The sequence below is a fragment of the Takifugu rubripes genome, chromosome 15 (assembly GCF_901000725.2).
Source record: "Takifugu rubripes chromosome 15, fTakRub1.2, whole genome shotgun sequence".
NCBI lineage: Eukaryota > Metazoa > Chordata > Actinopteri > Tetraodontiformes > Tetraodontidae > Takifugu > Takifugu rubripes.
In genome coordinates, this window is record NC_042299.1 from 9970101 (window position 1) to 10251078 (window position 280978).

Sequence of the window (280978 nt, forward strand, 5' to 3'; positions counted from 1 at the left end):
TCTTTCTCTATATTCCCCCCACTAGGGGGCGCACTCACACATTTCTCAAACAAATAATTGGTAGTGACAACCCGCGAGTTATTATTGGCTTCACACGTCCAAAAATTTGGGGGATGTTACTGAATGATTAGCAGCACAACTGTTGCACCTTCAGCTCATATTTGCGTTAATAAGAGTCCAATCAGCAGAAACAAAGTGACATCCCCAGGTGGCACGAGTCAGGGGACCACAGCTCATGTTCATTTTTTTCCAAAATGTCCAAATTATTTCTGATTTCTCAACTATCGAATGTCAAAAGTTGACGGCGCTGCTCAGAACCTCTGTGGGGGTTTATCTCGCTGTGCCTGGACCTTCTGTGCGTCGAGTCATCTCCTCATCCTCATTGATTAACTCATCAGCCGGGCCAGCTGTGTTTCGCCAGAGATAATGTTTTAATTAACGAACTTCAATATCTAATTAAGATTAGATGCAGATGGTTTATAGAGGTCATTTAAATGAAAGTAGACGGGCGCGAGAGGGGTCCAGTCTGATGATGGGATCGATATTGCGCCTTTGGGGATTACCTGTATGTTGTTGCTGATGTAAAGGAACACTTCATTGCTGTGTTTTGGCCCTTTAAGTCAGGTTTAGTGAACTCCAGAGGCAACCGTTTGTACGATAAGTTGAAGCATTTCTATTCTGTCCGGCAAATGGAAAGACTGAGTTGAATTCCTGATGGGGCAGAAATCGTTAGAGCCTGAGCAGACGTTCCGGAAAAAGGAGATTTAGGCTTTGTGAAAGTATCGGACCCATCAGTGACGGGATTGCTCAATTAAAAATAACCGGTGAAATTTCCTAAACAAGTGGGTCGTCCTCTCTGTGGGAATGACTCCGCAAATTAGCCAACGGACAATCAGACCCGGGGGAACGAATGTTACGGCGCAAAAGAAAGAGACTATAAAACTGAGCCGGTTCAACATTTTAGATTCCTCAACAACACCTTCAATGCTTTTAAAATCTTGTTTCCGACTCCGGGCGTCGTCGTGGCGTCTCTCGTGCAGCGTCCGCCATCGCAGCGTTCCGTCCTTAACCTTGGAGGTTAAGCTGCGTTTTCAGGCGGAGAGACATCAAACATCAGCTCTTCAAGCAAGCTATCGGAGATCCAGGAACCAAGAGATCAACATTACGATTAGCAGCGAGGACCAGACCTTCAGCGCCCACTGATAGCACGCCGCGGCCATATCAGGCGGTGCAGGGTATTATGGGTATGCAGTGTGAGGCCGGGTGAGTATAATATACTGTTAGGTCATTAATAATGAACAGCAAATGAGCCTGCAGGCCGGGTGTGATTATATGGAGGTCAGACGTTTGACATGTGTCTCGTGGACACGTGTGCAACCTCACTGGAGCCGCGGAGACGACGCGAGCATCAGTCGGGGGTTCAGTCGCAGATCTGACACGCATTGTTCAAGGTTATTAGCATTCCTCCTTCACTCTGTAATTAAAAAAAACAGCCAATGTTGCTGCACCAGCAGGAATTCTGGGACATTTCTTGTTGCATTATGGAGGCAGATTAAACAGAACTACAAAGATAAATGAAATTCCTCATAAATTATAAAAAACAGCAAAATATTCCGAGCGAGCAGCTCCAGTGTGGCCTCTCCAGCTGTTAATGCCAGTTATCTTAAGGCCACGTTTAAAAAGAGGAAAGCTGCAAGTTCAGGTGCAAAAATCCGGATTTTAGCGTTCAGGATCGCAAAACGTTCTCTTTTATACGAAACGTAACGTTAACAAGTCCATTATTTTCTGTGATAAAAAAAAGGGATGCGGTTTATTCATCGAGCAAAGGGTGGCGTGTTCTTTGCTGTACGCGTACTGAGAGCTTCACATCCAAAGAGTGACCTTGACTTGTCGGCACAGAAGCACCTTCTCTCTCTCTACCTCTCTCCACCCCTCTCTCTCTCCCTCTCTCTCCCTCTCTCTCTCTCTCTCTCTCTCTCTCTCTCTGTCTCTCGCTCTCTCTCTGTCTCTCTCTCTCTCTCTCGCTCTCTCTCCCTCTCTCTCTCCCTCTCTCTCTCCCTCTCTATCTCCCTCTCTCTATCTCCCTCTCTCTATCTCCCTCTCTCTCCCTCTCTCTCCCTCTCTCTCTCTCTCCCTCTGCACACGTTTCACAACAGTTGAACCTTAAGAAAGGTGCAGCTCTAATTAAAGCCAGCGTTTAAATACCTTCACTAATCCATGGACCATTGAGCGTTAGTACGTTCGGTCTGCCGTCATTGATTAGAATGACGATTCAAACGGGTGAGAGAGGCAAACTCATTAGAGGAGATTTCAGAGATGACCCCGTTGAAAGCAGCTCTGTCCCGTTTGTTTACTTCTCAAAAACCCAATTCAAGGTTTTAACTGAGGCACTTAAGATCAGCCCGACGATTCACCTTGGGGAAGAGGCTTTTTTTGTTGTTCTTTGCTTTTTAGAACTGTTCTCCAGAAGTTGTGTTCCCAACCTCTTTCAGGTCAAAGTTCAGGGGCGGTCGATAGCAGCACTCTCGGTTCTCAACGAAGAACGGTGAAATGTTCCCAGAGTTGTGGAGGAAAATTGCAAGACTGAATTCTGCGGATCCGCAGGTCGTTTTCTTTGCTGGAACTCAGCGTGGGATCCGTCAGAGGCTGTTTTTGGATGCAGCGAGTCACCCAGAGGAAGGCAGGAGAGTCTCCCAGTCCCATGTGTGGCCATTGATCTGCAGGCTCTGATTCAGGCTTAGCATTAAATCACCCCGGGGTCCAAAGGCAATCCCCCCCCTTTGTTCAGGTGGACACCGAAGATAATAGAAAGTGTTTGGAGCCAGCACCGCCGAGGGGCTCCAATCTCACCTTCAGCTTTCTCTTTCAAACCTCCCTCCTTCCCCCTCTCCCATTTTACGCATCCCAATTCCTGACTTTATTTCTGCCTCTCCTCTTCGGCGACATTTTTCCCTCCCCGTTTCCTCTTAAATCTCCGTCTTCCTGTTGTACCGGTTAATAAAAGGAGCCCTTTGTGCGGCCCTGATGGAAAGACGACTTTCAGACAAAGAGTGCTCACAGAGTGGAACGGCAACAACAAAAAGCAGCTTTAGTGGGGAGTCCAGAGAGGCTCTTTCATCAGCAACAGAGACGGAAGGACACGAGAGAAAGAATTGTCCTTATAACACCAGTTTACAGAGGACGCTGGACATCCAGGGTGGCTTCCATTACAACACAACCTGGTGTGTGTACAGTACAACACACACGTCCATATAGAAGCTTATTCTAGCTTTGCTGGATGCTGTGACATTAATATTGATAGACTCAACATCAAATTTCTGCTGCCCATATTTTATTAATCCAACTTTGATTACTCTGTCGGACAATAAAGCCTCTTCGCTGCTCATTGTTTCACCTGGCAGTCGGCAGCGCTGAATCGATGTTTGATGGGTGTTTACACAGTTTATCGAAGGAAATTAATTTTAAGACACATCTCAGGGCTGTAGAGATTAAAAAATGCATCATCAATTAGACCCGACCGGCTTCTTTATGGGGTTTGTAGGCCCACACATTTAAAGTCAGTGTATGTTCTGATACCCGCTCATGGGGAGGATTAGCCTAAGCCTGGTTGGCCTGTCCTTGCTTGTATAATAAGTTGAATTTTAAGGTTTGGAACTTTATGAGGAGTTCTAAAAACATACAGACAGAGTCTGCTTGAGCAGCGACTCCACATGTTTGCTCACACATCTAAAGTATTGAACCCGGCTCTGAAGCGTTGCACCATAAATCACGTCGACACTTTTGTTCTTGATGCTTTCACCTTCTTCTGGTGCTTTGTGAGTGAACCTGCGACCCAGCGGCAGCACCCACTCTGGCCTGGACCTGTTCCACATGGGAAATTTCCTGCCGGGTTCAGAGGTATGATTGATGTTCGGATCCTGCCGCAGAACCTCTGAACTTGGCAAAAGACGTGACGCTAATAAAAGTTCTGTGTGGTGGAACGGGTTATCGCAGTTGCTGCTTGACTCCTATACCTGCCCCCCCCCGGCCCAAGACATCCGAACCACCAACCAACTGAGAGAAAATCAGGATTTCTGCATGACACGCCAAATAATTTCATTCAATTAAGCCAACAGAACTTTCTCTGTTACGATCAAACTTGTCCCCAGGTGCTTCTTTTAACAGGAAGAAACCCTGAGCAGGACCAGGCTCATAAAAGGGTCCCTCCTCCTGATGGTAAAGGAGGAGGAGAGGGAGAGGAAGAGAAGGGGAGCTTTGCTAACCCTGGATTCAAAAGCCTGAGCCTCATGTTGTTTGTTATCATGACGGTGTAGATTTAAGAGAGGAGACTGTTATTCGGAAAGTACAGAGCGTGCTTGATAGCACCGCTGCCTGTCTGTGTGTGTGTGTGGGGGGGGGGGGCGGAGATGGTGAAGGTCACTGTGTGCTGTGACCTGTAGAAAGATAATCCCGGCAACAGTGGTCATAAATTTCCTTCCATCACCAGGAAGCGGGAGCGGCTTGTTGCCTCATGCTCCTGCGCTTTGGAGGATGATGGCACTAAGAAAGCACAGACGAGAGCGCCGCTATTGTCCACCTTCACCTTCACAGACCATCTTTCTCTGCTCCGTGTACTTTCCTTCCCGTCTCTCCCCATCCGTCACCGCTCGCCGCACCGTGTCGGGGCAGCTGGTGACGACAGCTCCTGCTCTGAACACAGACGACGTTATTACGTACGGATGTTAGAAATGTGCGCTGGTCTACCTCCATTACGAGTCTTTATGGACAAGAGTGTGTTTTCATCACATCAAACATGGGTGATAGCATCACCAGGAGACAGCTTAATGAGAATCATGTAGGCTAGATCCCTCAGCTGGTAGTTCAGTCACCTCACTGCTGGGATTCATATTTTTTACTGGAACCTATGGTACCTGCTGACTGGTGAGCTATGCTGGGAGCTGCCTGTGTTAGGGTAAGGGGCACCTCCAGTTCTAAAGGCTGCTAAATTAGTCTTTTATTGTACTTGTCCTGAATTAAATGTGCAGATGGTTTACAGGGACTCGGGTATATGAAGACTCCAGGCCAGTAGGGGGCACCAGAGGGGCCAATAATCTTTAAAAGCAGCTGCAATAAGGTGCTGTGTATCATGAAAATAACAAAAATAGGGTTAGGTTAGATGACTAGTCAGTTCTGGCTTTGCTCTCATAATTATTATATCATTTTTCCTGATGGCCTTCCTCACGGTAAAGCCGAGTCACGGCCTGAGGAGCCACATTGGTCCTTTGGAGAGGTAGGCAGAGAGTGAGAAGCATTAGACAGACGGTTCATTTTGGTAGTTAGACAGCACTTCAGACTGAAAGAGAAAACCAGCGGAGACAATTGCCCGGCACAACGCTCCCTCAGAATGTAAGAGGGCAAAAAAGAGCTGAGAGTCGGAGGACAAGCGGCGAAATGTGTGAGAGGAGGTGAAAATAGGGAACCTGCAGCTTTATGAAAGTGGAGAATTAATGAGGGAGAGGTAAGACGTGCCGACAGGGAGATGGAAATGTGAGAAAAGAAAAGGTCAGCTGCTAGATTATTTCCTTCGTCCATTTGTAGAAGCACGAAAGGCTCTCAACTCAGGAACTTGCTTATAGTTCTGCCTTTTATGTAAATGATCTGCTCCATTTTCAGTTTCGAGCATCACACATGCACCAAATACAAGAGGGAGCACATGAAGCTGCTGCCCTGACATAAAACAGACAAAACCACCAACCGTAAAGCCAAATTTTGCTTTAAATATATATAAGGCTAGCGTTAAAGCAGTGGCTAAATTATGCTGCATTGTTGATATTCTTCTATTTTAGGTCTGCAGATAAGTTGATGATTCAGCTAAAAGTTGAGTTTTGCCAAATGCGAACTGAAATTTTGTGACGTTTCATGTTTCATCTAGATTTTAAAGGTCGTTGAGGTAATTCAAAATAACAACTCCTGCAATACCATCTGAAGCTAGCGCCGCTCCCCCACCCCCACCCCATTCAAAACGATTCCTCTTTGTTACAAATGGAGAAGGAAATGAAGGCTGAGTGACGCACGCGTCCGTTAGAAGCAGGCCGCTCTGACCCAACCAGCAGCACAGAGACATAAATGAAGATGTTCCCCAAAGACATTAGAGGAGAGATTGCCGGGCCTGTCCCGTTCAGGCCAGCCGAAGGGAAAAAAGAAGAAGAAAAGACGGCGGCTGCTGCAAACGCATCGCCTCACGATGGAAACAGAACCGAGGAGCGGCTGCGGTGTTTGCCCTCAAACATGCGACAGAAGCTTCCATGTTTGCCTCCAAAGAGCAGCTGCAGACGACCGAGTTAGTTTTTCCCCTCATTATTATTAGCGTTAGCAACAGTGGCTAACTCCATCACCAGTCCAGACGACTCCTGCTAAGACATCCGCTAGGATAACTTTTGGTTATTAAGATCTTACAGATGTGAAAGCGAGAGAACAACAAAAGCAGAAAACAGTGGCGGCAGCGTGTGGTCGGAAACACTCGGAGTTTTCTGCAACGGCAGGAGGCTGAGTGCCCCCTCCCCCCCCCCCCTCCTCCCCCTCCCTTCCCGAAGGCAATCAGGTCGGCTGGGATTCGGAAAAACAGAGGGAGGAGAGCACGGCCCAACGGATCCGGTGCATCTGCTGGGAGATCCAGACGGTGGAGGATCCCGGTGAATGCCGGACATCATGAGGAGGGAGCAGGATGTACTCGGAGTAATGGAACAATCCAAATAAATAAACCCTTAAAGTGTTTTTGGCAGAACATGTGCATAAATCATGTCATTGTGTGCACATTTTCTGTCAACTACTGGCCTCTTTATTTAACTTTAAGGCAGGAGTTTTAATCACAACTCCCGTGCTGGGGGCGGGGGGGGGGGGGGTAATTCTGCATCCTTATATTCTCGTTCTGGAGTCAGAGCCTTCAAACACACCCTGAGAGGAGATGATCCAGATTAGAGTTTAATGGTCTTATCTTCGTTCAACAATGGGAACAATACATGTCAATCATAGGAAATGATCCCATCTCATATAAAATCGCTCCGGTGGAGTTTTCATTTGCCATCAGACCCACATTCTCTCCTCTGACACTGATATTCGGGGGCCCGTCAAGGCCTTTTATCAGCAGCTGACAGGTGCGATACCGCTAACACCCGTTCTCGGCCTCATCGGTGCAGAGACGGAGAGACGCACTTGAAGCCAACTCTGTCATCTGCTTTCTCCACCTTCCTTCTCTGCCAACAAACAGTACCCACCTGTGCCAGCCGCCGCCGCCGCCACCGCTCATGTCTGTCCCGCCATCACAGCAGCGAGATAAAGAGAACAATGAAATAAGGAGAGAGAGACAGAAAGAGAGAGACAGGGAGTGAGACAGAAAGAGTGAAGGCTTCAGCATTCCATCAGGGAAAAATTTTCACCCCAATTTTCACTTCTCCCACGTCGGAAGTGCTGCACCTGCCTCCACCTGTTATGTCTCACTAATTAGGCAGAACAAATTGCTCGCGAACACTGGGGGGGGATCACAGAATGATCGCTATGTGAGCTATGCTAACTAGCGCCGCTTTTGTAATGTATGACGCACAGGCAACAGGGAAGGTTGTCGTAGAAGCCAGGGCTGATTGAGCTATATTAAACTCTATAGTTTACTTTAACACGCTGGTATATTTAGTTGCTAAAATAACAAGGCAGCTAAAGGGATTTGCTAAGTAAACATTTGAATTTACCCAATAGATCAGAATCTCAGAGCTGTCTTCTCCGTGATGTTATAATCAGTCAATTTCTTTGCCTTGTTATCAAAAATAGCAATAAGAAATAGCATTTTGAAGCAGAAACACTCATACTAAGACTTTTCCCAACATAAATGAGGAGAGATGTTCGAGTCATCATGACCCATAAATTACGGCAAGTAAATTTATGAGCCCACGTGTTGAATGTGAGTTAAATTAGGCTCGACATTAAAGCAGAATTAAATTAAGTGTGCAGCTAACCAGATGATTATGGCATATTTAGCTGGGATTAAAATGCATCACTTCAGTGAAACCTTCTTCTTGGCAGAAACAATTATCTCAGGCAGGGAAAATTGCTTGCTTATGTTTCGTCTTGTTTGTGCTTCACGGTTTATTTCACCGATCATCTGATCTCGAAAAAGGTCTTTCAGTTATCGTACAGTTTTTCCCACTTTTAGATCTGCAAATTAGGCGTGAATTGCTTTGAAAACGGCTCCGTATTTAGGCAGAATAACGGTTTCATAACTCGGGTTTAACTTCCTCCATGGCTCCGGGGGGCATGGAGCCACCATGTGTCCCCCAGCTGGAGGCACAGGTGAGTCAAGGAGAGGAGAAGAGAGGTTAATTGGTTCTGTTGGCCATCTGTACCTGGGGGCGGAGGTGGGCGGAGACTTCCTGACTCTGATTGGCTGTGAGCGACGTGAGCGCCGCTCCTATTAATAACGTTTTGACTTGTAAAGGAAGGACAGAAGATTTAAAGTGGAAATGAATAATTCCCTTTTGTGCAACCTTCTTCTACCATCCGCTGCTCATTGTCTGCTCTTCGCCTTTTTCTCCGTCTCCGCCCTGCACCCTCAGTGAGGTGACGGGCCGCTCTTTGATATCCAGCTGAGAGAAGAAGAAGCGGCCGGAGGTTGAGTTCAGTCAGCATAAAGGCCCGTTCCCACGGGGAGCCGCTGCGTTTAACAAAAAAATCGGACCACTGAGCTTTTTTCCCCCCCATTTTTAAGTTCATTGTTGGTGACAAAAGCAAACTTGACATCCAGGAAGAAAAGTGAGGGTCGAAGTTTCAGCCAGATTGTTTTAGCTTCAAAGGTCCACAGAAGGAAAAAATGAATCTCAAAGCCTGTGGGAAACTTCACGAGGGGGACCTGAAACAGCACCAGAACCTTTTGGAAATGCTTAAATAAAACAGTTATGGAATTTGTGCTGAGCTTCTCCTTCAGAACCAACAACTCAGCTAACAGAAAATGGCCAATTAGAACGTGATTCTGGGAGCAGTATCGCGAATGTAGTGAAAAATTGTGGAATTGGGCTAATTTTCAGGTAAAATATGAGTACCTTGTTGAGCACATTCTGAAAAAAAGGTTTGATTAGTTCCGTTTTTTAGAGGGATGTTTTGTGAATTTGCTTCATATCTTCTACGTCTCTCCAAAGTGGATTAGCAGGTACATTCGTATTAGCACGTTGCTAATAAATGGTTAGAATTGAAACTTCTTAATTTGTGTGGAAGTTATTTTTTCCTTCTGCAGTTTCTTTAATAGAGTCTGCTGAGAGTCTGGACTGTGATGCCAGACGTGTTGAAATGTTAATTCAAGGCAGAATAATTGAACACGTTCATCACATCTAATTACTCCAGTAAACTAAAGTAGGTTAGGAGGTTAATGAGACTCATAAAACACGAGACAGAACTGAAATTTTGCAATTTCTGCATTACTTTATTTAGAGGGCTGAAGTTTTACAGCCTTGGAGTCGTAAAAATTACGTTTTTAAAAGCAGGAAAGACTTTTTGAGGCTTTTTGATCTAGAAAAAAGTTTCTTCAGCAGACTTTCATCACAGAATAAGTTCATGATTGTAATCATTCTTTAAAAACGCACTTTAACTAAGCACAATAACCAGGTCCTGGAATAACCATGTTTACCGGGTAATAACCTACTTTAAAGACACCTAAGTGGCGCTGAAGTTACTTATACACCCATCAGCTCTAAAAAGACTTAAAAACAAGAACTTATACATAACAAGTGAGCAGTAAAACTGGTCGGATTAGCGTCTGGACGGTGACAGCAGCCTTGGAATGAGTGAAGAAAAGACAGATTAGACCTGATTAATCATCAGAACAATATTATTTTCAAAGCCAGCGAATGTTACGCTCGTTCTTAGAGATGTTGTTGAGTCTTGAAAGCTTCCAAAGCTGATAACAATATGAAACGTTGCAAAAACAGCCATGAAAAAGGTCATCTGCATCAAAGATGGAGAATCTGGGAAGATCAGAGGTCAGGCTGAGCAGCAGCTGGACTGAAGGGTTGATCTGTATCTGTGCAGGTGTTGTCATGAGTAAAGGACTCATTAGCAATGCTCATCATTAGCGTGTCAGTTCTAAAATTAGCTGCTAGCCAGCGGTCGATGAAAAATTAGGTTTATCTCTTATGGTGCAATAATCGATACGCCGGTTTAAGCGATAAGGGACGATATTAGATTAAAACCCTGATCAATGGTGGAGGATGCGGGTGGAATATGCTTGCAATAAATCAGACAGCCAGAAGGTTGGAGGGATTAGCATTTAACCTTTGAACCCTGCAAGATGAACACTGTTCAAGAATGTCCATATTTTAAACTGTGGCCACCTCAGAAAATGCTGCTTAAATAAGCAGCGGGGCAGGAAAACGTATGTTTCCCTTCCAAAATAAGCATATAAAATCCAACTTTCACCTTACATTAAAAAACAGCACTACGTTTTGGCCCGAAGACATTTATCATCTCACAGCAACTGCTCTGACGCTTTATTTAAGAATAAATAGAAGTTAACTTAAATGTTTGACCTTGTCAGGACCTTCTAGGGCCTCAGCAGCAGCTCAAAGCATCAAAAAGGTGATTGAGAAGTGTGAAATGAGGACATTAAACCATCAGACGTCAGCTCTGCTGCCACATTAACACTTATATCACTGTGGAGAGGCTGCAGCTATAGAGGGCGGCCATAGGGGGTCAATTACAGAGAGAGACATCAGGTATTAAAGCATTCCCTTTCATCAGCAGGAATGTGCTGCTCCGCTTCCATGTTGGTTGAAAATCCAGCTCTCCTCCTTCCCTCAGCCTCTTGTTTCTGTCAGAGCGGTTTAACCACCCTGATCCTAACAAGTGAGGCGCTCAGCTCCTCTTTCATCTGGCAAAAGCCCGACGTGGCGAAGATGGACGCTGAACGCTGGCGAGGAGGCCGACATCTTCAGAGGGATGGGGTTTTTTGTCCCAAAGTTCTCGCCGTAGCTACGGGAAACTCGGCAACCAGGTGGCCGTCAGGAGCTCTGAACTGTCCGGGGTTCTTCACCATCTCTGGGCCAACTTGCACGTACGGGCGCACGCTCACCAGGACCCTTTAGATTTTAAATCTGACTGCAATGTTTCTCATTGATGACATGAACGCTGACGCCCAGAAGTCTTCGCAAAAATACGAAGCATTTGTGGCATTTTTGACTGGGGGAAACCAGCTATTACGTCAAAAGGAAAATGCACAAGTGCAAGAAATAAACAAGCAAATCAAACTAGTTCATTTTGATGTTAGCAAGCGGCGCTTAACCTCCGTAGCCCCTGTTGTGGTTTCACACACGCTCATCTCCCCGTCAATTAGCATTAAACGTGAAGGATTTGCTCACCTTTGGCGACCAGCGTCAAAACTTGACAAATCGATGAAATCTTAATTACTGGTGCAGATTCTTCACTCCGATAGAGTTCGCCGTGGAAACGCGATGCTGCACCTAGCATGACGGCTCTGAAGGATTTATGAGGCCATCGGTGCAAATGTCATCGTGATTCGTCCTCGTTAGTGTTCCGGCGATTTGAAAATGAGCCGAGCGGTCTCGCTGAAAACCAGAGGAGGGAGTGATGGAAGACATGAGGGAAAGTGTTCGGAGCTGGAATTCACAGTCGGTCTTATTTAAATTGTTAAAGCGCTAAACTTTGTTGTGATCTAAGATTAAACCTCATGAATATTAGATGGAGTACAGCTGGTTTGATAAACACATGAGTAAAATGTCAAGGGTCCTCCTCTCAAGGCCTTTTCCTGCCCCGTCCCCACTCCCAACCCTTCCCCATGTGACATCATTATCATCGGATCGGTTTTAAATCAAAGAGGAGCCCGGAGCTTCGGTGAAATCAATGACAAAACGGCAGGATAATGTCTCCTAAATCCTATCGCTCAGTCTGGGGGGGGGGCAGCTGACCCCAGGACAGTCAAGGGGCTCCTCTCTGCCACATGACCTAATTGGTTTACATTTGATTTACTGGACGAGACGTTTATTGCGCTCCCGCGCGATATTGTTCTTTTATATAACGGAAAAAGACCGAAACTGTTCTGTCATCATAAACAGGAGGGATGTTGGAGGGCGAAGCGGTAATAAAATCAGCGAGGACGGGTCAGAGTTCACGCGGCATATTTACCACCGGTGACGGGGACGGAGCAGGACAACAAGGTCCCAGAGAGGACGCTGGAGCTGAGCTGCACTCCAGGACGAAAGCACTCTGGAGAAAAGACGAAGGAAGGTGGACGCCTTTTCTGAATATTTGAGGGTGGTTTGATTTATTCACAGTGACCTTGAAAAACAAAACAAAACCCCATCACCGTGGTCACATGTTTTATGTCCATTTTGTCCCTCAAACTGGGTCAAACTCGCATTTAGGTTCCAGATCAAAAACCGTTTCTCGGAAGCATCCAGGTGTATCGTTTCATCTGTCCTTGTTCTGTCAGCAGTCCCACCTGAGGGTCAGTGTGTCCTGTCCTCATTACCTAGCGAGCAGCGAAGACCACAGGACCAGATGCACCGGGACCCTCCCAGTCCTGGAGGACAAAATAGCCTGGAATTCATGGATTTCAGACTCAACCGGCACACAAACAATAGTTGTTGGTTCCCGAAACACGTCACACACCCACTCAGGCAGCGCGGCCCATATGTGGAGGGACCGCCAATTCTTCCAGGTCATTAACCCCTGACTGTCAGGGTGACCCGGGGGGGGGGGGGGGGGACATCAGTCCTGGTTCTGCAGAGAGAGACGAGTCCAGTGTTTGTCAGTAAAGATCTTCCTCATCTATAGACAGGAAACGTAATTATCCTGTGAACGACTTCAACAGAGGTCTGCAGGCACCTTCCCGGGCGCTCAGAACGGAGACGTTCCGGGAGAGATGTTGCTCGTTATTGCTCCGTCTCCGTGTTTTCCCTGTGGTAGTTTAGCTCTGAAAGTCATCACCGCCTCGGTGCTCGTGTTTATAGCCTCCCAATAATTTCAGTTAGCAGGTTTGGGCCATTATCGCTTTCATGAAGTCTAAACATGCCAAATCTAATTACCTGATTGATAATTGTGTTTTTCGCACACAAAACCAAGTTTGTATAAGAGTCAGCTTGATGAATGCTGCAACATTCGATGCTCCAGCAAGTTCCCTAAACATGTCACCTGGTGGAGGAAAATGGAATTACACATACACCAGGAGAACAATGGTGGAACAAAATAAAGTGTGTGAGTGAGTGTGTGTGTGTGTGGGGGGGGGGGGGGGGGGCAGTGTGTTTTTCTGATCTGTAAAAATTAAAATTAAATTCAAGCTCAGCAGATGGGACATTTCATCACGCAGCCTGTTTCAGCCTGTGATGTCGCCTTTTATGGAGTTTAAATGAGCCCATATGCAAAAGTCTTTTAGAAATATTCCCCAAACAGAGTGAAAAGTGAAGCTTTCTCAGTACAACTATGAACCCGGGGCGTCGCACTTCAACACCTTTGGCTTTCCACAGTTGGGAGCTTAACTGTCCTCAGAGGGAAGCAACACATTCAACAATTTGCATGGTAAATTTAAACCGTTAAGAGAAGTGCGGACACACTTCGCTTGACTCGCTGTATGTGCTAACTCAAGAGGACAAGGTTTGAAATGAGGCTGCAGGAAATTAAGGTGAAATAAAACCCTCAAGAGAGCCGCAACGATGACAAAGCCAAGTGGCAACACAGCAGAGCACAACAGCGGAACGCTGAACAGACCACGTGAGAGTGTCATTCTCCACCTCTATTTATGCCTTCAGTGAGGGGTTGATCTGGATGACAAGGAGGAACAGGCTGCTCTCGATCAGTAATCAACACCCAAGCACACACACAGCTGGTATAAATCCCCCTGTCAGCGAGTTACAGACTCATCATGGAGGATTAGCTACTTTTGAGTGTTTGCAGTTGTGCAGACGTGTTCAAAGTGGAACCTGTAAAGCAGAAACATAGGTTATAACGTTAGAAACCAACATCAACTACACACAAATAGGAGACACGCGTCACCCAGACAACAAAAAGTGATGTTTTAACATTTGACTTTCATCATCAGGAGTCAGTTTCATCTGGCTGAAAATTGTTGTGTCGAGACTTATTTTCAATTCAAACAGAGATGTTTTTGACTGATGATATATTTGACATTCTGTTTCGAAAGGATGAGAAGAGGTCTCGGTAATTTCACTGCTTTTTTTTTTGCCCCCTCGTTGAAGAAGATGAAAAAAAAAGTCCAATCCAAGGATTTGCAGAGTCCTTAGAAATAATATGAAATTTGACTCAGGTCATGCAGAGCTGAAAATGTGCAAGTAGCAGTTCTCCGTGCTGCTCGTCAGGTGTAATTAAAGCTCAGCTGCTGGAGCTGATGACAAATGAGGGTATTTAATTAATAGCCTATTCAAAAAGAAGTAACACAAAATGTCGGGGTCATCGAGCAAGACGGACTTTTATTTGACGTCTCTTAACGTTAAAAAAAGAGAAAGTTGGACGAGTGATTTTTAAAATACTTCAGACTATACTCAACAGGCTTGGCTAGAGTGAAAACAGACATTTAAAATGTAATTAATCACAGAATAAATGTATAAATCAATCAAATCTTCGCATCGCTTGTTCAGAAAAACACCTTTAAATAACAAGTGCAGTGGAAGTGCACTTTTATTCTTGATAATCAGTGGAACCGAAAACACCCACAGCTTCAAAGTTTCCTTTGGAGCCGCCGTCTCGCTCACATGCACACACACGCACACGTGCACACCCCCCGAGCAGCCCTGCCTGGAGGCTTCGAGCCGCTCCATCCCGCTGTATGGCTTTATTTGTTTTGTCACGAAAGCAAATTTTTGAAAACTGACACTTGCCGTAACGAGCATCTGTTTTGGCCATCTGCAGGCTATGCAAATGCACCCGATGAATATTCAAATGGCGGGTTTGGAGGCGCAAGTCCGCAGGCTGGCTTACAGTCGCTGCAGAGACGGGATGGAGGGAAAGTAGGAGAGAAAGGTAAATCTCCATACTCCTGCGCGCCGCCTTCCCATCCTGTTCTCTTTCGGCGTAAGCGGACATATGCTAAATGAAAGCTCTGCTAATTTGGAACAATTTATGAGCAGACAGATGCGCGTGCTTTCATCCTGGGCTCATCTGATCTACCTGTCCTATGTGCAGAGGCCTGTTTCCACCCACTGTGCTCCGCTGTTCCTCCTCTTTCCTTCCTCGGCCTTGAATTGGCTACACTTGCTGTCTGTTTTCCTCCTCCTGATGTTTCGCTGTTTTATCAATTAATTGTTTCGCTGTTTTCTATCACCTCCCCTCCTACCTGTTCTTTCCGTCACACTTCGTTTCCATATTTCCACCTCTCCTCCCTCCACTTTCTCCAGCGGTGAGGCTGTCCGATGAATAATTCAGAAGCCTTGCGGGACGATAATGGGAAATTAGAGGTGAGGCAGTGCGTGGCTGGTGTCTGTGGAAGATTAGCTGATTCATTCCAGCCAGGAGGCAACAGAATGAGGCTCTTTATCCACATAATTTATGTCAATAAAATGACACTTCTGTTTAAAGTTTCTGAGCGAGGACGAGTGACAACCAATTTGGTTGCCGCGGGAAGACAGAGTGATGATTACGGCTCAGCTGTTACATCAACAGTTTCCCCGAATGCCATCACGTCCATCGCTCAAAGCTATCCAGGGGAAAAAAAGAGGGGGCCTACCATGGGGAGGCTGAGGATAAAACCAGGTATATGAAACGTGTGGTCCGTGGGCCAGATGTGGCTCTTTGTAAGTGTATGTGTGGCCACCACAAGTTTATATTTGTCAAATTATGTGGGTAACTATTGTAGATGATGCCGTTTTTCCAGAAGGTTGCTCCGGCTTTTATTGCCAAATTTTAGCGCCCACATCTCTCTCCTTCAGGGTTTTTTGAAAAGACGATGAACAAATTTTAACTTTCCCGTTCGCTTCCTCTGGCGTCTCCAAATGTGTGAAAAGACAATCATCATTGGGTATTTTCACTTCTGCGTTTCAGCATATTCAAATGCGTGAAAAGATGTTAAACGCTAGCAAATTTTAACTCCGGCATTTTTTCCCATGGCATTTTCAAAGGCGTGAAAAGACATTGGCCAGTTTTACCTTTTTCTTCTTCAAATGGGATCTGCACATTATTGTACAAAAAGAACTTCACAAATGCTCACTTTGATCTGTAGAGACATAATCGGACTTATCAAAGTCTGTTAAAAGTGGACAATTATTCCCCTTAACCAGTATAGAGCAGTGAAACTAGTCTAAACTACTTCTGAGGTTGACCTCCTGGAAGTACATCCATCCATAGTTATATTACAGTTATATTAAAGCACATTTTCATCCTACGTTGACACTAAAGAACAGTTTTGGTATTCTACATTACTTCATTCTTGTATTTTATGAAGGCATTATTACTTATACTCTTGGCCAACAAATCACTAAACGCTCAGCTAAAATTTGCATTAAAGATACAAGAACAGAAATATATTCAAAGCAGTTTCCCCGGGGCATTATTCAGCTATTACGACTAAAACTTGTCCTGCCTGTTTCCTGTAGCCTAGTGCACATACGCACACACTTGTAGTGTTGATCTAGCCTTGATCAGCTGTCAGTCATCATCAGAAATGCTACTTCTTGGGTCCGGCAAGGAAATGGGGTGCAAATGAGGGGGAAACGTCTGTGACAAGGAAGCGGGTTAATTCTGACTGCACTGTTTACTCTGCAGCTCCTGTGTGGGATCGATAAAGAGGAAATTAGCAGACAAACTACCAGAGGTCTGTTCCTCTGCTTCTTCATGAATACTCAGGTTTAGAGCCAGAGGTGGTCCGACCCAGTGGTTCTGTGGGTCGGTTTGACTTTATTCGGAATATTGGTAGGGGGGTTATGCTGTGAAAAGATGGATTAGTGGGTTTTTTCATGTGAGGACCATGAATAATTTGTGAAATGTTTGTACTTCCTCCACTGGTCCTTCACAGGGGGGTTTCTGGATCTAATTCACCACTGCATCTAAATGCTGCTCATTTTTTAGTCTTTTAACTTTGGTTATATCATGTTTAAGACTAATCTTCTCTGTGGGTGTTGAGTCTGCATCCAGCCTTGTTAGCATTTCGGATGTGGCAGTCGGAAGTCTCTTTATCAGTTTTTTACAGCAAATGTAGAACAACTTTCCTCTGCTGGCTGCTTGTGAGTGTTGCTGCTCCAGGAAAGCTGCTCCGTGCTCCTTTGGGGCTTCACGCTACAGCCTGAGCCCTCTAAATCCACCCAGCCGGAGGTGAGGAGTCCAGCAAACAACCGTCAGCTGCCGACTGGTTTCCACACTGCCCAGTTTCAGCAGCAGCAGCAGCAGCAGCCAAGAGGCCATATTCTCCTCTTCTCTGGCTGTAAATAGCTATTTCAGTGTACAATGTTCTGGATTTCCTTTATTCATACCACACTCTGAGATTTGATGGTTCAGAAAGGCCAGGTCTGTCTCCGAATGATGAGCAGCGACGTCAGTCGAGCTTCAGCCCTGCGGTGAGGAGAGAACAGTATCAACTCTGGGTCACCTCGACGCCGTTCCTGCTTAAACAAGATTTTCTTTCCTGTTTATTTTGTTCCACCATCATTCTCCTGGTGTCAGCTGGGTGAAACCATTTCTGTGAGACCTCTGTGTGAACCTCCCGGGCATCCATACCCATCTCTGGACAGTGGTCACAGCCGTCCCGTTGGCTGCGGTCGTAAAGAACCCAGCCAGCTGTGGTTTTTAATTCTTTAATTACTCCGCCTGAAGATTTAAAACGACATATTTCATCTCAGTGGCAGACGTGAAAAGTGACGATAAATATTAGAGCCAAATGATTCATCCCTAATTTGTTTTTTAAAGCTTCAATGTCTCTATTTTTCTTTTGGCAGTAACTCAGATTATCCTCCATTCTTTCGCTGTTTTATCAATTATCAATGAAAATCAACTGTCCCCATTTCTTGTCAGCAGGGAGGGGGGATGGGCACCCCATCTTTGCATCCAATAGACCACAGGGGGCGATAAACAGGGGAATGAAACGATCAACTCCTGTCGCCTCACTCAGGTGTTTAACTCTCACGCTTTAATATAATATTCAACAAATAAAATGTGTATTCGGGAAATCGAAAGAAAGAAAAAGAACATGTATTTTCCTCAGGATTCGTGATTTAAATATAATAACGTTTGAGCTAAATATTCATTCACTCCTGATATGCGGGAGTTCATCAGAAAGTGTTGAGCATTAATGTAATAAGCCCAGCCATGATTTTACTGGACAGGACATTAAGCCTTTCTTCCTCTTTTTTTAAAGCAGGTGGAGCGACAGCGAGGGGGTTCTATTATTATTCATCATTTTAAATCTTTAAAGCTTTACATGAATATAAATGAGAACACTGTGCTGCCAGTCCTGATATTGTACACTGCAAAAAAGGTGACTTTGTGTACAGATTAATGGTATTTATTGCATATTAAAACGTTATCTTTAATCTGTTGTGCATTAGTTAGATGATGTATTCAGACACTAATCAGATTATTGTGTTATAGGCACATTTTTATCACAAATGTTACCATTATTTTTCAAAACTTCAGCACAAAGCAAAACTATCTGGCCTGTGTTTGTTGCTTAACAGAATGAATCAACCAGTGGTGATTTTATGTCATTATAGTTCTTCAGCCATGACAAATGAATGAATGAATGTCATTTTTTCGGTACCACAGTTTACATTAAAGCAACCAGGGGTAGCATTTTGAGTGAGTGCACGTTTAATCTTGTGTGAGTTTCTATTTTCTCACAGTTAAGTGTTCATTCAAGCTACAGGAAAAGGTTGTGCGTGTCAGGAATCCTGCTTTTGTTTGTAATGATGCAAACATCACCAGCACACGATGAGCTTCAATGAAAGCTTTGCCCTGATGTCCAAAAAAATTACACAAACACCCAGCAGTGTTGTTCATTCTTATGGTAATTAGCCATTTTCCCCTCATTATTTGCTTGTTTCAATCTGAATAATTTAAAGTTAAATCTAAAAAAAAGTGTGTCAAACATGTCTGTTTGCTTCCGATCTCTTGTATTCACAGTTGTCCCATTTGGATGATGTTTACGACAGAGTACTCACCAACCATTAACTAAACAGTCGTATATTCAGCTGGAATGCAGCTGAAAGGTTTGTACGATTTGTAAGTTAATGAGCTTGTTTGTCTGTGAGCAGAGAGGATAATGGGAAAAATTAAATGGTACGAGAGCAGCTGTGGGAAAGGCAGGATTTACACTACTTCCTGCAAAAGTACTAATTACTGTCCACAGATCATCTTCCATCCTTCTCATTTCCTTCTCTATCTTTCCTTTACTGTGTTTCTGCTATTCTTTATTCCGCTCATTCATTCAAACTTCTGAGGATTCTATACAAGCTCATCAATTGTCCATTTTCCCTCTATTTATCCTCTGTGTTCCACATTTATTTAGCTGTTCTGGTATCTTCAGCATCCTATTGAGCCCTTAGCTTTGTTTTTCTACAGACTACATTTCTCTTAGATCTCTCTTTGTGACATGATCAATGCATCAAAGCTGGTGGTCTTGTCAATGCTCGCTTCAGAATGAGAGCCGTGAGGGTGAAAACGTCTCATCTGACAGTGAATCTCCTCTCTCATTCTTTTCCAGCATTGATTTCACGATTTAACAGGGCTGCTAAACAGGAAACTGAATCTTATTTGTGCATCAACAAATACTGAGAGTTTTTTTTCAGTGCTGTTTGCATCTCTCCACCTCCTCCTTGCCCTCCCTCCATTTACAGTGTATTTGCAGTGGGACCGTTGCTGCAGTTCAGGGTACGAAGGAGAGATTAACTTTGTAATCAGAAGTGAAATTCCCTGTCTGTATATTATCCTGCTGCCTGCCTTGTTGTGGGGCTCAGCCCATGAAAAATGGATGTCCAATCAATATTTAACAAAGGGGCATCAAAGTGGGCCACAGCCCCAGTGCCAGGAAAAAAGGCAACTTCATCCAGTCACAGAGGCATTATTTACTCATGAGGAACTTCTAAAATCTCCATGTTTCTCCCTTGTAGATGCGGGTTTCCATCTTTGCATCTTTTGATTATGGGCGGGGCTCCTGGGGCAGCTAAGACGCTCTTCCACGGAACCCCCACCCCCCCACCACTCACTCTGAGAGTAGCAGCAAAAACCCTTTTCCCTCTCAGTTCAACATTATTTTTAGCATAAAATAGAGGTTTTGGTGATTGTAAAAGTCAAAATATGACAGCCTAAATTTCTTCTAGTAGTTTTCTAACCTTTATTTTCATAGTCTAGCCAATGCGGCTATACTGATTGATGCTTACAGCTTTTAAGGGGGTAAAAATATATAATAATATATGTCAAAATATGCAATTCTGCTAGAGTGTATCACATCTGACACCCTGATTACATGTTAACAAACCTGTTAAAAGTTGTTTCCCATTCTTGTTGTTGTGAGTTGTGAGTTTAGATGGAAACATTTTAAAAACAGGCACCATTTACACTGAAAAAAGCTGTTGTTTGCATGCCAGGCCACTAGTCAGCGACGTGTTCTAATGGATGAAATCAGAAGTTTTTCCAGGAAAAACAAACTGATTTGTTTTTCCTGGAACTGTAAAATAATATTCTGTCATGAATATTCTGTTTTACGCTATTTTGCACTTGGCAGAAACTTTAATGGTTGAGCTCCTGATTAAACTGAACTTGTATCATTTTTCCGGGGGCTTCATACATGTTCCACCATGATCTCTATTCCACACATTTGTGGTTGGTGCAACATCCTGAAATAGCTAAAAAAAAAAAAAAAAAGGTTTTCTTTCAGTGTGTAATTAGAGGCGCTCGCATTTGTGTATTGCTTACAATTACACTGCAGGGCTTACAGGGTGGATTAACTTTTGTTGTTCTCTCTCTTTCTGCACTCCTCCACCACAGATGTTCTGTGGTCCGCATCAGGTAGTTTACTGACTGCATCATGAGCGCCGTGATGACAGTTTGGGAAAGAAAAGACCTGACAGATGATGTTTACAGAAGCAAATCCTGTCTTCTGAGGGTTACATCTGCTGGCTCTTTACTGTTTTCTACAAACCGGTCACGTCTTCTGTCTGGGAGGCATATTAACATGTTCCTTCAGCTTGTGTGTGTGTGTGTGTGTGTGTGTGTTCTTGCCCAACCTATGTCGTGAGGATCAGGTTCAATTCATGGGCAGTGAGGGCATTTTTGGAAGTGAGGACATGGTCCTGACAACTACAAATGGCATTTTAGGATTGAGAGTTAATATTGGAGATTATGTTGGGTTGGGTTGGGTCAAGATTAGGATTAGGTTTGTAATTGTGATAAGGAATAGGTTCAGGGCCTAGAAATGCATTATGTCTGTTACAAACGTGTATGTGTGCGCGAGCGTGCGTGTGTGTGTGTGTCAGATTCAGCAATGATATATAACAAACACAGCCCGAGTCCAATTACCTCTATATTCTGTTATTTTTTTCTGCTCTGCCTCAGTCTTTCTGTATGATGGGGCAGGTGGATGAAAACAGCCTGTGGTCAGCCACAATAATGTGGAATAATCTCATCCATCACCATGCTGAAGTCTACAGAGTATAGATCTGGTGTGGGAACACAGAGCTACGTACACATCAGGGCTCTTCAAAAAGATGAACACTGCTCTGGCAAAGCAGACATTAACCATCTGAGGGGTTATATTTCAAGATGTAAACACACCTGCCATAGGTAGTTTAATCCCCAGATTATGTGATTGTTTTGTGGCTATTCACCCAGTCTGAGCTTCTAATTCCTTCCTCCTTTAATGCAGAAATGAAACTAGTCCTCAGAAACCCACCACACAGAGGACGCAAATCTGTGATCCATATATTTTGGAAATGATAACTCCTTTATCATCAACTTTCTTCCATTCACCTTCGGGAATAATATATCCGTCTCCTGCTCGCCTAATCCCTTCAGGGCTGCGATCATCTTATTTACAGAAGCAGATCAGTTCTCGCCAACGACATGTGGGCTCTGCAAGAGGGAAACGCGCACGTAGCTGCTAAGCTAGAGGATGGAATTACCCCGACAGCCATGGAGCGCTCCCAATGGGGGAAGAGGTGAATCATAACAGCGTTCGAGTCGACATCACGCCACATGCCAGAGATTATCTTAATCTCGTGTCACAACTGTGGCGGAAAACTTGGATTCGGGGAATTATTCCGACAGAGGATTTCTCAAAAAGGCGGGAACGGGAGGGGGCGGGAGCCCCTGCCCTTTTTGAAGTTGTAGCTTTTCAAATAGAACACATGTGGACAGTCTGTTTAGATTTACTGGAGCATGCTGGGTAAATGCATGATGAGTTTTCTCCCTGTGCCTACATGTCAATACCGATACCTACTCCTGGTTTCCGGATAGGGGTTCAAAGCCCTTCATCCCAGGAGCTCGGATCACCGACTGCTGCCTTCTCAAGGGCTTTGATGGGGTATTAGTTAACTGATCCGTCATGTGACAAACTCGGCAAATTTGACAAATTTACTTGCCGTATCAAAGCCCAACTTCCTAATTTGCTGCTGTGCTTTCTTTTCTTCTCTCTCCTAATTTCTTCTCACATATTATCTGTACTCCGCCTCTGATTCTGTTCACCTTCACGTCGCTGTATGAAAAAATAAAGTTTTAGCAGACTCGGGGATGCTAAAGAGCCATTTATCACATCTCGCCGCGCTAAACGGCGCGGCATGCAAGTATTGCAGTGGTCATAAATCTGGAACACTGGGGGGCATGTTTCAGTCCGTGCAGGACAGGGTCGGGAAACATTTACCGTTATGTTCGACGTGGCAGGTGTGCATATGGCACGCAGAGATTGGCTCATACCCAGAGCTAATTAGCAAGAGGTGATTTTCAGCAAAGGATAATTAGAAATTATGCTGCCATTCAGCATTTATTGTAAACAGAAACAATGTGTTGCCGCGGACACCGTATGGTCGCAAATCAGAAATTACAGTTTTGGTGCCACGTAAAAGGATTCTGGTGGCATACATATGCTAATTGGTTTATCCAGTCACATGCTAATGTCAAACGATTTCTTTCTCTGAATTCAATTTACTATCAAGTTTATAACTATGCCAGAAAATACCAGTTAGATGTAACATTAGCATAGCAATATTGAAGGAATTTCAATTTTCAATCTTCTAGTTGTATTTTTCTTTTCTGAAATGAAATATTTTTTTTACAAAAAGGTTTTACATAACTCTTCCTGTCACAGTAATGAATGCAGGATAAATTAGCATAAACTAAGTCCGGGTGAAAAGAGAATTGCATCCACTCACGGAGTAATCTCTGCATATTTATGCTGCGACTCTGGGGCCTCCTACAAGATCAGAATTCACAAAAGGTTCCTGTGAAATAAAAATGATACTAAAGTTAAGTATGAAGGGCTCTAAAGCTCTAACGTGTTCATGAGGGTCGCGTTTCTGACCATAATCTATTCACTCCCAGTTTAAGTGACAGGAACGCTGGTAGTGCTGGTGTAAATTTCCTCCTCTTATAAGCTCTCCTTCTGCTTTGCTTCCTCTTCATTACGTGTCTCGGTTAACTACTCCGTGCAGAGTACTTAAGCCAAGGCGAGAACTCTTAATGTTACGGCGCGAGAACAGAAGGAGGAAAGCGGAGAGTCGCAGCATGAATACCAACAGCAGGATTAAACATGGTAATGGTGTTAGAGCCGGGAGCAGCATCTGAAGTAAGTGCTGATGGTCTTCAGGCGGTGGGCTTACGTCATGTAGCGGCGCCACCCTCTGCCTCCTCAGCCCCCACACTCCAGCTCACAGAACCTTCTCATCCAGCAGATGGGAAGAGTAATGATGAACGAATGTTTCACCTCTTACCAAAATAACCTTTTTGTCGGGATGCTTAAAATTCACCTATCTGATGGATTCAAAGTTGTTAAAAGAAGTGCAGGAACCCTCTGAATGCTGTTCTTTGCATCAGTCGCAGGTGTGTGTGGTGCGATGCAACAGTGTTGTGTAGAATCTGCCTTTGTTTGTTGTTGTTGATCTGCTCGCACACGTGCGGAACAAGTTTTGTCCATCACCGTACGCCCATGAGCAGAACCTCCCGTCTCTTTCTCAAAAGTTCGCAGGTGCGAAAAACGTTCCGCACAAACTTGGAACGCCTGTACTTTTGAAATCTGTACTTTCCACCGTGCTGCTGCTGTCCGAGGTGAAATGCATTGTGGGATACCTAGCTGTCCCACAGCCACACAAGTCAAGTATTCACAAGCGTTTCACAAGTACGCGAGTACGGACAAGTGCGCACCTTCAGAACGGGAATGAATTTACATGGAAACGGAGGATGCAGTGTTTCAAAATATGCATTTTCAGGGCGTGGAAACAGATGGTTGAAATGTGAAAGAATAGGAAAACCTCCCGGTGTAAATGGGCTCTGAGTGTCCTTCAGCTCAAACGCTCTGGAAGGTACATCTGGGAGGCCTCGCGGCGTGCCTTCGTGCACGCGAAGATTGACGTCAGGCTGCTGTCAAAACAGTCAAGAGCTGAATAATGGATGGAAGCGAGCAGAGACAATTACTTAACGGCCTGTCAGTTCAATTAGCCCACCACTTTAATGGCTTTATCACAGCCGCCCCTCCCTCGCTGTCAGCATCTCCCTCCTGTTTTAATATTTACTGATGCTGACGGGAGTGAGGGGGGCCGAGACGGGGAGGGGTATAATGAAGAGAGAGGACGGAGGAGGAGGAGAGGTTTGAGGCTAGAGACAGGTGAAAAAAGTACCCAGAAAAAGAGGATTGGACAGGAGGCAGGATGAAAGAAAGGATGGAGGGGAGACGCGGTTGCGTGGAACAACTGGTAGTGAGCAGCGAGGAAGAGGAGGCCTGGAGGACAACTGTCAGCACTCCGCTCAGCTCCGCCTCAAGGAGCCACCAACAAAATGTCATCATCTCATTTGTTCCATCCAACAGGCCGAATTCTCCAACGCCTGCAGAGGTTCAGAGAATAATCCGACATGTTTTCACTGTGTTGGAGCTGTTACGAACCTGGAGCAGCCGCAGCCTGACGGAGGATGAGCAGTATTTGTCTGAGTCCTTTGATTTTTCCTGCTCTTGCATGTGCAGTCCTGCCAGGTGGTATCCCGTCATTTTAATGATATAATGATGTCAATGGCGTGTGCTGCAGGCGGCTACAGGACGAAGAAGAAGAAGACATTTTTGCCAGAAGCCACAGAAGAAGTCAGCAGGAGGACAACGGTGGACATTCATCCAATTTCAACTCTATTGACAACTCTGAGGAGGTCAAAGAAACCAAAAAGTGATTTTCGGCCGCAAGTAGAGCAGACAGGAAGTGTAGTTGATGTGCATTTAATGACCACGATGCTAATGCTAACATGTTTCCTGAGTTTTTGGGGTTACAGCTATCAGTATTTAAGTGAAGGAAGTCACTCAAATGCATCTTCACAGCTTTGGTTTTGGAGTTTTAAAGAAACTAGCATGTTGCTAAGAATAGAGCAACATACACACATAAACACACATAAAAGGGTGGTGAGAGTTAACTGGTTGCAATCTTTGGACATTTTTTCCTCTTGTTTCATGCTTACATTTCACATTATTAAACAAAACGTACCTTTATATACATCATCATCATGAATTAAGAATTGCTGTGTTATCAATGCTAACAATATGTGCAATCATACAAAACTGTGCAAAAGGGATTCTGAATGTTGGTTCTCGGAGACACAAAAACAGGCTGTAATGGTGATAAATTCCCACGCTGCCACACGCAGCCCGAGCATGCAGTCTGCAGCAGCTGCTGCTGCTGCTGCTGCTGCTGCTGCTGCTGCTGCTGCTGCTGCTGCTGCTGCTGCTGCTGCTGCTGCTTCTGCTGCTTCCCTCTCCCGGCGGCCCAGCGGGGTTTGACAACAGCAGAATGAAACACAGAAACATGCATCTGCCTGGAGTTTCTGATGATGAAGAGAGGACACACACACACACACACACACACACACACACACACACTAGAGCTGGGGACTCAAGTCGCACTTCAGTCCTACATACAGAGACTTCAGACACAACTTGACTCGAGAACAATCGTTATGTTTTCTATTTTTACCATTGAGGAACCTTTGAAACATCTGACGAGCTTCCTTCCTTTTAGTCTTGGTAACCATGGTAACCATATTGCGCGGGTGCGCGCCTCACGCTCTAGTACCTCAGATAACGGTTGCACTATGGCGGCCGGCACACCTGCAGCGGCTGCGCTACCCTTTGTAATCAGGTTCAGTTCTGAGAGCTTCAAACCAGACGGCGCCAGCAGAAGAAGAGCAAACTGCAACGTCAGCAGGATCGAAATTAAGGGTGCTGGATCAAAGACTTCAAATTTATCAGGCGCCTGAATACTCACCCCCAGGGGTCAGTCCCATTAGTGCAGGTAGCCAACATGTCTAGCTCAGCCTCGGCTATGTCGTGTTAGCTTGCTACTAGCATTGTAGACGAATATTTGATTGAATGTCCGTGTGCTTGTCACACTTGGTTACAATAGTTGAGGCTGACATGAGGGAAAAAAGGGAAAAAATGTAGAAAAAACCCTCGTTATATTGCCGGTTTACGGACAGGTTACAGGTTTCAGTTTTGCTTTGTTTTGGAGCAAATTTTGAGTTGCAAATGGCACAAAATTAACATCCAAATGTTTAAAGTGTTTTGCTAACTTAGTTTGCATTTAGCTGAATTGGGATTTTGCACAAATGGGAAGGATGTTAATTACAAAGTATTTGACTGGGTGAGGTGGAACGCTGATAGTCCCCCTCACACTGCATTGCTACTAACCGGTAACTACCGATAATAGTGTGGAATTTCATAGACCTAATGCTAATGCTTACCCTCCTCCTTACCCTAACCCTCACAACTAAATGCCTAAATTCCCACTTAGACTCACAAACAAGCAAACACAAAGCTGCGAAACCATTTAAAAGTTGCCTAATGATGCTAATTGTGTCTCTAATGCTCTCTCATTAGTTTTATTTATCGGGGTCTGCATCTTGGCCCTATTAGCCACAGCCAACATTAGCCTCCGTTTGAAACAGCGATCCTCAACACCCCTTTATCACAGTCTGCTGAGACAAAGACAGATTCTCTCACAGATGAGACGTTTGCTCCGCTACTCAACGCGAAATATAGATTTCTTGGAATTTTTGGAATTTCTGGAACAGGATGAAGTGCCGATACTCTGAATGTTTTCGCTCTGATGTGCAATAACGGAGCGGCGCTTTGATTTTCAGCCAGCGTCTGAACACATTTGGCAGCCGCCACTGATCCGGCGTCCGCTCTCGTACCTGTCTATACGATGCTAACGCCTGGCTCCGTGCCTGCCGGCGGTGACAGCCTAGATCGTCCATCTCTCCCTCTCGCTTATCTCTCTTATTAGCATCTGTCGAGTGATCGTCCAGAGCGACGCCGCCGCAACAGCTGTTTGAGTGTGAACTGGAAGCAGTGACGGGTGCGGGCCCGACCTCCATCCGGAGCGCTTGAAGAGGACAGAAGTGGTGTTCATGACCGATAAAATACATAAAGATGTCTGGAAAACATCCCAGAGGAGGATCAATGATGAGGGCTTTATTCATCACCCAAACAGACGTCCCTCCGGTGGACAGCAGGGACGTCTGCTAGGACCCTTCTTGTTTCCAACACACGGTGGAAAGGTGGACACACATTTTTGTCAGGGATAAACAACATAAATGTGGCTGAAGGTTATAAAAGACACCATTTCAGGTGCCCCTCCCCTCTACTTCCTGCTCACCGTTTGGGTCCTCATGCAGCATGGTTCCCTCTTCACTCGCGCTTTAAGCTCATTTCTGTGCAAAATAGCCGAAATTAACTGGGAGATTACACGGAGACAGTAGCCCCGGGGTTTGACTGAAGAGTATATTTCCTATTATCTCCTCGTGTCACACTTTTGTGCCTCACACAGGCATTTTTCCCTCTTTTGAACGAAGGCACCTCGCTGATTGAGCTCATTTAGCAGCATATTAATTCTGAACAGGACCACCTACAAGAACCCGTCTCGCTCCTTGTTTCCTTTGTTTTCCCGGAATAATTATCCCACACGGCACATCTCTCCTCGACATCTCGCCTTCTTTCCTCTTCACGTCTTGATTCATTCCTTGACCGACCCCTCAGTTAACCGCATTAGCATGTATAGCTCACGCTGGAGAAAATCAATGTAGTTGTTTGGAGAACGTGAAGCTGAGCCGGGGTTCACTCCTTTACTTTCACGCGCACGGGCTTCAGCTGATAACGAGGAGACGCAACCGCTCCCGTTGGTTCTTCAGCTATTTTGGGGTTTGGACACCAACCCAAGTGCTCCAGGGGTCCATCAGGTCTGACCTGATGAGGAAGAGTGGTTTGATGTAGCGAAGAGGAGCAGCCTGGCTTAACTGCTGCTGCTTTGGGCCATTATGGATTCATCGCTGATTGTTTCCTCTTCACCTCCATGCTCGTCGCCCCCTCTCGCACCGGCCTGACAGCTCAGGCTCATGCGCTCGCACGCTTTTACAGCTCATCTGTGACCAAGAATTATCGGAGACGCCATTACCGTGGCGTCAGTGTTGCATTTTTACCGCACTTTGTTCCGTCTTTTCCTCCGACAGCGTTGTTCTAAAGGGCTGCAGAGGGGATTTCCCACGTCTGCGTCCTCTCTGTGTGTTTGGTACATCCAAATCCAGCAGCAGCAAAGGTGGAACGCGCTGCCTTTAAACGATTGCGTCAGTGCGGCTCAATAAAAATGACCAAACCAAAGAGGAAGAACTCGAACACCTTCTTTAAAACCAACGCTAATCAAACGTAATCGCCTCCACTTTAACTCCACACCTCCCCATTAGTCCGGGCTGGTTACGTTTCTTTTACACTATAAAAAAAACCTCACGAGAACCTGAATTATTCTGTTTTCTGGAACACTCGAGCACCCTCCTCCCCTGCTGCCGGATTTCCCATAATTCCTTCTGATGAAATGATTTCCTTGACCCGAGCGGCCGTTGTTTTATATCTGGTGGTTGGGCCATAAAGCAGAGCTCTGACAGGGAGTTAGATCTGGACGGTCCGTCACCGTCGAACCGCTACGGGCGTTTTAATTAACGTGCTCTTCGGGAGGATGTTACCGCTAACAGGCTAACAATAGATGCTGCCAGACCGGCACACTGCATCACGATGCATGTGGCGTAAATGGGATAAATTTATCATGATTTCATACCCATAATGTCTTAATGGCCGTAAACCAGCCATCAGTATAGCATGCTAACTAGTTTAGCTGCTGCTCATTCTCACACCTGCATTCCACCAGCATTAGGCGTTATTATTAAAGGTCAAAAGGTCAACTTGTCAGTCAATATCCTTCCTCTGGTTCTACAGCTCCGAGCCACCTGTTGCCTTCTTTCTCTCTGTGCTCTTGTTTCAGAAAGACTTTATCCTCTGGCGCAGCGGCGTTGCCTCATCTGTAATAAACTTTAGATAAAAACCTTCACTTGTGCGCGCGCCTGTATCACCGGCGGCGGTTGTTTCACCAGGTGTCAGCACGCGCATCAGGTCGAACAGGTTTAAGGCGATGTGAGTTTTGCCTGACATCATTTCCTCAGATGTAAACAAAACAGGAAAACAAAACAAAACAAGCTTGTCATAACTGTCATGAACGCACATTGAAATCGAAAGTGGACCTGTGCTAAGCTAAGGTCGCTAAGACGTTTGAAACTGTTTGATGGGTAAATTTCTATTTATACCTGCAGCGCTCTAACCCCTCCCCCTCCCCTAGCCCCTCCCCTAACCCCTCCCCCTCCTCCAACCATCTTGTCAGTGAATGGCTGGACCGTGGTTCGTTGTGTTCTGCGCCCCCTGGTGTTTTTTGACGGTTACGACCCCCCTGTTGTCTCTAAAGACCCGGCCTTGTTCATGGTGCATTCGGGGAGCGGGACATTGGTGACGCCAACATTTCCAGGCAAAAATTAAATCACGTCAGACCACATCGTGAGTTTAAACCTGACTCAGCTAATGCTCTAGTTTTGCTCACGCTCATTTTAAACATCTTACAAATTCTTTCTGATATTGAGCAGAAATCTTTTAATCATTCTGAAAGTTTTGGGGCAAGTGAGCGGCCAGGAACTTGCTGGGTTCTCAGCAGTAATTCCCATATCTATGAATTAGTCATTAATCAGTGAATTGGTCAGAAATGATCAGTAATCAGGCTTTTTATTGAAGCGATGCTAACAGGGAAACGCAGGGAAACGATGCGGAGGAATCATCCCCATTCTGCGCTTTCAACATGGAAAAAAATGGTTCATGTTTTATCAGATTTAATGAAGACTCCTCTTCTGGCTCCTCCGTCTTTGCTCCAAGGGCCCCGAGGCTGAAACGTCTCCCAAAACGCAGGAATCCTGTCTGCTAAATTAATGCAAAGGAGCTATAGTTAAAAATACACTGACACCCGCTAAACAGGCTGCTTATCAGAGGCCTGCTGCCGCTGATCAAAGAGGCACAACTGCTCCGAGATTTACGATGTCTGATAGGCAGACGGGGGAGACGAGGGGATGCAAAAGAACGTCAGCAGGATTGATGGCAGGAAGAGGAGGCGCAGAGGCGAAATGAGACAGCGATGAAACACTCAGATCCAAGAAGGCAGACAGAGTCAAACTCCTGCTTTCTTTTTTTGTGGGCGGGGGGATCAGTTTGATGGATAGAATAACTCCCTAATGTAGGGGAAGGATTCAGATGAGGAAGAACAGAAGACAGAGGCTGATAGAGTGGAAAAAACAACAGAATAAAAGAGCGGCGCATGGGGACAAGGGTCGTAAAGAAGACTTAAATGGCAGGCAGGAGCGAATATGTAGGACAAATTAAAACACCAGAGCTGTAATCTGCTGCCGTGTGTGTGTGTGTGTGTGTGTGTGTGTGTGTGTGTGTGTGACGGGGAGGGGCAGGAGTATCTCTGATGTCTTGTTCTTGAAGACCTCAAACGATTGCTTTTTCTCCTCCAAATAAAGAATCCTGCAGTACCCTCATTCTGATGCTTGCGTATTAGGTGTTTTGTATGTGTTTGTTATTACTTTTTTAATGGATCGGGTTTGGGTTTCTATAACTTGGTCCAAACACCCTGGAAATGAGACGCAGAAATCAACGTTTTAATGCAAAAAGATCCTAAAGAGTGAATAGCTAAAAGTTCTTTTTGCCTACCTGCCCTCTCTCAGAGCACCGGGGTTGCCAGCGAAGCCTCTTTTCTGTCTTCTGCAGCCAGAAAAGAGGCAGTGAAGCAGAAGATGAAGACGAGGACAAGTTTAGTTCTTTGTCAACCCCGGGACACAAACACAGTCGAATCAGGATGAAAGAGAAAGAAAATCATAATAAAACCTGAACAAAGGACACGCGGGACGGCTTCTGGGACGCTTTGGCCTACAAGGGATAAAAAGAGCCACGCTGTATTCCTGCAGACAACATGGTAGCCAGCGGGTTGTGGGTTTGATTCCAGGTCCTTACCAGGCTCCACATGCGCACCCACATGTGTTATTGTTCTTCAGCATCCAGCTCTCCATTTATATTTTCCATTTTCCTTCTCCCACACACACTGCGATCAATCAGGACTGATTAAAAAGCCACACACACACACACACACACACACACACACACACACACACACACCGGCTACATGAGACCGGCCTGGTCAAGGGCACCTTAATGTACATTGATTGAATCGAAGGCAGAGGGATACTAATTTACTCCCCTTCAGGTGTTTTCCCAACATGGAAGTTGGTGCTGTTGGATCGCATCACTTTTCTCTTCATAACTGAGCTGCCACCTCTCTCCTGGGACGCTGCTGGACATCACCTTTGACCTCTGGCATTAAAGAGGAAGCAGGTGGAGACAGGAGCGTGACCTTTGGCCTTGACCTGAGCACAGACCAGCAAACTGTGAGGACTCGACGGAGCGTCCTCTGGCTTCCATCCCCTGACTTCCTGTTTCTGTTGCTCTGAAAAGCTCCTCCAGGATGGAATTATGAGCTGAGACCTCCTCATTGTGCGCGTCACGCTGTCACCCGGGAACGCCTTTGTGTGTTTTGGATCAAGATCCTCTTAGAATTTTTAGCTTTTAGCGTTAATTTAGGAGCTTTTCTGATCCGTGCCGCCTCACACACCTTCAAAAACACCTTGTTGCTGCTATCTTCCCCCTCATCAGATGAAGCTTTTTATTTAGATCTCATTTCCTGATGTCTCTTACATGGACCAACTCGGAATAACTTTCCCCAAACAACATCCAAGTCGGCTTTTCTTATCTGCTTTGATTCATGCAGCACTTCGCGCTGGATAGAGGCTCTTTAAGAAAAGGGGCTTCCTTTGTCAAACCTTCCAGATTTCCCAGTCTCCTCTCCGCTGCTGATACGCCACCAGAAAAAAAAGGTTCACCTCGGTTCACTTTCTGCAGTTTTCCACATCCAGTTTGTTCAAAGCGCAAAAGAAAAAGGGCTATTTTAGCAAGGAGGCGCTGCGGGGAATTAAGGGCTCCGCAATGCTGCAGAATTGTGCTCAGCAGAAATTATATCTCCTCTGAAAAATCTTGATTGCTTCAGCCACTTTTAAAGCGTTTCACTTCGAAACGTGTGGTGATTTAGGCGATTTGCCAGAATGAGCGCTAACCAGCAGGTAAGGCACTTCCCTGTAATGTTATGAGCTTCTTTGTTGGGGAATAGTGAGACTAATCCTCTTTCTAGCAGCTCCGTGCGCGGGGCTTCGAGTGCGTGTTTCTGAACAGGTAACGTTTCATTAAAAGTCCTGTCGTCTGTCAGGAAACTACTGCTAACCTTTCCGAGTGAATGTGTCACATGTCCCCCCACATTAACCATCATTCCATTTATTTCAATGAAATTAAGGTGATATTATAAAATCAACTCTTTGCTCCATGTAACGTTGGAAATAAGCAGCCATTGCGCGTCGCACCTGGGAGTCACGTGGTATCAGGCGTCCATTGGAGGCGTCATTACTGGGCGCGCACCGCCCCCTTGTGGCCAACCTGTGAACATCCCGTCAGTGAGGCCACTTTTCTGTCTCCTGATCGGTGACTAAAAAAGCCAGGAACTACTTTTGTACACAACTTGTGCTTTATTGGCAAAAACAGGATTGTACAGCTTCTACTGCTGATGGCAAAAACAACATTGATCCGCGGGCAGCTCGCCGCCTTCGCTGCTACGACACCAGAAACAGTGCAAGTGGCGTCTTCTGTTCAGAGTGCACTTGAAATACGCACAAGTATCACCAACAGGCGGAGGAGAGCGCGGCGATTGTGGCAGTGGAACAGAAGGCATGAGACAGAAACGGGTCAGGATTCCTGACTGGGAGGGGAAACGGACCAGGCGTCCATGTGTGGATGTCATCAAAAGAAAGGTTAGAAACTGGTCTAAAGACTTCATCGAAGTCACTTTTTTTTTCCAAACAAAAAAGAGAATTTATAATTCGTGCCACAAATTCTGCACAGCAAAATCAGAGGACAGCGAGAAAAAGGGATAAATATGGATGAAATTGGACCGGAACCATCCGATTTTGTTTCTATCGCGGCGCATTCAGCCCTGACCTACGAACAGCGTTTCTCATTGAAATGGCTTGAGTGAAACTCCCAGACGTGACACGCATCCGACATGAAGTGCAGAATAACCAGCCCGTGTTTAAGATTTACGTACGTTCAGTGAAGGCATCGGGCGTGTTTAGCGTCTCCTTTAACATCTTTAAGAATAAAATCGATATGCTCATTGTACATTGCTGTATTATCACTTATAAAGCAATAAAGTGCCAGTAATCAGGCATCAAATCACAGTCTGGGTTACATGGACCTGTAACTTCTATCACTATCAAGAGCAAATTTATGATTTCAGTCTGAGCCTCCAACAGGATGCAGACAGAAGACCCCGAACAGTGAGGAACAAATATACCGAAGCCCTAGTTATTAAGACAGAACATCTAAATAATACAGTAAATCAGAATAACATAAGCCCAGAGTAAAGATTAATTCTACACCCCAAAAACTCCTGATTTCCAGTTAGTCTGTAAAGCAACAACGTCTGTGAGCGACTGTCGGGGCAGGAAGGTCGACAGCTTCTCTGAGGGTCTCCACACCCGTTCTCCAGCAGGAATCAGAAGATATAGTCTCTGGTCATCTTCAGGGACGGCATGGCCTCGTTGACGTTCTGGTCCAGGCGGTGGTACTCCACCGTGTTCCGGGAACACAGACCATCTTTCCAGCGCCGGCTCTGGGCCAGGAGGAAGATCTAAAGGGAAGCAGAAGAATGAGTGAAATCGAAGAGATGAACGCAACCGTGGCGACAGAGACAAATGGCCCCGAGTGCACCCTCTCAGCTGCGTCAGGACACACCTTCCTCTTGTTGTGGTAGGTGATGTAAACGATGGCCACCAGGAAAGCCAGGATGACCAGATGAAAGAAGAAGTGGGAGTCCTCGTCCTCCGAGCTGTAGCTGTTCTTGTAGCGATTGAAGTCCAGCCCGTCGGGCTCCGGCAGCCTGTTCTTGCTCTGGTCTTTGCTCTCTGCGTTGGACATGTATGTGGCGTCTGTATCAAACGCGTCGTCGTAGTCGTTGTCGTCCTCTCCGTAGTCCAGGTTAATGGGGGACTCCTGGCCGTTGTCGGAGGTGGTCAGCAGGTCCGGGTCGGTGTACTGTACGGTGGATGGGATCAGCGCGTTGGCTGGTTCGGAGGCCAAATCTGACGTTTCCTTCTCCTCCGGTGGGGGGTTATCTGGTTCTTCTGGGTCTGGGGGAGGTTCGGAGGGGGTCTTCGGAGAGGAGGCTGCACTGGTTCCAGACACAGCGGGTTGGTTTATTGTCACGCCCGGTTCCTCACCTGGTTTGCCGTCATCATCGGAGCCTTTTGGCTCTTTCGCTTCCACCGTTGTTGCTGTCTTATCCGCATCAATGATTTCATTCTGAAGCGTTTCATTTTCTGCTACTTTTATTGTGGGGGACACCACTGCCTCGACTTCCTTGGCAGTTGCCGCGGCAGCCTCGTCAGGCTTCTTGACCTCCGGCGCAGTTGTGACCCGCTCAGGTGTGGAATCTGCTGGAGGTGTGGCTTCCCCGCTCTTGGGGGTATCATTCTGAGACGAGACGCTCTGCACAGTTTGGCCTGTCAAAGTGAAAAAGAAAGCACCAAGGTTATAAGATAAGGTTCAATAAAACGTTGATAAGCAAGAAAACCATTAACCCACCTCCTTCTGTGCACCTGTTTATACCTGAGAGCTCAAATTCAGTATTTTCTTGGATTCAACAGCACTAAATGCTTTCAAAATGGCCTCGTATTCGCGTTCAAGTTTAGATTCCCTAAGAAAAATACCATCTGTCCAGGCTAAACAGAAAACCACGGATTCTCTGCCATCTTTTTAGGACTCTTTTCCCGACGCTGTTGTTGCTCCTGTACGGGCAGCCTGCTGGACCAACAGGGCCCGACATTATTCCACCTGAGGGCCGATGGCAAGAGCTGCTGGGGCTGGACGGGAGCAGAAGAAAGGGCCCATTCATGGGTGCAGGCCGGGGCAAGCATCAAGAACAGGCTCACAAGAGACCTTTGTGACACCAGCCGTTAATAAACGACGGTTGAACACACCCTGAACGTGACTCAGGTTACAAAGACACAGTAAAAGGGCACAATTTCGACAGGCAAGGCTTGGAAAACCCCTCCTGTATATCTGGAGACTACCATAAACCACCCCTGGCCCGCAGGCCAGCACCAGGACACCCAGTTTTAACCCAGTTGGGCCATAAGAGACGGTTCATTGCCACTAAACACATTTTTAAGTGACTGTTTATATTCCTTAGTTTGTGTTGCTGGTTGTTCTAAGTCCGGAAACTTCATCTGAGCAGGGAATCGCGCGGATTTACAACTTATGACGAGTTTGTTCAAACCAAAGAGGCGGATCAAGCGAAACTCTACTGTCCCCGCATCAGTCGGTGAACACACTAGGTTATTTTGGTCTGTCTGGGACACAGAACGACCCGCGTCGTCAGGCGTTCTTCCCTTGACGCCGATTGCTAGGCTAACGTTAGCAACAGAGCTAGGACTCGCTAGCCAGCGGGCCGGCTAACACACCGCGTCCGACGCGTTAAGAATGTTAAGAGTGACATACCTCCGCTTTGGGTGTTCACGGGAGCCGACAGGCAGCGGCCCACTAACAGCTGGAGGAAAAGAACCGCAGAAAGAGCGCAAATACTTCGGCTGCTTCGTCCCATTTTCCCACACGTCGCCATGTTGTTGCGTACCTGGGAGGGGCGTGGCTTCGCGTGCGGCGTCATGCGTCACGAGCGTCACGAGCGTCCCTCGGTCACGAGAGGTCACGCTCCAGATAGTTATGAAAACCGTTTAAGTAGCAAAACGTCGCATAGAATATTAGGTGTTGCTTTATGACGTCGTGAGCCGGAAGAAGCCAGAGGAGACGCTGGTTCAAGGTGTTGTTTATTTAAATTTTCACAATAACAATACTCTCAAGGACACTAAGCATCACTCCTGTAACCATTGGTGGAAGACTACCCTTTCCTGTCCTCTGCACATCTTCAATCCCTTTTTCTCAGTTCTGCCACTGGCTCTCCTCCCGCGCACCAAAGAGGTCTCCAACGCCATCGTTTGCTCCCAAGAACCGACACGCCGCTGCTTTTCGTAAGACTTCACGGGTGGATTTAAGAACGCACAACATTAGCTTTGCTAAATGTAACAAAAGACACAATTCGCACAGACACAGACAAGTGAGACGTGAAACACGGAATGTACACGCTGGGTCGGGGTGTCTTTGGGCTACCGTCAGCCGGCACCTTCCCGCTGTATATTATCCCGACAGATTCTAAAGATCTCTGTTGCAGGAGTATGAAAATAAAACCGCTACTTCTTTACAGTTTGATTTGAGTGGAGTGCTGAAGCTGGTGCGACCCGACGGCACCCTGTAGTGGTGAGACTACTCATCCGGCCCCTCGGGGGGTTCATATCCGCCATCTTTAAAATAGAGACAAATTAAAGCATCGTGTACGATTGTTCCCAACATGAATGCACCAAAAGCAACCGTTCCCTTGCAGGCTCCATAATTTAAGATAAATCCATAGACTCCAAAATATGTTCCCATAGTTAAAAGTGGTTGCTCATTATACCTTCCAAAGGGAACAGAGGTGCGAGAGCTAGACTAAGTATTAAATATTTGGCTGGGGAATGTGAGTGTGTGTGTGTGTGGGGGGACTGGGAGGGTGTGTTCCTATTCTCTATGCCTGGAACTCCAGGCCGAGGCCGATCTTGTGGCCGCCGGCGTTGATGTTCTTGCCGTCGAGGAGAGCGGACAGAGTCAGCTTGATTCCTGCAGGAAGGCACATGTCAGGATCGGGACAGCCGTCACGTCTTCAACGAGGACTCGTTATTGTCGATCTTTAACGTGCACACGAAGGACTCACCTGGCTTGAGAGTCTGAGTGTAGCCCAGGCCCACCAGGCTGGAGTTGTTCACCTTGGCCTGAACGAAGATGATCCACAGATTCATTAATCGTCCATTTTCAGTGAGGACGGCTCAAATTACCGCCGTTTTAATTGCTTCCGCACACGTTAAACTTACGGAGAAGGACGCATCGGGATCAATCTGGTACTTGGCGGCGATGCCAAAGCGGGTGTTGCTGTTTCCAGCGGTCCACGCCAGGTTGACAGCCGTCTCCAGCTGCTCGTTGACCTTCTGGTAGATGGAACCGCCGAACTCGGTACCGTCGTTTCTGAGGGAAAAACAGGACATTTCCACTGTGAAGGTGGCAGAAACATGAACCGGAGCTTGTGGCTGAGCTGGGTTCACCAAGGGTAGGTCCTGACTGACCGTCCCCCCCCGACCCCTGCCTCCCCTCTCCAGCTGTAGGCTCCCCGCTAACCCTGACCACAGCTCCCCTCTGCTAGCGTCTGACTCCATCTGGATCTCACAGCTGCTTGGCCGTGTCTGCCAACCACTCCAACCTCGCCTACGTTAGGCTAAATCCAATCACCTGCATGTAAAAATAACAGCCAGGCACCTGTGCGCCTGGCTGCCTGTCAAAGGCCAGCGAGTTATTCAGCCGGCCAAGGTCGCGCTAACGATTTAAAGGCTTCCGTCTGTGCCTGGCCGGGAAGACACTCTACTTTCACTCCGTCCTAGACTTTTCCATCACGTTTTAGGTGGCAGCGTCTCCAGAACGAGCTCAGCCTCCGTCTGTGTACGTACACGTTCGTGTGCAGCTGGAACTCGTCCGTCTTGTACCCCACGGCGAAGTTGCTCTGAGTGACCCTGTTCCTGCCGGCCTCGAAGGTCATCTGGTACCCGGCCAGCCAGCCCTCGTAGCCCACCACGGCGGCTCCGTGGATGGCCGTGCCGTTGATGTCGTAGTTGACGTCGCAGCCCAGGTTGAGGTGGTCGCACTTGTAGGCCGTCTTGATCTTGCCGCTCTTCTTGCTGGGGGGCGGTTGATAGTCAGTAAAGGTCTGATGGTGGACCAGCGAATCCATCTAAATCTGTTCTTACCCAGTGTTTGGAGAGAAGGAGGAATCGAAGGTCAGCTTCAGCCCCTTGGTCAACTGAACACGAGGGGGAAAAAAGGAGAAACGATTACAACCACTTTGTCAAACTAAACTTCCAGGCTGCAGAAGAATCCCGGAGAAATCCAAAGAAATGAAATCCGCCCCCCTACCTGGTCTTCCAGGGTGATCTCGGTCCCCAGGGTGTTGTCGGTGTTCCACTTTTCCGTGAAGGTGAGTCCATGCTCCGCCCACTTGTACTTAGTCTCCAGGGATCCGGACACCTTACTGGTCTCGGTGTTGGCAGAGCCCGTGCTGGTGAACTCCTGCGGGTGACAGATGCGGGTGAGAGACGGCCCATTCAGGTAACCACGGTAACACGTTAAAGAGCAGCTAAAGCAGGAATGCGTCCCCGGGCAGCAGCAGATGTCCTGGCAGGGCTTTAGGGGATCAGAACCCACCTCCTAATGATCAGCCGGGCGTCTCTTAAGACATGACGGCTGTAGTCCCACATGACAGTGACGCCTGTCAACAACTCACCAGGCCGTTCTCAGACTTTGTCTTCAAGTCCAGCTTGATCAGCCCAAAACCTAAAAAAACAGAATCATTATTACAACGAAAACGTGACAGATAAATGTGCTATTTAGGCCCTTTCTGATCCAAAGCAAACTTCCCGTTCATGTGCAGTGAGGGGCAGAATTAACTAGAATTAGTTAGTTACTAGAATCAGAATGAACTCAGACAGTTGAGGCTAAATCGTAGCATCTCTGCGGCACATCAGGACTTCAGCTGACGTCTGAATGAACCAGGCATCAGCTGGCAGCGCTTGTATGTCCACAAACATGACATTCAGTCTAACGACAAGCTCAGCAGTGTCCAGCTCTGGAGCGCAGACTTTTATTGGGTTTTAGAGGGAACACTGTGTCCTTTGTAGGTTTGCACGGGCTTTGGGAGCACGCGATGCATTAAATCCTGCAAAATATGATCAGGATCGCTCCGTTTCCCAACACAACAAAGGCAACAATAGAGGGAGCCCCCTAACGCAATAAAATCTATAGAAACACCCGATTTGAAGGCTTTAAGGTGGAGTTCACGCTGCTGTTTCTCTGTTATGCAGCGCCAGTCACAGTCCTGATATATCCCGCTGTTTATTGCTTACCGTATCCTTTGTTAAAGACATCCTTGGCTGACTTTCCAAGGTCAATATAGGTGGGAGGTACAGCCATGATCTGCATATAGAAACAGGGATGATCATGGTACAAAATACAAGAAATCTAAATCCGTCTTACATTATAGGGTTTGGTTTTTTCCCCCACAGATAAAACACTCAGTAAAAGAGGCAGAATAGTGATCTAATAATATGCAACAGATGGACGCCGCGGAGTTAGAACTCTAACAGGATACGTGCATTTCTTTATCTTTTATTTGCCTGTTGGGAAAGTCAGATTTCATCATCCGAATAAAGAAAATGTGCCACTTTTCAACATCCCGGCAGTTGTCAAACAGTTTGCAGGAGATAGAGAAGGAATTTAAACAGTTTGCTGGGGGAATAATGGCATCGGGGCTTTACATTCCCAAACGCCTGCGGCGCCGTTGCAAAACACTAACACTGTAAGTTAAAGGAATAAAGGAAGTTTTATCACATTAAACATAAAGTGAGTTAAAGGGGAGCCTCATTTAACATGACCAACATCTCTGCTGCAGTGGAATCCTGTGCACAAGGTCCGGGAGGGTCCCCGCGTCCACGCTTGGGTCCTGTCAACCATGAGCAATGCACCCCGGGGCTGTCCTCTAACCCCAGCACTGGTGGGAGCATTGTGGCCGCAGCGCAGCACATGGGCAGGAAGTGGACTAATGTCCCCCATCTGCAGGACCTGTCCACCCACTCACAAATAGCACATCTGGGCGTTCATGTGCACATCAACACCTTCACTGAATGGACAGATCATGGCTGTTACCAAGAATGAAAGGTCAAATGACAAAGGGCATAGGAGTGGAACAGCCTAGGAGCTCTGGTCAATGAGATGTCCAGTGTTGGGGCGATTTTGTTGTTAATTTTGCTGAAAATGTGCAGCGATTCCAAAGCATGAATCGAATATTACACTTGATACCGCATCTGGAGTTCAACTCAATCGTTCTGCACCCACCTGGTTACGTCCCAGGTTCATTTGACAGCTTAAGGCAAGACATTTAATAAGACTTTGAAAATAAATTCCCTGCTGCAGGCCGCTAAAAGCAAACGGTTTGGTTTAGGAGGGCAGTGAAGGCAGCATCTCCCTGTCCTCACCGGCTAGCACATTAGCATTAGCACCTTATCAAGGTGGTCCCGGACAAGTGCCTCCTGCGAGGAACTTCGCTATCAGGGCATACTGACAGCTGACAAAAGCTCAAATTACCAACAAGGAAAGGCTGCATCATAGCCAAATTAATGTATCCGCGGCTTCGAGTAGAATGACCGAAGACCGGTCCCCGCAGTGTCGACCGCACCATCAGTTTAGCTGTTAAGCTAACAGCAGCTGTCTTAGATCAGAAGGCCTAACATCTCTGACTCCGGATAAAAATGCATTCTTTACACGGACACCACGAGCATCCTGGGGCCGGAGTCCACCGAGTTATAGCAGCAGCAGAATCGCGGGACAAGAACTTTATCGGGGTTGTAATACAGCCATAAATCCGTAACGTACCTCTGTGCTCCGGTCCTGACCGAGAAGGGGCTCGTCTACTGCACAAAGGGAGGAGAGATGACGGAGGTGGTGCGACGTCACGTAGGCACGAGCGGCCGTGCGGAAGCCGCGGGAAGCACGTGTCAGCTCCAAAGAGGCACAACTCAGCCGAGACAAGATAGTTCAACCAAATGTCAGATTTACGTCGTAAAACGAACGAAACGTTGGACCGGGCGCGAAAAACACGACCGACATAGATGCTGTGAAGTGGAATAAGCTTGTTTGTAGTTGTTATAAGTATTTATGTATTTGTAATGTTGTTATTGTGAGGAATATTTTGATGGATACTAAAATAATAATTACTGCGTATTTGTGAAAGATGAAAATCACAGAACAATGTTTTATTATTTAGACTAAAGTAATAATTGTACATAGTAATTATGTGTATATTGGGTTTTGTATAATGACACGTTTAATACGGTTAATATGCCTTATTCTTTGAACGAATTGGTTTTATTAAAATGCCATGTCAGAAGTGACATATTTTCTATGTTATAAATGCCGTCCGAAATTAATGAGCTAGTATTAATTACATATTAATGTACATGTGAACCCTTCCTGTCATTATGAGAAGATTCTCCATCATATTTCAATTGAACTAAATTAATCTTGAAGGTGAAATAAAATATTCTATATTCATTTCATTCCATGGATCTTTGAGTTCTAATTCTGTCAGCATTATTTCAAAAACATAACCATAATAATGTGATTTAAAAAAATAAAAAAAAGTCCTTCACTTATTGAACTTTTGTTTTTTCGTGTGTAATTTCACTAAAGAAAAATAAGTTATACAAGCTTTATTCGCGGGTTTAATGTGATAGTGAGATTTGTGTTTGCAGAGCAGTTTTTTTACGATTATTATCATGTTTTGTGTGCAGGATTTCACAGAAACAGCAGTGTGGTCGAGTTAAGGGCTCAGTGCCAAAACCTAAAGACTCTTCCTTCCTTCAGTGTCGTTTTTATTGTCTTTTCTTTGTATTTGGAGCAGGTTCAGCTATTTCCTGTCACTACACTAGCATATGCGGTTAATGTAAGGCAAAAAAAAAAAAAAAGTAAAGATAAAGATAAAGATAAAGTTTAAAACAAAATTAAAAAGTTTATTTTTTAATGTCTCTCATTCAGCCAGCAGGTGTCGCTGTTGATATCAGTCTTTGGAAAACGGGCGAAACTTCCAGAGAAAATCATTCATTTCACATTATGAGTTTCACTAAAATTGATTAGAAAATACTTTGAAAAAATCGAAAAGCGCTTGCGCAAGTTTAAATCTTGTTCATGCATTCTTTTTTAAATTTTATTAAATGGTATTTTTATTTGTGAGCCAAATTTATTGTTTTATGTAGTACGTTTTTTAACTAAAGGCATAAAATAAAGGATTTTGATAGTAGAATAAAGTTGCTTGTTCATCTTTTAAAATTGTTAAATTTAATACAGTAAAATGATTCATTACAGGTAAAACCATTTCTATGTTTTTTTTTCACATATCCAGATGTGTGTAGTTTCCTTTCTTACTCATTTTTTTGCAGCATTTCAGAGCTTCGGGCAAAACAAATAAAGATATGAAATAGCATTTGCTCACATCTTTGTGGAATGGGATTAACATTTCAGTTTATTAGATTAATTAAGAGAGAAAACCAGAGCCAGGAATAATCATTTCACCTGCTGGGAGGACTTGATAATGGAAGTTTACTTTCTAAAACTGAATATTAAATATGGATGAGTAACTGTTGGGGTGAGACCAGTTTAATGCTTAAAAGCTGTAGCAGGGTGGGATGTCTGCTCTTCAAATGATCAAAATCTTTCTTGCCTTGTGTATAAGGCAAAATCATTAAAACATGTTTAATGAATACAATTAAAATTAAAGATGGCAGAGTTGGGGAACATTAACAATTCAATTAAATCATTTAACAGCTTGATTCCCAACAAAATCATATTAAACTTAATTGTTTAGGAGGTTTGAATCTTTATTGTTCTTGGATCACAAGTGACATTTAATCCCACCCGTGTTTGTCCCTCGCTCGTCCTCTTCCCATGACGGACACTGTACGTGATCCCTACTGTAGCTCCGCCCCATCAAAGCATCAAAGGTTTAGAGCTTCAAAGACAGGTAAATGCTGGCATTCAAGCAACAGCGCAAGTCGCATCACCGAGACAACAGAAAAACGTGTTCCGAGCCGGCCGAGCATCGCCGAAGCCCTTAAAATAAAACACAAACAGATGTAATAATCTCGAACATACGAGGGAAATAAAGCAGTTTATCATGTTTCTGTTCTTAGCTGGTTCAAACAGGGTCCAGACTGCTCCATTTCCAATCAGGCTGGAACCACCCACCAGAGGGGAAACCTTCGCAGATGATTCCACCTCGCCGTCCTTTCATTGTTTTTAACAAACAAACTCATTTCACAGGAAAAACTGCAACACAATCTCCATCGTCCGGCCTGCTGATTGCAAGGATCCGTCAGTCTGTCTGTCTATTACAGAAGAGCAACTTGTTCCTGCACGGTGCTCTCCAACAGCACCGCAGGAGGAGAAATGTCTCATTTAGAATTTAAAAAAAGAACATTCGCTTGTCTGAAAATGTATAAACAAGCCTTTAGCTGTGACTTTGGCCTATTTGAGCTTAGTTTATCCCTGTTGTAGTTGCTCTGTGATCTCCTAAATCACAGTGGGACCGTCATCATCTTCATCATCTACATCACCACCCCCCCCCCCCAACGTCCCTTTAATAGCGCCACGCTGACGCTGACGCTCTCGCTCTCGCGTGCTCGCTCCCCTTCATGTGGGTCAGGTGACTGGAACAACGACAGCTCTGTCCTTCCTGTCTGAACTTTGACTGCGAGGTCGTGAGTGTGAGAAAACGTCGCCTGGCAGCTGTGGTCAGGGCGCCTGTGTTCCACGCCGTACCTGCAGCAGATGCAGCGATGGTTATCTCTGGCTCTTGGGGTCCAAGGAAGCTCGACTCGTAGCTCGAGTCGGTTAACAGCCGCGTTCTTGGCATCTGCCTGGCAGAGATGAGCTGATAGTCACTGTTGCTCAGGCAGCCACCTGCAGCTTCTTCTTCCTCTTCTGTGGAAACAATGGTGAAACCTCCGCCTCTGTAGCTGCTCTGTGATTAGCCTTTGTGTTGCATCACGGAAATCAACACAAAGGCTAATCCGTTAATGCTAAATCAGAATCAATCAGAATCAGAGTACTTTATTGATCCCTTTAGGGGGTGTCCATTAGGGAAATTAGCATCTCCCCAAAGAAACGTACAGCACTGTACAAAATTACCCACCACCATTACACAACATAAAAACCAATTAAAGATAATAAAAATAGAATAAAATAAGAAATAAAATAGAATAAATTAAATTAAACATTAAACATCTCCGTTAAAAAAAGAAACTTGCGCCGTTTTTCTATTTCTTCGTGTAACAGATGTCGGCAATTGTGCGCGGCGTTCGCCTTTCCACCGACCCCAGAACCTTTGACCCTGGTACGAGTTGAACCGGGAACCTTCCGGAGTCAGACGCGCTAACGTTTGGGGCCTTGATCCTGAACTCAGTATTGACATTTTTTTTTAAAAAATTAAATCCATAAAATGAAACAAACACCGGCTTAAACGTGTTACTGCGTTAGTGAACCCGCCCCTCTGACCCCTCTGACCCACAGCGCCACTTTGGTTAAACCCAAACAGAACCAGGCATTCAAACAACTGAAAACCAGTCCAAGTAAACTCAGTCATGGGGGGGGGGGGGGGTATTCTGCACCACATCTGCTGCTGATGATCACAATGTGAAACCGCATAAGTTTGGCACACAGAGGAGCGCCGCGGCCCTCCCAGCGCTTCACAACTACCAAACTGCCACGTGGAGCCTCCTCCGACTCACGGCGCCGGTGCGTGTGCGCTGAATACTAGGGCCCCGTAATCAACCCGTTCTCCACATTCTCTCCCCTCAGGTGCCTCGCCGACTTCAAAGGAGGCAAAGGATGGTGTGGTATCTTAGCACGGCATTCTATACTGTAAGAAAAAAAGTGCCCCGGGATACGCGTGGGGAGCCGCCGCACTAATCGATTTTGATGACTAGCATGTTCGCTAGCTGGCAGGTAGGGCTCTGGTTCTTTATGAGGTTCTGCCTGCGCCTGATTTACAACAGACACAGGATCAGATGTGATCGGGTGCCTGTGGAAACTTTCCTCCACTTTGTATTAAAAAAAAGTGTCACGTATTTGGGGTTTAATGAAGAAATCCTCATATCATCAAGCAAAATTTAACACAGTAGATGCGGCACAGACCGAATCAAAGGAAAACGTTCTGAATTTATCCCCAGAATATCAAACTAAAGTGACGTTCGTGAGCAAAGCACAAGAAAGTTTAGGGGTTCTTAATCAGCCGTGTGACTGGCGGGTCAATCACGCTTAAATGGTTCTTTACATTCTTTTTTATTTGTTTTTCTGATTTTTTGGGGGGGTGAGTGGGCTTCACTTTGTGGTCCCCAGCTGGTAAGAAGACATCTTCCACTGGGGCGGTTGATGGGTTCACAGGTTGTTCCGTGGTTGTGCAACTCCCTCTCGATGGATGTGCCCAGCGAGTCACAGAGCAGCTTCTGTAGATGTGAGGAACCCCAAGAGACGCCTGAAGACATCAGACGCTCTTCTTCTGCTGTCGGTTGAAGCTAAATGCCAGGCCCACCTCAGCGCTAACGTACACCCAGCCACACACAAGCACAAACGAGGTACATGAGGTCAGGCTCTTTGATCTGAGCGCTGCTAGAACATTGAGCTAGGTCTTAAAACGCATTATTGCCAGTGTAACTGATGCCGGGCTATAGGGCATTTTAGCATGTTTTTCTGTGTTTATCTTCTGTATTTTGGTGTCAGGTTTTAGTTGTGTGCACTGCTGTCCTGTTAGCACAGTCAGAGGTTTCTGGGCTTGTTTCCCTGTGTTTGTCCCAGTGCCTGTCGGGTTCTCCAGGTTCCTCCTAGTTCAAAAACACGAACATTAGCTTGAGTGGTGACTCTAAACCGCCCTTTGGTGTGAGTGAAGATGGATGGATGGATGGATGGATGGATGATATCCATATCTCAAACACCATCTCTGAACCAATGAAATCAACGACAGCTAACAGTTAGCATTATTCCAGCTCACACATTTTCTCCCTTAGCATAGAAGGTGGGGCTAAATGCTAAAGGCTAAAATGCTCACTGTGTGTTACAACAGGGTTTTTACATTTCTGTAGAGTAAACAATCTGTTGGTGGGCATCCGTCTGAAAACTGAGTCTCTCAAAATTACTACGTGCGCTTTGGAGTCTAAACAATGGATGGAGGCGCACACCATCGTTGTTTAGGAAAGTTGTGTTTTTCTCAGCCATGTTAAAATAAAATTGTGCCTTGATGTGATTTACAAAAGTGCAATCAGGGACATCAGGAAATATGGGAAATGTGAAAAATTCCCTCCATGGAAACTACCACATTTGTTGAAACGAGACATCTCTGGTCTCATTTGTATTGGCTAAGTTATTATATACTTACCTGATTTATACAAATACTGTGTGTCATATCCAACACATTAGCATGAGCATGATGCTAATTCTTATTGACTGTAATGAGCAAAAATAACAAGAACTTCTTTTTGTATCGTCTCTTTAAATAAAAAAAATCATATTTCCTCATCAAAAGTGAAAAACCCGTCCTTACAGAGCCTTGTGGAACATATGCATTTTATTATGACTTGTATTTACAGACAGCAACTCTAACAAAAACAGGTAAATCCCTCTTGTCAGTTGCTCTTCTCACACAACTGTCTGTCCGTAAAATTTTGTTTTAAAAAAAAAAATTCGTCAAACCTTCAACAGCTCCACATCACGTTCGGATTAGCGCCGCTCCAATCCAGAGCATCCATAATGCCGCTGTGTGTGTTTATAACAAGCATATGGTGCGAATGCGGCGTCTGTTGCATTTGCCCCTGTAATTTCCCCCAGTCGGGAAACCAGAACAAACTGGAATGTGTGGCACATTCGATCACTGTAAGTCATCATGGCCGCGACCTCGAGCGTGCTCTTTGACAGGGAGGAGGGTGTTTGTTCCATGAGTGATGGATGATATACGGTGTGAACTGTTCCGTTAGCATTTATTTCTCACACTGGCGTAAATCTGTTTCACAGCCGCGGCCTACGGGATCCCTCAGGGTCAGTCCTGGCCCGCGTCCTTTGTCGTTAACGCAGCGACACAAAGTAGAGTGCTTGCTCGCTCAGGTTGAGCATGAGCTCTGGCTGCTTCAGCGAATTGCAGTATATGGGGTGGGGGGGGGTCACCATGCACTGTTAGCATGTTTGCGTTGCAAGTGTCTGTACCAAAAATATACCACGTTAGCATTTTAAAGACGTCAAGAACAAAGGTTTCACATGCTGCTATGATAAAGAAAAAAGGCGAATGAAAAGGGGACAAACAACTTTGGCTCATCAAAACACAACTCATCTTAAAAATTAATAAAATCTGTTCGTGGACAATCCGCCAGCCAGACACGAGATTTACCGTCTCCAGTCGGATCGTGGCAGGAAGCGCGACGAGAAACTCCAGAATCGGATCGATCAAATCATTACCCAATGATCGGCAAATCATCCAATTATATCTCCAATCAAGTAAGAAGTGGAAGACGCAGGAAGCGTGAACCAGCAAAGCCCCAGTGGACTCCCAGTCTGTGTTCCCAGTTAAAAAACCATCAAAGCTTGTGGTTTGGAGACTAAAAAGTCAGTTCAAATGCAGCCACTTCCCGCAGCCTTTCAAGTGCTGCCAAGCATTTATTTGTTTTGGATTAATGTAATTAGCCCGCCCCTGTCCCAGCACCCCGCCGAACGGAGCCTTTTTGCAAACCTACAGTTCGTTAGCTAGCGCCACGAGCTAACGCCACGAGCTCGCTCTCTTCTGCGTCCTGCGGCTCAGGCGGGAGATCTTGGAAACCTTCCATCTTCGCTCGCTGCTTCTCCACCTTGATCCTCATGTCACACCTTCACCGGCAGCTCCAGCCTCCGACATTGACCCCCCCACCCCCACGCTAAGCTTTAGCGCTACGGTGCTTTTTTACTGGGCCTCCAGCGCTGACTCATTAAGGGTATTCAACCAATAACAGCGTCCCGGAGCCACGACTTCCGTGACCTCCTGCATTTATTCTTTTCTTCTTTTTTTGGAGTAAAACTTCGGTGTGAGTGTGTAATACAGCCACGCTCCAGTTGCACAGTCAGATGTTCCCTTCATTCAAGAGCAATGGAGGAAAGATCTGAGGAGCCCGGCCGATCAAACCCAGATGGGAGCGAAGGATGAATAATGTGCTGGCTGATGAAAATCTGACGGCAGCGTGCGGCTTTGCTCTGGAGCGGCCGGAGTATCATCAGATAGAACATTTATGTTTGATCGGCAGAACTCGTGCGAGCGTCCATGAAGAGTCAAACAAGGGTTTTATTCACGCCTGATGGCTGCTGGGCTCCTTCGCTGACTCCTGTGAGGGCCCCACCCCAGATTTACTTCCATTAGGCTCCTCAAGAGGTCAGTCTAAGTCTCCGAGCAGGCAGCAGAGGAGAGGAGGTCAAAGTTGGATCAGACCCGGGTCCAGAGCCAACATTCGCTTTTATGTGGGACTGGTGACGTTTCAGGACAGAGATGATCGAATGTTATTGTATTTAAAACTGGGGAAATGATTTTATTCAAACAAGGATGAAAGAAAACAGCTTTGAAAATGACGTGACGCTAAGATGATTAGCAAAATCTGAATTTAATCTATAAATAAATAGATATTTTGACATTTAAATGGGACTTTTTCCTCCCGGAATTGATAGAAAATTTAAAAAGAAATTATGGCATTGTAAAACTATAAAACTTAATTAAAACATTAATTAAAAAAAACAGAAAGCTTTTCCTCCTGGCTTTCTGCTGCTAACAGTTCCAGCTGCTACACTGATTTTTTGTTCTTATTTTTATTTAGTGAAATTTTAGTGTTGCTTTGTGACTGATGACGGCCTTGGAAAGAGAAACAAAGTTGACCTACAAGAATAAATAAAGTAACCTGAACCTTAACGGTTGGAAATGAGGATTTTAATTTCCTCCGGTGCTTTCAGATAAAGCTGCTTTGTGAAGTCTGGCGAGCGAAATACTCTCCATCTACAGTGACCTTGAGGATCGCAGCTTCGCTCCCCTTTATTCTTCAAAAGATTCTTTTTTATCCTGATTTGAGAACCGTTTCACTGTGCAAAAGTGGATGACTCAGTCTCCTGCACACATCCTCTGCTTTTGCAAGAATAGGCCTGTTTTGAAAGCTCAGAAGAAACAACCAGAACAGAGCTGGATCTCCTGGTTCTGTTTGATATCACAGCATCATATTTTCTTCAAACCAGCCTGCGGTCGGCTGCAAGGAAAAATGTGTCTGGTTGCGTCTGTGCAGTAACAAAGAGCCCAACATTAACTCAAAGCATGTAAATATGCACACTTTCACTGTTGTGACGTGGGTGTGTGTGCATGTGTGTTCATTTACATGCTATTGTGTACCAATAGCATTCTTCTATCAAAGTTAGGACATTTTTGTAAGGGACGCATTTTAGCTGGTCCTCATGTCTTCAAAGGGCTGTTCGAGGGTTGAGACTTAGTTTAAAAGGTTAGAGTTGGGTTAAGGTTAAGGTTTAAGTTAGGGTGACAGGCTGCAGAATATGTCATGGCTCTGCAAGTCCTCAGAAACATAGAAGTACATGTGTGTCACATACATGTTCATATATCTAGTGTACATATGTTTGCAGCTTTGGTGCGCACATGTCTACACACATGGATGCTAAGAGGGACGGACTCCCCGATCCCTGACTGCGCGAAATGGCACAGAAACACGTGCACACACGCGGGCTCACACACCCACTCCCCACCGAACCAAAACAATGATCCATCATGTGAATCCACATCCTTCTCCGGGCCACATCAGTCCCCTTTGCTGTGGAAAAAAGAACTGATCCCAAAATCGGCTGCTAACTGTCAACTGCAGGGCCCCTGAGCCGCCCACTCGCCACTAGAAAGAGACCACTGCGGACGCCTGCATTTAATGGGCCTGCCATCACGGTAAATAGGGGCTTAGTTTCAGAGTGCTCTGATCTCTTTCGACACTCCTTAAAAAAAAAAAAACACCCCAAGGAGAGTTAGCAGAATGTTTGATTAATCTTTTTCTTAAACGTTATTCGTGTTTGTTGCGCACACAGCTGTCATGGACGCTCCTTCTGGCACCCGCTGGCTCGTGAATTATTGTAACTATCATTGTTAATATTTTAGTCTTTTGAACTATCGTAGGTACAACGATGGTCTCTTCTGGCTTTGGTAACCTCTGAATATGATGTCGGTTCAGCAACAAAACGGCCACATTAACCAGCTGCAGCTTTCTGGATTACAACATGCTAGAATCCAGAATAGGTGCTCATTTAACATGATGAATACTTAATAATCTAAATTATATTACAATTGAGCTGAAAATACAACAGTGCATCGGTGTAGCTCTAACTCTTGCTAACTAACACGCACACAGGCTCGTCTTTGAGGATATTAAATCATAAATCCTCGCGAATAACAATTATGAAACAAACCACTTAAGAAGGAACTGAATAATGTGAGCATTTTTAATGATCCGCACTGTTTCCGAGTGGATGTTTTATTAGTGTGCTTTGAACTATTGTGCCAACCTGAATATAACAGTCTGTGGGTAATTTAGCGCCTTATGGCTTCTCTTTATTACGGTATGTGTACAGTAAAGTATGGCAGCCATTAAAGTGGACTTTATTTTCAAATGCTGCTGTAACTGTACTGAAATATTGTACATAGATGTGGTGACGTTTGCGTTTGTATTTATATATTTCCCCCCAGCACAACTGCTGCTACGCTAGTGTAGGATTAGCTTGAATCTAGTTATTTAATTAATTGACTGATCATGTCTGAATGACCCTTCTCACCTGACAGCAGACACAGGACGTCATGAATAGTTTATAAGATTCTTTTTTGCCTGTGTCCCTTAGAAACAGGATGTTGCGGGCGGTGGGTTAAAGGGCACCTGGTGTGGCTCTATGCTCTCATGCTTTTAGATCTTACAACCACAGGTCAAGTTAAGTTGTGGAATTTGATGTCAGAGGAATCATCGCATGTGTTTGGCTTCCTCCGAACCAAACTGCTCCAGTTTTGAGGTTCGCGCTGCGATCTGAATCTACAGAAATGCACAAAGCCTTAAATAGTTCAGGGAGATGACACTCTTTAGCTCTTTTTTTCCCTCATTCGCAAATGTGTTTTGTGTGTGTGTGTGTGTGTGTGTGTGTATCTGTGTGTCTGTGTGTGTCTCTGTGTTTGTGTGTGCGTGTGTACGTGTGTGAGGAGTGAATGACTTGGCTCCACTTCAAAGGCCCCGCCAGTCTCTGCATTAACGAGGCCCTTTGTTCCCTGCCTCCCAGATTACAGCACGTCTCTCCCCATGCTGCCAACAAGCAGTGTGTGTGTGTGTGCATGTGTGTGTGAGAGACACTGTGAGAAAGTGTGTGTGGAGGGCACAGTAACCCGAGGACCAAAGGCCAAGGTCTGTTGCTCCTCCTCATTGTCATTCTTTTGAATTTATTAGAAGAAAACTGATACGAGGGAAAGATGTTGGCATCTCACATTCACTTTAAGATTTCTGAGGTTGCGTTTAGTTTTTTTCCTTTTCATTTTTAATGATCTATGAGCATTTTGTCTCACTCAGATATACTGTCAACTTTTTGTTAAAACATGACAAACTGAAACTAATAACCACAGATTCTGCCAAAATAGAGCTTCCACGACAGTTTATTCTGCATGTTTAAACGTGGGATCTGTCAAAAATTACATCTCAATTAAGAAAAATCTATACTGAGTTAAAATCTTTGCACAGTTAACAAATTATGCACACCACTAACCACCAGTACTAGCAAAAACCTTGGTGCAAATAGAAAATGTCATGAAAAAGTCATTTAGAATTACACATTAGCATGTAAGAAGAATCTTCAGAACAGAGACACACGGACCTCTAGCGTCACAGGAAATAATTCAATTTAATTCCTTTATTGACGTACGGTGTCTCACTGCAACCCAATTGTTGAGAAGTTTTTTTTCTTCCTTTGTGCTATACACATATTTGCACGTTATCAGCCGCCCGTCTACGTTTTAAAAATAATCTCCCAACCACCAGACCTGCCTTCAAACCCCATTCGTGTAGCTACGCCGCTGTTTCCTCGCCTCACCCCATCGGCTCTGTGACGCACTCAGACAAACCGTGTATGTGTGAACCTGTGGTGACACGGTGGTGCACTCTTCTGCTGTTATTTCCACTCACTCTTCGATAAGTTGTTTTTTATTTTTTCACAACACCTTCGTGTAAGAAGTTTGTGAACCGAGGATTAGCTAAGACAAGAAGCAAATATCCTCAAAAAACTTTTCCATGGACTCTTTTGGAATTTCTCTGCACTGATAAATCCAAAAAGTTGTTTGTGACTGAAGACCAGTGGAGTGTTTTCAAAGCTTGTGGATGTTTGTTGATTCCAGACCCCCCTCCAAAAAAAACCCACCCAAGGCCCCGGAGCAGATCTGTGATATCAGCTCATAAATGTTTGATAAGGAGCTAACGAAGAGGTAAAGGAACTGCCTGCTACCAAATCAAAAGAGACAAACATCCCAGTCAGAAAAACACTCAGCAAAGAAAGTTGAACAAACCTAATTATTTTGCACGAGAATTCCACTTTTTTTTGTAGAAGATGGGAGGAGAATGTTTTTTAGGTTCCAGTCAGGCGGATGGGGAAGGGTCGTCAGAAGTTCAGACTGACCCGCTGTCATGAGTTTGGAAGTCCATATCAGTCGGATAGAACCCAACCAGCGTATACGTGCACGTGTTCCCAACACAGCGAACAATCAACGGTGGGATGAAAAACTCCCTTTTTAACAGGAGGAAACCTTGAGCAGGACCTGGTTTAACATCGTACGTGCAAATAATCAGCTGTGGTTCGTTATCACAAAGATGTAGATTGATAGTGAGGGGTCAGCAGGGTCAGAGGTCAGGAATTTGATGGAGTGTTGTCACGTGGACTTCCCCCCCCCACGACGCTGTCCCTGTTGGTAAAGCTCTGGTTAGTGAGCGTCTAGTGGGCGGAGCTTTACCTATGATACCTCACCAGGACAAATGAGCCAGTTTAGACAACAATAATCCAGCTACAGGATCATTAAATGATGATTAAATGAGATTAGATTAAATGAATGATTGGAGCTGCATAGATCAGCCTCAGAGTGGTGTTTGTAAGCGAAGCCCAGGAATGTTCCCAGCGTCTCTTTAAAGGCGGTTTGCTAACTGAAGGAAACTTCATTAATACTCGTCCTCAGACGTTCTGTGGCTTTATTGTTGCCGTTCAACTTTGCTTCACCCTCTTCCACTTGTGCTCTGAAGCGATTCCAACATCATCCAGTCAGAAATATTTTCCTCCCCGGGCCGATTTAAACTCAAATTTGTCGCCATCCGCTTTGATTATTGAGTTTCTTTCGCTGCCCTTGTTTGCTTTGGTAGCAGAAACACAGATACCAACTCCGACTGTTAAAATGATCCACAGAGGTTCCACATTACTGCCGCCTGGAAGAACACGGCCCTGATTGCAGGAAAACGACCAATAAAAAAAGCGCACAAGTGGTTCGTGTTAGGAGATGTGTGCTTGGATGTGGTTTAACCTCAATGAAAGGACATGATTTAATTACTCTGCAGCTTTAATGTGCCTGATGTTGTTGCATATAATCTTTTTTTAACCCACCATGATTCATCCGCAAAGAATAAAAACAACTGTTAAAGAAACGTTTCCTCCACCGGTGACTCATTATAACCATTGTGTTGTTGTGCAGAAGTGCTTGACATTAACAAAATAGCTGATAAGTGTTTGTTTTTGCACAGAATTCATTCAGTCTTTTGGGCTTGCAGAGCAGGATTGCTCCATATCCTCAGCACCAGGAGCGTCACACTTTAATATTTGTAGATCTAAACTTCTTCAAAAGCCGCATTTCCACCAAAATTTCCAGGGATTTTTATTACTAGAAATTCCTTTACCTTTTAATCTTGTTTCAGTTCTAGACTTCAGTGTAGCCCTTTAGCACAGATACCATCCTGAACGTTCATTAGAACATCAGAATGACGCTGATGGTCCACCCAGCATGGACGTCCTTCACCTGCACTAACTCTCCAGGCCAGTAGGTGGAGATATTGAGTCCTCAGTTTGAAGCGTACTCACACCACTGCTGACTAATTTGATATTTGAGATTCACAAAAAATCCCCCACAGAGCCCTAAACGGGCCCACATCATCAGTAAAGTATTTAGGTTTATCTTATTTTTATTCTCTTTTGTCAGGAATGTAAAATTTCTTCAAAATGACTGGAAGGTCAGTCGGTCCATATTAGTTTCAAGAGCTTTAAATTTATCACAGTGGGAGTGCAGGTGAAAAATGTAGCATAGCTACATCAGCGTTACTGTATATGACATTTCCTGCTCAGGGACGACGTCAACTCTCAGGATAAGACAATCGCAGAGAGTAAAACAAAAGATGCTCATTATCAAGTCAGGAGAATGGGCAGTGGGAACATTCAAAATAAACAAATAAATAAATAAGAACAGGGTTCTCGTATTTACCAGAGACTGCGTGAGAGCGCGACGAGCCGGCGAGGCCCAGCAGAGGTAGCCGCGGCGCCGACTCTCCGGAAAAACAGCTGTCTATATTTAATCAAGACGAATAAACAAGGAGTTTAAACAACTCATTTATAATTTAGATTTGCATGCATTAATACTGTTCATTTTAATCTTTTTATTAATATGCATCCACGATATTGTATAAATATGCAGCTTTATGCAAATGCCAGGCCCATTTTTGTTTGAATTTAATTCCGTTTCCCAGCTGTGGATCGTCATTTTCATTCAAGGCGACCAGCTCAGATTAAGTCACGAATTAAGTCACAGCATGGGAGTGTATAAATATTTCTCAATTAGAAACTCTGAAGAGCAGCAGCGCTACTGTAGCGGCATTAAAAATGCATCGGCATCGGGATTTAGGCGAGATAAATAATCAGAATTTAGAGTCTACATTTCTGAACTAGATTTTTTCTTCTTCTTCTCCTCCTACACTCGAATAGCTGCAAAATCTAACACTTTTTTTTTTGGCTTTCTTTTGGGGAGGCTGATACAAAATCTGGGGTGTAAAGACCCGCCAAAACCATGCTGCGTCTGTTATTGATGTTCTGATGTTGCCTTCAGACTGTTCTACATTCAGAAGCAGTTTTGTACCAAAATCACCGCCCGACACAGCGCAACAGCAGCATCTTGGGTACTTTAAACACCACAAAATGCTTATGTATTGTTAATCCAGGAGCACGTAGTCATCATCAGCTATGCTAACGTCAATGTTCATTTGTCAGGGTTAGAAAAGTTACAGTTTTGCACAGTTTGACCATAAACGGACGCATGCAACACACACTAATCTTTTATCAGTCCTGGTGTTTATGTAGATTTCAAATGTTAGAGCTGTTTATAAGAACACAATATTAATGTTACGTAAGCATGAACAGAGAACAAATGTCCTCGTGGAGGTGAGTTCACGTGAGGAAGAGTCAGGTATCGGCTCTTGATGAACGAGGGAAACCGCCTGGATGGGCTGTGATAGTCCTGCCTTCTCGTTTGGGGTTGATTCGATTTTCTTTAAAGGCCGACTGGCAACGTTAGCGAATGAACCAAACTGCCGGATCACAGTTGTCTCCAGGGGTAATTTGGTAATTACATTTTAACTGAGCCGGCACTGAAATCGGCTGCAAAAAAAAAGGATTTCCAAATTAGAAATAAATATAAAAGCTGAACACATTTTTTTTGCAATCTTTTATTAATCCTGTTTTTATTTTCCTCATTATTGTTTGTCTTGTAAATAGTTATTTACATACACAGCTTGAATCTTGACCCAATGATTTTTCTTATTATATTAACTGTCTAATTATCTCTGGTGTCATCACCTGTTTATCACCATTTATCTTCAGTGTAAACACTGTTGCACAATCAGATATTTGGATTTCCTGAGACCAGGAGCAGCAGCAGCAGCCTGCAGCGCCGCTTCTCCGCTCTTGCAGCCCGGGGGCCGCGGACGGTGTGAACCCGCCCCTGGAAGTCATGAATAACGCCCGTAGAGCCGAGCTGAGGGAGGTGATGTCTCTTTAAGAGGCTCTCCGCAGAAACAATCGCGGTACACCCCCCCAACAAGTCATTGGAACTGACAATCATCCGCGCCCTTTGATGTCGCGACTCCTCGCCTCGTCTTTGGCTCAAATGAGCTGTTTGCAGTTGTAGGGAAACATTAGTTCTCTACCAACCAAACAGCCACATCTCAACTTCCCCCCCCCTTTTTCTTCTTCATGTACCGGGAGTTTCTGCGCCGCGCCGAGGAGATCTGACAAAAGCCGCACACTGGCTCTTTCCTCCGTTTTTGGTTACACGTAAAGTTTTTCCCCCCCCCTCCTCTTCTTCTTCTTGTTAGTCTATTTGTTTTTTCCTGAAAAAGTGTCACGCATCGCAAAGTGGGGGCGAGCAGACATGCCTCAGCTGAGCAGCGGCGGCGGGGACGACCTGGGAGCGAATGATGAGATGATCGCCTTCAAAGACGAAGGGGAGCAGGAGGAGAAGATCCAGGAGAACGCGCTGACCGAGAGGGACCTGGCCGACCTCAAGTCCTCCCTGGTGAACGAGTCGGAAACAAATCAGAGCCCCAACGCGGCGGTAGGTGGCACAGAGCGCGCGTCCAGGCTGCTTTTGGTAGTTTCCACGCGGCTCGATGGGCGCAAAAGGCGCAGTGGAATGTAGAAGTACGCACTGATGGCGAGTCGTGAAAACAGGCTCCTGAGATTGCTTTAAACGCACGCGCTCCTCTCACACGATTGATTCCTTCTCTCTGGAACTTTTCCGGAGTGACTCACCGGTGTTTTGCTGTCGACCCCCCCGCAGGCGATCAGACGCGCACAGCAGGGCGAGCAGAGGGGCTTCGCGGAGAAACACCGGGAGCATCTCGACGGTGGTAAGAAACACACACACACCCCGACACACACACACATACATACACGCGCACACATTTTTTGCTTTGTGATCTGTAAAACAATTTTAATGACAAAAACACGTGTGTATTATACACTTAGAAACAATGACGTTCAGGCATGATGCAAAAAAGTTGCTGATCTTTTAGTGTTTTCATCTCAGCAACTTTTCAATTTATTTATTTATTTATAACTGGGATACTTCACAGGTTAATTAAACTCTTAAGATGCACAGTTTTTTTTGGGGGGGGGGGGGTGGCCACGTGTAAAAAGACAAGAGCGATTTCACTTTCCTTTACTAAAAAGTTAAAGTTAGAGGGCAGAGGTGTGTTTTTAAATCCAGATGTGAGGCCTAAAAAAGTGCGATCAGTAAGATTCAAATGACCAGATTGTGTTTCCTTCCTTGCCAACACTGTTTGAGCTTTAATTCCACCTCTGTTCCAGAAACAAAAGAAATCTTTTCGGGATTATTTTATTGATTCTGTCTCGGTCCTCTTCGGTTGGCTTTAATCTCAAACTTCTGGCCGACCTGCGGGGCCCCCACATGGACCAATTAGCACATAGGCTACAGGAGTTCACGCCTCTCCGGCTGCCTGATGGTCGTCACGCTCGGGTCTGAAGTGTTGTGGTCAGCGCTCGTTCGAGGATATAACCTGCAGTCACTCCGACACCTGAGCGGCTTCATCCGCACAGTTCATTCACAGGCTTTTGTTCTCACCCCCCATTAAAATATTTCATCAGCACCGGGGGAGTACAAATAAAATCAAATCCGAATGAACGTCGTCTTGAGGCTTTATTAAAACACCGAAGCAGCTGTTTGAAATTCACCACCTGCTGTTTTTTCTTATGTTGACCTCAGTGTCGAAGCACCAAGATGGAGGCATCTACAAGACGCCGACGTATCCGGGTTACCCCTTCCTCATGCTGCCCGACCCCTACCTCCCCAACGGCTCGGTCTCTCCCTCTGTAAGTACCCCGATCCCCCAACGCTCACGCTGCCGGCGTGTGCCAGTCACCGTTTGTCTCCTTGTGGCTGCTCGTGCTTAAGTGTCTCACGTCAGCTCCAAACGTGGAGTGAGCGGTTCCGTCCCTCAGGAGGAGGCGGACGTAAACGCGGGAGGAGACTTTTCTGACCAAATTTTGCAACAGCCCTTTCATATTTGCACGTGTACGGCGGCGGGCCTGATTTTATTGTGTAAAATGCTCCATTTCTGTCAAACTCAGGCCCTCAGATTCAGATTTCATGGTTTCTGATTTGTGGGAAACCAAATCTTTTTGCAGTTAATTCGTCCTTCGCTACAGACTCTTATGGCTGTTAGGGGAGTTTTCACTGTAGTTGTGGACTCTGGGTGTAATTTAATAAAGTGTAAATTTATTTTCAAAAGGGCCACTGTGAGAGTGACATGGCGGCGAATCGGTCTCAAACTGTACACGAGTTCCAGTTTGGGGCTTTGATCACTTGTGAACGGTATTGCTAATGTTGTTAGTTCTGTGTCGCCTCATGAGGGAAACTTTTTAAAATCTGTCTGCTGCAGTTGGCGTATTGTTTGTTGTCTTTGAGATGTTTTCCATTTTTTTGCTAAGTGTTAATCTTTAGACAACCCAAACATTCCTCCCAGTCACCTATAAAACCCACCGACAGGCCGGCTAATTACACCGGACTCAAGCATTTATGCCGAATTCATTTTTCACGTGTTGCTTAATCCCGTTGCCTGAATTAACGCCCCCAAGTTCCCTCTCACAAGGCTGAACTAATGCGGGTTATGGTCGACTCTTTCTGCATCGCAACATCTTCGTGGCTGGGATTTGGGATTTGCTAATAGAATCGTGAAGTGTTGTTAGCGCTGCGTTCTTTTTAATGTCCCGTTCAAGACGCAAACGGTCGGCATTGGAAATCCTTGACAGTTAAAGGCTCAGCGAACATGAATCCAAGCATCTGATTCTTTTTAAATCATTTTTTTCTTCTTAAACTTCACATTTTTTTTCATTTCGAGCACATCTGTTGGTGCTAAAAAGGTGAAGTGGGCAGCATATCAGGCTATGTCAGTCAAAAAGACGCTAACGCCTGCTGGCAGGAAGTCACGTTCTCCTTCATACAAAGCCGTTGAGGACACGCTCGTCTTGCTTGACACGTGTTGTGCAAATGAGGAGAGCGAGCACAGCGGCCTGTGCGGCTCGGCGACAAGCCGCCTCGCCAGCCGCGGAGGCCACCGTTTTCGCTGAGGGTGGAGTTGGGGCAGCTGGGGGGTGCATCAGCCTCGGTGGGATAGAGAACGCCCTCTGTCTCTCCCGATGTGTCTGGGGGACTCCAAACAATGCTCACTTGTTGACAACTTCCCTTCTAATTAGCCCGACGGTTCTACCCGAAACTTTAAAGCCGATAGATGACTAGAAGAAAGGGGAGGAATGGCCACTGTCTGATGTTTTCCCAGTGTTGGTGTGCTGCAAGTGTCTCTGGGTTACCAGGAAATCAACCGGCTGGTTGAATTCTAGGCGATATTAGCAGCTACCATGTCCACCAGGGACAAGGCTGATACCTGCGCACGTTTAAAGCGCTGGATTGTGTCACATGACTCAGCTGAGTGTCGGAAGCGTCACAGATGTGACCAATTGCATCAGAGGCCAAAACATCCAGAAGCGTTATTTCTTTTTGTTTTTTCATGATTGCTGGTGAATAAGGAAAATGTTGGGCCCGTTCTATGATTTTCTGGAAACATGTCGTGCACAATAGTGAATTACTTCTCATTGTCATCTTAATCTTCCTAATCCGGGAGCGTCGCCGCCTCGGTGAGTTCCTGTAAATCACATGAAGCCGTCAAACTCGCTGTGAGAACATGGTCGGAGAATGATTGTGAAACATGTCCGTGTCCTCAGCTCCGCTGGGAACATGTTGCGTGGGTTTATCTCTCCAAACACAAGGCCAAATCGAAGAGTTCAGCACTGCTTTCAGATTTTAAAAGGTTTCATTGTTGGTATTCGGCAGAAAGCAAAGCTGATTATCTGAACGTGGGGGATGAACTTCAATTTTTACTGTTCTGGTGTAAATGTCAACATTTTCCCTCCTTTGAGGACTAAAGTTCAGCGCTAATTCTGCTATTACAATATTTCTCTGTTGTTGCGTGGATCCAGATATCGGCTATTTCGGAGGAAGCAGCCAAACGGGGGAGATTTGGGAATGAGACGAAACCAAACTCCCCCAGCCTGCCGGGCTTTGAGGATTGCGAGTCTTTAAGCGGGTCGGGGAGTTGACCTCCAGCCGACGGGGAGGTCCTTCCCCTTCCTTTCGCCATCTCATCTGGCTCCCTTTAATCCGCGTCTCTTTGATCCGCGCGATGATGTCGACCGCAGCGGCAACACGGAGGCGGCCGGGGCTGGTTTGTCAGCGATCCAGGGTGGCATTTCGGGTGACTTGCTGAATCGCGGCCATGCCGGGATCGCCGCTGTGTGGCCCCGTAAATACACATTTAGCTTTGTTGATCGGTAGTTGAGCCGTCGCCGTGTTTGCAGCAGCTGCAGCCCGGTGATTACAGCCTTCCAGGGCCTTTTTGTGGAAAGTGGAGAGAAAATGAGGAAACTGGGGAACTAAGGGAGAAAAAGCAGAGGAGAGATGGCGAACAGAGCCTGAAAGGTTTCTGGGTTTGAACCTGGAGATCGGTGTGATTGTGCTGGCGTGATGCTTTTTGGTGGAAGCTACACAACTGGCCGATTGTCACCGTCGCCGTGGCTACCGCGGCCCAAAAGCAAAGTCTGGTTTTTATCTGCTCTGTGCGATGTTAGAGCGTGCAGAACTCCCATGAAAACAGCAGGAGATTAACAGGGAAAATGGTTCAGACCACCTGGAAGTCTCCCGGTGATGGACGTCGGCTCGGGTGTGGGAATCGTCTCAGGTCCGACAGAGGCGACAGAAACCCCTCAGACCTTCTGCCAGACTTTGCCTGAGTTCTGCGAGGCAGTTCAGGATGATATTTGGTGGTGTGAAGCGTTATTCACCATCAGAGAGGCTGTGAAACTCCCTCTGATGTGGAAGCTGTGGTCACACAAAGACGTCAACAGGCTCCAGAAGACGACGCGGCGCCCCGGAAACCTTCCCGCTCGCTGTGCCGGGATGGGGAGCCTGCCGGGGTTTACTGTACGAGCCTTGAATTTGTCGGGGGGGGGGAGATGTTTGCAGTAAGTACGGTGTGTTAACTTAGTCACAGGGATTTTCAGCAGATCATCTTTGACAGCTCGCTCTGTGCTGGGGGAATTTCCTTACCTTCATTTCATAGACTAGAATTAAGAAGCTTCCTATAAACATTTCTTAGCTACTTTGACTTTGTTCAATTCCTCCCCCCCCCCCCCCTCCTTTCCTTACTTGTAACTTTTAAATTCTACAAAGTAGATTGCATAAGATAAAGGCTAATAGCGTGTGTGCGAGCGAGCTTCGAGGATCTTGCCACTTCCTTGTTTCCCATTGTATTGCGGTGTTGACAGGGGGGTTGTTCAGCCGGCCCCCAGTCCCTCAGTAAACAAAAGGCAGCAACACAGGCCGAGGCCTCTCTAATCTCTCCCTGCAACCCCCTTTTATGTCGACCCGGGGGCCGGGACGCGAAGCGCTGGGGCCTCAACAGCTCTGACTGGCTCCGATAAGGCCGTCCAAACTCCCATTGAGAGAGGCCTGAAAGAAAAGCTGCTTGATTAAAAGGCAAAAGTAAGGGGTTTATGTTGTAAAGGATGCATATATCACTTACAGTTTTGCATAAATGTGGTCTACATAGAGTTTTTTAGAACCTCGGCGATGCTGTGATGAATTTTAGAGCAAATTCTTGGTTGTGGGTGACCTGAGTTTGGTTTTAAAATGTTTTTCTCTGCTGCTCGAAGCAAACGTGCAAAAATCCTCTTCATTTTCTTTCAAAAAAACCTCTAAAAAAACATTTTCTGCAAGGACAAACGTGCGTTGTTTTCTTTATTTGAGTAAAAGTGCTAGTTTTGCTGGCTGTACAACAGCTGGTGAGGAGGAGATTCACCCCATTAATATTATTTCAGTGCAAATAAATCGACGTCTTTATTTATTCAGCGATTTATGGAGGGCAAAAACGTTTATTACATTGAAGTCGGGCCAAGAAAAAGGTTAGAAAATGGCATTGTGAAGAACACATGAGACAACTCAAAGAGGAAGAGGAAATGCGTGAAAGATATCAAAAATAGATGAAGACAAAGACAAATTGAGCATAAGGAGTTTTAAGGGGAAGTGCTTCAGAGGTAAAGAGAGCATTGAAGAAGGAGGGCACGAAGAGGGGGGCATTAAAATACAAATGACCGTAAGAGTCTCCTCAACGCCTCCTCGTCTTTGAAGTCGCGGCCTCTGGGGCACCTAAAGAGAGCCCGCTCAGAAAAACTGTTTCAAGAGGCCGAAACGTTTCAAAGAATATCAGGAGAAAAAGAAATCTAGCGGTGCCCCCGAGGTGTTTATATCTCTAATTATTCATTCACTTTTTTCTTTCCGACACAGAGGAGTGATGGGGGTGTTGAAGAAAGGGCCGGTTCTTCCTGATAGAAGGGGAAAATCACCCTGTTGCTAGTTGTGACCTCTCTGGTTCAGGACTGCATTTCCCATAATCCCCCTCCCCACACTGACCACCTCTAAGAGGAAGCCAGAGGTCAGAGATGTCAAAGGTTTCTTTTTTTTTAATTTTTTTATCGATTTTTTTAGATTCAATTCATCTGTTAAAGAAATCTCTTTCCTGTTATAAAGAATCTCAGTCCAAAAAGAAAAAAAAAGTTAAAGGAGCGTCTCGTCAGCGAGACACAGAAATGCTGATGTGTTGAGAAGGATGTCATTGTTTAGGCTCGTGTTTGTCTGTGTGGTCTCCACCAGCATCCTGCGTGAGCGTGTGTGTGTGTGTGTGGGTGGGTGTGTGTGTATGGGTGCTGCACCCAGGTGAGTCACAGCCCTGTCGGGTGAAACCGCACAGTTTCTCCCATGTTGTTTGTTTACTGACTGCAGGCCTCCCAGATTGGTGTTTCGGCTTGCAGTTAATGAGTGACAGTATTGTCTCTTCCACACACAGTTCTCAACTATTTAAAGACAAAACTGAGCTCTGCACTTCCTGTTGTGCAGCATTTCAAAGACAAACGGGAGAATTTCTGTGCCTATGTAGAGAGGTAATTCCACAAACAATCTGGATGTCAGGGCTCCCGTAAGCGTCGAAGCTACAATCTCCCACGTCACCGAACGTGTCTGAATGAGGTTAGCTGTGCTGTGGAAACGTTAATTGCAGGCAGTTGTTTAAAGAGCGATCTTCCTGTCAGGCGTAGGTGAGACGGACACATTCCTGCCCCGGTTTGTAGTGGTTTTGATGTGAAAAAAGCCATAGTGAGGCGACTGCATGCTGCGGGTTTCTGTCAGGTTTTTTTTTGAGCAATCACATGACCTATGGGAATTGAAGTCTTCTTTCATTTCCTCCTCATTACTGTCAATAATCCGCGATGGTGAACAGTGTCACGCAGCAGCCACTCTCTAGATTAGTGGAGGTTCACAGACACCGCATGTGGTGATAAACACACAGGCGCAGGGTCGGACTTTCCATCAGCAGGCCACCAAATCATATGTGCTGTCAGATATTTTGCTGGGAATTCTCATAAATTAGCATTTACTGTAAATCTACAGATCGGCTGAACAATTCCATTCAAACACAATGAGCATTAAAGAGTCGGTGACAAATCCTTTCGCACAGGACTGTGTGAAAGGTACTGAGCACTGATGAGGTCACACTTTGCCTCACATGAGGTGAAAAGTTGAACTCTATTGGTAAACAAGTGTGAAGAAGAGGTTCCAGGAGCTGTCACATCTGCGGCAGCATTTTACTTCAAAACGGTCGTATTTACCAGATCTGAGGCGATAAAGAGCATTCCCAATAAAGACGTCACCTCACGCCACAAACCTCAGTCGGCCCTTATCGCCCCTTTAATGTGGACGACCTTGAACTGTGGCATGTTAGAATATTATTCTGAATACTGAGAAGAATGAAACCTCCCCGCCCAGCCCAGCCGGTGCCTTCACAACACACAGAGTAACTCCGTTTGATACTCATCAGCCGAGGGAAGGAAGTAATACACAAGCAACAGGACGGATCAGATGATCAGATAAAGAGCGACGCTGCACTGACGTGAGTGCCGTTGCCTCAGAGTCCTCTTGGTTTTGCTTCAAAACAACTTGAAATGTGATGAGACGGCTCGTGCCGTCGACGTGTGCGTGCCCTCGTGACCCCAGGTGCCTTATTGTCTGTCTCCTCTTCGTCTCCTTCCTGACCTGGCCGGCCATCGGCAGGAGGGTTAGCGCTCTTCCCGTTATCGCTTCTTCCCGTTAAGGGTCCCACAACGTCCGATTCAAGAAGAGGGAAGTTACGTCTGCTGGTGCCCTGCTTAGGCTCCTGGGGAAGGGGACCGCAGTGAGCGGGCCGACCCGTCCTCCGGCCCAGACGAGGCCTTGTTGCTCCCTCACAAGTGGGTCGAGAGGCGGTTTGAGGGGCTCACGCCGGCGGCGTTGAGATGACCTTGCATGGCGTCATTTGCTGGCATCATGTGCGTGAGTGTCGTTTCTCAGCGAGGAGAGGAATTCCCACTTCAACAGGTTTCCTCAAAATGAGCTTGGCCTCCTTGGTTCCCAGCTTTGTTTCTGTCGGGGAAAAAAGACGCGGAGCGCTCTTTTCCCACCGGGATGGTGAAGGTCGGTGCGACCTTGAGGAAAAGAGAAGTGCCCTCAGAGTGGAAAGAGGAGGAAAAGCGGAAATGTGCCTTCACAGCTCGGCGTTTGGTTTCAGGAAGTTCGAGGAGGTGTGTGTGTGTGTGTGACGTGTAGTTGCGATGTGTGAGATACTGCGATCTAAACAGAACAAACCCTAAAGTGGAGCAGCGGTGATGTGCGCTGCACTGTAGTCGGTGGGTGTGCGCGACCGTGTGGGTGTTGCACATACTACAGAGCGTGTATGTGGGAAACACTGTATGCACGGTGAGGACAGATGAAAGGAAGGAGGTGGGCGGGCAGGAAGCTGAGAACAAAAGAAACACATCGTCTGATTTATCAGATTGTCTCGATTACACGTAGGGAAAGAAAAGATGGAGAAGGAGGAGAGGAGCCGTGCAGGAGAGTCTGAGACGTCCGGAGAGGCCGGAGAAAAGAGAGGAGGGTTAGAGAAAAAACCAAAAAACAAGCGCAGTAGCGGAAGGGAGGAAGCTGTAAACATTGAGAAGCGGTTACAGCGCTGTGCACCTGGTAAAGCAAGAAAACAAAAAAAAGATCAAACCACAGCTTCAGCTCAAACTGACTCTGGCACCTTATGAACATCATTAACCGTTTCACCGCCGCACTCAAGAAATACAAATCCTCTTTCTCTGCTTTCGCTGGCCGGTGGTGGGGGTTGTGGGGGGGGGTTGCAGGGTAAAGAGGGGCAGCAGGGACCATCGCCGGCCTCCGGCTGCATCGAGCTGAGGATGAATGTGAAGCCTTTGCTTTGTTGTCGCCAAACTTGCAGAGTTTGTTGCTGAATTTTTCTTCCTTTCGCTGGAATCGGACGGGAAAAGAGGCAGCGCGACGCCCCGGGCGATGCTTTTACGGCGTCCTTGGCCGCGCCCCCTCCGGACTGAGGCAGATTTAGACAGCGGGTCCATTGTCGGGACGCTCCCGCTGCTGCCTGACTGTCCGTCTGCTGGAACCTTTATTCAGTTTTGCCCTTTTTCAGCATGATTTCTGGTCCATTTCTCTGCTCTTCTGGGTCTCTGCCACGGGCAGCACCGCCCAAACTAACAGAATCCTGTCATTTCCATTCAAAATAATGAATAAATGGCACCGGTGGTGGGTTTCTAAAAGGTGCAATAAGCATCTTGTATTGTCCTGACGAGCACATTTTCTGCTCGTCTACTTATGACGCGGCTAAAGGCTGGGCCGAAAAGTTATTTGAGGCTCAGTGAGAAGAGCAATGTTGCAACGTGTGCACGCGCATGCCCGCGCGTGCATGTGTAAATACATAAAGTTGTTGCGCATGTATCTTTGCTTGTTTATACAGTGAGGCAAGGTTGTGGTTTACCATGGAAAATAAAGACCTTGAGTCTCTTTGTCACTTGAATGCACGCTCACACACACACGCACGCATACACACACTAACAGGCACGCTCCCTATCTTTGTGCTGCGTTGGTGCAGATGGAAATGTTTAAAGCTTTACCTGCTCAGACACATCTCTTTTTTACCGCCGGTGTCTGCGAACGGGTCTCACCTGCAGTGCTGAACCAGATTTGTTCCGTCACTTTGTAAATTACGACACCAGTTGGCGCTGACGGGCGTCGAAATCGTGAGCTCGGTCTTTGCGGGAGTCAATAATTCATACAAGTCGGGTAAAGCAGCAACATTTGAGCTCACGTTAGCTTCAGGCTAACGTTGTTGCGGACGACTTAGCTTGTGTGAAACCCAAGACGTCTCAGGTTAGCACATTCAGTTTCTGCTGCCGTCATGGAAAAGTCCTCCTGTTTTCTCTCGGGCTCAAATGTGCCGCTTTAAAGAGCAGAGGAGCACAAGTCCTGAACGCTCAAGACCCTGGTCGCGCGGCACCGTCGGGGAGCGTGTCGGCGTATGCGACTGTTTCATCTGCAGCCATCTGAGCCTGACTGGGGAAGCGGCTTGGCAGGATCGCCTGTTGATGCTTCTGGTAGTGGCATGAGCGGCCACATGGTTTGGCCGGGGCGAAGCTGCTCGTCTCGTTGGCTCCCTTCAGAGCTGGAAATTACACAGCAGGCACATGAGACACGGGAGGAACGTTTCGACTTCAGGGATGTTTTAGATCTGATTCTAACTGGAACTGAACACACAAGCAAATTCTTTACTGTAAAGTTATTGTTCAGGCGCTGGAATCGGCTTCTGTTTCACCCGTCAGAAGTCGAGACCTGTGATTCTGGTCGAGACCCGGGAGCAGACATGATTTGCTGAGAATTTATTGAGTTACAGCCCATGTGATACCATGTAAAGTATTAGGCTAAGCTACGATAGACGGCTCTTTACCTGGGCGCAGACAAAAGGAGCCAGCAGATGACCTTTGATGTAAACACGGGTTCCCCGAGTGCGACCAGCAACTTTATTTGTGGAGTGATAATTACAAGCTGCGGCCCAGTTAGCATGTTATTAGCATGATCGATGGAATATCAACCCCTGTTGCTGGGCATATAGTGTCCAACCACAGGCTCTCAGGAGGACCCTGAACGCAACCTGGCTTTTTAAATAACGTGAAGTGAAATATAGATATATTACAACCACACGCATATATTTCAAACTTATATACCGTATAGACAGAGAGCATTTTTGGCCTAAGTTTGGTTTGTGGCGAGTGATATTCTCTGATGCTGCCGCTCAGTAAGGCCCCCTGGGCCCGAGCGTGTAGCTCTGTGGTGGAACACAGCAGCTCTGCAGGGTTTTGGACACTCTCCACATGTGTGGTCAGCTGGATGGAAGCGCCCTCGCTTCTCTCTCCCAACGTACACAAGACTTAGATGGAGTTGTGCCTTTTTTAAAAGACCTCAACCCCCTTTTCAGCTTTTCCAGCCCTGTTTTGCATTTAAAACTTTTGATTTAAATAGAGAAACTGGTTTTTTTCCCCCTTCTTTTTTAGCCCTGCAGTCCCGCTGAGGACCTTACTATTTGGAGATGTTGCATTTGTGATTCTTCTATTTTTGGTTTTCTTTATGTAAATATATATATATATTTTTGAATGCAACTAGATCCAAAAAAAACACCAAAAGAAGGAGCGTTCACGGACGGTGACAGTATATCTTCAGAGTTGTTTGCCATGTCTGGACAGATTGCACAGCAGGGCAGCAGTTCGCACAAATGAGCACATGGAGCGTGTCTCTTCGCCCCAACGCCTCTTTGAGTTCCTGGAGATAAAAGCAGCAACATCAAATCAATAGTCCATCAATGGAAAACATCCCCCAAAGATTAAAGAGCACCTTGTTCAGAGGGAGAAAGGGAAGGTGTTAATATGGTGCCAGCCCCGGCCAAAGAGAAGAGATTTAATTGATGTGCTGAAGGAAGCTGGATGAAACAGCGAGGGGCTGGCGACGGTGTGAGCAGATGCCAGGGTTTTCCTTGTTCTCATGCATGGATTAAATGCGAATCTGTTTTTCTGGTAATAATTGGGAACGCTCCCAACATAAAGGGATCTGTAGTAGCAACAGTTTGTGCTAAGCTACATAAAATCACTCTGATGGTTGACCAGCAGAGAATTAACTCCTGGTCAGAAATTCAGCACATGTCAGGCTTTTAGCATTAAAACCATTAGCATGGGGCTGTGTGCTATGTTGCTATGGTGTTATAATACCCCCTTGGTGATGATCCATCATATATATAGTTAAGTAATGATCCAAACCACACTTTTCCATAGGGTGAGCTGTACTTTTTATCTGAAACCTTATTTTGGTGTTAGGCTAATGCTAAGTGAAATGGACTGAATCATGCTAATGTGTAATACACAGAACTTGGGTGCCACAAACTGTATTTTTCTTTAACTTTTCATGATTGTTTAAAGGGGAAAAACTTCATTAATAACCTCTTCCAGATATCGATTACTTATTTGCCGACCTTCCTGGCAGAACTCACTGGAATTTTCCGTGCAGAGGTGAAACCCGATGAAACAGCGCACAGCCAATGACACACTTTCCACACCATCTTCCATATTAAAACCTCATGGAAGTAAGAACAACATGTGGGAGGTGTATAGGAAGGGAATGTATAAGGCATTGAAAAATATTCTTTCATAACGTGGAGACCGCAGGATGAGGCCTGCGCCGAGCGGGGCCGCGTGGTTGTGGGCCGAGGTTTGTACGCTCTCTATCTGAAGCCACATCAGAGCCCCGGGCCCTGTGTAATGTGATCTGGATGGGCAAAGCAGGGTTCCCCCTTGGATTAAGAAGAACCACCAGGGCAGGGACGGGCGGTCAATGATGTCAGGCGGTGCACGGCAACAAACAATTATGGCTGCGGGTATGGTGACGTCCTAACGGGGATGTTTTCTGCCGCCGTGATGGTGCCGATGTGTGTCATCGCGATGATCCCAGATTTAGTTCCTAATTCAGATCTTCTTTTTATCTGCTGGAAGTGCTTCAATTTTCCTGTTTGTCATGTGTGGATGTTGTTGAAGTCATGTTGAATGAAAGATCCCTGTGTGGGCTTCCACCAGGTGCAGTCATTCTACCTTCTCGTCTTCATCCTTCAGTTCTTTTTCTGTCCTTTTTTAGAATTCTCGGAGGCAGCGGCGCCTTTCTCTGCTGCTGTTCCTTCTCTCTCTGATTCATTCTCCCCTCCGTCGTATCCCGTCTCATCTTTCATCCCTCTGCTTACTCAGAGCTTTGAACAAACAAACAAGCAGCGGGTGGCTCGCATCTCCTATCTATAATTCAAGCCAGTCAAACTACAAAAAGGATCTTTGCCTAACATAAGAAATGCATCTTTCTGTACCAAGAAAAAGAAAAGATTGCGTTTCTTAGCTTTAGAAGGGGGCACAACTGTACGTATACGTAAAACAGCCATTGAAATTTACAATTAATAACGTTTATACTTGTTATTACTAATTTTTTTACACACTTCCTCCTCTCTGAGCTTCTGTGCGTCGCTCCTGGACATCAGTGCAGCTGTGTAACAGAATTGCACGGCGTCTCTCCCGGGACCAGGCCAAACCATTTGTGGTGGCAACCACTTACAACCATAAATGAAAGTTGAACGAAGCGAAAGCTGTTTTTCCAGGTGCTTGGACGCATTTCAGCTCCTCTAATGTTCGCATGCGTTGAAAGAACTTTCGTAACACTTCATTTCTTTATTTCATCGTTTTTAACCAGTAGTGTGTGTGTGTGTGTTTGTGTGTATGTCCTTTTTTAAATGTTTTAACATAATTCTGGGGTTGCGATCGCATGACCTCCATGCAAATAAGGCGAAACGTTAGCCAAAACCCGAGTCGACAAATGTTAACCTCCGATTTCCATACAATTTTACATTTGTGTCATTTTGCTCATCAGATCTGGCTCAACGATCCCTTTGTGCTGATTTCCTGCACATCCATACTGGCTGTTGCTATTTTCTTTAGGTGGCACCCTTGTCGGTGTCAGATGTTTGTTTTGACAATCGCACAGATTCACCATGTAATTTGTTCAGGGAGTTCACGTCCAATTCTGTCCGATCTATCAAAAATAGACTCACTGCAAATTCCTGCCAGCCCGCTGCCGGTACGCTCCCATGATCCACTACAACTCACCAGCGGAAACTCAGATATTGAGCCGAACCGCAGTATGTTGGCCCCGGTGAGGTCTCCTATGGAAATATTGGGTCAACTTAGTTACGCGCACCTCACAATCACGACACGATCATTTTAATGCCTCCATGCAGGTTGACCGTGGCTATTTATACACCGTCAAGAGTCTACAAAACATGCTAGGTGGTTGTGTTCTTTAGTCTCGGCTTCGGTGTCAGGGGACCTGCCCGGCAGGTGGTCTGGCGGAGGTAAACGGTTCAGGGGAGCAAGGGCTGCTGGGAAGCAGGAGCGCGCAGCACATCAGCCGCTGGGGTAGATGGAATTCATCAGAAAGAATAAATTAGAACATGAAAGCACCCAGCCCTGCCTGCATTTCCATCAGTCCATCAACGGTTTTCCCTCTGTTCCATTCTTCTCCATCATTGTTTAGTCCTAAAAGTTTCAAAAGGAAAATAGCCCCCCCTCAAATTAAAAGTACGATGGATGATTCAGGCTGCAGCCTTGACAGTTACACATTATGAACACTGAATGATTTTATGTGTTCAAAGACTCGGTCATCAGTGTTGGCCTTGAGTTGTGAAATCCTCTTCAGGAAGATTCACTTTATTCAGCCCTCTCAGGCTATAAATGGAGGTGAAAAAGAAGAGGGTGAAACAGGAGTCAAGATTCGTCAAAAGGGGCCTCGAAACTAAAGCAAATCCAGACAAACACGACCTTCAGAAAGGGTTCGAGGTGGCCTGTCTGGATGCTTCACATCTGACGAGACAAGAAAAGTGTCGTGTGTCCGCTTCAATTGTGGCCCGTGGTCATCAGGTTGATAAACACCCGACTGTCAGAGGTGTTCGGTAGTAACGACCATAATCTCTGGTGAGCGAAGGCGCTTTAAACAGTGGTACTGCCTGATTTCCGCGAGAGATGATGAAAGGACAATGGGTAGGACAGTAGCCTCGGGCACCTGTTTTCTTCCTGATGTCATCTGGTGATTTTCTGTTCCGTATCTTCTGACTGTTTCCCTTTGATCATGTTTCTCTTATTTAGTTAGCATATAAAGATGTGAGCTCCACCAACTGACCTGATGTGTGTACTGCAGCGTTATTACTGCATTAGATAAAAAGTGTGTGTGCGTGTGTGTGTGTGTGTGTGTGTTCTGGTACATGTTACATAGTGAGGACGAGTTATGCATTTCATTTGCAAAATGAGGACATTTTGGGATGTGAGGTCAATCTGATGTAAGTCACATGCAAAATTGTAAGTGGGCTAAGATTAAGGTCATGTCATTGTAAAGGTTTGGGTCTAGGCATTTAGTTGTGAGGGTTATGGTGAGGTTGCTGGGGCCTGAATTACGTCATTGAAAGTCCTCACAAAGCCAGAGCTGCGATCATGAGTGTGTGACACAGCGAGGTCACTGCTGATTAAAATCATTGGAAGTTTACCAAAAACACCCCCACACATTTGCAAAGAAATGCATTCATCTTATGATGAAGTGAATAACAGGGGTGTGAAATATTAACATAATTCAAATGTCTGAGGAAAAACACATTTATTTTCAAAAAGCAGTTTCCCTTTAATATGTATATTGCCTCATAAGTTTGTGTATGTGATTGAAACATATAGATTTCTCTATGTATTTGGGAGAGAGAGAGAAGGCCATTCGGCTTGCTGTGTCCCCCCGGCTATTTCTTTAGCGAGGCCTCCAACGCTCCCGCAACACGCTAATGGGACGCGATTATTTCGATACAAACTTCAAAGCGGTGGATCAGTCAGAAATCACCGCACACGTGAAGTGAACTGATGGCACCAGAGGGCACAAAGCTCGTGAGCCGCCTGAGTCGTCTGCTTCCATAAAAAAAGGGGAAAAAGCAATAGATCTATAGTCTCATCTTTGCCAGTGCTTTGATCTTCAGATGATGTATAGTCACAGTGCTTCTGCTTCCCAGACACAAAAAAATCTTTGTTTTTAATTTTTCGTTCCCCGTTTTTCATATATTCAATTCGATTTTATACGTTCACATTCGTGACTGGTGTTTCTTTTATTGTGGTGACCATATTTGTGTAATAAATGACAGAAAACGCATCACTGCAGGGGGTTTTATATGCGCTGGCATTTCCCATTTTGTCTGGTATTTAGCCTCAGCTGGTAAGTGAAAGCTGTCGTCAACGCAGGAAATGTTTCAGAATGAGTTAGCGACTGACACAATTCAGTCATCTCAGGGACCGCATTACTTATGGAGGGGGACTTTAAGAAGAAGAGAAAAAAGATTTGCTTTGCGTTTCATTCTTGAAATAGTTTAAAAAGATAGATGCATTTATGAGATTTTCAGATAATTCGCACTAGCTTCAACTGGCGCTACTGTGTGTATTAACCAAACTCTGGAGGAAGTGTGTCTTAAAGAGGTTCCTGTCTTCTGTGGCATACAAATGTCAATTAATCAGGCTAAGCAGATTAGAAATCTAATTTTTGAAAAAAACATGGTAATGTTAGTTCTCACCGCCTTTCTAGTGGTGCCACTTAGCATGTCGAGCCTCAGCAGCCTTTTTTTAGCATTAGGGTGTGGGTAGTTTTGATTATGGGGTATTTTGACAAAGTAGGACAGTCAAAAGCAAATACCTTTTTTAAGTGTGAGGGAACATTGAATCATCAAAAATGTAGAAACAAATGTTTCTATGTAAATTGACCTTTTCCACATTGTTCTGCAGTAATCTAGTTAAAAAAAAGTGAAATGAAGGGGACTTTTCATTCTCGTGTTTTCATCCCATCAGTGCAGCTTACAACACTCCCATCGTTGTTGAATCATCGCTGCTGAACACAACCTCAGGTTCCATTCCTGCCATAAAATTAACCAAAAACCCAATGTTGAAGGTTTTTTTTTTAGTTCATCTGCTGAGCTGTTTCTCATGGCATCACTCATGTCAGGGTAGATGGTAGATTTTATCATCGTTTACTCATCCTTTCATCTCATTTGTGCAATACAATGATGTTTCCCATGAGGAGGTCGGAGGGCAGGAACCCATACACACAGAGGTCAAAAATCCCGATTAATGTTCAATGCCACGACGGAATGGAAAAGTTTTAATCACGATTGCAAACAACGTACACGTATCAAATTAGAATTATCAGAAATAAATGTAAACAGTGGAAAATTGACTCCGTTTTGAAGCCGTTCATCTGCTAAATATGTGCTAAAAAAATGAACTGAAAACTATTTGACAGGAAACGCGAGTTTGCCCGAGCAAATATGGATGTGAACACAAACCAGACCTGAAAAAAAAAAATCAGCTTTTACTGATTTTTTTTTAAAAGCCATTGATGCAAGAATAAAGTTTATATTATTTATAGCTTCTCTGCCACATCAACTATGCCAAATTTAATTATTGTCTGGTAATATCACACCCCCCCCAAACACACACACACACAAGGCCTGTCCCGCCCCAGACTGGTGAGGAGGTCTCCCAATCTGGAAGTCATTGCCCTCTCAGGAGTCAGGAGCCCGAAATGAGAACCTCTTAGTTGGTGGTTTTGGTGACATCAAAGCAAAGGCAACCATAACAACGCAGCTATGTTTAAAAAACGGACAAACACCCCCACGACATGTCTGCCCACTCCCCAATTACACACAGATACACACAAATGCATGCATGAGTGCACGTGTGCAAGGACACACCCTGGGGTGCACATGCAAAAAGACACTCGTGCTCGAACTGGGGCCTGTGTACACACACACACACACACACACACAGAAGCGGGCAAAAACCGCTGAAACATCTGGGCTCTGGCCACCGCGAACCATAACCAGTTGATATGGTGCAATATATTCTATACTGGTGCACTGGTGAGGGACTTCTGTGGTGCTGGGTGCAGTTATTGGTGCGCCCGTTGACACAAGTTGGGGACAAAAACAACCGATGCTAACTCTTTCTACTCTTGGTCATCCTATGTAGCAACAAGCTAACGCTACCCAGCGAGATGCTGACTTCTCTTGGTCCCCCAATAGCTATTTGATTTGAGCCACTCAGAAGGGTGAGAACCCCACAATTAATTCGCCGAGGCCGGGAATGGCGTTATAATTATTCACTTGTTTCATTTCTGTGGCAGCGGAACAGGAATAACTGGAAGAAAGGGAGTAAATGAGCATTTTGAACGTGCCATCTCCATGAAATTTGAGATTAAAGACATTAGACTCAAAAGCACTCTTGAAGGTGGGGAAGGGGGGGGGGGGTGCTTTAATTTCCGCTTCAAATATGAAAAGGGGTGGATGTACTTAGTGTGTCATCTGAAAACTAAAGAATACATTAGAGATGTTTTATCAGCAAAAGGTCCTCCAAAAGAGGTGCAGGCAGAAGCCGGTGTTCGTGCCTGTGTGTATGTGTGTCAGGGTCAAGGTGGAGGGCCACCATTACAAACAAGTGATGTCCGAGATCCCATTAACTCCTGTATTCAGCAGCAGATTCCCGTTCAAATAGAGCGAAGATAAAAGGCAGCAACAATACGCCCGAGAAATCAAAGGCCTTTCAAGCGAAATTAGACTACAGAGAGACGGAGGAGACGTGTTCTCCGTCCCCGAGTGCACGTAAAGGGCTGTGGGCATCTCATTGGACTTTGTGAAGTAATCGCATCTTTGATGTAATTAAGTCTTTGATATAATCAATAAAACTAGGGCATTTGTTATTTAGCACCGCTATAGTGAGTATTTGGATGCCTTGGGTTTGGGGGGTGTAGAAATACTTGCTGTTTTGCTTCTGTTTTTCTTTTATTCCTGCTTTTCTGTGTTTTTGTTGGGGACACTTAAAAGTGTGACACAGACCTGGTGGGAAATTGCAGCAGGAGCTTGATCGTTGCAGCTAAAGTGCAGGAAACGTCGCTGCTGTTGGACATTTTGATTTTTCAGGGTTTTTTTTTTCCTGATACATTGTTTTTGGTCTTTGAATAGTTGCTCTCTGACTTTCAACAGTAAACACAAATGAGCCCAAGACAAAAAATAGATCCCTCCCTGTCGGTCAGCTCCGTCCTGGAATTCGAAGGGCCGAAGTTCTTCTGTTATTTGTGTGTGTTTGCACCTGAACGTGTGTCTTTTCCTTTCTTCTTCCTCACGTTGCCATTGCAAAGAGGCTTTAAGTGTTACTCAATCCCTGGTGATCGTGCGTCTCACAGGAGCGTGCACGCACTTGTCGGCCCCGGATAATCTGGCATAAGTTGCGTGATTTTGTGTGTGTGTGTGTGTGTGCAGAGGGGTGCGGATGGGGGGGGATTTTTTCCTTAAATACAGAGGGGTTGATAATTATGGGTTAAATGAGTGATCTCAGTCGGTGTGAGTAAAAAAAGGAAGCTAAAGCCACTTCAAGACCGACTAATTACCCCGAGGAAGAGAGGAAACATAAATGGACGATGGGCGGCTGCAGCGTTGCAGAAAAATGGCGTCACAGACCTCAACAACTGACTGATCCGTATGTGCAGAACCTGCAGAGTCAATCCACTTGATTTCTTGTGCAGCAACGCTGATGTTTGTTGCAGTTTCTAACGCTAAAGCACGCAAACTGTCAGTTTTGGGGTTTTCCCTGCAAAATGTAATTTCCACTGCTGATCACGTCAACCTGAGCGGCATCATTTCCTCACCCAAGACTTACAGGAATGTACATAAAACATTTCTTTAAAAAAAAAACAGACTTATCAAGTGGCAGTTGTGGCCACCGAGCCAGACGCCCAGGAGGCTCTTCCCCCGTCTTTCTGAAGTTCTTCGTGAGGTTATTATGATTGCAGTCCACCTTATCTCTGAATAAGCCGTCACCACTTGGCTCTCATACCACCTACTGTCATCCCTGCCCCTCCCCCGCCTGCTCCATCCCCTCCGCCGCCGCAGAGGCACTGCATTTTGTTTTCATGTGTCTGAACATTAAAAGCGGTTTAGCAGTTTGATCTTAGCCAGCAGCTGGGCGGCATACACATGAGGGCGTGTGTGTGTGTGTGTGTGTGTGTGTGTGTGTGTGTGTGTGTGTGTGTGTGTGCGCGCGCGTGCGCTTGGCCAGTAGTGCAGTTGATTTGATATTGATGGATAGGAAAGGAGCTGTTCAAGTGTGTGTGTGCATGTGTGTGTTTTAATGAGTGTATAAGCCCTGACTCTAACTGATAAGGTATTCACTTTGTAACTCAGCAGGGGGCCCAGTGAGAGGCATGAGATTTGCTCCTCTGTAGGGTTGATGTTACACGCTTCACACACACAAACAGAAACTCATGCAAATGGTCACACACACACTCACAGCCTCATCCATCTCCATGAACAACTCGAACTTTTCTCAGAAATGTCTGAATTTGGGTCTTCGCTGACATTTTGAAGGTTTATCACTGGAAAACACAGAGATCACACACACACACACACACACATACACATACACACTGCAGCCGACGTCTGAGCCCCCTGTGATCTATCGTGTGTCAGCCATCATGCGACGAGCATTAGCAGTGACCAGATTCCACATAAGTTATTGCAGGCAAGCAGGAACATGAAAGCAGACAAGCCCACTGGATCATCAAAGGCTCAGATCGATCAAATGGGTCTCCTCCTCTTCCTCCTCCACGAGCTTTTCTTCGGGATATTTATTGATTTATCTCAGTTGCGTTCACAGCAGAAGATATTTGTCAGCGAGCGCACGTCCCTCGAAACTTTTGGAATAATTCTCTAGTTTTTTCCAGATTAAATGCTGATTTAAGGTAGCTGGGAAGAGAAGAGATTCACTCCTGTGGTCTTTGTGTGTCCCCCAACAGTCCAACAAAGTGTCGGTGGTGCAGCAGTCTCACGGGATGCACCCACTCTCCTCCCTTCTACCGTACGGCAACGAGCACTTCAGTCCGAGTCCTCCTCACCTGCCTGCAGACATGAGCCAAAAACCAGGTGAGAACATGCACACACAAGCACGGACACACACAGTTGGATGAACACGACACATTGCAATAGATCAACACACATCTGACATGAACTCACTCTTAATTATCCTTTAATTCCTGTTCACTCTCAACCTTATATACATGTGTTCATGTAATAGAACACCACTCCTTGTCTCCACACATGCAAATAGTTTGTGGGGTGTGTGTGTGTGTGTGTGTGTGTGTGTGTGTGTGTGTGTATACTCGGTGGTCCCTTCAGAGGAACAAACCGCCAAAGAGCAGCCAAAGAACTGCCAGCGCCTGACAGAGATCGTGCTGCCACTTCACACACACACACACACACACACGGAAACAATTATAGTGACAATCACACAAGCTATTGCTGCACAAGTTTCTCTGTATTGTGCCCTGCACACACATTCATTGCACACCGTAAATAATATTTTTAGACTTTTAGAGGTTGCTAAAGGTTGCTTTTGTCAGGCCCTGATTATGGGATGTTAGGATTGAAGTTTCCCCACACTCCAAATAAGGTTTGTCTCCCCTTACAGACACAAGCCCCCAACAGCTATGAGGCTAAAGGTGTAGCATTAGCAGCAAAAAAGCAGCCATGACAGTAGACAGATGGAGAAGCATTCAGTTCAGTTTTCAGTTTTTAATGTTTGAATGTGAATATACAACACAAGCCATCTGACTCTGAACATGTAGAGTCAGAACTCTCATGACTGAAGTTTGGAAACACCCAAGAGTTGAGGAGCAACCCTCCGTTTAGGGGGCAGAAACCTTGGGGCAGACCCAAACTCTTGGTGGGTGGTCGTCTGCCTCAACATGCACGTCGGGATACGATAAAAACAGTCCATAGATGTATCACAGTAGTTAACTGAGGAGGTCCCTGAACGCATCTTCATGCAAAAACAAAACTCTAATAATGGGTTCATGGTGGACCGCGACATCACTGAACTGGGATTAAAGAGTCAAATTGGGATGATTAAAGGATTTTGACACCAATGATGAGAAAACAGGAACGTTTCCTCTGAAGTACAGAGGAAAAGTGGAAGTGGAGGAAAAGTATGGTTGATGGGAAGGTCGATGGTTGACCCGGGGCACTTTTCTGCCGGGAAATCCCCATAAACCCACAAAAGCACTCTCCTTGTCTGGCGTACACCGTCTGTGTGTGCTGCACGTGTGCGTTTGCGTGTATGTGTGTGTACATGTGTGTGACTCAGTCAGTAATGACAGACTTAGCCACCTGCTTCTTACCGTACACACACACACACATCAAAACACACCTGGCAGCAGCACTTAAATTTGTAGCATCATCTCATCTGAGTGCTGACTTCACTTCCACAAGAGCACCATGACAGCAGGACAGCTCACAAACACACACACACACACACATACACACACACGCACCATGTCATTTATTGTCTCTTTGGGCTTGACCCATCAATGATGTCATTTTTCAGCTCTTTCTCTTTGATTTCAAATCTGTAAATTTCTGTAGCTGTTGCCACGGGAGATTAAAACTTTATATTCATTTAGAAAGTAAAATGCAGATTTTATGTATATGCGTGTGTAGACCGTCACTTTCAAGAGTTAAGTCACTTCTCGATACTGCTGGAGACTAACGACGCAAGACAGTGACGATCCTAAAGGATCCACTGATGCTTGTTACCACGGTAACTAGAAAACTTACATCTTTGCCCATGGAAATATGCCAGTCTCACTTTGTGTTTCTGTCAAATTTCCCCAAAAACTTTGTTTTAAAAGATTGGTTTGCCGCCATAATCATGGGATGTTCGATACAGTGTGACCCAGCTGTGCTGCTCAGTCAGTTTTGGTTAGAGTTGTCGTTAAACATAGTAGATTCAGAAGTAAATCAAGGGCTCCTCATAGACGAAAAAGCAGAAGCGAAATAAACCTGCAGTGCTCATTAGCATGATTGTGTCATCTCAAACAGCTCTTAAAATCATATAAGAGGCAGAAAAAAGGACTTGGTTTTTATCTTCAGAATTTCAAATTGTTTTGCTTATATTATTTATTGTAATTATATAGTTTATATCCTATAAAGATTATTTTCATGGGTGGTTTAGATGTGACGTTAAAACAGATGTTAAACCAGCCAATCGGATGCTCAACCAAGCCACCAATCTTCACTTGTGCAACTACATTCGTCAAATATTAGCTGAATCATACATCAACTTTAGTAGGACCAATGGAACATTTGATGTTGTAGGATCACAGTAGAATTAATGCTAAGGTGTTAGGCACATCATTAGTTGAGGGACTGGTTTTTGACTCACGTCAACTAAAACAAGGAGGTACATTTTCACACGTGTACATTCGACCTGTTACATTTTCAGGTCGGTGACTAATGTAACGAAATGTAACAAATAAGAAAAGTAGAACAAGTCATGTTGGACGTGGCTTTGACCGTCTGTATTTGTATGCTGTGAAAAAAGTCACTTGTCATATTACTGTGACTTCTGCTTGTTTTTAAAACAAAGGTAACAATTCCTGTCACTTTTTTTCACAACAGTCATTCCCGCCCTTACTGTAACAGAGAACAAAGATTCTTCTGGTCTTCGGCTCTTTAATGTACACCACACCGGCTGTTCGTCAACTCATTTAAAGGCTCGGATCTGCAGCACTTACACTCTCAGTGGTTAGAACCGCCGATGCACATTGTCAGAGTACTATTTTCGGCTCCGCTGCTCTCTGGTGAGACGCGCATGCTCGTGCAGAGCTCGCAGTCAGGTTGAGTCAGGCGGTTTCCCTCTAACGTGTTCCCGAGACACCGAAGGTAGGAGACCGTGAGATAGTTGACATAGCTGTCATTAGACGGCCGCCTTGCAAGGGGCATTCCAAAGAAAACTGTCCCATTGCTGCTGTGAATTGTTGTTTCCCCCCTTCAGGTTTCCCAAAAGCGCACACGTTTCTGAAAGCAGAAACGTGACTTACAGAAAGTTTTCGCGATTTCGCCACAAGATGAACAAGAAAAGAGAAGGACAGTGTAGTTATAGCAGCACTACATAACCCACAATGCACCAGAACAAGCTACGGAGGGTGAACAGCATCCCTGGGGCTGGGATCATAAGAAGGGGTACATTTTGGAAACAAAGAAAGAAAATGATGAGAGAGGGAAGAAAATTAGTTGAAAGAGAGGACAGGGAACTCTGGGAAGGAGGGAAAAGAGGTTAAAGGTAATGGTGAGGTGAGGAGGATAAAGGTAGGGTCATAACAGAGCGTGGACAATGGGAGGACGGGAAAGGAAGGGAGATGGGGGGGTGAGACACATGGGGGAGACAAGTCGACTCAGTCACATTCCTGCCTTCCAGATTTACAGCGGCTCAGGGTCCCAAAAACAGGCCCGGAGCTGTGGCCAAATTACAGTCATCTTCAGCATTCCTGCGCTGCAAACACAGGTTAGCAGCCGGGGCCGGGCTAAGTGCTAGGTGCTGCCTGTTGACAAATGACTTCCTTTGAAGGGCACAAAGACTGAGACGGGATATTTACCGGCGAGCGCAGAGAGCCGAACTGTCTGTGCTGCTTTTGTTAGGAAGCCTTTTTTTTTCTCGTTTGGCTATAACTAGATGGGAGCGTTTGAAATGGTTTGTTTGTCTGCATGTTTGGGTGTGTGTCTGCCCGTGTCTCCACTGTTACCTCCAGCCAGTAGCTTCTATAAAATAAACCAGTGAACCCAGCTGGCGACATGGGTTTCCAGTGAAGGGACACACACACACACACACACACACACACACACACACACACAATACAGCAGGTAGAATCTACACACACTCAGACATTCACAGTATCCCCACATGGGAACAGATGTGTTTGACCTTTGCTACGAGCACATTTGTGTTTAATACCAGGTTCCCAGGCTAATAGTAGTGCTAATAACCTGGGGTTGTGACCTCACCTAATGTGTGTGTGTGTGTGTGTGCGTGTGTGTGTGTGTGTGTGTCCCCTCTAGGTGTTCACAGGCACCAGTCCCAAGACCTCTCAGGGTACTACTCCCTCCCTCCAGGCGGTGTTGGACAGATCACTCCCTCCATGAGCTGGTGAGTTACCCGTGCACACACACACGTGCACGGGCAAACGTATACCTGCCGGGACCCAGCCAGTCACTGCGTGAACTCATTCTGACCTTTGTTACTTGCCATCACATGACGACACTCTGTTCCATCGAAGGAAGGAAATTATTGACTGCTGATTGAGGATCTTTCCTTGTGATTAAAATAGACTTTTTTAAAAATATAATTAGCGTTGTGTTAATTAAGTATCAGTTAATAATAATCAAATTAATATTAAAAACATCTGTAAGGGAATCCAAGGTAGTTTTCTCTGTCAACTAGACATCCTGTAAGGGAATGTTTTTCCCAGCTGAAAAAAGTAATATCCAATTAATCAAAATATATATTTAGTTGCAAACCTTTAAAATGTGATATATTAAATATTTAAAATATATATAAATAAATATATATATTAGTATTAAATTACTAGTTTTACTAGTTTGTCTTTGAAATTGGTAGCACACTGTTTTCATTTCTTTTAACTCGGACCTTTTTCAGCTTGTCCTAGTGGATTATTAATACATGGAGCTGTATTAATAACAAAAAAATCACAGTTGGCTGGTAACTTTTTTCCAGACAAATGAATTGAACCAGATCAGAAACAACACGTGTTCCCACTATAACACCGGGTCATTTCATACATCACCTGTAGCTAACTCCAGGCCCTGTTGGCATGGAAACCACATGCTTTGATCCTCTTTGTTTGGCCTCAGTATTGAACCAGCAGCCTCAGGTTAAAGGAAAAGGAATGTGGCCATCTGCAATATTAACAAAACTTTAGAGCAGAACAACAAATGTTATTAAGTCTTCACCTTTTTTACATTTTTGTAATGGCAGTTAAAATCATAGGATCGAAGAAATCTCTTAATTGAGTCTTTCTGGGCATTTTCTAGCAATATTAGCATTGTTTTTCAATTCCCAATTCATAGTTTTTTCTTTAATTTTCATTACAGCAGCAGGACAATGACAGTTGCACACACATCTGTTCCACACTCATTCTGGTTTTCTATCACTTACGAGCCAATCGCGAGCTCACAGTCTCACGGTGTGTGATTGTGAACTTATAATGTGCAAGCCCGCACTGATTTACGGATTAACGCAAATCCATTTATTACAACCTCCAGTATCGGGTTGCCATCCCCCGCAGGAACAGTAGAAAGCTTACATCAAATGTCACAAGGATTTGGAAGAGGCCTAAAACTTATCTTACATGGGTTTTTCATGCGTAATGCTCCCGAGGTAATTCTCAAGATGTTTTGTCTTTTTCAGACACTTCACTGTGGAATTCTACAAATATTATTGATCCTTAATCTCCTTTAGCCCAGATTATCTCCTTGTTTTGGGCCCTTGTAGTTCTTTGTCAACTGAGAATGAGGATAGTTAAATGCCAGTCAGCTTAATTTTTCACTCATTTGTCTCAGTTTGTCCCTTGCCGGCCACCTCCCAGGATCCCACTGGGCTCAGTGGTTAAGTTCCCCCCGATAAAGAATGGATCAGGAATTATTTCAGATTGCAAACATTAAGAGGGCTTTAAAATCCTCCTCCACTGAGAGTGTAAGAGTCTTCATCTGTCCCCTCGAGGAACGGTGGCCCGTAGAGGTCAAACGCTGCTCGGGAAGATCTAGTTCGTGCTTGTGATCTGACCTTGCTGAAAGAGGAGGAGACCATCAAAGACAGGAGGGAGAGATGTGATGTTCAATGACGAGAAAAGCAGCTTCGTGTTTCCATCAGACTGTGGTTCTGGAAAAGTGCTGCCGAAATTACCAGTCGTAATATTCAAACAGCTCATCTAAAAGTAAATCAGTCATCAGTTATAAACGCCTCAGAAGTTAAATTACTCTTTTAATAATTGAGTTAGAGACAATACACCTCCATCATACGTATGTATGTTAATTTGGTGTGCATGTTCAATAATACTTCCACCAGGGGGTGCTACTGTCAAGTTCCTAAACTTAAAACTGGCATTAAATAACCCACTCCCACAGATCTCATCTTGGCTCTTTTAAAAGTAAATACGATCCAAAACGGAACGCTATTCTTCGTTGTGTTGTATCATTGCTTTGACTGTTGTCCTAGCTGAACACTGCCCCCGATGGATTTCAGTGGTACTGCAGCACTTGGCATTCATACGTCAAATGAAATAAAAGCAACACAAATAGTCGTTAAGGAAAGTAACATGGGTTTTGTCAGATTAACACACAAACCTTTTTAAGGCCTTTGGCGAGTGTTGAAGGGGCTTGTGGTGCTAAGCAGCCTTTGTGTTTAGCTCTTTTTTTCCCCCCCCAGCCAGGCTTATTATCTACACTCATATAAATCAATTTTGATTCAAGGATTATGTTACGTAAGTAACCCTGTTAGCTTCCACCGCCGTTAATGATCATACATATATGCAATTCATACCAGCAGTGCTGCATCATGGGAAACAACAGAGAGATGTGTGACAGTTGACGGAGCGGTTTTGGATGTGGATTGGAGAGCCCGTCTGCGCATACTTTGTAACGTATGGATGAAATCAGCTGTTGGTTGGTTGGGGGTGGTGGGGGTGGGGTCTCTCAAGAGGTAGTCGTGAGGGTTTATACATATCAAAGGCTCCGTCTCGCATCCCGTCCCCACTGTCGACCCCCCGCGGTGCGCGAGCGAGTGTCTTTGCGCTGCCGGTAAGCCAACTATTGACACACAGCTGTCAACGCTGCCGATCCAGAGTCTCAGTGGGAAGGGGGGTGTTAGAAGAGCTTCTAGAGTTGCCTCTGTAGCGGCGAAGACAGAGGCACGAAGTTCTTCGTGGCTCTTTTAACTGTTTTTGTGCCTGTCTCTTTGGTAGGACAGCTTTTGGTAACATAAGAGATCTATAGTAGCAATATCTGACGTGTCCGAACACTTTAATCCTTCCACTTCAGCCCTTTAACGTGTATCGCAAAACCTTGAACATGTGCCGTTCTTGTTCTTGCCATATGGCAGTGGGCTAGTTATGTGTTGAACAGTATCAGAATTGGACGAATTTCAAGTTAAGGAGGGAATTATTAGTTAACATCTCCTTGACACTCAGTAAAAGTTCACCTGTGATGCTAAAAGGTGCCAACCGTTGCCGTCTCTCCCCCTCTGCTGTGCTGTGGCAGGCAGGGTCAGCCCGTCTACCCCACCCTGTCCCCCTGCGGATTCAGGCAGCCCTACACCTCCAACCTCTCCAGCACCCCCTCCTCCTTCTCAAGGTACTGTAGTGGTGCTGGTGGAACCAACCAATGCTCCGCGTCATCAGCGCCTGTTTACAGCACGTCTGAAAAGCCCGAAAAGAGACGCTGAGTCAGATTCTGTGGGACCCTGAAGGTCCTGCTGGGGCCAAACGTGCTGTAAACAGAGCGCGGCGCGGGTTGGCCAAAACCGAGCCGAGCAAAGCTAGCCGCCGCTACAAAGCGCTGCACCCAGAGCAACATCAGGATTCTTCGTCTATTGTGCGCTTTTTTTGTGTGTGTTTTGAGGAGTTGGTGTATCACTGTGACCCGTCGTGTCTGCACACGGTGCTGCCACGTGGTTCTGCTTTCTTGTGTATTTGTTTAAGCTTCACTTTGACGCGTCTGGTGATGAATAGCTCATCCGCAGACTCGTGGATTCTGTGTGCTTTGATGCTTTTCGCTGCTGAAATCGTCGCTTCTTACTTCACCAGACCCACAACAGCCACACAGCCTGTGTTTGTGTGCCTGCTTGTGTGTTTCACACAACTTATCGGAGAAACTTCAAATAAAATCCCCAAGTTGGGCTAAACTGACATAGATGATGAAGATTTTTTCAAGCGCAGCGGCAACAACCCTTACTTCCTCTGTACTGATCTGCTGATCCAGCAATGCTACTGCTCCCCCTAGTGGCGACGCGTGAGAAGACAGCTCAAATCCCTGACATTCTACTCCTGAACATTAATGCTTTTTTTGCGCATTTATGCTTTGATGCCCCCACCCCCAACTTTAATTGCTCCGGACCGACTAAGGCCTGTCCTTTGATGTAATTTTGTCTCCTCCTCCACCAGGTTTCCTCACCCTCTCATGCTGGGCCCGTCAGGCATGCATCCTACAGGCATCCCCCATCCTGCCATAGTGCCCCCTACAGGCAAACAGGACCATGACCAGTACGACAGAGGCATGTATTTGTAAGTATTGATCTTATTATACCGATCCACAGCCCGATCCCGTGTTTGCAAAGAGAAAACAGATTTTTCACCCCTGCGGTCTCACATTCCTCCAGGAAACAGGAGGTCAAACAGCAGAAAGAACCCAAGAAGCCGGTTATCAAGAAACCTCTGAACGCCTTTATGCTTTACATGAAGGAAATGAGGGCGAAGGTCATCGCAGAATGCACGTTAAAGGAGAGCGCCGCCATCAACCAGATTCTGGGGAGGAGGGTGAGGGACCTGCACACACACACATTAAAAAGCCAATACACACATGTTGAGCATGTGAGAGGGGGTGTTAAACATGCTGCTGTCCTCATAGAAACATTAAAACAAGAACAGGCCTCCAGAAAGACGAGCCACGATCGCATCAACGTTTGCTTTTTGGCAGGTTTTCCCTCATGTAAAGCAACGTTCCAGCGTCACATTCATGTTTTCTTGCAGTGGCACGCGCTGACCCGCGAGGAGCAGGCCAAGTACTACGAGCTGGCCCGGAAAGAGCGACAGCTCCACATGCAGCTCTACCCCACCTGGTCCGCCCGGGATAACTACGTAAGGATTCCTCCTCCTTTTCCGCCCTTGCTCCATAAAAAATCATACCATCGAAGCCATTGTGTTTATACAACCGTAACGTCACGTAGCATCATCAGATACGGCTCCGTGCTTGTTACTTGGCCCGTTTTGAAGGCGCGGAGCAGCATGAATGTAAAGAGGATCTGATGATGTGCCGTCTGAATGTGTCGGGACGTGCTGTGTCCGGGCTGCTGTGTGCCCACTCACTTGTCAGTTTGCTGTTGAACTCTTGCAGGAGGCGGGCCTTAGCGGGGTCGAGGGGCAAAAGAATAAAGCCGATTGGGTAGGGACACGTCTTATGTCGGGTCTATGCCTCTGTGGTGGGGGGAGAAAAAAAAAAAAAACGGGGTTCGATTTGCATGAAAAGGGGTTGCGGGTGCATGCACCTACAGACAGCCTTGGCTCAGAGACACCACGCAGGTGAACGCAGGTGTATCAAACACGCAGTAGCGCTCACATGCACGTGACTGGCTGTCAGGTCCAGATGGAAACGTTCCGCTACACTAACAGACAGCAGGGCTGCATGGCTGTTCCTCTGAATGCTCGTCCCCGTCAGCGGCGACGGCCTCGCCGCCAGGACAATCACAACGACGATTCCTCTCCTGCTCTGGACTAAATGTTTGGACTGTGACGTATGACGACAGCTGATAGAGATCCTTGCCTGTTTTGACCTCAGAACCTGCTGTAACGACCTTCGACTCTCCCTCAAGGACGGGTTTTGATTAGTTTCTGCAACGGCGGCCCGATGAGATCGCCGCCTCACGACTTCAAAACAGACTCGAGTGTAGAACACAGTCTGTGTCCGTGTGCCTGCGTCTCAACGGACCATATTTAAGCCATTTGAGCAGCAGAAGTGAGGGAGGGTTTCAGTTCTGGGACCTGGAAACACACGTTTTAACACACACACACACACACACACACACAGTTGCTGCTATGTAGCGTCGCACAAAGGTGCATTTGCAAGAGGAGCTGCTGTTGTCTTCACCGCATAGTCAAAGTTTGCAGCGAGCCTGGGAGGGCAGACACGGGGGTGGGCGGCAGAGCTGCGTGCCCACATCCTCCATCTCAACCCAGAATGAGGCCTCGCTTCACGTCACAGCGCCGGCGGCCCCGGTTCTGCCCCCGCGTCCACGCAGCGCAGCAGCGCCAGAGAGGAACCGGGCCTGCAAATATTCAAACGATGAAAGCGCGCGTCTCTTTAGCGTCTACGGATGGCGCCGCTTCAGATGTGCTTAGCTTAAAACAAAAGGAACGCGTTGACCAGGAGATCCTCTTTGATGATAAGGTTCAGACTTCTGAGGGTTGAGAACACAACAGGAGGGTATTTCCTGTCAGGTGGTCCGGACGGGACGGTGAAAACCAACCTGGGGCAGAAGAGAGGAATCGAGAAGCAAGTGATTGTGTTTTTCTTCCTCCCGCAGGGAAAGAGAAAGAAGAGGAAACGGGAGAAGCTGCAGGATTCCGGCGCAGGTAAACTCCCCTCAGCTCTGACGTGACAGCAGAGGTTTCGTCTGCGGCGGCAGGATGCGGCGCGAGCGTCAAGCCGCCCACCTCGTTTTCCATAACCCGAATTCACAAATAATGTAGACAAACGGTCGCTCTTCTGCCGCTGGAGCCGGAAACGTCAGTTTTCCGCCCGCTCTCCGCCCACGCAAGCGCACGAAGAGGTCCGAGGCGATCCGAACATACACGCGCGTCTGAGCCTTGTTGCTGCTGATGTTCCTCCGAGCTGCTACTAACCAGTCCGAGCTGCTGACTCTCCCTGAACGTGTTCGTCCACCCCCCCTCGTTCCTCCTCCACTGACTCTCTCCTCTGGTGTCTGACCCCCCCCCCCCCCCCCTCCTTCTCCCTGCTCGTGTTGTGCATGCCTGTGCTCAGACCCGGGCTCTCCTAAGAAATGCCGGGCTCGCTTCGGCCTCAACCAACAAACGGACTGGTGCGGCCCCTGCAGGTGGGTAACGAGCATCCACCCTCCTCATCTCTCCCCCCGTCCCTCCATCTCTCCATCCTCGCTTTAGCGCTCACCAAAGCGTTCTTTGAAAGCAGGTCACCTTTCGTTTCCTCTATTTTCTTGGCTTCTGCCTTTAAAGAAGGTCGTCTGTCACTAACCTTCTGTGCGCCATACCTAAAAATAGAGATTTATGGGAAATGTAGGCGTGTTCTTGGTCAAGAACGGCCCCCACTGCTGGCTCTTTAAATCAGGGCTAGCACAATGTCGAATGGGTTTTTAGAGTTTTTCCCAGTAATGGTCAAAAGTGGAATACCACTCAATAAAAAAGCAGCCGCACACACGCACGCACACACACACACACACAGCTGCACTGCTTGTGTGTCACTGAAGGGAAGATTCATCTGCTTTTACCGCAAAACTCGACCAAAGCGGCGCAAAAAATTGGCGGCTTTTGTTCTTGTTGCTGCTTGTAGCTCGTTTGCAACGCAAAAAGGCCAAAGGTCAGCGGATCCCACATGGAAAAAAGTGGTTGCTGGGTTTAAAAAGAGCCCGTTTGCGACACGGCTCGTCGGTTACCTTATCCAACGGCGCCCCGATGCTAGTGCTAATCATGCTAATGAATCTGAGGCCTCTGCAGGAGTCGGGAATCTGCGGGAAAAAGCGTCCCCGCCGCAGCGCCGTAGCAACCTCGCCGTCTTCCCCTCTGTCACGTCATGGAAATCGATGAGCGTGTTTCAGTTTGAGAGATCTGGGGGGGTGGGGGGGTGGGGGCTGGGGTGAATGTGGTTAGAGCAAATCCTCACACACACACATACAGGCGCTTTCTCCCTGCAGCTTGTTTGCATCCTGGCGCTCTTCTCATGCTCATGCGCTTTCACCTTTCTCATTCATGCGATGCGGTCGCAGGAGCCTTTTGGTGGCAAACTCTGACATTTAGAAATCACTTTCTATCGCTCTTTCTCTCTCCTCTCTCTAAATTTGGCCTCGCACCTCTTCTTGCGGTTGAACGTAGTGACTCATATCACATCCTGGTGACGATCACGGGGACCTGCTAGCTGCTTTGATGCCGCGCTCGGTGCTGCACTTCAGTCTTTTGGCTAGAAGAACCTGGCTTGGCGGCAGGTCGGAAGGTGCACGCGGAACGTTTCATTTGAGTGGTATTCCCCGCCGGAGCATTGGCGTGTCGTTAGCATCACGCTCCAGAAACAGAGGAGTTCATGGCTCCTGGATTAAATGATTCCGTTGAATTAGCTTCCTGTCTTTATGTCACTCAAACAGGCCCGTTTAAACGTCACTGACTAACACATTATCATGACTACTCCACCTCCTGCTGAAGGAGGCGGGGCCTAATCCATACTGCAGCCCGCCACTAGGGGGTAGTTTATCTGCTCTCTGTCATCTTCCATTAACATATCGGACTGATATAGCAAAAGCCTTCTAGAGGTGTTGCTAGTTAGCATAGCCAGACTAGCTGTTCCCACAATCACCTGCTGTAGTGGAAACAACTAATATTAACGTGAGGGTTTGTTTGTTTGATTGTTTGTTTGTTTGGAAGGTTAGAGCTCCATCTGTGTCCTGTTCTGTATGTTTTGAGTGTTTGTTGACGTGCTGCATCTTCGCCGAAGCCCGCTGACATCTCCCATCCACACTTTATTCACAGATAACTCTCTCTGACTGTCCCTAGGAGGAAAAAGAAGTGCATTCGTTACCTTCAGGGAGGAGGCTGCCCCAGCCCAGCTTCTTCAGATTTAAGTGCTATAGACTCTCCCCCCTCCCCCTCCCTCCCTCCACATCTCTACCAGCGCCACCTCCTCCCCGCCTCCCCGGGCAGCTCCCCGCCTCCCGCCTCCCCGCCGTCCAACCTGCTCCCTCCACACACGCGCTCGCGCCCCCAGCAGCCGCCCGCGGCCAAACCGCCCCACGCTCGCACGGAACTGTCCGGCAAACAGACGCACGAGGCCGCGGGGGCTTCGCTCAAAGTGCGAACGGACCCTCAGTGATCCACCCCCGACACCCCCACGTCCAACTGTACCACGTGATTTGATAGATTAAAGAGATTACAAAGCTGCTGGATCAAAGGATCAATGGAAGGGTCGGTCTTCTGGGGCTGTGGGGAGTTTCCAGAGGTTCTCCCTCCGCTCCTGTGCTATTAAATCCATTCTTTCCACCCACAGGACAATTGCTAACATCAAGTATTGATCAGTTCCAATAGCTCGACCCATGTGGAGAAAAAAAGTCCAAAAGCCACCGCAGGTTCTCCGAGGCGGAGGCCGAGGACAGCGACGCCTCCCTGGGCCTGCGGCTTTAAAAGCAATAACGTAGGATGGATTGGATCGGCTCTGACCGATACCCGATCGGCTCTGGACAAACGCCTGTCATCGTTAAATGAGCTCTGTTCAGTGATCAATACCGACCAACCCAGGAGGGAGTTCTGAGACTGGGCCGGCCGGCACCAGCACAATCTCAGGTTTAAAACAGACTTTTTCTTTTAGCTTCCGTTCAATCGATTCGATCAGCTTTTAACTCCCCACTCTGCCCATTAAACAGGAAAAATCAACATTTGAGGTGTGGAAAGCTGTTTCTCTTAGGCACTTCTCAGCTGTCAATCATCTTATTTGTATGACTCTTATTGTCTTCGGTCCGATCTTATGCTGGGGGGGTGGGGGTGGGGGGGCTTTTAACTGAATTTTGCAGCTCTGTAAACTAATGACACCAAATGGGTACTATTATATTTCATTGTGTTGTAAAGTTTGGGGATTTTTTTTTCCTGTTTTGTCATCTTAATTTTAAAAAGAACCAAAAAAAAAAGACACCCCCCACCCCCCCCCCCTCCTCCCCAGTCTGTGCCATTTCTCAAAGCAACACGCGCTGTGTTTCGTTCTCTTGTGGAGAAGGCGACTGCAACAGTGTTCAGACCCCGTGGGGCCACATCTGTGCATGTTACAACCTGGTGTCAGAAACGTCTATTTCCTCTCAGTTTACTGTTGTGCTCGGGCCGAGGCTGCGCTTGTCCGGTAGTCGCCGCCTGCCTCCAGCAGAGGGCGCGCTTGTGCTAGAAAATAGCTTCTTTTTTTTTTTTTTTAAATTAAAGCTAAAGACAAAAAAAATATATAAATAAGGGTCTTCCCGAGAGTAGTGGCAACACTTTGACGTTGCCTTTTGTATTTTTATGCCTCGAATGCTTCTGGTGTATTACTTGTTCTTGTTTGACGTAATAAAATGATGAAAACAACTGTTCAACACCTTTATTCCCTCCTTCATATTGGTAGAACTCCCAGTGTGTGCTGGCAAAAACAAACAAACAAACAAACATGGATTTACAGACAGCACAAAGGATATTCACCCTTTTCTTTCATTTTCCAAAGAGGCTATTTTATTCGATCAAAGAAACTACAAGAAAACAAACATGTCAGTAAAAAAGACAAATGCTGGAACCGTCGACGGATCGGTGAAATTTGGATTTTCTTCAGCACGTTTCCTGTTTTAAATTAATGTTACAGCCGATTGTAATGGTCATGCAGAAATGGGAGGGGGGGGGGGGGGTCCAAACCTACTAAATATCCACAATTATGAACAATGCCAGTGCGACCAGTTAGCGGGGACCAGTGGGATCGGTGTGGGAGCGTCAGCGGCCCCCCCTCACTTCTCTTCACACCACTGGTTCTCTTTGCGTACCTGAGAGAAGAAAATAAAATAAAACATTAGGTAGGATTCACCTGTGAGGTGCTCTCAGAGGTCAGAGGTCGCGGGCGTACCTGGGCTTCCTCCTCCTCCGTGAAGTCGTTTTTGATGTTGAAGGTCTTCCTGATCTCCTCGGGGGTCTTTCCTTTGATCATGTTGGCCACCGTCTTGCAGGTGACGTCTAACAGGCCTTTAATGTCCAGGTAATTGGCCGCCTGAAAGGACGAGCACAGGAAGTGGTCGTCGAAGCTGGTTTTCATATTAAAATTATAGTTACCGGATTTAACAAGGCTCCCTGTAAACAGGAAAGACCTTTCAAAAACAGGCGAGCTTTCAAAATAAAAGCATGAAGCTGTCCTTAAACTGCTGCCAGAACACTACAAATATTCACTTGTTCGCGACATTTGCAGGTTATTTTGGGCAGAAAAGGGCGACCACGAGCGATGTCCTCATGCTTTCACGATAATAAGACAAACATCAGGACTCATGTTTCACTTCCTGGAAGTCAACAGCTCTTCCAGCATCGGTTGCCTCATCAGGTGCTTGTTTACACGGAGAAATCGTGTGGTGTCAATAATATGTGCCTGTAAATAAACTGGGAACTGCTACGAATTCCAGAGAGCTCCAGAAAAGCCACAGCTCAGGCGACCAGGTCGTATTTACCAGAATAAGCTCAAACAAGGTGCCTTGGTCCACTTTGAGGAACTCCTGGTCCCAGACGGGAATGTCATCCGTCCTCTTCTCCTTGTTTTCGTCGTCCTCGGGGGGTGGGGGGTCATCTTTGTGGTGGGTGCACCACTGAATGACCTTCAGGACACAAGAGTAAACACAACTCAACCTGGGTGACACACGACCCTGCTCCGGCTCGGTACAGTTACGCAAAAACAGGTTCGCCCCGTTCCAAAATAAAAGCACAGATTGGGAGGAGGGTGTCCTCCCTTACCTTCTTCAGGATGGCTGCGTTCACATTAGGAAGTGGAACCGGATCATCATCTCCATCATCATCCATCCCCAAATCTGTCGGTCAGAAATGGCAAAGGTTAGAACTTTGCCAAAAGAAACGTATAAACATGGACAACTTGAGACCGACCTTCCAACATGGTCTTAATGGTGACGGACTGTTTGGCTATCTCGACATCCACCTCGAAGATCTCCCCATCGGAGCTCTGCAGCTTTATCGTGGGCATCTTTAAAACACACAAGCACCAGCAGAAACTGGACGTTAAAAGCTGACACGGAGGCTAACGCGGACGAGCTAGGTCACGCGTGTCCTGGCGTATAAAGACGCGTTCAATGATTTGCCACGGCAGCTACCACATTAAACAGATTGGGTGTTTTTTGTTTGTTTTTGTTGTTTTTTTTAAAAACAACCTTATTTTAAATCATCCAAACGCAGCGGCCCTTGTTCTTGTCAAGCCTGTTGCCGCACGCTTAACGTCAACCGGAGCTAGCCTACTAACGCTGAATAAACGCCCACAAAGCCAAGCAACGAGCCTCAAACAAGCTTTCTGTCAGTAAAATATACATAAATATTCAGTGCATGCACAAATTCCCCTTCTGATAAGCCGCTTACAGTCGTTCTCACGGATAAAATGAGTTGCTAAACGGGATGCTAACGGCGCAGTTAGCATGAGCGGAGCTAGCCCGGCAGCGTCCGCGCGGCCTCCGAGCGAACAGGCCGGATGTAAACAAAAGGTTATTAAACGCAACCGATCACCGACTGCGACCGAACCGGGGGAAACGGACCCGTCCCCCTCCGCAGTCGATAAAGCGCCCTACCGTTAACGATCTCACTCAAATCCAGAGGAAGATCTCTCAGGAATCTAGAGCAGAACCTGACCAACGGAGACGCCGACAGGCTGGAAGTCTCTGCGCTGGTGAGCCTGCCCCGCTGGCCGGACAGGAGGGAGCCGAGGGGCGGTAACACGGCCGCTCTTCTACCTGGTTACAGGGTCCAGCGGCTCCCCGCGCCTCCGCAACTTGCAATTATTATTATTATTATTTACGATTACAATCCGGCTATTATTTGCAAGCATGTTAAATTTTAGGCGCCATTTATTATTTTTATTTCCTTTCCTGTCGCTGTGCAGCTTTGCAACAATCATCACATATTTCCTCCATTCATGTGCATTATTGTATATGTTCTACTGAGATAGATAGATAGATAGATAGATAGATAGATAGATAGATAGATAGATAGATAGATAGATAGATAGAGGCCTCTAGGTGGCGCCTCTTCGCCATGTGTGAATCACACTCTAAAAATATAAATTTCAGCTTCATGGATGTTTCCTTTTTTCCAGGTTGAAATATTGCACGTCTGTATGATTCAGTCTATACATCTGACTAATTCCCCTTTCTACGCTGGACTTGGTGCCAGATGGGTGACATCAGCAGCTTGTCAAGAAAAACCCGTGGAGGCAGATAGAGGAGTCACCTACATCTTTATTATTATCAAATGGTTCAGCGGATGCCGACTGTGGTTGAGGGAGTGTCTGAGTTTAGACGGGGGGAAGGACGCTCCCTCGCCTGTCCTTCACACCAAAGTCATGACGTCACCGCTGCAGGAGAGGGGTTCTCCTTAAAACATCTGTAAAACCGGCGCGAACGGGGCTTTATTCGTCATTAAAAATAAGGAAAAAAACAAAAGACATCGTAGTGTGAAATAATCACCTTTTAACATATGTTACATATATTCTTTTAAGATTTACAAAAGTGCAAACAGATCGTGTTCAGATCAAAGCCATGGCATCGCCATTCTTTCATTTTTTATATACATTTTCCCCCCCCCCTCTTTTGGACCTCGGTGGCGTCAGTCCAGCGACGCAGGAACAGGATGGGGGACTTTAAACGCCACCGCCGTTACATACTGGGGAGATTTTGTCCTCAACACGTGACATTGAAATGGTTATGGCACACACCGCTTGGACCGTCCGTGGACACGCGCGCACGCCGCTTCTGTTAAATGCTTAAATAGGTCTTTGTGTGAATATGTGGCCGCCCGTCCTCCTCGCACATGCTGCCCTCCAGCTCAATGTTCTTGTGTCCTGACGCTGCGGGGGCTTACAGGAAGTAGTCCGGGGTGCGTCGGGTGACGTGCGGCTCCCCCCTGCGAGGTGCCGGATCGAACTGCAAGCTGGCGAAGAGAGAAGGTGGTTTTAGCCGGGTTGGTTCTGGCCACGGCCCGAACAAAAAGACAGTGAAATCGACCATCAATCACACTCACAATGAGTATTTGAGGGTGTCGTCCAGCTCCATGATGGCCGCCTGGTTGCCGCAGCGATAGCAGTAGTTGGGGGCGCTAAATATTGTCACCACATTCCTCTCGTGGCACCAGTTGTAGCCCTAAAGGAACAGGCGCGTCAGTGTCTCGGCGGTCCGATCGTAACTGCGTGTTAGCGTCTGCCGTACCTCCATGACCAGCTGGTGGGCTCGGGACACCAGTGTGAGGCGGTTGGCGTGGTTAAAGGTCTCGGAGATGTCCTGGCCGAACGTGTAGCCGGCCCCTCTGGGAGAGATGCCCCAACCGCCGCGGTCGTCCGGGTCCGACCACAGCAGGTCGCACATGGGACCCTGCAGAGAGAAGAGAAGGAGGAGGTGAGTCGCGGTTCTTATCACATGACTTCCCGTCTCGGCTTCATCTAGCGTCCCAGACCCACCTCGTGTGGCACTTCCTGCAAGCGGTCCAGCGCTCGGATGTGATCCAGTGTATCTATGGACGGCGACAGGCCTCCGTGAAGGCAGAAAATCTACAGGATGAGGAGAAAGCTCCGCTCAGTCTGGATATTTCCGATTCCTCCGCGCCAGCTTTGATCGTCAACTGCGCTCTCACCTGGGAGTCGACCAGCGCGGTGAGGGGGAGGTAATCGAACAGGTCTGTGAAGTACTTCCACACGTTGGCGTTGCCGTATTTCCTCAGGCACTCGTCGTAGAAGCCGTACACCTGTGTGATCTGCCTGCTCTCGTGGTTCCCCCTGAGGATTGTGATGCGCTGCCGGTAACGGACCTGGAAACAGGAAGAGCACAGCTGTTAGCTAGCGCGGCCTCGGCGAAGAAAGCGGGACGAGTGTGGAAGCTTTGCCAACCTTGAGAGCTACGAGTAAAGTGACCGTCTCCACCGAGTAGTAGCCTCTGTCCACGTAGTCGCCCATGAACAAGTAGTTGGTGTCTGGGGACTTCCCTCCGATCTTGAACAGCTCCATGAGGTCGTGGAACTGGCCGTGAACGTCGCCGCACACCGTCACGGGACAGCTGACTTCCTGGACATTCGACTCCTTAGTCAGGATCTCTTTAGCCTGAGGGGACAGAAGGCGAGATTTAATAATCAAAGCAATCCAAAAACGCGGCCGTCTATCTGACCCATAATGCACTGGGGCGGCTGGACATCCGCAGCCATTTGACTCAGCGGGTTGATTCGTCAGGTTTTAGCTAACGCGCTAAAAAGAAAGTGGTTTATGACTGAACCACATTTATACCAATTTGAAATGAAGCAGCAGCTTTAAAATGAAAGCTGAATCTCTGAGTTTAGACGGTGAGAATCTAAAATTCTTTGTTTTGCATCAGTTTCTCGACGGGTTCCAAGAAGTCTCGAGAGTAAAATCTTCCTTGACTTCATTTAGATGGAGCACGTCCTCCCTCCAGGAAAATACGCCAGACCGCTCTTTCAGAATTCAATTAGAGCCAGTATCATGTTGGTAATTCCATCTGAAACCCCCACAAGGCTTCCCAGTGCACCCAGTGAGTTTTCGGATGCTCCACTGGTATAAAAGCCTCAACGCGAGGTGCTGTTTATAGGAGCAGACCGGGCTGTTTCCACATGACATCAGCCTCCTCCCTTGACTATTAAAGGGTGAAAGAGCCGTTTATTTTGTTCCTGAACAAAAATCATGACGCACGCACCTCACCCAGAGTACAGACCACACCTGAAAGCTGGTGGGAGGACGCCTGGGTCCTGGTATGCTGCCACGGAGACGTCATCCTGCCTGTTTGGCCTCCACAAATCAGTTTTACTCGCGCTTTTCACGACGTGGTGAGTAAAGGTGGGCAAAGTTTTCATAGGTTTCGCCTGACTGGACAGAAATCCGCCTCAATGACCTCACTCCACATATAATAGTTAAAGGACAAGCGCTTTCCTCAAAACAGCACAGTAAAAACACTTTTACGCACATATAATGGCTTTATAGGCGCTGTAACTGGACTGTTGTGAAATCTACAGGCTGGAGAAGAATCTGAAAGTGCAGACGGCCGCGTGACGCCGACCTCATGGACTTCACCTGCTGCGGACGACAGGAACAGACCAGCAGTGAAGCTTCTGTGTTTGCACAGCAGAGAATAAACAGGCCATCTCGTTCCTGCACACCCCCACACATCCCAAAACAGACGCTCTGAGTCACTGCGAGCGCCATTATCCTGCACCAGACCCTGATCCCCCCCCCCACCGTGGATCTGTTGGTGATGCAACTCCAAAATCAATCACCTCCGCTATTTATAAACCCGATAGGAGGACGTGTGGGCGCGAGGAGCTGAATGGCTCCTCACATGCAGGAAGACAGAAGTTACCAGCTCGTTATTTGCCCCGAATGTCCCCTAACGGCAGCAGCGAGTGGAACCGTACGGACAGTCTTCACCTCACCAACAGGCAGAAGACTAGAACCCTTCCGCTACGGCCCTCGCCATCTACCGCCTGATCTAAAAATAAAGCCAGCGCGCTGGAAATGCCAGAGACGAGGAGGAAAACCGAAAGCCGAGCTTGACAAAATGCTTGAAAACCCCATTCCATCAATCCCCAACATTCCCAAAATAGGAACCGCCTGATTCTTTCCGTCTTTTCATAAGAAATAAAGCTGCCGACGTAAAAGAAAAGCAGATCTGTTGAAACCACATATAAAGGAAACGCTTAATGAAATGTTGCTTGTGATCACAGAGGCCAAGAGCAAGATTAGAGCCTGGATGTCTGAGTGATTCCCCCTTAAGAGACTTCAGGCTGTCCTATGAGTCAGGCCTTTCAGGATAAGCATCTCAGATTAAGATGATGACCATCATCCTCACTAATACAGATGATTCAACATGAAAAAGCTACATAAATAAAAGACACGAAACGAAAAAGCAACACCAACAATGCGCCGTTTGGTTGGAATATGCCCGCAAGTCGTGGAAAAACAGGATATTCTGTGCACTGGTGTTGCTGTGCAGTTGGAATCCAGCAGGTAGTCCCAACCCTGCAGATGCTGGGGGAGATTGGAGATGAACCTCCAGCTCAGCTGGAAAAAAGTCTGCAGCCAGGGGCCATTTATCAGCCGGAACAGATAAAATAACACGTCCAGCCACATGTGCGTGTGCGCAGCAGAGGCAGCCATCAAGGATAAAAGCCCAGTGATAAATGAAAGAGGCACAACAGCAACCCTGACGCAGCAATAACCCGAACCCTTCCATGTTGTCCTTTTGGGCCAATTACGTAATCCAATGACACGTTTAAGGGTGACAAAGGTGTCGGTCATGGGAGCCGCGCCAGACGGGAGAGCAAATCTGAGCACGCCGAGAAGACGCGCACGCTTCTCCAACCATGATGTGCGTGTGTGAGAGTGACAACTGGTGCAACTGGAGTTTTAAAACCACTTCCAACCAGCTAGAGAGATGCTATGCTACAGGTCCCAGTCAGAGGGTACGTGAAGGGGTCCTGGGGGCAACGCTGTGGCTGGGATCCGCACCATGGCTGAATGTGGGATTAAAGTCGACGTTTCCAGATATTTCGGATAGACTGCGATTACAAACCCGCCCAAACGACCCCGGAGGCCAGTGAGCACTCGCAATGACTGTCAAATACACGAACAACGCAATGAAATGTACACTAAAGGCGCCATTTTAGGAATGTCTGCAAGGCGTCGGGAAGCAGAGGCGACCCATGAGGGTGGGGAGCATTATTATGGAAACAGATCTTACCTTTTCACACAGTGTTTTCACTTGTCCTTCCGATAGCTGCTTGCACTCATTGAGTTGCTCGATCCACTGATCGATTTCCTTCGTGAACGCCTTTTCGTCCATTTCTGTGGGTTTATAGTTTGTGTGTGGGGGGTCGCTGCTTTCCCTCCGCTAAAGCGTTAGCTAGTTCTGGTTGTGAGGTAACTTCCCGAGGCTTTCTGGGCTTCTTCGCGGCGCGTAGAGTCAACTTAAAAAGCGCTAATTGCTGTCTTGCTCCCAAGGCGCCGGGTCGCTGTGATTTAACTGACTTGAAACTGAAGGGAGGGGAGACGTCAGATGGTTCTCCGCCCCGGACGCCTGTGGAGTTGTCCACAATGCAACACGGTACTTCCGCGTGGGACCTTCAAAATAAAGGCACTGCGGTTGGAGAATGTTTTCTTGAAGTAAACACAATGAGGATGAGTAATTTAGTGACATAATTTCAAAATGAGTTAAAAAACTAATTCATAATCCCAATCAACTTTGTCCCATAAAGCTTATCAAACCATTTAATAACCAATACTCAAACATAATGAGCAGTGTAAAATATTTTTTTATTTACAATGGGTATATAAGTATTTTCGAGTCTTTGAGTGTAAAAAAAAAAAAGTCAAAATGATCGTCGCGCATAATAGACCACAACGTAATTGCAGTTCAGTGAGTGCCTTGAAACTTTACAGTGAAAATATCCCAGTTTGGCGGAGCACTTCCGGTGCGGCTCCCAGGGTTTGAGCTGTTGTCCATCGGCCGCCCGAACAACCTCGAGCCCCGCGTTCACATCCAGCTTGACGCACCTGAACGACAACTGCAACCGGAGACGTGAGCCGAGGAGCTCGGCCATTGGCCCCGCAGCGCTGCTTACTCTGCATTTTCATTGGTTAAACATTGAACGGAGAATTTTTTACGAACGCGCCACAGAGAGGAGACGTCATCGCGTTTTAAGACCATGTGATTTTTTTTAATTATTGTTATTTATTTTATGGCGGAGCAATGATGTCAGTGTTACACAAACTAAAAGCTGACCTACAGGATTGGCCTATATTGTTTTTGGCAAGGTGCACCTGAGTGTTATTGTTGTTTAATAGAAACTTGTAAAAGTGTATAAGTATTTGTCCCTACCTACTATAATTCTAAAATCTTGTTTGTGCTGTTGTGTGCCGAGTCCACATCCTGTTGTCTGGATTCCGTGCAAACAGGATATTAGATATGTCTGAGATGGGATCAACACAGGTGCAGTGTAATCCTTAAAGAAAATACCCTGCACGGATGCTGTCTTAATCTTAAAAACACAAATTGTCAGGAACAATATATAAACTAAATGTAAATGAGTAGCTTTCCCCCCTTTGAAATTATAATCACAAATGTAATTTTTCATGTAACAAATATAGCATTGTTTGGGCAGTTCGTGGCTCAGAGGAAAGGAACGATAACCAGGGGGTTTCCCACGTTACCTGGCTGGAGTGTAAGGAAGCAGAGGTCAAATCCACTCTCAATAATTGGTGTACACGCAAACATTTCAGGTTTCCTTCAGTTTCCTGGGCAGTTCGAAAATGATTGCTAGGCTGACTGGAAAAAAGAGGTTATTTTTTCACATCCTCAAAGCACCAGTCATATTTTTAAATAAAAACAAACACCTCAACACATGAACAATAATCAGGCTGGATCTGCCTTGTAGGACCTTTCACCGAGCTAAAGAATTGGAACCCTGATGCGGTTTTCCACATGTCTTCTGGCTCCGTCCGGTTTCGTGTTTCTCGTGACAGTGATGAACCATCTTCTGGACTGTTGTTTTCTACACCAGCATGTCACCCAGGTCGGGGCAGAGATGCCGGGCTCCATGCCCGGCATCTCTGTGACCTTCGCTGAGCTGATCTCTGTATTGGGCTTCAGCCACAATCTTGGCGCATGCAGGAAACAGCGAAGGGAGACAAGTTCATTTGGACTGTCTTGGATTTGTGGGTTATGGTGCATAAAAACACGAATCCTGGAGTTTAATCCAGAGAAACACAACTCCCTTCTCCAGCCCTGGTGCCATCAGCACCAGCCAGGCTGACCACCAATCAGACGGCAGCGATCTATCGAGGGGCTGCGGTCTTTGTTGTCCCTGCTATTTCGGGTACCTGCTGCTTCTCTACAGCTGAATTTGAATTCTTGGCGTGTGTCAGAGGACAAAAGCCCTTTTAATTTGAGCCAGGCGGATGCAGGGCCGCGCGTTTGATGTTGATACCAGGCTGTCGGCATCCCTCAACGTACCACGAACTACTCAGATCCGTCATGTGGCCCAGACAGGGAGCGTGCTTTTAATGTTTGTTTTGGACAGGGATGGTGGGGCAATGGAAATTAAGCCCACAGTTGTTTGAGTAACAATAACATAACATTACGTCATTTGCGGTATTGTGTCACGCGGCACCTGACCTCTGTGTGACTTTGTGGAACAGAGAGAGGAACAAAACAACACCCAGAAGCATTTCTGTGAGTTGAATATAAATAGCAAACTTCAGGACGACTGCTGCAGACACATGTCGTAGAGCTCTGGAGCAGATATGATAAAGAGAAGCCATCTCCGTCTCTTCCTCCTACAAATGAATCCTTCTACATGCAGCCTCCAGACTACCGGAAACCATGACAACAGCAAGTTTCTGCTCTCGTGTGAAAGCTCGAGCGCCCTCTGCTGTGCGTACGAGGAACTGCGGGCTGATTTCCAGGACAGAATCAGGGGAAATCATAATGTACCCGCAGCTATAACATGTTTATTACAGCTGTGGCCAGAATGCTCTGCATTTATTATGGTGCAGCTTCACAGCTCTGCCTCACTCGGTCATCTTTATCGCCAGAAAATGTCCTGTTGTTACAGAGCGTTCAACAAAAACGCATTTATAGTCCCACAGACATCCTTTTACTGTATAATAACGAGGCTTTCCGGCACACTAACAGCAGGTCTATTCTCTAACTGCAAAAAAATGCTAACAAGATCCCAAACTATGACAAGTACAGGCAGGATCGACCTTCTGCTGCGTAATTTAATTACTGCTATGGTCCAAACAGATGCAAGATGACATTGGGTCACTAATGAGATAATTATCTTGTACCTTCCCAAAGCTTCTCTCCTCATTTGCCCTGACAGCTGTAAAACACAGCAGCGGCTTCGCCGGGGAGCCGCCCCATCACTGCAGTCTCTGCAAACGCCCCTGCAGGTTTCTGTGGAAACTAATGGACCATTAGAGCCTGATCGAGCTAAAAAGGCCAGCGTGACCACTGAGCATGAGTGAAGGGGAAAACAGTAGCAAAGTAACACTGGGACATTACAAAGTGCAGAGGCAGGCCTACTGTCTTTTACATTCATTTCAAATCTGCATTTTTAAGAGAGCCACGACCAAAGGAGAGATTTGACCATTTATGTACATGTCAGGGCATAATTACACTGCTTAATGTCATACCAAATATGGCCGAGGTCATTTTGTTGAACCATTATGTAATAAATCCTAATTTCTGGAGCCCCACCACAGGAATGCTACAGTCTATGCACGCTACAGAGAGACAGCAATGCTAAAACCCAACACATTTGTCAGAATCCAGGCTTTTCCCCCCAAAGATTTGGCAAGATTGACGTCAAATCAAAACTTTTTGAGATGTTATAAATAATAGAAAATCATATAATCCAGTTTGTTTGACACCTGAGAGAAGAAACGTGGAGTTTGTTGCTGACAGAAATCACAAAAACACAGGATTCCTCCCCTGGCAGCAGACAGCGACACGTGATGCTGATGTGTTTCCAGTTTTGGGGTCATTTGGTTCCGGTCCAAAACACAGAGCTCCTTCAGGATATAAAGATTTTTGTTGCATTACAACATCCGCAGAAAGTGAAGATTTGAACTTTGTAAAAAGGAGACAGAAGTAAGGAAATCTAAGCAGTTCAGCATAGAGAAAAAGGCACCAAATATTTAAGTTTTCAAGGGAATTTGTTCTGTGTTTTGCTGCTGATATAACTGGTCCTCTCACAGATCTCAGATATGGAGAGCAATGATCTATTTCCAAAAGAGAGAGAGAGATTTCACCGCCAAAAAAGAGAGAATACATATAATTATTAAGAAACGATTGGCGTAGAGTACCTTTCTATTTGTGATGAATGGATCTATGATACAAATCTAGGTTTACCTTTGTGTTTTCTACCGTTTATATATGATAGAATGAATAAAAACGAGCCTCAACATGCTGATATTGTTTAATGACCTGCTGCTCTGATGGCATGACACCCATTTTCCCCGTAAATCGCCGTGCACCGGGGGTCCGGGGGCATCTCTCCGCCGGGGCATCATAAGGGGGCCGAGCCTCCGTGCAGCAGCGTCAGCGCCGCTTGTTTTGGGAGAAGAAGAAAAGCGGCCACAGGCGGAAGAAACACCCTGCTTAGCTCTCGGCTGCGATTCGGTGCATGGTCCTGGTTTTGGCTCTTAAAAGCCCGCCTAGAATAATGTCGACCCCGGCGAGGAGACGCCTAATGAGGGATTTTAAAAGGTAACCGTAACGTTGCGGCGCACTTGGTTCTGCCTGTGTTGGAGCTAACGGCGTTAGCATGGGAAGCTAGCGTTAGCTTAGCTTCACCGCTGATGCAAAGGGGCTGTTAACAAAGCTATTCTGAGTTGTTTCATCAGTGCCTAAACGTAGATTCTTTGTATTTATCTCATTCGTCGACCGTATTAAAGGAGTCTAGATCGAGGCTTATTTTGTGGTAAATATATCACATTTGCTACCAAGATAGCACCCTTTATTCTTCGTTATTCTGAGGGCAGTTTGTTTGTTTTTGGTCGGAGCGACTCACGCCGGCTAACGTAACCGGAGATGGGTTAAATTTAGCGGGCTGATTAATTCGTTGTCTTGCCGTAGGGGCTCCTCGGTGCCAGCCCAAACGGAACCTCCCCATTTCCCTGTAGCAACAACGGGTCTTCTGTCCTCCTCGGAGGTGCAGCTAAACCCAGATAGCCCCGTTAACGTTACGGTTTCAGGGCCCCCCGGGGAGCAGCCTGGCCCCCAGGTGTTGGTGACAGATGTGCTGGGGGCCACAGATCCAATGAACTGATCCTCTACCTCTGCTTGTGCATGGGAAGGACCTGCGTGTACCGGTAATACTAAGCTGTTACCCAGATCTATATGGTGAAACACACACAGACACACACACACACACACACACACACACCTGTCATTGGGGAAGAAAAGACCTTAAGCCTTTCTGCTTAGAACAGCCAATGAAGGGGAGCAGATAAGGTGTCACCGTAATTCTACGCTGATGTGGCCGGTCCCCGGGTGGCGAGGAGACACCGAGACCAGGGAAAAACAAAGGCACATTCCAGGATTAGCCTGTCCGTGCCGTGCTCGGAGTTCTGTCAGCTTCAGCGCTGGACCAGTGATGTGCTGCAGATCCCACTGATGTGCAGGAATTAATATTGATTTCAGTTCATATTCCAGTTGTAGTCTTAATTTAAGATCCGCATCCTTCTTCCAGGACTCGGTTCAGACAGATTATGTTAAATGAGGTTAATTGCTGTGGGTCTGTCCGCAGCTACGGACATGGAACACACACACACACACACACACACGCACACACACACACACACACTTGCTCACACCAGCCTACTTTTAAACATCCAAGTCCTCATTAAACCAGTATTCTCGCCTGCTTTGGTGTTGTAGGTCTCGATATTCCACACTCATAAACAACTAATGGCGGTTTATTTGGAGGAGGAGTGCTGTTGATTCGTTGCTAGGCGATTGCCGGTGCGGCAAATCTCACATTGTGCCCCAGAAGCGTCTCGTCACGCAAATAGCCGGAGGCAGTTTTCCTACGTGGTGACGAGCCTGATGATTCACCTCGGCCTCAGATCTGAGTGTGACGGAGGACATTCCACATCTGCCCGGAAAAGAAAGGCGATCTACAAAACGTGTATTTGTTGTAGGAATTCCAGATGCATGTGTTCTGAGGTGCACTTGGCTCATATTGCCCTGCCCCACAGTGGGGGGGGGGGGGCAGATGGGAAAGCCCTGAGCTTTAATAAACCAGGTTTCAGGTCACTTGTCAGCATTGAATATGTCAAAAATGGGTTTTTAACATAAAAGAAGGGGGAAGTCTGTCCGGCTGATGTGCAGCAGCCTGTCTGTCTGCCTGTCTGTCTGCCTGTCTGCCTGTCTGTCTGTCTGTCTGTCTGTCTGCCTGCCTGTCTGCCTGTCTGTCTGTCTGCCTGTCTGTCCTCGTCCCTTCTCTCCTTATGTCTCCTTCCCTTTTCTTACCCAGACTTCAAGAAGACCCTCCCACTGGTGTGAGCGGAGCGCCATCGGAGAACAATATCATGCTTTGGAATGCTGTTATTTTTGGGTGAGTCGGGCTGAACGCGGCCCCTCCCTGCTCCTCTGACTGATTGACTGCTGATTGGGGACCTGAGTGGCGCTGGGAAACAGAAACTGAGGCTGTTTGAAGGAAATGTGTCTGACTTAAAACCTGTTCTCTGACTCTCTGTCCTCTTTAGGCCCGTGGGGACACCGTTTGAAGATGGTAAGTTGTCCAGAAAATCAGGAAATTGCTTCCACTCCTGCGCCCCGCCCCCCCCCCCATCCGGTCCGGCAGGATAAGTGCCGACTCAGGCTTTGTGCTCTCCCCTCCATTACAGCTGACATGTCTCCATTTATGCCTTTTTCTTCCTTCCAGCCTGTATTTTTAGCAACATTATTGTTTTTCTGACTTTCTCCGACCCCCCATAATTCCTCCTTTCTGTATTTTCCTAACTAAATGGCGCCCTGGCGCTGATCGGATCCTCCTCTCTGTCTTCGCAGGGACATTTAAGCTTCTGATAGAGTTCTCAGAGGAGTATCCCAATAAGCCTCCAACAGTCCGATTTGTGTCCAGAATGTTTCACCCTAATGGTAAGTGCTTTGGCAGCGTGACAGCTGGACGTAGGGCTGATTTCTAACCACGCGTTTGAAAGCCCCCGTCTGCGTATAAACCCTGACGCCAGGTGAGATTTGAGCGATTTAAGCTGGGACAGATGGAGCGGCGTGGCTCCTGGCGTGGCTGCTGGCGTGGCTCGGTCAGGCAGCAGTCGGGTTCCTCCAGGAGGAGACGAGTTCTGCAGATGGTGGTGGTTTACAGAGCGCCCAGATAGAGATGGAGAGCTTCGAGGGTTCTATTTCTGGACCAACAGCTCTCCTGGTGCGTGTTGTTTAGCTCCCTGGGGGGTATCAGGGTTCATGCTAATGCTGAGGAGGTCCAGATATCCCCGTCCGTCAGGCTGGGTCCTCCCTTACTGGGAGTTCACCCAGGGTCCAGCCTCTGTCATTAGATGTCAGTAGATCTCTGATCTGGATCTTCCTGTGGCGCTCGTTTGTGATCTCTGATGCCAAAACCCTGTTTTATTTCACCCCCCTCCCCCCCTCACTGGTGCCTTGATCCGGTGAGTCCACCTGATCCAGCAGAATAAATGAGCATTTAAAGATGTCGGTTCTGGCGTCCGTGTGTTGTCTCCTTGGTGACGAGTGTTGCAGAGGAATAACTCAAGGTGTCGGTGAAGACCCAAAGATCTCTCCTGATGAGGGGGTCTTTAGAGGCAGAGGGTTGTTGGCTCCAGAGCACTGCCGATTTACCCTTGAGCAAGGTCCCGAACCCCCAAATGCTCTGGGGGCAGCCTGCTCGCTCACTCTTTGGGTTTCTCTTCTCTGTAGAGGCACCAACATGCGCGGCGTTTATCCCAACATGTGTTTTCTCCAGTTTATGCAGATGGAAGTATATGTTTAGACATCCTTCAGAACCGCTGGAGCCCGACGTATGACGTGTCATCCATACTCACCTCCATCCAGGTGAGTCGCCCAAAATAAGACACAAATGCAGCCGCTGACATGAACGCTCATGAAATGGAATCTTCTTTTCCCCCTGTAGTCGTTGCTGGATGAGCCAAATCCCAACAGCCCAGCGAACAGCCAGGCCGCACAGCTCTATCAGGAAAACAAGCGGGAGTACGAGAAGAGGGTGACGGCCATCGTGGAGCAGAGCTGGGTGGACAGCTGAGCGTCCCTCCCTCCCGCTCCTCTCCTTCCTCTCCGTCATCGCCCTCTCTTCATCATCCCACCACTTCAGTCTTTCATCTTTACCTCGTCAAGAAAAACAATAACGCATCAGATTTATCAGAACTCAAGTGCCACCCTGATAAAAGGAAGAAAGAAGCAGCCGAACCCGAACGGACACTGTCCTGCTTGCCAATACGTTTAAGGAAAACCAGGGAGGGAGGGGGGGAATCAATCTTATTTGTTTTTGTTTTTTTTAAGTGCATGATGTGAAATAAGTTATTGCTAACAGAATTTGTAATATATCTTATTTTGTTTGGTTGGATTGATGCTGTTTTAGTTTTTACAGAATATGGGGGGGTTTTCCTTTGGAAGTTTTTTTCCTTTCTTCCCGCGCCTGCTGGTGTGCCCCCACTGGGCTGTCTGGGATCGGCCACATCCATGAGACCACCTGAATGAGGAGAGAGGATCTTTCCTCTGGCCCAGAACGCTATTTTGAGAGCCCACAAACGTCACCGGCTTCCACAGCTACAGCTTTGAGCAGAATTTACTGTAGTAACGGTGAGTTTAGTCTGTTTTGGTCTTTAAGCTCATTTCTTTTGTGTTTGGAGCACAGAGATCATGAAATTCAGCTCTTTTACAGGTTGACTGGAATCGGTGTGCCGTTTATGGGTTATTTTTGGAGGGTTAAAGCAGCAGCAGGAAGGTTTGACGTACGTTTTTCACGATTCTCCGCGTTTGATTCGAGCTGCATTTTTACTGCGTAATGGTTCGTTTTGCTGCTTGTGACGCGAGCGATCCTGGCATCAGTCCTCAAATGAACAATCAAAGGATGAAAGTGTGCTTCTTCTTCTTTTTTTTTACCGTGTTGGTTTAAGTGAGAACAGTTGGAAGAAAATCGGCTGAGTTTAAACCCCGTGTCATCGGCTGTTTGCATCTGCGTTTTTACCTGCACACGATACCCGATTGAAGACCACTTGTGAACGAACTCATGACATAATCCTGCCTAAATCCAGACGAATAATCCATGGAACAATCATCGTGAAACAGTTTCTCTTTTGTCAGACAGTGAAAATCACATTGTGGCTCGTGACTTATTTCACCTAAAAAGCAGAAGGGACGTGCTATAAGATTTTGTGAATTAAACAAAAAATACTTATAACAATAAGCTGTATAAACATAATAAAACTCATTTTTCAGACTTTGATCAAGCTTTTTTTTTGGTGTGTTGTGAATTTGTTAATGTACTTAAACTCTTATGATAGAATAAAATTAAATTCCTCAGGATTATTCTTTATTGTAAAAAAACAAAACATCACGTATTAAAAATGGGACTAAAACAACAAACATATCAAGGAGTAAAATTACTGGACGATTGATTAAAACACTTGTCTTCCGATAAGATGATATGAGGAAGGGAGCTCCGAATAGCTTCATCTTCAGTCTTAGACCCAACCAGGACAGAAGGGTCAGAACTGGTCATCGAGCCTGATTTGGAGACAGAAACACATTAAGGACATCATTGCTATTTAACATCTGAGTGCGTGTGTCTACCTGCTGGTTTCTAACGATCTCATCTCTGGTCTTGAAAACTGGTGCGTCCTCCACCTCGATGCCTTCGGCCATTTCCACGACTTTCTCCAGCAGCTCACTGCTATAGCTGACATGAATAAAGGGACGTGTTGATCAAAACACGCGCAGCAGAGTGTATATTACTGACATCTGGCGGCACTAATGCAGATTGCAACCAATTTGACTGCTGTGGTAGGTGAAACTATTGTTTTAACAACACTGAGATACTGAAAACAGCCACGATTGATGAAAATGGCAAGTCTTGATGTCTTTATAATCCAAAAATTCCATCCAAGGACAATAATGACTTCATGTCCAGAATAAAAAAATAATTTAGATATCAACTCATACACTTCGCTTTAATAGTATAGCAATGCTCATAATGGGATTTTTTTAAGCAAATGGTCAATTAATGCATCGCTGTTTGTCATTTTAACCACAGGGGGCAGAAGCGAGCTTATTGTGTGCTGATGCACAACGCGAAGAAGAGATAAGGAACAACTTTTTGCCCATTTATGAACCTCCTGGTCAACAAAAGCAGAGAAAATGATTAGGTGGATGTTTGTAGACGGTTTGCTTTGGTACGATAAAAACCATGCATTGATGAAAAATCATTCAATGCAGAAATCAAACATATATCGTTTGTAGGTCTACTGAAAACTCTTTCGGCATGCTCACCGTGCGGAAGACGTTTATTTTAACGTATATAAACGTATCGTTTATATAACGATACGTTTTAGAACAAATGAATGCGTAAAGCAACCACACTTTTGTCTACGTACCGACAGCCGAGAAATACTTTATTAGCCCAGACCATGGACAGCGAGAGTAGGTGATCTAGCTGTTCTGGTGGGAAGTCCTTGATGTTCCGCAGGATAAATTCCCTTCTTGGCTCCCAGTGTTTATCACTTTCCCAATAACCCCGATAAGTCTCAACCTCTGCGGCGAGGGCTCTATTTTGTTGAATAAAATCGTCCACGTCTAGGTTAGACATTATGCACGCTACTAGCCGCTACTAACTAGCCGGTCAGGTTTCCAGAGAGTCAACATCCGGTCTGGGAAGCGGATGTCGGAAGTTGTACAATGTTGCTTTGTTTTAGACAGCGACGCTTAGTGGTGGATTTGGGAAATTCGGATTACATGACATTTTATTAGAGGAATTGAAGCACCATGACAAAGCGTAGCGACCTGAAAGGCAAGTACCTTATCCTAATTAAAGTAAAACACTTAATAATTTCTTACTGGTTATTCCAGTCTGCAACTGAAAAAGAAATAACACGTTTTTGGAAGTTATCAGTTTATAAAAAACTATTTATACACTCAATGCATGAGCTACATTGAACTATACACCCCAAAAATCTAAGAGATCGTATTTTTCCTACATCTACACCTATATTGATACATTCTAGTTCCATATAACATTTTCACCAATCCCCATGCAGTTATTATAGTGATTAACTTTGTACACAAGAACACATAAAATCACCATAAAACCCCCCATGAAAAAACATACACCCCTGAGAATGTCAAATATTGGAAAATTTCCAAGACACATACATCCCCGACATATTGAGCGAGCTAAACCATTAAGTTTATGGCCTCAGTTGGATTCAAATATGCACTAATGTTAAAATAATCTGCTTTATTGCCGCCAGCTCTGGCAGGCGGCTGATTCTGATGAGTCACCTTGTGAGTGCTTACGCATGAAAAAATTACAACTGGGAAAGACACAAACCTCAGGTAATTCTCCCAGTTAGAGTCCCAGCGGAGAGCCAGCATGCTGGGTTTAAGACGCACTGTAAAGTCTGTGGATATCAAGGTTACTGTGGAGGAGAGGACAGCCATCACAGACAATTATAAACCAATTAGAAGTGTGGGAGATAATGAAGTGGACATGTGGGAACATTCCAGGCTGTAAATCACTGACACTCAGCTTCGCCTCACCTCACACTGTTCATGAATGACAAGTCGATGGCTTAGTTGGCCAACGGAAACAGACCACATCTGTTTTGATGCTTATAAGCCAGGCCGGGGACTTTACCTGTCCCAATTAACATTTTTTTGTATTAAAAAGCCACTTTAAATGAAGAGAGATGCCAAATCTTCACTGCGCACGTCCGGCTACAACAAATGAGGCGTATCTAGTCGACTGTCCGCTACCTTGACTACTATCCATTCCTCTCATTGCTCTCATGGAAACATTCTGGAAATACAACTGGTCCAGCCACGCAGCAGGCACAAGTTGGGACCTAAATACAGCAGCATTAAAGATCAACGCACCCTCCAACATTCTCTTTAAATCGGGGGGAAACCAACTTTTAAACCACTTATCCAACGAAATGATTGATTTTGAGCCGAATTCCCGTTGTTTTTGATGGAATTTTGCTGACGTGATGGGAAAATAAACACATTATTAGCTATATCCCCCCCCCCCCTCTCATTTGTCTTTCCTAATCCCAGCTGATTCCCTGCGCAGCAGCCTGAGAGGCAGCTGAAGGTGAAGTTCAGTCCCGGCGCTCTCCTCTCCGAGGCGCAGTCACCTCGCACTTCTCGGAGGAGGAAGTGCTGCCTGCGGTAACGCTGAATTGAAAGTACGCCATAAATATGGCGCCAAAAGAGTTTTCAAGCTGGAGATAAGAGCTGGTTTTTCTTCATCCCCCCCGCGCTGTTGTTCTCCAGGAGGCTGCGGGAGACGCTGCGAGGCTCGAGCCGTGCAAAGCGGCGGGGACGCGGAGTGAACGCCGGTCGGAGGAGTGGAAGCCAGGCACGGCTGCAAGTGGAGGCAAGGAGGGCTCAATGTTTTATTTTTGAAGGAGGGACGTTGCGAAACTCGCCCGGTTCTTCTCTGACTCATCGGTTGGGAATAAAGCATCCTTTTCTCCCTTTTTTAACCCCCCTTTCCCCTCCTCCAGCTTCTCTGGACGTTTGTCTCCGGCCGTAAAGAGGAAAACACGGGCGGATTTTGACACCACGTTTGAGCCGCTGTATTTTTTTTTATTTTTTATTTTTTTTTGCAACTGCGACATGCTTTCCTGTGAGCGCCGTGGTGCGCGCACTTCGCAGGCTGCCAAACCGTGAAGCCCGGCAGGACCAGCGGCGGCACCGCCGCGTTTGCAGCGGCGCTTGCGGAGTTTTTGGAGATTCCAACTCGGCCCGGGCGCCACTTTTGGGGATTTTATTTGCGCTTATTTATTCGGAGCCGGCGTTCGCGGAGCTGACGCGCTGTCACCGCGCCGCGTCAGGCGAGGGGCTCGGAACCCTCCTGTCACTCACATCCAGGGCTGTTTAGCAGCGCTGCTAACACTCTGCCAGGGCACCGGGGGGAGGGGGGGGGATGGAGGGGGGGGGACTGAACTAGTGCTAAACCCTCCGTTCAACTACATGTGCCTGGCTGCCAATGATTCCCTAATCTGTGGGAATCGGCCGCCGCTGCACAGGATCGAGGACGCCTCTACACCCGAAACTGGCAACGATCGAGGTAAACACACACACACACGCACGCACGCACGCGCGTGCGCACGTAACATATGGAAAAGTGGCAGCTCTGAAGTGCTAAATCAGTGCTAGGCCAGCACCGGGACAGCGTTACTGTAACGCGCTCCAGCGGCGGGGCTTGTCAGTCAGCTGCAGGGGCGCGCTGTTCGCTGGGGCGGCGCATGTGGGTCAGGCAGGGAGGGGTGTCGCTGGGGCGCTGCTTCCCCACATACGTCTGAGGTGGAAGTTTTCCCCTCAAGACCACAAGATCGCGCCCCCCGTTGATATCCGTCCGCTTCCCAACTGTCCAAAGTGCGGGCACTTTAGCGCGTCATCGCAACGTTCACGCACCGGAGCCCGACAGCGGGTTGGAACTTGGCCGTTAACGTGGAGGGGGGGGGGGGGGGGGTGACAGGAAAAACGCGCGTTTTTGTCTTGAACGAACTTGTGCGGTGTCGTGCGGGAGAAGCAGGGCCGAGCGCACGGTGGCAGCTCGGTGCGTGGAGGACATACAGGTTCATTCATTCCTGGGTTAAAGAGGAAGGGGAGGAAAGCCTTGGGGAGCAGAGATGATTTTAGGAAGGCTGAGCACGCAGCCGATCGCATGCACGCTCCTCTTCACCCTCCTCCTCCTCCTCCTCCTCCTCCTGCTGCTACTGCTCTCTGCTGTGCAGATCGGGCCGGTTCAGGATGAGGGGGGAGTGGCTGTTGTTTACCTCCAGAGCAGTGGATGAGGTTTGAATGAGTGTGCACTTCTGAAGGAACACCAGCAATAAACAGGGAGGGGTGTGTGTGTGTGTGGGGGGGGGGGGGGGGGGGGGGGGGGGGGCAGAGTGATTGATGTTTGGGATTGATTCATTCTGATCATAGCTGATTTCTTTCCATGTGTAACGTCCTGGTCTTGAATCAATTAAGCCCAGATTGTCTGGAGACTTGTTAAACGCTCTCTCCCCCCCCCACCCCCATTACACACACACAAGCTGGAGCCGTGTGCCTGTGCATGCCTGCAAACATGCACGTTTCTCCCGCTCTCCAAACTCTCACAAACTCTGGAGCACGGATACCCACAGACCTCCTGGTGGAGATGAGTCATGGCATGTGGGGGCATAACAGCTCTCTATCCTCTGCCCCCCCCCCACCCCTTCCTCCCTTCCATGCCTTTCCTCCTGCAACGCTGTACCGTTATCTCTCTCTCCATCTCTCTTCCCCCTTCCCTCCCTGGAGACTCTCCACTCTCGCCCAGAGACAGCAGTTGTTTACAAGGCAGGGGAGTGGGGGGGGGGGGGGTCTTTTTGCATCAGTTTTTTCCCTGACAGCCCTCCAGCCTCTCATCCATATTTCAGCCCCTCGTTTTTCATCCCTCCTTCCCACCTACTTCTTGTTTTGTCTGTTATCCCTCCGTCCATCGATCACACCATCTCTCTGCTTTGCTCAAGAAGACACACACGCACACACGCACACACACGCGCACTCACTCTGAACTCTACCTGTGAAACCCGAGCACGCTCGTTTACGCCTCACATGTGTTGCGTGCACACGTGTGTGTGTGGGTGGGGTGCTGCGGAGCGGCGTTTGTGTATCTGTGCCTGCTGCGTTAAGAGAGCTGAGCTCCCATTGGCTGTAAAAGGGGGTAAGGAGTCCCACGTGGTGTGTTGTGTCACATTAGCAGCTAGGTTGTTGGGGGGGGGTTCCTGAATGGAGCAGTGACATCACCCCAACAGCACCCTCCATCCCATATGCACGCGGGTTCTATGTAAATATGCGCTCATTTTCTGAGCGGAGGTGTTTCAGATTTCCAGCATGACACCCAAAGTAAATACTTGTGCGCGCTGTAAATAATGCACATGTGTGTGTGTGTGTGTGTGTTCCCGTGGTCACGGGATGACATCAGTTTGTGACTCAGCCTTGTTAAATAGGATAATCTGTACACCTGCACGCATCGCCACACACAGGGGAAACATTGGCAGATAATAAATAGAGCTCGCCTCACAGGTTCTCGAGGACCACATGGGTCCAACAGGAGGGTGCGGCAGATGGGCTTCAGATGGAGATTGTAATCCTCTTTCGGGGTTATCTTTTACACTGTATCCCTCGCAGTATTTATTTTTTTACTTTAATCACACTGATTGGATCTCAGATGCTGCTGCTGCTGCTGCTGCTGCAGCGTCTTAATGGGCCGTGTGTCTCGATCAGATGACCTTGCCTTCACACAAGTTTAGCTTCCCCAACCCGAGCAGAAGCCGACAGCAGGTGTCTTTCAGCTTTCAGATGGGTTTCCTTCTCAAAAGGGACCTAACAGCTTTGTATCTTGTATTGGTTTGAGTCATCTGCTCCATCTGCGTGTACGCTTGTGGTTGCTTTCAGGTCGTAGATGACACGTCCTGCGTGCAGGGACGGCTTCCAGGTTTCTATAGATGCATCTTGCATTAAAATCTATGTTAATAATGGATTTGGGCGGCGGGTGCGGCGCTCTCTGAGGGAGCAGAGGTCTGTAGGGCTGTGAATGGGCGAGACAGGCTCATGCCTCTGGATCTAAAGCAGGATCAGAGCACGGTGCTCGCAGCTTGGCCACTTTTAACAGGTCCTCACTGTTGCAACTCCTGATTCAAGACACAATTGCATTGGTCCGTTTGCAGCCTATAGGGGGCAGTCTTTCTGCATAGCCATACTGGAAAATGGCTTTTTGGGGGGTTAGATGTGAAGAGTTGGGCAGTCGTGATGGGCAGGAAGACAGGTATGTTTGTGTGATCTTGTACTTTGTGACATATTGATTACCAAAATCTGCTTTCTACCAGCAAAGTGAGGACCGTTTTTGGGACGTGAGGGCATTTTGGCTGGTCCTCACAACTTGTGGACTGGGCGAGGGTTCAGCCGTGGTTCTAAGGTTGAGGTTAGAATTGGGTTATTTTTAGGCCAGGGTCCGGGGGTTAGTTGGGATGGTTAGGATAAGGAGCTGGGGAATGTATGATGTCTGTGAAAGTCCTCACATGGATAGAAGGGTGTGTGTGTGTGTGTGTGTGAGGAGAGAGTAAGCCTGAGTGTAACAGGAAGACAAACTGACAGGACACGCTATGATCATGCATGTTTTGGGTGGGGGAACGATGAACAGATGCATATTATGCGAAAAGGAGGAACAAGAAAGGAAAGAATACAGGATGGAAGTAGAGTAGAGGTGAGAAGATGGAGACGCTAGGGTGGATGGTGGTGGATGGGGGGTGGGGGGGTGTAGATTAACAGGGCGATGGTTGCCAGGGTTAGGGAGTGAAGGGCAGTGCTTATCCTCCATCTCTGTCCTTTTCATCCCTCCTTCACTCCCTTCCAGGAGCTAATGAACTCCTGATGGCAGTAAAGCAGTAGTTCAATCCTCCAGCCTCCCCCTCCCCTCCCACCTGCCTTCCCCTTTTGCTTCCTCCTCCTGGCTCTTTGGCAGAGCCCCAGCTTCAGCTTCCCCCCCCCCCCCACACACACACACAAACACTTTCATTGTTTGTCAGCAGATTTCAGAAGCAGGAGGCTGTTAGAAAATTATCTGGAGTTCTGCCTCTTTATTTTTCACTTCTCTCTCCCCCCCCCCTCTCTCTCTTCCTCTACCCCCCCCCTCCTGCCATCCAAGCTGTCTGTTCCCATGATGCAACAGCACCATCCATAAGTGTGTGTGCGTCTTAATGGTGGCTGGAACCAACCAGGTGATAAAACAGGTTTGATTCCCATGACCTGTTTGTTTAGCCTGACGCCCCGCGGGCTGGCGTGCATGTAGGAGCGGAGTTGATGACGTGCACGCTCCTAATGATGTCGCCCAAAGCTCCTCCCCTTTCCAACCCTACCACCTCTGACTTCATCAAGGTGGGCCTGAACTTAATAGGTCTGAAGAGGTTCCTCACCTAAAAGTCCCTGGGGTCTTTAACGCCCGCTGCATCCGCACCATCCTCACATTACAGCCAGAATGGTTTTTTACCCCCCCCTTCATTCAATATTTGTCTTCGCTCTTTTGCAGGCTCGACTCCCCCGAGCACAATAGCAGAAAACTAATTTGCTTTATCGAGGCGGCAGCCTTCTGTGTTTATCACGAGGACTTAGCCCTCTTCCAACCAGCAAATCCCCAAGTGTTCCACAGGATGGGCCACTGAGGGAGGGGCGGAGTGATGGTGGGGGCTGATGGGAACAGTGATGTTCATTTCGCCGTCGGAGTGTGACTCACAGCTGCTCTTAAGCGGTCGTGAACCCTTCCAGTCAGTCAGGTGATGCGGATGCGCGGCCGTTATTGATAGGGGTTGCGAGCAGAGCTGGAGTCAACAGAGGCTGCCGCACATGTCGCTGGCATTTGTCTCTAAAGAGGGGGTCGAAATGTGTGCTTCCAGGGAGTCGGAGGCCTCCTGCTGGGAAGATATAGGTGGATTCCCACCGTTAGCTTTGTTAGCATTGATGGAAACGCATGTTGGCACAACTTGACGTGTATAAACAGAATCGCACAGACTGTTTATGACGCGGTGCTTTATGCAACGCCGGGAAATGTCCCCTGCCATGAGAGGAGGCTGAAGGATTTTCTACCTGTTTCATCAGCTTGTGTGTTTGTTCTCTGCTGCCCACCTGTTAGCATGGCCGCCTGCATGTTTGATGTGTTGCTTCTGCTTTTTCCTCTTCTTCGTCTTGCCGTTTCATTCCGTCTTCATGAGTGTTTGATGTCGCAGGATTCGGAGACGCCTGACATCACACGTTTTTGGGGCGTTGCCTTCTTCTTCCTGCTCAATCATGACGGTGTATTTCATCTTCACCCCCCCCTCCTTTTGTTGTCGTTCTCCCTCCGTCTCTTCTCTCCCTCGAGTCTCCACCTCACTTTATAACCCTTTTGTGATTGCTCCTTTGGTGCACTTTTTCTTTACCTGTCAAACTCAGTCAGTCTGTGAACCTCTCGTCTTTGCATACCTTCTCTCTGGCGGCTCCAAAAATAGCTCTGTGAGTGTTATGTGCATGTGTGTGTGTGTGTGTGTGTGTGTGTGTGTGTGTTGGAGAAGGGATGGGGAGGAGACCGAAGGGAGGAGAGTGAAAATAGAATTGGACATCTGTGTGTGTTTCACTCTTCCCTGGCTGGTATGTTCAGTCCAGCAGTGACGTCCATCAGCAATCACAACGCTAATTTTATAGCACTAATTTTTCAATATTGGGACTCCTTAATGAAGCGATTCTTTATGGATACCACTAACGATGCCTCCCTCTGTTGTTTAAGATGTTTTCCCTCTAAATGGAGCCTTTATTGGACTTTTCAGTGGTGCCTTGGATGCGAGCTAAACTAGTCCCTTCAGAGGAGGGTGAAGGAGGCAACGCCGATAATTACTATCATTCTGTTGGGCAGATGGTGCTCATGGCCACGAACACGTGCACGGTCTTTTAGGGATGAGAAAATGCACGGAGTCCCTGATTTGCTACGTCAGCACTTCGGTGTTTTCAGCATAAGTTGAAAACCCTCCCCAGGCTCTCTGCTTCCTGACATTTTTAGATTTTATTTACCCATCAACAGCTCATCAATATTTAGGTCCCAGCGATTCACAAGATATCTGACCTTTGACCCTTCCTGTAAAATGGGCCCCTCAGGGAGGAACCCGAATCCCCATCCAGCTGTGTGAAGTTCCAGCCAGCAGATATTTACCAGCAGACCCCTTTATTAGGGTGCTTTGGTGGCCCCAGCTTAGGCTGACCTACTGTGAGACTAATTTGCTTTGGTAGACCAGCCACGGTCGAACAACCCCCAGTAATGTAGTATAACGATATAGGGTCAGTAGGGCAATACTCTCCAGGCCCTGTCCCTGTTTAATACCCCTCCACCCCACACACACACACCCTCTCTGTCCCACTCTGCCTGTCATTTCATTTCCCCTCAAGAAATATCGAGTGTCAGCAAGTTCAGAACATTTAAAAAGAGAGAAGGGAAGCGAGGCGAAGGGTGATGGAAGGAGGGATGGAGCAGTGATTGACAGACGCCCGGGTGATGTTGAGAACATCAGGGGAGGAAGGAACTTTTGCCGCATGTCAAAGAGCGCGAGGCTGACGATGGAAGGCAGTTTCGCTTTTCCCAGTTTGCACTTGTCGCCAGAGGCTTTTTTTCAGGCGTTTATTTCCCCAGACAGGCTCCTTTGGCTCCGCTCGCTCAGGAAGGACACACGCAACAAATAAACACACCGATACACATCATTATACACACAGATGCTGCACCACCTCAGAGAGATGGCTTGTTATGAAGCAATTTATATGCAAGGATTCTTTATCAAACTGGCTGACCTCTGGCTCCTCAAGGAGCTCTGGGCACATTTGTGTGTGTGTCTGTGTGTGTGTGTGTGTGTGTGTGTGTGTGTGAGATACAATGCTCTGCATGCTGCAGCTTCACGATCTGCACTGTTGAGGTCATTATTTCTCAAATCAAACTCATTTAATCCCCTGACATCCAGGAAGACGTGTGTCTTTTCCAGCTGTGCGGCTGCCGTCTCTCAATACTAGATGGCCGACGTTCCACGCGTTGTAACGTTGGAAAAAGACAGAAGAAGAGGCAGAACCGGGACGCTGTCTCTACTCAGGGAAACGTCACAGCAACGTAGCAGACAGGCAACGTAGCGGAGGCGCGATGAAACCGCAGACAAACAGATGGCGGCCAAATGGGTAGACGGGCTGAAAGACAGAGTCAAGCCGTCAGACAGTGAGACAGATGGCCGGCTCACAGGCGGACAGACGGGTGGACAGAGTGAGAAATGGGACCCGGCCAGTCAGGAGGGTCTGGAAGCCTGAAGACGGGCTTGGACGGACGCGGCGTCTGTCCGGCAGACGTCCCGCGTTTCCCATTCAAAGCTGCCTCCATTGTTAAACCCGACGGCTCGGTTTCACCGCGCTTGATTGATTAAACAGCCGGTTTAATCCGCCGCCCGTCGGGTGCTGAAACCATTAGCTGATTAAGCAGACGATCAAACCCGACGTCTCTGGGACGTGTTTGGTGCTGCTCGATTTCATCGGCCAATAAACCTTTTTATGCACTGCTAATGAAATGCAAATGTGCCGGTTACGCAGGTGATTCACTTACCGAGCAACAAACAGGAGTTTTGTTCTGGTCCGTCACACTTTTACATCACAATTGGACAGGAAGTGGCGCATTTTGGTGCTACGATGATGTCATTTCTGTTTAAAACCACAGCTTGATTGAGTGACGGGTGCTGTGACGGAGCATATGGTGCCAGCAGGGTGTTCTAGGAGCTGTTTTATGAGGTTTCTTACCTACTCTCATCTGGTTTAGCATCGGCCCAGCTGGTTAATGTTCACCGGCTGCACATCCGAGTGATAAACCCGTTTGGCGTACATCAGCTGAGGCCTGCACACCTGAACGCTGCGCCAGATAATTCGGATGTCTCATCTTCACGTCACCGCGCGCGTTTGCCCAAATGAAAGGATGAAGCACTGTTCATCCAACTGTGACTCAGCTTCTGTAAACACCCTCAGACAGCCGTGGATCAAATAGAAGCAATTAATCTTTGAGCAGCAGCAGATGTTGCTGCTCACTTTTTCTCTCTGATTTAATCGCTCGCTTGCGATTGCGAGTTGGATTTCAGATCCTGGGAGAGCCGGGACGGTTGAGAAACTCGTCACAGAGTGGCTCCATTTAAATCCTCGGCCAATTAGGTTCCTCCCCGGGAGGTCTGGCTTTCCCAGCGGGCGTTGCAAAGCTTCTTTTCTTCTAAATTTTACATTTAGTGTAAATGCTTTGGGTTGACATGACGCTGTGAGCAGAGAACGTGCCCACATCAGCCGAGATGTGAAATAAAACCCGCCAGGTGCTGCTCATTTACTTCCTCCATGCAAACTACAATACCCACAATCCCACCAGGGCATCAGCTGTCATTGCTGAAGGCAGAATGTTGTATTTTACTTTATTTATTTTTAAAGTTGTTCTCTATAAATTTCTGTCTTCTTCAGACACCCCCATAGTTCTTGGTACTTGTGTTGATGGTTGCTATGGAGATGTGCTGTATTCCCCGCAGGGAGCAGCATAATTATACTGCTCTTTAATATGATTTTGGCCTCATGGCAGCTCATAAAGCACCTCTGCGGCACGTTTATGTATATTTGCTGCATGTCTGCATCAATAATTCTCATTTTCTGCCCCATAACAGTAAATAATGACATATTTGATACAAAATCTGCCAGATTTGCCTCACGCTCACACATGTAGCATGAGATTTACATGCACTCGCTCATTAGAAACATGTGTGCTCTTTAATATAGCGTGACTGACTCTGTGTGTGTGTGTGTGTGTGTGTGTGTGTGTGTGTGTGTGTGTGTGTGTGTGTGTGTGTGTGTGTGTGTTTTTGCTGTTTGGCACACATTTGCCTTGGTAAATCTTTATTCTTTCTCATCTCTAGACTCTTCCACCTTTCCCTTCTAACTCTTCGATTCCTCCTCACATTTTCCCTCACAGCTCGGCTTCCCGCCGACCCCGAAAAGCCTCAACAACATCGTTGGGTTTTTTCTGACATTCATCTTTCTTTTGGATAATACCCCCCCCCCACGCGAGGTTATTTCAACGAGTCTGACAGATGTTTGCTTCTGGCTCAGTTTGGCAGCTGCAGCTCAGGTGTCAGAGCGGCGTTGATGGATTTGGGCGGGAAATTGATATCAGGGCCGCTATTGTGATAAAAATAAGAACACAGCACCTCTCTGACAAATTTAACCATCATGGGACCAAGAAAAGTATGACGTCATTTCAGCAATTCACTCCAATATTTTACTTTTCTTTGATTCTTGGCCAACTGCTCCCGGTTCACCTCGCCAGAGGAATGAATAAAATCTGAGTCTGCGCTCCACCGTCGGGTACGGCGAGTTTCTGAGGATGGCGTGAGAAGAGGAGACATGTTTGGCAGGAAACCCGAAGAGGGGACACGAAGACGTGATGCTTCAGAGTTCCTCTGAATCCCCCCTGAAGTCAAATTTGTGGATTTTGGCCACAGATTCTGCTCCATGTTTGTCCCCTTCTTGCCTCTAAACATCCCAATTCAGATATACAGCAAAATGACTGATTGGAGTTCAACTCCAACCCAAAACTTGGAATTACTCATCTTCCATCTGCGGCAGCACAGTTACAGGGAGGGCCGCCGAGGGCCATCCTCAACACGTTTCTGCACATCGTTAAACCAAAGCTTGTCGGCGTTGTTAGCAAATCACAAGACAGCCAGATGTTTGCAGCTCCGGAAGGTCAGAGTGGAGGAAGTTCTGCCCGTCCGCATGGTTGCCTCCAACCAGAGCTGCTGCCATCATCTCGTTTCTTCTGCTGACTTTTCCCCTGCCGCTGTGAGACGACCGGGAGAACGGGGGGGGGGGGGGGGGGTTGCGGGAATTGGAATGAAGGTACAGGGAAGTGGATTGTTGTTGTGTCAGTATAAATGTCAGAGTAGCTGCGTGCTGGGAGGGGGGTGCAGGAAAACCTTGTCTAAGTGGGAAAAGCCCTCTTTTACAGCCACATAAATCTCTGCTCCCAGCACGGAACGCTGCCACCCTCCTCCTCCTCCTCTTTTGTCTCAGGCGCTATGACAGAAACCTCTTGACTTCTCGCCTCTGCTGAGGCGTTTTCTTCATCTCCCCGTGTTCCAGTCTCTTGACCCCTGGCCTTCGTCTTTCCTCCAAGTGGTCCTATGTTTTCTTTCCTTGACCCTCAGATTATTTCTTTCTTGAGAGGGAATTCTCGGCCTTTTATAGCCACCCTCCCCCGAGTGTTTCTGCTTGAGTGTAAACTTATGGTGCACGATAAAATGACCTTATTGTAAACACGTTTACATGTGGGTGGGTTGCATTATCTCAGTTTTATGCTCCCTCCTTTGCAGGCTAATAACTCGGTGCTCCGTTAATGCTAAAAAAAAGGCCCTGCGGACAAATGTTGTTTGTCTTGCCAGCCTGATCTTCTGCTGTGGCCAGTGCTTCTGTCATTTTGTGTTGTGAAATGTGTAAATGTCATGGCGACGTGTGCCGCCGGAACTTATGGGAGATTGAGCCGAACCTGCCCTGTACTGTTAGAATCTATTGGAGGGTTGAAATCTATGAATCTCTTTGCTTCCATTTTTTGTGCTCTGCTGCTCGTTCTCAGGAGAGGCCGTGCCTTCATGCACAATTTATCTTTTTTTACATGATATAAAATAACCAAAAAACACCTGCAAAACATACCAACTGGTTTATGAACAGTTCAATCCTCACTATCCAATCATGATTATGTAATAACTACAATAAGCTGCTCATGTTTGGGTTTTTAGTCGCGTAAACAAGCTAAATGTCCCCTTTTATTTTCAGTGTTGGTTGCAGATATTAATATATTCTCTAACACTTATTTTCCATGGTGAATTTTTCTCTCACATGCTCTCTCTCTCCCCCCCTCTCTCTTTTGCCCCTCGCCTTGCCTTCCTGCCTCCCCCTGACAGATGGAGAGCAAGAAGAAGAGGAGAAAATATTCCACGAGCAGCAATGACTCGGACACCACAGACCGTGAGTAAAGATGGAGGAATGTCACATTTATAAGACACATTTATTTAGAGGTTTAATAGACGACTCTCTGAAATGCATAACACATCTATAATAAGCGAAATAAATGGCTTATTACATTGTAATAGCCATAATGGCAAAAAAGTGGAAAATGGCTTTTCCTATGGAAGCTGTTTTAGCTCATTTAAAGGATCTATGGAGATTAATCCAGAGCAATTTAATCCTTCAGCAGATTTAGCCGGCGCGGAGTCACCAGAGGTGCTTCTGACCTTGCTCGTGTTTAACCGTTTTGCTGCCGTGGGGCAGCGTGTATGACGCGTCTGAGCGCGGCTTTAACACGCCGTTCACGTGCCCCACGGAGAAGGCCAAGGCAACTCCTTTATAATTTAGATGGCAGCCATGAGCCGGCGGCGTGGCCCTGGCTGCCTCTGCTGACACCAGGTTATCAGGTTTCTAATTGAAGGATGCGTGCGCTCGTTTTTGGCCGGCGCGCCGAGTAGGTCTTTTAATTATCACACTAAGGCCAGGGGTTACCTCCCACCGCCCCGATAGGTTATCTGGCCGCAGCGGCGGAGCGGCGCGTCCGCCTGAACGGACTCCACATGTGAGTGTCTAGTTGACACACACACACACACACACACACACACATTGTCAATGTTCCCTGTCCTGACACTCTCATCGCTTGTTTGCAGCCGTATCGTTGTGTTTGTTGAATTTTACAGAACAGCTGGAGGGCATAACGCCACAGCACTTTTCTCTCTCTCACACACACACGCATACACACACACACACACACACACACACACGCACACACACAGCTCAGCACATTTTGGGTTCCACTACAGGCTGTTGGGTGGCACCATTGCTCGGAACAGCTGAGTGGTGGATTAATTTCCCTCTCCGTCGATTCACACCATATTTCCTGTCATGCCATGGCGGGAACAGTCTGTGTGTGGGCGTAAGTGTGTGTGTGTGTGTGCAGTTTTGACTTCATGAGATTGTTTAAAACTGTCTTTTTAATAGATTAGATCGCCAGTGTGTAATGCACTGATGAAAAATGTGCGCGTAACTCTTCCTGCGCTGCATTCCTTTAGAGTTTGACACGTAAATGCCAGTAAATCACAAACACGCGCGTGCGTGCGCACATTCACGCACACACGCATGCATACACGGAGTTCCAGTGCTGGCTGGGATAGCTGCTCCCATGTCTGGATAATTGCCATTAAGTTGTTTATTAATGAGGCTGTAAAACACCAAAGTGGACAAACTGCTTAACAAGATGCTATTAATGCTGCCATCACTTATTAAAGCTCTTAATGGATCAGCACCAGTCGGCTCCAGGCCCGACTCCGACTGCTGCTGTTGCCACAGTGTCTCACAGATCTTTTCTTGCCTCCCTGTCTCATATTTGCTTCAAATGAACGAGTTATTGCATATTTTTATTGCGCTGGTCTGGTAAGTCCTGTCAAACACTTTACATTAGCCCCTTTTCCACCTGGGATCACCTGGGAAACCCCCCCAAGATTCCTTGGAATTCCTGAGGGGTGGGACTGCGGAACGCTGATGGGTAGAACTCACTTACAGCCTTTATTTTATTTCACTTCTCTGTTTTTTCAGTATCACCCTAATATGATGTATGTTTTGATCATCAGCCAAATAAGAGAAGCTACTAAAAGGGTCCAGGCTCATTCTGAGTCAACGTGATGGGTCAGCGGCTCCAAACTCCTGGTTTTATTAAAAATTAGCCAGAAAGTTGCTGTGGGTCACAATGCCAGACCCTCCAAACATCACCAGCCAGATTTTTAGAAATTCTCTTGAAATTTGAGGTGCAGTGGAAACACGAACAACGCAAATTACCAGAATGTTTTGTTTTCCCAAACCAAGTTAAAAAAAAATTCCGGGCTATATAGCTTCCCTGGGGAAAAGACTCTAGAAGTTCCAATTCCCTCATAATAAATCAACACTCCTGCTCAAACATAATCCCAGTTTAAATGTGGAACTGGCTCAAACGCTCGAATGTTCACTTTTGAGGTGTGTTTGCTCTCGATCTCCCGGCTCACGTCTGTCTCTCTGTGTCGCTGCAGGTCAGGTGAGCCCGTGGTCCAGGTCCTCAAAGAGCACTGGGACCAGCAGCACGTGGGTGCGCCACCAGCAGAAGAAACCATCCGAGGTCAGTGGGGCAGTTCATGCCCACGTCAGTACCGCAAATGTTAGAGCTGCATACGAGCGGCTGCTGTGCTGTTTACTCTGCGGGGCCGTTTGCTGATTTACCCTCTGTTTATCAGCCCTGAAAAGGAGCAAACTCTTTCATCCAGTGCAAATAGAGCCGTCTCTGTCATCACAGCTAAACCACTCAAGGGGCATGGTTGACACAGATTGGGTGGCTAAAATACCAGGTTTAAGCATCTAATGGTCGTGATAAACAACCCCCAAGGGCTCCCAAATGACCACCCTGGCGACCAGAACAGGCGCAAACCAGTTAGGAAAAGGCGCAGCGTAGCAGCTGTGGCAGCGTGCTGCTCGCCACAGTCACACATTCCTCCCACTCAGTAGTGAAGTGGCCTCAGATCTCTTCAAGGAGAGCGCGCCGTTTGGAGGCCTTCCAAAGTCTCCAGAAATAACTCAAACCGCCTCTGCGAACCTGCTCTTAAAACGATCACAGGTGTGCTCGAGGAGGACTGGGCTCCCGGGGCACTGCTAAAGAGGATTTCTCAGTTTCACATTGTTTAAGACAAACCTCCTCATCCCAGAAGCTCTCCGAAGGCCCTCTGACCGCCCAGCGCCGGTTCTCCGGCGAGTCACCTGGTTAAAAAAAAAAAAGGGCCAAATAAAAATAGAGTCAACAGAGCGAAATGACTTGTGTGCTGTTATGAAGCAGCGCGTCTGTCATTTCGTTAACCACAGGCAGTTGGGAGCTCCTGTCAGATCTCAGTAATTGCTACCGTCGCTCTCTCTGCTTTGACCTGGGACTCGGCTCAGGAGCCGGGGGGTGCGTTCCCTTTCCAAATGCCGTTTTCTTGCCGCCTTGCAGCTGGACGCGCCATCAGGAAAGTTGCTTACCGTATTTTTTTCAATTACGGTGCTTTTTAAAAAAAATAATTGCGCGCTCTTGCGTTTGTACGTTTGTATCAGAGCTGCAGATAAAGACCTCAGATAAAGATACAGATCACAGGAAGTAAGAACTTCCAGTGTTAAATGTCACATTTGAATGTGACATTTGTTGTTCATAATGAGAGCAAGAGTCAAGAAATAACACAGCTTAAATAGCCTGTTCACTGGTACTTGTGTCAAAGCTTAATTTGGCTAATGGGAGCTGGAAAATAAACCCTCTTTTTCCACTAAAACCTGGGCCCTTTTATAGTGGAATGCAAATATCACATTAAGAATTTGTCAGATACTTTAGCTGGTTATTTTTTGAAAAACATTAAAAGAGCTTGAAAAAGTAGCTGATTGGTGGGACGTTACCGTAATTAGCACAGTCGCAACGTTCTCCTGTCTGGGGATTCTCCAGCTATGTTTGTGAACATTTATATTTTTAACTGCATAGTTGGTGTATAGTTAGTTTTATTTTATTATTGACCTTCATTCAGTGTGGTCAGAGGGAGAATCACTGTTTTTTTTGCATGAAGCGTTCATTGTTTTTGAAACATGTCGAGTTTCAGCAGTTTCTGTGTCTTTAATATTATCTGAACTGGGGATAAATTTGGTATAAAGTCTCAAAATCTGATCAAAAGTATATTTAATGAACTATGCATGAAATATTCACAAGCTCACTCGCACACATGACGCAATATAGGGCATTTATGAAAAGACTGCGTCTTAAAGCTCACGTTTCTCAAGAAAGATTTTAAAATGGGTTAACGTGGGGGTAGAGTGAGGCTCGCAATCTTCTTGTTTTTCTATGCTTGTGAGGACAGCGTGTGAACGCGGTTTGCCGGGAGTGCTCTGGAGGCTTTTATGCTAGGCTGATTGTGATCTGATCTGACATCATCAAGGTTGTATAGCAGGCGCGTAGAAGCGCCGCTGCTGCTGCACAATGGGGGGTGAGGAAGTGGAAGTGGCAGCAGCGAGTGTTTGCTGACACAAATGTGGAGGTGTAAAGCAGATTTACGGGTCTGAAACGCCGGTGGCTTCCGCACGGGAAGGCCGGTATTCCAAACGCTGTTTGAAGACGTGACACCGCACAGGTGAACTTAGTAAAAGTCTTTTCAGCTCGTTGACTGACACTTCTTTCAGTTCTGGCTAACCAGCAGACAGTCGTGATGTTTCTACGCAGTGTAATCGAGCTATGGTCAAAATTTGACTTTGGCATCTTGTTGGAATTCAGCCCTCATCCCAGCTGACATGCAACAGAGAAAATCGAATAACTGAGGCGAAGATGCCCTCCTAAACACCAGGTGGCGATATGCATCTTTTTAGCGGGTTAATATGGCCCCTTTTCCCGTTGACCTATAGGAAACTACTGGAGTCGGACGGCAGATGGATGTACAGCTTTTTTCATCTCGTACTTAATGTATGCATTACTTGCTGTGCAGAGAAGAAGCCTTGTTGCCTTCTCCTGCAACCGCCTTTCTTTGATGTTTCCGATTAGGACGCAAACATGCTGGATAAAGCTGTTTTTCAATCGCATTATCTGGTGGTCTGGGTTGGATAAGGACAACTCCAATAATAGTCTGACTATATATTATTATATATTATAACGCATTTACAAGCACTCGAGTTGTCCAGTTATAGTTGGATAAGGCAACATTTTTGCTGACCTAAAAGCTGTAATCTTACACTAATATTGCTTTACACTAAATTTAATCATGCATCTATTACCATGTAAGTCTTCACTGGATAAAGGTACACGTGTATTTCATTTGTTAAGAAAAATAATGACAATGGAGGGATGTTGTAAAACTAGCTTGTGGAAAACACATCAAGCCTGTTAAAAAGCATCGGAATATCTTCAACGGAAAACGTCCTCGGGGCATTGACATGATCTGTGAGCTACTCTGAAGGGTTTCTAAACAACATCTGAAGCCGCTGCAGCCAGATGTTGCAGCTGCTGCAGCCAAATTACCAACAAAATAGCAACAGACCTTATTGTGTTAAACTGCGAATGTGCCAACTTTCCTGTGAGATATCGTGTGGACTTGTTGGGAATTGATTGGACGGGTGTCAATTGTTAAATGAGATTGTGTGTGTGTGTGTGTGTGTGTGTGTTTGGAGGCTAGCAGCTGCTGCGGCTCATTAGAATCCCATAGAAACAGCTGTAAAAAGTACAACACAACCAGATGCAACACACACAACCTCTCTAACCGTTATTTTACAGTTCCTGTAAGGCAGCATGGCCATGTTGGTCCGTGTATGTTGGCCTTTCGAGGAGATGGTGTCTCGGTGGTGAGATGGGGTCACCCTGTCATTCACTTTCTGTCTTTGCCCCCCCCTCCCCAGAAACACCGATAAATGCGCTACTGGATCGTGATTTGAGCAATCTGATTATTCCAGACGTTCCACGACCGACGTAAACCCGTCCGTCCATGTATTCAGGAGGGGAGGAGGATCAAAAAACAAATGCCAAATTATAATTTTTGTACAGTTCTCTTCTGCAGGAAGGGAATCTCTTCCACGTCTCTGAAAAGTGAAGACCTTTCTTCACCACAACACGCAAAATTCCGATGAGCTTCCCAGCGATCTGTAAACAGCCTCAATCATTTATTCGCAGCCGGACTGAATTTGTGTTGCCCATCTCTCGCTGTGTTTGGTCAGTCGGAATGAAATAACATTCCTATTTAACGGTGATTCTCTTTTAATTATATTAAATGTGTAATGATCCACAGCCTGCAAAGTAACAGAAGCTAACAGAACATGCTGCTGGAGTGAGAGATGCTAGCAGCTTTCTTAAAAATGTCAGCATCTCTTAATGACCTGGGCGTGTTAAGAATATGAGAGTTGGATTTATTTCCATCTTAGATCTCCATGGTGAAGCCGAAAACACCAGCCAAAGAATATAAACAATAATCAGATTGTGTGTATTTTGTCTGGGGCAAGAAAGGATTTGTGTGCTTCATTATGTCTTCCTGCGTCGCCCGGTTGTGTGTGTGCTCGTGTGTGTGCCTGCTTGCCTTCCAGGGCTGTCTTGCCAATATTTCCAATTTCACTCATGTGTGATAGATTCGTTCATGGCAGCTCATCAGAGTGTGTTGTCCGTGTGCGATCATGAATATTGGTAAAGGACATAAAAAGTGTGGAAAAAAACTGCTTTTTGAATTAAATACCGCTTCTCATTTCTTCCCCTAATTAATTATTGGCGGCGTGGATGAAATTTAGGTATATTGTGAAAGACTTGTGTACATCATTTTTCCACCGCCAGCTTTATATTCAAACACACACACACACACACGTGTTTGTTCTCATGTCTTTGTGGGGACTCTCATTGAGATGATGTATTCCCAGCCCCTTACCATAACCAGCATAACTGCATACCAAGCCTTGAGCACAACCTTAGCCCAATTCCATCTTTAACCTTGAAACTGAGTCTCAACCCCTTGAAATTGCGAGGACCAGCCAAAATGTCCTCACACTGCAGATGTAATGTGCAATCTGGTCCTCACTATGTCACCTAGACGAGAACACATACACGCATAACCCAGCTTGACGCTCCATGGATGAACAGTTTCTTCAAAGCTCGTATTTTCCTCCCCACATTCCACTCAATCTGCAGTGACAACAATCAATACAAGAGCATGTGATTGGATGTCATCTCTTACTTTTACAAAGAAAAGCTCTGAAGATGTCAGAGTGAAGTACAGAAAAGGGTGAGGAGTTGCTGTTGAGGGTAAGTACACTCCTGGGGCACAATAAACATCACCAGCTGAAGATGAATTCCCCCAGAAGAGCCCCGAGCGTCGGTGCTGTCCAGAAAGTGAAAAAAAAAATCTATTTTTGGATGGTTGTTACTGAAAATGACTCAGGCTCTTTTTGCTGGTGGGTGCAGATGAGAAGGCTGAACTCCTGTTTAGAGCATCTAATAGCGCCTCCAGTGGGCGTGGACAGTCCATAGATGGATGTGGAGTGTGATTATTGTTTGTCACAGATTTCATACATCTATTAGATCTGGTTCAGACTCTCGTCTGGAGTCATTTAAGATCCAGACATGCAAATCGACATTAATCATGCAGTTGTTTTGGTTGTTTTTCCAGCCGCACTTCTTCAGAACTAGGTCACGTCTCCCTCCCCCTTACCACTTTTTACCGGATCGTCTGCGTGAGCCCACCATATGAAGAATGATATTTGCATCAGCCTCTGTTGGGGGGGGGGTTGGCTATCACTCCTGCCTCCACCGTCTGCTTCACTCCTTCTTGTCAGTGACCCATTTTTGTTGTTCAACTTTTATTTGGAAGTGAAGGAATTCTCTCAGCCTCTCCTCCTGGCTCATGCTTCATATTCGTAGCTTTACTCGCGCTCACACCTGGGAGCTGTGGCGCGCACGCACGCACGCACGCACGCACGCACGCACGCACGCACGCACGCACGCACGCACGCACGCACGCACTCCCCTGATCTTATTTTCTAATGAACCTGAATGCTTAATTCACATTAAATGAACTTATTGGATTATTTTGCTAAACTGCTCATTAAGTGCTAACCTGGAGACGCGATGCGTTCGCTGTAAACATCAAACCGTGCACGTTTGAAGCAGGAACGTTTCAGATTTTTCTCGGAGCTTTGCTTCAAGGTCAGTCCATGAATGAGGATCAACCTCTAAGTCCTGAATGTTGATAGTTTCATTTACATTCATGGAGGAGCTGCGCGGACGTACGTGGATTTCCGCCCTTGTTTCTGGAGGATCCTCCCAAGTTCCGTGAATTTGCGGTGAAAAACACAAAGATGGCGGAAATTCAGTTCGGCCGAGGCCAAAAATCACATCTGCTGGAACGGAGAGGAGCAGCCACTCAGTCAAATCCATACCGAAGCAGCGACAAAGCTTAATTGTGTGACCTTTCAAAGGAGCCCTGGCGATCAGCCTGCCCTTGGTGCTGATGGGGGGGGCGGCTGCTCAGCACATCCTACGGACCAGAGAACGATGAGTTGCGGGCAAAATCCAAAAAAGACTTGTTCACTGTCTCATCTTGGGCTAATTAAGGGCATGAAATGTCGGCTAAGTGCCTTTTCAGAGCTTGTAGTTTGGCTAATAGCTGCGGATGTGACATTTTGGATCTGAGAAGTACAGAAAGAGCAAGAGGACACTTTTTAATATCGTCAAGTTCCTCGTGTGCCTGTTAGAAATTGTTGAAAAGTAAAGGAAATTGATGCTCGCAATTCATTTTGGGGAGAAAAGAGCTGTTGTTGCAACTCGGGTTCCATTTATGCGTCCTGACTGGTGAGCAGATTTGTCTCGTTCATGTTTTAGTCACAGTCCTGAGCAGCGTAGCGAACGCTGCATGTTAATGTGATCTATATTCCCTGGCATATTTTTCACAACTTTCCAGAGCAAAGCAGATGGGAAATGAGAGAGAACAAAGGAGTGGCAACAGAAGTCATCAACCATATTTTATTGCCATTAATAAAGCCCCCCCCCCCCCCCCCCCCCCACGTTATTGCATCCGACATTAGATAATAACATTCTTACTTGAACCCTTAGATCCTCTATGCTGTGTGCATGTTCTAGCTATGTAATCTTACATAAAACCTGCCTGCTAACAGCGGACAGTAAAAATACTCTCGACTGATCGGTTCACGTTAGTATCGTTAGCAATATTCGGTCTGGTATTTAGTTTATTCACAGCTTCATATGCTATCAGTTAGCTGCTGGCTAACTTGTTTATCTTTGATGGAACAGCTGATTTGTGCAAATGTCCTGCCCCCTGACGTGTATCAAAACAGTGACGTCTAGTTTGATCACATGTTTGGGATAATTCATCATGCGTCACAAGATCAGGATGCAACAGATGCATGCTAGCTGTGCTAACAATCTACAGATATCGAAGCAGGATCACACCAGCGGGCTTCTGGGTGTTTTCAGTCTAATATCCTGGAAGGACGACGTGTCTTAAGGTCTTAAATTCACCGTGTGAGCATCAAGCTATCAGATTCATGTTTGCTAGAATAGAGAAGAGGGAGAAACTGCATCTGCTTGTGCCTGCTGAGTCACTGCACTAATGTACTCCCACCACACACACACACACACACACACACACACACACACACAATCTTCTACTGCTCTCTCATGCTTGCTCTCATCAACACCCCTCTATCCCTTTCTGTGTTTTTTCACTCTTAATCACACACCGACACCCGCGCGCGCGCACACACACACACACACACACACACGCACACACACACACACACAGATCTTCGTGGACCAGCCAATCATCACAGTCTGCCCCAGTGCCGTGATGTGACTGCTAAAATTAGCCTCCTCTCTCTGTGAGTCGACATCCACAGTGATGCACAGTGGAGAGCCAGGTAGCCATGATGGCCAGTCACTATTAACGAACTCGTTTCTGCCTGGCTTTGTTTTTCCCATCTCTTTGCACAAACCCCACCCAGCTTCCGCGTTTCTTTTACGCCCTGTTACGCGCATGTGTGCCTGTTTACAGATTTAGACATATCTGCTGGTGCTGTTCTACCCTTTGACAGGTTTCCCACCAGAATCTGTTGCAGCCTGTCTGTGCAGAATCCTCCTATATAGGCAGGAGTTGACAGACAAATGCCGTAGAGGGTTAAGCAGCGTTCCATTTTCTCCTCCGATGATTGTGCCTGCGCTTTTTCCTGTCTGTTTCTGCTCCGGTGTCAGCATTAACACGTCTGTGTTTATCTTAATCTCCGTGAGTGACGGCATGTTTCCCGGTTGGAAATGTCAGCTTTCAACAGTTAATCTCTGTGGTTACAGCTCTGTTGGGCGGCGCGGGAACCGGGCGCTGCTGATATATCGCTGCCTTGCACTGGGGGTTGGAGGTCGGTGCCAAGAGAGAAATAGAGCGACAGAGTGTCAAACCTCAAACATCAGGCCGACGAGCTGAAACGGAGCTGACAGATGCTCAGAAGGGTCCGCAGGAACGACGTTACCTTGACTTTGATGATGTGTGAAGTTTGCAGCTGAGTTACAGGATATGACATCTGCGAAACTGGTGCCGGACGCCAGAGACACGCCCCCTCGGAGGCCACACCCCTGTGTTGCTGGTCCTGCTCGAGGTTTCCTCCTGTTCTTTCCTGCCTGCAACACTCGTCATCTCGGACTGATTGAGATCTTTTGGAGTTTCCATTTTTATACCTTTTTATAACTTTTAATATGTAGCTGCTAATATTGATAGAAATTGCTGCCAAATTGCTGCTAATTTGGTGGGCGTGGCCACATGCGTGAGACCTGAGGACTGAGATTATATACATTTAAGTTCAGTGATTTGATTGGTTGCATAGTTCACGATGAGTCTTTCAAACACACTAATTGAAGACCGACGTAATCTGAGATTCAGTGTGTCTGTTTCAGGTGAACTTTGTGTTATTAAAAGGTGGAAATGTCCTGATCCATGTCTGCTTGTGGAGCGTTTCAGGCATGAGGTGGTTGAGTCAGGGTGAAGGTCTGACCAGCTTTCTCCACACACCACTATTGTGATCACGTGACTCTTCTCTGCTGGCGCCTCCTTCTTTGCTTCACGCTCCCTCCATCTTTACGTGACGTGGGAAATGAAACATTTCCACGCTGCGCCTGCAGAAAGTCTCCCCTGCAGTGAATGATTAGCGTGATAAATGGAGAAAGAAATGCAATTTTTGAGTAATTACTTCGTTTCCGTGGCCGCCGCGGGCTCATTGCGCAACAGTCTCCACCCCCAAAAACCAGCCAGTTTTTTTTCTTTAATGCGATTTTTCCTGTCGCCTTGGTTGCGGTTGCTCTGAATCCGCTCTGGAGTGATGAGCCAAAGGAGCGTCTTTTGCACCTCGTATTTTGACACTACCTGTTCATCTGCCCTCCACGTCTGCCTCTCTGCTCAGCTGTCTTGATATTCGTCCTCCTCCACCTCTCCGGATGGCAGGATGGGGGGCTTTTTTGGGGGGGGGGGGCTGTCAATCATTAAAAGGAGGGATGGCGGATGAGAGAGGCAGCGGAGAGACAAGAGGAGAAGGTGTAAAACATTAAGTAGCCATTCCAGCAAACACACCATGGACTGACACTCTGCCCTCCTTCTCACCTTAATTCCATCTCTTCTCCTCACGTTCCTCACCCCCCCTCTCCTCTCATCACCCCCTGTCAGCTCTGTTTATTGCCTTCTTACGTGAGGGACCTGTTGGGAAACAGTCCAGAGATGGTCAGAAGTCCGGAGGCTGCATTTTAAATGGTCTTTCAATAAAAAGTCACTGAAAACAGGCACCTCATCCTCCTGCTTTCATACCTTTTTTAGCATCTCTCTTTTCTACTTTTCCTCCCCCCTCAGTTGCTTTTATTTCTCTAATCTTTGGTCATTTGTCTTCTCTTTATCCCTGCTCCCATTGTGGACCTCTACCCACCCCTCAGCAGAGTTAAACCTCCCGCTTCTCTCCCTCATTTCCTCTTCTTGTCCCCCTTCATTAGCAGGCAAACAGAATTGCTTTTCAAATGGCAACATTATTGAGACACCTCTGTGTTTCTGTCTGATATTGAGCGTGGGGTAATTGTCTCTGCAGCTGTAGTTCTATACTTATTGTTGTGTATTAGACATGCTTACATAGTAAACTGCTCCCTGGCAGTATTTAATATCCATTTTCTAGACACAGTCTAGTCTCAGGAGGAGGAAGGAGCACCTCAGAGGCCCAGCACAGGTTCTGGAAGGGATGTTATGGACACGTGGTTGATTAGCTTGTTTGGATGTTGCTTAGGAAGGTGGACACCTAATTATCATGTTTTTGTATGTGCAGGTGCTCAGGCTCAGGTAGCTGTGTGCATCAAAGAGAGTTTAAAACCTATGAAGACCATGTCCCCATCCATTTCCTGTTTCACTATTGGGTTCAAGCATCTTATTTTTCATTACATCAAGTGTTTGTGTCTGAGCGCAAAGGGAGATGTTCCAATTGCAGGTGAAATTGACGCTCCCTCACCTGCGGGCATGCCTGGTCTGAATCTCTAGAATCCTCCTGCACATGTGACATTAACCTTCCAAGTGCATCTACAAACACTAATGGTTACCGTGACTACTCATCCTTTCCACCTCATCTGTCAGGAGCCGCTTCCGTTTGATCTTGACCTCCTTTCCCTCGTTTGCATCTCTTCCTCGCAGGAATAGCTCTGATGAAATGAAGCAACGGAGAGAAAACAATACTAAAGGATCCCCTGCTGAGAGAGACGCACATATGCTCTTCGTGCTGTTCTTCTCACGCTGTGTTCTCCGCGCAGGTGTTTCGCACCGATTTCATCACGGCCATGAAGCTGCCGGACTCGGCGCAGTTGGGACTGGACGACTTCTACGTGCTGTCGGACCCCTGGAGGCAAGAGTGGGAGAAAGGGGTTCAGGTTCCTGCCAGCCTGGAGGCCATACCGGAGCCTGTGGTCAGGTAGGAACACTTCCTGTGTGTGTGTGTGTGTGTGTGTGTGTGTGTGTGTGTGTGTGTGTGTGTGATATTTCCTTGCTCATTCACAGATGTGTGCATGCATCCGTATCACTCTGCACATTAGGCCAGAGTTGTTAAATTCCTTTTCTCCAGAAAATTGTTGCAACTGGCGAGACTGCAGCTGGTTCACACCCCCGTCTTGTTTGTTTGGTATTCTAGGAACTAATAAAAATGCTCAGACTGCTGGGTAATGTGTGTGTGTGTGTGTGGGTGTGTGGCCTCCTTGTATGGCACAAAAGCACAGACACAGAAGGAGGAAGTAAGACTCACCCCAAATGTGTTTCAAACACACCAACAGCTGCTTTTTTTGGTTGGATTTTATTTCTGCTTTCTTTTTCTTTCAGTGTTTAGAGATTGAAACCCTTTTTCCTTCTGATTTCTATTAAAGTTAAAGAGTGTGGCGAAGGTTTCAGCAGCTTCAGCAGCGTCCCTCTGTAACAAAGATAAATGTGTCATCTGCAGTTCAGCAGAGTAAACAAAGAAGTAAGACGGATGGAATTCTTCGATGCTTTGATGGGGCGAAAGATAACGGCGAATGATAGCAGCTGGGAGCGTCTCTAGTCTAGCTTCTTTATGATCTATAGTGGGATTCAAAAGCAAAACCACAGCTCACTGTTTACTCTGGCTAATAGCTCCATATTTCAAACCCAGTGTGACACTATCAGAGCAAATCAGACTGAAGAACGTCTTCAGGGAGCAAGATGGATAAAGTGATCGGCAGAGGAGGAGCAATGGCAACGACAGATAAGGAGACAGATGAATGGGGGATTACACGTTATCTAATATGTGCTGAAATGATGCAGAGATACAGTTCTGCTGAAGTGACGGAGAGGGATGGATAGATAAGGGTAATAGGAGAGGAGGGGAGAGGAGGGGAGAGGAGAGGAGAGGAGAGGAGGGGAGAGGAGAGGGAAGGAGAGGAGAGAGGAAGGAGAGGAGGGGAGGAGAGGAAGCGAGGAGAGGGGGAGAGGAGAGGAAGGGATAGGAGGGGAGAGGAGAGGGAAGGAGGGGAGAGGAGAGGAGGGGAGAGGAGAGGAGAGAGGAAGGGAGAGGGGAGGAGAGGAGAGGAGAGGAAGGGAGAGGAGAGGGAAGGACAGGAGAGGGGAGAGGAGGGGAAGGGATAGGAGAGGAGGGGAGGAGAGGAAGGGAGGAGAGGAAGGGAGAGGAGAGGGAAGGGGAGAGGAGGGGAAGGGAGGAAGGAGAGGAGGGGAGAGGAGAGGAGAGGGAAGGAGGAGAGGAGAGGAAGGGAGAGGAGAGGGAAGGAGAGGAGGGAGAGGAGAGGGGAGGAGAGGAGAGGAGAGGAGAGGAGGGGAGAGGAGAGGGAAGGAGAGGAGAGAGGAAGGAGAGGAAGGGAGAGGAGAGGGAAGGAGAGGAGGGGAGGAGAGGAAGGGAGGAGAGGGGGAGAGGAGAGGAGAGGGAAGGAGAGGAGAGGGGAGGAGGGGAGAGGAGAGGAAGGGAGAGGAGAGGGAAGGACAGGAGAGGGGAGGGGAGAGGAGGGGAAGGGATAGGAGAGGAGGAGAGGAAGGGAGGAGAGGAAGGGAGAGGAGAGGGAAGGGGAGAGGAGGGGAAGGGAGGAAGGAGAGGAGAGGGAAGGAGGAGAGGAGAGGAAGGGAGAGGAGAGGGAAGGAGAGGAGAGAGGAAGGGAGAGGAGAGGGGAGGAGAGGAGAGGAAGGCAGAGGAGAGGGAAGGAGGGGAGGAGAGGAGAGAGGAAGGGAGAGGAGAGGAAGAGAGGAGAGGAGGGGAGAGAAGAGGAGAGGAAGGGAGGGGAGAGGAGAGGAGAGGAGAGGTCTGATGACAGCTCCTGTTTGAGCGTTTGGTTCCTCTCACCTCTGTACTGAGGCTGCTCTCTCTCCCTCTTGCTCTCTCTCTTTCTCTCCCTCTCCCTCTCCCTCTCGCTCTCTTTCTCTCTCTCTCTCTCTCTCTCTCTCTCTCTCTCTCTCTCTCTCTCTCTCTCTCTCTCTCTCTCTCTCTCTCTCTCACCCCCCAGTGACTGTAGTCAGATTAGGTGGATCCCCCTGAGTTCCAGGAACCAGACACCGGCTTTCAGTTATTTTCTTCTTATTTATTAGTAGCTGTTTTATACACAAGCGGGATTCTTTCTCCCCATCCTCTCTTATTTTTACTCCAGTCGAGCCCCGGGGCACAGGGATCCTTTTTTTTATTTTAACTTTTCTTTTTTTTATGAATAATGATATCATCTTCCAAAAATTGTTGGAGAGGAAAAAGGCTGCGGGCCCTGTCTGGCTCTGACGACGCTCGCCTTCCACAGTCATCTCCAGCTCCCCTCGGACCGCGTTTGGCTGCAGCTGCGTGATTTTCACAAATCTGCCGCGCGGAGGTCGATAGGGTTTGATCGCCGGGCTCTCCGGAGGCTCCGCTCCTGTAAACGCGGGAGGAGAAGAGCAGGAATGGCGAGGAGGTGTTCTCCTCTCTGTCTTTAAGTCCTTTCCCCTGAATCACCCCTTCTCTCGTCCCTCATTTGGCTCCTTCTCTGTTTAACTTTCCCTTTCCTCCGCTCCCGTACCTCCGCACGGTTCTGTCTGAGTGGAAGTAATTAGCTGTTGCGTAACGCGGCTATGTGCAGACGGTGAACGGGGCTTTGGCAGCGGGGTGACAGCCCGTCCCCAGTGAGAGCTCAGAGCCAGAGAGGGAAAATAATTACATATACACACACCGAAAGATCTGCATCCCTTCACAAAATGAACCCGTTCAGATCGCTGTTATTTCAGTTTGGGTTTTTCCTGCTTTGTTCTGGAGGACGAGTCGGTGAACGCCAACCTGTTGTGGCGGCCACACTGTCACGGGGTCGAACATAGAACCAGGACTTTAAATTAAACGAGGTGGACCGGTAACCGGTCCAGGATGTCTTCCTGCCTCTCACCTAGTGACCACTGGGATAGACTCCAGTATCCTGCTGGGAGAGACCCAGTAGGGGCAACAAAGAGAACATGGAGGGGGGAATTATATCATGCAACTGTTTTTAAAGGTCATTTTGGGCCACCTTCACCTTGAAGCTTGTCCTAATATAAAGTAGATCAGGAATCACCGTTGTCATTGTTATTTTAGATTTCCGGGTGAAAAGAGGAAAGAAACCAGCGTTCGCTGTGTATCACGTGATCCTGACGATCCCAAGGCTGATTTAAAAAGCCTTTCTAGTGGCCAGAAGGGCGACGACACAAGTCAGGCTCCTCGCTGTGTTTTTAAACTTCAACATTTGCATAAGTAGCTTTTTGTTTCCTTGGTATGATGATGCATCGCCTTTACTGGCCAGAGCTCCCGGTAGCCTCACGTTAACCATCCCCAACAGGCGTTTTTAGCTGCCTGCTCCGCCAACACATTAATAACAGCTCGCTTTGCTTTAATTAGCCCACATGTTGCTAAATGTGTGTGCCGTGCCTACATCTTTCTTCATAGCGGTATGTACACAACAACATCTGGATCTCCTGTCCTTTTTTTTTTTTCATTTGTTTTTTTCCAATCCAGCATTTCGTGAGATAATAAGATGACTAAGTTCTGTATCATCGGCTGCCTGCACAAAAGGTCAGCCGGTGCACGTGGAGGAATCACTAATAAATGCTAATCACTGCCGCTCAAAGGGAACACAGGCTGATTTTTTAACTGTTAGCTCCCAGTATTTGTGTTGGACGGCCTCGGTGGCGCAATGTCCTGCCAGAATTAGCCAACAATGCTAAGAGATGCACTCCTTTGTTCATTTTTATCGCACTCATAACTGGAGTCAAGGTAAGCCTGGTCCCGCTCAAGGTTTCTTCCTATTAAGAGGTTGCTTGTTGGGTGGATCAGCCTCTGGGGAATCGGGAAAGCCCCAAGAGACACTGTTGACGGTAACAGCTGCTATATAAAGACTTAAAGTTTAATGAAATTTGGAATTCATCTGAAACTGATTTTGTCGAAAATAAAGAGGCCCTTGTGTTGGTTTGTCTAAACACCAGGTTTTCCTGGTACATGAGTAAGTTTGAGATTAGAAAAGTTCAAAGTATAGAAACGTGGAAAATGTTCCTCATAATGTTTTGCTAAACATCGCCAGGGCAACGCTGTTAGCAGAGCAACACAAGACACAGAATGAATCAACGAACCCTTTCATATCAGGGAAGTTATTGATTTACTGCTTAGCCAAAAAAAAAGCCCGGCGGTTTCAGTACAATTACCACTCATCGAATCCTTCCAGTCCCTGCGTGACACGATGCCTTTATGAACCTGATGACGACAAACCAGAGGTGACCTGGTGCGAGGGACTGGCAGCGTTGGTTGGCTAACAGACCCGTTAGCAGCAACACCCCCCCCCCCCCCCCCCAGCTCTAGTATGAGGGGTCACTGGGTGTACTCCAGACCACAGGCTGATTCGGTTGCTTTTGGCTGGACGCTGCGGCGAACATGAGAACTCTGTTTCGTCATAAAGTATGGGCTTGGGGGCCAAATTGGCCCTTCTGCCTGCGTTTGGTCCGTCCTGACATGACAAATCTAATAACATGTTATCGTGTGAAGTAGCTTTTGATCCCTTCCCTCGGAGAAAGAGATTAACAAACTTCCCAATGAGGCTGGAAGGGAACCATAATGCAAAAGAAATCAGCGTAATGCTTTAATACTGGATCCTGAAGGAGTTGGACACAAGTTTCCCCTCCGTTAATGGAGACTAAGCTTTCTGATTGAGTTGTGCTGGACGGGCTCCTTGACGGACGGCTGTACCGACTTATTGAATAAATGGCTGACTTGCTGGCTGCCTCTTTGGCCGCCCTGTTTACCCTCCGACCGCATTGCTCCTTTCTGCCAGGGCCAGATGACTTGTCAAATCTTTTGCTGATCACACCGCGTTTATTTCTGCTCGATGAAGTGAGCGGGGGCCGCCGCTCGCCGCGTCTGACGGGCGACCCGCCGTGCACGGCCTCCCGCCAGAGGACTCTTGGTTCAACGAGGACACGTGCAAACGGTCAAAGGAGGAAATTCTCAGGCCTCTCATCAGCCAGGTATGCGACTGAGTCACCGGGACCTTTATAATAAGAGACAAGCTGCCTTATTTACAGGCTGCGTTTGGGGGTCGTCCAGCTTTGACCGCCCTTTTTGGACAAAAGACCATTATCCCGCCAAAAAATAAATGAGAATGGGAGGACGGGGACATGCTCTTCCCTGACCACATCCCATGGTCAGTGGCTGCACTGGCTGGCCGACCTCACAAAAATGTCAAACCAGGCAGAACTGTCGGGGCGGTTGAAGGACTGGTCGGCTGCCCAGACCAGGCAGGTTTTCCTGTTCCAGGCCCAGACGGGTTGCAGTGGAACCTGGTCGCCTCCGGAGGTGTTGGGAGGGTGGCGGTGACCTGGGAACTCTGACCACTTCACCCTAGCCCCCTGCCCCACCCCCCATATCGCTGCCCGTTCCCAAACCTCCTTCTGTGGTGCAACGTTGATAATTCCTATTCTGTTGCTGTCATTTCTTTATCCGGAACCCAACTGTGTGTTTGAGTCGAGAGTATCAGACGCACAGTTAATGTATGCAGGCAGTCGCACCTCTGGTGTTTTGTTCTTGTTTTTTTTTTTTGCTGGCATGTTTACGCCTCTCTCGGGAATTTTGCTCACGTCCTCGCTCTCTCGGCTGCCGGATGTTGACGTGTGAACGCACGTGTGCTCGCGCCTCGACGCCCTCCTCAGCAGAACAACCCCCTCCCTTTCCAGAGGTTCCTCTGCGGTAGATGAAAGCGCTTTGATTTCAACATCTGGAGCGAGCTGTCCACCTTTTACCCAGCTGGCACCGTCTGCCAGCCGCGCACGGAACAGATGAAGGCTCCTCTTTGTGTTCTCTGTTCTTCTCGGTCAGCGCACGTCAGCTCGGTAGCTCCACACGGGAGATCCCCGGTTACCAGTTTCACTTGAGTCCAGCGCCACCTGTTTATTCCCGATGTGTTGCAAACCCAATCTGACCCAGAGGATCTGGAGCTTTGATCCACAACACCAGTACCTAGCAAAAGGAACTAACCTGCTAGCTAAGTTGTTTGTGATCTCATAGGCCAACCAGGAAAAGGTGCTAATGACCTGCAAGGCGCCGTACATCCACCGTTTGTAGTAGAAATAATTCCATGTTCCTCTTGTGTCTGGATACTGGGAAGTTCCTAACTGGAAGCTGTGGTGGCTCCCGCTCAAACGGAGCCTGTGCGCTCACGTAAATCACACCTCATTTTAAGGCGCTAACGGCAGCTGCGTGGGATTTTTAAGGCTCCAACAGCAACAAAACCAGTAAAAGGAATGAGACTTTTTTTAAAATTTTTTTGGCGCGATTGCTCTTTACATTCAGGATCTGGAGCCTTCGGCCGCACCTGTGGAATGTTTTTCTGTGCGGTTTCCAGCCAGCAGTGTTTGTGTCATTGTGTCCCGCAGCATGTGTGGAGCAGCCGCTGTCGTCTGAAGGGCTGGAGGTGGTGGTGGTGGTGGTGGTGGTGGTGGTGGTGGCGGTGGTGGTGGTGGGCTGGGTTTGAAGTGCTGGTGGGCTTACTGGAAGTGTGTCAGACAGGAGAGGAATGCAGGAAGTGTGTGTGTGTGTGGGAGGGAGGGAGGGAAGGGGGGCTGATGTGTACATACTGTACCCGTCTCTCTGCCCCCTCTTGTCTCCATTTCAAAGCCCACCAGGGTTTCCCACAGTGACACTGGGCTGGCCTCTGCGCCCAGACTGGGCAGCATTTTTCAGAATATAAGTAACTCCGTGTTGTAAACACTTAAGCCTTGAATAAATAGAGCCCGGTTTTCCCATGACAACGCTGCCTGACTTCAGAAAACCCCCCAGTGTCATCTTTGCTGTCGTTCCAGAGGAAATTGGTTTCACGGCGACGGCTAGAAAAGGACCACTGACAATAACAAACTGTATACGTAAACATCCTGGGCCCCCCGGGTCTGGTTTGGGAAATAAAGAGGAAAACAGTGAGTGATGTTGTTGCATTTGTGCTACTAAAAGCACCCCCCCACGGATCAGATCTGCTTCCTTGACATCTAAAGTATCATCAGGAGACGAGTCTCTATTCACAATAGCATCAAAGGCATCAAAGCACTATCAGCTAATTAACAGACTTTTTTTTTTTCAATCCCCTTTTCGGAATCCATCATTATCATTGGACAATATTATTATCTGCAAGGAGGCGTGAAAAGAGGCGAGAAAAACACATTTGAAACTGAGGATTCAGCATTTGTATTGTCAAAGGTGCTTAAATAGGATGTTTCTCCTGCCAGTGTTGTAACTAGTTAGAGGAGGCTAGTCATACCACGCCCTAAGAAGACCCAAAAGTTAGCATTAGCATTGCAGGTGCTTGGATACAGCAAATTCAGCTATGCTAAGAAACTAGCTTGCTGTTACAAGATCGTTATTGTTTATGATGTTTCATAAAAAAGGGAAGAAAACCAAGTACGTGGTTCACTTTGTGCTTTTGTCAGTAAGAGAAATCAAATATCTGAGACCAGCTGGAATGTTCTGACTTGTTGAAAGCTGCGAGTCTAAACCTTGAGAGGGTGATATTATCTCCGCCGCTGTTGGAGGGCACGGAGAAGCGGCCGTTACTCCAGAGGTCGCATCGACTCCGTTTAAAATCCACCAGCTCGCGTCTTTGAAGAGAATCTCTCGGGTTTTGTCCAATATTCTGCGTCGCAGCCGGCAGCGATTTCATCTTCCGTTTCCATATGCACGCCACGCTTCCCAGTTAAGTTCATCGCCCCTCCGTCCAGGTGTGTGTGCCTGTTTTATGTGTGTGTTGCTAACCTGGCTGCTGCCCCACAGACGCAGGGGAATGATGGCTGACATTGAAACAAAAGCCATTAAATTAATGGACTCTGAAACGGATCTCATATTTGACCTTTTTTCTCCCTCACAAGGGTGATCAACCCCCTGCATCTGAAATATCACTTGTTTTTTGTTTGTATCAGCTGAAATGTCGAACAGTCGAACAGATATTTGCACCAATCTGTGCAGGATTGTGGCTGCCGCGTTAGCATAAGCGCTCGCAACCATCGGAATCTGGATCCGGGTTCCTCCAGGCGAGGATAACTTTTATTTGTTAAGATGGGAAACGGAGAGAGAGAGAAGGAAATAACACCGGTCGCAGCGGGTATTAAACCCAGGATATCACAGCCACACAGATTTAGTGAAATTGTATTCACCCGCAATCCTTTTGGAATGAAACAGTGTAGCTGATGGATGTGGAGACAACAGAGGTGATGAAAACGCAGCTGTGTGTGTGTGTGTGCGTGTGCGTGTGCGTGTGTGTGTGTGTGTGTGTGTGTGTGTGTGTGTGTGTGTGTAAGCCTCTGACAAAATGTAATCTGCACCAGTGAGCTTCAGAAAGGGTTCCGATGCATGTACGTACACACGCGCACGCTAGCAGCGCGCACGTAATAAATAGTTTTTGTTCCCGGATAAAAGTGACTCATTCTTACCCAGCAACAGGTGAAAGGCACACACACACACACACACACACACACACACACACACACACACACGACTGCTCATATTTATTTCCTTTCAGGCTTCAGTTCTGCTTCTTTATCTCTCCATCACACAACCTTTCCCTCCCCCTTTTCTCTCTCATCCCTCCTTCCTTCGTGTTTTAAGAGACCTTTTTAAAACCTCCCACTTGCTCTGATCCGTCATGCAAATACACAGAAGCGAAACACCCGCTGCCCCCCCCAAAAAACACGCACACACATGTTCTTCTACCTCTGTGAGGACTTTCACTGGCATAACGCGTTCCCCAGCTGTAAAGTGTCAAAGACAATTCTTTTTATACGTTTTTTCCAAAAGAATGTACTTTCATGAAATGTTCCGACGCCCACGCCGTGCCGCCATCTTTAACGACGCTGACCTTTAATTGGTTTCAAATTACAGCGTCGAGGACCCCTGAAGAGGGTTGCGTAATCGTTCACGAAGAGGCATTCGTGTTTGTGTCTGAAAGGAAATTGTGGCACATTTGGGCGACGTTTCTCTGCGTCCTCGCTGTCGAAACTGCTGCGGTTGAGCCCTGATGTAACGGCATGAAGGAGCAAATTCAGTCTTTACACAGTCGAGGGTGAATCCACTGACATGTTCCACTGCTCCCTCCAATTAAAGTCTGCAGGCTGCATTCAGATTGGAAATTGTCTTTAGTGTAGTTAAATGAACTCTTATCTACAGAGAAGACCTGCTAAAATGGTGGTCCCTGCCCTGCTCCGGGAGTCAGCTGACATCCATCATGGCTGTGAATGTACTAATGCGTTTCAGTATGTCAGGCTTTATTTTAGTCTCTACAAGTGAAGCCGCTCTTGTTCCAACAGAGGCGTAACGTGATAATGTAATTTCCTTCTGAAGCTTCCAGGCGCTTTTATTCACGTATACGCGAGCGCACATGCTTGGAAGGATCATAAAGCGGCTCTGAAGCACTTTCTATGAATGTGCCGGGATACGCGTCCCGGCCAGAACGTACGTTGGCTGGATTACTCAAACGAGTCAGACCCTGGGGAGGGAGGGAGAGCTCCTGATGCAGAGGGAGGGCAGGCGCAGGCTACAACATCTGCATTTACCACAGGCTACATCCAATATATAGTTTATAAGATGGATGTTTTTGGATGGTCTTAACCCCCCCACCCCCCGTCTGTCTGTCTGTCTCTGAGTTAACTGGGTGGAAAATATGAATGAAAACATCACCCCGGCTGATCTGACTGGTTTTTGCTGTAGGCACAAACACACTACCCCCCCCCCCCCCCCCCGCCCCCCCCATTACACATTTGCAGAGTTTTGAGGTTGGAGGGGGGAGGAAGAGAGACGGAGAGAGAGAGGATGGGGCTGGGGAGGGGGTTTTGTTGCAGTGCTTCTTTTTTTAACTGTTTACAGAGGAACTATTTGACGTGGGAGCGCAGGGGGAGAGGGAAAGCAAACAGCGTGACACACTGAAAGCCATGTGCACCCTTCTGTGGATGAGTCGGTGTTTATTTGGGATTTGGGGATTCGGGAGGTGGATTTTGTGTGTCTGGGCTTTGGAAAATGAGAAAGTATTGATTGATTGTGTGTGTGTGTGTGTGTGTGTGTGTGTGTGTGTGTGTGTGTGTGTGTGAGAGAAAGAGAGTGAGAGTGGGGCATTTTAGAGAAGTGCTGTTACAATTGTCATGTCCTTGACAATGTGTTTGCAAAATAGCCTCTGAATCCCTGACCTTCAAAATAATAATAATAACACACACACACACACACACACACACACACACACACACACACACACACACACACACCTGGAGTCACTGATTCTGTTAAACTTTGACATTATTATTTAACGGTAAAGCTCAACATAGACAGCAACAAACTACAGAGCTGCTCCTGAAGACAAAGCCTTTCTTCATGATTCCTTTGCTGCATCTACAGCGTATCGATATCTGCTTCTGCTTAAATGGAATCGTTAGAAGTCGACGTTTGAAGAGAATCCTGCTCTTTGCTGCACGTCAGCAATGACCTCGAGGATCTCCATTTGACCTCGGTGCACCTTTTAGGCCTTTAGGCACAAAAATTACGGCAAATAAGGGGATTTAAACTGCTACATTTTCTGTCTCGTCCCAGCTTCTGTTGTTATCCCCGAGAAATACCAAAAAGCTGCCGATACCCCAAGTGCTGCCCCCTTGTGGCACAGGAGCAGACGACACCTGCAGGTATCACAGACGTAAACATGTTTAACCCCTACGCGTGTCAGAAAGAGCAGCCACTAAACGCACACGCCTGCAGGCATCAGTATGACTCACTGGTCCCACTGATCAATGGAAAACTACCCACTGGTCTGCCGCTGTGTGCGTGTGCGCGCACGTGCGCGTGTGTGTTCCTGTTGATGTTGTTAGTTAGTGGAGAGGAAAAGCTATAAGCAGAGGCCATCAAGTTGAAGGTCCTCTTGCTACTGTACGTTCCCCAGAATTCTTTTTAAAAGATGTGCAGACACACACTCTCACACACACACACACACGCACACACACACACACACACACACACACACACACACACACACACACACGGATGCCCTTGGACCCAGTGGTGGGTACCCATTACTGCGTCCTATTGGAGGCTCGCCTGATTCTCCTGCAGCATTTTTTTTGCGGAGGGGATAAAGGATAAGGGGCTGTTGGCACAATGTGGCGTGAGAAGAATGGGGGGATTACAAGAAGAAAAGGGAATTGCTGCTTTTCTCAGCCGTGCTGTGACAGTGGGGCATTTTGGGAGCGAGATTAGCGCACGCGGGCACGTGCACGCGGGCGATGGCATGTCCGAATTCAGAGGGATTCTGCGCTCTACAAACCTGTTGGTTCGGCTTCCAAAAAGAACCCCCCCCCCCCCATTTTGTTAATTTCTCGAAGGCGTCACACCTCGTCTCACAGCCCTGGTGTGTTTCACGTCTGATTTTCCACCTGCACTCCCTCGCCGCGTGTTTCCGGCCTCATTTGGAAGGACTTCCTGCTCTTTATGAGCGATCTGTCGCAGGCCGCGGGCTGTAAAACCTCGATGTGTCCTGCGTGGGCAGAGCCGAGCCGCTGTCGCTCAGGCCGCAGTGGAAACGTCTTATGCAAACATCCACTTCATCCCTCTCAGAGGGAGGATCTTTTTTTTTATTGCCATTTTATGAGAAGTGAAGTGTGTGGCTTTAAAGCTCTGTTCTGGTTGCGCATGCTTGGAGATGTATTTCCACAATCCGCACGCTCGGTTATTTTTGCATTTGTAGCTGTCCGACTGTTTTCTTTTCAGTTTAACTTGTCTGGATTAGAAGTATCGTCTGACTCTGCCTTCGCTTCGCAATAACACCGTAAATATTTTACATTTACAAACGACCATCTGCTCACCTCCTGCTACTCTTCCCATAACGGGGGTGACGGAGGCCAACAGCCCTTTAATATAAATCAGTGGCGTTATCCTGCACATGTTAAGATTGGCTCCTTTTCTGCTAACATTTCCAAGAACTTTTCAAAGTCCTGGAAAATTCATCGCTGATGTTTGGGCGACATAAATCTGCAGCTGCTTTGGTTCTTCAGCTTTTCATGAATTTGTCACGGCGTCCAACGTTTAGCTCCGCCCACCTGTCGGTTATTCTTTCGCGGTTGCGTCCGTTTGGAGTCCCAAATTTCTGGGCCAGCTCAAAGGACCCCGGACCTCATCGTCCAGCCACATCTGGTATCTTCTCGTTCCTTTTGCCCCATCAATTTTGGGAGCTTTTGGAGTGTGAGCGAGTGGAGAAAGAGGTCTCTCTGGTGCGACAGAGTCCCAATAAACACAAAACAAACAGAAGACATCAAACTGGAGCTAAAGGTCTGCTGTATCTCTGGGTTCATCTCGAGCGGCGCAGAAAGCCATAAAATCGGTCTCACGGAGGGGCCTAAACGTCTCCTGTATTGACAGATGACGGCGCACTTTATCTCTGCCTTTGTCATTTAGATAAAGCCTGGACAAACACACATTGTGCATGTGGGCTTGTTTACCCCACTTATATAAGGTGTGTCTATGTGGAGGATACGTGATCCCTATCAGAGGAAGAACACATTGTGCTCTGAGTCACACGCCGCTGGATGAGCTGACGTTGTTCAGGAACAAAAACCTCTTTTCTCGTCCCATTGCTGGTTTGCCGAACCAGAACGCCACCTTAAATGTCAGCCCAGCATAGGACGCTTTGAAACAGTGGCACTCATTTATTTTAATCCTCATGTTGCCATTTTACCCGCCACCGAGGCAAGACTCAGAGGCCTGGAGGTAATAAGATCCTGCTAGCAGAGGGGAAGCTAGCCACCATGCTAACTCCAGCAGGACAGAAGGGTGCCGATCACAAATGACTGACAATTAAGGGGGACCTGAATGACTTTTTATTCCTACGCGTCGTTTCTGTACTCTGTAGTTTTAAGGGTAGTTGGACACGTTCAGACTCCCGCAGGGTTTTATTCAGGTTTTACTTGAGAGGATCTTCTAAAGAACTAAGGTGTTTACCTGCCGACTAGGGACCGTCTCCTTTTAGTTGACATTTTGCAAAGTGAACACAATAATCAGGAAATGGTTTTTCCGGCCTTTCGTTTACGATAAACAAACCTTTTCACAAAACCAGCTCCGTCCTTCCGTGATGCTGCCCTGCGCGCTGTAATGTGACACCCAAGTTCATTTTCCAGTTACATAACAGAAGCGGCTCAGCCTCTGCTGCCTGACAGCGTGCGGCTCCCCACCATCTTTGTCTTTCATTCTTTCCCCTTCCTGCCCGGCTGCACCTGTCTGTCCAGCGTCAGGCATCAACTTCCTGCCATTTTGACCCGGGGAGGGACACAGACCTGTTGATTCAGGTGCAAAGGTCGCCCACGTTTACGTTTACAACATGCAAAATTATTCAAAGCTGCAGCCGATCCGGCGTGTCATCAGTTTAATGATGCTTTTGCTTCCACGGCAACCCGTTAAACATTGTTAAAGTGAAGATTTTTAGGCCGATATTGGCGATGAGGACGGCGTTGACTGCTTGTTTATGCCAGTGGCAGGTACAGAAAACGACCCGATTGTGTTGTTTTGGTCGCCGAGGCGCTTTGGCCTTCCGGGAAAGGTCACCAAATGTGTGTCATCATGTCATCATGGCTCTGCCTCTGGTGGAGCGTGTGTGTGAATGCACATTTGCCTTTTAAAAAAAAAAAAAAATCACGACATGCGCGACATTCTCTTTTGACTATCCTGATGTTTTATTGCAGCCTAAGAGAAGACAGACTGTTTTGATTGCTTTTTTCTGTGTGTGTGTGTGTGTGTGTGTGTGTGTGTGTGTGTGTGTGTGTGTGTGTGTGTGTGCGCGTGTGTGTGTGTTGGTCCCCAACCTACTGTAGATTTCTGGCTTCATCTGCATTTTACCCATTCAGCCAAGTGTAATAATGAGAAAAACCTTTTAATTAACGGTTTAATATGAGTCGGTGTGGTTCTTGCTGTGCCTCTTCGTCTACAAAGGTCCGGTTCCAACCTTTTTTAGCTGCGTTCCAACGTTTCGCACCTCTTCTACATCGAGCGGCTCCTTCGAAGGCGCCTCCTCTCCGTTCTCTCCCTTCGTTTTGCGTTTACCTTTGCTCACGTCTGCTGTTTATTGTGGCCCTGGCGTGAGCGGAGGCGACTTCAATCCTCTGCAGAAGCTGCAGAACTGACAATAAAGCGAAGCTTGAATGTTCTAATATTTGAGCTGGCTGGACGCTAAAGCTAAAGCACAATAAAGGTCTCGTGATCGTGTTACCAGATGATGAAACTCGCGTGTTTTCTCTCCAGATTGTTGCCAGAGTCGAGGAGTCAAGCCGACAGCAGGCCGCAGAGGGCGTGCGGCGCCCGGCCTTCTCACTTCTGCTGCTACGACCTGGACGATCTGGACGTCGCCTGGCTGGAGCTGGTTAACCACGAGTTCAGGCGGATGGGTGAGTCCGGGTCCTCCGGTGTCCTCTCTAAAAATGAAAAACCAGCTTTGTAGTTTTAGAAATAAACCCCATAAATCCACTGCACAAACCACGGCGAAGAGTCCTGCCTCTGACTTGGATTTATTTCCTTTAATCTGATTCCTCTCGCCTCCCCTCCGTTACCATTAAGTGGTTTATCCGTCATCGCTGCTGCTTTAATTTTGTGGTCATTTTCTATTTCCTCTGCCGCGCTTCAGCCTCCATTTCACCGTGGCGATAAAGGCTGAACCCGAGCATCTTTCGCATCTTCATCATTTTATTCTCTATCTGATGTGCTCCCTTCAGATAAAGCTGGGTAATTGTGTTTAGGAGCGGCTGCCGGGGTATAAGACCTTATTTCCTGGATGCATCAGCCTTATTTCAGCTCACACAGGCTCTTCCACCACCGCTGTTGCTTCTGCTGCAGCTGCTTTCAAAACCAGTTTGCACTTCCTGTATGTTGTATTCACCAATTTGGCAAATAAGTGCAAAGGAATTAGGTCTAAATTAGGAAATTCGGATTTATGAATGGATTTTCACCGATTTTCAAGAGCACAAATGGCTAATGTGAATGCTAGTCAGCTACGCTACGTTCTGGGTTGTTGATGTTTAATCCATGGAGCAGTGAGGTGCTGCAGGTTGGTGGTGCATCACAGGTTCCTCACGTGCAGCAGGTTAAATTTGCTGCTCGTTTGAACGTGTCACTAAAGGCCGTCCTGCATTTCCCAGCTGTGCTTTATCCTTTCCGTTAACTGTTAGCCAACCATGGAACAAAAGATAACTTTGAGCTGCAAATGAAAATCGGTTTGCAAGAAGGATCTTTTGGCTGGTTTAATCTTTATTTAAACTTTGATCGAGTTTAAACTCTGTTTAGTTCCAGGCAACTAATTCTTATCAAATTCCAGCTTTCTTCCAACATAAATGCACGCCGACTTCCTCACCGAACCAGATGTTTTCACTAAACTAAATCCAGCTCCTGTGTTATTTCGTTATCAGCGCTACCGGAGCTGGACGAGCTGACCATGGAGTACGTTCTGGTGGAGCTGGAGAGCACGTGCGAGGAGAAGATGCGGCAGGCCATCGAGACGGAGGAGGGCCTGGGCATCGAGTACGACGAGGACGTGGTGTGCGACGTCTGCCGCTCGCCCGAGGGGGAGGACGGCAACGAGATGGTGTTCTGCGACAAATGCAACGTCTGCGTCCATCAGGTCAGGAACGGACACGGCTGCGCTGCCTTCGTGGGCCTGTGGGAAAAATGAGTGTCGGCGGTTAAAAGTGGACCCACAATGTGTACAAACCAAAGAGGAGGGTCAGAGATGATCCCATTGCCTGCCTACGTGACACTGCAGCATTTAGATTTAATTAGAGGCCGCGAAGCGAATATTTGCCTGCCTACAAATCGCCCCGCTGTTGGAGGATGAGCGCAGGTCGATCCCTCGTGAAAATATCGACCGTATTAATAGCGGCTGGACTGTAAGCGGCTGAGGAGAAGATGAGGAAACGATGCATCTTTAATGAGCAAAATGTCAATCCCGTAACCTGCGGCGGTTCTCCAGCTCAAGTCGGTGCAGTTAAGTGCGTTTCCGCGCAGGTAGTGTAACCGCATCGATTATTTAAATCTCCTGACACCGACTTCATCCGAAAGGTCAGCCGCCCAGTTCAGCTTCATTAGTCCCGATCTCCGTCGCTTTGTTTAAGAGGCGGTTTTCTCCATCCTGCCACTTAAATACCCATCGTCTTTTCTCTTCTTCTGCACCTAAACGCCCCATCGTCATGACGACAGCATCACCCCGAACCTTTCAGGCTCTGATAGCGGCCTGACGCCTGCGCGCAGGTTTGAGGGGAGCTCAGATAAAAGGTGGTAGATTAAAAAGCAATGTGGTCAGGCCAGATAAGTGTGGGTGTGCACCTATAAATCAGACACATTTTTATTACTGTGGGCACCGGGTGGAGCATTTATATGCATTCCAGGACGTGGGTTGAGTTGAGTCACCAGAGCAGCCCCGCATATGGAAGTGTGTCATCTCAGACCTGCTTCCTGTGAATCAGGCTCTAACATTCTGTTGTAAGGTGGTTAACACATGTTCAAAGGTTCTGTGGATGTCGACACGGACCCAAAAATGTTTGTCTCTCTGGGTCTCGCAGGCGTGTTACGGCATCTTGAAGGTACCCCGGGGGAACTGGCTGTGTCGGACCTGCGCCCTCGGCGTCCAGCCCAAGTGTCTCCTCTGCCCCAAGAGGGGCGGGGCCCTCAAGCCTACCCGCAGTGGAACCAAGTGGGTCCACGTTAGCTGTGCCTTATGGATCCCTGAGGTAAGACACCGAGGACAACAGGTTTCAGCTGCGCGACGCAGCAGCCGCTCACGTCGGTTTGGCGTCTTTTGAAAAACGCCTCTTGACTGAGCAGCGTTAATCAGCAGCCGCTCTCCTGGGCGTCGCTCCGGGTCTGTGGAGCTGTGGAGAGAGCCAGCCGGATCGCCCAACAGCACATTCCTCCCAGATTTCTGAGCAGCAGAGGAAGCCTCTGGCAGCTCCAGCCTTTTACTCCTAATTGCCATCTTGTCACCCTTGATTGAGCTAATTGTTTTCATTGCCCTGTTTGTGTTTGGCTGCCATTGGAGGGGGAAAAGATGATTGCACGTCTGTATAACGATGCATAGGAACCTTCCATTCTATTGAACGTGCTAGCATGTCTGCGTAAATGCTTTTCAACCTCTGGAGAGCGCACGAGTGGGAGCCATATCCTTCTTTAAATAGCTTTTTATTACACACAGACACACACACACATACACACCCCGGTGTGCCCCTCTTTTAAAAATGCCTTTTCATTTCACCCTCTTTCCGCCCCGATTCCAAGCGATCTGAAACGTCTCCAGTTTTCTATCCAGCAGCATGTGGAGTAGATGTAGCAACACAAGTGGGAATGAGCTGCAAATTACACACACCCACGTGTGCACGTGCGCAGGCACACATGCGCTCTCTCCCTCTCCCTCACACACACTCTGGCCTTTGCGGTATTGGCGGAGCAGCAACAGGAGGGGAAGTTGCTGGAATCGCGCGGCCGTCACCGGCGCGTGTGTGTTCGGAACAGGCCGATCGATTAACTGCAGCATTCAGACGCGCAGAAATCCCTCGCCATCGATTATCTGGGACATCGGCTCCACGGAAGCGTCGATGCGACAGCTGTGGCATCATTGTCTGAATTGCACTTTCCATCGGCGTCCCCGGCAGAGTGAAAATTGACCCCTACTCCAGCCGAGCGCGGCGCACAAACAGCATCAATAATGAAAGAATGAACTGAGGCTGCGGGTTGGTTCTTCAGATGAGTGGATAAGAGACAGGGGGGGGGATCAGATAGAAGGACGAGGGGAGAGGGACCTGAGGAAATCGGTCGTCACCTGCGCGAAGGAAAGCGAAAAAAGGGGCCGCGAGAAAGAGAAGGAAGCACTTCTGGAAGGAATAACCAGCAGAGGAAGGAAGGAAGGAAGGAAGAAATGGCACTTGGGTGATGAGAGCGCTCCAGTCCATTCTGCACGGCTGGTTGGCGCAGGGCAATGACATTTGGGTTTGGTTTGGTTTTGGCACCAGAGCTGTTCTGAATAAACTGTTGAGAGAGGCTGAGTCACTGGGCTTAACAGTAATGGCTTTTCCAAGAGGCACAGGTGTCTGGCTCCGCATCCGCCGCCTCGCTCTTTTAAGCAGGAACCACTCAGGCGACAATGAGGCTGAAGATTTGATGCAAATTTAGATTTCTGGGGACTGATGTTAAAAGCGGGAGGGGAAAAATCTGTGGTGCTGTGAAAGGATAACATTCATATAAACCAGACGAGCTTCTTTATTCATTGTATGTCTGCTCGTGCTCCCATTTGTTTGGGATTATTTGGGAAAACAGATTATGGTTTGTCTCCCTTCAGGTGAGTATCGGCTGCCCAGAGAAGATGGAGCCCATTACCAAAGTGTCGCACATCCCCGCCAGCCGCTGGGCCCTGTCCTGCAGCCTGTGCCGAGAGCACACGGGAACCTGCATACAGGTACCGCTCAGACACGCCGGCACCAGCTGCTTACAGCACAGGATCATGGGAAAATATCAGCTCCGCTCCTACTCACGATGGCGGCTGCATGTGGAGCCAGCAGCTCTTTAATGTGCCCCCACCAACACGGCAACGCTAACCCACTTTACAGCTATTAGGCTGCGCACCATTCAGCGTTAAAAATGCCCCCGAGGTGAACCGAACTCCTGAAGCGTCCACGAACGCCGGGGTGAATATCATTTAAATGCATTTAAGGACACATTTGGAGCTGATCTTCTGGTGTAAATGCACGAACTGTGGAGTTGGAAAACAAACTTAAATTTTCTGCAGGAAGGAAAAATGGCTGTAATGTTCCCGTCGTCTTTCTTCCCTACAAATTGGGGAAAATTGGGCTTATTTCCAGCTGTTGGTGGGAAGTTAGCTTCACCTGCGAAGCGAACCTGCTAGCTGCTGCTCAGCGTCTTTGACATTAGCAGCGATATCGCTAAAAGTAACAACTGGTGTACAGAAACTATACTGCCCCATCATTAGCAACATGGCTACTGTTGTTTAGTCAAATAATTAGTCAAATAATTAGTCATATTTCCTGATAACCAGGTAGTCTCACGATGTTTTCTCTTATTATTATTATTTTTATGGTTTGGCCCATAATGACAACCGAGCTTCACGCTGTGTCCATAACTAAATATTTGTACCCGGCGGCTCGTTTTAATTATCATTAGCTGGAGGAGTTTAATTAGGCTTTTAATTATCTCTTAATTAAACGGAGGTTCACTCAGGCCTGAGCCGCGTTTCTTTTGTCCAGTTGTGTTGTGACCAGTGCTGCAGGGTGAGGAGGGGGAAAAAGACGCGAACAGGTTTTATCTAGCAGGTGACGCGGTTAAAACGCGATAAGAGAGGAAACGTTCGGATCTGCTGATGTTTCCCAGACGCTCCGAAGCTTCGGTCCAGGTTTTTGGCCACCCTGCTGAACGCTGAACTCTTGAGCTGCACAGTTTCAAATATCCACACGGATGTCATTTTCAGTGTTACCGTGGCAGCAGAGACTCAGCAGGCAGTAACACACACACACACACACACACACTCCTGTCTGTTTTCCTCCCCCTGCCCAGTGCTCCATGCCCTCCTGTATCGTGGCCTTCCATGTGACCTGCGCCTTCGACAACAACCTGGAGATGAGGACCATCCTGGCGGAGAATGACGAGGTGCGCTTCAAGTCCTTCTGCCTGGAGCACAGCTGCACCGCCGGCAACGGCGTCCCCAGTGTGAGCCACGGCAACCACGCCACCCCCACCACAAACGGGGCCCACGCGTCCACCCACGACCAGGCCGCCGCTGCTCTTTGCCCTGCGCTCCGGCCGCACGGCAGCGGCGACGGGGAGCAGAGGGCGGTGTTGTACCCCGCATCCGTGTCGGCGGCCGAGCGGGCTGAGCGGGACCAGCTGGAGAGAGAGAAGGTGAGCCTGAGGAAACAGAAGCTGCAGGAGCTGGAGGACGAGTTTTACAGGCTGGTGGACCCCCGGGAGCTGGCGGAGAACCTGGAACTGCCTGTTGTCCAGGTAAGGAAACTCAAACTGTAGCAGTTCGAAGGACGTGAGACGCAATCGTCAGCAGTTACAGGAAATATCCTGGAATTGTAATTGTGATCTTTTTATATTTTCCAAGGTGGATTTCCTCTATCAGTTCTGGAAGTTGAAGAGGAAGGCCAACTTTAATCGACCTCTGGTGACCTTAAAGAGGGACGAGGTGGACAACCTGGCCCAGCAGGAGCAGGACGTCCTGTACAGGCGCCTCAAACTCTTCACACACCTCAGACAAGACCTGGAGAGGGTGAGGAGGCAGCATGCGTGTGTGTGTGTGTGTGTGTGTGTGTGTGTGTGTGTGTGTGTGTGTGTGTGTGTGTGTGTGTGTGTGTGTGTGGAATATGTGCATGCACACGCTGCACTTGACCCCGGCTGCAGATATTTAAGGGATTATTATTTGCTTCGAAAGTTCAATACAGTAGATCCCTGTCAGTCTCACATGAAGTTGACGCTACGTTCATGAATATTAATAGGAAATGAATGAATAGCCTGCAGGAAGACGCCATGATGAAATAGCTGAGTGACTAAATGATAGCACACGCACACACACACACACACTCTGCTCTTTTACGTCTTTTGTGACTCTTTATTAGCTGTAGATAAATAGCAGCAGGAGGAGACCAGATGGCGCTCTGGTTGGGTTTGACGCAGTCTCAGGTGACCGTTAGCTCTCCTTCCTCTGCTCTGTCGTGATGTGTTGGTGGCTGTTTTTTGGGTCATTATTTTATTACTCGGTACTTTGTGAAGTGTCGTTCGTCGGCTCTGACTTATATTTAATGCAGCGCAAAACACAGCCAGCAGGGGGAATCTGGAATTGGACGCTTCCGATGAACGCAGTTACGTTTTTTTCTTTTTCTTTTAAGATGTCAAGCTGAAGAATTAATTAGGTAAAAAGGTCAAACCTCTGATCGTAACCGTCGAGCATTAGCGGAATAAACCAAAGGGGAAACCAGTTCAGGGCATAAATAAGACATAAGCTGTGGTGGAAATCTTTTGAGCCAAAGTAACAAGGTCCCCGGAGACCAGGGAGGCCCAAAGCGGAAATATCTTCAGCCAGCTCAGCAATTGAAATGTCATCTCCAAACGCGCAGTGAGTTCCACCCACCCACCACTGAAGTGTGCTGTAGAATCGTAGCTGAGCTGCGCTTTAAACGCGCAGGTATTAAACTGACCTGACACTTTCGGTCAGCAGTGTTTCGCTCACGAAGGAAAGATTTGTCGGCCTGAACTGCTCCCGTTTCCACCGAGGAACGACTTCACACCAGAACTAATACCAGACCTTTAATAACTGCTTTCAGCTCCTTGCCTCCTCTCCCAAAGGTCAGCTGGTGGTGTTTCCCCACCGCCTTCGGCATCATCGCGCATGCCTGCCGCTTGATTTCTAACCGCTGCGTTGATTTCCGCGCTTGATCTCTGGGATCGGTCGCATGGATCCCCTCAAACCTCAAACCAGCATGGTGTTCGTGCCTCGGTCCTCGCCCTGACCTTGAAATCAGTCCGCTGGACGGGGATTACTGAGGGCAGACCGCAGTCGAATATCAACTGTTAGCAGAATTTTCGACAGATCGGGTTCATGCAGAGCGTTTTGGATCTTTTCAGCCCCGCCGCCATCTAAAGAAACGTGTTATTAGGGCGAGGGAATGTTTCCCAAGGAAATTTTTTTTTTTACCTCTTCGGTCTGGTTCAGCTCGGCCGGTTGAAGTTGGCTCACGGTGGGAGAAAAATGCTAACCGGGCGCTCCGCATCAGCCAAATGACCCGTGTTATGTGACAAATTAGGGGGAAGTAATAAACACAGGAAATGATTTGGGGACATATTTGTCGCTCGTGGGTTCTCCAGGCAGACGGAGGCATCGGTGTGTAGCGGTGAACCACATTATTCCCCCCATTATTATTTGTTTTTTTTAGATACTGACCACCTACTAAGGTGCATTTTTACCTCCAAACTGCGACTTACAGCGTGTTAACGACGCGAGAGCTCAAAGGTGGGGTCACAGATTGCCGCTGCCCCTGGTGGCAGACGGCAGTAAGACAACAAAACCTGTCAAAGGGGAAAATTCTTCTCCCTGTCATGTTCGTGATATTGGATCCCAAATGTGTGCAGACGGGCATTTGTCACAACATGGCTGTGTTTCTCACTGCTGGACTCTGACAGCTTCACCACGGCCAGATGCAGTTTTGGGGAAGTGACACGCCGGCGCGGCTTCAAACCGAGCTGCGTTGCCACCCGAGCGCCGCCGGCAGCGCCAACAGAGGGAAGAGGATGAATGTGCTCGGTCCTGGTGGCGCTCCCGTGGGGGGAATTGATCATATACTAGAGGAGTGTCGTCAAACCGGTGTTGACAATGCGCTGCTTATGATGCTAGTGGCAGCTGATGTACAAGCACTGCCTGCCTTCTTCTGTTCCCTTTTATGTACACACACACACACACACACACACACACACACACACACACACACACACACACCTGCGGATACCTGCTACCTTTTTCTCACACACATTGGATTTCTCACCTTATTGTTCACTCCTGACCCACATTTTGTAACACACATTACTCCCATTTGTCTCTGAGCAGCGTTGCGAGCCAAAGGCATCTGTACCCCACCCCCCAAGGTTTTACCTCACAGTTGGCTGTGTCTGGCGCATCATCACGTGTGTGTCCACAAGAGAGTCTTCCAATCATCTATGATTTGATAGCAAATTGAAAAATCCCCTCCTTGCTAGACCCCAACTCAATCACAGCCCACAGCCAATCCAACCATCCTGCTGACTGTATGTGTGTGTGTGTGTGTGTGTGTGTGTGTGTGTGTGTGTGTGTGTGTGTGTGTGTAAAATAATTTGGGGGCTAATGTTGGGGTGGATTAGCCCCCTCCGCTTCCTCTTTGAAGTTCTGCCAGTGGAACGAATTGCACCACGCTGTCCCTAATGCACTGATGCGCTTTCTCCATTTCTGTACTCCTGAGTCCCCCGAACGCCTCCCTTCCCTTGCCGCACATCATTCAGCCAATCAACGCACAACATGTCAAAGCAAAGTGCAGCAAGGCGATTGGCTCGCGCACGCTGGGCGCTCTTCCTGTTTGTGCTTGTGTGTTTGGACGGGGTCAGAGCTGCAGTGCAGGTGTGTGAGATGATGTGCTGATAACGCTCTAAATCGCACGCCACTGTCGATTGGATTCCATTTTAACGCTCTCCTGAGATGCACCTGTCGCCTTTGGGCTCATTATGAATGAGGTCGAGTTCTGGAATGTAGGGTCGGAGATGGAACTGTGTGCAGAAAAGAAGGAAATGAGTAAGATCCTGGAGGTGGGAATGTCACTGGCAGGTGTAAAGGAACGTCTTTGTCCGTCGTTTCCTCTCCCTGTAAGAACCAACAATTACAGTGGGTCGTTTCCCCCCGCGGTCCGACCACGAGGACTCCAGCCAAGGTTGGCAGCAGGTCAGGTGGCTCGGTGTCAATGTGCGTCCTGCACTCTGCACCCTCTCGCGCTCCCCCAGTAAAGGCTTGGCAGCGAGTTCCGCCCCAGCGGGTCGGCAGCCCTGCAACCGGGAGACCCGGCGGAGCAGAAGAGAACAGTACACTTATGAAACAGCCCATTTAGGAAGAATGAGAGCAGCATTTGAGCCTAATGAGCCGCCACCGCGGCGTAGCACATATCAGGACCTGGGCGTGGTTTGTGATGAGAAGATTAACCCTTTAAAAAGTAGAAGGAAGTGAGATCGAGGAGGAAAAAGCCCAATTAGAGGCGCCATTAACCTTCTCAGGTGATGCTGATGTTCTGGACGTCTGGAACTTGAGCTAATTAGCGACAAGCGTCGACAACCTCATTTTTGATGACGGCTCAGCTGACGACGTCGCTCCGTTTGTGTAAAACCTGCTCCCCCCCAGGGACGGCGCTCTCGCCCTCCGTGATCACGCCCCATGGCTACATGTTGGTGCATCTACATGTTGGTTCCGCAGAGCGTGCTCGGTGCACGTTAAATCATGAAGCGCCATCATCAGCGCCACACCAGAAACACGGCGTGTGTACGTGCACACTTCCTCCCCATGTAATGATTCACGCCTCACATGCAGACTGAAGGAGCCACGTGCAAACACACACCTTCTTGTACACTTATGGATGCATTAAATGTGTGTCTTTAGATTAGAGTGTGTGTGTGTGTGTGTGTGTGTGTGTGTGTGTGTGTGTGTGTGTGTGTGTGTGTGTTGCTGCAGGCCAGACGGGTCGAGTCATGCAGCAGACGGACCCACCCTGTTGGATCAACATCCACCTGGCTCCACACACACATCTCCACTCCAAGCCCAACACCCCCCTCACTCTCACACACACAGACAGACACACACACACACACAATCAACACAATGTTTACAAAATGCTCCAGGGCGACTGACAGCGTTCCAGGGAAAAGGGTCCATCTCTTTCCAACGGCTTCGATCGCTGTTCTTTCTCAACCGTCGACAGACGCTCAAGTGTTTCGCCAGCCCGCCGAGCATCGTTCCTAAACGGGCGGAGCAACTGGGAATGGCGGCTGGCCCGGTCCCAGAGTGACCTGAGGGAAGCTGCCTGCTCCGCGCCGGGGTTTGCAGGCTCTCCGCTGCAGGATTGTTTTGGCCCGTGTTTGCGTTCGCTGATGGATTCAACAGATTCTTTCCAGACATTAAAAGAAAAAAAACAACTTTTGATCAGTGGGATTTGAACATTAGAGTCTTGGAGTAGTGATGAAAAACAGCCTGGGTGTTTGTCCGCAGCCGGCCGAGAGGGATTCATCAGCTTGTTCCTTCTCCTGCCTGTTTATTTAGCATTTTTAAACCCAGCATTAAATGTGTGTTCTGAAATTACAGCCCAGGGATGCTTTAATAACAGTTTCTTCACTCAGCTTCGCTTGATAAAAGCTAATAAAATCACATCCATCTGGCATTTTGGCAGAAATAATTACACGTCTCCGTGAGAAGTGCTGAAATATTTGAACACTTTGACTGAAAAGTACAGAAGATATTGATTTTCAAGTGTATTTGTAGTTGGAGCATTCCAATTTCTACTGTCTCTGTGGTTCTGATTATTACTGGAGTTAATGAAGCATTCGGAGGAGTTCATCCATCCTCCAGCCCCTGTTTAAGATGCTGCGTACTGACAGTGCGGCTCAGCCCTCGGGCTCCACGGCTCAGAAAGAGCTGACTTTTTTTGTGTGGCTGCTTCTTCTTTGCTTTGATAGAACTCTGCCACGAGGTCACGGTTCTGTCCTCCAGGGTGTGAGGACAGATCAGAAACAATTACCCCAACCAGACTTGCAGACTAGAGGCCAGAGCTGTGTGGTTGATATGACCCGCTGACAACATAAATTTGGTTTTGGGGGGATTTTTCGGCAGATTTTCGGCAGTTTTCTGTAGGACGCTGTTTGGTTTTGCCCCTCGTTTGTACTTCAGCCCCTCAGATCTGAGGTGCTCATCGGTGCTCTGTTCATCTCTCTCTCTATTACCTTGTTCTCTCTATCATTTTTTGCAGATTCCTCCACCATGCCTCTGATATGAGCTCTGCTGGATGAAATAAAAATGAGGTGGAGGAAGAGAGATAAATATTTATAGCTGCTTGGGCTGGGTAATTCTGCCTAGCGGTGTTTGTGCGCACTTGTGTATTTAAAGACGTGTTGGAGGTTTTTTAAAAGACCCTCGACGAGTGTAGGTGCTTCTGCTGGGATAAATAATTCACTGGACACAAATACACAGCAGTCTGATAAGACAATGGGAGCGCACACACAGACAGACAGACACACACATACACACACAGACACACACACACAATGAAGGGACAGAGTATCTTTGACTGGGAACACGTGGAGGTAAACGCATGTGACAGCTCTGCACACATCCCATTTGACTGCATTCTGTATCGGAATACACACTTTACACACACACACACACACACTCTCCTTGGTCGGGTAAATACACTTGCTGCGTGTGTGCCTGCACCACAGTGGTAACACCCTGATTCCAACACTGCCGCCCCTGAGACGGTTTGTGTGTTGATGAGTCAACCATGACTCAACATACTCACACACACTCCCACAGGCTTTGCTACACACTGATAGGGCCACATTAATAAACAATGAGAGCCGTACCAGGGCCCCCCAGTTGACCTGGGTGGTAAATATTTTACAGTCGGGCCGGTTTACAGTCGGGCTGGTTCAGGAGTCAGTGGTAAATGCTGCCCTCCACCATTCTCCAGGATTGGGAAGCCCCTCAAATAAGACCTGGAAGAGGTGTGTGTAGTGTTTTATTGTCTTGTTTTGGCTTGATCTGGCCAATTTTTCATTCAAATACGTTGACAGATGACGTTGTTCCGGTTCTTCTGCAAGGTTGGGAGTGGGATTTTGTTTTAGGAGCATTATTGAAGCTGGTGGGGTTTCATTTTGTGAATTTGTTAGATGCAGTTAGCATATTTCCAGCAAAGTAGCTCCGATCAAAAGGAAGCCAACAGTGTGGGCACTCTCAGGACCAACCCACAACCCTATCACACTGCTAAGTGACCTCCCTTAAGTGTGTTTATCATGAGTTACATGTTCCAAATTTCATTATATTCACTGCTTCCAATGCCAGCAGGGGTCTTCTGTTTTGTTTTCTTTCGTTTTTCTTTCTTTATTCAGCCATGAGAAGGCTAACAGCAAATTGTACAGCTGCAAAAGGCGTAACAGCGACCTCCCGTGGTTGTAAATTGAAACGCAGGTTTAAAAATAACGCACTAATGACAGCAATTGTAGTTGCAGTGTATAATTTTCTGGAAAGAGGTCTACAAGATTGAGAGAAAAAACACAACAGTAGCTCTGTATACTCACTGCATCCATTTGTACAGGCTGTCAGTTATAGTTTAAGGGACTGGCCAGTCGATCTTCAGAAATTGGAATTCTTCTCTCTCAGTTCTTTCTCGATTTTGTAGCCTTTCCTAGATTTGCTCCCATTTTATGTGACCATCTTTGGCATCAGTGTGTAGCGCAATAATGTTTAAAATGGTTCAGTAATAATACCGAGACATACTTTCTCTTGTTTTCGTGAAGGCTACATAAATCTCCACAGTATCTTCGAGCAGTATTTCTGTTTTTTATGAGCGCATTGAAGTGACAGGGAGGCGCGGTCACGGGGCACTGAGTCAGGAGAGATCGATGAGTTGTATTCCCCTCAGAGTCTGGAGCTAAATCTGGATACTGAAGCCAGTGAATGTGGGAGTTTTGGAGCAGAGAAAACCAAAAAACAGAATTCTGCACCCGTTTCTGATGTAGCATGGGTGAGAGCGACCCAGTTGGACCCTTGGCTGTCAGCGGCTTTTAGTGAGTCAGCAGAGAGCGATAATGACCCTAAAGTGAGGAGCGAGCGCAGGGGAGAAAAATATGCCACAAACAAACTACAGGCGGGTCAGGCATCCCGCCACGGCCGGGCTGCAGCACAGAAGTGGAGTTCCATTAGTAGATTTTAAAAGCTTCAGGAATGCTGGTTGGTGGGCAGAAGAGGACTCTGAGCAGCGTCTCCAGCCCTGATGTTCAGGGTTTAGAGATGATGTCTGGCTGATATTCCCGCTGCAGGTGGTCTCTCCGACCATGATGGAGCAAACCCCCCCCCCCCCCAGCAGCTATCAGCAGGCTGGGCAGGAAGAAGCAGACAAATTTACTTACATATGAAATATTTGTCCACCCACCCATCCAACAATGACCAAAAAAAGAAGAACCTAAAGGGTTTTACATTGAGGAAACAAGACTTCTGACTCCTGGAATTGTATTTCATTCCATAGGGAAAACAAGGGCATTTCCAAATGATCTTCCAGCCTTGTTTCAAAGACAGTTGAGATTTCCTGCCAAATCCCGTCTGCCGCCGGCAAAAAAAAGACAGAAAAGCAAGCGTGTAGTTTATGGCGAGGCGAGCCCCTGCTGGGCTTCCAGCAAAAGATGACTATATTCCTGTCATGCGGCACTCCGGAATCCGTGTGACAAGACAGAGTCCCGTTTTTCCAAAGGCTCCGATCAGTCTCTTCTTTAATCCCGACGGAGCTTATGCTGGCCGGGCCGATCCGCGCTGTCTGGCTACATTGTCAAGTGAGATTTGGGAGGCAGTTTAATCCGTTCCCAAATCCTGTTTTGTTTGCTGACATGAAACAGTTTTTCCCAATAAGACGGAGGCAAAAGCTTTGGGGTAATAAGGCTTTATAGCAGAGATTGAGCCTTCCATATTTTAGTGTTATCAGTGTTACGGTGTTCACGCTTTCATGTCGCCATCTGTTTGTGTGAGCCTTCAACACTTAGACCGTTCCAGGGTGTAAGATTTGGTGCCGCCTAGTGGCGAGAACGTGCACCGCAACACGTAATTTCCACTTTTGTGTCAACTCTTCCGATCGATGTGTTCTCAAATGCAGCTTCAAGTACTTTCAGTCCCGAGTTTTATTGAGAAAGTGATAGTTTAGATTAGATGAAATTGCAGCTGTGGTGTAAAACGGGCTAAATGACCCGACTGAGGGTGGTTTTTGCACCTCGTTTCGCTTTCCTCTCCCTCCAGAGATAAAGCAACGCTCCGTTAATCCCAAGAGCTGAACGTTTCATTCAGCCACTTAGAGTTCACTGTGAAACTGTGCGGTCACAACAACAAACCAGGCCTGAACATTATTCAGCAGTCAGTCAGTCCTCGTCCTCTTTGCTCGCTGAGCGCGTCAATGTTGATCATTGCGTCTGTCGCTGATGAATTTGCAGTAAAACTAGGCCGTAAATTGTGAAACGCGGGCTGAAACGAGCAGAGGATGGATGGACCGAGGGGTTTCCCCAGTGTTCTGACTGTGAGTGAAGCTCTGAACGTTGGCTGAACACCGGGCTCATGCATGTAAAGCAGAGTCGCAGCAGGAGGCGGTGGATGGAAACTCTGCTAAATCCAGCCAAGGCAGCTGCTCCGGCGGCCCAGCGCCGTAATGTCAGCCCCCGGCCCGCGTCACACTTTCCATTATGACGGGTCGGGCGACGAAACGAGACACCAGAAACCATCCGATCGCTGGTCGCCTTGTTCGACACGGCCCCAGCGGGAGGTGACCCGCGTTTGACTGCTCTCAGCGGGGGATTGGCTCAGGAAGAAGCGGAACCGGCTTCATCTCGGGTTAGAACTTCAAACAGCCCTCTCCTCCTGTGTCAGCAGGTGGAGGGCCCGCTGGCGGCACATCAGCCAACTGGAAGCTGCTTCAAGCAAAGGAATTTGTTTGCGGGTCGGAATACAAATTTGATTCCAGTCTGTCATTTCCAATGAATCCGTTGGCGCTTGAAGGCACCGCACAGTCGAGGTGTTTAGTCCCTCCAGCTGATTGAGGACGGATCGGCCCCTCATTAGCCCACTTGAGTCCCGTGGAAAGTATTGAGAATATATGAAGATCAATATAGATTAGATCCGTCACGCGCGGGAGACGGTGGGACGCTGAGCTGAGGGTGTCGCGGCGATAGATCGGATGCAGGAAGACTAATCGATACAAGGTGATTAATATCTCACAGCCACGCAGACAGCAGTGATTAGCGCTCCAGCGTACAAAAGTAGCGTCATCGTGCATCTTCTCCTCCTCAGACCTTTTGATTCTTCCTCGTCCCTCAGAGGAGACCGGTGTTGGAGCAGGTTTTAGCTCGTGCTGCTTTCATGATCCGCGCGTTGAGGAGAGCGACGCGTCTCCAGTCGTTTCCTCTCAGTCCTCCAGTTCTTCGTCTCTCCAAAAGCTGCAGCTACTTGCTGAAAATAGCCCTTTTCTACAGAAAAAGGAAGGTTGGAGTGAAATAAACGCTCGTCCGACCCCCGATTATCAGTTACCAATCAGGAATTGTATCCTTTCGGCAGCGGAGGCAGAAAGCGAAAGGCCTCGTGACTCAGCAGAGCTGTTTTGCGGCTGCTTCACATCTGGCCGGATCAGTTTTGGTCGCGGTCTGCTGAGACGCACGCCGGGCAGCGGTCGCCACGGTGAGTGATGTTATTGCTCTGCACTCTGACAGCTTCAGTGGCTTAAATCCCGTCGCTGACTGTCTTCGGCTCCGCCGCAGAGCGACTGAAGCAGATTTACACCGAGCCGCTTTAATATTCACGATGTTTCCTGCTGTCACGGCAGCTCTTATTTAGGGGCCTCTGTCCAAACTCTTCCCCGAAGAAGTGTTTTAAAGACGTTTGGAGTGCAAGGCAAAGCAGTTTGGGGTGCCAGATGTGTCTGATTTGCAAGCAGTTTCCCTTTTTTGCACATTTAGATCAAAAATATGATTGAATTGAGGGTTTCTGTCGCTGTTGTGCGATATTTGAGCGCATAAATTCCTGCATTTTGGAGAGATCTTTAACAAATGAGATGGTTATTTTCCATAGACGCTGCCAGGTTATTAGTGTGAATAAAGACTCCCTGTCATGCAGATGGAGGCTGGTTTGGCTCCGGTTCTTCCTCTTTCTTATTTAGCCGTTTATGGAATCGCCGTGACTCACCGTTGCTAACAGACCCTCCGTATCTCATCGCCCATCTGTGTGAAGGTAGATGCAGACCAGTTCGATCGGGCCCGAGCTCTCCGTTTTTATCAGATGAAGCAGGACCGGTGACGTTGGGGCAAATGTTCCTGCCTTGTTGGTTTTGGGGATAATTAAAGCAGATGTGGCGCATTTAGCTGAGACATCTGTTAGCTGAAGCGCTACACAGACCCTGGGAGTCTTCTCTAATAAATTATGCATAACGTGGGGATGCCGCCGCCTGTGTCACGGCTCCTGTGTGCTTTTACTCGGCTCACATTCTTTTCTTTTTTTTCCTATTCCGCAGTCAGCTTTGTAATGATTCAGCAGAAAATACTCACGATCGACCGTCGCGTTTCCCCAGACCACGTGACAAATCTGCTGTTTAATCACGTTATCACAGCCAAACTCCTCGAGTCAGCGTTGGGACCGTAGTGCCCACTTCCCTTTAATTATTCCAGCTGGAAATGTCCTGGTAGTTATTAACCCGAGCTGTCCAGGTTGAGTTTTCAGGGATATTGGGCCAATTAAAGATCAATAATGCTGATCTTCAGCTGGCTGCTCCGCCACAGCAGTGGGCTTCACAGGCAGAGATCCGTCAATAGTTCTCATTAAGGAGCAGAACAGCGTCGTGGTCGATATTCTGAGCGCTGGAAGGGTCACGAGCGTAGAGGTAAGAGTCGGCTGGACACACCTGTTGGTACCTAGAAGCTTGATTTTAAAAAAAGACAAGACAAACTTGAGTCCTACAGATTTATGGCTCTTTTTTATTTAGGAAAAGTACAACTTAAGGCTCGTATAAGGTTGTATGAATGAATGAATCTGTGTTAAAGGACTTTTATATGAAAAGCATGGCTTCACCCATTCATATTGATTCACATGGCACAATTATTCCTGAACTCTTAATTAGTTACTTATCTCTACCTAATTATTCCTATTCTAATTGGCTGCTCCTCTTTCCTCGGCTGTTATTCCTAATCCCTCACTGGTTTCCCCTAATTCTTAATTGTTTATCCCTTGTTTGTAATTGGCTATTTTTCTAATGGCTAATTCCTAAATGGTTATTCCTAATCCCTAATTGGTTAGTCATTGTTTCTTTTTAATAGTTGTTCCTAAATTCTTTTTTCCTTACTAATTACTCTTAATTTTATAATATAAGATGGTTAGAAATTGGGAATAACCAGTTAGGTAAAGCTGTTTTGGGGTTGAGTGTCTGTCTGTCCCAGAGTGAAAGAGGGATCACCGGAACATAAATGTGGGGTTTGACTGAACACCTGCACAAGCAGATTATGTATATATAGTCTGACAGAGTTGTGAGCCTGAAACGGTCCCACTGCTGAAAGGTCAAAGCTCTTTGTCAGGGAACAAATAAATCCAGTCCAGGTTATTTCACCTGAAAACAGCGTTGCCCTGCAGGGGACACGCTTTAGGAAATGTTGGCATTTAAAATGGCAAAGCGCCATCATAAATATTTAAGAGTGAACGTCCCCGTGTGATCGTTTCTGCTCCTCACAAATCATTTAGACGTCTGATCTTTTTCTGTTTTTTTCTGTTTTTTCTGAAGGAATAAAGTGGAACATAAATCCAATTTAATTGACAAACAGGCAACTGAGGCCTGGCAAAAGAGCGGGCCCCTATTTAATTAGAACAATATGGCATGTCTATTCATTTTCAAGACATTTGGTCTCTCGATCAACACGCATAGGTTGTTTCCTGGACGCACACCCTGTCCTAATCAGAGCCAGGCTGCGTCCCGGTCCAGCGGCTATTTTTAGCCACGGTGCTCCAGCAGGGATGGAATGTATCAGCTCGGAGACGGCGCGTCGGACGGTTCGGACCGTCGTGACGCTCTATGAGCTGCACGCGCAGGTTATAGCACAATTAGCTGACGCAGACGTGTTTGGGAGAACGCGAAAGGTCGTGACCTCTGACCCGAAGAGGATCTCCGTCACGAAAACGCCACAAAGTTAGTGGAGTCAGAGCGTTGTGCTCTCCAGTCTGATCAGAACTGGGATTAAAACTGCTCTGAAAACACCGTGGGCAGAAAAGGGCATTTGCAACTTTCCGAAACTTTCAGCCCAACGGTTCCGCCCACTTCACTCCGCCGCGTGTGGAGGTGAGTGCAAAGATCTGAAGCCCTCCAGAGTGAAGAGTCCATCAAATGTGCGAGCAAATGATTCGCTGTACGGGATGAAGGTCGACGATGTTGCAGCTGTGCTAATGCTAATATTACCGCTGGCTTCCTCTCACCACGGCTCCCCCGTCCCCTTTCAGCTTCAGTTCTAACCACCAACGGACCTTCAAAAGCTCCACGGCAGCAGAAATGAAAAGTTCCACCTCAGCCGGTGTCTCTTATCTATAGATGAAATTGTTCTGTTAGCGTTAGCGAACTGCGACTAGCAGCTCTGTATCTCTGAATCTTGTTTACTCAGCCATCAGCACTCGTCTGTCTCTCCTCACCCGTCTCCGTCTATTGTCTCCCCGCTGGAGCTTTTCTCAGCTCTGCTCTCTCCAAGAATGTGCTCCTCTCTCGGTCACACTTTTGCCCCGGGATAGCAATTAAACAATATGGAACACCTCCACGTCTGTGTTTTAGCTGGGGGGTTTTTTTCGTGCCACTGTTCATAAGTCCCTGAGTTGATTTGTGTTTTTGTCCTGCCTTTCAGGTGCGTAACCTGTGCTACATGGTGACCAGGAGGGAGAAAATGAAACACACCCTGTGTGACCTTCAGGAGAAGATCTTCCACCTCCAGATCCAGCTGCTGGAAGAGGACATTGCTGGAGGTGAGGACGGGGGGGGGATTGACTCACCATCACTGGGATTTTGGTGGCGCCACCACACTCCACCTAAAAGAGCTTTTAGCGCTCCAGCGTTTGCTGGTCATCACTTCAGGCAGGCAGATATCGCTGCACCTGCCATCCACATCAATGGGGCGCCGTTTCTTCTCCAACCGCCGTAGATGACGGGATCACGGTGCGTGTCATACGGCTGCTGGCCAACGGACAACAGGAAGCATGAACCTGACCACAGGAGTGGATGCTGCTGTGTTGGCTGGATTCCAAATCTTCCTGATGCTGCACAGCTAGCTTTTTTTAAATATTTAATATATTGTATTCGATTCATCTCATTACTTGTATTTCTACCATCTCACCACGAATTTGGAAGCTTCTTCCTGAAAACCTCAGATTATTTAACCTGCCAGGGTGTTAAAATTAGGGTCATCTTCATTTCTGTGTATAGAGGTCTTCAGGTGTGTGTAGGGGTGTGTTGGGGTGTGTAGGGGAGTGTTGGAGTGTGTAGGGGAGTGTTGAAGTGTTTAGGGGAGTGTTGGAGTGTGTAGGGGGGTATTGGAGTGTGTAGGGGAGTGTGTAGAGGTGCGTAGGGGAGTGTTGGAGTGTTTAGGGGAGTGCTGGAGTGTGTAGGGGAGTGCTGGAGTGTTTAGGGGAGTGTTGGAGTGTGTAGGGGTGTGTTGGAGTGTGTAGGGGAGTGTTGGAGTGTGTAGGGATAGTGTTGGAGTGTGTAGGGGAGTGTTGAAGTGTTTAGGGGAGTGTTGGAGTGTGTAGGGGGGTATTGGAGTGTGTAGGGGAGTGTGTAGAGGTGCGTAGGGGAGTGTTGGAGTGTTTAGGGGAGTGCTGGAGTGTTTAGGGGAGTGCTGGAGTGTTTAGGGGAGTGCTGGAGTGTGTAGGGGAGTGCTGGAGTGTTTAGGGGAGTGCTGGAGTGTGTAGGGGAGTGCTGGAGTGTTTAGGGGAGTGCTGGAGTGTGTAGGGGAGTGTTGGAGTGTGTAGGGGTGTGTTGGAGTGTGTAGGGGAGTGTGTAGGGGAGTGCTGGAGTGTGTAAGGGAGTGCTTAGGGTGCACAGTGTTTATCACTGCAAGCAAAGCTGCACACATACACTCGCTCCACTACTCTCTCCTGCTGCTTCTGCTGTTTCTTACTAACACACTCGCCTTCCTCACAGACACACACATGCGTGTGCACGCGCACACGCACAGACACACTGTAGAGCTCCTGACTCAGCAGATTGCTTCCATTAGGGTACCAGGAGCTGTGCTGTTGGCACGAAACAGCCATATCTATTCACACTTTAGATTAGAGAGAGAGAGAGAGAGAGAGTGTGTGTGTGTGTGTGTGCGTACGGTGGTGCAGTGTGAAGGATGAGCTTGTCTACTGTAATGATTTGTTCTGTCCCTCACCTTGTACCTTTCACTTCCCTCTCCATCTTTTATCTCCTTTTCTTTCATGCTCTTTTTCAGTCTCTTTTCTCTTCCATCAGTTTTCAGAGGGGATAAAAGTGAACAGGTTCTTTTTACTCTCCTCTCTTAAACAGCTCTTTATCAGCCTCCCCCTGAGACCGAGCTTCATATTTCCCAGCAGCCTCTGCTCGTCTCCCTGCAGCTTCGTTTCCACGTGGGACCCCCCCCCCCCCCCCCGTCCTCTGACCTGACTGAAGCTGTTCCTCTGTCTGGAATCTCTCACTGCCACTTTATCTGATGTCCTCCTGTCTTGCTCAGCCAGTCCACCTGTCTGTCCGTCAGGTCGACGCCTGCTCGCCGCTCCTGTTAGCAGCACTGACGGGGGGGGGGGACCCTCACAGATGTGGCTCGATTCCACCTGCCTTCTGTAATAGAATGCTGGATTAATGATCTGCTACTTTAATGATATATGGATCAAATCCATCAACGCCTCGAGGCTGAGCTTTATTATCAGTTAATAAACACTTTGTCGGCGGCTCGGTTCATTCTTGCTGCGCTGCTAACAGGCACTTAACATAAACAGTATATAAACTATACTTGTTTTTCTCTCTTGCCCTGGCAGAAACGTGGGCCGTCCGCAGTTCTGCACGCACGACTTGCTTTCCTGTACAAACACACTCAGGATATTGTTGTGCAGCACATTTTCATTCTGGTTCGTTCTGCCGGTGGTTAGCAGCGCTTCGCAGATCTGCTCTGAGCTCCACGTGTGTGTGTGTGTGTGTGTGTGAGAGAGAGAGAGAGAATTAGAGCAAAGGAGAAGGATGAGGAAGGACAAAAAGGTAATAAGACAAATGAAAGGATGGAGGAGAGGGAGAGAAACGGTGAGGGGCTGGTTAAAGGACATGAGGAAGAGACGACGGTAGGAAGAACTGGCACTAATGAGCTCAGGTAGAACTGGGACACAGCGGCTGCACAGTTCAGTGGACCCAGGAAGAGGAAATAAATCACACACTTCAGAAAGACAAATCCCCCAACACTGTTGCATCTTCCAAACAAGGAGGGAGGGGGGGGGGGGGCAGAATATGAGACAAAAGCTGTAACAGGACTGTTTAGTAAAGCTTTCCACTGCTGATTGAGTTGGATTTGAGCTGCGATTACAGACGGCGGGACTCAGAGCGTCCCCCAAAGAGCCGCGGACCAGTTTCTCAAACCACGCGACAAATAAAAAGAACACGATCTGATTAGACAAAAAAGAAGGGGTGCTGAACAATGGCCGGCGGGAGATAAGATGCTTCCTCCTGTCGAGACCGAGGAGCAGAGAAAAAAAGGAAAATTACAATTTCGGAGCTGCGAAGAGTCATTTCCTCCCGGGGGAGGATCTCCTGCCATATACCAGCATTACATCACAGCTCTGTTACATTAGCTTAAACTGAGAGGCAGCGTTGGCAATATTAGCACTCGTGCTGCTAAAATCCATCCGCGCCATGTGTTCTTTCCGCCTGAATTATTAAAAATCTTGACTTTTGGACCTTTATTGCCAATTAAAAGGAGCTTTTGAACAAGGTAAAAGCCAGATTCTCTCACAGTATAAAATATGGCAGCGCCAACATGGACTTAATTCTTGAGTCTTGAACGTCCACCTCGTCTCGCTGTTAAATCTCTGGTGTCTCAGCTCGGCTCATGCACGTCCTGTCCTGCTGAAGCGAGCACGAGGACGGTCCACGGCTGCTGAACCCGCTGCAGGCAGCACACACACCTGGATCATACGCAAAAGCTGCTTCGTGATGCCAGACGGTTTCTGTGGTGATGGCAGACGTTTCCCTTTAATGTTAGTTCAACTCCCGTCGCCCTCCTCGGATGTAATAGGACGCGATGTTCTTAAAGCACCATCAGGGTAGCTGGAGGGCATTTGCTGCAGGTGACCCTCTCTAGAACCCAAAAACAAAGGTTTTGATCCACGTTCCATGGATTTGTCTTTGCTCCTCTTCCATGTTGTGCTTCCTGTTGCAGCATCTTAGAGCCGACCCTGCGGTTGAACTAGTTCCCCACAACAACTAAAATGCTTCCTCCTGCGGGCTGAACATCAGAAAGGGGGCAGATTCTGCCACTGAATACGAATCGTCCGGACTTCTGACGACCAGTGTAGCTTTTCCGCCCTCCCAGTACGGGTGTATTGCAGCTTTATCGGGTTTCCTCACGCTGCAGGATGCACCTAGTCATGGACAAGAGGGGTCAGTGTTTACACCCCAGCCTGTTGAGCCTCTCCATGAATTGGGCACATTTTCTTCTTCACGTAGCTCAAATAATTCCTCTACAGCTGCCGTCCCAGCAGACTAACTCATACCAGCATGATGAGGATGAACCACAGCGCTGGGATTTAACTCTCTGTCCGTTCGTTTGACCGAACGAGGTCCATTGTTCACTTTCCGGGCGAAATTCGGGTGAAATCAGAGCAAACTGACTTAATCGATTCTGTCTCCCTGCAGAGAAAAGCCAGAAGGGAGAAAAGAGGAAGCAGAATGGAGTGAAGGAGAGAGGGAAGGAGAAGAGGAAGAGTAGTCCCGAGAAGAAAAAGGAAAGGTTGTCAGAGAACGGCACCCTACTTAAAGAGCAAGGTACACCGTGCGTGTGTGTGCGTGTGTGTGCGCGCGTGTGTGTGTGTGTGTGTGTGTGTGTGTGTTTGCCTTGCTGTAAAATACGTCTTTGGAAGATTGAAGCCAATTTTAGTCCTTTTTTTAAAAAAATTATGCAAATATTCTTCAATCTGACTCAACTTTGTACAGATATTTAAATAATAATTGGATCTCTTTATTGAAGAATGCACAATTACAGGATAAGACGAGTTGAATTAGAACAAGACTTAGGTTTGTAAAGTCAAAGGAAGTCTTAAACAAGGTGTAGCGATGGAGTAAGAGCGCTCGATAACACACGTTTAGCGTGTTTAAATATGCGTGCGGCGGCGACAGACAGGCAGGCGGGACGATAAGGTCTTCCAGCGGAGATTGATGGACACCTGGGAGGCTGTAATTCACTCTGTGGCTTTTGTCTTGTCAACAGGAGACAAAAGCATCCGTCAGATCTGTGGGGATACAAACCATCACGTCGGTGCTCAGAGAGCTCAGACGCTGTCGCGGTATTCAACAACGATGTGTCCTGATGCGATTAGTTTTGATTTTCCCCGACAAAGACCTGACACCTTTATTATTCAGACCCATTATTCCTTATTTTAAGACCCATCCTTCATTATTTCTCGACAGATTCGGCCTAAAACCATCAAAAAATGTTACGCGTGGAAAAAGAAGCTGACATAATGCAGATGGATGTTGTATTCCTCCAGTAATGGATGAGCACTAAAACTATTAAATTAAAAAGTGAAATCTATTTTTCATAATTTTTCATAATTTAGATAACTATGAATATGAATAATCTACAGTTCTATGCAGTAAGCGGCTAATTAACCACAATAGGCTCGTTTATGATAATAAAGAACTATTATTTGCCACTAAATAGACAGATTTTTTGGTGATAAGCTACAACAGCCCGCCGCACACTGAAGTGAAAACAACTATTTGATTTCCCAGAAATAAATACCTTAAAAAAGACAAATATTTATGATTCATACCATGTTTGTGTGGGCGATTTTAAGCAAAAAAGACAAAGGCAAGCAGAGCGACGTCTCCTGTGTTGTGAAAGTTTAATCATGTAGGACGTCACGTGGGAGGACGTGTGCTGCCCCATAATCTCTGTTTGTACGCTCGGATCTAATAAACCAAGAATATTCTGCCCAAAACTGTGGGCTACCAACAATTAGTGTACGTGTTTAATATCAGAGGGGGCTTCATGATGAGTCACAAGCACACTTATTCAGATTTCCTCTCCCGGTTCACCCACATAACACATAATTATCCTTTACTTTTAAGGCCTGAAAGGTTCTTATTTTCCCTTAAACTTCACACATATTGACACATTCGGGAGTAGAGACGAATGAAAGGTGGGAACGGTTGATAATACGCTGGCGCCGGCGGTGAAGCGGCCTGTTCTCCTCCTTCCTGTGATCTCCGAAAAATGAAACATGACAGAATGTTGCCGGCGGCAACGGAAATTGGCTGACAAAGACCCCGCCGTCAACAAAGGAGGGAACCTGAATCTCCTCTCGCTCCTGTCTTTGAGGGGTTGTAATATTCCGGTGGAATTGTTTGATTCGCAGGGAAATTTCTCAAACATTCATACAGCACATTTGTCAGGACGCTTGACCCGATCGGTTTTCCCCGTGCTGCTGGGAGAACTGGCATGAACGGCAAATACAGAAACACGACGGGTTTCATCCTCGCCCTCGCTCATAATTCTGCAGGATATGAGCGAGGAGGCCCGTGTTGGATGGAGCCGGTGATGCCCTCAACCAATCAGTGGAGAGGTGGGAGGTGGGTCAAGACATGCCTACAACAAGCTTTTTTATTTTATCTTCAATGTGGCCTCACTTCCCGGTCCCACACCTTAGCTTTGTCCGCTAACACGCACTATTGGCCGCGTTTCTAGACCAACCAGCTGGAAAAGCTGAGGAAAGTTGGTGGAGAACGCAGCCTTCAGGTTCTCCCCCCAGAGCCGTGTGACCTTAATGAAATCGGCACTAAGTGAGACGTGTTTGTGAATTCTGGTTTATCTCCCGCGCTCCTTGAACTCATCGTTTTTCCTGTCTTTGTCTCTCTGTCTAGCTGAAGAGGGATAAGAGCAGCAACTGCTGGAAAACCATCCTTCACGTTGTTTCCATGACAGATGTGCTGCTTATGAGGCACACTGTTGTTGTGTGTGTGAGCGGGGTTGGGGGTAGTTGTGATGATTAGGGTTAGGTTAAGGAGCTGGGTAATGCATTGTTATTGAGAGTCTTCACAAAGATACAAGGATGTGTGTGTGCGTGTGTGTGTATGTGTGTGTATCTTGATTGGTAGAGGTTGAAATTTAGATTGAAAATTAGGAAAGAACGATCCTTAAAACACACGTCTTATTTTTATATGTTTCTACCAGGTCGATTATGGACATAAGATTTTTACCGTTGGGAGATTATTGAACAGCTGGATAACTGTAATTTGTTAGTTTTCTATCCAAAAGATGATTTTTGTCATTTTTTTATCATCCCGCTAAGTGCTGTAAATCTATTCTGTATACCGGAACTCATATATCCCACACAAATAAAAACAAAAACAGATAATGCAACCCATAAAGATGCAGCAGACCAGACAGTCGAGCTCTGATTCTCAGGTATGTTTGAATCATTTTTATTGCGATAATTAAAAAAAAACTGAGCAGAGAGAAGTAGCGGTCCCGTCACTCGGAACCCACATCCATTCACACTTGTGATTACCCATAATTCCCCACGACGCCTGCTGCCCCCTTTCTGTTTTATATTCATAAGTATCTGTTATTTAAAGGTTAACAATATCAAAAATGTGATCTGATCTTTTTTCCCAAACAAAACGATACAAATTTGGGGGAATTTTAACTTGTAAAACTTTGCAGTGGAAGAGTCTGTAGGTGGAACACGCATCTGGGAACAGCATAGCTAATACTTTTAAGCAGTTCTGTCGCTTTCTGTGTGTGTGTGTGTGTGTGTGTGTGTGTGTGTGTGTGTCTCAGAAAGATAGACCAAAATGCCAGACAGGAACAACAGGAACTGACTTTGGCACCACTTTTAGAACTCACAATCACAAAAAGTTCAATGAAAAGCTACTAATTACAGGCACACACAGACACATACATACAAACACACACACACACACACACAGACCAGATGAGCGGGATTGGTGCTGTAAAAGGGTTTGAATTTGAAGGTTCTTCATTTGCCAGACTGTCGTTAATATAAATGTAATACATTACTCATGCAGTCTGGATACATGAATGTCCTCTGATCGAGCCTCTGGAGTTTGTCCATGTTACTGAACTAGACCAGAACAGAGCAGATGTTGTCCATTTTTCCCTACTTTAAATGTTGTGATGAATGTTTTGCTGCCCTGTGTCACCTGTCTGCATCTCTCTCTCGCTCCCTCACTTTCCCTCCATTTCCCTACCTCTGGACATCCTCTCTGGCTTCTTCCAGGTTTATCAAAGTCCTTCCCTTTGGATAAGTCCTTGTTCGACAGCTGGTTGGCCCAGTCGGTCCAGATCACTGCTGACGACATGCTGAGCCAGTGGACTCTTGGGGCCCAACATCGAGACAAGAGCGGCAGCCTGCTGTCCGATCAGGTAGCGTAGCCTAGCATGTGTGAGCGTGACGTCGTCACATGAGCTTCTTCTCAATCTATCGATCTCTTCTGTTCTTTAGCTCCTTCAGGGGGAGGAGAGCCTGTTAAACCTCATGATGGAGAACTCCATGCAGTCCACTTGGAAAACCCCCCACCTGGGCCGTAAACTGCGAGGGAGCAACAAGTCTCGTACTCGTGGCCTCTCGCAGTCCGCCTCCCCCGGCCGGTCCCCTACGCTCCTGTCCGCCGCCACCCCCTCCTCAGCCTCCAGTCCCTCCACTGCGAAGAACCTGTGGGCGAAGAGGCAGGAGAACTTCAGCCACGTGTGCCAGAGGGGGGAGCGGTCCCGGAGCTCCTTGAAGGCCCTGCACCACCACTTCCATCAGCACCACAGCAGGAATTCTGATATGCACAGGGACCCTCCACCACAGCCGCCCATATCCAAAATGGATTCCTGCCACATCTCGGAAGATCACGACCGGTGGGAAAGCATTCGCTCCAGAAACGGTGTCACAGCAGGGACCGGATCTAGTTTCAGCACAAGCTCATCTCCAGCTCCGGCCTTCAGCCCCCGCCTCACCATTCCCGACACCGGGACCATCCTACAAAGCGGCGTTCCGCGGCTCCGCGTGTCCCGCCAGGCTAAATCCAGAGGGCGGACCTTCAGCTGCCTGGAAGACCTGGCATCTGCAGATCTATCGCTTACTGGAAAGGATTCATCCATGTTGGACGCCGCAGAAACCGACGGGTACTTCTCTGACGGTGAGCAGAGCGACGTAGACACGCGCTCCGGCAGACGCAAACTCCGACTGGCTCAGTTGCATTCTGGGAATGAGGATCTGCTGCGAAGGAGCGTGCTGGCATCCTAAAGAGACTCCAAATACCACGCACACACCCAACGACCCCTGTAGAGTACTTCTCCATCTGTGCCCGTGACACACCTGCTTTTTTCTTGGGATGAATTTGAATGTAGCTGTTTGCCCGGCGTACAGTTAATCTTCTCCACCGGACCGTAGTCTCCCACGTTAGCTTCCCACAACAGAAGAACAAACTCTCCAAAACAAACTCCTCTCTGTTTGCTTTTATATGTCGGATTCGCTCTGTTCCTGGGCTTCGAAGTACCCGTTCCTGGCGTTACGCCTCCGGTATCGGCCAGACTCGGGGACAAACGCTTCTGGGCATTATTGTTTTTATTATGATACATGATGGTTTCAGGGTCTGCTGCACTCCTGGTCTGAGAGGCATCCAATGAGTCATTGTTTTCCTAAACACGTTCAGCGTAAAGACATTCACACCAGATCTGTCCTGAATATCTGCCGACGGAGACGCGGACAGAGTGTATTCAGCCTTGAAAAGCACAACCAGCCGGTCACAGGAGCTGTGATGTAAGCACTCGAGTGTGTTTCGTAGATGCCCAATCGGGGCTGGGGGTCAGCACTCCTTACTTTGACCTCCCCGTTCGCCGAACCCGACGCAGGCCGCAAGAAAAAAATACATAAAAAATGCTCACGCAACGGCCGCTTTCCGTTCTCGGTTTGCCATCCTGTTTTTAAATCCTTTCAAGAAAATTCAGCGTAGAAAACTGTGCCTTCCGTCGCTCACCCTGTGCCCCTGGACCCCTCCCCCTCTGGCCGACCTTATCGCTCAATCAATACATGGATCGATCAGATTGGTAACAATCAAAGGGCCCTGTTGTCTTGGTTACTGAGTGTAGCTAACGTAGTGCCTGAAGGATGTGTCGCAGCGTTTGCCAATAATCAGAAAAGTTTCTGCGCCATTTAGCAAAGCAGAGTCTCGCCGCACTATCGGTGCAAAGAGCTGCATCCTGCCCCCACCCCTGCAACGCCCCCTGCCCCCCAACTGTGTTACTGCAGCCCAGAACATCGGTAATCCAGGTTTGTCCAGATTGTGCTGTGAGGTGGTTTCAAGATTTGTAATGTGGAAAATGGCACCTTAAAAATGAAAGGAGGGAACAATTGTCAGATTAATCGACTGAAAAGATCATGGATTCATATTTATTTCATTTAGCTATGTGTTTAGTAACCCAGATGAGAAGAAAATCAGGTTTTCTGATACAATTTCACTTAAAATCATGAGGATGTTCCAAAGATCACCGTTGACAGTCCTCAATTTCTGCTTGATTTTCATAGATATTGAGGCAAAAGTGACCAAAGTGAGTCTTATTTCTGGTGTACAGAAGCACCCTATTTATTTGCCACCCCTGTCCGTCTATGCAATCGATGACGTCGTGTTAGGACGATGCCGACCTCAGCAGGTTCAAAACGCCAACATGGCCGCCACTAGCGCACCACCTGGACCAGCCTTGGAAACCGATGGCTGCGGCGCCCTTCCTCCTCTTCCATTGAAAGGGTGCTGATGTACTGATCAGCTTCAGAGGCCCACGTTGAGTTTTTGATTTGAGCTGTTTGTAAATTTGGTATTGCAAAATGACGTTTTGTTGTCCTCTCAGAGTTGTATTTTGTACTTAAAGCAGTCCATGGTATTCTCAGGGTTTAAGAATCTCAATAAAAGGTTAGGAAAGTGTATTGAAAATGGACATAAGACAGATATAAATATATATATATATGTATTTTATATCATATACAGTATATATATATAAATATAAGGACTTGTGTATGTCTCAATCTCCACTGTTTAAATTCCTACATGACTACTAAGCATGTTCCTTCACTCAGAACCACAGAACAATCAGACCCGGGCATTTAATTCTCCAGCTGAGAGGGACAGAACCCAAGGAAAGCCCCTTTTTTCAACCCTGCAGCTAAAAGCTGCACTCCCGTTGCAGATTCCGGCGATATACTGTAAGTCGTGAGTGATTTTTAAGGGCTGCTGGACCCAGTACTGATGCACGGCGTACCGAGCCGTCGCCCGAAGTGACCACGCCAAAGCAACGATCTATGGAGGCGGCGCCCTCACGGCTCCTCTACACAAGCACGCCAGTGACGAATGTCTGTCGCTACAGTCCAGGATAGCTCGCTTTTGCCCACGTCTCTGCCCGGTTCTCCCTGACGATGGGCCTAACTTGGTTTCTTCCTGATCTACATTCACAGTTGTGGACAGATTTAAGTTAGAACCCCCCCCCCGCGCAGCCCCTTCAGATAAAGCCAAATGTTGCTGAGCTGAATACACAGGCAGAGCTGGTATAACAGGGTTATGAAGTCCAAGATGACTAGTTTTTTATGTGTGAATGGTCTCGAGTTTATCAGGAAGACAGAGCGAAACATCCCCTCGCAGCATATATGAGAGTATTATTCCATGAGGCAGGGCAGCGTTCCGTCTCCTCCGAGTTTCAGGTGTAGCCATCAAGAAGGCTTGTTTGTCCTCGCCGTAGACAGGCAGACCCTTCCGTGAAAGGGGGCAAGGACTTGCAAATCACTGTTACAGAATTAGTGATTCAGGAATAACGTGGCCACTGTACCAACGAGACCGACTGCTGCGACGTACCGGGATCTAACCGGGCCTCGTCGCAGATTTCCCGTCAGCGTGACGTAAAAGCGTAACTCGGTTTCAACAATCAGTCTTCTCAGTAGCCTGTTTTTTTTTTAGACTGGTATTAGTAAAAGGCCTCACATTTATGGCCTTTTTACGTGGTAGCAGATGCTAAGGCGGCACAGCAGCGGAAGGAAAAAAGGTTGTTTTGGAGTTTTTCTCTCTTAGGTGACGTCCTGTTGGTGGAGAAATGGTCCTTTTTTCCCTTCTTGTACTGTGCAGCCTTGGCATACACAAACTGGTTATTATTCTATATTTACAGCGTGGCTTCGATGCCCTCTCCTTCCACTTGGTAGATACTGTAGATGTTTTGACAGGTTCTTTTTTTTTTATCAGTAACCACAACACAACTTCAGCTTGTCTTCTGTGTGGTACGCCGCTGCGGGCGTTGGCTAACGGCCCACAACCTTCTCTGACCATCTCTGAGGAGTACAAATCTATCTCAACACATCATTGGAGATCCCACCCCCCAAAATTTATTAATCTGTAATATAGGTCATGGCATTTAGCCTGAAAATGAAGCATGAATGTCAGCCTCCTTTGGGTGCAACATGATTGTCGATGGTTCGCACCTGCAATCACAGCGGCCATAAATAGCGGCCTCGTCGATTCTGTGCCACATAAATAAGATGGAGGGCTCAGAGCGCTTAATGGCAGGTCACGAACACCCTCACACACAATGGTGCATTTCACCTTGACTTGCACTCAGCGGCTGCTTAAAGCCAGCGCCGTGCGCCGTTGAGACACTGTTGTAAAACACTCGGAGGCGTCAGCACACCAGCCGGGGCTTCAAACAGGCTGGTAGACGAGGGGCTTCTTCAGGCAAATGCCCACAGTTCCACTGAGGTGGGGCGAGTAATGGCACCAAGCCAAAGGTGTAATAGGCTGATCCAAAGTTACGATTGTTCCCTACTCAAAACCATCACCAAAAAGTATCACCGAGTCTCCTGATCTTGTGATCCGTTGCACGGCAAGGGCAGTAAAGCCACGGTTTGGGTTTCTTTCTCTCGCCTCTTCGCTCAACTGAAAACCGAACCGCAGCTGAATTTATCGACCCTTCTGTAAAAATCTCGTCAGTTTCTTTGTACTGTGACTGATTCCGTGACCCCTCCATGCTTCCTGTTTCCAGTGAAACCATCCAACCCTGGCTTTACTGCCTGCTGCACAAACCCACGGAGCCGCGTACCACTGGAGTGTATACACAACTACAATAATGTATTATACTGTTCAAATACTAGAAACATTATCTGTGTTTTGGGTTTCTCTCTCTTTTTATTTTTTTTTGTAATGCTGTAGCTGGCCGCTGTGACTCGCATCAAACTAGAGTGCTGACTCATTTTCTGCTTCCTCCTTTTGTTCCGTTTTATTGGTGGTTTGGTGTCCTCGCCGTTGGAGGGGGTGGAGGAGGGAGGTGGGGGAGGTGTTGCACAGATCGGAGGTTTCGCCCAAAAGAGGAGACGCAGCGGAGGCAGAGATGAGCTTGTTTGTCTGGTGGAAACTAATGGAGGCGCAGCTGTGATTTCTTTGATTGACGGCCCATAATCAATACCTGCAAGTGCAGGGCTGAATAATATTAGCAAATTAGCATAGCCGAGAAAGCTCCCAGTTTATGTCTTCATGGTTCTATTGATCAGCAGAAGAAAACCCACCACTCGGGCGATCAATAGATTAAGCAAGCAATTAGACTATCGATGAGATGAAGCTTTTGACCCTGAGATGAGCGCCCTTTCCCCCCCAGAGACCCACATGAGCTGATAGATAACAGATGGATGTAACATTAGCACAGGTTTAATGTGAGACATCACTCCACTAGTTGCCTTTCTGTCATTTTCCTCTCAAATCTGGCTCAACCAAACATAACAAATGTGCCTTTTTATGCCTGAAAGCTTAAAAAAAAAACACCATCTTTATTTATTTCTTTTTAAATGACACACATTCATGCTGGAGCCTGTCATTGAGATTCAGGAAGCGGTGAAATGTTTTAGAAAAAGAACCTCCCATCTGTACAGACTGTGCACCCTCCTCCCCCCCATCTTCTCCATCCTCAGTCCCTAAAACCTCCGGTTTTATTGATTCGCCAACACATCCCCTTCCCCCCAACACCCCTCACCCCCCCACCCCTCCCTGCCCAGCGGTCGGAGATCCTCGCCCAGCCTGTGGAACGTGCAAAAATGGCTTTGTGACGATGAAAAAAAGAAATGTCTGTAGCTTTAAGGACAAATAATGACAGGCACGTGTCGCTGTGCAACGTGTGAAGAGGGGGAAAACATTGCATTCTGCTCAGCTGGTACGGAGGGAGGGAGGGAGAGATGGAGAGAGGAGAGGTATGTTTACTGAAGCAGAGCCAGAGGAGCAGACAGAAAGTACAACTTGTTCTTTCCCCGCTCTTCTGTTTGCAGCCTGTCCACACACTCGAGTTAACAAGCAGCTAATCGAGACACCAAACACTCCTCTTTTTCCCTCTCGTCCTCGCTTTATTTCTTCCTTTGTTTACAAACCATCAGCGGTTAGACGCAAAAGAAGCGAGCGTGCAATGCAGAATGTTTTGTTCTGGTGTTCAGACAGAGAGAATGAAATAACGTCTCAAAAGGACAATGCTGGCAAAATCCTGTTCCATTCTGTCAACAACTGCAGTGAAAAGGCCGATGTAATTATCTCCACCAAGGGACACAAACACGTATCCCTCCACAGCAGAAAATAGGCCCTAACAGCTGTGGCCTTTTTAAAATGTGAAATAAAAAAGAAAGATTAGAGAAGGCGATTAGAACCAACTTTTATGTTCAACGATCTCAGTTTATGTGAATGGGAGCTCTCCTTGGGGGGGTAAGTGCAGAGATAGCCATGTTATTGTTAAACAGTAGTGACCTGTAGGTCAACGTTTCCTAACTGAACTATCTGAGATTTTAAACAATCTTTTCGCTGTTTTTGTTGGTGGAAAATAGAGGGAATGGGTTTTACTCCTTTGTTATATTTTAATATCCAGACTGTCACACTGGCTCCTGAGTTGGAGACTTGAGCAGCTCTCTCGCTATCCTTTAACATCTGCTTCCACCATTAGGCGACTGGGAGGCTTCACTTGGCCGTATATAAAGTTTAAATTCTGGAGCCGATGCTGAGGCTTAGACAGGAAGTGGTGAGAATAGGAGTGACTCCAGTGCAGGCACTGGAGACGCTTTACTTCCAGGTGTAAATGCAATCTGGGTAAATCATTCAGACGCCTTCGAAACAGTTCTCCCCATCCCCCCCCCCCCCCCCCCCCCCCCCCCCGTCTCTCCTGGTTTTATTTGTTTACATCTTCCTCCATTCTGGACCTCACAGTATTTAATCTCCGTATATCCCTCCACTGCTGTCTCCATATCAACAAATATAACAAACATTGTTGAAATAATCTCAAATTGTCTGTTTCCTCTCTCTCAGCTCTCCTGTACTATGAAATATTCAGTGTCCTTCTGCAGCAGGGCCCATCTAAAGTCCCCTTTCCTCCTCTTCCTGTCTTATTTGTCCTTATTAAGGTGTCGGGGTCTCTGCTCTCACGTCCGCTCTGTCCTCTGATCCGCATCAGTTCTTCAACACAATAATATGAATGTTGCAGGAGTTCATCCTTCTGTACTCTTTGTTTCAAAGAATGTTGTGCCATTTGTTAATAGCAAAGGAAAATATCGAACGTATATTAAAAAAAGAAGCTATTTTAAATTATTTTTTGGCTTTTTTGCTATATTTATTTTCTTGTATTAGAACCTTCTTTGTAGGCGGGGGAAAAAAAACAAAAAATGTATTTTTCATTAGTGCGAAAATCCTATTTTCTTCCTTTTTGTACAATTTTAATGTTTTAAGCAAAACTTTGAAAAGCAATATGATGATGACGGTGTTTCCTGTGACTGTATCTGCATGCTGTTTGTGTTGCCTTAACGATGGCTGCATCCCAACCCCCCCCCCCCCCCCCCCCCCCCCCTCCTGGCCCCACCTGTACCCCCTCCCTCGACCTCCGACGTCATCTGGTGTCCCAGTCCCTCCTGATCTAATCCAGACCAGTCCAGTGCAGTCAATAAAGCAGTGCTTTCTGTGTATGCACACCTGTCGGCGTCTCTGGTCACCACACAAACACACTCAGACTTGCTCAGATTACAACTTTTAATACCTTTTTCTGTCAAGAACTATAAGAAACACATTCAATAGGTCAAATATCGCAATGATAAAGTCTAAAAACAAGAAATCTAAACAGAATCATGAGCTTGAGTCATAGTAAACTCTGCCACCAACGCAAATGTGCTTCGATTTCTTTGATCACTTTGATAATGGCAGCTTCATCAGAGAAGCATCCAACAAAAATCCACAATCAGCCGCCGCTGGAAGCGCCAGGATGTCGCCGTCTCAGAGTTTATACAAAGATGTGAAAGGAGGAGCCGTGATGCCAAAGATTCTCAGTCTGATTAAACAAAAAAATCAAACAAAAAAAAGGACTGAGCTGATTCAAGGGTGCGGCTTCGCTCTGGCCCCAGAAGATCAGGGACAGAGGAACCGTGCGGGGATCCGAACCAGGAAAATCCAAAGGAAAAAAGACATTCGGCTGCCAGAGGCCTGAAACTGCAGCCAGCACATTCTTCTTTTTCCCTCGGCGGCACCCAAACAATGTGCCAAGTCAGTTTTGGAGCATCTTCACAAAAGAAATGTGGAAATCCGTCTGCTGCCTTGAGTTAAATATTCAAGAAGAACTAGACGTGAAAGGAGTGAAAAGTGAGCTCATAGCAAGTCTTCTGTAGATCGTTCAACAATGAAAGTTCTGTTTTAAGTGCTCATCCTGACAAATTACTTTTCATCGACACTTAACGATGCAGAAATGGAGGCGCTCCTGAAGCTTCAGTGCCTCTAAATCAGTGGTGACATTAAATCAAAGTCCGCGGAGAAAGAGGCGTCATTCTTCCGGCGACATCTGTTGCAGACGCTGTTCTCTTGTTGCCTCCTGGTGAACACGGTGGCAGAGCTTTTAACCGCTGTTACTAGGCCAGAACCCCCCACACCCCCACCCGAGTTGGCCCATCTCCCCTTCAGTGTATTTGTTTTGATCCTGATTAGCTGTTGTGGTTTGATGGTGCTGATGTATCAGCGCCAGCCACAGGGGGCGCACTTCTCCCAGAACGATCCAAAATGGTTTAATGGGGTATTCTCATTTTTTAATACTGTCAGAGTGTTGCTATTTTTCTAGCCAGGAGGAAGAATGTCGAGCTCCAGCAGCAGGTTAGGGCCTGAGGGGGCGGAGCCAGAGTCACACCTTTGCAATGAGGTAAAGGTGTTAAAGGTAGTATAGTTTTATTTTAATGCTGTCTGACAGCATCAGTCCTGATCATCAGTCCTGTCGCCTGGACTCTCTATCATTCTCTGCTCCCCGGGGTCCCTTATCAGCCCCGCTCCACGTCCTCCGGTCCAAGCCGGCGGCTTCATATGTTGGATGTTGAGACCACGCAGAGCAACAGCGGGCTAAAATGTTAGGAGGCCTCGGGGGTTCATCATGTTCCCCGGGAGTTGTAAGTCATCCCTTAAAGAAATAAACAATGGACTTCGACAGAGAACTTGGCCCAAGAAGAGAAGAAAGAAAGAGCTCAGGCTATGGAGGAGGGTTTGTTTTTGCTGCTCTTGGTCTGCGTCCAGGACACGCAGTGACCAAGCGCTTCCCGTATGACACCCTTTGTAAACACTTCAGGGGGAGGTGAGGCCGGATAACCGTTAAAAGCAAGAACAGCACAACTGAACAGCGAGAAGGAGACACATCGTATCAGATGAATTGGAAATCTCAGAACTGTTGTAATAATGACAGATGTTTGGATTTGGGGACCCGAACATGGAACTGGTAGAGGTCAAAGGTCAATCCTGGTGTCCATTTGTCTCAGCGTGTCACCTTTTTATCGTCGCTTCGGTAACAATATCACATTGATGACGTCTGTGAGTCACAAGGTCAAACGTTGCTGCAAAGGAAATAAAAAGTCCCAGCTATGTTTAAGTCTGTGTCAAATCTGGATGCTGCCCACCTGAAGGAAAACAGCCTGCTTAGCTTTTTCAGAGGGATTGTGATCTGGCTGCCAATTATGATCAGCTAACAGACATTCCTTCAGTCCCAGGAGACCATCCTCAAAGAGCACTCGCTGATACCAAGTCAATTTATGCACAGCTCAGAGGAGGAGAAGCCACTTCATCTACTCCACCATCTCAGGTTCATTATTTTTACTAATTTAGATTCGCACAGACTTCAGTAAATGTGCCCGCGGGTCCAAGTTTGGGTTTATTTACTCCTCCAGGGGAAAAGAACAGCAGCAGTGCAAATTGTGCAACCTTTCAGGTCACATTTCCACAGTAATTATTTACTTGTGCCTTCTTCCCAGACAAGAACATTAAAGCGTGCAGCCCGCAGCGTCTCTCCCAGAGAAGACGCCGATGGAGCTGCTAGCTGATGTGAGAGGACGGGTAAATAAGTGTCACATAAAATGTAATCTCTAATGTGAAACTTGACTGTTTTAAGACACAAGTGCACAGCTTGAACCTGGCACAGACATTTAAGACAATCTATTGCCGCAGCATGTGTTAAAAACCAAGACTAATTAATCCTAAGGATATTTGATATGTTTTGTGAACTAACGTTGAGCCTAAAAATCAAGCACTTCCAGGACATTATGGAAAACTTCGTTAATAAACATGTCAGCCGACAGGGGGCAGAATAGAGGCAAACCTCCAAAGGAGATAACATAAAAATTTAATGTGAAACCATGCTTCTGTGCATACAAAGCACCATAAATTCTTCTTATTATTATTCTCAGACAATGAACTTTAAGAAAAGTCGTATTATTTAGCAGATTTTTAAAGTGTAGTTTATTGAAAATTCGCCTCTTGCCAGAATAAATATAATTAGTGTTAATGTATTCATTTCCAGGTGACTTAAAAAATAATTCTAATTTAATTAATTTGATTCTGGCCACCATGTGATTAAAGTTTTATTCAGTGAAGGTAGACAAGAGACCACAAGAGCGTCACAGATGGGGGCAACCAGCGCTCAGCCCAGCTCCTGTACTGCCCCCTGCTGGCTCAATGTTAAATAATACCCCTCAGTGCAGAGGCACATCTGTGGAAAAGCTAACACATAAAAAGATAATTATCTTGGAAAAGCACAGCGCCCCCCGCTCATCAATGCTGGAGTTATTAGAAATTAATTTGGGCGGAAAATATTTTAGGAATGACGTTCACTTTTGTACTCCATTCCATTAATTAGCAGAGCCATTTTATAGACATTTATGGAGCCTCGTAAAATGTGAGTGCATGAACGTTCCGTCAGAATTAAAGGGACATTTCTTATTTCAGTCCCTGTTAACGTGCATGTTGGCCTGGCCTGTTTGTATCAGTGTGTTATGTGATCAGCTGCAAAGATGACACGTAATTGTTGATTATACACACACACACACACACACACACACACACACACACACACACACACATTGTGCCAGTTTTCGAGATGCTTATTTAATCGTGCTGTTTTGGGAAAAGGGAAATGGTTGAATCTTTCATAACAACTGCGACAGAGTGGATTCTGCTCACCGTTCATGACGTCACTGCCATAAACACGTGTGAACAACAATGTGCAAAGGTTGTGGGTTTGTGACTCAGCTGATCCATGAACGATATTCAGGATTCGAAGACCGTTTGTCCATTCTGGGCTACCGTAGAAACATAACTGGCACCCATCTTAACATGAACATGTATTTTTCGGCATAGTATTGCCTAATTTTGGTGTGTGTGTGTGTGTGTGGGGGGGGGGGGGAGGGGTAGGGTTACGTAACAGTGACTAATCCCATGGATGCTTTTATTTTGAAATGACGCATGCTTGTTCTTGTCCATCTGAGTCGCCATAAAGTAAAGCTAAAGGTAAGAGGGTAAATCTGCCTTCTTATGCCCGTGAACTCATTTTATAGACTTCTTTAATCTCTGGACCGTTTCTCACACAGCACATTCGGCTGATTTATAAGGGGGCTGAATATGTCCACACTCGCTCCATCCCATCCATCAGGGCAGACGCGCTCAGCAGGGGGAGGGCTCCAGCTTCCTGCAGGATGGTGAACAGGCTTGGTTACAGCACAATCGATGAAGGTATTGATCTAGATTTGAAGTCCCCCAGTGACACTTGATGCGTTTCAGGTGAAAACTTGCTCATTTTTTTGTATTAATACAGGTCCAACCGCAGCCCGTAACTCCACTTTATTCATTTTTACTGAAGGAATTCTTGTTAATCATACAAAAAATAGCATTATGGATCAATGTTAAAGTTTGTTATTCATTGAAAACATTTATTACATATTTTTTTTAATGATGCAAACAACAGTGAGTCCCACCCTGGCTGGAACAGCTCATCTTTGTCATAATGGGGGAATGAAACAGACACAGAGACAGAAACAGAAAAAAGGTTTGAATTCGTTTCTGCATTCGTTTAAAGAGGAAATTATGGCATCTTCTTCCCCTCCTACTGTATTATGGTCAATAAAATCAAAAGAAGGCATGCATAATAGTCTCTAATGCACATATCAAAGGATACCACTTGGAAAAAAAAAAAAAGATCCATGTACGATGTTTAGGTACATTTCATATACGTTTAATGGCCCCCCTACTAAAGGTGCGGTCTAGATTTCTGGATCCTCGTGTGTCTGTTTGGTTACTTGATTCAAAAACCACTAAAAATTACACCTGTGGGACGACCTTTGACCCCTGCGCTCGTTCCTCCATCTCTCCCTGTTTTATTCTGAAAATCCGCTTACTTAAATAGTTTCAAACGCTGATCGTGGTGTCGCCTACACTTTCCATCTATGATACCCCCCCCCCCCCCAAACACAAACACTCCACGCTTTCTTGTTGGAAAGAAGCGTCCGCCGACGACTGGGATCCGTTCAGGGCTGCCGCGCCCGTGAAAGACAGATCGTATTAAACGGGATTGAAAGCTCGAAGACGCAATAGTTCTTTTTGAATGAACGACAGGCGTGCATCTATATCCTGGGCTGTATACGTGGCCACGCTTTTTATTTACTGAAATGTCGAGAAGAGAGAAAGAAAAAAAAGAACAAGGTAAAGGACAAAGCAAACCACATAGATTAAATACCATGTAGAATGAATGTCTTTACTGTTATAAAAGTGTACTGCAATGTATTCAACTACGCTGCTCTCTTGCTGCTCAAAATGAGTTGGAGAGGGGGGAGACCTGGGGGGGGTCGGAATAACAATGGAATCATATACAGATTTACAATTATGATGCTTTAACACTCACGCTCGACGGATGGCAGGAAGGGGGGGAGAGGGGGTGAAAAGACAGATGTGTGTGTGTGTGTCGGTATAAATTCTCAAAGTGCTGAACCAAATGTTCCACCGATAAAAGTCTATTTGGATCAAGTTGTACTGGATTCTCTGGAAGTGAAGGCAGACTGGTATGACCGGACATGGAGCTGAGTGTACTGGTGGTCACGGTGGGCGTCTTGAGTGGCTGGGTTGAGCGTCCCCCCTCCTCCTTTCATGATGGTGATGCTGATGGTGGCGGCTCCGTTACTCGATGTAGTTGGAGAGCCAGCGGAATCCTTCGCCGTAGCCCTGCCGCTTCAGCACGCTGCACATGAACACCTCCAGTGGTCTCGCGTTCAGCTCGTTCATGGGAAGGGTACCCTGGGGTGGGGGGGGGGGCAAACATACAGGAAGCTTTAGAACGTACACACTCCTAGATAAAGACTGAGTGGCTTCGCTGGCCGACCTTTCCTGTTGTCTGCCCGTACAATCCAAACATTTCCCTCAGCCTCTCCTCGCTGATGGCCTCTGGTCTGTCGATCTTGTTGCCCAGGATGAGGATAGGCACGTTTCCGATGGTCTCGTCTGTCATTAGTGCCTGGCAAACGTCACGTGGACAGAAACAGTCGCGTTACAAGACAAGCTCAGCCGCCGCCGGGATGCGTGGCGGCCGGCCGGGGACACTCACGTCGAGTTCTGTTTTCGATTCGCCCAATCTTGGAAAGTCTGCGCAATCCACGAGAAAGACGATTCCGTTGATGGCGGGGAGGTAGTTTTTCCACACTCTGCGGGCTGCAAACAGGAGAATCAGTCCTGCCGCTCTGAACTGGCGACGCTTAAAAAAGAAATGCCGTCGGGATGGAATCATCCGTGGCGCCGGCTGACTCACCTTGTGCGTGGCCTCCAAGGTCGAAGGTGGTGAAAGTCATGCCGGCGATTTTCAGCTCTTCCGAGGCTGCGGAGATAAAAGCAAAGCTGGAACGTGCTCACTTTGATATGCTTGTATGTTTAGCCTTGCTGGTGTGTGTGTGTGTGTGTGTGTGTGTGTGTGTGTGTGGGGGGGCTCACTTGGATGTAAAGTCGGCACATGCTGTCCCAGTCTGTCGTCTTTGAGCATGTGCAGTAGCGTCGTTTTGCCGGCATTGTCCAGGCCAAGAAACACTAACTTGCCAGATTTCTTGTACAGTCCTGAAGGAGGAAACGATCCGAGTTAACCTCAGCGGCGCCGGCGCCAGAGACCGGTTTGCTTTTAGGGTTTCACACAGGACGCAAACTGGGTGACGACTCCAGCCGGTGGAGGTTTAGGAACGTCTAACATCTTGGTGAGGAGTGACACCAGCTCTAAACAGTTAGAGGCTGGAGGTAGAGAGCAGGGTATGAGCGATGGTGACGAGCTGAGTCAGTCCAGATATGTTGGCCCACAGACGCATCAGGACGCCACATCAGGACAGGACAGACATCCCTCAGATGTTGTTTACGTCGCTATAATGATGGAACCCATGTCCAAACATGTCTGACAGAAGGTTGCCAGTCGTAGGGTCAATGAGCTGAACCGTAAACGGCCACGCGTCCACGTGCTCGGGGGTCTGACGCTGCTCATGTGCTCGTTCTATCGCTGCTTATGATCAGTGTTTCACCCAGAAACTGAAACCTTCTCCTGTATGAGTCACTTGACACTGACACCCAATAGATTTGTGGCTGAATGAGCTCTGCTGTACGTCACCATTACTCACGACTGCTGTGTTACTGGTTTGACAGGGAGAACAGGACGATCGGCTCTTTCGGAGCATGTGAGAGGCTGCTACACATCCGGTGATGTTCAAGCAGATATCACAGGAAGAACCACTCCGAAACATCCGAGAACTCTGTTAAGCTTTAATAGGATTAAATATTTGCGTGTGATGGGGGTACTCACCTATGAACTGTAGTACGCTACTGACACTGTTATAAAAGAAATCAATTAGGAATGACATGTCCGGGGTCGGTAAATCCTGGAAACACAAGAAACCCAATATCAAGAGTGAAATAAAGAAAAGAGGAAGCAATCGTTATGCTAATCAGTTCATTAATATATGGATTATGATGATGATATTTAACTTCTTTTTACTGTCCTGTTAAAATGTTGATAAAGATCAATGGTACGCTATTTTATGGAACATTCTATCATTATTTCTTGGGAACATTTCACATAAAAACATTGGAGACAGTGATTCTTGATACTACCAACAACAGATAGCAGTGATATAATCTAGATATGACCAAACTGATTCATTAACAATGACAAAGGGGGAAAAAAGGCAATAACTGACTGGATCACATCATATAGCATCCCCCCAAATTCTTGTTTCAACTTAATAAAAATAACCGAGGCACAATAAATGCACGAAGAAAGAGAATACAAGATATTAGAGGAAACTTTCTGCTGAATATCTGGAACTACTGATAAGTACATTGCGTGGCTATCAACAGAGGCTGATAAGCCTCTTCTAGAATCTTCTCCTCACGCACCATCCGACAGTCTTTCTGAGACAAACCCTCCCATATGGGTCTCATAAATGAACCTCAGGGTTCAGTGACAACTCAGTAATTGTGCTCCATTCAAAACAGAGCCAGAGCAGAAGGGAAACCAATCAATGGCCCTCTGTCTGCTGACGCGCTAAACCGCTTCCTCTGGCATAGACCGGGTTTTACATGAGCGTGCCGTCAAATATGGCTGGATTAATCAAACCCCTTCACTCCGCCGGTCATGAAGAACAAACCCCGACACCAGTTGTCCCTCCAGGAAATAAAGCGGGACACGCAAACAACTTTCTATTAAATGTACAGAAGCGTTGGGACGCGGCGAGTCGGAGCAGACCTCTATTCTGACTTACGCAACGTTTGAACAGCAACAGGGCTAAAGTATAAACCTGCCAAAGTTCAAGATCGTCCAAATACAGCTGAGACACACGTCACTGGCTGCTGCGCTTCAGTCGTGCACGCTGTAGCGCTCCTGGCTGGTGTTGCAGAACCCGAGCACGGTGGGACGCGGACCTGGACCTGAGACTGTTTGACAGGAACTAGTAACAACTCTTGGCAAATAACAGTTAAGGTAGAACTAATTTACAGGCGTCTGCACACAGAAAACCCGTGGCGAGCCGAGCCGAGCCTGCCTGAACGCCAGACTTTTTACTTGTTTTAAAGGATCTGGGTTTGGTGTGTTCACAGCTGTACAGAATGTTTAAAAACGCTCAAGCCAATCAACTGCCACCCACAGCAGGGGCCATAAATGGTTACTATGACAATCTTACCTAATAAAATCTGTGACAGCTCGTTCCAAATTTACAGTGACAACATGATCATTTCTTTAAGTCAGCTCTTTCAGCCTACGAATGAGAGTGCAGTTTTATGCAACTGACAGCAGTTTTAAAAGTTTCAACGTACTCTACGCTAGTTTAAGACGTGTCAATGAGAAAAGCCATACGTGAAATACATGAAAACAAGCTACATCTGCCAACATATTTCTGAATAATGGGTTTTAAATGATCAGTTATTCCGGCTACTCTACCTCGGGTATGGCTTTTACATCATTCTGACACACAAGTTTAATGTAATGAGATCGCGATTAAATAGTTAAAATCACGTTAGACAAGCGCGATGCTGTCAGATAAAGTCCTGCTACTGTCAACGTAGCAGCGAAGCTTGCTAACGTTTAAGCGTCTAAGCGACACCGATACTGACCGCCTGTAATAGTTTCTTCGTGTTCTTCGATAGTTACAATAAAACTACAATGGACAAATTAACTTTAGTGTCGAAGTCACGCAAGGTGAAATTTGCAATAAGCAAGCGAGAGGCCAGTGGGTATGCTAACTAGCAGGAAGCAACTAGCTACGTGTCATATTCTCTTAAGACGACGTTGAACAGAGGCTAGGTTAGCTATCCAAGCATTAGCCTGAGAAATCGCAAACATGAAAGTAAAACTGGAAATCAACAATAGCACGCCTCGGGGTTTTCATTATAAAGGGGAATGTTCATAGGAACGCAACAAGGGACTAATGACAATTTATAACACGAACAGGTCCGCTAAAGAACTAGTAAGCTAAAGATTTTGTGTTAGCCGAGCTAACAGCATCGTAAGAAGCCGGGATAATTCGCTAGCCGAGCCTTCACATATGATCCTTTTCTGACCAACTTGGAGAAAACATATCGAAAACGTACCCACTGTTCAGATGAAAACTAATTGGCCCGATGTGTCCGTTCTTATTGTCATGTAAGTTGGTCCCGTGGCAGGAAAAATAGAGAGCCTGCAAATGACCAGGTCTTCCTCTCCTTTTCGTGTGTTGCTCTGAGCCACGACACAGCAATGGCTGTCGGAGAACTCCCAGAACTCTGCCCAGCCGCTTCCTGTTTATGTTTCACAACAATCATTCCGGGTGGAGAACTGCACCGCAACACGGTGGCCAACATCATTCTATTATTTGCGCTCCACGCGTCGCAAAAAAATATAATTGTCTTTGGAAAATAAATCTCTATATATTACCTCACAGTGTAGCGCAATATTTGATACAGAGATGGCAATGGAATGAAAATACACCTTTTTATAATCTGAATGTCAGCCTTTTCCCGGTGTAATTAAAATTATAACAATTTGAAATCGATTTATGGCCTCTGTGTGGTTTATCACTTCGCCCCCTCACCTTCACCTTGATGCGCAGTCGTTTTTGTAATTGTAAGAATTATTTTTGGTCATTACCAACATACATATGCGAGTTGCCGCTCTTCTCTTGTTTCTGGTACACTCGTAAATCCAGAACACCAGAGGAAATGCCACGTGTACACACTGCGCATGCCCGACGATTTTTACGTCGATCCTGCTGGGTGATCCTAACTTCCGGTGAAGTGTCGCTATACGATTACTCCGCCAAGGCCTAACCTAAGTTACCCGCGGCTAGTTGAACGGGGGTTCTGTAGTAGCCATGGCTCTGTGATCGCCAACAACTCAACCAGTTAACTTTTTTTTTTCGAAAACCAAGACCAAGACGCTCCTTTGATAAAACACCTCGTCCTCCGAACCAGAGGTTTAAACGTCGCCTCGCGACTCCCAGGTAGTTGGCTAGTTGAAGGCGCAGCTAAGTCTTCGCCACCCAAGCGCCTCTAAATTAGGTCCTGGTGTCTATTTCAAGATGTCAACTGCGGGATTTAATTCCCAGAACGGGACAGGGACCGGGCAGTCTTACACAAATGGTGAGTTTTTTATTTTTCTTCAAACAGCCAACCTAAAGCCAAGGGAAAGTAGCTGACGTTAGCCAAGTTAGCGCTGGCAGTAGTTTATGGGTCTTCTCTGTAGTTGCTAACAATTAGCTGCATAGGTGGCTAAATAGCGCTACGACTTAAGATGACCCTGCGAGAGGGAATTTTCGGTTACGTTTGCGTAACCGGGGTTAATCTGAACTGTTAATTAGGTTGACAGAAATAGTAGCCGTTGTAGCGGGTGCTCCAGTTTCCTCGCCAAATCAAATCTGTCTTTTTGATGCCTTTCTTGTATGCAGATGACACACCAACAGGTTGTCAAGTCCATCCAACAAACATTCCCTTCTCGATTTTAGTGTACAGTGTACATCTTTCATATGATTTGTCCTGTAATCAGTCGCAGTCATTGTCACCCATTGTTGTCCTGTCAGGCTGTTCAGAACGTTGCTTGTCGATTAACATATCTAACTTTGCATGTGTAAAGTTTGTTCTTGTTTCTTTGCTGCTACAGTCGGTCTGTTTTTCCTCATTTCTGCCATTGCCGAAGGACAAACAGCCCTGGTAGTTTTGTCTTTCTGCCCTGTACATGTGGCAGGTTGGAGATGGTCCAGACGTGAACATAACAGCTTTCTATTGGCAATACCCAACTAATCTGCTCACATTTCCCCTGGAAAGATTGCATAAATGACGGATCTGAACGCAGTTAATGCTGGTTGACAGAAAAGTTCCTGTAGCAGCTTACACCTATATTATAAGGAGCTTTTAAAACTGCACCTCAATGTTTCAGCAGTTAAATAAATTCTTGAGTAACGTGTCATTGAGAAAAATGCACTCCTGCCAGAATGGAAGTGCCAAAGAATGAAAGCCTTGTAACGTGGTTTAAGGAGACATCATTTACCTTGGCAGTGTGCTCGGTGATGTGATTGTTGCACGTATTCCCTCAGTAGTGAGACAATTTTTGTGCAGCCTTGACACACATTGCACCTTCCACGCAATGTGTTTTCTGTCCTCCGTACAATCAGCAATGTTCTTAAAATAGGGGATTTAGCTCTGACAGTTTTTTCCCCAAGATGTTTTGAGGTGCAATATCTGCCTCCTATCTTTGCCATTGAGAACTGTGGGTTTCTAATCCCTTCTATGATAATTGAAGTTGGGGTTGTGGTCCGTAGTAGCTCAGAGGTCCATGCTCACTCACACTAGGCGCAGATAATGAAATCCAGTTGAAGAGATTAGACCCTGCTGTCAATTCATTGGTCATATGGCGGAGTGGGTTTCCCTTGAGCTCATCTTCTTACTACAACTACTGTTCCATTTGTTTTTCATTTAACTTTTTGATTTTAGATGGCTTAGGCCAAATGTTCTAGCAGTAATTCAAAGACCCTTGAATCAAAAACTGAAGTGTTCCTAGTCCAGGAAGCTGTAGCTTTGTTGGGTTTATTCAGGAGGTTCTATTGGACATGATTGGGGCATTTGTATGTGACTGCCTTTCATAGACGTTTAAAATGATTTTAAAATGAGATCTTTGTCACTTGGGATGCAAATGATATGTGCAGCTGCAGATTCTTCCATGCCTGGTTTTCATCTCTTCTACAGGTCCATCACAGCATCCGCTGTACTCCTCGGGGCCCTACCAGCCAGTCCAGCCCACCAATTCTTATCAGCCTGGCCCACCACCCACTTCATACTTGTCTCCTCCAGGCCCACCATTATTAACCAGGCCTGCGATGGGAAGTCCTCTATCACACACCCCTCCCCAGTCTGCCAGCCCCGGGCCCGGGCCCAGGATGCCCCCTGCACAGCCAACACCGCCCCCTCCTGCCATGTCTTCTAGTAGCTACTACCCAAACCCACAGCAACAACAAGCACCAGCTTGGCAGTACAACACAGCCCCCCCACCAACAGGTCCACCAATTTCCAAGAGCGCACCTCCACGTGGCCCTTTGGGTAATCATGTGACCCCAGCTGCAAGTTCATCACTGCCACCACCACCACCATCGACAGCTTACAGCGCCGCACCACCCGCCCACATGTCCCACATGTCCCACAGTACCATGCAGCCCCCAGGCCCAAGGATGCCCCCCACCTCTGCACATGGATTCATCCAGCCAGGTGAACACAAACTTCTAGGATCCAATTGTGCAAAGCAGTAAAAAGTTAAAGCTATTTGAGCTTCAGTGGTCATTAGCATTTTAATTATTAATACTGGTGCGTGGACAGTAAGCCTGTATTTAGCTGTTTTATTCACCTTTCAATGACAAGCGCTAAAGATACGCATATCTAGATCAGTGACATGTTGGAGCTGGACATTGCCCTCTCCTACAGTACATCGAACGCGTTGGCTTTCTTTGCTTCCCTCCCAGGAACAGGCGTTGAACTGGCACAAAGTTCAATGAACAATTCTTTTCTATCCCGTGGATTTCTCGGTTTATATCGTTACAGGTTTTTTTTTAACCTTTGAAGATATACCTCTTTTAATTTTGGTTTCTTGTTTTTGTCTGATGAAATTTGCAAAATCTAATATCATAAAGCAACCTGCTACATCATGTAACCTTGTATTGCTGCTACATATGCGTATAGATACACTATACCATGACTGCAAGTCACAATATGTGGAGCAATGACCTGTGGTCTGTGCAGTTTTAAAAACGAATCACTGTTTTTTGATATGGGGGGGGGGTAGGATTTTGGACCAGTGTCACAAAACATTAGGAGACTTATCTCTGTACATGTATTCAATTTCTTTCCTTTAACATTGGAACTTGTCAGGAAAAATAATCCACATCTCACAAAGCCCCTCTGAAATCTTTGATATTATGTTGATTGTTCAGTCCTTCACATGCTGTGGTATTTTATAGTTCTCATATTAGATGTTTATTTCATTAAACCAGGGAGTGGACCTCTTCCCATGAATCCCATGACCTCCCATGCATATCAGGCTGGCAGAGCTCCCTATGGCCCCCCACCCACTGGACCACCACCTGCCATGAAAGCCACACCACCACCTCCTAGTGGCCCCCCCATTTCCAATGCCACACCTCTACCACCCAAGGCAGACGGTGAGTTAATTGCGCTTTAATTAAAGTCGGGATCTACAGCCCCAGAATTAGGGAAATCCCCAATAAAGGAGGTTAATATTTGGTCTGTTTAAGTTGTGTAACTTAAAATGATTAACTACGGGAGGTTTTACGCGTTAAACACTAACTATCCAACCAGCTTTTTCAAGTCGTTGGATCAGACTGTTACGATCACCGGGATCAAACGCTGATACCTTCATTTTAATGAGAACACAAGTGTCTTATTTTTTCGGCGAGAGCACTTTCAGTGCTGCGGTGTGAAAGAAACGGTATTTTTTGTCAGGAGATAATCTTTTTGAGGACTATTAAGTGACTGTTTCTGATTGGTCTGTAGTTCAGCAGTGCATTATTGTTGAGTCATGGTTTAACAGGAACTGTTTTGAAAGATTCTGAGAAGATGCCTGTTTGGAGAAGTGTTGAAAAGGGTCAAAACCTGACTAAAACTGTGGGTACAGGATCAACACTTGGAACGTCCCATTAACTGATGATCTTCTAGTGTAATGCAGGTGTGTTTTCCCGTGGTTACAGCATGCTGACAGGTTTAGTAGTGACCTTGGCTGTGATGGAGGTAAATATGTTATTGGAAAGCATGCAGAGTTCTTTACATTCATGCAGACAATCTGCTGTTGGGAAGCAGGTCAATAGCAGAGAACGATGCTAGAGTAACCACGGGGAGATTCAGTCAGTCAGCCTCTTCTAACCTTTACTGAAGCAGCAAGCTTTAGTGGAGATGTTCTAAAAACTCTGTCATGTCTCGTAAAGTTCTCCTTTTACCCACAAATTCCTACTGATCCTTTGACCACTTTATGCAAATTCTTTATCTGCAAATTAAACTCGAGTTCTGGGCGTCACAGACGATTAATGCCTGTGGTCTAAACATGAAGGAACATGAGTAGAAAACAGGACAAAGGAAAAGTTACAGTGTACTGTGGCATCAGTTTCTTCTTCAATGATGGTGGATTGGGTGTTTATGCCAGCTCTTTACAAATGGTATTAAATGGAGTCAAAGATGCCAAATATAACTCAGCCTTTTGATGGTGCCCTGCTCTGGCTCTCACATTTTGTCAAAGATAAATATAATCTTAAATGGTTGATTTAACGTAAACGTCTGCTGATGTTAAAATAATAGTCAGTTGCCGGCTGACGCAACCTCACTGTTTTCCCTCCCTTCTGTGATTCCTCCACATGCCAGATCACTGTGGGGGGCTTGTTAACAGCACTGAGCCCGACTCTCAGGAGGGGGATATTGAATGTCCAGGTCTGGCCAAATCTGTCACTAAGCTGTTTGACGTATTTGTCAGTGCTGTGGTGTCATCCTGTTTGTGCTGTTCATTGTATCAGAATTCTCTCATAGTTTAGTTTCTTGATGTGGTTCTGATGTTAGTCTGTAGGACATTATACTGTAGAGCCTTTTACATTTACAACGCATCCGCTGTTGTTCATTTCATATTTTTCCTTAGCATCTCCGGTCTCCCAGTGTTTCATCCATTTCCAGTATCAGCATCGGGTTCATTCTCCCTCATGCCTATTTTATATTTTTATTATTTTTACTCTAGTTTAAGTCGCTCTGTGTCTGTCGCCTGTGGTTAATGCGCCGAAAGTGAAATGTTGCTCCATTTATCCACGTCATGTTTTCTTTGACACAGGTACTGTTGCTGGCAATGGCCCACCAGCACCAAACAGCTTTAATCATGTTGACAACAAAATGGGTGAGGTCATTTTCTGTCACATACGGTTTAATTTCATCATCATTTTCCTGAAAAAGCTGCACACTTCATGAACCTGTAGTTCAGTCACCATACACTTATTTTTTTATTGATGGCTAAAAAAAAAATAATCACGCCCTATGTTCCCTTCTTTTTCTTTTAATTCTACCAAATGCCAAAATAGCTGGCACACCCCAGCCTGGACCACCGGGTCGACAGTTGGGCCACTACCCATCTCTCCCCCCCGGTTATCAGAACACCTCGGTCTCCCATGGTGCCATGGCTCCAATGCACCCTGCGATGCAGGCCACCACGCAGCCTTACAGTCAGGCACCTCAGCCATACCAGCAGGTGAGGAGGGAACGGGACAAGCGCTGACTGACGCCATCGTTCTTTGGCTTACTATTTTTAATTCATAGTTTATTAAGATGGTCTGTAAATATTTACTGTAACCATTTTTGACTTTTTCACTCCTGCTCATTTCCCCTCTCTTAGGCTGGAGGCCCGGGGCCAGCCCAGCTCAGCCCTTCCTTGGCTGCCATGAGTCTTCAGTCCAGCACCCCAGAAGCTCTGAGAGTGGTCAACTTGCTGCAGGAGAGGAACCTACTGCCCCCAACCCCGATCCCTGCCCCCACACCCTGCCTGCCTCAGGACCTACAGAAAGTCAACTGCCACCCAGAGTAGGCTATGGCTGTTTATTATTATTTTTAAAACCTGTTATGATGTTACTTGATATAATATGCGATTCTTTAATGACCAAATCCACTTGGACGCACATTTGCATTTCAAGCACACCTAAGGTCTTTGCGCATCAAATCAAGCCAACAACTGTAAACTCCAGCTAACCGTATTTATCAGCTGTGTTTGTAAGTAAGCATTAGCACAAACAGGAAAAATGACATTCGTCCTGGAGGATTTGTGCCATTAGAAGCTAGAAACCATGTACAAATAAACAAACTAGCTTCTGCGTTCACCGTTTCAGATCTAAACTAGAACAGCCCCTGAAATAACATGTTTACATTTACGTCTTCTCGCCGTTTTATTTATTTATTTGTTTTTTACTAAAAATAAAAAGGCATAGTGTGCGCTCTAGGCACCCACTTGCTAAAAGTGAGTAATGCTGGCAAGCGACTAGAGTAGGCTCTACCAAACTGAGCTGAATGATTCCCGACAGAAGGAGTTTGATGGTTTTTGGAACCGTGCACATTCTGCATAATGTTTATGTTATCCTCAGAAGAAAATGTTCAATACACTTCAGAATAAATTTCAGAACCAGGATCTTAAAGTGCGAGTAAGAGCCAGACATCTGAATAAACTCCACCTGCTGAACAGCTTTTTTTATTATTCTTTTTTGGTCTTTCCAGAGTTTTCCGCAGCACGCTATGTAACATCCCCCAGACCCAGTCTCTCCTCAATAAAGCCAAGATGCCCCTGGGCCTGCTGCTCCACCCCTTCAAAGATCTCTCGGTAACACCTCAGTTCAATATTTGATGTGCACACTTTAGCCAGCCATGTAAATGTGAAACCTGTTGTACTCGGCTGCAGAAAACATTACAATTAACACTGTCAACAAAATGGCATTTTCCTGTGAAAACAACTGTTTGTTTTTCTTTGAAGAGCTGCCTATAATATATATAATCAGTTCAATATAAATGAACTGGAAATATTCATGAGATAAACAAGAATTTACCTTCCTTTCATGCCTATCAGAATTCTCAATTTTCACTCATGAATATGTGACAGACAGTATCTCAAACAGTAATGGTGTGTCTCTGATAGCAGGTAAGAAAGAGAGCAATGTAGCGCAAAACTCAACAGTATTTCTTCTATCAGACTTTAACTGACTGAACAGGAAACTCTTTTAATATTGAGGTTTAAGTCGCTAATCCTTTGGGCAAAATGTGTCAAGATGAATTTTGGTTTGTTGATTTAGTTGGCTGGTAATTTAGGAAGTTGGCAGGCAACCATTGCGCAACTCCAACAGCCACAAGAGAACCTTTTTGAAGGCCATTTTGCCTTTTCCGGCAGTAAACAAGAAATAAGTTGTCCTCAAGCTGATGTTTTTTTTTTCCTGTGTTTCTTCTTTGTAGCAACTTCCTGTGGTTACATCCAGCACTATCGTCAGGTGTCGGTCTTGCAGAACATACATCAACCCCTTTGTTTCGTTCCTAGACCAGAGGAGGTGGAAATGCAATCTGTGTAATCGGGTCAATGATGGTAAGAGGGGGAAGCGAGGTTTTGTTCAAAATGAGCTGTTGTCAATCACATAGAAATAATAATAATTCTACAGTTTCTGTTAAGCACAATCCCACACAAATGGTGTTCTGCATACTAAATATTGTGACTGTGTCTGTCCATAGTTCCAGAGGAGTTTATGTATAACCCTGTCAGCAGATCATATGGGGAGCCACACAAAAGACCCGAAGTTCAAAATGCCACCATTGAATTCATTGCTCCTTCAGAATATATGGTAGGTTTCCCAAGTTTGAACGACAATAGGTTTATATTGTTAATGTACTTGTACTTGTATGTAAATGTCATATTTGGTCTTTTTGTAATTAAGAGGTTTGTGTTCTCCCTGGTTTCCACAGCTGAGGCCTCCACAACCTGCTGTTTACCTCTTCATTCTTGATGTATCCCACAATGCAGTGGAGACAGGTTACCTGAACGTGTTCTGCCAGTCGCTCCTGGACAACATCACTTCGTATGTATAACATTACATTTTCAATTAACTAATTAGAAATGTTGATTTCCTGGAGCTCAGTAAGTTTCTCAAGATGATGCTGAGAATGGGCACAAGTTAGGGAAACGGTCGTTAATCCATGTTAAAATAAATGGTGACGCTGAAACGGCGAACCGAAACTTTAATAATGCAGGTTTAAAAGAGTCTGTTCTGTTGCTTATTTTGTTGTTTGTCTCTGCTATCGAGGCTGCCTGGAGACTCCCGGACGAAGATCGGCTTCATCACCTTTGATAGCACCATCCATTTCTACAACCTCCAGGAGGGACTTTCCCAACCTCAGATGCTCATTGTGTCAGACATTGAAGGTGAGATGCAGCTGGCGGCTCACCACCCTATTACATCAGAACTTATTAATATTATATAATGTCAACAGATTTCACTGCCTGGGTCAGTGGCAATAGTTTTTATTAAGATGATATCTGCAAATATTCTGTTTCTTTTCATTTCTGTCTGAATAACATGTTATTGTGTTCCACAGATATATTTTTACCAACACCAGACAGCCTTTTAGTTAACCTCAATGAATGCAAAGAGGTAGGTATTTTATTTCTTGTTCTGTCATTTTAGTTTTAGAATAATGAACTGTGAGCCTTAAACAGAGACTAGGGAGTGAGAAAACCTCACTGAGAGTCCTCATTCTGTCATTCCAGCCTGTGAAGATATACAATACTCATCCTGTCATTTCCTTCCAGCTTGTGCAGGATCTGCTGAAGAGCTTACCTACTTTATTTCAAAAGACCATGGAAACCCAGTCTGCACTGGGTTCAGCGCTGCAGGCTGGCTTCAAGCTGCTATCGCCTACAGGAGGCCGCATGACTGTCTTCCAGACACAACTGCCGAACCTCGGTGCAGGGGCCCTGCAGTCCAGAGAAGACCCCAACCAGAGGGCATCTGCTAAGGTAAGAGCACAGATGTGTGCTGGATATAACACGTAAGGAGCTGTTCAGGCTTTATATTTACAGATCCAGTTACATTATTTTTCTGCATCATGGGCTGTCCTGGTTTTTCCATCTCAGGACATACAACACCTCTCCCCAGCAACAGACTTCTACAAGACGCTGGCTCTGGACTGCTCTGGCCAGCAGGTGGCAGTTGACCTGTTCATGCTGAGTGCACAGTACTGCGACTTGGCCTCGCTGGGTAAGTCCAACAAGTAAAATGTCTGCGAAGGTTCCCAGTCATCCAGGTCAGGCTAATTCCTGTTGTGCGGGTCTTGTTAATGGCTCCTGAAGAGTATAAGTTCCCCGAACTCCCAAATGGTCAGTGAGAACTGATGAAGCCACTTGGATGAGAGGTGGAACGTCTTATAGTATATAAACTATAAACTCAAATAGTCCAGTTGCTATGAATCAACTACCAGAAATATCCAACAAGTAAAAGATTAGTTAATCAGCTCACAGATCAATTCAACAACAATGGCAAAATAAATTGTCCAATTTAGTTTGCATTGCTTTAGGTTAAGGTTTGGGACCATTTCTGATTGTTGCCACCCACTTGTCTCTTGCAGGCTGTATATCCAGATTCTCTGCGGGAAGCGTCTACCACTACCCCTCCTACCACCACCAGCATAACCCCGCTCAGGTGGAGTGTTTCCAGAAGGATCTGAAAAGATATCTAACCAGAAAGATCGGCTTTGAGGCTGTCATGAGAATACGCTGCAGCAAAGGTGCCATGGTCCAACAGCTCAGCTCAACTCTAATCCTTCATTAGATGTGCATGACTTCATTTAAAATTTTAGGGGCAATGACCACTTTTTTCCCCACTCTGTTCCTCTGCAGGTCTTTCCATCCACACGTTCCATGGAAACTTCTTTGTGCGCTCCACCGACCTGTTGTCCCTTCCTAATGTGAACCCAGATGCCGGGTTTGCAGTTCAAATGTCCATCGATGAAAACTTGGACGACATGCAGGTTGTCTCGTTTCAGGCTGCCCTGTTGTACACGTCCAGCAAAGGTGCATATAAAGACCAAGCCTTGCCTGTGTGTTTTTATTGTTTTAAAAATAAAATATCCCAGTGGACTCTGGTTAAAAGAAAGACTCTTCTCTTGTAGGCGAGCGGAGGATCCGCGTTCACACCTTGTGTCTCCCTGTGGTCAATTCTCTGTCAGACATTTTTGCTGGAGCTGATGTGCAAGCCATCACTGGACTGTTGGCCTGCATGGGTAAACAACTCATCTGTTATGTTTTTGAGCATCCCTCCTAGCCTTCAAATATATATATTTCCCTCAAACTTGCATCTGCGCAGATGGACGCATTTACGTTTGTATATGCATCACTTATCGCTGCATTCAGCAAATATTTTCATCATCTGACCCAGAAATCCATTGCAGGCTTTTCAACCACTTCACTGTTGTTGCCACTGGCAGATGGAGATGAGTGGTGACAGCTGTGGTTACCTAGCAACTGCCTTATATTAAGCTGTCAAGTCTGTTCTGTCATTTCACAACTTACAAAATAGACTTTTTTCATTTTTTTTAAAATCTGAATCTTTGTACAATATTCAGAATACCTGGCCTTTATATCCTCTTTTTTTTTTTTTAAACTACATTATTCTTTAATGTATATTTTTCTTAATTATGCTGTAGATGTCTTTCCAATTAAGGTTACTTGTTTTGTCCTAACAACTTGAACTGCATCTTGTGTCTCAGCTGTGGACCGTTCTGTGACATCTAGTCTTGGTGATGCCAGAGACGCTCTGACCAACGCTGCCATCGACTCTCTGACTTCATACAGACAGAACGTACTGACCATCCAGCAGCCTGGCCTTCTGTCTCCAGCCTGCCTTAGACTCTTCCCGCTCTTTGTCCTTGCCCTTCTTAAACAGGTCTATAACTTGTTTTAGTAAAACGACTATTTAAACCACATGGACAATTACAGTAAATGGGTTTTATTCCCAAATATCATGTTTCTGATCCAGTTTTCGCTGTGTTTCTGCCACAGAAGTCCTTCAGGACAGGTACCAGCACCAGGCTGGATGACCGAGTGTTTTCCATGTGTCAGCTGAAGTACCAGCCTCTGGCCTACTCCATGCTGATGATCCACCCTTCTCTCTACCGTGTTGATGATCTCACAGACGAGGTGAGGGAACAGAATTCTGCATGCTTTCAAAAAACATTTATTTATTGCTTTTTATCCTCATTGTTTTGGTCTCTGTGAATTGTCAGGGAGCGTTGAACATCAACGAGCGGACCATCCCTCAGCCCAGGCTGCTGCAGCTCTCCGTGGAGAAACTCAGCAGGGAAGGCGCTTTCCTCATGGATGCAGGAACAGTAGGATGCTTTCACTACTGTCATCATCTAAAGTGGTGCATGTCTGTGTTTATGGCTGAAACATGCTTTCTTTTCTTTTATAAAAGGTGATCTACTTGTGGATTGGACAGAATTGTAATCCCATCTTCCTCACACAAGTTCTTGGAGTTCCCAACTATGCTGCCGTGCCGGAAAACCTGGTAAGAAAGCACGATCTGCACCAGTCATGCTTACAGTATACAACCTTTTGAAACCCCTCATTTAGTGCTCCTTCCCCAGTTTGCCTAAAATCTTCAGCTGTCCTTGGTCATTTGTGATGATTGTCTTAAGCGATGAAGTCAATCTGCTTAAATGCTGCAGAGCCATTTTTTAATATGGCTCCATCCTTCTCCATCTGACAGAACTTGCTGCCTGACTTGGACACGGCTGAATCACAGAGAACCAGAGCTTTCATTGGCTGGCTGAGGGATCAGAGGCCATTCTTCCCCTCTCTGCATATCATCAGGTAAGTGTGTGTTTATTTTAATAGATAACTCATTACACCTACTGAGAGTTGAGGTGACCTTTCACAAAAAAGTGTTTTATTCATGCACTTTTAAAATTGAAAGCAGTATGAGTCCATTTACACAACAGTTCCACTGTCTCTAAGTTTGAACAAAAAAAATTTGCAAGTGGTGACTGTTTATAACTGCTTAATTGGAAATGAACCTTAACTTGAACTGTTATTGACCCTTAAAAGTATTTTGTAAGATGGCCTATGGCTGAGTCTGCGTTTGACTAAAGTTAGAACAGGGTATTTACCATACTTCAAGTCTCCAGTGCCGGGTAGAAGTCCTCACTGCAGTGGAATGTTAACAGCATTTTTTCACTTTTGTATATCAACGATCATCCAGCTGGTTGAAACTAAATGATTATGGAATTCTTATTGTCAACATTTAAAATGAAAGTGCTAATGCAACTGTCATTTTTGTTCTTCTTCCCCCACTTTTAATGATTTACCCTCTCAGGGATGAGAGCCAAAGGAAGGCCAGCTTTATGCAGAACATGATTGAGGACCGAACAGAGTCTGCCCTGTCATACTATGAGTTCCTCCTTCACCTCCAACAGCAAATTTCCAAATAATATTCACTAGGACTGTGGCGATGGCGGAACACTGAAGCGTGTGTGTCTGTGCATGTTAAAGAAGTTAGAGGCAGAATGAAGGACTCTCCTGCTGTGGCGCTTCACGTCTCTAAGGAAACGCTCCCGAGCAAAATTGACCTATCTCTCAAATTAAGCTATCTACGGAGAGAGAGAGAGAGAACTGATTCTGATGCCTATTTAGCACCTTTTTCTGTGCTGAATCAGCATATTAGAAGAAGAAAAAGATCTCATATGATGGTTGTGTTGAGTAAACTGTGATTATGTCAGCGATTGAATGAATCAGTGTTTATTCTCATAGAAGAGTTCTATATTACTGAGGTATCATTCACATGCAGTCCAGGCAAAAGGATGTTCCAGGTGTTTGTTTTTTTTATCCAGAAAGCACAGTCGCCTTTACTCAAACAATTCAACCATTTGTACTTGTATATTTTAGGTTTATTGGGATGTACGTTTGTGCTCAAAGACTGTTATTGAGTGTCTGTATGCAGGAAAAAACACTGAACAATAATAACATTCAACAATTGTACCTGAAGGGCAGAACATGTGATTTTTTTTTTTCCCTCAGTCTTTGTGTGTCGAACAAATCTGTACACTGTCGTTAACAAAGATGCGTTTGTAGATCTGATTTGAATCGGTGGATTCAGCAGTGGAAAATCATCATCATCATTGGTCTGAGCTGGCCTTTAGTTCTGTCATCTTGTGTCGCTGGACATTCTGGGCACCATTTCCTTTTCTGATAATCTAATAATTTATGAGAATCCCGATCTGATTAAATTCTACAATTGCCTTGTATGGGAACTCATTTTTATTAATAAACCTCTGTTCAAATACGGACACGATGAAATATTTTAATATAATAGGATAATGGAAAATCTTTAACACAGAATGATGAAGCCATTGTGATCTTTTATTTGTGCTTATCGATACTTGTATATTGAAAAGACTGCGTTATATAACTGAAGTAATACTGATGATTTTAGTAAATGTAACAGTTGAAATAATTCTATGAGAATAAAGTGTTTGGGAATTTTTAAATGTAGTTTTTGTGTTTTGGTGGGTGAACAGTGTTAAGAGAAAATGAAGACTTAAAAAACACAGATTGTGGACCAGTACAGTCAGATTTTCTTTTGCTGAAGTAAGTTTTGATAACGTTTCATACAATTTGTAATCTATGTATCATATCACCGAAATGTATCTAGAGAAAGACTAACACTATGTTTTGCCCCAATAAATAATTCTTTGAACAGAGCACCTTATGTAAGTCTGATCACGTGACTTGGACTCTAGCCATATTTAAAGTTGCAATTTGTGCGGGAGCTTCTGACTTTCAAACAACATTATATATAAGTCTGAATATGAAAAATGTGTGGGGAAAAACGTTGTCCATCGACCACGCCTCTTTGGGGCGAAAGACAAAAGTCGCATATTAACGACGTCATGACTATGCGCACTCGTTTGAGCGAGTCAGTGCTTTTGTGTTGTCACCACGAAGTCGCTAAGCCTTTATGTATCTTGAAATTGTACCGTAGTTCCTGTTAATTAATCCTAACCATGGAACCTGGCGAGACCACCGAAGAGAAGACAATGTCTGCTGCGCAGAGAAGAGCGGAGATCCGCAGGAGAAAACTGCTCATGAATTCTGAAGAGCGGATGAACAGAATCGTAGGCTACACGAAAAACGACTCTGAAAGTAGCGGTAAGAAATCTTCCCTGGTGTTTTCTATAAAACTGAAATATTGGCCTCCAAGACAGTTTTAGCCATGTAGATTACAGATGACAGCTTCTTAATAGAGTTCCGGATTTGACTTCCAGTACCATATTACCCAGGAGATGTTGAAATTGCTATATTTACTGTTGGATATTTTAAAAATGAATTATTTATGGTACCAGGTTGGTTAATCAGTGGTTGTAGCTGAAGCTGACAAGATTACAAGCTTTTATAGTAATGTTGGTTCTATCTATATCTGTAGCAGGAGCCTCCCGGCGGTCCACAGAACCTCATTTCCACCTTGATCTGGCCAGGACAGAGCCAGTTTCTTCATCATCTTCACCCAAACCTTCTTCAGGGCATGGAAGCCGTTCCCACAGTGCCACCCCAGAGAGGAGAGCCTCGCCCCTCCCAGGCTTCAGTGAGACCCTCTGTGGTTCTCTGGAAGATGATCTAGCAGGCATCCGAAAGAGAACTAGGGGGGATCGGGTATCAGACGACTTAAACAGCTCACCCCGTCCAGGTCTACAGAAGTACTTGTCCCGCTTTGATGATGCCATGAAACTTCGGGGTCAACTAGCCAACGAGAAGCCTGCGCAGGACGGAGGCTCTGACCTGGATGAGTTTGATCCCTTCATTGTCTTCAGGCTCGTCGGCAGCGTCCTTCTCGCTGTTTTTGTCAGGCTTTTTGTCTGCAAGTATCTGGTGAGATCAAGTTCTTTAAAATAGTTTGTGAGACTGATCCATGTGCTGTTATTGCCAGGTTACCTGCTCGATTATAGATACATTTTAAAAATAGAATATGTCAATATTGTGCTGATAAATGGCTTCTGTGTTTTTTATTCTAGTCAATATTTGCACCATTTCTGACCCTTGAACTGGCCTACATGGGCTTATCCAAATATTTTCCAAAGGTAAGTTCACAAATGATAATTTGTGATTGTTTTACAGTGGTTCCTTGATTAATGTTTTAATTAATGTGTTCTCAGAGGTGCATACATTTGACAGATACAAATTTTTCTGATTAGTGAGATGAATCAGCAAAATCTATCATAAATTCTCCACCAGGTAGAAAAGAAGGCCCAGACCACCGTGCTGACAGCAGCCCTTCTACTGTCTGGCATTCCAGCTGAGGTCATCAACCGCTCCATGGACACCTACAGGAGGATGGGCGACGTCTTTGCCGACCTTTGCGTTTACTTCTTCACCTTCATCCTCTCCCATGAGATCCTGCTCCTCTTTGGTTCAGAGACTCCCTGACAGACCTGGATCTGGATAATCTCAGCATCTCCTTTCTGTATCTCCCATAGAAAAAGGACGAGTTTGTCAGGTTTGTTGTAGATGGTCTACAAGCTAATCTTGGCTTTTGCTGGACGAGGGCTCATTAGTGAAAGTTTAGACTAAAGGTCAAATGCTTTTATTGTGCTGCACGTTTACTGAGAGCGATCGTTTATCAGCTCTATGACAGCAAATGTTAAGTGTCGCCATCAAGATTGGACAATAAATTACTCCATCATTCTGCTGTTTAAGCCCTGGGTGAGGAAGCACTGGAGTGCCTGTAGGAATCAACAAAGGGAATCTCATTTTTATAGAGGATTGTTTAAATGCTCAAGTAAAAATGTGTTGGGTTTTTTCATTCATCATTTGATGACGACCTTTTTTCCTGGAAGTTACCAGAGGCATGTTCTAACTAACCTACTGTGACTGTGTTATCTGTGCTCCCATCATGCACCAGGCAAGCTGCTGTAGATACAGAGCGTTAAAAGTAAAAGCCATTAGCTGCTCCATTAGCGACTCCATTTACAATGACTTGCACAGGCTGCAGCATCTTGGCAGATATTACTGTCTGCTTCAGAACTGCTGAGGAAGGAGTTCAGACCATAAATTAAGAGACAGTGCTATTCCATCATTTTTGGAGCGCAAGCTGGTCATCTGTACTCCAAACACCAGCTATGCTTCTTCCAGTTACAGTTTTCAGGATTTCATCACAATTACATAATGGTTGCAACCTGCTGTGTAACAGCTTACTGGTTTAGTCTTTATCTCCATGCTTATTGTGCTGATTTCTTGAAAAGGAATCCTTTTGTGATGATTGGATTGTTTTATTAATTTAACAAACCTATAATTTTTACTTCGGAATATTACAAAAAGGTTTTCTATTTTCATCAACCTTTTATTCACCAAGTTTTACGAGGTTGTTCTGCCAGGTTTACCGTTAGGTCTGAGATTGCAAAATTAATGTTACAGTACTTTTATTAAAAGGTGATTAAAGTGGCCTATTTAGAGGACAGCACTGACTCCACAAGTGAATGTGAGGGTTTTTCGACGTGTGTGTTGAGTCATGCTCTGCTTCGTTCAGGCTTTATTTATACATACTTTAAATATACTCTCTTCCTATGTGGTGTTGTATACTCCCTCCATATTTCCAATATCATCCAAGTTAATTTATTAGTGTGAATGTTATTTCATGTGAATTATTTGTGAAATTTGTTTTCCTGACTTTCAGAAGTACTTGATCGTTTGGCAATGTTTACAGAATACCTATTTGTAATGATTCTTGCAGTATATTACATATTTGAATTTTAAGAAATATTTGATGTTAACACGTTAGTCTCCATTATGTATATAACATAACTAAAAAAATCGTGACAAATAAAAACAAAAGTGACAAACTGTTTTGGTTGTTTTGATTTTATTGAATAGTCGTGGTGCACATGTTAGTTACCTGTGCCAAGGAGGTTTATCTCCAGCAAGGAAGCATTGTCACATCTGGCATTTGTTTTTATTCTTTCTGTTGGCGAAATAACAGAAAAATTTTGAACGGCTTTTTAATGAAATTCAAGTACCTTATGTCACATGTTTTTAGAGATACTTCATCCTCCCTCCACAAGGTGGCGCACTGTACGATTGGTTTTAATTTGCATTGTTATGTCGCGGGATTGTGACGTAGTATGAGCGACGTTGTATCTTCGGATCGTTGTCTTTCTCTCTGCGCAAACTATTTTTTACAGGATATAACTACGTGGGATAAAAATGGGGCGTGAATCAAGGTACGCTTGAATAATAGGACGATAAAATGCTACTTTGCTGAATTTGTTGTAACTACAGTAACTGGTGGTCGAAAAGTTTTAATTGCAGTGGCGAAATGAAATTCGCATGCTAACGTGTTACGTTAACCTACACATAATCTAACGGAGTGCTAAAATATTAAATACTGCGTCACGTTATTCTCGCCGACTATCCGTTTATATGATTATTCCGATGTTTTCCTATTTAGACACTACAGAAAACGTTCCTCATCTCGGGGACGGACGGGTAGCCGGTCGAAAAGTCGCTCTCCGGACAAGCGCTCCAAGAAAGACGACCGAGATCGGAGCAGAAGAGAGCGCTCTCGGAGCCGGGACCGACGCAGGTCCCGGTCCAGAGACAGGAAAAGAGCCAGGTGAGTCTCTTCAAACGTGTGGAAACACGGCCTGGAGATGGGTTCAGGAATGAGTGGCACTGGTCACATGTAGTATCTGTGCAAAATAATAAGCCATTTCCTGTTACCATAATAGTGCATATTAATATTAATGTAGTATTTTATAGTGTTCAAAACTGTAAAAAAAAAAAAAGTGCATATTTACCATCCCCCACAAAAATTGTGATGGTGTTCCTGAATGGAAACATTTTTCCTTCAGTGTCCTTCAGTTTTCCTCAGTTTGTTCTTTTGTTGTTCAGGCGCTCCAGGAGCAGAGACAGGCGGAGATCCAGAAGCCGAGAGAGGAGAAGGTCTAACAGTAGGACCAGGACTCGGAGGTCCCGGTCTGGCAGCCCCACCAAGAGTAGGAGAGATGAAAGGTGAGGTTTAAATTTAGTATTACCAAAATGATGAATATGTGCATGAAACAAAATAATAGATTGTTATATTCTTATCCTTCTTACAGTTCAAAGAGCAAAGAGAAAGACAGCGTGGAGCCTGTATCTGAGAAGAAAAAGGTTAAGGAGGAGAAAGAGGATGAAAAAGTAGAGGACGTAAGTTAAATTCTGTGTAACCCTTAAAATCTAATTGGAAACTAGATGGGGAGCTGTTTTTGATTTTAAGTCTGTCCGTGCAGCAAGACTTTGACCAGAATAAACTGGAAGAAGAGATGAGAAAGAGGAAGGAGCGTGTGGAGAAGTGGAGGGAAGAGCAGAGAAAGAAGGCAATTGAAAATATTGGCGAGATCAAGAAGGAATTGGAAGAAATGAAGCAGGGAAAGAAATGGAGCCTGGAGGATGATGAAGGTGAGAAAGGAATTTAACAGCATATTTACTTGGATTATCTTCTCTTTACACCATATCCTAAAGATGAAACCTCAACAATAATTAAAATTTAAATTCTATAATTTCAGATGATGATGAGGATGTTTCAGCACCAATGGAAGGAAACGATGATGAAGATGGTGAAGAGAAGGGGGAGAAGAAAGACAGTGATATAAAGGAGGAGAAGACAGAGGGGGAAGACAAGGAAAAAGACAGTCCGATGGAGCTGGAGGCTGAGGACGATGTGGATCCACTGGATGCCTACATGGAGGAGGTGAAACAGGAAGTGAAAAAGTTTAACATCGGGCCCATGAAAGGAAATGATAAGGTGAGGCGTGTGCTTAATTTCCATGTTGAGCTCCAGTTACGGCAGCAGTTTGTGTGTTTCTGCTTGGTCAATTCAACTGTTCGTCCTCAACAGAAAGGAGCAATGACCGTTACCAAAGTGGTAACAGTGGTCAAAACCAAGAAGGGGCCTCACACTCACAAGAAGAAGGGAGAGCTGATGGAGAATGACCAGGATGCCATGGAGGTGTGTGTTCCGCCATTAGATCTCGTCTAATGAAACTGAGCCTTTGGTGTTTGGAACAATATTGAAATTCTACACAACTTGGGCGCAATTTTCAATCGTCCCCATTGTTCTGACAGTACTCATCCGAGGAGGAGGAGGTGGATCTGCAGACAGCTCTTACTGGGTTCCGGACCAAACAGAGGAAGGTCCTGGAGCCTGTGGACCATGAAAAGATTCAGTATGAGTCTTACCGCAAAAACTTCTACGTGGAGGTCCCTGAGCTTGCCAAGATGAGTCAAGAGGGTCAGTAAACCACTGACATTAGACGGAGCTCAAAGATGGTGGTGCTGATTAGCTGGCTGATAACATTTTAATAACAAACCCTGCACACACTCAGTCTGATGTCATTGGTTGTATCTTAATCAAACGCACCTGCCAAATTCAGCTGTGCAACATTAATGCTTCTTATCCAAGATGCAGGGTTCTTTTCAAAAACTAGTTATTTTTTAACCCTTCATTAACTGTTTGTCTTTCGGTTTGATTTGAAGATGTGAATGCATACAGACTGGAACTGGAAGGCATCATCGTTAAAGGCAAGGGCTGTCCCAAACCCATCAAGACCTGGGTGCAGTGTGGAGTTTCAATGAAGATCCTCAGCGCTCTAAAGAAGTACGTCTGAGTGATAATCGCTGGTGCTAAAGATGCCACACCAAACAGATTCTGTACCCTGATAAACATAACACACCTTGTGAATTTGAAATGAACAATGGTGTTAAAATAAGTTTTTAGACGAGGCTCTACTCATTTATTTTTATTCCCAGGCACGGCTATGAGAAGCCCACTCCTATCCAGGCCCAGGCAATCCCAGCTGTTATGTCTGGCAGAGACCTCATTGGCATCGCTAAAACCGGCAGCGGCAAAACAATAGCTTTCCTTCTGCCCATGTTCCGACACATCATGGACCAGCGGCCGCTAGAGGAGTCCGAGGGACCGATATGTAAGGAGAAAATAATTCTCTTGGATTAAAATTGGATACATGTTGCGAAACACAGGAAATGTTTAGTAGCCGTGCACTTTTTCTCTGCTCTTCACAGCGGTAATTATGACTCCGACCAGAGAGTTGGCCCTGCAGATTACCAAGGAGTGCAAGAAGTTCTCTAAACCGCTGGGGCTCAGGGTGGTGTGTGTTTATGGAGGCACCGGTATCAGCGAACAGGTAATTACATCAGCACCTGGTCAGGAGCATCCAAGATGTGATTTATCAAGGAGAATTCATGACCTTTCAGTCCAGACTTCTGTACTTCTGCACATAATAGTTTCCAGCTTACAACATGGAGCAGATTCCTTTTTAGACTTTAGTGTCAGTTCTCCATTCTAAATTTGTATGTATGCTTCTCTTCATGCTTCTTTTTTTTTATAGAGCGTCTTTTACAATCAAAATTGTTTCTAGGCGCTTTACAGAATCCCAGGGCCTAACCCCAAACAAGCAACAGTGGCAGGAAAAACTCCCCTTTAACAGGAGGAAACCTTGAGCAGGACCAGGCTCATGTAGGGGGACCCTCCTGCTGATGGGCTGGGTAGAGAGAGGAGAAGAGAGGAGAGAATAGGCATGGATCATAGAGAATACATACAGAAATACATTATATTAAGTAAATTATGCTGCCGGTGGAGTCAAGTTGAGTGGGTCAGCGGGGTCTGTTGTTTATGATTCTTTTGACCATCAAATGTTCAGTAAAGCACTTTAAGCACTATGTTGCCCTTAATCTTTTACCACTTTCGGTATTGTCAGAGCAATTCAGTTTGACTCAAATTTATTTGCCAGAATAATTCTTAATGGTGCCCAGTGGGGCTCACATAAATGAAAATGTTCAGAAGCTGAGGGGATGGAGCCTACTGATGGTTGACTCGTGCACTCTTGAATATTCCTTAATATGCAGATTGCGGAGCTGAAGAGAGGAGCCGAGATCATCGTGTGCACCCCAGGAAGAATGATTGACATGTTGGGGGCCAACAGTGGTGAGTTGAATTGCCTCGACCTACGAGCGTCTTTATCTTGATGGGATTAGAAGCATTGAGTTTGAGGCTTTTGTTAAGACATGCATGGAGTAAATGTCACAATATAATAACAAGTATGATGATGATCCAAATCCAGTCCTACTTACTAAACTGTTGACATTTGATCACCTGGATCAGTCATATCTGCACGACACTGAGGTTTTCCTGAAGATGAGGGCAAGAGCAGGTAGGTGGACCTGGTGCTGCCTCTACGGTTCAGACTCGGTTAAATGTATGAGAACTGTGCATCAGGATCAGTTATTAGACATGATTTTTATTTTTTTAAACAGCTTGAATGATAACAAAAACCTACCTTTATCATGTGGCTTGTGGGAATAAATAACTGTACAAATTTTGCATTCCAAATGTAAAATATTGTCCCTTTTCATTGTCCATCATCATCGTGATGATTGTTTCCACACATGCGAGGTAATCTGTAATATGTTTCCCTTGTAGGTGATCAGAGGCTTGCTCAGATAATGCTTGATGGGGCTTCATCTCTTGTATTTTATCTTGAGGCTGTTTTCTGACTTTTACAGGTCCCTCATGTCCCTGAGATGGTACGCAAGACCAGAGTCAACCTTAAAGAAACAAACAAAACAAAAAAAGTGTATAAAATATGTAAAATAAATACCCTGTCTGTTTGACAGACTTGCTGAAGTTAGTATTAACACCTAGTCTGACATGAACCCGGTTATTTGTATGGAACTTTTGTGTGTTTGTTTTTTGCGAGCGGCAGCAGGTTTTTCTCACATTAACCATTTTCATTTGCTCTTCTCCGCTGGTGTGTTTAGGTCGAGTTACCAACCTGCGCAGGGTCACGTACATGGTGCTGGATGAAGCAGATCGGATGTTTGACATGGGGTTTGAGCCACAGGTGACTGTAGATTCAGCTTATGTGCTCCCACCGTGCTCTTTATTCCTGGTAAATTGACATTATTGCTTATCCCAGGTGATGCGTATTGTGGACAGTGTTCGTCCAGATCGTCAGACAGTCATGTTTTCAGCCACCTTCCCCAGAGCCATGGAGGCACTTGCCCGTAGAATTCTGAACAAGCCTATTGAAGTCCAGGTGGGGGGTCGCAGCGTGGTTTGCTCGGACGTGGAACAGCATGTGGTAAAGAATCTGCTTTCCGTCTCATTGATTATTCAGAGGGCCATCATCGCCATTAGCTCTTCTTTTTTGCCTCTGGTCCTGTAGTTGGTGATTGAGGAGGACAAGAAATTCTTGAAGCTGCTGGAGCTTCTGGGTCACTACCAAGAGAGGGGCTCGGTCATCATTTTCGTGGACAAACAGGAGCATGCAGACGCCTTGTTAAAAGACCTGATGAAAGCCTCGTACCCCTGCATGTCTCTGCACGGAGGTGAGGACATTCGTTGATTCTAAATTAATTATATCATCACGTAACGATGGCAGCACCTGCTGGAGAAACGGGTCTTTTAGTGAGTAGTCCTGGTAGAAATGCTCAGTCTCCCAAATGTCCAATTTCCTTCCAGGAATTGATCAGTACGACAGAGACAGCATCATCAACGATTTTAAGAACGGCGCCTGTCGCCTGATGGTGGCCACCTCTGTGGCAGCCAGAGGCCTGGACGTCAAACAGCTCATTCTGGTTGTCAACTACAACTGCCCAAACCACTATGAGGACTACGTCCACAGGGCTGGACGCACGGGCCGAGCCGGCAACAAGGTTATAAGGAGTTATTGTCGCGTAGTGTGTTCTTTTGGTTCGTTCTTGGTCACCACCGTGATCTCTCTCCGTTCAGGGCTTCGCCTACACTTTCATCACAGAAGATCAGGTTCGCTATGCTGGTGACATCATCAAAGCTTTGGAGCTGTCGGGCTCTTCTGTCCCGCCTGAACTGGAACAACTATGGGTGTCGTTTAAAGATCAGCAGAAAGCGGTAGGATGGGATGTTTTCCATATTCTATCCCATAATGTGAGAAGAAATCGGAATAAATGTGTTGATTAAATGTGTTGTTTATTAGATACAATTTTGCCATGTAGGAATACAGATGTAAATAATAACAGTATTATTCCACTCAGACACACTCATTTAGTCTAGTAAATGTATTTTTCCTGCTTTTGCTTTTCCCACAGGAGGGTAAAGTCATCAAGAGCAGCAGCGGTTTCTCAGGAAAAGGCTTTAAGTTTGATGAGACAGAACATGCGCTGGCCAATGAGAGGAAGAAACTGCAGAAGGCTGCTCTGGGCCTTCAGGATTCAGACGACGAAGATGGAGCCCTGGATGTGAGAACATCTAAAATCTTCTACCTGAAGCTTTAAAATAGACTGAGAGTGTCAGTTGTCACATCTTGTTTCTTCCTCTCCCTTCCACAGATTGAGGAGCAAATCGAAAGCATGTTTAATTCAAAGAAGAGGGTGAAGGACATGTCTGCTCCTGGGGCCCTCCCTGGAGCTGCCGGAGCTGTTTCCAGCCCAGCAGCTGGAGTTACGGGAGGACTTCCAGGTCTTGGACCCCCCTCTGCTGGAAACATCCAGAAACTAGAGATGGCCAAGAGGCTGGCACTCAAGATCAACGCCCAGAAGAACCTGGGGGCCGAGGCTCAGGTATGAAACCAGACTGAAACCTCGCGTTTCCTCCTGCAGAGCAGATAACATGAAACGTGTTTTCTAATTTTGTGCAGGACGTGATGCAGCAGGCCACCAACGCCATCCTGCGGGGCGGCACCATCATGACGCCCTCCGTGTCAGCCAAGACCATCGCGGAGCAGCTGGCAGAAAAGATCAATGCCAAGCTGAACTACACCCCCGTGGAGAAGCTGGAGGAGGAGCGACAGGCGGCGGAACAGGTCGAGACCGTCACGAGATACGAGGAGGAGCTGGAGATCAACGACTTCCCTCAGGTCAGCAGCACTCAAACTTCTCCTCTTCTGAATCGATTCTGAACTCTTCCACTGCCGGGGGAAAGAAATTGACATTCCATTTGCCCCCCCCGCCCAATTTCCAGACTGCGAGGTGGAAGGTGACATCTAAAGAAGCCCTGCAGAGGATCGGTGAATACTCTGAAGCTGCCATCACCATCAGGGGAACTTATTTCCCTCCAGGCAAAGAGCCCAAAGAGGGAGAACGCAAGATCTACCTGGCTATTGAAAGTATGTGTCAGCCAAGCTTATTTCTCAGACTTTGTCCTTTGAAACCTACAAAATACACCTTGCCTTTTCCTGTTTACACAATTCTCATCTCCTTGCGCAGAATTAATGCTTAAATTGACTTCTAGGTGCGAATGAACTGGCTGTGCAGAAAGCAAAAACAGAGATCACAAGATTAATCAAGGAAGAACTCATCAGATTAGTAAGTACAGAATATTCTTCCGGTACTGTCAAGTGTGGGGGTTAGTCAATAAAGGTAATCACAGCCTTTGTCTCTGAAGGTTGTCTTAACATCTGTTTTATCATCTTTTTCTATTCCAGCAAAATTCCTACCAGCCTATCAGCAAAGGCCGATACAAAGTGTTGTAGAGGCGGATGAAGGAATCATCGGAGGATCCATCTCATTTTCAATCTCATGTCGATTTTGTCACCGTGGGAAAATATTTTAGTCTACATTTTAATGTTTCCCTACATGCGCCTCAGTTTAGAGTGTGTTTTGTGTGGTTTTTCTTTCTCCATTTAGTTTTCTACCAATAAAACTTTTTTTTTATTTTTCAATCATTCATAATGGCTTTTTTCCACCTTGTGCGGCATAGAAACATGTTTTATGAAGAACGCCTAAAATGTAAGATGTTTTAAAGTTTTCTCGCACAATAAAACAAGGTGTTACCAAGGCAACGGACATTTCTCTGCACTTCGCATAATTAAAAAAAAAAAATCATTTCCATTGACGGTTTCGGTTACTCGGTGGTTTAACCGGCTTGGTTTAGCAGATGTTAGTACATGATGGTTGGAGTTTGGCTGAATTTAAACAGTTGCAGCAGACAACCTTCTGTCCTTTGTCAACTCTTCTGCGCATGCTCAGACGGCGCTGCCGTCTTATTAATTTTTAATGGAAAATGGCTGCGTTTCTAGTCCGAACCGCTGGAGCTGGCAGATAGATTTGGGGAAAAGAGCCGCCCGCCGGGGACGTTCCGCGTCTGCTTCACGTCGGCTGGTCGACGGAGGAGGCCGCGGCTCCGCTTTAAGGTCATCCGATGTCCTCTGCTGCGGAAATATTGGGCGTAATGGATCGACTGGATCTCTGAGAGATGAAAGATCATTTTTCTGCTTAACCCTTTCGGCTCCGACGTCTGCGAACAATCGAGGTACAGTAGATCTGTCTCACTGGCGTCCCCGCTAATGGCAGCGGGCTGTCCTCGGCGTCTCCCCCCCATTTCAGCGGCTGTCAGCGCACTTTTTCCGCCTGGTGAACCTTTAATACGCTCGTCTCCGTTATTCCACACGGATCCAGTTGGTGCACAGCGAGAAAGTGACGCGCGTAGCGGGAGGTTTTGTCGTCCGGACGCGGAACGAGATGCGGCATTTGCATATTTTTGTGAATGGATGTTACCACGGCGTCAACACCGCGCTGTCCTCTGCAGAAAATCAGAATAACCCGCCCGAATGCCTCAGTTCCAGCATCATGTGGTGCGACGATTTCAATTTTCTATTGTACAAAAGAGGACGCATCAGCAGTTCCCTGCGATCTTTCCTCATCCTGGACTTGTTAATTGTGAAATTGGGATGTAAAAAAAAAAAAATAGTGAGGCAGATGTGGACATTTAAATGCCCCCCTGCAGAGTTCGGGGTATCTGCAGACCCCCCCCCAGATGGATTCACCTTCACACAGCTCTCATTAGAAATCACTGAGGACAGAAAATAGACCAAAGAGGCCAGAAGCAAAAAGTTTGGAGTAGCTTAATAACTACTGGATGTGTAAAATAAAAGTGAGCAGGATCGTGGAGGCTCTGCTGTGAGCAGACACATAATCCTTAATCCCAGAGATTCCCGGTAATTTCAAATTGGAAGCAGGTGAAATGTGTTAACATTAGAAAGACTTATTCAGATGGCTGAATGTGCTGTCACAGGTGGGGAGATTGTGAAACTGTGCAGGACCCAGTACTGAGCCCTGCGGAACCCCCTTAGTGGTGAAAATAGAGAATTCCTTCCTAAAATAGCTGGTAGATGTGTAGTTTTCATCTCGTCCGTACCTGTCACCTTCACCTTTGTGATGTTTCCACTCATTTGTGGTGGGTTAAAACAGCTTTAGGGATGTTTTCACCGCTCCCTGGTGGTGACTTTGGTTTTCCCTCTTTTCTCCACAGAAGATGATGCGTCAGGTCACCAGCGGCGACTTCTGCATGAACAGCAGACCGTCCTGCCTGGCGGAGGACAGCCACCATCCCGCCTCCCACTTTGAGCTGTGCACTTCCCAGTCCAGCAAGTTCTACCCTCCTCCCCCTCCGTCCCTCCAGATGACGCTGGCCCCCATGGCATTGCCCACGCAGGGCCACAAGGCCATGGTGTGCCAGAGGCAGGACCTGCTCGGGGGGGACCTCCGGGCTCCTGGGAAAATGCCCGGCGTAAAGAGCGCCAATCCAGCCCCGGAAGATGGGAAGAAGAAGAGCAAGGCTGCCGGGAAGACCGGCAGACGAGGGAGGCCTTTGGGGACCACCAAGCTGGCCGGGTACAGAACCAGCACGGGGCGTCCACTGGGCACCACCAGGGCCGCTGGGTTCAAGACGAGTCCAGGAAGGCCGCTGGGCACCACCAGAGCAGCGGGATATAAGGTCAGCCCCGGGCGGCCCCCCGGCAGCATCAAGGGGCTCTCCCGGCTCAACAAACTGGGTTACGGTAGCACCTGCAGCGGAGCGGCGTTCCCATATCCTATCCCACACAAGGAAATCCTCTGTGAACCTTCCTGCAAAGAGAAGCCGGCCAATGAGTGACGGCTACCTCTGGTTTCTCCCCACCCTGCACTCATTGAACTGCACGTGCACGGGTGTCCCGCGAGATCCTGTAAGATCCGGTAACCATTCCCGGTCTGCCCTGAGAATAAAGGGACATTTTTTTAATCGTTTGTGATGGTGTCGTGTGTGCCGGCCACCTGATGGGAAACTGTTTCTCAGCACTCCTGCTGGACCTCGATGTGGTGAAGACGCTTCCGCTGCTGCTTCTGCTTTAGGGAGCGGAGCGTGTCGCTGACGGCCGCAGAGGTCGATCACCACGAGCCTGAGCTGTTGGTGGGCTTCATGTAGCATTTTAGCACAGCTGAGCAAAGGAAACACTTCCAGGTCTTTTACTACCATAAGCGGAACAGTTCAACGCCCCGTTTTAAATTCATAGAAAATGAATGTTAGTGGAGGGAAAAGAAAGCAGGAGACGCCGCCTTTGCAACAGGAAAAAATCGGTGTTTTAATGGGACAAGTGTGTTTTGTAGCAGCCAGGCCTCCCGTCGGTCTGGATTTATTGCATCTTATGGACACATTTATGTTATTTACTTCCTTCTCCTCTCATAGTTGATGGTCAGTCGTCATCTTTAATGTAATTTAAACCATTTGGAGACCATCAGAGCTGCTCTACAAAGATTCCTAATGTCATTTTGTCTTTGATGTGTTGCTAAATGCGTTAACGGCAACCAAAATCCCATCATTAGTTCTGGTTCCAGTTGATACAGTAAAGGATTTTCAGTGTTCGTTTTTATGGAAAAAAAAAAAACCAAAAGTCATTTATTACGTTGCTTAGGTACTAAAAACACAAACTGCACCATCAGGGGGCAAGTCTTTTGTTTTATCCTCACAGGATTTCTCCCACGAAGGCATCTTTTTAATGCAATAATCACTTGCATGTACTGTACTGTGAAAACTTTGATACTGTCACTTTTTATTATTGTTGTATTTTTCTACTTTTCCTCAACAGAGCTCACTGAAATGTTGCGTAAATTACATCATTTTCACCCTCTACCAAAGAACGGCAAGTTAACAAAGTATAGGTATTAATGTTGTTATTTTGTTGTCGTTTTTTTTTATAAACCAATTTTTCACAAGCTCATTCACCATATGAAAATACTGAAAAAGCACTTGAAGCTCAATGATGGAGTGATTGTTTGGCTCATTTAAAAGAAAACACCTTTATGTTGTCACACGTGAAGCTATTAAAATGACTGTATTTTAAATGCATTGTAAATTACACACTGCTCATGTAAACTGTCATCTCTTGTATTTATAAACATGCTTTTTCCCAGCTTCTCTTTTGTATAGAAATCTCACTTAGCCATGTTTGATAGAAGTTGTGTTGCAAGGTCGTGAGCCAGGGTTCACGCCGGCTCCCATCAGGACCAGTTCCCACCGTCAGAACGCAACGTTGTGAAAAATGAAACCTTTTTCTCTCGTGTGATTCTGCTGTCCATCTTTTTTCTCTCCGGTTCCTCAGGAGGTGTTCTGACGACCGCCGATGGTCCGTCTACATCTCCTCCTCTGCGTAACTTTGAGTCGTCACCTGAAATAGTTTTATAGTACGGATTTTGAACATATGTGTAACAAAATGATTCTTCTTTTGTCTTTTCTCTGTTTTTTAAGCTGACTTTTGGATTTGGACCCTCCAAAGACCACATGGAAGAAGGGATGATGAAGGGAATATTTGTGATCCATCTTGTTCTCTCAGTGCTGACATTACACATGAGTTGATGTTTTCTGGATTTTTCTATATTATTTAAAAAAAAAAAAAAAAGACAGAAAATGTACCTCATGTTTGTGTGTAGGAAGATTGGACGTCTATGACGGTTGATTGGAGAGCCTGTAAAGCTTTGCATATTCCTGTTTTACACCTGCATGGTTGTCATGGAATGTTTCAAAATTGTGTAATAAATCTGAAAATGACATTGAAGATGTTCCTCCCAGCCAAAGTTGCTTTCACGATTATGCAAATTTGTTGTTTTTAAGCAACGTTTAGGTCTATAAACACTGTGAAGAAAGTATAGAACATGAAATCTATATTGAAATCTATCAAGTAAATCTCTTGTAGATTTACTTTTTATTCCAGTAAACATAGTAGAATTTGGAATTGTGTTCTTATTTTTTAAAATATTATCACAGATGGTAATAAATATGATCAAATACCTACCTATTTCTGTCCAAGTGGGGCCACCATACAAACATGGTAGAACAATTCAGGCAAAAATGGAGGACCAACATTAATATTTATGTGCATAAATTATTGCTTAGTGAATAGAAACACGTGAACTAATAAGATGTATGTAATGTATAGCCTATAAACTCCTCCCAGACTAACATATTAGAAGAACTATACAGTAATTTTTAAAAAATAAACATGTTTACTGTTCAAATCACAAGTTAGATGATAACAAATATTCATAGCACAAACAGTTTTGCACACGCAGCAAAATTGTAAAAAAAAAAATAAAAGTAGGGCTATGTGATCATTTTTTTAAATGGATAATGTATTTCTTATATTTATTAAGATATTAATTTATGTTGAATACAGTAGTGTTAAAGAGCCAGTCCATCCGACAGATTATTTGTCTTTGTAACTACTTTAAATAAAAAGGAATCAATGAGCAAATTCAAAATCAATCGACAAAATCATTTTTTTTGAGATATGTAGAGAGTTCAGGGGGGAGGAAAGATTTTACATTTTTGACCTGTACTAGACTGTCAATAAGGATACAAGGATGGATGAACGAATGCGCTAGATGACCAGTAGGGGGCGGTAATGTAACAACACGGATGCCAACTGCCATTAAATCAAAAGAAGAAGAAGAACTTCCGCCACCGAGAGTTTCTTCATCTGATATTCATCGTTTAACTTTTAAAAATGTCTTGACAAGCAATAGTTTTTCTTTTAGCTGAATATAAAATCATGACAGGGATTATAATTAAACATCACCTGTTTTTTGTTTTAGCATTTATTTTGCATAGCACCGATAGATTTTCGTCTGTGGAGGCGCAAGGTGAGCACGTATGCTAGTCTTAGCTGTTAGCAAAACAGTGAATTAGTTTAACCATCCTGCTTTTTAAAACGAATAAATTAAGACTAATTCCATATGTAGTCGTAATGTTGCACACATATTTGAGCGTGTCGGCTTTGTTTTGCGTTGCGATAACACTGAATTATACTCAACAGATTAAATTAAAAACAAGGCTTTATTTGAATGTACTCTGAATATGTCCGTTTTAAAGAAAAATCCAATACGATTAAAAGCTAGTTATGCATCTTTGACGAATTACAAACACTAGAAACCGTTCAACAAGTTGATGTCATCGCTTTGAATGCATTTTAATAGCAAGGAATGCAACACTCTGTACATTGGACCGTGTTTATAGATGTTTGTTTCTGCCGTTCAATACATGGGAGCAAGCGATGCACTGACTTAGACACATTATTGTGTTTTTGCAGGGCACCATGCCTCTGTTGATGTACTGTCTGGAGATGCAGCGTCCGACTCCAAAAACAGTCCCAGGTTTGTGGAATCAGAGGAGCTGGACACTGTGCCAAAAAGACAATTCAAGACAGCAGAGATAGCAGATGCCGTGATGGGGACTGACGCCTCTATCAGTCCATCAGACATCCAGGCCCTCATCCCCAAAAATGTGAAAGATCCCCTGTCAGGTTTCACCCCACCTTGTGATGAGGGCAGTGATCAGTGTGCTCAACCTGTAGCTGCTGATGAAGAGCCACCGGAGGAGACGAGCTCGGAGTCATCGCAGCAGGTTTATTGGCTTTATTATATTATTAGTTTAGCAGTAAAATATTTTTAGATTTAGCTGCCTTCAAATGAAATCACAAGTTAGTCTGTTTGGTTTACCACACATGGTTAGCCACGTATTTGATGTTACCGGTCCACTCCCTTAAATTTCACATTGCAGTGTAGGAATCAGACCTGATCTTGTCTTAGATTTCTATTTCACCTTGATAGCAGTTGCTTAGGAATGACCCTAATATCAAGCGTGCTAGCAAAAGTCTTGTTTGCCTCCAGGTTACTCTTGACATAGTTCATGCGGACGCCACATCACCCGAGGAGCCCAACGCCACAGAGACCGCCAAGACCTACAAAGTCAACTGCGACAAGAGGAACATTACTGGAATTAAAGATTTCACGGTGCAGGTCCTCAATATTTCACAGGTATGCTTCCACAGTGGCTGGAATCCATTCTTGGAAATCTGTTTTTACTTTTAATCCAGTCGTCATGGAATACAACCCAACCACGTGTAACCATGTGAACGCTGTTCGGACTTCTGCTTTCATGTCGCCCAGGATCTGATGGAGTTCCTGAATGCGAACAGCAGCGAGTGCTCCGTGGTGCTCTTCTTCACCTCCTGGTGTCAGTTCTCGGCTAGATTGGCCCCTCACTTCAACGCCCTGCCTCGAGTCTTTCCCAGCATGCACTTCCTGGCCCTGGATGCCTCTCAGCACAGCAGGTGACTGGTGTCTCTGTTGCGTTTCTGTGGTAGAGGCAGAAGTTTGAGCCCTGTTAACTCCGCCGATGTTGACAGCCGGCGTTTATGTCTGCCGTGGCAAAATGACTTGAAATGTTATGAATGGATCATGATTTTTTTTAATGGAACAGGGAAGAAATGATTAGATTTTGATGAGATTCTGGATTCTACGGGGGTGTTGACCCCTGGTCTTCCAGGCATCAAGGCCAAGGGGATTTGATCATGAAGCAACCGATTATATAATTTAACCTCCTACTACTGGCTATTTATAACATTTATATACATATATAGACAGTCAAGGAGTTTTTAAAGGATCCTTTACCATTGCTTGGTGGAGATTTTCTAGTTAATCATAATCTCAGGCACCACTTTTCAAGTGTCTTAGCTAAAATTGCTTAAGTTTGACTATTTTCTTCTGTTCGTCAGCCTCTCCACAAGGTTTGGGACTGTTGCAGTGCCCAACATCCTCTTGTTCCAGGGGGCCAAACCCATGGCTCGTTTCAACCACACAGACAGAACTCTGGAGATGCTCTACTCTTTCATCGCTAACCAAACAGGTTTGCATGGTTAAAATCCCTTCTTGTGTTGGACTTAAACAACTTGCATTCCTCTGTTGCTCACTGCCCATCGTATCTGATGAACCGTTTAAGGGTTTGATGCCGCAGCTGACAGGGTGGTGTGGGATGCAGACCACCAAGGCCCTCTGCCCAGCGTCCCAGTGAAGTCCATTGACTGGCTGCTGGTCTTCTCGGTCCTTTTCATCACAGGCTTCACTTTCTATGCGATCCTGCGCACAGAGAGCATCCGCTGGCTCGTACCGGGACAGGACCATGAGCACCAAGACTGAAAACCACATGTATAGACTGCAAAAAAACTGGAACGTGAATTTTCCCCATGCTTCAAATTCCTAATTTATGTCAACAATATAATAAAAAATACACTGGACATTTCAGGTGTTGAAGTCAAATCCACAGGCCCCTGTTTATACATGAAATAAATCCACCTGCCTGAGTAATAACACTTCTTATCAAAACTTAGAATGTTATAGACAATGAAAGGTTGCACATTAAATTGGATTTTACTTTTCTTGCCCCGACCGGTTGGTGTACAGTACCTAAATTTCAAACTTGTAGATTTTGAATCAGGCATCATTCTGACCACCTATGCTGGACTGAGGACAAACGTGCGGACTTGCGGTAGACTGGGGACAGGGGACATTTGATAATGTTCGGGCTGATATTGGGCCCAAAGACGAGCAGTCCACGGTTCTGGAGCGGTTTGTTCGCAGTCAGTCGTCACGTCTCCGGGAACATCTCCAACATGGTGCGTGTCTCACTGACAGCTCCGGCGTTAGCATACAGCCAAATGTAGCCTGTGTCCATTCAGAGGGAATGAGTAGGTTTAGTTCAACATGCTAAATTATACTGTCTTGGTTCTAAAATTGTGTATTTAAAGTTACATGGCGGTCATTTCTAATGATACGGACGAAACCATTTACACATTTGCATTCAAGCTACCGTATGTTTGCAGGGTGCACGCCCTGAGTTAAACTGTCCGAAATAAAGTTGTATCTCCATTATTTGGAATTTTAAATACACAGGTCGCTATTGAAAATGTTTAATTTTTTTTTTTTTTTTAAAGCCACAGATTCTGAAGAGCAGACAAAATGCATTTATAAAAACGTGAACAAATAATCTACGCGAGTAAATGCGAAGTCCTCTGTGGAAATAATGGCCACCAAGCAATCATCTTGGGTCGCCCCAAAATTAAATTATGTTGTTTTGCGGAAATAACAGATTTAGTAATGGAAAAAGTTAATTAAAAAACCGATCGCAGAAAACAGTGTCACCAGTTTATCGCTATTACCGGTACTTATATTCTGCTGCCACCCAGTGGCCTTAAATCGAACAGCACCCAGCTGTCTTGGCCAATCCAAGCCAGTTAAAACTACGCATTTGTGATGAAGACCAATATTATATTATTTAAGAGTAATAACAAGATAATTATTTGCGCCCTATAATGTCTGCAGTCATCAGACCACTGGCTTTCCCCAGCAGAGCGGGATCAGCTCTTGGTAGAACTCAGGACTGCAGGCTGGGTGGAGGTGGAAGACCGAGATGCCATCTTCAAAGAGCTCCACTTTAAGAATTTCAATCAGGTTTGTGTATAACGTCTCATTCTTCGGGGGCCAATGGCAACAACCTATTACAGCCATTTTGTCAAGTCAATTTTATTGGTCCTAATCGCTAAAAAGCAAATTCGCTTCACTTGCACGGAAATGGAACTGATGCCTGGTAGAGTTATGAAACTAATTCTTTTAATATTCAAGGAAGAATTGTGTCTTTGCTCTGCTGCGGTCCCCGGGGGTCTGTAGTAAGGTCTGTTGGCTGCAGATCAGGACACAGACGACCAGACGAGCAGCCATCTCGCTAAACATCGGAAACACGCAAATTCATCAGTGTTTATGTGCTGATTGGTTGCAGGTGTAGACGGGGAAGGCTCCATTTCCCCCGTTCCTACCTGCAAAGAAAAACGCTTTGGATCAAACATAATACTTTTTGTACTGTTCAGTTGAAAAATAGCATCAAGCAGAGCTAAAGTCGAAAGCGTGTTAAAGGTAAATTGTAAAATCAGCAGTGTCAGGCTCATGTTACTCACTTCCTCGTGTCTGAAGCCTTTGAGGTTGACAGTATTTACACCACTATAATCCTTCTGTTTACGGAGATTTCCTCCATAACAGCTTCATACTTTTATTAATATCACAGACGTCACAGCCTCCCTTCCATTGTCATGCATCCTCCAAACCCCCACGAACAGAATGAAAGCACATAAAGGCACCTTCTGTTTATATTTGCCCAAATTTTAATGCTTCAAACTCCTTAATCTAAATTGGTTGTATATTTGATAAATATTCTTGGCTGTATAAAGGATTTCATATATTTACCAGGATGTGGGTGCCACTCGTCTGTGTTCTTCCTGGCTAAAATTGATCATTTTGAAATTCTGTCATTTTTTAATGTCAGAGAACAATCAAATGATGGAACCGTTTGTCCGGGCAGGTTTGTGCTGCAGCGCACGTATCAGCACGTCTCAAGGCCCTTAGCGGACTACTCCTAATCCCGTCGTTAGTCGCCTTAGCCCCTAAAATACTCAGTTTTTACACTTCCCCACGTTTGATTTTGGTGAGCATGTGCTGTGCCGACCCCCCCCCCCCCCCCCATCTGCTCCCCATCCTCTAAAGCCTCTCTTCTTTCCCCCGACACGTCAGACCACATTACCCGGAGAAACGCCAGGCAGCCTGTTGGCGGCCGTTAGGGATTTGATCAGAATTATTTCTTTCAAAAACAATCAAATTGGCTAAAATGTTTCATCTGCTCCACAAACCACTAACAACCCCACCATTCTTTCTGGAGCATGTTTGGTTTTATCCTCCCTCCCTTCCTCATCACCACCCTCCGTCTCTCCACCTTTGTCTCTGCTCCATGTTGGGCACATGCCGTTCTAATTTCACATATTGGCATCCCTCTTTCTATCTTTGCCTCGCCACCGCCATCACACACACACTCACACACACACACACACACACACACTTGGTTGGTTTTCACAAACTCTCCAGCTCATTTTTATGACTGCTCTTCTGCAGCATTTAGCAGAGGGGAGTGGAGATGAGGAGCAATGCTGTTGGCAAATTTCCACCCGCCACTTACACTGCAAATGATGGGATTGCAGAAATCCCATCCCAGAGAGTTTCTAATGGCAACAACGGATCCGCCGCGCTGCACCACGTTCGCGTCCTCTGGTGGCCTGTAGGGGGCGATAGAGGCGCGAAAATGATGGTAACTGTGAAGCAGAAAGAAATGAAGAAGTACAACTGGATTAGATATTTTTGATTTGATTTAATTGCAGAAAAATGCAAATTGTAGTGTTGCTGTTGTGACTGTTTTCTGTGAGCTGTATAATTAGTGGCGGTAATTGTGAGTTACTGTTTTTTGCCCTGGTGCTGCCTGAAAAGGTTGAATGGGCTCTCCATGCCTCCTAATACCGTCAGTTCTGGTGGGAATCTCTACTTTTTTAGGTTTCATTCGCTGATATTGTTTACGCACCGACCATTACGGCGCGCTTGTTTACAGACGAGCATCTGCTTCACATTTCGGCAGTCGCTGTGGAAACATCCACGAGACGCAGGCGAAAGGAGCAGCCCTCAGACGCAGCTCACGGAGGAGCGACGAGCTGTGCATGCTCATGCTGCGGTGTCGTAGCTGAAGTTGACATCAGTGACATTTCATCTTCCCACAGCTCTTCAGTAATTCGGTGTTTGGTTGGGGGGGAAGCTGCATTTGGGATGGAAAAGTGGTGGGTTGTGCTCCGGAGTCTCTGCTGTCGATCTCTTTAGTGCACTACTGTTCTACGCGTACAGAGATTTTAATGGACATCTCGTAAATAAGCAAACACATTTTCTAAAAATTCACATCAATAATAATTCTGCATTACTAAAATTAAATGACTTAATATTTGAACCGTATCCTATTATTTTCTCCTTGAATCTGAAATACTGGACTTGTGTACAAAAAATGATTCAGTCTAAATGTGAAATTCTGATGTTTGACTTTGTCGAACTGACCTAGAAGCTGTTTCTGAATGAAAGGGTTCATTAATGTGCAGTGACTTTTCCACTGAGATGAATAGACGTGTATCAGTCTGCAGGTTCTAGCAGCCGGGCCTCCTAATGGACACGACCCTCGTGAGTGCTGTAAATGTTACAGGCTGCAGAAACACCTCAGAGCTGCTTTAGAGGTCGTATCTGAAGGCCGTTTCATGGAATCTGTTCACTCAGACAAATAACTATCCTTCAGTGCTCACGCATGTGTGAATACACGGGAGCGCTCACCACAGAATAGCTGCCTTCCAGCAAAATCAGAGCCCTTTTCTACAGGAAACTGGAAAGCAAATTACAAGATGCTGACTCTCTGACACATTTTGCAGCGTTGACAAATGTTCAAACATCCTTAAGTTGTTCTACTGAATGTTTCTGCGGGCCTCTACAAGCTGCTCATCAAAATATTTATGTTGCAGCTGATGGAGACGTATCGCCGCAGAGATCGCCGCGCATCTGCCGTGTCACAGAGCACGTGTGCAAACACGCTCGGCCTGAGAGGCCCGTTCATCACCTCAGAGGTGTTCACTTCCCACATTCATCTCCAAAATGGAACTCTCCCTGGGAACAGGAGGCGTCTCACGTTCGCCTGTCTCGTCAAACGAGCCCTCGCGCTACTGGTGAGCTGAGATGGACGAGCGGTCCAAACCTGGCGCCGTTGACGACCAGAGAGAGTATGTAAAGTTAGCAGGCGGGCTTAATCAGAGATGTTTGGGGATGTGAGAGGTGTGCTGATCCTCATCACCACCGCAGCGTTCCTGCTTTTCACTGTGGTGGGAGGAAGCTTTTCCAGGGGTTAATGCTGACTCGGGCGACGGCGGGGTAATCATCGGGTAGTTGCGGCGGTGTGTAATGAAGGAGGGCGGCTCGTCTTTATGTGTGTGTGTCCGAGTGCAGCGGGGAGAAGGCGCAATCTGCATGCACTTAGTCCTGGCAAGACAGAGCAGGCGTTTCTAAGCCCCTGGACCGCTCGCTGGTGGAAAACTGATCTGCAAATAACAGACACATGTGTTTGAAACTGAGTCCTGCGTTCCAGCCCACAGCCGCAGAGAGAGAGAGAGAGAGAGTGAGAGTGAGAGAGAGAGTGAGGGAGAGAGAGAGAGAGAGAGAGACAACGCCGCCGCTCGCCACCCTAATTGTCTCTTCCAGTGTTGTGTGACAATCATGCCGTAATAGCACCAAATGGGCTCCTCAAAAGCTGGAAGGTGGGGAAAGGGGTGTAGTTGGGGTCTGGCTGCGGGTGTTTCTGATTATTTGAGATGGGGGGGGGGGGGGGGGGCTGCGTAATGTCATGTCAAATTAGCCGACTCTGACAGCGACAGCTCGTAGGGCCAGTGTTTGGAGGATGGCTGGAGAGAGGAGCGGCTGGACGACCTGTCGGCCCGAGTGGTGTGGTCCCCGCAAAACAAGTGAGGTAAACAAAGCGGCCCTTGACCCCTGTCGACATGAGACCTCAGCTGGGAAACTGAGCTCGGTTTTATTTTCTTGTTTGCCGTTGAGTTGACCCCCGGGTGACTGACGGCCTCGGCCTCGCCTCTTTACCTGCATTGTGTCCCGCTGCTGTCCCGACCGCCCCCGAGGGGGGCCGCCACCCGTGAGGGGTGAAGATCTTTCCAGGCACTTTCAGGAACTTTCTGTTTGTGTGTGTGATCGGTTTTTCAATGTTAGTCACGCAAACGGGTCAAAGGCGTCACCTTTCGTGGTCCGTGGGGTCAAAATGGCCCCGTTCCATGTTTGCTGGTTTGTGGTGCATTACTCATGTCAATCGAGGCCCTGAGATTGTTTATCTTTAATGGGAATAATTATGTTCCCAGTAAAAAATCAAACCCTATTTCCCTACAGAGTCGCAGCGTAGCTAGCTAAAATTAGCAGCCACCCAAACCTCAAATTCAGCCACGAAATTAAACTTGGCTTATCTGGATTTCTGCGGGCGACGCTGACATTCTGATGAGAAATAACCCGAAATACGACATGTAATCGGATGTAGTTTCCTCCTAATCCGCTGTACTCGTCATTCAGTGTTCAGACGACACCTGACATGACGGCCTGCTCCGTCAGAACCAGGAGGGCTGAGGGAAAACAGGCCACCTCTGCCTCCAAATTGGTGCCAGCGGGGTCAAGTTGCAGGAATATGCCAATTACTTAAATTGATCAGGAGACGGTTTCCTTGATAACCAATTTGATCGAGCCGCCGATCGTGTTACAGGCTCCGCGCGAGCGCCGAACCGGACCCCTCAGGAACGGGTTACAATGCAAAAGGCTCAACGCAATTTCTTCCGCGACGGTAATTCTGTTTGGCCGTGTCAGGTGGTGGACGGGGCCATAAACAATGGCGCTTCAGTTGATTTAATTAGACAGGGAGGAAGTATTTAGGGGCTTAATTGAGATTGCAGTGGGAAATTGCTCTGAAATAGGTGTACCTGATTCCCCCCCGCCCTCACTGGGGGATTTCTCTGCTCTTTGTAGATAATGAGAATAACCATAATGACTCCCTGGATGGCCCCCGAGATGGGACAGAGACGCACGCCGGGCTTGAAATATGAAGAGCGCGTGTGTTTCTGAGCGCGTGCCTGCCTCTTTCTCTCCGTGGAGGTTTTTCCTCACCAGTGTCTCCGTCCACGTTTTGTTCCCTCGCCATCTTTCCAGGAGCGGCCGTGGGTTTGAGATTTAAAAAGAGTTTCTGTCAGCCAGACTTTGGGAACAGATTATAAAAGAACGGGATTATTGCTGATTTAAGATGATAAACAGGGGTTAAGGTTGATTCCTTTCCTTTGGAGCTGGTGTTTATTTTGACTTCTCTGTGAAATCCGACAGTAAATTACGACATTTTATGCTCAAGCCGTCATGAACGGCGGGTCGGTGGGGTCGGTTCTGTCCCACCTGACTGCAGAGCGGCAGCCTGGGAACCAGCATGGCTTTGATGCCTTTTTCTGCCCTTCTAACTTTGATGTTTCTGTCCTTCCAGGCTTTTGGCTTCATGTCGCGGGTGGCTCTGCAGGCAGAGAAGATGAACCATCACCCTGAATGGTTTAATGTATATAACAAGGTAAACACGTTACAGCCCAAACCACTAATGGTTCCTCCAAGGCTGCCTTTGTTCTGTCCGTCTGGTGACATCTACAGTTACGACGCTCACTCACACACCAAGATCAGCCAGCCCTGGATAAAGGCTAACAGTCCCGGCTGGTTCTGGAGAGCTCTCGGGCCGATGTACGCTCAGCCGTAGTAGCTCCTCGCGCTAATCCAACGTTTTTCTTCTGAAAAGCTCTGCCAATATCACCGACTCCCGTCTGCGAAGCCCCCGCAACCCCAAAGACTTCGACTGCCTGAGAAATAAAGTAGCGGTCCGTGTGATAAACCCGGGCCCGCAAAATCTCTGAGCATTAGCGTGTAGCCGCTGAGTTACTGCGTGGCGGACCAGGTCGCTTTGAGAGGAATGCTGCTCCTAATCCGTTCTTTATTAAAGCCACTGTGGAGTGAGGCTGCAGGTCTCTGTGCACGTGCACATGCACATAAATCCCACCCTGTGGAGATGACATCCATGTTCTTCTGTGGTATTAAAATGAAAGCTGACAGACATTTTCCTTTGGCTCAGAACCGCCGCCTCCCGCATCAATAGGTGCAGTTTACCGCCTTAACTAGCTCTGGTCTTAGCATGCGGACCCAAACACAGGAAAGGACCAGCTGGGTCCGTCCAGACTTTAGTGTTCTGGGACAGGACACTAATGTCTTTCAGGAACACCAAACAAAAATGTGAAAAACACCGATTTGTGGTTTGTAGCTGGAGCTGCACCCTGGAACTGCTTTTTTGGCAGCAGTGAGTGGGCGGGCGGGCGGGCACGGCGCCCACGTGCATCTTCATCAAGCCGCACCAAACAGAACCCAAACCTGGGATCAGTGTCAGAATCTGCAACCAGTTGTAACCCAAGAAGCTGCACAGAATCACTTTAACGACGAAACTGTGGCGGAGTTTCCACAGCTAAATGTCCACTTTCTCAATTTTGACATTTTTTGGGGGGCAAATCCTCCACTTTCACTGCACCGTCTTTGGGTTTTAGAAGCTTTGGAGATGCTGCCTCAGAGCCAACGCAGCAAATAATCCTAGTTTGGGCTCGATTTGACCCTGCGAAGACAAAAACCTGGCTCTCGGTAAAGCAGACGCCTTTGTGTTCGCACAGGTCCAGATCACACTGACGACCCACGACTGCGGCGGCCTGTCGAAGCGGGACGTCCGAATGGCCAAGTTCATCGACAAAATCCTGCTTTTGCCGTGATTCACCGCATGGAAGCGACAGATCTGTGTGGACCACTCCGCCCGTGCTGCTTGTTTTATATGAGTGTGTGAAATAAAGGTGATCCTTTTTCTGTACAGCTGCTTTGCCTCTGCAGCCGTAACTGCTTCTGACAGACTGTGTCACTCTGTGGTTTTTCACATTTTCAGCTGTGTTTGTTTTCGCACAGGGAATTAGAAGTGAGCGTAATTGCTCCGCACTCGGGCCGGCACTTGCCAGCAATCCAGGAGATAACTCTCCCCCTCTGTCGGTCCTCCACCGGGCCACATGTTCCCCTTGAGAGGGAGAGAGAGGAGCAAAGTGAAGAAAGGGTCAGAGTCGGTAGGAAGCAGATTTGTTTGATTTACAGGGGATGAGTCAGCCGGGACCGCCGCCTCTTCCTGACTGGACCGGGATCAGAAGAAGCTCAGTGAGGAGAGGAGAGTGGAATAGAAGCCAAACCAGTAGGGCTGCGCTGCTAACCTGCGCTCCCCGTTCTCTCTGGATGCCCGTGAACACGCCGCGCCATCCTGCAGCATCACGTTGCTGTTTGTATTTACTCCCTGTGTTTCTGTGGAAGGAGACTAAATAACCTCCGCAGCTGCTTCCTTGGGTTGGCCCGACGTGGTTTAGAGACGGGACAGCAGCGCTCCAGGGTCTCCCCGTTACCACGGGCCCACCCGTCGTCGATATGTGTGAGAGAAGATGATGGCGGCGCTACGCGAAGGCGTCACGGGGGACGCCCCGAACACACCTGGGGACGGTTCAGTTCTGGAGGTGCCGCGCATCAGCTGTGTGGTCTGGCGCCCTGGACGTCTCGGTACCACGTAGACAGATGAACGTGGGCAAATCCCATCATTCTGCATCTGTTGCTTGTTAACTGGACGGAACGGCCACGCAGCAGGAAGCTCCTGCTGTCTGCTGCGATCGCGTTCTGCCGGGCGAACCCACCAGGATGACGGTGGCGGTGCTGCTAGAACTACTTTGTGTTTAACAGCTTAGCTTTTACATCTTGTGGCTTCCCATCCAAAGGGGCTGGAACCCCCCCCCCCCCCCCCCCCCCCCCCATCACCACCACCACCACCCCCCTCCATAGGGTCACAAGATGTGGCTGCAACGATGAACAAAACAAAGTGAAACCATATGAGCGCTTATGAGAAGAGATCTCTCTTTGTTGTAACCACTAACCGCGATTCATCTCCAACGTTGCTGCTGGGGAACAGTGAGAAGAACGCGATTCATGTTCTCGTCTTCAGGGGAAGCGAATCAGTTTCTCCCTAAAGCGTGGAACTGTTCTGGCTTGAAAGGGCAAAAGGACGGAGATCTAAACAATCTCTCGTCACTCCTCGGTCTCCACTTCTGCGCGGAGGACGACTTTTAAGTGACCGGACAGCTGTTCTCTATAGAACCCGGGCCAGATGTGTCTCCTTCACATAATTGACCTCAGCTGATGGACAGAAGCAGCAGACAGCCAAGCCAGCCGTCCCATTAGCGAACTCACCGGCTTTTGGCTCCTTGATCCGCTCTCAGCCTCACCTACTAATTCTGCAGCCCGTAGAGAACCCGAGACGAGGCGAGGGAGTCCGAAATAGACCGGCGGGACGGGCCAGGTGGTGGTGGGAGTGGGGGGACGTCCCTATACGCCCTTAATGTGGATCTTCAGATGGAAATATAATAATTCTCCCCAGGATGAACATAAGAGAGCAAAAGGAGAGATTGATTGTGTGTGTGTGTGTGTGTGTGTGTGTGGGGGGGGGGGGGGGGGGGGGGGGTCATCAGTGAGAAACAGAGAGGCTTTCTGGGCTCCTTCCAACTAGCTGCTATATCTGCATGATAACAGCCCATAATTCTCCTGCAGTGTGTGAACTGCAGTTTTGCTCCATGGCCATGTGGTGGGGAGGGTGGGGGCAACCGGGGGAGCAGTAGGTGCAATCTGATACCGCCAAATAAAGATAACGGGGTCACGGAGAGTCAGCGCCGACTGAACTGAGGATCCAGCAACTACTGCACAAGCGCTGCCTGTGCTCATCTGTGGGAACAGAAACACATTCTTGTCAGTGCGGCTAATAAAGAGCAATTTCACGCTGTCGTCTTCAATTTAAAAGACAAGTTGTCAGTGGTTTATTTTTTTTTTATCATTTAAAAAGAAAACGTGGGATGTGAGGGATCACAAACATGGAGTTAACATCATTGTTCACATATTCAAGAGACGCCGCCTAATACAGACACAAACGTGCAGAACATGTCAGTCTATTTTTATTGCAATTTATTTAACAAGGGGTTCAAAACAATTGAACTAAAATCACCAAAACAATTGCTTTCATTCACAGTTGTAAGAAAACACTTATTGTGGATGCAGTTTAACTTAATAACGAAATGAAAATGTGTTTTGTGTTGGTAAATTTTGCAGAAATTTAATTATAAATGAAGACACATTTATTCTAATGTTAGCATGCTAAGTTGGGCTTAGATAAAAAGAAGTAAAACACAATGGGACAATTTTGTAGCCTAAGTCATTGCAATAAAATAGCGAATAAATAATCATTTCGTGATTTAAGTATTTATTTTTCTAATTTAATGAAAAGTTTAAAAAAGCATTCAGGTGTTCACAAAAAGCTACGCACTATTGTGAAAATATGCCAAAAGTAAATAAATACTTTCTCTTTTTGACATTTAAAAAAATGTGTGCAGTTGTCATTTAATTATTTCAGTCAGTCTCTTAATATCTGAGCTCAGTAGGTCTGTTGAGGTTTGATGAAGGCTAAAGGAAAATAATTGACTGACTTTGACATATATTAAACATGATCATGCAGATCTTTCATTCTTCACTCAACCACCCGCAGCTGTCCTCTCTCTCTCTCACACACGCACACACACACACACACACACACACACACACACACACACACACACACACACATACACACACACACACACAGCTGTGAAGTCACTACATTTGGACTCAGCATGGTCACTAATCCCAAAATGATCCCATGTGTCAGCTTTGTTACTGCATCTCAGTTTTGGTGGTAATTACATCATTTTCTCGGGATGTATATAATTATAGTAATTCATGTTCTTGCGTGGCCTCGCAGCTCTCTGCAGCTCTTGGCCAAGTGCTCTTTTGATTTCAAGCCAATGTTTTGCAATAAATTGTTCTATAAATCAAAACATATCTTCTTTGCAGATCTAAAATGAATCAATATGTTTCTCATCCAGATAAAACCTTGTTAAATGTTTATATATTAGGATATGCTGTTTGTCTGAATTGCATTCAATATTTAATAATTGATAAACAAGTGTATTACAACAATAGCACCACCTACTCCTCTGATCAGTCACTTCTATGAGTGATTAAAGGGATTTAAAAACCAGCTCTTTGCTCTCTCTTGTTTGTTCCCAGCACACCCCCACCCCTCTATCCAACATGGTAGATCCAGGAAGTACAAATAGATCCAGGATTCCAAGTTAGATCCATTTGCCTGAAGAAAGAAAGACCAAGAAGGTCAACAAAAGTAAGGCGGGCCTCAATCCTGCAACCATGGTAGCAGCACACCTCTGTAAATATCTGACGCTACACCACAGAAATCTGGTCAAATTCACCTGCTGGCTCAGAAATGTTTGAACTAGACCTGAGATAAAAAAAAAAAAAAAAGCTCGGTTTGAGTTCTAAAAAGTCTCATGAGTCCAAACCACTCGCTGAGCCAAACAGTTCACTCAGAAATACTCACTTCAGCATGTGTTTCTTACCCTTAACATTTGTTTTTTTATGCTAAATGAACATTGACAAGCCAGAAAAACTCAAAGGGATTCTTTAAAAATGTGTCAGTTTAAGTGAAATATGAATGTGTCACGAAGTCCAGAGTCAAAGAGATAAAATAAGTTCACAAAAACATCTGGACGAGGTTGTCAAAGAAAACTAAGAATTAAAAAAAAAAAAAAAAATCCCATAAAAATAAAACAAAATGGGCAAAAGCTCTTATTTTGAAACTTTGCACGACCTTTGTTCATAAATCCTTCCTCTTCCTGTCTACAAGATTTTGAATTTAATACTGGTGTAAGTCCTTATTCACGACTAAACAAGGCAAGTGAACGTGAGACTTTATCAAATGAATTCCTTAATAATTGAGTGGACCTTTGTGCACACGTCTGTAGTTTGGCTCATGACAGGAACACACAGTAGTTTGTGTTTACTGGGTCATGTTTACTGAACCATTCTGCTTCATCTCCAGAAAGAAACGGCCCGAGTGTGAACGCCAGAGTGCGAAACCCCTCCGAAAACTCTCACGGCCGCAAAATTCACAATGTGTCTCCCCCGCCCGCCCCCCCCAAAAAAAACTTGGTGCATGGCTAATTTCAGAAAACGTGACGCCTGATGCACATTGACAGCCAGGAATTTGAAGTATGAGCTTCCAACTGTCCCATAGTCTCCAAGGAAAACTGGGTTCTGGGGGCAAACATGTCGCTCCCCGGCCTGCGTTTTTATATCCGCGTTCTCACCGGGGTTTTAGCTTCGGCAGAAAAAGCCTCTACGGAAAGATTCATGTTTCATTCCAGAATAAATTGACCCCCGCAAGAAGAGTGGAAAAGCTTCGCAAAGCTCAGTGGTCCGCTTGAATACCTACGAGAAAATACCTACGCCAGTGTTGGCGTGGGGCTGCTGCCGTGAGCCCCTGCTATTGTTAAAGTGCAGCGTTGGGTTACCGCGGCGGCAAAGGCCCCTGAGTAAACGGCAGGTTCGGATCCCGACGGTCGCTGCAGCTGCACAGCAGATTTCGGGGATCACACCAGCTTCCGTGGGAAGCCGGCGGCTGCGGCAGGAGCGAGCCGGAGCGACGGTGTCGGGGCGGCAGCTCTGGTTGGGGTGTTCAGGATACGTGCGGCGTGTCAGTCACACTGTCACAGCCCTTTTTTTGACACCGCGGTGTCCATTTCTATTGTGGAACAACACTGGGGCTTCACAAGCTTTTGTCAGTGTTGCTTTTATCAGCGTACACGCCTGGATCATCTGGCCTTGAAGCTAAGTTAACTAAGCTAACTGTTAGCTCTCACACCCTCACTGTACCTGGACTTATGCAGCAGCTCGACAACGTAAACATCGACGTTTTAAAGGTATAAAACAGACTCGTTTTTGTGAAGGCAGAGAACGCCGGACCTTTGATTGACTCACTTTAGCTATTCGTTGGTTCCCTTCTTGTCTGACTGGTTTTCAGTTCTATTGAGGGTTTATCTCCAGATCTATCGCTCTAAACACCCACACACTTATTAACAGAGCTAAATGTGTCAGATATTCCACTATTTGCTTGTTTGCCTTCTCTAACGGGCTGATTGAACTGAATCACACACTTCCTAACTAACCTAATTATTCCCGATTGTACTTGTTGAACTTTGCCCTCCGTTAGTTCACGCGCGCTCGCGGCGGCGCACGGGCCTGTACTCCTTTTTTATGACAGTACACGCGCTTTGTTTGGTTACCTATCAACGCGAGTCTCGAGAGCGCTCGTGACCTCCCGTCGAACATCGCCGAATCAACACGGAAACCTACGATTGCAAGCAGGGCGCGCGCCCGCCCCTGAGTAAGCAGACGCCCCCTCGGTGCGCGCGGGCGCGCCCTAGGAAAGAATTTAAAGCCGCGCGTGCTGGTGATGTTACTGTCGTGACTTGTTAGTGCCGCGAAAGTTACAGAAACAGTCACATGTATTAAAGTTATGACTCATAACATGAACTCAATCACTTCATTAAGCGCTCATTACGTCACCAATGAGACTTAAATGTCACAGGCGGTTGCAGAATAGACCTAAACTGTTCATTTTGCGAATTTAACTGTACATTTAGCGACATAAACAGTACGTTTTTCTATTCTGTTCGACTCCATATGCCTAGTAGCATATAATTAAAATTCTAAATCCACTGATATTCCAGAAACCTGCGTAAACCTCTCTTAATTAAAGCTCTTGGTAATAATAAAGTTACCTAGAATATATACTTGCCACGCCAGAGGCCAATCAACTTTTAGCATTTTTAAAATGACACCTTTTCTACACCAATGTAAAAAACAAAACTGGGATAATAATTAGATTGAGTGTCAGACTGTAGGATGTAATGATGTTTTCCATATTTCACTTCGAATATAGTAAAAAATATAGTTCGTAAATTTAGGTCATGAATTAGAACCAAACAAGCCGGGAGGCGCCGTGGATGAAAGAAACACCGGTTTACACAAGTGCCTGATAAACTTGAATCTAGTAGATTTTAAAACTACCCAATAAATTCTCCCACCTTCACGCACTCCGCTACAGCGCACGATCACGACCAGCTGCATTTGCGCTAATATCAGTCTAACGGGGTCATATAGATATGAGATTTGAGGAGGAACAGATATGGTATTAATTGATTGTTTACGCTCTGGATAAACCTGTGAGGTACTGTGCGTAAAACACCTCAAAGCTTCGGTCATAATCTTCCTCCCAGGTTCACTCAATCTTTATAGCCTCTTTTTTTTAATTATCGATTTTAAAAAAAGATAAATATGTTTAAGCCAAGCGAGTCAGCCACAAAGAGACATTGACGGACTAATTAATCCGATTTTTTTGCATGTATAGGGCAAAATTAAACGCACCAGATGCGCAACAGTAACGGACCATAAAGGATGTGTAGAATCTCTTTCTAAAGGGGCAATAATTAAATAAAAAATGCTGAAATAGGCTGGATGAAAAAGTTAATAAGCTACAATACGGTATAGTATTCCGGCATGTTCTTTATTTAACTGGGTCGTTTCTACTCCTCTAAATCATGCTTGAACTAAAGTCTCTTTTCCTGGAGTTTTATTCAAACAAACATGGTGCCATAAACACAGGTGACTCGCCTTTTCAGTCACCTCTCGCAGATTTACACATTTCTGGCTAATGAAATTCTGCAGTCTTACATTAACGTACAAAACACGTTGCACTCAAGTTAAAACATGCTGACATCTCGGTTTCAAGCACAATGACAGAAACATCTGAAAGTGTCGTCACTGGATGGAGTCAGCGCTCGCTGGGGACCTGCGTACACACAGAAGCAACATGGAATATGTACATAGGCTAGAATTTTCTTGGTTTCTTAGTTTCTCTTTAAAATCTGGGTCGTTGCGCAACAGCTTCTCTGCCTCCTGTCGGTCTTCAAAAGCAAGCAATCACAAAACGGACAAAAAAAATCCCACCATCTTTTTTTTTTTAATATAGGCCAGTATATATTTACAGTTACATATGTACAATGCAGCAATGTAACACGTCTTCATCGTTTAAAAAAAAGAAAGAAACAAAAACCCTGGACATTTCCATTGCTGTGCAAGTTCATCGGTAAACACATAAAACCCGCATAATCCATTTTTCCTTTTTTTTTTCTGAAAAATGTCTGCAACCAATCCAGTATAGTTGTCTTTCGTTCTATTTCTCTCCATCCGCAGATGGTGTCGACGCTCTGACCGCGCGTAAGTGGACCACACTCGCATATTCAGGTGCGTGAACTCCGGGCCGTGCGGCTGGCCCGTCAGCTGTTGTACTGACAGGCGTTCAGGCTGGTTCCGGGGCTCTGCAGCCCGCTGTATCCGAACGTTGGGTGCTGTTTGGATTTGAGTCTGAGTGTGGCCAGGCTGGAGTTGCAAGTGTCCCGATAAACGCTGTACGGAGACCCGGGAGGCCCGTACGGACAAGCCGGGGACGACATGGCCGAGTTGATCCCGGACGTACCGATCCCGTTCAGGTTACTGATGTTGTTGAGACCCGGGGTGGGCATGCCCGGCACGGCGGAGGGGCCCATTCCGGAAGCCATGGTCATGGAGGAGATGGAGCTGGGCGCCGAGAACATGGACTGAGATGTAAGAGGGCTCATGGAGTTGAAGAAAGTGAAGTTCTTGGTGGACAGCGGGGCCGGGGTCAGGCCCTTGTTGGTCCAGTTGTTGTAGGTGTAGGCAGGGTACATGTCTTCGTACGGCTGCATGAGGCCGCTGAACTGCGGCAGGTAGCTGTTCTTACACAGGTCCATTTGCTGGTTCCGCTCCCGCTTCCTCCACTTGGCCCGGCGGTTTTTAAACCACACCTGGAGGAGACACGCACGGTTAAGGCCGCGCAAAGGAGACCGAGTCGCTACACTGATTCACATTTCTGGCCTCTATAGAAGCCCGATGGTCGCTGCTGTGCGCATTTATTTTTGAAACAAAAGTTTGGATAAAATATGTCTGGAAAGAAAACAGAAGGAAATATTTTTCAGGAACGCGCAACTTTAAAGCAACTTCAAAATAAAGGCTGAGCGATTGGCCCCACGACATCTGTTTAACGTCTAAAAACGCTTTGTTTATAACACTAAGTAGGTTTAAAAAAAAAAAAAAACTTTAGCTGTAACAAATCACTTCGTGTATTTTTTAATACAGACAAAAAAACCGTGTTATGCCACAATGTATTCTTTTCTTTTTTTTTTAGTATCCTAATAAAAATAATGATTCTTCTTGCTGAACCAGCACCAAGCAGCTGCTGCTCGGCGTCATATCAACACTGAAATTCCCCACAAAAACACAGCACAAACTGCAGGCCAAGAGGAGGAACCGCCCTCCGAACCCAACGGATTTTACGCCTTTGGATCCCCCCAGTTTTTAAAATAGCTTATATCGACGTTAACCTGAGCTTCTACTGACAGTTTTTGTAGAGTGTTTACAATTTTAACTTTTTATTTCTATGATATAACCATACGTTTTCAGTTCTGACACATCTTTGCAAACATTTCAACAAATGTATAAATAAACTAAAATTTAAGAGTAAAATCGAGCCATCTACCTATGTATTTATGAGTTTTATGGTGTAACTAAGAATTTTCCTCGTGTTGGAGAAAGGGAGTGCAGAAGTGTGTGTGTGTGTGTGTGTGTGTGTGTGTGTGTGTGTGTGTGTGTGTGTGTGTGTGTCTGTTCACACACAGAAATAAAACGTCTCAGCGATTTTTGCTCGCTCTAATCCTGACGGAATACCCGCGCTCTACGTGCCCTTTTAAATTCCCAGCACAGACAGTTTACACGCGGTCTCACCGGAGGGATTATTTATAATCCCGCAGTGAACAGGGTGCTGCGAATGAATTGTCCACAAAGACGTGAGCGATGTGACAGAGGGCCGCACGCAGGGACGCTGGACCGTCAGAGCGACCATGACGCGCAGCTGCTAAAGCTCATTTGGGCTGTGATGTTATGTTAAAGCACACGCGTTCGTTACATCCTGGCTGGTGTTTGGAATATCCGCGTCTGCACATCTAATTCAGCCCCTCCGTGTGCTCCGTCAAGCATGACCGCACTGATGACCTTTAAAGGTCAAAATCAAGCACTTTAAAATGTCAAAACATTTAATTAAACTCTTCAAACCCCATCAGAAAGTCGGGCTGTGAATCGCACTTGGCGTCGTTTTCTTATTTCTCTACGCCCATAAAAGTTTGCACTCCTTTCTTTTTTCCTGTTTCATTTTCACTCGTGTAACCTGAAATACTCGCCTTCTTAAGAATTCTGAGTAGGTTTCAACAAAAAATAAAAATAAATATTCACACCTATTTTAAAATAGTCTGCAATTTGCTACCTGCAAGATTATTACCAAATGCATCTTGCTTTAAAATGAATTTAATTGAATTCTTTAAAAATGGATGAGGCACCGATACCCCCCCACCCCACCACGGTGACAAATCGGAGCCCTGACACCGTCGAGCCCCACATTAGCTTCATTAGCAACGTGGAGCTTCCATTTATCCGCTTTTTCTGTTGAACGTTAAATATAAAAATGTGACAAACGCAAGTTTATTATAAAATCCTCTTTGATTTGTCTTTGATTAACTTGGATTATTTTTTAAAGGAAATACACGTGGTCTAATCCTTTCCCTGGTGGAACAGTATTTATCTCGTAACTGGCTGTCTCCCTGCATTAGATCGAACTTTTGAAGGCTCCTGCTTTGAGCAACAACCATGTCTTTCATTGATTAAATTTCCCTTGCCACAAATTTTCCCTCACTGCCACATAATTACAATTGATGTTATATAATAACTGTGTTGCAATGATTTGCACAACAGAGTTTTGAACAAGTCCCGAAACACAGCAGTTTAGATAAATTACTGGTTAATTCTGCAGAACTCTGTGGCTGTGATTGTATTATTTAGCCTGTTGGTGTAGTGATGTTTAGCATTTATTTCCGCGTGCGTGTGTGATTTAATTTTGAGGTAACTTTCTCAGATAAGTTAGTATTAAAGCTTGGTCTCGCTAAACAATATTCCCCAGCAAAACGATGCTCTCCTTTATGGACGGAAATTGTTTTTACGCAGACATCGCGCAGATTTTACGCACGGCCCTCTAGTACCACTTACCCGGACTCTGGCCTCGGTGAGGTTTGTCCACACGGCTATTTCTTCTCTGGTGCTCATATCCGGGTAACGGTTCCTCTGGAAAGTAGCTTCCAGCTCCTGCAGCTGCTGGCTGGTGAAATGAGTCCGCTGCCGCCGCTGCTTCTTCTTTTTCGGATCATCCGCGTTCCCGTCATCGCTCCTCTGTTCTGCGCTCCTCTCCTTCTCTGTGGGTCACAAATCAATGTCAAACAAATGCACGCTATTGATAGTAGGGAAACTGATATTGCTAGATGGAAATTTAGAATTCCAATATTTAAAATGTCAAACATTTATGCAGAATTTAAAAAAGAATTCCTTTGATGGAAAAATAAAAACTGAAAACTTTTAACATGAATTCTAATAAAAATGAAGCCACGGAGAGAAACAATTGAGAAAGTTATTTTCTTTTCCACAAGTGGAAGCCATTCGGTTTAAATTGGAATCAGTACTTTACGGAGAGTTCTGCCCACTCTTATCTTCCATGTGTCCCAACAAGATTGCCTCATTAAACTGAAGGGTCAACACGTGCAAAGGTCAGTCATAAAACGGAATAGTTTCTTGAATGTTTGCCAAGTTAGAAAACCACTTAAAGCATTATTGTTTAGCCCATTGTTTTTGTCAATATGAGCCCCATTTAAAAAAAAAAAAAAATGCCAATCATATTTACGGGTTCTTCCTCATGTGCATGCCCGGAAGAACGGGCTCGGCCTTAATCAAAAAATGAATAAATAAAGATGAGGAACAAAGACTCTGAGAGTTGTTAATACAAACCACGGGCTTTTAGTTGGAACCGAAAGAATGTCCCACTATTTAAAGTTTGCTCTAATGCATTTACTGACAGCGGGCCAGGCCTGTGCACATTTTCCCCTGACAGAGCTCGGAGTCCCGCCAACTGTTCAGCCAACGCGATGAGCAAGAAACGGGGTGTAACAAACCCCAAACCGTTTCCCTCTTCCTTTGGCATCGCGGGGCAGAAGCTGGCCAACCTAACCTCTGATGCCAATGTGCCTCGGGGTAGGCTGCGTTACCCATGCTGCACCGGAGCACACGGAAATACACCGTCACGGAGGTGCGCGTAAGCAAGCGCTGGCACTGACAGCTCGGCTAAAATAAACAATTTCCTTCCGAGTTATTCTACCGGGATGTCTGTGACAGCTCGTCGTAAAATTCTCCTCAGGAGACTTCAAATGAAAGTTTTGTTGAACTCAAAAGAAGGAATCGAGTAGCTACAAGCACCCGGGCGCTGTACCTGCTAAGTCAGTGTCCGAAGACTCGCTGCTTGAGTTCTCTAAAGTGTCTCTGCTGCTGTTTGAGGTTCTCGGTAAATGAAATGCAGGGGCCACGTCGCGGGGCGGCGGCGCTCTCGCTGCCTCTGCGATTCTGTCCAAATTCATCCCACCTTGAAGAGAAGGATGAGCACAAAAGAGGAAACGAGGGTGAATCCTGTGGGCGCACAAAAGCTTTTCCTCAACAGCTACAAAATCCACCCGCAGTCGGACAGAAACCACCGCACGAGAGGATGAATCATTAAGAAGAAATTCCGCTGGTTTTGTTCCCTCGCGTAAAAAACGAGAAGGGGGAGTTGTCACGGCACCCTTTCCCTCCACTGCAGCAGTGACAGCCCAGTGCGCTCTGTGTTTCTCCACAGCGGGGAAGAGCTTCTGTCCGCTGCTCCGGCTCTCCTACCCCGAGGGATCCACCCATTTTTGCTTATCCTTTCCAAAACGAGCGAGCCCCACCCACTAAACCTGCCCGCTGCTGTGAAACACCCTCCCAAACGCGCCATTTAGAGTGACGTCAAAGTAAATGTTCTGCCTTTGATTCTACCGATATTTCACTATATATTTCACCATAAACACCAGTCAATACAATCAATAAGATAAAGGCAAAAACATAAAACTTTAACACTTGGAGCTTGTTTTGTTTGTGTTTTGATACAGCATCAGGCTGAACTAGGCTTTTTACGCAGCGCTGGCTTGAGTTCATTCCGGTGTCGGGGACGCGCAGTGCGGCGCTTTGGCTCTTTCTGTGGTAAATAGGTCCTTTATTCGTGCAGGCATGTTTGAAATGTGTCCGGCGCAGCATCACACACACACACACACACACACACACACACACACACACACACACACACACACACGCACACACACACACACACACACACACACTGTATCTCGGGTATGTGCTGAGCTGAGCAAACATTTGCCTGCGCAGTCACTCTTTTCCCGCTATCGAAAGTGCGCGATGATATAAAGTTATGAATGATAAGAATCGCTCACTCAGCTCATAGTTTCACCACAAATAAACACTTGGGACTTACGAAAAAAGTCCCTGTAGATCAAAGCTCTCATTTATCACGTACTGCACGGTGGCAAATGAATCAATAAATAATAACAGGTTGACACTTTCCCCAAAAGCAAACATCCGCATAAAACCCTCATTGTCAGTGAAGCTACGACAAATTCAATGTGAGGAAACACATTCAGAGCTTGGTGGTTGGGTCCTGACACCTAAATGCCAACCAGCAGCCCGCTTTTGGCATAGAGCGCGTTATCAATGTGGAGGTGAAACCTTAGAAAATTTAGCGATAATGTGTGTTTATAAGTCCATTTAAATGTCATAATAATTACAAATTTCCCCCTGATTTAATCTGACGTGCGCGGAAATCACCCGCTCACACTGCGCAGATAACACCCACCGCGGCCTCGGAACACTCGGATGCCTGCAGACCAGAACCCGGTCCAGATGGAGGCTCTGCAAAAAGAGGCTTCTTCTACGATGGAAAGATTCTACAAACGCGGGCGTGTGGGCATAAAAACGCAAAAACGCTCTTTCCCCCAAATTGGGGGGAGCAAATTTTTAAATCTGGGTGGAATCGACGTCAGGGTGTTAGAGGTTAGATGTTATTTAAAAAGGTTCTTATTGCATCTTTGAATGCGCACTTTCGCTATTTCAAGTTTCTGCCTTCATTAGGACTAATTAAATCTGTGGCTAAAACTAAGAGGCAATGGAAGCAAACGCTTTTTCCATTTACATCTACTTAGAAATGAACTTTTAAAACTCGAAACAAGTGACCAAAGGCGTAATTAAACTATATGAAGGTTTATACTGTATTTGTTGCCTCATTACAAATGAACCAAATTCCGAAATCGTTTAATTGGCCTATGTTGGTGATTCGCTCTGAGGGTGCGTGAAACCTCAGGCATCATAATCTGAGATTTGGACGGTCCCCGGCGCCAGTCTGCGGCGTTTTCGGCCATTGTGTGACAGTAAGTGCGACACGAGATCCCAGTCCGACCAGATAACTTCCCCGAAGGCCTTTCCGAAAGACAATTGGGAAAGTTCTCAGCAATCTTCTGAATCTATTCCATCTAGTTAAACCCACAAAAACGACAGACGGAATAAACAGACGTGGCGACATCCGAGAGCTTCAACTCGACCGGAAGTGGGGCGCTTCAGGTGTGTCCACCTGCAGCCAGATTGAAAGGTGTGCAGATGTAGTCTCGCAGATGTGAGGAGCGCGATGCGGAAACGACCTGGAAACAGGTGCATATGGAGTGGGTGTGAACGCGAGGGTGATCGAACGCGCTGAGCAACTCGCGGGTCGTTCTCCTGATGTTCTGATTAGCGTCACTGTTGCAAATACAAAAGTCACAATAAACCCGGCGACCCTTGAAATCCCTGCTGGGATGTTCAGAGCGTTTACAGCAGATGCCGGTTTTCCATGGAGGGCGTCTAACCTCCTCTATTCTCCAGCAGATTTTACAGGCTGATAGATGTCGGGGGGTGGGGAGGGGGCTCCAAATACCCAGCCTTCCCTGCCTTTGCCCTGCTCCTCTTATGCTCTGGAGGGCACTTGCGTGTGATGGATGAGTTAAAAAGCCTTTCCATCCGGCAGGACAGGTTAAAGGGCAGTGACAAAGCAAACACTCATATTCCCCCCCCCCCCCCCCCCCCAGAAGTGCAAAATAAACTCCGCGAACTCCGTTAATCACGCGCCAAGCGCACATGAAAGCAGCCCTGATGTATTTTAGTCTCCCAACTGTCAGAAAACCAAAGTAGTGCTGACCATAGAGGACACAAAAATAAAGAATATAGAAAATTCCAGCCTGCCAGAGCGGATTCAAAAGCAGGGCAGAAGTGGAGATGTAACCAGACACGGTGGGTAACAAGAGAACATTATTTCCCTGGTGATGGTCCAGGTTATAGTAGGAGCGTGACAACCAACAACCCGACCGAGATGGCCCGTGTAAATAAAACAACAGCCTGAAATGAGCATCAGAGAGCCGCTCAGACGAGGAAAAGGCTGCAAATGTGGGCTTGTTTCCGGATTATCTGATAATGAGCCACTTTCAGACATTATGCTCATCACGTTTTAATAGTTTAACAAAAAACAACAACGCAGAGAATCTGAAGTCGAATTAATTATCAGGGCGGTGTCTGATCCCAAAATCCAATAAGGGATTAACAATAGGCTACTGAAATGTCTGCATTTATGACGTGAAATATTTTCTTCCAGATCGTTAATTTTCCAGTTGTTTTTACCGGCATGTGGATCGAAGCTAAAATTGATTTTTACATATAAACTACTTAGATTTAACTCTCTCCGTCTCCTCACTTTCATTATCTCAAACTTTATCATTCTTCTCAAGCAATTTCTGTTGCCTTTATTAATTTCTAATTAAGACATTTGAAGAAAATATCAGTCTTTTAAAATGAATTCAGTCTCATAATCAAGCCTAGATTGGAAACATTTATTTAGTTAGTTAGAGACAAACGGGACAGGAAACCGTCACAACTATTGATGAAATAGAAGATCAAATTTCATATTTTTCGCTTTCATTTGGTGCTCACAGTTAAATTCACCATTTAATCTTTTGCTACTAGTAGATGTTTATGAAGAAGCCTGTGTAATTTCTATCGTCAGATATTTTTTTATGCTGAGAAGTTGGTATGTGTATGTGTGTGTCTGCGTGTGTGTGTGTGTGTGTGTGTGTTTGTGTGTGTGTGCTGGTTGATGAGAACATGTCAAACGTACCTGGATCCACGCAAGAAATCCCATTTTTCGACAGGTTCAGTTCCATCCCAGCTTCCTTAAAACAAGAGGGAATATGCATTAAAATTCTCTCCCACATTTTTTAGTTTCTTATTGTCGATCTAATCCAGTGTTGAGGCTGACAAAATTCCAAGTATAAATTTTTGACAGTGAATTTTATTTACAGGCTTTGTTTGGGCCCGTTTTCTAAAGGAAAATACCCCCATTAGTAGAGGAAATGGCCTTTAAATACCAGCAGGATTAATCTGATTTTCAGGGGAGCGTCTCTAAACCAAGATTGCGAAGTTTACCTTGTCCTTAATGGCCCAAATACACTCAAAGCCTCTTATCTGCAGGAATCCTTTTGCTGCTTTTATGTCCTCATTAAATCTCCCCTCCAGCCTTCTGCTGTCTTCTGCGTCCACGCGCCTCAAACGCGCACTGGCTGACGTTTTCCTCCACATGTTGGGTTCTTTTAGCTATCAAGCAGATTCATTTAAACTGTCGCAGGGGAAGATCAATTTGTGCGCCTGACATTGAGTCTCCCCCAGCTCAGAATTTGGCTTGCAGCTCATGACATTCCCCGCAAAGCAGCTAAAAACAAACCAGTTGTCGCTGTGCGTAAAGTTCCACCGCTTTGGTTCCATCTGGAGCTGACTCCAACCGAAAACGACACACCGTCACCCCTTAATTTTCTTCGTCAATTTCACTTGCACCATCAACATTTTTAGCAGCGGGCGACTCGTGTTCCCACTCTTAAAATGGCAACGCGTGATGCCAGCCTTCTGACCTTTTCCCCGCGCTAAACTGAAGCGACCTCGCGGAGGATGAACGCTGTACTCACCAGTTAGTTCCCAGAAGAAGTAGATTTTATTTTTTTTAAGAAAAAGAACGAATGAAACCCTCAGAATGTCTCCATGCAGGTGCTGAGTAAATCCCTTTTATTTGTCGGCTGCGCGTAAACGTGTCCGGGGTAATCGGCACATTGGATGAGTCTCCGCGGCGCTGCCTTGGTTTTCTTCAGCACGCCTTGCGGTGACGTAACCCCCCCCCCCCCCCCCCCCCACTCCCCGACTCCCCCAGCAACACCACCACTCCCCGCCGTCGCCACCAACTCCCGCCCATCCCAGTTGGTTCTCCTCGTCTTCCAGCTCGATCAATTTGATATTCCACAAATTTAGCATCCTCACCTGACATCATCACCCTCAGCTTCATCCGGATTTATCAGTGAAATCTCTTGAAAATTCATTTTCCTACTATCTTCCAGTTTTACTCACAAGGTTTAACCAGGAGAGAGGTGTAGGTTTAAATATTAGTCATAAGATTCATGACAAATGCAGTTTGATCCCATTTCAGTTTGTCAAAAAAACCTGATGTGGGAACCTGAATTTTGACGTTTTAATGACCCAGTTTGTTTGTATTTTAGGGTTATTTAAAACGGAAATGTATTTAATTTAGTTTATTTAGAGATCAAATTTAGTGTTTATTTATTCAAGTAAATATTTATTGTCATTTATGAGGAAGATAATGAACGTGAACAAGAAGATAATCTGATGTTTGCTTAATAGTTTCAAAAGATCAACTTTGGTGTTTTATGTTTTTTTATTGGTTTAACCGATAAACCGATGTAGGACTGAATATATGAGTGAATATCTGAAAATCGAACCTCTTGGTAACGTGAAAACGTGTTGACACTAAAGTATAAAGGCCTGACAATTAAAATACCCCCTTGATTATATTAAAAAAAAACTTTGTTTTTGTATTAATTAGAAAAATAATTTAAACGGTCCAATGCTTCATCGTACTTCATTGAGAAAAATGCAGCATTTGAAAATAATTTCATTCAATTGGTTTCAATATTTCAAAAGATAATTCTTAAAAATAAAAAAAAATAGAGAGCGAAATACTGAGGCCTTTATCTGAGCAGCTCCATCGCAGCTCTTCAGACGGTTAAAAAGACTCAAAACGTAACAAAAATTACAAGAAGATTTTTCAGTCAAAGCATAAAAACTGTTTCGGACCAAGTTTTGATTATGAAAGTATTTAATCCAAACACAGGAGGTCTGAAACTGATCCCAGGCCGGAGACAATCGCCTATTCCAAAATATAAAACAGCGCAGTTTAGAAACTGTAAATACTTTTAAACATCAGCAGCGGTAAAGTCACATCGAAATATCTGCTCCAGAATGAAGTGACGCAAAAATAAATAAAATAAAAACGAAGAGCATTTTTAACATCCAGACGGGGCCGGTCCCACCACTAAAACCCCGCGCAGGTCTGTGCGGCAAAGAATAATTCTCGTCTACGAGCTTCTTTTTCTGGCCCAGGAAAGTCAGAAACTTGTTCCACACTTACACTTTTTCTTTTATAACTCGGCCAAAAGCTGCGCACAAAGCAAAGCCACGGCTCTGAGAGATAGATCCTGGAGGGATTAAAGGGGAGCCGCGGGCCTCCCTCCAGGACACGGACGGACCTACTTCCCATGGTGCCTTCTCTCATCAACCCCGCGTCAGCGCTCTGCCCCATCAGTAGCACAATAGGTTAACTCTCACCGACATGTCTGTCAATATTTGTGCTAAACTTCAGATGTAAATAAGCAGTGGGGCGCAAAAAGCCAGACATTAGGCAATAATCGATTTGTTATTACCCCTAAGAAGTCATTTCATAAGATAAACTGTATTCTAAATCCTCCCCAATGTTGAAATTATTTTTCTTTTTTATTTGCGCAAACTATCTTATCAATACCAGCAAGGCCATAAAATGCTAATTATTTTCATCACAGCTTCAGTACAGGTGTGTTAATCTGATGTCCACCTTATTAGACCCAATAACACTGACTTGGAATGCAACTGTATCCTCATCTCTAATGACCCGTCTACCTGTGGGGCCACCTCTGCCCCCCCCCCCTTCCCCATTATAATTAGACAGGCAGGTAGAATGCAGTGATTACTCAAGGAGTGACTCAAGGACTTAAGTAGAGCCCTGAAGGTGAGGCCACGGCCTCAGCTCTCCTGTGTAAATAGGTGGAGGGATTATTTGGCCTTTTTGGTGTGTGTGTGTGTGTGTGTGTGTGTGTGTGTAGAGGTAGAGGTGTGTGTCTGTGGCCAAGCCTGTCTGATGGTCACCCCTGCAGCACAAATAGTTATTCCTCAAATTAAGTGAAGGCGGCGTCCCTGTTAGAGGAGAAGAAGCACGTCCCCCCAGAAAGTGTTGAGATTGGAGAGACTGGCTGTGTGTGTGTGTGTGTGTGTGTGTGTGTGTGTGTGTGTGTGTGTGTGCGTGTGTGTGTGTGTGTGTGTGTGTGTGTGTGTGTGTCCATCACAGTCCAGCACACATCCCACAGCTCCGGGACGGTCATAATAATCTGGTGCGGCTTTAGAATAAGTAAAGCCCGTTTCCGTCGATTGAGGAGGAGAGAAGTGCTTTTGAACTGCACACGGTCCGAACTCTGCAGAGTCGAAGACGGGCAGCCTGACGGGATGGAAAAGTCTCGGTGCAGAGGACGCAACGGTGCCTTTTTGTCGCTCGGAGCAGAAACGGGAGAGTCCGCCTGCACGTCAATAAGCCAAACACTGGAGCAGGCGGACGCAGGGATGCAGACACTCTGCCAGCAGGCCATGCTATTTACTGCATACACTTTCCACACTGGATGTTTGCTTCAAAACATGGAATGAAGTCACCCTCTCCCAATACCCGCTGCCCAGTTGCCTTTTTTTCCCTGTTTGTTTGAAACGTCCCCCATGAACGCAGATAGTTTCCAATCGGCAGTAAAATTAGTGATGTTTTGATTGCGCAGGGCTCAGGGATTTCCAGCATAAACATGTCTGGTGCATAGATCATCATTTCAAGAGGAGGCATCATCCCTTTTTTTCCCCCCCATTTATCCAAACTCAGCAGGCCTCGTCGGCTTAGTGCTGATGAGAAGCGGATGTCAAGGTTTCAGTTTTTCAACTGAGCATCGAGCTAATGTTGGCTGAAGGGATGTTTCCTTTTTTTGTTCGAGCTCTTGATAGTCTGACCACTGTTGGAGGGAGCTCTGAAAAAAAAAATCTGCAGTGGCCAACAATTAAATGTCATATTTAATGGCAGGCTGAATCTGGAGACGAACGCCACAAGAATGACTGATTTACCAATCGTAAGCGTGCGTTAGAATGCAAGAAAATACAACTTTGTTGGACTTTAGAATCCAAGCTTTAATGATGATGTCACAGGGGCAGCCTAATACTTTTCCAGTAAGCCACTCTATCGCCTTACTTTTACTCCGGGTCCCCTTAATATTGGCTCAGGCCCACTTCAACCAGTCCATTTAACCTCTCTTTCCCATTAAAACAAGTCCAGTTTGCATTTTGTACCATTAAAGCCATTTCTATCAAGCTGCCAACAACCGTCCAACAACCTTCCCTTAACCTCCCTGACACAGTTCTGTCCCCCTAAAACCAGTCAATTTAGTCTGTCCCCCTAAAACCAGTCCATTTAGTCTGTCCCACTAAAACCAGTCCATTTAGTCTGTCCCACTAAAACCAGTCCATTTAGCCTCTCTGTCCCCCTAAAACCAGTCCATTTAGTCTGTCCCACTAAAACCAGTCCATTTAGCCTCTCTGTCCCCCTAAAACCAGTCCATTTAGTCTGTCCCACTAAAACCAGTCAATTTAGTCTGTCACATTAAAACTAGTCCCAATAAACAAAAAACTCAGTTCGTTTGGGTTGTCTTCCCCACTGAGACCAGTTCATCACCACTGTAGCAGTCTGAATAGCCTATCTGTCTCAATCACTTTCCCCTTTGTCCCATTATAACCAGTCCATTAAGCTATTCATTCCACTATGATGATGCTATTCAGCCTCTTTTCCACTAAAACCAGTCAGTCCATTGCCTCTCTGCCCCACTTCAATCTGCCAATTCAGCCCTCCTGTCAAACAGTCCATTTTCTTCTCTGTACCGACCAAGACCAGTTAAACTGGGCCATGCTGTATTTACTGCTGCATCATGGTCCCATTCAAACCAGTCTATTCAGCAACTCAGTCCTGCAATCAAACGCACAATGTTCAGCCAATTTAGTCTGATTTTCCATCTAACACCAGTTTATGAGCCTTTGTGTCACTGTTTCAGCCCATTTGAGCTTTCTCTCCAACTAACACTAGTCTGTTTGGAATCTTTGTCTCCCAAAACCAGTACAGGTTCACTCTCTGTCCCACTATAACCACTCCCTTCTCTGTCCCATAAAACCAGGGCATTTTCCTTCTCTTTAAAATTAAATGTCCCACTATAACCAGTTCAGTCTTTCTGTCACATTATATGATTTGATTTAGATTTTTAACCAGTTCATTTAGATTCTCTGTATAATACTAGTTCAGCACCAGTGTAACAGTCTGTGCGGTCCCATTATAAACAACCACTTTAATCTCTTTGTCCATTTACCTTCACCATCCCATTCCCCATTTTTGTCCCACAAAACTAATGCATTTGCACCTCTCTGCAACATAAAATTTGTCCCACCAAAACCGGTTCTTTGTCTATGCTAAAACCAGTCCATTTAACTTCTGTCCCACTAAAACCAGTCCATTTAACCTCTCTGTCCCACCAAAACCAGTCCATTTCACTTCTGTCCCACTAAAACTAGTCCATTTAGCCTCTCCGTCCCAATAAAACCACTCCATTTCACTTCTGTCCCACTAAAACCAGTCCATTTAGCCTCTCTGTCCCACTAAAACCAGTCCATTTAGCCCCTTTGTCCCAGTAGAACCAGTCCATTTAGCCTCTCTGTCCCACTAAAACTAGTCCATTTAGCCTCTCCGTCCCAATAAAACCACTCCATTTCACTTCTGTCCCACTAAAACCAGTCCATTTAGCCTCTCTGTCCCACTAAAACCAGTCCATTTAGCCCCTTTGTCCCAGTAGAACCAGTCCATTTAGCCTCTCTGTCCCACTAAAACCAGTCCATTTAGCCTCTCTGTCTCAATAGAACCAGTCCATTTAGCTGCGCAGCATCCTCTGCATCATTGTTGCTGTCATCAGTCATTTTCGTCTTTTTAAAAGACAATTGTGTCTTCTAGGACGGCGTCCCACTCCAGCCGAGTTTCATGTCCAGCAGCTGACATCTTAAAGGATAATCCCTGATCTACACGTCTGCCGTATCTGTTTATTCTTCCAATCTGTCCGCTTCCATCGGTGATCGGCACTGACTTGGAACAACTGTCTGTTTTTTATTTGGAACCTCTGGAGTCCATGACGCTGTAATCTGTCTCAAATGAAATTAAGGTGCTGATGCCTCTCTGTTGTTTTTTTGGTGATGCATGTCCACGGCTTCGTAGGTAATTCTATAAAACAGGTTTCCAGTTTTGAGCGCTCTGGTGGAGAACCTTTCCATCCTTTTATTTCATTTACTGTCTCCCCTCCAACATCTGGATCCCGGCCTCTCAACTTGGCCGCGTCTCGGCGGGCTGGGAGATTTACGGCGGAGGCTTACAGCGCTCCGCTGTGTTCGAGATAATGCTGCCCAGCGTGGTCCCATAACCCGACCGTGTTCTCTCCCCTCTCCCCCCCGCTGTGGGTTCAGACCGCTTCTGTCGCCGGGCGAGGCCAATAAAATCCTGGCACTGAATGTGTCTCCTAGACGAGCAAGTAAAATGGCAAAGGTGTAACCAGTTAAAGATGCCAGATTGGCCTCAGGGAATGATTTTAGTCATAAGTAAACCTGAGAAGGTTATTTAATTTCACATGTAGCTCATGTTCCTCCATTCTGGTGTGACTCATCAGCTGGATGCTGTCGCCCCCCCCCCCTAAAAAATGAAATATTTAGCAACAATGAGTCAGCAGCAAAACTGAATTATGTTTCTGTGGAACTGGAGTTCAAACTGACCCCAGTAATGATCCAGCTTCCTGTTGCTCCTCAGTTTTCCTTCATCCGAGGTGCGATGCTTCCCATCTCTGTCTGTGGGAATTATAGGTAAGTTCTCTTTTCTTGTCCTCCACTTAGAGCCCATTCCCCCATCACCCAAATCTTCAAGGTCCAAAGGTCACATTTTCTCTCCCTACAGCTGTTCTGTCATTCCAATCCAACACATCTGAATTGATGTCAACGGGGGTTCTGAGTCAGCTGGATGAAATAAGCGGATATTATTTGGATCCAAAACCTTTTTATTTTTTCCTTTTCTGGCAGTTCTGTTTGGGCAGGTGCAAACTCCCGCTTCCTCCAGGGATGAATGCTGGAAATGTCCACCCATCCATTTTCCTTTAATAACTTTATTGCTAATTAGGGCCATGGGTGAAGTTAGGGGGCGCTGAAGCCCATCCCAGCGGAACACCACAGCTGCTTGTAGGTGCTACGTGAATATGATTCAGCTGAGATAGTGGGAAGTGGGAAATGCAGGTCACATAAAGAGAAAACCTTTTGCCCCTTTCCCACCGACATTTCCAGGAACTTTTAATCCTGGGAATTTATGTTCTGAGGTAAAATCATTTCCGTTCAAACCAGCTGATGACGTATCGGGGAGTGTCCTATGTTCAGCCTCCAAAGATTTAGTTCTTTCGGCTCCCCAAAGCTTTGCTGAAATTCTTCAAAACACTCGGTAGCCTGGAGTTTTTCATCTGTGCACGTCTTCTCTCCCTTGGCTCCATTTCCCAAATGATCAAAACACAAAGTGAAAAAGAAATGTAACATCTCTAAATTTGTTCCCCCAATCAACTATCTTCAAGACATGGACCCGTCCCTCAAGAGTTCTGTCCTCACACCCCTACAAGTCCCCAGCCCCCTTCCAGAGAAACTTTGGGGTCAGAAAAAAGTATTATCCAGGTAATTTTGGTGGAAACGGGCCACTAGAACAGAATATCGCCAATTTGTTGGGCGAGTTGAGAGTTCTTTCAGCTTGTCAACACTTCAGGCGGGCAGGACATTTTTTTCTCCTCTGACGTTGGAGAACTACTGTGTGATGACTCAAACTACTGTAAGATTAAGCAAGGTGTAAAAGGTCTCTTCAGTGGCGATGGCTAAAACCAGTGGACAGTTTTGGGGAGCAGCTGGTGGAGTCAGCGAGGACGTATGGACAACACAGCATGTGAGACATAAAAAGACACGTTAATGGGTGTTCATTCATCATCAGAGGTAGCTCGAAGACATGGACATGCATGGTCTGCTGCAAAAGGTGTTTACAAGTGAACGGCGCTTGGCGCAGTAGGAGGGTCCTAGTGCCAGAGTAATAGACTTCCCCGGATTAAGCTTCTTCTCGCCACCTTGACAATACAAACACATTTTTTGGTTCTTGCCAAGTATCTAAGCCATAAATCGCGATGCAGTGATTCGAGTGGCCTGGAAGAACAATGATGTCATCATGTTCACACGGCTCTCCGCTCACTGCATCCCACCACCGGGGGTCGAATCTTTATTTGGTATCCTCTTCCTTCTTCTCCAGCATGCTACATCTGCAGAAGTGCGGGAAACGGCCAGCGTAACCCAGACTAGGGCAACCCAGGTAAATGGATTGACAGCAGGCTGGAAAAACAACCTGGTGGAGAGGGAGAATGGAAAGTTGAGAGAGAGTCTGAACCACCCCTCCCAGGGGTTGACCTACAGCGCTCTTTGTGTTGCTGTGACACAAAGATTTATTAAGCAAACATCACCGTTCCCAAAAATACATATTGAAACAATTTTTTGACAAATAGAAGAGACAGAGCGATTGTCCCGCACTGTCACGGGAGTTTGAAGCTCGAGCTGAGGTGACAAGGCGTCGCGAAGAGCAGCGAGTGCATTAGTAGTCCCGCTCCAGGAGCCCTGAAAGGGCAACCAGGCTGGGGCCACGATGTGGGCCGTCGCACAAGGGCGAAGGACTGTCAAAAGACGGACAAAGAGGAGGCAGAGATGATTGAGAGGCCGCCGCGGTCTCCCTGCCAGGGTACCTGCCTACGCCGTGGAACCTGGCCGAGCACGGGCCTGAACCCTGAGAGGGTAAACAGTTGTAAACATTCTTCCACGTTCATGCGCACGCACCCACACTTTAGTACAGCTGTGTGGCCTCAAACGCGCACACTGTGGGTCACAACATAACTAGACCACTGGGTTACATTTTGGATCCAGGACGTTGCTGCCACATAATGGCACATTAGCCTCCAATCAATCAATTTCCAATTAAGCATATTAGCGTTAAACTTAGCACAATCTTCTCTTTTCCTTTGTCCAAAAAAGGGGGCGTGGCCTCGGGCTCACTGATGCATTACTGGTGTGGTATGCTGCACCTGGACCTCTCAACCAGTTTGTGACACTACTGAACAGGTTCTGGCTGCTGGTAGGAGAGCCGAGACCTGAAACGATCGGTCCAGAATCCGTCCTCCCGCACACGTGTGGATTTCATTTCTTTCCTTGAGGGTGAAAACATTTATTCAGGTGGAGTGTTCTTGGCAGCGTTTCAAGCTCTCTGTGTCAAGTATGCTTCATGCTTTGATGAAGAGAATCCAACGAGGCTGAACGAGCCTCCTCTTCATATTTGTTCAGGAACCTCAGCCGTGTTTGTCCATAAACAAAAGGTCAGCTGCGTGTTTTATTTCTCACAAAACAGCCCACTTACTATTTACTATTCTGGCAAACTGATGGAGCCGGGAACGTCGTCATGGATTGTATGCGTGCACAAGCACACACGAAGGCTCACATCCTCCCTTAAAAAATAAAAGTGATGTATGTGTGTTTCTGAAAGGACACGTAGGTGAAACTCAACATGCCTCCTCTCTTGTCTCCTTTTCTCAGAGTAAAAGGTATTCAGGAGGGAGAGGACAACGTCACCCCGACAGACAATTTACTGCCCTTCTCTTGGAATTCCACATCATCCAGGTATGGGAACAGAGAGTGGGAACGGCTTGAGCGGTGAACTCACCCTGGCAGCTTTATCTTGATTGTCAGATAAAACAGAATCTGCATCTCCGGAGCCTTTAACAAGGAGCACTTTAGCTCCTTCTCACATTCTGACTCCTGACGAGAAAACGAGCGCAACCTCTGTCATTAGCAAAGCCAATAAAACTGTGCAAAATCTGCGGGATGTCCGCTGCAGCCTCCCCTTTAATGCACAAATAAAATGGCCTTCAGTCGATATCGCCAACAAAATAGCCGCTTTGTGAGGAAAATGCCTTGTCTCTGTAAGAGTGTGGATAAAGCTGTCCAGGACTGCAACGTAATACAGCGTGATCTACAACGCAGCCTTGTTTCAGATGTGAGTGCGTTTCCAGATGCTGATCTCTGTCCAGAGTGAGATGTCACCAAAGGACTCGACCCTCTTCGCTCATATAAAAGCAGCATGTTACATCAGGACTCTTAAACTCGGAAAGAGAAGCTTTTATTCGAGCTCTTAAAACACACACACGCACACACACACACGTGCATGCACACAGTAGCTTGACCACGCAGGTCATATTAAAGAGGAGTGAGGAGGAGGAGAAACTGGGGGGACTCTGGTTATCCTCAGTGAGGAACCAGTCTTTTCCCACAGCCTCTCACACAAGCAGATCCACATGGCTTCTCATGGAACGCTGCTCAGCACCACTTAACCGATGACTTCACTCTGCAGAAGTACATAAATATTATTACGAATACATTAATTTAGGCTTCTTGGCCTCGTCTACGTACACAAGCTCAATTAAAGCAGCTTTTCATTGTTTTGTGGCTGGTTTATTTTGGGGAAGAGTGAAAGAAACTTCCTTGTATCTTCGTTAAGCCTCCTGCTGACGCTGATGAGATGTTTTGTAGCCATACCTTTCGTAATATAGCAGCTCAACAGGGATCACAGCCACTGTCGGCTGTATTAGCCCGCGGGATTTCCACACCAAACTTCTTTTGATCGCGCTCACGTACCAGGAAATAAAATGGGGAAAAGGTTCAAAATATGTTTCCACTGAATATTTTTCCCTGTACAGGAGATCAAATTCTCTTCTGTTAAAATAATTTTGTCAGTCATTGAAACACAGTTTTCTTCCACATAGGAATATATATATATATATATATATATATATATATATATATATATATATATATATATATATATATATATATATAAAGACTGACATTGAAAAACAGTAAAATAAAGCATTTTGAAGTGGGATAAAACTAAGATTTGTCAGATTTCCAAATTTTAGGCATAAAGTTTTGGAACCAGTAGTAGTAATTTGGTGATCTTACTGAAGCTGGTTTTAAAGCCGGTTTACTTCAACAGTAAAATAAAAAAACCTAACTAAAATTTTAATCAATACATATTTTTAACAAAAAGAGATGTAGCCAAAAATTATAAAAACATTTGAGTGTTGGACACAGCAAGTTTCCTGTCAGTTTAGTAACCAAACCCAAAAGAAAATAATTGGAATTTAAAAAAAAATACTATTTCAGGAGCAACTTACGTTTGTAGTGCTGAGGAGCTCCAGAAATGTTGTGCAAACATTTTAATTCTGAAGCAAACACCAGTTGAAATTCTGGTTGGATTAATGCGACATTTGCAAGACATATTGAGTCTAACCTTCGCGTACGTGAGCGTCGCAGCGCTCTGCCAAAATGGCCGCCGCCGCCACCTGTTGCCAAAGATGCCGCCAGACCTCCAATTTGCATCAAACTCTTTAATAGTTTCAGTTATCTTCCAAATGGACAGGTGAGGGATTACGGTTGGACCCCCTCCCCTCCTCCCACAATGGAAATTTGCAGAGGTGATGGTGGGAGGAGGGTGTGGTGGGTGAGGTGGAGAAGGGTGAGCGCCATTCTCAGGTGGGTCTGCCCAAACATGACGGTTTGTTTACCTGTCAGCTTGTTGCTTTTGTCTGGGCCTCCCACATGAGACAAAGAGCAAGAGCTTTAGCTGCTCTTTAAGGAGGACCACCAATGGTGTGTGTGTGTGTGTGTGCGTGTGTGTGTGTGTGTGCGTGTGTGTGTGTGTGTGTGTGTGTGTGTGTGTGTGTGTGTGTGTGTGTTCAATAGCGCTGCAGTGGAGCTTGCACTCGTCGGTATGTTTGTCTGCATGCACTGGATGTCACTCGTGTGCGCTGGTACATGTGAGCATGTGCACGCGAGCATGCGTGTGTGTGTGTGAGTGTGTGTTGTGCGTGTGGAGGTTTCACGAATGCAAACAGGTGTGAATAATTCATCTGTGGAGGCAGCAGACAATGTTCGCAGTGACGGAACCAGGCAGAGGGTGAGGTGTGTGTGCGTGTGTGTGTGTGCGTGTGTGCTTGCATGTACAAGGGAGTGAGTTTGGTTGTCTGTCTTTATATGTTAAAGTATGTGTGTGTTGTAATTCGAGCGCAGTGGTTTTCACAAGCACATATTATGGTGTCTTCTTATTGAGCAACTGTAACCACAGGTGTCATGTGAATAGAATGGAGATGATACTGTGGTAAAATTGTCAAAAACATTTTTTATATACACACACACACGCACACACACACATACACACACACACACACACACACACACACACACACACACACACAGAGTTTTATTCTTATTTATGCAGGATTGAGTGTCATTAGACACGATTTTACATGAAATACTAATTGCTGCCAGTTAAATCGGCTTGTTTCTCATCCCTTTAAGTTTAAGAGCCAACAAAGACTGAGGATTATACTAATGATGTTTGATCGGTCCACAACTTGAAAACACTACAGGCCCACACAGGGGCAGATCCGTCAAGCTCGAGGTTGCAGTTACAGTAAATATACATTATTTTTTACCTCTAAATCTGAACACTGTGTCCGTTATGGAGGCCAGCAGTTCTCATTTTTCACACGCTGTGGCTGAATAACACCAAAACAAAAGCACATTATCAGGAATACGTGTTTATTTACAGAACAAATGCAGTTAGAAGGGAATCATTCATCATTCAGGAAGTCTCTGTTCTTCATCTGCCCTTCGGATTCTCCTTTTGAGTCCCGCACTGCTAAAACGTCACTGATCCCATCTTTCCAATGAGAAGTGTAGGTTAAATGATTTCAATCTATGTTTTGTTGCATTGTCGCCTTGATTCATCCACCTCCAGCTGAAGTCCAGTAAACTCAGCACAATCCACCCTTACTAACAGTAACGCCTTCATAATTGATGCTAAAAGACTAAAGCTGATGCTTGAGAAGAGACTCAAAGGCTCTCGAGATTCCGATATTCTGACTAATAAAGCATCCAGGCTTCGCTTGTTGTAATCGATTGCAAAACTACAGCATCCCCGAGCTTTAGCCGTCGCCTGCGTGTCCTCGTCCGCCCGGCGTGTGCGTTTGACAGAGCGTCTACCTGTGCGGCGGCTGATAAGCCCTGTAATCTCTGTTTGTCTCGGTCTGAGTACTATAACGCTCTGACTCATCCCTGGAACGGCCGCGCTAAAACCCAAAGCACTCTATCTATCAGGGAAATCAACAGTTGCCACTGTAATTTACGAAAACGTAATCCCCAAATGCCGAATTAATATGTTAAGTGTAGGTGCGATTAAACAACGTGAAAGATGTCTGCAGACTCCCAATGTTTGGTCGGTGTTCTCATCTTTGGTGCAGGCGGGTTGAGTTTAATGTGGTAATCCTGAAGATTTCTGCCTCCTCCTTTATTGAGGGCCGCGGAGGCGGCGCCGCTGTCTTTTCTTTCTCGGAATTGGGGCCGATGAGAGGTGCCACTCTTTTCTTTTTAGCCCTCCTGGTTGTTGTTGGCACCGGTCGCTGCGTTTGTCTGAAGTCAAATCTGAACAATGTGGTTATTGTGGAAGGAGACCTGTTGCTAGCTGCTCAGCTGCTGGGAAACGGCCACAACAGGCCGATCGCGCTGGGCTGGTTCTTCAGACAAATCTGCGTAAAAACATTTGATGTTTGCTTCACAATGTGCGGAGGTCGATCCAGTGACAAACACTGAGCATCAGTTAGCCAATGAGCCCAACATGTTTCTGTCTATGCCAGGCAGGATCCATTTTACGAGGCAGCGACACATCTTGACCACCACATTTATGTTTTTCCTGTTGAAACAATCAGGAAATGCGAGTTCCCTGATAGAAGTGATGTCGTCATTCCACTTTTTTCCTTCTTCTGTTTCATTAAACCACGATGGAAGTTCTGAAACGTTGCATTTCCTCTCGAGAAAGCTTTACAGTATTGGTTCCCGATGATCTCAAGAACCTTTTGAGATGACATGATGAGCAATAATGTGGTGAAGAATATCCACGTTGACGATGGGCGGTGATGTCTCCCTGGTGCTCTCGTTCCCGGGAGCTGAGTCACTCCTTCAACTGAGCCTTAAATTAAATGTTAATGTTGAGGAAACTGTCTCGATAATGGTCATTAATGTGATCGGTGCCATCTTTTTAAACATCTGGCTGGTTTACAGGGTGGTAGCCAATAGTTACTAGATAAATGGTGCTGACCTTCACGCCCTGATCTTATCTCCAGAACATTACATTAGCGTGAGTTCCGCGCTACATGATGAGGATTCATGTGATCTGAAGTTCATTTTCACATCAGCGTGTTGGACTGAAAACTCTTGTGTTGCCCCCCCCCCCCCCCCCCCGTCCATTTCATGCCTCTTCTTCTCCCACTCTTCCTCTGTCACGCCTCCCCTAGTTCTGTCTGTAGCGCCTCATATCTCTTCCCCATCTACCTCCCCGCCCTCCCCCACGCATCCTGTCCTGTCCAGAGAAGGAGCAGCTTCTCTTTCTCGCTCCTGGAAGGACGAGCGAGAGGCTGCATTCTGCTGGTGGGGATGGGGTGAGGGGGGGGGGGCAACATGTGAGAAGAGGGCTGTGGAGGTGGACAGTGAGAGGAGTGGAGGTGAGCTACGGTGGCCTGGACAGATGTGTCTTCGGAGTGTGGGGAGGATGTGGAGCTTTGATCTGACCTGAACATGGCGTGGGAGTGTGTGTTTGTGCGTCTGGCCTGTTACAACGGCCTCGGGATTATGGAGCGTTGGGCACCCAAACACCCCCCCACCCCCTTTGGTTTTATACACATTAAAGGTTTATTACACATATGCTGTTGGGTGCAACATGGGAAATACGCTATGGTTGCTAAATTACAATTCCTCCTCCTCCTCCTCCTCCTCCTCCTCCTCCTCCTCCTCCTCCTCCTCCTCCTCCTCGCTGGTGCGATCACGACACACAACCATACGAGACCTACCAAAGATCCCGAGCGACCTCGGCACATCCAGGACCACGCAAATCGCCGTGACGACGGCGGCTGTGCCCACTGCTTGGTTCACTTTCTTACATCCTTCCTTTTAAATTACCTGTAGAAAAATATTCCCAACTGACCTTTGTGGCTGCTAGTTTTGCCTCCAGGTGTGCGTGAACGATCGAGCCCTTTGTTGTGGTTTAATCAGGTAAAGTAGTGCTCCAGTAATCCACTCTGCACCCGTGTGTGTGTGTGTGTGTGTGTGTGTGTGTGCCTGTCTGTTAGTGGAACCCTGTAGAGATTGGAGTGGCCTTGGTGTCAAAGGTCAGATAAACACAGCTGGCACTCTCCTCCTGGCTGGCTTACAAAAAGCCGTGTTCTCCTTTTTCTGCTCCTCCACTCCTTCATTCTTTATTCCCTCCCAGTCTGTCTGTGTCGCCGCCGTTTCGTCTTCCCCTTGTGATCTCTTTCATCTGATCTGCTTCTCCCTCTCTCCTCCCGTCCTCTTCTCAATATTTGATCGCTCTTTTACATGCTGTAACCCCCCCCCCCTTCATTCTGACCCTCTCTCTCTCTGTTGGTTTCCATTATTGAAGCCCCTGGTCTGCTTTTCCTGTCTGTCCTGTTTCCTCTCTCCTTTAATTCATCGTTTCTCGCTCCCTCGTGCTCTCTGCTCAGAGAAGAATGCACCCTCAGATCCAGCCAGTCTCCACATTGGTATCAATAAATCAGCCATTTCTTCCTCCTTTGTGTTTCTTCTCTGCCGTTTCATCTGTGACCCAGAGGTCTCGCTCAGCATCACTAACTTAAATTACCCTTTATCACAAATTCACTCCAATAAAATTGTCTCGGCAGCCTTATCTGCTGAATTATGTTTGTGCCACTCGTGTGTGTGTGTGTGTGTGTGTGTTTGGGGGGGGATAGTGAGCAGGAAATAGTGATTTTTGGACACAATAAAGTCTCCAATCAGTCTAAGATTCTCAGGGGGGGTCAGCTGACCCTGCTCATAGTCTGGCTCCAACTCCAACTCCTCTGACCACTCGTCCCATCTCACACTGATATTTCATTTATCAGGGGGGATGATGTCATCATTCATATAAACTCTAATTGAAATGATTCCTTTTTTGTTTTTCCTGCCCATGAGCGTGCGGGATAACGCCGGACAAGCCGCAAATCTGTTATCTAAGCCAAGTGGCGTGCCCTGGCCGAGCTGCGGCACCAGTCTGTGTGAAGATTTATCGTCGTTGTTTAACATTTAACCTCGCTCCGTCTTAGCCTCTCTTTAACCCCTGCTAAAGGTTGCCCTGACACTGTCCTGGGTTTTACCCAAACCCAACCAAATGCGCACCCCAAATTAATCTTGCTCGTTCCTGCAAATCTCAGTTCAGATCTCAAACCTGAAGTAAACAGTAGTGGAAGCAGACACGTTTGGCCGTCAATCACGGTGGTCCTTGGTTTTACCGAGGATTATGACGTCAGCGTGCGGAGATTTATGCGTTTCGGTGTATATGCGTGCGTGTGCGGGCAAAGCTTTGCTCCACTCGATTCCCTCCGTGTCTGGATACGTGCGTGCCGTGCAAACTATACGAGTCCCGGAGTTTGTGGAGGAGCGTCGGCTTATCGCTCCTGGCGTCTTGTTTTATTGTTCAGACAGATACCAGCTCTGGTTAATGGGCCTTCAGGAGCATCCCAGCAAGAAGGTCCAGTTTCCTCTAACAGCGAACTGTTAAAGGATGGTGATAGAGATGGATGTCCCGAAGGTAGGACCTAAATTCCCCCCTAAAAGGTGTCCTATAACCCATTCCTTCCTGTATTGCAAACAGGAAGTCCTTAGAAATAAATATTTCTAAGCCCCCCATCAAGAAAGCTGAGGCGGAGCTTGTGATTTACCACAGCCCGCCACTAGAGGGCTTCCCTTTGCAGAGCTCTTACTTGTACCCCTTGTTTCCTACCTTTTCAGCTCTGCCTTGGCATCTTACTGCCCACCTGCTTTGATTTGCAGATTTGATTTGAGACTATTGAGAAGCACACATGGAACAACTCAAACCCACCTGCCCGCTTCTGCTAACCCGACGTCTCCAGCCGGCCGCGCCTGCTTAATATGAAGGCCTGCTGCAAGGTGGACCATGATGTTCGCATCACATGCAAAAGAGATGGCTGATTCCTGACGAGCGGCCACAGCTGCCAAGTCAGAGAGAGCTCCATCATCGTCTTCATGTTACAGATGGATGGCAGCGCTGACAGACAGGCAGAATAAATTGGCAGGATTATCAAGGACGGGCCGGCTTACGTTTCAGTGCTTCATCCCTCCCCGCCCCTCCTTTTTGTTTTTGGGCTTTCAGCAGCAAGGTTCCGTTTTTATTCAGATGCAAAAGGGGCTAGGAGAAGATCGTTGAGGTGGCACTGGTGTTTTGTTAAGGTAATTTAATGCAAAGCAAAGCATTTGCCTGTATCAGTTCCTCTGCATAACTGGGCTGTGGCGTGCGGCAGGACAGATGAATGTTTGCAGCTCCGTGTTGAACCACAAATACACAACATACATGTTTAGCTTCTTTACTTTACAGAAGGAGATTTCTTTAGCTGGTTTGTTAGCCTGTAGTGAGCTAGCATGATACACACCTTTTCCTCTTGTTTCATGCACCATTTGTTTTGCATCGTACTCCTCAAATGCACATCGGGCATCAGAAAACAAGGCTGAGTCTGTGTGTTTTTACAACAAAAACAAAGTTGTGCGTTTACGTCTCAAGCGTTCCTTGTTCTGCTGAATCCGGAGGTTGGTCGTGTGGAAGCTGCGCTGGTCTCTTCTTTCTGAGGAGCTGCTGCTACATCAACTTATCGTATGAAAGAAGTGTAGAAAAATCTCTGGTTTTGGATGTTTGTCACCCACTAACGACCTCAACAGTGAGCCCTTTATTAACGCCCTCGCTTCAACCCACTCGCCCGTGTTTGCTAGCTCGCTGACAGTAGCATTAATCTGCTGAACAAACAGCGGCAGGCTGATTTGTTAGTGCAACGAGAACTAACTGCTTCTTTTGTTTTCATTGTTTTGATTCCAAATTGCACACCGTGTATTGGGCAAGTCCGAATGCCAATAATGAGTCGGTACAACCTGATGTGCTGTGACACGTTGTAAACAGTTTAAAACGCTTTTATGCTGCGTTTCAAACACCAAACAGGGAGTGTAAGTTCTGTTTTGTCACCTTACACTGTCTGTCTGGAGCGCTCACATGGTGAGGTAACACTTGTTACCGTTACTGTTGTGGTTCTCTCAAATTGGACTGTACAACAAAGACATAATTCTACTTAAAAAGCAGCTACAGTGATGCCTTAAATTGCCTTTAATGGGCTGATGTGAAGTTTCCTGCTTTAGCATATTATAGTTGATGAGTCTGGCTGTAAATGACACGTTTGGTGGTAAACGAGGCCGAACCAGAGCCAGCGAGATCAGAGAGAATTCAGACAGACATCAAAGCTCTTCTTTTCACCCTTCAAAGCCTCAAAGCAGGAAAAAAAATCCTGATAAATGAAGCGTGTAAAATTTGTTTCTGTTCCTCATTCAGACGAGCAAAAACGTATTTAAATCTGACGGCAAATATAGAGAAATAGTCAACTTATTTCACAGTAAATATCAAAAGTTTACACGGATAAATGAAATCCCTATCAACTTCAATACAACACACATTTGTAATAATAATCATCGAATATCGCAAAGCAAATTTGCAGCACAAGATTTATAATTATTTAATCATGTAACCAGGTTGATTTTAATGACAGATTATCCCAGTAATAACAGTCATTTGAAAACTCCTCTTTTTTTAAAGGCTGATCTGTGACGGTGTCGAGAACAACGGCCTGATGTGCGTCTGCAGGCCTGTCGTCAGCGTAACCCTTCATCTGTCAGCGGGGGGCATCGAGGGTTGGAGGGGGTTAAACCACCAGCCTGGGAGAAACACACATGTGGTGTGTTCAGGGGTGTTTTGGAGGCACCGTGACGGCCTTGAACCTCTCATCAGACTGTGCCAGCGTTGAGCTGTGGCCGCGCCGCCCACAGACGTTACACATGCAATTAAAACCCACGACAGCCGTATCATCAGCTCCTCCTGTGCTTTCATGATACACACTGTGGCTGCATGACACCATCTCATCTGAAAATTGTGTGTGATTAAAGGGTCACGGCGACGACTCTGCACCGTCTTTTAATGTTGGAAAAAATCCAGTTTTTATTGTAATACTGATTTTTAATCACAGCTGCTTCTACAGTGTTAATGTTTTAAAAAGGTTCACATAACAATTGTTTATCTTTGCACCTAGATTTTGAAATTACCTATTTTAACTTTTATGATAGCGTTTTTCCAGAATCCTTTCGACTCGTTTGCTTTGGGTTTTGGTTCAATCTGCTAAACTCTCCTGACATAAAGGATATATTTTTATAGTAGGGCTGGAATATAATCATAAATTACCATTTAAAGTCTGTTTCCTCAGCTTATTCTTCTCCCACAAACATACCGTTTATTTATTAGCGCAACCATAAAAGCAAGCAAAATATTTAATGCCTGTTCTGTATCAGGACAGGAAGTGACATCATCTTTGAGTTTCATACTGGGCACAGGCAAAAAACAAAAAGAAGAAATTAAAAGATTTCGGTTTACATTAGGTCATGAATTAGTGATTGTGGTCCTAACCCTGCGGGGTGACGGCGCCGCTGCTGTTTTAACGGTTGAAGTCCCACCGGAATCGTTCAGGCACAGAGACGGGAAAGAGGGGCAATAAATGAGGGGCAATAAATGTGAGGAAGGACGCAGGAAAAAGTGTGAGTGTGAAGAACCGAACCAGTGAGCGATGGAGACGTGGGCTTACCGTAAGTCCTCCTCCTGTCGCTCTGCGAGCTGAAGCTACGCCGACACCTAAGTGGCCCTCATTAGTGTGAGAGGAGGCGCCGTGGTCAGCACGTGTGAGGGAGCGGGAAGCAGAGGCGGGAGAAGGGATGAAGGGGGGATTGGCCGGATTTGGAGCAGTGCAGACAGAATCCGCTCTCCCCGCTCTCTGGCGTGACCTCTGCTCCTCAACCTGGAGGTGAAGCCGTCCCTCGAATCTGTTTACAGAACCCGCGTCGGCAATTTCGCCACGCAGGACGGAGGGAGAGCATGGCGGCCGTTTACTCATGGTCCCTTAAGTCTCCGCGGGGAGGCTTTGGTTTCCCCGCCGCTCAGTTCGTGGTCCTGGTGCGTTTAAGGCTGCAGCCTCACGGCCTTAGCACCTTTGCACAGGCTCCACGCACACAAAAGCCGGGGCTTATGCCTGCAAAGACGCCTCGGAGAAGCCGTCTGCCGCGAGAAGCTGCACTCCAGCACTACAAAGGGAATTAATGATGGGGTATTAGGACGCCGGGCCACCCATCGAAGCGTCTGCCACGGCGCATTAACGCCGTTTCCCCCTCAAACGCAACTGTTCCAACAGCGAGCCGCTTTTTAGTTTGTAATTAGATGACGGATTTTCAGATCAGTCGGCCGACGCGGCTCTGTTGTGGTCGGAGTTCTTTTCCAGCTCTGAGCAGCTTAAACGGTGATTCCTTCCAACCATCATTTAGCATCTCCATTACTGGGGGGGCGGGGATGGGGGGGGGGGGCGCAGGAGTTAAAAACAACCTACTTTTTATGATTTTAAAGTTCCGTTGCTGTTTGTGTAACCCTGGAGGTGCAGTGACCCACAGAGTGACGTGAGTGAACGCAGCACATCATCAACCTGAGGGTCAAAGGTCACCAACCTGCCTAAACCCTTGTTTAAATATGCAGATTATTAATAAATGAGCCCAACGCTCTCTTCTTCTTTGGCTTCAGTGGTTTGCACCTTGAACGTGTTGGACTGGGCCGAGCTAATGGAGCCTTTTGAGCAGTTTTCCTCTTTTTTTTCAGCCGTGTCACGCCGGCGAACGTAACCTTTAATCCTGGCTTAGCGTAACGTCTTCACCTCTTAGAAAAATGTCAGTTCCATCCGTGTAAACGCCGCGTTAACGACATAAGCTCGCCGCATCAAATGTGAAATACGCACTTTAAAACGACAGCGTCGCCGCGCTTGAAAATCATTTCCGTGCAGACACAGAGCGCCTTTGTTACAGGTTGGAAAAGCTAATAATCCACCAACGGGGCCCATTTCACATTCTGATCTTAAAATAACAAAGACGTCCCAGTGCTGTCTGTGACCTAATGAGCTTAGCGAGGCCCGAGGTTTACACACACACGTTCAGAAACGGGCCTAAGTCGACTTAAGGGTGGATTTATGGAAGAACAACAGTGATATGGTGGTTTTCATTTTCATCGGACCTGACCAGCTGGTCACAACGTGCACTTTTCTCCTGGCGAAACGTCGGCTGACAAGCCCAGAATTTATTTAGGTACATCAAACAAACATCAAACAAATCCTGATGACTCCTGTTTGCCTCAGCTGAGCTCATCTGGAGCCCAAAAAAACTCAAAGCTAGCAACGCCTCCCAAAGCATTTAGCATCAGTCGGGCCGTTTCCACGACAAACACGTGGTCTCCAGTTAGCGAAGTCAAAGTCCGTCACATGACTGGAGCATCAGAGAGTCGGAGCTCGTGAATGCTAGCAGTCGTTAAGGCAGGGCGCCTCCGAGACGCAAGACTGACACTCTTAACCTGCCTCCATCAACACGCGGCCAGTGACTCAATGGCGGAGCGACAACTCTCTCACGACGCTAGTCAAAACAAAGCACGCCGTTCACACACTCGAAGCCCCTCCTCGCCTCACAATGCTCATTTGTGTCCAGGCAGGAGCCCGCCGTTCTCATGAAATCAAAAGGCGGCGAATTTCAGCTGGGAGGAAAATGGGAAGAAGACGATGCTAGCAGCTAATTATTAGCGCAGCAGAGGCATTTTCAAAACCTGAGGAGGATTAAAACAGTTTAGCTAATAAAGAATAATTTGATCACCTCCTAAATCCACCGTGTTTCGGAGAAAAGCCCCTGATTAAACCTTTTCATCACTTTCTTTTTTTAAACGGCAAAGATTTACGGCCTCACACGATGGTCGTAAGTGTCATTCGTGGTTCATCTCAATCTGTCAACTCGCTACTTTTACAGCCTGGAAGCAAAACAAGATCATGAAGCAGATAGAAACCAAGAGAGGAGCCTGTGAAAGACTCATCGGGATGTTTTACACCCTCGCCTTGTTTACGGAGGAAAGCTTGATGAATGTTTCATGGATCGTGGAGCTCCGCGTGCTGATCTGCTCGTGCACGTCCAGAGGGTTGATGGTGGTCAGGGGAGGACGTAAGCGTCGTCAGGGTGGACAGTAAAGCATCCGATTCACTCCGCTCTTCTGACTTTGCCATGTTTTTCGATCCACTTTATTGGAAATGGGTTCAAAATAACCTGATTTTGAAGATGGCGAGAGTGTTTTTCTCTGATTTCCATCTCCAGGAGGAGGACGCTGTAATTATCAGAGGACAGGTGTCCCCTGCAGTCCTCCTCAGCGTCTCCCTCCGTCCGTCTATGCTCCTTTCACAAGTGTGACAGGTTTGCCTTCAGGGTGAACTGTCAATCACTGTTGCCACGGCGGCACGCACACACACACACACACACACACGCACACACACACACACACACACACACACACACGTGAGCAGGAGCGTCGCACTAATGGAAAAAAGCGGTGAGATGAAAGGTCGAATGTAACGAGGAAGTGTTCCGCTTAAATCCTCCCTGAACCGTGTTAGAGGACAGATCCGAGGTCCGTTTGGACATTTGTAAGAACCATTTTGCAGTAAAGATTTCAGCAACGACGGTGAAACAGAGACAGTTTTTCATTCCTGCAGCCACGCTGGAATCATGTTCGCTCCAGCCTTGGCTGATATGCCGGCGCCGCTCTTCAGATGTGAAGAAACTGGCTGTCGAAGATCATTTTTGTGCTTTAACGCAGACGTACATACTTACAAACACTCAAAATTTCTCCCTGCAGCTTTTCTGCAAGTTGGACCTGCTTCTTTTAAGCTGTGAGGCAGACATTAGCTTGTCAGCCTCATGTGCATTACATCTCAGAGACAGATTCTTGTAATAGCCCTTCTGAAATACCCCCCCACCCCCACCCCCAAACTCAAAGCCATATTGGTCTCCATATCTCGCACAGCTGCCCTGCAAGTCATAGATCTAAGGAAAAAAAAAAAGAGTCATTCTTTTTATTTTATTTGTATGTGTCCCAGAATGGAGGACGTCCAACAGTGTGATGGTGCTAACATTGTGCTAACTGCTGGTGCCTGTCTGACGCCTGTGTCTCACTTGTCTTGGAGCCAGAGGACATGTTGGAGTGACACAGCGCTTTAGCAAAGAATGTTGTAAACATCTTGATTTTGGTGTCACTCGTCGCTTTGGGTCGTTCTCACATATTCTTTGATCCCGTCGTCGCGGTTGGAAACGGGCTACAATGCTAAACGCTAGCAGCTCCATGAGAGGCCACTGTGTTTTCAGTCAGGCTTCAGACAGCTGCTGCTTTAATGTAACGTGGACACTCCTGATTCTGAATCTACCTTTGACAGCTTGAAGATCACCTGACTGATGACTCAGTATTTCTTTCTTGGCTAGCTGCCACTCCCCGTTTCTATTTACTGTTTGAGTAGAAGACAAACTAAAAACAGCAGCCGGGCCTTGTTACCCAGTAGAGGCACGATAGCGTTGCCACTTGTAAGTCTTTGACGCTGAATTTTCAGTGAATCGAAGCGTCTTCCTAACCGGACTGGTCGGGGACGCCGGGTGTCCACCTGAGAGGTCCAGTGGGACAAACGTTAGCCTGTTGCATCACCGCTTTGACAAGAGGCGCTCTATTATACACAGGTGATGTGAAGGATGTGGGAGCAGGCAAGTAAACTTTGGTTGATTCTTCTGCCAATAAAAAAAAGAAAATCAAGAACCTCTTTGGGGATGTTTTTCCCTCCCTTGACTGTGTCAAACTTCTGCTTTGATTTGGAAAAACATATACGTCTATATGCATCCTTCACCCTTAAAAAAGCTCCGTAATTGACACGTTTGCTAGCTGGGCTGTCATGTGCGCCTCTCCTAACAACCACATCCACCGTGCACCCGCCAGAGGATAATGGCCAACAGGAAAAGGTGCCTTTAGGTGCCTCCGAGCCCTCTCGTTCGTTCTACCTTTGTCTGATTAGAACAATTGAGGGGGAACATGCGGGGTACTTGACCCAAACGCTGTTTTGTGCCAAATTGCTTTTGTTAGGTGAGCTAACGCCTGACCTGCCTGTCTGCCGCGTCTGGGGGGATTTGAGATACATATACATGAGGCTGCAGGCAGGGAGCGGGAGTCAGGTGGAGTTCTGGAGGCCAAATTAGGCTGGGTGGGAGATGGGAAGAGGACAGGGGAGAGGGCGCAACTAGCTAATAGAGCTTCCCGCTAACAAGCCTCTATCTCCGGGCTTTAAATCTGATGTCACCACATCTTCTCCTCTTCCTGCTCATTGTTTTCCTTTGCATAATTTCTCACACTCCTCCATGCGGTCGCGCTACTTCCTCACCTTTCCCCCCCTTTTAAATGGCAGCAGGAGCAGCTGCACGTTAGACTTTTCCTCTTTCTGCCTCATTTGCGGAGGCTAACGCGGGGCGGGCTGTGCTGTTTGCATGTTTGCCGGCCTTGTCTGGTCTCTCCTGACTGTCAGCCGGTTGGTTGAGCTGGTTTGTCTTTGCCCTCCTGTGGGGCTGAGGTGTTTCTTGCCCCCCCCCCATCCTCCATTCATGCATGGTTTGTTTGCAAGTGTAACCAAAAAGCACAAGAGTTGTTTAGGAGAGATTACATCTGAGTTTTCTTCCCCTTTTTGACCTTTCTCATGCATTCCACCACCATCCCCCCCCCCCCCAGACAAACTATTAAAGTGCAGTTCCTCATAGCGCGGCGTTCAGGCGACAGTTCAGAAAGTTTGCCCGAGGCCACGTGAGAGAAGACACAATGCTGCGAGGAGGAGCGGCTCTGTTTCGCAAAGGTGCCAACGTGCGCCCTTTGACCTTACGTGATGTCACTGGCGTCGGATCACTTCGGCGTGAGAGCGGCGTCCATCGGAGGGCTCCGTTGGTTGGTGCCGCTGTTCGGTTATTGCTCCGTGCCTCCCGCTGAAATGCAAAAAAAAAAAAATTGCCGTCAACATCTGGATTAGGGACAGATGTGAGCTACCCGAGGGGCTCCGGGGGCCAATCTGAAGTTTGTCCTCACGATGTGATTTCAGCATAAACGCCGCCATTAGCAAATTAATTCTCAAAGCAAACAACAGCGGCCTTCTCACGGAGGTTGCAGCCGGGGTGGGCGACGCGTTTGTTTGGTTTCCGTAATATTCCGACTTCGGTAGAACAAGCAGAGGGCCACACGTTGGGTGGTTCGCTGCAGCAAATTGTTCCTCATTGAAGCCGACCTTTATTGGTTTGGCACGGCGAGCTCGCCGCAGCTCCGGGGTTCGGTTCTTCTCCTTCCTGTGATGACAGGTTTGCGGCTCAGCTAGCATGCTGAGGGAGGAGAGTTCGTGTGCGACCGACTCCTGTCTGCAGCGCACGCGGGGCTACGTGCACATATTTGTATTGATTAGGATTAAATATACAATCTGCACGTCGGCCCCTGGAGCCGGAGAGGCGGCTCCGCGCTGCCTTTGACCCCATAAAACCCCCGGAACAGGAACAGATGCTCCAATTGAGCTGTTTCACCACTTGATCATTCAGGAGACGTTCTGACAGACGTGGAGGGGTGAACTGGGGGCTCGCCTCCCCGCCAATCAACCCCAGCTAGACCGACATCTCTGTCGGAGAGGGGGGGGGGGGGGGATCACCTCCACTAGCCCAGCGCTCCCGCCGTGCCACTGCGCTCTCATTTTGACATCTGTTTTAAACAAGGACTCTGACAAATCCCCCCCCCCCCACCGGCTCGGAGCAGCTACCTGGGGAAATCACAGCTGTCCGGGCGGGCGGATGTGTCATACATATCCATGATGCCCCTGTTGCTCCGCCAGCAGACGAGCGCGGCGCCTGTGTATGTTGGCAGCGTGGAGTCTGCTCTGTCCTGGGGGTAATTGACGGACTCCGGCTCCTTGTTTAGTCGCGTCTCGTGGGGGGCAGTTAGGCTGCCTGTGCTGCCCTCCACTCATGGCGAATGCATAGACGGCGCATCTCTGGTGGACGCGCGGATTAAGTGCGCTGTGAAAAGGGCAGGAGGGCAGAAAAGGCCAGCGCACGTTAGGGATACTCGTCCGCCGCTGTGGGTCAGCGTAAATCAAAAAGAGGCGGAGCTTCATCAGCAGAAATAAACTCTATAGTAATATTTAAGAAGCCTGGATGTCATATTTCCCCTAAGCTAGCACCGGTTTACCCTGTTAAAGGAACCTTGTCAGTGCAGTGAAAACTGCCCCGACTCGAGGCAGAAACCGGTTTTGGCACGTTATTTATTAATAATGCCTTCGTCATGATGAGTCACGTTACCTGACCCCACAGGTGATACTGTTTATTTAAGTCAACAATGCGCCGTGTGAAGGTGCTCCGCGCTCTGCGCGCTGGTCAGACCGGCAGCACTTGTCCCGGAATGTGAACACCGTCCGTTCTGACCACGGAGCGCGGCGCTGACCGCCGGTGTCCACTCAGACGGGTCCACTTGGTTGTCCCTCAGTGATGAGATGTCTTAGCTCCAGAGCTAATTTGGTCACATGACTCTGGGCCACACAGAGAGAAACACAACTGCTTTTCTTTTCCAACACACCCCGACACACACACACCATCGCTATGGTGATGTCCCACGGTCAAACGCCTGTAGCGGCTAACCCGGCTAGCCTCAGCGGCCCGTTCAGCCCTCTCCTCTGGGCAGGTATGATTCCCACCCACAGTCAGACATGACCCAACCTGCCACTGGGTGTTTTCTGCTGTGACAGCATTAACAAACAGCGCCTGTCATCCAGAACATCATGCACGCGCACCAACCAACCCCCCCCCCCCCAGCGTCCACGCCTGTCCGGCTTGATGAAACGATGTTCTCGTCACCGCCAATCATCTCCCATGATTCCCTCTGCAGCCATATTTGTTTTTGTTTGTTCTCTTTTCTGAGGAGAAAATGATAGTTTACTCCATCCTGGTGGACCTCACACGGCTCTCCGGCCTCAGTCGTAACCAAGGCGATGAGAGCCGCAGTTCCCAGAGCCCCCGAGAACCCCCGCGTGACCCTCCTGGGCTGCAGGGCGGAGCATCATCGGCGTTTCATGCTCGGCCGGCTGGCGCGGCGTGAGGGACGGAGATGGAGATCTTTATTTTCTCTGCGCTGTCATGTCGGCGTTTCCGAAGCTCCTGCAGCAGAACGTGGTTGCAGGTCTGATTCATTGATCATGATCCGACCCGCTGAAAGAAGAGTGAGTCACGTTCCAGGGAGGCTGGACCACGTTCAGGGCGCTTCCAGCGCTTTTGTTGCTCCTTTGGTTTGAAGATCTTCCCAGTTTCAGCTCAGTTCCTTTAGTTTCACCAAGTATTTTCCAAAAGGTTATAAAAGACGTAAAAATCTCTTCAACACGAAGTTAAGAAAAGAGGGATTTTATGATTTATTGGGTTTTATCCTCCTTTTAATCTCAAATCTGACCCACATGACAGATGCTTGTGTTTGACCACAGATTTTTTTAGATCCGGACTTCATTACGTCCTTAATTCTATTTGTATTTTTTGAACTTTAAAATGGATAAAGTAGAAGCCAGCTTGAATAAAAAAATGATGATGAATGTATTAGTTCTAATCTGTTGCAAATCTGTAAATCTTAATGATTAAATTCAGGAAACTGAGCTTGTGACAGTTTAATTGTCGGGAGCACATTTAACAGAAATATGAAAGCTGCCTTTGGTTTGTTTTTCAGGTTTTTAGCAGAATGCTAATGCTTTGCTAAGGTTTTGTCTCTGACTGGATAAACATTCTCAAATTACTTTATTTTAAAAAATGAGGTTAAAATAATGAAAACATTTTAAAAAAGGACATTTTGATAGTTTTCTTTACAGCATAAAAAACCCGTTTTTTTTCAAAATTGAGTGTTAATATTAATTTTAGCTTTGCGGTTGCTAATAGCAATAAAAATACATTAAGGTAATTTCTTACATTTCATTTGTGGTTAGACTAATTATCATTTCTGTTTTAGTGGCTGAAATATTTTTAAAAAAAACTTCATTAAAACACTTCTTTTCAAAATAAAAGCTCACTAATTTTTCACACGCAACATAAAACCAACACATTTTGCCTCCTCATCCAAAAACATTATCTCATTCCAGCCTCTTTTGCATCCTGCTCCCTTTTAATTCAACCACTAATTATCTAGATTTACTTATCGGCATCTTTGAGTTCATAAATCATAAGAAATCCACCCACAAGTGTCTGATTGTCGACTTGTTGCCTGGTTACATCTGTGAGCGTCGGGGCAGCTGAGGGGCAGCGGAAGTCCCCGCTGGCGCCCGCTCACACACGAGGACCCGAAGGTCCAGGTTCCAGTCGGGCCCGGTGATGGGAGCCACATCTGGCCGAGCGCAGCTAAAACCAAAGCGTGAGCGTCCAAGCAAAATAATACACACTCTGGGTAAACTGTAATCTTTGTCAACATATGCGGAGAGGGTCCAGGGATCAGGATAATGGTTTATGATCTCCGTGCATATTGGCTTGTTTATCCCCTTCTGCCGAAGACGGAGTGAAAGAGAGGGAGGAGAAGGAAAGACAGATGTTGTTTAAAATGCATAATCCTGGGGCCTGTGAGGAGGTATGCGGCTCTGCTGTGTGTCTCCGCTCACCATCTAACAGCGCCTGGCAGCTTGAAAACATTTGACGTTTGGCTTTATTTCCATTTCTCTCTGCTCCTTCCGGCAAAAAAAAAATCTCGGCCAACGGGCGAGGCGGCAGCGCGGACGGCCGTCGGGGGACGTCGGGACGTGCGGCCGGGGACGCGGCTGCGAGGTTATGGCGGCGTGGACGCGGTTCCATGTGCGCTCCACGTGTTTACAGGTTCCCCTGCGTGTGCTCATGCAGCTGACAGCAGCTGAGATGGACGACGGGGCTTCGCGTCCTGACCTTTGGAGAAAAGTACAAAAGATAGATGCGCCGGGCGTGCACGTGTGCCGGCGCGGCGTTTTCACGGGCCTGCTCGCTAACCCAATGTTGGGGGGGGGGGTGAAACACATTGTTTTCGCTGGGAAGCCGAACGAAGACGCTCGCTGTGAGTCATGGCGGCGTAAGCCCGACTTTCATGGATCGTCAGCAGCCTCTTTAGTTGATCCGGCATCAGTCACGGCGTTCATGGGTGGGTTGGCATCACTCGCCACCGCCTCGCTAAAGCTGCTCCCGTTAGCGCGGCAGATAAGGCCGACAACCCTGACCTGCCGTCGGGCCGACGCTCGCGTGAAGGCGGGCGGGGAAAATGTCCCCCGGAGGCTGAAACGTAGCCTGAACCTCCACTTAATGTGGGTCCGACCTGAATCTGCGCTCAATAGCTGATGATGGCACGCAAGGTTGCTAACGATGTCGCCGCGGAGCGGAAACATTGTTGCCCCTCACTAATGTTCATATCAATCGCAGCCTGAATGTGTCTCCTCATGCCTGCCGGCGCTGCTGCCGTTGAGCAAACCGTCCATTAATCTTCCCATTCTCAATCGAGTGTTTGTTCAGACGCTATACAGGATGAAGGTGTGTAGTCTGGCTGTTATTTCCTGTCCTATTGTGCGTTGTCACACAGCAGCATGGTGGGAACTTCACAAAACGCCGTCTCCTCATAGGCGGGTTTGTCTGGCTCGACTCTGGGTTCTCACCCAAACTAGTTCCTGCTTGCCTCGCGGCTACATCTGAGGCCGGGCGACCGAGCGTGTGTGAAATGCGTACACGTGTACGTGTGTGGTACCGGGTCTCAAAGTGTCAATCAAATTTAATCCCGAGATGAAAAAAAAAGAAGAATGGGATGCCATTCCCTGCCTGTAATTATGGTGTTTGCACTGAAGGAGTCAGGAAACAGGGATGCTAATGTAGCGTAGCCGCCGCTGGCCTGCCTGTGAGTTCCCCTCGTTAGGAGGCGACTTTCTGTCTTAATCAGTCAGTTAGAGAGTGCGAAGCTCGTGAATTGAGGGGAACCGATCGCCGCTGATGCCTTCGTTGTTTTGGGGGATTATTGGTGTGAAGGGGGCTGCTGGGGGGGGCAGTAAGGGGTTAAAGGGAAGGCGGGCAGTTGCTGCGCGTTGATGTAGAATATTGTTTAAGGGTGAAGGGAGAGGCTGGAGGCAGACAGGTTAATCCTCTCCAGGCAACCAATTACAGACTTCAATCTCCCATCCTTCCTCCCCTCTATAATCTCCCTGACTCACCCCTGCGCTCCCTCCACCTTCCCCCAACATCCCCTCCGTTCCTCCCACACGCACACCGGGTTGTTGGTCGCGCTGCTGAATTCCGCAGCGAGAATCTTCACCTGGAGTTTGGAAGAGGGCCTCCGACGGCTCGGAGGAGGCTCGGAGGAGGCTCGGAGGAGCGTTTCAGCAGTCATCAGCCGCCGTCGCGGGTTTTTGATTCCAGCCGTATTTTAAGAGACGTAGCGATGGATGTTTCCGCTCAAACGCCTCTGAGTCTTCACATTCATCAGATTTTATTGTGGTTTAACTAGTAAAGGTCCACTTGTGGGTTATTTACTGTCAGGCTGATCCCTTAACTCCCTCTTGAGATGCAAAGATGTGTTTGAACAGCCTTGGACAGGGCCGCCGGAGGTGGAACCTCCTTCAGTTGGTGGTTCAACATCCTGTTGGTGGCGACGGGGCGAGTTTAACAACTGTCGGTGTGTCACCCGTCACAATCGCGGCTTCATAATGAATTCCTTCACAGTCAGACAGCGAATTCCAGTTTGAAAAGTCAGCGTGACTCTTTAAAAACGAGCGTTGACAACAACCCCAAAGATTCTCAGTTCTCAGAACACAAAGATTTAAAAAAGACTAAAATGATCACATAAAATGACTCTGGTGATTACATAATCGTATTTCCAGTTTACTTTTATAGCTCCATTTTTTTTTTTAAGCATCAAAGTACTTAAGTACGTTGTCTTTATTTATTTTATTATATTAATTGTATATTTTTCCCCTCTATATTTTGGAAAAGCCATAATTCAACTTTTAACATTTTTTTGCTCCAGTTAGGGTGAATATTTTTGTCCTTTATTTAGCAGATAAAGTGTAAATTCCAATCCTGCAGATATAAAAAGGCGCCCTAGTTTGTTTTTAACCTTTGAGCCGATATTTCAAGGTCACGAAGGCCGAGCAGGAAATGGAAATTCACTCCAATTCAACCTGATTTCCGTTGACAGACTGCTGACGAGCCGCCTCGCGTCCGTTGGCGTCGATTTCCACATTCTGTCCCGCTCAAAGGAGGCTTCTTCCGTCTTCTGTCTATTACGCAATCCCAGCCAGTGGATTAAATATTGATCCCATATTTACAAATCGCCTCAGAGGAGCGTGCACAAGCTTGTTCGCCAGACAAATGTTTTTGTTGTTTGTTTTTTTATTGTTTTGTTCTTTTCTTCTGTCAAACTGACTGGCTGGTCATTAAACAGGCAGTCAGGGCGACGCACTGGAACAAGACAAGATAGTTTGGAGCTGCTTTGATCGGCTG

At 46.5% G+C, this 280978-nt stretch overlaps 16 protein-coding genes and 2 long non-coding RNA genes across 36 annotated transcripts; 9 read left to right on the forward strand and 9 right to left on the reverse strand.

The window, feature by feature from the left end:
* Positions 1 to 33124: 33124 nt before the first annotated feature.
* Positions 33125 to 36342, reverse strand: c15h5orf15 (chromosome 15 C5orf15 homolog). The gene is made up of 3 exons (XM_003970974.3): positions 36173 to 36342; positions 34409 to 35175; positions 33125 to 34304 (listed from the first exon to the last, which is right to left on the reverse strand). Exons 1-3 carry the CDS (start codon positions 36336 to 36338, stop codon positions 34170 to 34172), a joined length of 1068 nt encoding a protein of 355 aa, XP_003971023.3. The 5' UTR covers positions 36339 to 36342; the 3' UTR covers positions 33125 to 34169.
* Positions 36343 to 36481: 139 nt separating this feature from the next.
* vdac1 (voltage-dependent anion channel 1) lies at positions 36482 to 41351 on the reverse strand. The gene is made up of 9 exons (XM_003970975.3): positions 41234 to 41351; positions 39709 to 39778; positions 39090 to 39139; positions 38723 to 38875; positions 38557 to 38609; positions 38260 to 38487; positions 37633 to 37783; positions 37476 to 37533; positions 36482 to 37381 (listed from the first exon to the last, which is right to left on the reverse strand). The coding sequence occupies exons 2-9, from the start codon at positions 39773 to 39775 to the stop codon at positions 37290 to 37292; spliced, it is 852 nt and encodes a 283-aa protein (XP_003971024.1). The 5' UTR covers positions 39776 to 39778; positions 41234 to 41351; the 3' UTR covers positions 36482 to 37289.
* A 15206-nt stretch (positions 41352 to 56557) lies between these two features.
* tcf7 (transcription factor 7) lies at positions 56558 to 91814 on the forward strand. Of its 8 annotated transcripts, XM_029847880.1 has the most exons (13): positions 56558 to 57050; positions 57276 to 57345; positions 58221 to 58327; positions 77385 to 77511; positions 81481 to 81568; positions 84697 to 84789; positions 85599 to 85718; positions 85814 to 85970; positions 86184 to 86291; positions 86548 to 86595; positions 87734 to 87782; positions 88192 to 88264; positions 89949 to 91814. In XM_029847880.1, exons 1-13 carry the CDS (start codon positions 56868 to 56870, stop codon positions 90262 to 90264), a joined length of 1539 nt encoding a protein of 512 aa, XP_029703740.1. In that variant the 5' UTR covers positions 56558 to 56867; the 3' UTR covers positions 90265 to 91814. The 8 variants fall into 8 exon arrangements, with proteins under 8 accessions (XP_029703740.1, XP_029703742.1, XP_011609644.1 ...); XM_029847882.1 differs by lacking the exon at positions 84697 to 84789; XM_011611342.2 differs by lacking the exon at positions 88192 to 88264 and having other exon boundaries at positions 89949 to 90148.
* Positions 77098 to 83269, reverse strand: LOC115252568 (uncharacterized). Its single transcript, XR_003890911.1, has 3 exons — positions 83225 to 83269; positions 82227 to 82338; positions 77098 to 77487 (listed from the first exon to the last, which is right to left on the reverse strand). It is a non-coding gene; the product is annotated as an uncharacterized lncRNA (long non-coding RNA).
* On the reverse strand, positions 84774 to 87599 carry LOC115252569 (uncharacterized). The gene is made up of 3 exons (XR_003890912.1): positions 87298 to 87599; positions 86520 to 87191; positions 84774 to 84854 (listed from the first exon to the last, which is right to left on the reverse strand). It is a non-coding gene; the product is annotated as an uncharacterized lncRNA (long non-coding RNA).
* On the reverse strand, positions 91615 to 93880 carry skp1 (S-phase kinase-associated protein 1). 2 transcript variants are annotated; one of them, XM_003970976.3, is made up of 6 exons: positions 93725 to 93880; positions 93036 to 93132; positions 92889 to 92962; positions 92609 to 92752; positions 92020 to 92160; positions 91615 to 91939 (listed from the first exon to the last, which is right to left on the reverse strand). In XM_003970976.3, the coding sequence occupies exons 2-6, from the start codon at positions 93130 to 93132 to the stop codon at positions 91904 to 91906; spliced, it is 492 nt and encodes a 163-aa protein (XP_003971025.1). In that variant the 5' UTR covers positions 93725 to 93880; the 3' UTR covers positions 91615 to 91903. The 2 variants fall into 2 exon arrangements, with proteins under 2 accessions (XP_003971025.1, XP_011609649.1); XM_011611347.2 differs by lacking the exon at positions 93725 to 93880 and adding an exon at positions 93519 to 93644.
* A 492-nt stretch (positions 93881 to 94372) lies between these two features.
* On the reverse strand, positions 94373 to 99229 carry ppp2cab (protein phosphatase 2 catalytic subunit alpha b). The gene is made up of 7 exons (XM_003970977.3): positions 98885 to 99229; positions 96031 to 96240; positions 95778 to 95951; positions 95605 to 95694; positions 95357 to 95518; positions 95172 to 95290; positions 94373 to 95081 (listed from the first exon to the last, which is right to left on the reverse strand). Exons 1-7 carry the CDS (start codon positions 98984 to 98986, stop codon positions 95009 to 95011), a joined length of 930 nt encoding a protein of 309 aa, XP_003971026.1. The 5' UTR covers positions 98987 to 99229; the 3' UTR covers positions 94373 to 95008.
* A 4012-nt stretch (positions 99230 to 103241) lies between these two features.
* Positions 103242 to 108152, forward strand: ube2b (ubiquitin-conjugating enzyme E2B (RAD6 homolog)). 2 transcript variants are annotated; one of them, XM_003970978.3, is made up of 6 exons: positions 103242 to 103414; positions 105186 to 105266; positions 105418 to 105443; positions 105722 to 105811; positions 106653 to 106741; positions 106821 to 108152. In XM_003970978.3, exons 1-6 carry the CDS (start codon positions 103332 to 103334, stop codon positions 106947 to 106949), a joined length of 498 nt encoding a protein of 165 aa, XP_003971027.2. In that variant the 5' UTR covers positions 103242 to 103331; the 3' UTR covers positions 106950 to 108152. The 2 variants fall into 2 exon arrangements, with proteins under 2 accessions (XP_003971027.2, XP_029704865.1); XM_029849005.1 differs by lacking the exon at positions 103242 to 103414 and adding an exon at positions 103433 to 104019.
* A 65-nt stretch (positions 108153 to 108217) lies between these two features.
* Positions 108218 to 109596, reverse strand: cdkn2aipnl (CDKN2A interacting protein N-terminal like). The gene is made up of 3 exons (XM_003971013.3): positions 109300 to 109596; positions 108500 to 108605; positions 108218 to 108433 (listed from the first exon to the last, which is right to left on the reverse strand). Exons 1-3 carry the CDS (start codon positions 109509 to 109511, stop codon positions 108425 to 108427), a joined length of 327 nt encoding a protein of 108 aa, XP_003971062.1. The 5' UTR covers positions 109512 to 109596; the 3' UTR covers positions 108218 to 108424.
* A 1509-nt stretch (positions 109597 to 111105) lies between these two features.
* On the forward strand, positions 111106 to 183584 carry jade2 (jade family PHD finger 2). Of its 2 annotated transcripts, XM_011611350.2 has the most exons (14): positions 111106 to 111995; positions 122431 to 122494; positions 124576 to 124661; positions 134847 to 135004; positions 149318 to 149460; positions 150475 to 150686; positions 151624 to 151791; positions 153393 to 153509; positions 154622 to 155068; positions 155175 to 155339; positions 168239 to 168356; positions 172252 to 172380; positions 175857 to 176002; positions 176082 to 183584. In XM_011611350.2, exons 2-14 carry the CDS (start codon positions 122431 to 122433, stop codon positions 176868 to 176870), a joined length of 2742 nt encoding a protein of 913 aa, XP_011609652.2. In that variant the 5' UTR covers positions 111106 to 111995; the 3' UTR covers positions 176871 to 183584. The 2 variants fall into 2 exon arrangements, with proteins under 2 accessions (XP_011609652.2, XP_029704864.1); XM_029849004.1 differs by lacking the exons at positions 175857 to 176002; positions 176082 to 183584 and adding an exon at positions 172823 to 175711.
* A 4146-nt stretch (positions 183585 to 187730) lies between these two features.
* sar1b (secretion associated, Ras related GTPase 1B) lies at positions 187731 to 193574 on the reverse strand. Of its 4 annotated transcripts, none has more exons than XM_011611351.2 (7): positions 193552 to 193574; positions 190727 to 190802; positions 189880 to 189999; positions 189701 to 189766; positions 189500 to 189603; positions 189278 to 189409; positions 187731 to 189192 (listed from the first exon to the last, which is right to left on the reverse strand). In XM_011611351.2, the coding sequence occupies exons 2-7, from the start codon at positions 190782 to 190784 to the stop codon at positions 189076 to 189078; spliced, it is 597 nt and encodes a 198-aa protein (XP_011609653.2). In that variant the 5' UTR covers positions 190785 to 190802; positions 193552 to 193574; the 3' UTR covers positions 187731 to 189075. The 4 variants fall into 4 exon arrangements, with proteins under 4 accessions (XP_011609653.2, XP_011609655.1, XP_029703910.1 ...); XM_011611353.2 differs by lacking the exon at positions 193552 to 193574 and adding an exon at positions 193488 to 193511; XM_029848050.1 differs by lacking the exon at positions 193552 to 193574 and adding an exon at positions 193013 to 193181.
* A 72-nt stretch (positions 193575 to 193646) lies between these two features.
* sec24a (SEC24 homolog A, COPII coat complex component) lies at positions 193647 to 207206 on the forward strand. Of its 2 annotated transcripts, XM_029848049.1 has the most exons (24): positions 193647 to 194034; positions 195634 to 196149; positions 196929 to 197096; positions 198307 to 198372; positions 198761 to 198823; positions 199005 to 199171; positions 199316 to 199500; positions 200185 to 200287; positions 200911 to 201037; positions 201181 to 201290; positions 201412 to 201524; positions 201750 to 201868; positions 202042 to 202097; positions 202256 to 202462; positions 202580 to 202703; positions 203071 to 203229; positions 203342 to 203515; positions 203614 to 203724; positions 204211 to 204386; positions 204503 to 204640; positions 204727 to 204831; positions 204918 to 205010; positions 205212 to 205315; positions 205818 to 207206. In XM_029848049.1, exons 1-24 carry the CDS (start codon positions 193974 to 193976, stop codon positions 205930 to 205932), a joined length of 3360 nt encoding a protein of 1119 aa, XP_029703909.1. In that variant the 5' UTR covers positions 193647 to 193973; the 3' UTR covers positions 205933 to 207206. The 2 variants fall into 2 exon arrangements, with proteins under 2 accessions (XP_029703909.1, XP_011609656.2); XM_011611354.2 differs by lacking the exon at positions 198307 to 198372 and having other exon boundaries at positions 193648 to 194034.
* A 173-nt stretch (positions 207207 to 207379) lies between these two features.
* Positions 207380 to 210336, forward strand: camlg (calcium modulating ligand). 2 transcript variants are annotated; one of them, XM_011611355.2, is made up of 4 exons: positions 207380 to 207649; positions 207924 to 208366; positions 208510 to 208575; positions 208730 to 210336. In XM_011611355.2, the coding sequence occupies exons 1-4, from the start codon at positions 207505 to 207507 to the stop codon at positions 208919 to 208921; spliced, it is 846 nt and encodes a 281-aa protein (XP_011609657.1). In that variant the 5' UTR covers positions 207380 to 207504; the 3' UTR covers positions 208922 to 210336. The 2 variants fall into 2 exon arrangements, with proteins under 2 accessions (XP_011609657.1, XP_029704722.1); XM_029848862.1 differs by having other exon boundaries at positions 207927 to 208366.
* Positions 210337 to 210565: 229 nt separating this feature from the next.
* On the forward strand, positions 210566 to 218308 carry ddx46 (DEAD (Asp-Glu-Ala-Asp) box polypeptide 46). Its single transcript, XM_011611356.2, has 23 exons — positions 210566 to 210711; positions 210939 to 211103; positions 211382 to 211501; positions 211588 to 211675; positions 211759 to 211927; positions 212035 to 212273; positions 212367 to 212477; positions 212594 to 212759; positions 213005 to 213125; positions 213278 to 213453; positions 213551 to 213672; positions 214394 to 214472; positions 215306 to 215388; positions 215464 to 215628; positions 215713 to 215875; positions 216009 to 216202; positions 216279 to 216416; positions 216614 to 216763; positions 216854 to 217084; positions 217162 to 217380; positions 217485 to 217629; positions 217755 to 217828; positions 217948 to 218308. Exons 1-23 carry the CDS (start codon positions 210695 to 210697, stop codon positions 217993 to 217995), a joined length of 3183 nt encoding a protein of 1060 aa, XP_011609658.1. The 5' UTR covers positions 210566 to 210694; the 3' UTR covers positions 217996 to 218308.
* Positions 218309 to 218448: 140 nt separating this feature from the next.
* c15h5orf24 (chromosome 15 C5orf24 homolog) lies at positions 218449 to 222318 on the forward strand. 2 transcript variants are annotated; one of them, XM_011611357.2, is made up of 2 exons: positions 218449 to 218774; positions 219774 to 222318. In XM_011611357.2, exon 2 carries the CDS (start codon positions 219777 to 219779, stop codon positions 220395 to 220397), a length of 621 nt encoding a protein of 206 aa, XP_011609659.1. In that variant the 5' UTR covers positions 218449 to 218774; positions 219774 to 219776; the 3' UTR covers positions 220398 to 222318. The 2 variants fall into 2 exon arrangements, with proteins under 2 accessions (XP_011609659.1, XP_029704192.1); XM_029848332.1 differs by having other exon boundaries at positions 219777 to 222318.
* An 863-nt stretch (positions 222319 to 223181) lies between these two features.
* Positions 223182 to 225871, forward strand: txndc15 (thioredoxin domain containing 15). Its single transcript, XM_011611358.2, has 6 exons — positions 223182 to 223417; positions 223864 to 224177; positions 224444 to 224590; positions 224723 to 224886; positions 225331 to 225461; positions 225555 to 225871. Exons 1-6 carry the CDS (start codon positions 223327 to 223329, stop codon positions 225749 to 225751), a joined length of 1044 nt encoding a protein of 347 aa, XP_011609660.1. The 5' UTR covers positions 223182 to 223326; the 3' UTR covers positions 225752 to 225871.
* Positions 225872 to 225991: 120 nt separating this feature from the next.
* Positions 225992 to 233965, forward strand: LOC101078328 (pterin-4-alpha-carbinolamine dehydratase 2). Of its 2 annotated transcripts, XM_003971020.3 has the most exons (4): positions 226030 to 226227; positions 226934 to 227062; positions 232524 to 232604; positions 233737 to 233965. In XM_003971020.3, the coding sequence occupies exons 1-4, from the start codon at positions 226129 to 226131 to the stop codon at positions 233830 to 233832; spliced, it is 405 nt and encodes a 134-aa protein (XP_003971069.1). In that variant the 5' UTR covers positions 226030 to 226128; the 3' UTR covers positions 233833 to 233965. The 2 variants fall into 2 exon arrangements, with proteins under 2 accessions (XP_029704535.1, XP_003971069.1); XM_029848675.1 differs by lacking the exons at positions 232524 to 232604; positions 233737 to 233965 and adding an exon at positions 229978 to 230202 and having other exon boundaries at positions 225992 to 226227.
* Positions 233966 to 240637: 6672 nt separating this feature from the next.
* On the reverse strand, positions 240638 to 250241 carry pitx1 (paired-like homeodomain 1). 2 transcript variants are annotated; one of them, XM_003970980.3, is made up of 5 exons: positions 250093 to 250241; positions 249252 to 249306; positions 245463 to 245612; positions 244196 to 244398; positions 240638 to 241908 (listed from the first exon to the last, which is right to left on the reverse strand). In XM_003970980.3, exons 2-5 carry the CDS (start codon positions 249295 to 249297, stop codon positions 241360 to 241362), a joined length of 948 nt encoding a protein of 315 aa, XP_003971029.1. In that variant the 5' UTR covers positions 249298 to 249306; positions 250093 to 250241; the 3' UTR covers positions 240638 to 241359. The 2 variants fall into 2 exon arrangements, with proteins under 2 accessions (XP_003971029.1, XP_029704792.1); XM_029848932.1 differs by lacking the exon at positions 245463 to 245612.
* Between the last annotated feature and the right edge of the window lie 30737 nt (positions 250242 to 280978).

Bases quoted from the DNA above. Each gene is read 5' to 3' on its own strand.
- jade2 (XM_011611350.2), top strand. From the start codon at position 122,431: ATGGAGAGCAAGAAGAAGAGGAGAAAATATTCCACGAGCAGCAATGAC. The intron at 124,662-134,846 runs GTCAGTGGGGCA...TTCTCCGCGCAG, and splicing joins AGCAGAAGAAACCATCCGAG to GTGTTTCGCACCGATTTCAT. The intron at 155,340-168,238 runs GTGAGGAGGCAG...CCTGCCTTTCAG, and splicing joins TCAGACAAGACCTGGAGAGG to GTGCGTAACCTGTGCTACAT.
- ube2b (XM_003970978.3), top strand. From the start codon at position 103,332: ATGGTCCTGGTTTTGGCTCTTAAAAGCCCGCCTAGAATAATGTCGACC. The intron at 103,415-105,185 runs GTAACCGTAACG...TTTCTTACCCAG, and splicing joins CTAATGAGGGATTTTAAAAG to ACTTCAAGAAGACCCTCCCA. The intron at 105,444-105,721 runs GTAAGTTGTCCA...CTGTCTTCGCAG, and splicing joins GGGGACACCGTTTGAAGATG to GGACATTTAAGCTTCTGATA.
- vdac1 (XM_003970975.3), bottom strand. From the start codon at position 39,775: ATGGCTGTACCTCCCACCTATATTGACCTTGGAAAGTCAGCCAAGGAT. The intron at 38,876-39,089 runs GTGAGTTGTTGA...TGTCACCCGCAG, and splicing joins CAAAGTCTGAGAACGGCCTG to GAGTTCACCAGCACGGGCTC. The intron at 37,382-37,475 runs GTGAGTCCTTCG...GCCTTCCTGCAG, and splicing joins CACTCAGACTCTCAAGCCAG to GAATCAAGCTGACTCTGTCC.
- camlg (XM_011611355.2), top strand. From the start codon at position 207,505: ATGGAACCTGGCGAGACCACCGAAGAGAAGACAATGTCTGCTGCGCAG. The intron at 207,650-207,923 runs GTAAGAAATCTT...CTATATCTGTAG, and splicing joins AAACGACTCTGAAAGTAGCG to CAGGAGCCTCCCGGCGGTCC. The intron at 208,576-208,729 runs GTAAGTTCACAA...ATTCTCCACCAG, and splicing joins TATCCAAATATTTTCCAAAG to GTAGAAAAGAAGGCCCAGAC.
- sec24a (XM_029848049.1), top strand. From the start codon at position 193,974: ATGTCAACTGCGGGATTTAATTCCCAGAACGGGACAGGGACCGGGCAG. The intron at 199,501-200,184 runs GTAGGCTATGGC...TGGTCTTTCCAG, and splicing joins AAAGTCAACTGCCACCCAGA to AGTTTTCCGCAGCACGCTAT. The intron at 202,098-202,255 runs GTAGGTATTTTA...ATTTCCTTCCAG, and splicing joins ACCTCAATGAATGCAAAGAG to CTTGTGCAGGATCTGCTGAA.
- tcf7 (XM_029847880.1), top strand. From the start codon at position 56,868: ATGCCTCAGCTGAGCAGCGGCGGCGGGGACGACCTGGGAGCGAATGAT. The intron at 86,292-86,547 runs GTAAGGATTCCT...GAACTCTTGCAG, and splicing joins GGTCCGCCCGGGATAACTAC to GAGGCGGGCCTTAGCGGGGT. The intron at 87,783-88,191 runs GTAAACTCCCCT...GCCTGTGCTCAG, and splicing joins GCTGCAGGATTCCGGCGCAG to ACCCGGGCTCTCCTAAGAAA.
- skp1 (XM_003970976.3), bottom strand. From the start codon at position 93,132: ATGCCCACGATAAAGCTGCAGAGCTCCGATGGGGAGATCTTCGAGGTG. The intron at 92,161-92,608 runs GTAAATACGACC...TCGTCCTTTCAG, and splicing joins CCTTGTTTGAGCTTATTCTG to GCGGCCAATTACCTGGACAT. The intron at 91,940-92,019 runs GTACGCCCGCGA...TTCTTCTCTCAG, and splicing joins CGGAGGAGGAGGAAGCCCAG to GTACGCAAAGAGAACCAGTG.
- LOC101078328 (XM_029848675.1), top strand. From the start codon at position 226,129: ATGTTCGGGCTGATATTGGGCCCAAAGACGAGCAGTCCACGGTTCTGG. The intron at 226,228-226,933 runs GTGCGTGTCTCA...TAATGTCTGCAG, and splicing joins CCGGGAACATCTCCAACATG to TCATCAGACCACTGGCTTTC. The intron at 227,063-229,977 runs GTTTGTGTATAA...TTTATGTTGCAG, and splicing joins ACTTTAAGAATTTCAATCAG to CTGATGGAGACGTATCGCCG.
- c15h5orf24 (XM_011611357.2), top strand. From the start codon at position 219,777: ATGATGCGTCAGGTCACCAGCGGCGACTTCTGCATGAACAGCAGACCG.
- pitx1 (XM_003970980.3), bottom strand. From the start codon at position 249,297: ATGGAACTGAACCTGTCGAAAAATGGGATTTCTTGCGTGGATCCAG. The intron at 245,613-249,251 runs GTACGTTTGACA...CTTCTCTTCAAG, and splicing joins GATTTCTTGCGTGGATCCAG to GTGGGATGAATTTGGACAGA. The intron at 244,399-245,462 runs GTACAGCGCCCG...TGTGACCCACAG, and splicing joins TTCGGACACTGACTTAGCAG to AGAAGGAGAGGAGCGCAGAA.
- c15h5orf15 (XM_003970974.3), bottom strand. From the start codon at position 36,338: ATGACGCCGCACGCGAAGCCACGCCCCTCCCAGGTACGCAACAACATG. The intron at 35,176-36,172 runs GTATGTCACTCT...TCACTTTGACAG, and splicing joins CGTGAACACCCAAAGCGGAG to GCCAAACTGTGCAGAGCGTC. The intron at 34,305-34,408 runs GTGTGTCCTGAC...GCTTCCCTTTAG, and splicing joins CCTACCACAACAAGAGGAAG to ATCTTCCTCCTGGCCCAGAG.
- ddx46 (XM_011611356.2), top strand. The intron at 211,928-212,034 runs GTGAGAAAGGAA...CTATAATTTCAG, and splicing joins GAGCCTGGAGGATGATGAAG to ATGATGATGAGGATGTTTCA. The intron at 212,274-212,366 runs GTGAGGCGTGTG...CGTCCTCAACAG, and splicing joins CCATGAAAGGAAATGATAAG to AAAGGAGCAATGACCGTTAC.
- sar1b (XM_011611351.2), bottom strand. From the start codon at position 190,784: ATGTCATTCCTAATTGATTTCTTTTATAACAGTGTCAGTAGCGTACTA. The intron at 189,767-189,879 runs GTGAGCCCCCCC...TTATCTCCGCAG, and splicing joins TGTGCCGACTTTACATCCAA to CCTCGGAAGAGCTGAAAATC. The intron at 189,193-189,277 runs GTCGGCCAGCGA...CCCCCACCCCAG, and splicing joins ACGGGCAGACAACAGGAAAG to GGTACCCTTCCCATGAACGA.
- cdkn2aipnl (XM_003971013.3), bottom strand. From the start codon at position 109,511: ATGTCTAACCTAGACGTGGACGATTTTATTCAACAAAATAGAGCCCTC. The intron at 108,606-109,299 runs GTACGTAGACAA...TATTCATGTCAG, and splicing joins AAAGTATTTCTCGGCTGTCG to CTATAGCAGTGAGCTGCTGG.
- txndc15 (XM_011611358.2), top strand. From the start codon at position 223,327: ATGACAGGGATTATAATTAAACATCACCTGTTTTTTGTTTTAGCATTT. The intron at 223,418-223,863 runs GTGAGCACGTAT...GTGTTTTTGCAG, and splicing joins TTCGTCTGTGGAGGCGCAAG to GGCACCATGCCTCTGTTGAT. The intron at 224,887-225,330 runs GTGACTGGTGTC...TCTGTTCGTCAG, and splicing joins GATGCCTCTCAGCACAGCAG to CCTCTCCACAAGGTTTGGGA.
- ppp2cab (XM_003970977.3), bottom strand. From the start codon at position 98,986: ATGGACGAAAAGGCGTTCACGAAGGAAATCGATCAGTGGATCGAGCAA. The intron at 95,519-95,604 runs GTGGGTCTGGGA...TTCTCTCTGCAG, and splicing joins TGCAGGAAGTGCCACACGAG to GGTCCCATGTGCGACCTGCT. The intron at 95,082-95,171 runs GTGAGTGTGATT...TCTCTTCGCCAG, and splicing joins GACACCCTCAAATACTCATT to CTTGCAGTTCGATCCGGCAC.